Source organism: Panthera leo, chromosome C2 (genome assembly GCF_018350215.1).
Source record: "Panthera leo isolate Ple1 chromosome C2, P.leo_Ple1_pat1.1, whole genome shotgun sequence".
Classification (NCBI taxonomy): domain Eukaryota; kingdom Metazoa; phylum Chordata; class Mammalia; order Carnivora; family Felidae; genus Panthera; species Panthera leo.
Window position 1 is genome coordinate 113,016,104 of NC_056687.1, and position 267,022 is coordinate 113,283,125.

Consider the following 267,022-nt stretch of genomic DNA (forward strand, 5'->3'; position numbering starts at 1 on the left):
TGAATTTTTTCACTGCTTTATTGAAAAAGCAGTGCAAATTAATTGTTAATAAGGCAAATGGAATGCTTATATGACAACATGTTAATCATGGTTTCTTCTGGATAATGCAGTTTATAGGGGGCACCGAGATTAGTAGGGATTTAAAAGCCAAACCCTGTGTTAAGCTTTTTACTAGACCTGCATCTTATCCTCATGACCACCTGATGAAACAGGTACTGTTATCCTTATGTGACACAGGAGGAAAATGCTTACTATTAATAATAGTAAGTAATAGCTATAAAAGTAAGTAATAGCTATTGAGCAATAACTGTGTACCAAAAATTAATGCTGAAAGCTTTATGTGTATCATCTCATTTAATTCTCACAACCACCCTATGAAGGAATTCCATTTATATTCCCATTTTACAGATGAGGAAAAGGAAGGCTTTAGAGAGGTTACTTCTGAAGAGAGCATGAATGAAAAAGCACGTATGGTTGCCAGCTCCTGGCTGTTTCTAAGGGAATCATGATTGACCCTTGGCTAGCCCCTGGGAATGGTGGCCCTGGAGAGTTCTTTGTGTTGATTAATGATTTTGTATATACACCTGGAGCAACGAACCGTGTTCTACTAGCTTGTCATGTTGTTTTGAATTAGTGTCAAGACTGATGATGTGCACCTGGTTTCACTGTTGGGTCCTGAGTTTCGGTTGCCATGGCAGATTGGTAGCGAGATCTGCCTATGCAATCAGCCCCCACTTAAAGGTCTTGGACCCTGAGACTCAAAGAGGTTTCCTGGGGCAGGGACATTCCATACATGTCCCTGTGCTTCTCTGCTAGAGGGAAAAGACATCCTGTGTGTCCTTAGATGAGGAACAGCTTTGGAAGCTTGTGCCTCGAAGATATACGTCTGTTTCCTGACACTTTTGCTTTGTGTCTTTTGCTACCAAGAACCGTACCGCAAACACTATTGGATCTTGTAAATTCTCACCAAGTGAAACACTACCCAAGACCATGCAAGTAAAAGGTGGTAGAAATAGAATTCCAACCCAGCCAGCCACACTTCCAGGCTTGCTCTCATAACCATTGCGTTCCACCATAATACAGCTAGCGTATGGTAGGTCCTGCACTGAAAATTGGTGCTGTTATTATTGTGATTTACGGTGCTTCCTTTGTTTTCTAAATTTTCTTTGATTGAATATACATTATTGGGTAATCAAAGAAAGAGAAAGCCTAGAAATGTACTTGGTTAGGAAATAGAAAAAGAGGAGTTGGAAAGGAAACAGACCACAAGGAAGTAAGTTAGCAGGCTCCAATATAACCAAGTAAAGGAGCCGTAAGGTTAAGTGGAAGACACTTTTATAGAAGAAAATCTTCTCAGTCTTGGAGTCGGCAACATCAGACAGGACACACAAAATGCAAATCACAAAAGGAAAACCTGATAAATTGGGCCTCGTCATTAAAACTTTCTGCTCTGTTAAGATGTTGAGTAAATGAGAAGGCAACTCACACGTTGGCAGAAAATATTTGTAATGAATATATCTGGCAAAGAACCACTGTCCAGTACATACAAGGAATTCCCACAACTTAATACTGAGAAAATGTTAGAAGTGTGTAAAATAGGGGCACCTGGGTGGCTCAATCTGTTGAGCGCTGACTTCGGCTCAGGTCATGACCTCTCGGGTTTGTGGGTTTGAGCCCCTTGTGGGGCTCTGTGCTGACAGCTTAGAGCCTGGAGCCTGCTTCAGATCCTGGGTCTCCCTCTCTCTCTCTGCCTGTCCCCCACTTGCACTGTTTCTCTCTCTCTCAAAAGTAAAATAAACATAAATATATATATTTTTAAAGTAGTGGGTAAACTATTTCAATAGCTACTTCACAAGAGAAGATGTAAGATGTAGGAATGGAAAATAAGCACAAACGAGATTCTTAATTTGATCGATCCTTAGAGAATAGCAAATTAAAATCACAATGAGACTGCCTACACACACACCACAATGGCTAAAATGAATGATGGAAAATGGAGAACTAGAACTCTTATATATTGCTACTGAGAATACAACTGCTTTGGAAAAACAGCTTGGCAGATCCTTAAACATGTACTTACTACGTAATGCAACACTTCCACTCCTACACATTTACTCCCCCCAAAATGATAACAAATATCCACTCAAGTATTTGTATATTAATGTGCATAGAAACTTTATTCATAACTATTAAACCTGAAAACAACCCAAATGCCTAGACAAATAAATGGAAAAGGAAATTGCAGCTCCTCAATCCAATTGGATACTATCCAGCGATACAAGGAAATAGACCTGATACGTACAACAACGTGGATAAATCTCAAGGACATCACATTGAGCAAAAGAAGTTGACATAAAAGAATGCCTATTGTAGGATTGATTATATTGATATGAAATTCGTGTGGTTGCCTTGGGATCTTTTGGAATGATGGAAACGTTCTATGGCTTGATTGCGGCGGTGGTTATAGGAGTATGTATATGTATTGGTCAAAACTCAACCAACCACATGCTTAAAACAGGTACATTTTATTAAATATAAATTATCTCTCAATATTGTTGATTTAAAAAAATATATGTAAGGCAGCTCCTCCATCTAGCAGCTTGTGGCACTTGCTTTGACCCTGCCCCCCCTGCCCCCAGACTCAACCGGAAGCGCGGCCCCCAGCCACTCACTGGTATCAGATGCAAGAGCCTGTGCTGGAGTAAGAAATCAGGCTTCGCTGGAGGCATCCAAGCCAAGGTTGGAAAACTGCTTTTCCAGAAGAAAAAGGAAACCTCTACATCGGAAAAGGTGACTAATAAGCATACCTGAAGGACGTGGTTGCACAAATACCAGAATCTGATCAGATAAAACAATTGTGGGGATTTCCTGGGACCTCCAATAAACTTACAGAAACTTGTTTTTTGGACTTCACAAGAGAAATAAAACCTGAAGGTACCACCTATTCAGAACACTGCTTACAGAAATATTTCTAAATGACACAAAGAATATCCGTGAGACCCCAGGAAAATCATATTCGGGGGGATGAAGCCTCAGTGGCCAAAGCAGGACTCCTTGGCCAGCCACGACAGAGAAGTCCTCATGAATGGACTCTTGCCATCAGCAGTTACTCTAGAAATGAGGATTCATCTGACAGAATCCCCTGAAAGCAGCAGCCACCATGTTAAACTCTCATGACTGCTTGGAAAATTGAAACCACTGGAGACACAAAATTGCTATTTACCAGAAGTAATCAGATAGAATGCCTTATTTTTCAATGAAAATAATAAGATGCAACATTTATGGAGGCCCTAAGATTCAGCAGCTTGGTCACTTTAGTAGAAAAATCATTTCTAATAGTTTCTTCAACAAATATGTATATATAGCAGTTTCATTGAAAGAGGGGCCGTTAATTTTTTTTTCAAATATTGCAGAAAGGCAGGGAGAAGACAGCTGGAAAATCACCATTGGATCTATCAACTGGTGGTGACTAGGAGTTTCAAGACTACAAATTCAATAGCCCCGGGGGTCAGAAATCAGATTGTTGTACGTGAGGGGGGAATACTTGACATGTAGAACAAACTGAGACGCTTTGGGTCCCTGGAGCCCAAGAGGCTAAGCTCACACATAGCATATATGCTAACTACATAGCAATAAAGCCCAACCTACTGGAATACCAAACCCAGAAATCTACTCCGGCAACAGTCATCCTGTTGATTCAAGATATTTTGTAACCTTAAGTAGAGGAATGTCAAGAGTCTCTTCATCCCTGTAAGAGGTTTTTTAAAAATCAAAACATTACTTATCTTTTCAGCTTCCTTTACATTCTTCTCTCCATTCTCAGCAGAAGGCTTTCCCCTCCTAGTGGGCTTAGAAGGCTTCCTCTCATGTGGCCATAAGGCTTCTCATCCATCTTCTCATCTTCCGCCGTCCCTCTCCTCTGTACCAGGAAGACGGAGCCTCCTCCAGTTAAAAGCTCTCCCCTGCCTGTCGTGGGAATATTCTAACACCACTCAGCTCTTCCACGACAGTGCCTTCCCTTTGCCTCTCTTGGGGGCTCCCAACCCCCAAAGCGATTTCTCCCATCTCTTCTCGGCACCAAAGCTGCAAACTTCTCGCGTTAGTCAAACCCCTCAGTCGCTATTTCCAGATCATACTTTCCCACAATCTGGCTTCTTCATCTGCCCCAAGAACTTTCCCTCATGCCAAATCCTGTAGGATTTTACAGACATAGGCTCCCTAAGGTTTCTACAATATTTGACGTGAAGGTCTAACCCTGTCCTTTTTAAGGGTCCCTTTTTGGCTTCTGAGAAGCCCTTCCTCCCAGTTTCCATGCTAGTGTTCCACCCTTCCTTTTCATCCTCCACTAATCTTCTGACCAATCAGTTTGGATGTTCCCTTGAACATCTAATGTTCTGCAACATTCCCTCCAGCCCTCCTCCCCTCTTGGGCAGCACTTCTCAAACTCTAATGGGCATATGACTTACCTGGGATTCCCGTTCAAAAGCAGATTCTGATTCAGTAGGTTTGCGGTGGAGCCTGAGATCCTGCATGGCTAACGAGCTCCCATGGGAAGCTGGTCCAGGGACATGCTAAGTATCAAGATCTTAGAGAACAGAGCCTGCATCCAGATTCAAACACTTTCAAACTCAACAACTTGAGATGTGATCAGTCCTACATGAAACATTCTGAGTCACAATTTAAGTGCCACAAAAATGAATATTCCATGAGGATTATCCATAACCTTATTATTTAAATTTTTTAGGAACAAGCAGTTTTCCTCAATATAGTAAAGATGGGTAGGAAGTATCAGCCCCAATGTTTCAGGTAATTAGAGTCAGGTTTCCATTAGCAAATAAGGATGGTGCAATGAGAAGATCAAATTAAGTGAGGAGGAGAGGGTTCTGCCTAATCCTTAGGCTGGAAGTCACCTGAAGTGCAACAGTTTTTTCTAGAATATGTATTGATCACCAAGTGACAAGAAGATTCAGTCACTCTCATTTCTGAATAAGCCGAACTTATATCCCCTCACATATGATTCTTCAATTGCATCCACTGCCTTTCTTCATAGATTGTGCTCTTCAACTGGCATTTGATTTTAGATTCATCCTCCCAGACCCATTCAGCTAAGCCAGTAATTCAACCTTGATGCGATGTCAATGATCACCCGGGAAGATAACAGTCACGGTCCTTCCTCGGGACAAAGCTTTGAAAGGCTGGTTTCTTTCATCTCCTTTCCTCCTGTGTATTAGAAAGATTTCTGCCACAGTTGGAGAATTCATTCAATAGCATGATTTGGGCTTGGTGATTATGAGATGCCTAAGCTGCACTTTGTTATTTAATCATCTACAAAAAAAGGGGCCATTTATTGCTCCTGGTACTTCAGCAGTAGACAGACATTGGATTTCAATTCAAATCTTCCATGAGTCCACTGAAATTATGCTCTGAAGAAAATAAGGTGGCATTAGAACATGGGGTACTTGGGAGCAATTTCTTGATGAAAGGCCTTACCTACTGAGGATATTATTTCAGGCAACTAAAAAATAAAGACTGAATTATAAAGCAATTTGTGTCAAGATGCAAGTAATAGCTACTGGAATAGCAAATGAATGTAGTATTATCACTGCTATTGAAATGAGTCAAAATTAATTCACAGTGAACTATTTTTCTAAAGATGGAAAGAATTTATGGGTTTACTATCACGAACCCCCAACATTAGATGTTAGCATGTCAAATACTAAATGCAAATATTCAGATAATTAAATAAGGTCAGAAGAGGATAGGGAACAGAAATTTTCCTTTTAAGTTCATCAGGCAAAACCTGACACCTCTTTGAGTTATCTGATTGAGAATAATTAATTGTAGACAGAGATGAAGTCAGACTTGATCTCACGGTAACCGAGCATTTCTCTTTCTGTTTCTGTGTTCCGAGCAGTTAGTCCGAGGAGCGATTCCAGGCTTGGAAGAGGTACTGTTTAAGGCGTACCATGAGAGGAAGTACATCTCTTTTCATCAGTAAATCTCTGCTCGATTCACCCGATGACAAATCTGCATTTTCACATTTCAGAGACCTAAGCGTAAGACCGCAAACGGTCCAGGCATTGTCCTGTCCACGCTTCCTGTCATCACCAGAGTCCCTGAGGGAGCCCTGTGGCTAGTGGGAGGCATGGGAATTGCAGTAAAACACACCAGGGTTCAAGTCTTGGCTAGGCCGTCTGCTGACTGTGCGATTCTAAGTAATTTCCGTAGCCTCTCAGAGATACAGTCAACACAAATGGAGTTAATATCACCTAATCCGCAGAATGATGAGAATTAAACAAGCGAACACACGCAAAGCACTTCGTCCAGTCAATAAAGGGTTGCAGCTTCTGTCGCCAGGGTCACTTCAACACTTCATAATTACCATGCTGAAAATCTACCTCGTTCCTCCATTATCTGTGGAGCCAAGCCCAGTGTGGCCTGAGGAGCAGCAACCTCCAGATTAGTTCCACTTCCACCCCAAACTAGTTAACTCACTAATCCCTGAGAATCCTGATTAGTTAACTCACCAATCTGTGCATATCCTCTGACTAGCTAACTCACTAATCCCTGAGTATCCTGACTAGTTAACTCACCAATCCCCGAGCACCCTCTGGGCTTTCCTATTTCTTTCTTCACTCATTCAATTTTTCATTAACATATTTATTAAATATTACAGAGTAACCCTGAGGAAATAGGTATTAGGATATGTGCAGAGGTACCAAAGGTTAGTAAGACACGGTTCTTCCCCTCAAAGTGGGTCCAGTAGGAGAGACAGCTATCTGTATAAGTATTTATAATGTAAGGGGAAAGCTGTTGTAAAAGACAAAGTGCTGTGAGAGCACGGAGAAGGAAACGTTTAATTCGGATCTTGTTTTTTGCCTTATCCTCAATGTCCTCCTCTATCTCTATTATATAAATCTTATTCAACTTTCAAAACCAAACAGTTCCAAGCATTGATCTCTTCAGCACATATCATGTGCTTTTCTGAATGCCTAGTCCTATGCTTTAGGCTGAGCAGTATTTAGAAAGGGTGTTTTACATCTCTGAATGGCTGCTTATTTATTATGTATCACATATTCTCTTGTATTCTCAATCATGCCATCATGTGTCTCTACTCTCCAATTTTTTGTGTTCCTTAAAATCAAGGACTGGGTCTTTTTGGATGAATGCCCACAGCAGCTAACAAAGCTGAAGTGGATAGTAGATGATCAATAAATGGTTGTTTATTGCCTCTCAGTCTAAATACCAAATTTAGTCTGAGGTTCAAACTAAATTCTGGAGAATGTTTAAAGGAATGAAACTGATTTAGGCGTGCCTGGGTGGCTCAGTCGGTTAAGCGTCCGACTTGGGCTCAGGTCATGATTTCACGGTTCGTGGGTTCGAGTCCTGCATTGGGCTCTGTGCTGACAGGGACGACATGCTTGGGATTCTGTCTCTCTCTGTCTCTCTCTGCTCCTCTCCCCTGCTCATACTCTCTCTCAATAAATAAACTTAAATATTAAAAAAAAAAAAAAGAACTAAACTGATTTAAAATGATGTGTAAACATGGGCTCTTGGTAGTGGACACCTGTACAAAAAAGATGGAACAGATTCTGGTCAGATACCAACAAATTCAGCCCTATCTCTGCCATGGCATTTTTAATACAAGATGATTGGTTCCACTATTTGACACTGAGAACGTTTTGTCCTAGTATGTATGAATAAGATCTTGTCACCAGAATGTCATTCACATTAATGAATTTTCATCTTCAAAGAACTGATCCACAATTTCCCGGCAAATGCCATTATGATCGTTTAAATCCTTGATAAACTGTCTATACACTGTAGTGAGACCATTTCCGTTTTTGTTTTATACTCCCATTTCTATTTTACTGCAATTATTTTCACCGGGATCAGTTCTCCCTGATGTAAAGTTTCCGACCGAAGTTTGATTCACCATTCAAGGTTTTGTCCCTATCAAACTTCACTGATTATGTTTTTAGCACTTTGGGTTTTCTTTTGTTGCCCTCATTTTTACTAATTCCAATTTTATCTGGGTCAAACCGGACAGATCCAAACGTTATTAAGAAGGTCTAAAGTCTGGAGTTTTATGTCATGCGGATAATTTCTACGAGTCTAATTTTCCACATCAGCTTTTAGTTTTCGGCATCACCAAGAAGCTATCATTCCTCAGCAAGCTCTGTGCTTTGTAATAAATTTTACCTGTGAGCAGAATTAGCCATTGTCAGCTGATTATTTCACACAAGTCCAACGTTTTGCTAGTGATCTGGTCATATTGTCCTTGGGGTGAAAACAGCACAGTCCAAACGGTACTGTTAGTGGAGAAGGATCATGATTTCCTGCTTCAGAGGTTACACATTAGGGATGCAATAGCTTCCCCTTTCTACTCTTATAATACAAACACCCTTTGGAGGAGTAAGATGTTAAAATATCAGCTGGTGAGAGGCAAGCCACCGAGAGTGTCTATCCTGCGAGACTGCCAGGGTTCCAACCCCATTTCTGTCCTTTACTAGCTGTGTGGCTTTTGACAGTATACTTACGAATGTGTGCCTCAGTTTCCACATTTTTCAATTGAAACTGTAAGGATTAAATGAATGAATAAGCTCAGAACAACACCTGGCACCTAATGACACAGGTAAAAATTAAGTTCCATTATTACTATTAGAGGGGTTGCTTCAATGTCCTCCAAATAGACTGTTTCATATCTTTGTTCGACTGTGCCTCAGTTTCCTCTTCTGAAAAATGGGGTATTACCTACGCCGTAGGATTGTCATGCAATCTGAATGTGTAACACATGGCTTAGAACAAGTGCTTCACCCTGGCACAGGGTGAAGTGTTATACAGTGCTATGTTTCTGCTAATGCTTTTTTTTTTCCACCTTCAGATGAGTGGGTTTATGACATCCCAAGAACCCATGAGCTAGTTTCCATAGAGAATATTATGGAGACCGCATAAGGAGCCTAGGGCCGCAAGGCGAAAGGGTGCTATCAAATAAGTACAAAAATACATTAAAAGCAAAAGAGAACTATCCAGCTATTTAAAATGATAATCTCTACAATAATGTAAGCTTCCTAAGGGTAGGGGTTGTTGTCCTTTTTGTTCTTTGCTATGTATCCAGCATCTAAAACAGGGGCTGACACATCTTAGGCAGTCTATAAATATTTGCTGAATGAATAAATAAATGAATATGAAGACGGTGTGGCAACATTGGAAGTGTTTCTTGTACGATATTAAGTAAATAAAGCAAGACATAAAATTATATTACACTATGATGACAACTTTGCAGACATACACATGCATATGGTGACCATTAGACAGTAACGTGTAGAACTGAAAATGATTGTGTTGTTACTCTGTGATATTGTTACATTGTCTTTTTATATGGTAAAACAAAGAAAGTGAAGGCAAAAAGGTCCTAAAGAAAAATTATAGCTATGTCATAACTGTATATAATGTAGAGTACCATACCCCTATCCTTTTAAAGTTGGTCTTGAGAAGTCTAATTATGACCATACCCAAAAACAAAAACAAAAAAAGGACTTAAACCAATGAATTGGGACCCTCGATTATTATTATTATTTTTTTACTTTCTGATTTCAAGAGAAAAGCACAAAGGTACACAGACATAAATGAAATACATGTGATGTATATCAGACACAGACACACACACACTTTTTCAGATTATATTTCGAGCTGATTATCCATTCAACACAATCTCCTAGGCCGTCTACATCCACCATACAGTACAATGAGTATTTATGTTCATAATGATCTTTCTGGGGCACTGCAAGGACTTCGATCATCAAACAAAGATTCAATTACATTTACCACCCTACACTTCCTAAGGCATTAAAGAAGCTAATGCGTTTTAGAAAGATTTTTCTATGGAAAGATTTGAACAAAGGGTGTCGGGTTAATTTTTAGTTAACCAGAAAATTTAATTAACCGGAATGACTCGTCCCCTGAACATTCCCATTAAATGAGGTTTTATTGTACTTTGATTTCTGAAATCTTTGCCTAGCTTCTTCCTATTAATAGTGGCTGCTGGAAAAGATAGAATTCTTGAGTCAAACTGCTTAGGGAAGATTAGATTGTTCTCAGTATTAAAAACAAAAAGACAGCAGGTGGAAAAAAACCCACATACTCTTCTTGAATGGCTCTTTGACTATGCTGGACTTTGACCCTTAGAAAGGCTGTGTGAAGAAATCAGCCCAGTAAGAGAAAAAACAGGAGTTTGGGGTCTTATAGTTTCTATTTAAAGCTATATTAGTGTTATAAGTCTCATTTTGAAAAAATATACATTAGCCATTAAAAATTAATTTATTTTTATTTGTTTTCCGGATTAATGGTCCTTCTAAAATAGAAAATTGAATGAGGACTTAGTTATTTCATTTGCAAAAGCTAATTGAAGCACATATTTATGAAATTAGACGTGGAGAAGTGAGCCACTGCCACCCACTCAACCACAACGAGAATGATTTTTTTACTTATGAGACAGGATAAAAGAAGAGAAATTAATATGCATGCAGTAATTCCTTCACCCTCCTTCTCAATCCTGCCAGTGCCTCTTAAGGAGTCTCGGTCTTTTGTGATGATAATGGAGATAATGGGCAGCGCTGGAAATCTCTGATGAGAGAAGAGGCCCTACTCACTGGATTTTGTGCTTTTTCAAATATTAACTTTTAAATTTAGCAGTGTTTGTAGGCATGCAAATAGATTAGGACAGTTATTTTAAAAGAGTTCATAAAATATATTCAACCTCCCAAGCTCCCCCCCGCCCCCGCAAGCTCCCCCCTTCCCCCCCCCCCATCCCCAGCAGCAGGCTTCCTTACAGGGTGTCGGTCAACAGTGTTCCAAAGAGGCAAACCCTAGAGCACATGAGCTTATCAAGTCTACGGTTATGTCATGTTTACTGGTGTATCACTGGCCAGATCAGGTCACATGGCCAAGCCCACAGCTAACATGAAAAGGGATACACAGGGCAGGAATAATGAGAAGGGTCCTTCAGTTATCACAATAATCTCCACCACATGTTGAAACAACGTGATTCTCTCTTTTCGGTAATAATTTCCACCCTCCTAATTCAGAGCTGAAATTCACAGAGCTCAGTATTTTTATGGCTCCATTTCATGTTGAGTGAAATCTTCTCAGGCATGCCTAAGGGCTTCTCCATTCACAATGCGTAACACAAGTTCCTAGTGTCCCATGCCCCCATCCCCCCATCTTTCCTTCTGCTTCTCTCTCTCACACACTGAAGAAGCCTCCCTGTATTTGTTTTCTATTGTGACCGTAACAAGTTACCACAAATAGCACGACTTTTTAAAGCCACCACTCATTATCTTGAGGTCAGAAATACAGCGGGGCTGGCTTGGTGCTCTGATGTGTGCCAAACTAAAATGGAAGTGTCAGCTGCCTGGCGCTTAGTGGGAAGCCCTGGGGAGAATCTGGTTCTGGCGCAATTGGTGGAGCATTTGGTGCCAGAGCTATAGGAGGGACCAGGGTTTGTTCCTGTCTTCCAGGGGCTGATCACATTCCATGCCTCATGGTCCCCTATGTCTTCAAAGCCAACAATTGCATATCAAGCCCTTCTCAAGCTTCAGATCTCTCTGATTTCTCCTTCCACCTCAACTTTCCTGCTTCTCTTCTGCCTTCTTCCAAGTTTAATCACTTGGACCCATCTGGAAAATCCAAGATAATCTCCCTATTAGTAGCCTTAATTCCATTTGCAAAGTTCTTCAGAGCAATCCTCAAATCCGTGTTTGACTGAATAGACAAGACCAGAATTTGGGGAGTAAACCTTGAGGATTCTGCCTACCCTACCCACCAAATCTCTTTCCTATCTTATAACCCTCATAAAAATTTCTCTAAAATCTAGTCCAAATAAATAAATAAATAAATAAAGTCCAGTCCTAGGTGATGACATAAAGATGTTATTCCCACCCACTCTCCTTCCTCAAAATATTCCAAAACCACAAAAAGAATAATAACTCTGTTTTTTTATTAAAAGAGAAAACACCTTTCCTAATACAATATATGGACATGGAAGCAGTTGGAAGAATCATAAATTACTTAACAGAGAAGAGGAAATCCAGACTTAGTGCTGATGAGAAACAGGCCTATTTGCCTCACATAAGTCTCAGAAAGACTCACGAATTCAAGGTAGCTGAGGGTGAAAAGAGTTAGCAGAGTTATTGATATTTGGGATTTCCCAGTGAAAGTTCCAGCGCACCTCCTGACCTGTCTATAGGTCACCAGTAGTCATATGTCACTCATGCACCTGGAAGTTCCAGCCCACTTTCTACTGTTTGACATTTCAATATAAACAGAGAGCCAAGAATCATCAGACAGTTGTAAGGACAAAGACCAAATCAAACCAAACAAACAGAAAGGAAGGAAGGAAGGAAGGAAGGAAGGAAGGAAGGAAGGAAGGAAGGAGAAAGAAAGAAAGAAAGAAAGAAAGAAAGAAAGAAAGAAAGAAAGAAAAAAGAAAGAAAGAAAGAAAGAAAGAAAGAAAGAAAGAAAGAAAAAGAGAAAGAACGACACAGAGGAAATTCAAGGAAACAGAAGGAAACTCAAAAGTAAATATAATTAAAATTCTTAGAGAGATACAAGAAATAACTTCCATAAAATAAGAAGAGCAGACCATGGGGCGCCTGGGTGGCGCAGTCGGTTAAGCGTCCGACTTCAGCCAGGTCACGATCTCGCGGTCCGTGAGTTCGAGCCCCGCGTCAGGCTCTGGGCTGATGGCTCGGAGCCTGGAGCCTGTTTCCGATTCTGTGTCTCCCTCTCTCTCTGCCCCTCCCCCGTTCATGCTCTGTCTCTCTCTGTCCCAAAAATAAAAAAAAAATAAAAAAAAAAAAAAAAAGAAGAGCAGACCATGAAAGGAAGAATCAGAAAATAAAAATCTCTGATAAATTAAAAATATATTTAATCAAAAAGAAAAAGTTAATATATGACTTGAAAGATGAAGTCTAGGAAATCCCCCAGAAAATGGCCACATTGAGTAGAGCAACAGAAAAGAGATGATGAGAACATTCAAAGATCATCAGATAGCACCAAATATTTAACCAATAGGAATTCCAGAAAGAGAGAAAAGAGAAAAGGAATGGTGGGAGGGATGTTATCAAGAGAAGAGAACAAGTTTCCTAGATTTGAGTACTAGAAAAGACCCACCCATGTGTTCAGCACAATGAATGAGAAAAGACCTTTACTGATATGCATTACTGTGAAATTTCAATAAATCAGAATAAAGAAAAGATTCTGAAAAAGAAAGATAGGCTGCATTCAAAGATCAGGAATCAGGGTGTTGCTGGTCTTCTCAACAGCAAGAAGAGAAACTCACAGAGTAGAGTGATGCATTCAAATGACAAAGGGGAAAATAATTTTCTGCCTTGATTCTGCACCCAGACTATCCATCAAATACAAGGATAAAATAGAGGCATTTTTAGACTTACAGGGTTTTAAAAAACAAAAATCTCTTTGTTCACCCTTTCTCAGAGTATTATTGGAGTAATATGTCATCCCCTCCTCATAGAGAGCCTCCCCCCACCCCCCAGCCACCAGTACAATAAGGAAATAAACTAAGGAGAGATCCAGGAGACAGGAAATACAACAGAGAAGCAAAGACAATTCCCAAAATGCTGGCATGGGAGGCCACAAGCCTGCAGCTGGGAAAAGACCTAAAGAGTGTGACTTAGAGCCCAGCAGAGGGCTTCTGGAAGAATTTCTTCAATGAAACCCCAAACCAAACAAAGTAGAAGAGGAGGAATGACAGATTTTCTGACAGATTTGTGTAGAAAACAGTTACTGAGGGGTATTTTATAAAGCAGTTACAGTGTGTAGGAAGACATCAACTATTTTTTTTAAAAACTCAAGTAAGTGTAAAATAACTCATTTTTAAATTCCAGGGGAAAAAAAAAAAAGAAAGTAAGTGCAATCTCAGTACAACACAAATGAAAACCCTGCATGTGGCTCCAATAATATAGAGATCCGATGATATTACGAGGCTGATGGGCAAGCAAGAGAAGGTGGATGTGATAAAATTGATAAAAAGTAGAAGTGGTCAAAGCTGACAAGACAAGGCTAACAAGGTGGGAAGTACTGTAGTTCTCTCCAGGGAACCGGAGGGAAAAGGGACGCCTGAGGGGCCACAGGCTTATTGTAAACATTTTAGAAATGATTACTTTTTTAATCTATCTGCATATGAAAACTAAAAATAGAACTACCCTACGACCCAGCAACTGCACTACTAGGCATTTATCCAAGGGATACAGGTGTGCTGTTTCGAAGGGGCACAGGCATCCCCATGTTTATAGCAGCACTATCCACAATAGCCAAAGTATGGAAAGAGGCCAAATGTCCATCGACAGATGAAGGGATAAAGAAGATGTGGTATATATATACAAGGGAGTATTACTAGGCAATCAAAAAGAATAAAGTCTTGCCATTTGCAGCTATATGAATGGAGCTAGAGTGTATGATGCTAAATGAAATTAGCCAGTCAGAGAAAGACAAATGTCATATGACTTCACTCATATGAGGAATTTAAGGCACAAAGAAGATGAACATAAGGGAATGGAAGCAAAAATAATATTAAAACAAGGAAGGGGACAAAACATAAGAGACTCATATACAGAGAATAAACTGAAGGTTGCTGGAGGGGTTGTGGGTGGGGGGATGGGATAAATGGGTAAGGGGCATTAGGGGGGACACTTGTTGGAATGAGCCCCGGGTGTTACACTTAGGGGATGAATCACTGGAATCTATTCCTGAAATCATTATAGCACTATATGCTAACTAACTTGGATGTAAATTAAAAAATAAATAAGTAAATAAAAAAAGAACTGCTTTTGCCGTGTCCCCCCCAAATAAAAATAAATAAATCTATTTGCATGTAAACATTGGTAAACTTAAAATTACTCTTTTTAAAAGCACAAAATCCAGTCCACAAGGTCTCTCCTCTTATCGACGTCCTAACTCCCCGGGGTTTTCAATTTCTCTCATGAAGAAGAGAACCAGCTGACACCTCCCACTGAACACAGTCTCATGAACAGCCATGAACAGGGTGGAACACAGAAATGCCCAGCCAACCCACAGAACTGTGAGATATAAGAGTCAGTGCTCTAGGCCATGAGGCTTGGGGGGCGATTTGTTACACAGCAATAGGTGAGGAGTACAACATGTAACTAAACCCAGTAGATTTTCCCTCCACATGTCCACATCACTGAGAAGAACACTGCATGCTGGTCAAGTGTGTCGATTCTAGAACCAGACATTTACTAACCATTTTGTACCTGGAGGCCTTCAGTGAATTACTTGTGTCTCATTTTTCTCATCTGTGACATGGGGATAATAATAAAAACCTACCTCATAGGGTTGTTGTGAGGATTAAGTGATACTTGCAAGACAGGACTTGCTGAAGACCGTATGCATTCTCGATGTTGGCTATTATTTCGTTGTTATTCTTTAAGCAGATAAAAATGCTTAAAATTCAACTAGTTTAGTTATAAATATAAATCTGTGGGGGTGGGGCGTGCCTAGGGGGCTCAGGTGGTTAAGTGTCCGACTCTTGATTTTGGCTCAGGACATGATCTCATAGTTTGTGGGCTCGAGCCCCGCATTGGTCTCTGCACTGACAGTGTGGAGCCTTTTGAGGTTCTCTCTCTCTCCCTCTCTTTCTGCCCCTCTGTCACTCTCATTCTCTCCCTCTCTCAAAATAAATAAATAGACTTTAAAAAATTTAAACTGGGTAACAGTAAGATCTAGAGGCAGGAGCCCTAGGAAAAAGATGAGAATCCAGTCCAGACTTTCAGACCAACTGACTGGTCAGGCAGGCTGTTGTTTGCTTAACTTTTTATAGTGGAAAAATTTAAACGAATACAAAAGTAGAGAAGATAGTTTGATAAAACTCCTATGTACTCAGCTTCAGCAGTTACAAATTCATGGCCAAACTAGTTTCATCTAAATTTCCCCTTCTTGTCCCACACTGGATTATTCAAAGCAAATATCAGATGTCATATCATTTCATCTTTAAATATTTTAGTATGTGTCTTGAAGAGATGAGACTCTTTCTTGTAAACATAACCATATATCAGCATCACTGCAAAAATTGTTAATAATTCTTTAATACTAGCAAATATCAGGGTCAGAGTCAAATTGCCCTGATTTTTTTAATATTTTGTTTGAATGAGCATCTAAATAAACAAGATTTAGATATTGCAATTGGTTGATAGATATGCCTGAAGTATGGTTTGTATAGTAAAAGCAGGATAAAGGCTCGATTCTCTCCTCTTATTTACCACTTCTTAGCATCATATGTGGAATCCCAGTTTTTCAAAAGTTGAGTAATCTTTTCATCCTTTCTAGTCCTCCTGTAAAATCAGAGGGGTGGGATTAGGTAATATCTAAACTCCTTTTCATCTCTATGATTGTGATATTTTGTCTCCAACATCTCTCAAAATTGTGTAAACTTTTACATCAAGGTAGCTTTTACTTGAACCCTTCTTCCCCTCTGAGTGCTTTCTTTTCGGCCCAGCCAACTCTTATTCACCCTTTAAGTCCCAGCTAGGATGTTACCTCATGAGACATACATTACATGGGACAAATATTAATTGGACTCCTGCCTTTCTACTCACATTGCTTAATCCTCTGTCTACCCTCCTCCCATAGCACCTTGCTCTCACCTCTCTTGGTGTCCTTATTATAATGTACCTTAATTATTTGTCCATATATCTGTTTCTGATGATCACATGTTGGTTCCCCGGGTCAGTGAGACCACAAATAAAGTGTGGGTCTTGCTGGAGTGATTCACTACTGGCTTCAGGCCTTAGAGATAATGAGAAAATTTCAGAACTGTGTTGGTGAACTACAAAAGGTCTCTTGACTTTTTGTTATTTCCATTCAACTTCCTATATATAGGATACTAAGTATGCTCAGGCTCATTTTTAAATTGTCTGTAGGGATGGTCTTTATCTGACTCTATGCATTTTGGAGTAAATGGTAGCCATAATCTCCCAGCAATTTTCATCAGCCTCTGAAACAGGTTCCGCTTAAAATATGGCAATTTGAGATGACTGGTAACACAACATTTTGGGGGATTTAGCAACAGTGAACCCAAGAGAATGGGATTAGTTTTCCTCATGCGTGTGTGTTTGTGTGTGTGTGCGTGCACGCTGCTGTCATTTGGTCTCAGCTCATTTGATTTCAGAGCACAGGCTGCCAGTTAAATAACAAAAATAAGAATGAATTGATAGTTTATTTTGCAAACACGCTTTGCATAGAGTCGCAGGGTGGAAACTACCAAGGATGGGTTCCAATGCTGCCCTAATAGAATGAAGCTTGCCCTCTCTCACTTCTAGCTTGCTCTGTGAAAAACAACCAGAGGGGCTCAAAGGGACTTGGCCAGAATGTGTCTGATGTTTTAAGCAGATTTATGCTTCTATGTGAAAAAAAAAAAAAAAAAAAAAAAAAAAAAAAAAAAAAGGCAGCACAAGATGGGCCCGGCCTGCTGTTAAAGTGTTCCTTAAAATCTTGGAAAGTATCTTAGAAACTACTTGGGCAATAGTATGAAACAATAGCATTCCTATGACCCATGGAGAGCTAGATACTTTACTGGGCTATAAATATTGTAATGTCAGGATGCTCAGGAAAAAAAAATAAGGTATTAACCATGCAAAGAGGTCTTGGTTTATGCACATGGAGCAATTTTTTGCTACCATCTTTTTGTACCTTCCAAAAGTTCCAAGAGATGGGTGACACAGAAATGATGTCACTGGTGACGTGAGGTTGACGTTTCTCGTTGTTATGTAGGAGCCACATAAACATCATGATTCAAGGAGTATTTTTTTCCCAGTATCCTTAAGTATGTTCTAGATCCTTTGGGAAATTACTTCCAACTATGAAGAGTGCTCCCCAGGACCCATGGAAAGTAGGCAGAGGTGGCAGTCACTGAAGCCTCATGTTAGGAATCGGGCTGCTAAAGTATTTCTCTGCTCTCTCTGCCCTCCCCCCAAAAACAAACAGTACAACCGCACCAAATATGCCTTTTTTTAAAAAACAAAAAAAGACCCAATGCTTTAAAAATGCACTAGAGATGGGCACCTGGGTGGCTTAGTCAGTTGAGCATATGACTCTTGAGTTCTGCTCAGGTCATGATCTCACGGTTCACGGGTCCAAGCCCTGAGTCAGGCTCTGTGCTGTGAGTGGAGAGCCTGCTTGGGATTCTCTCTCTCTGCCCCTCCTTTGCTTGTGCTCTCTCTCTCTCTCAAAATAAATAAACAAAAAATGCTTTCGATATTACTTAAAATTTATGTAACACATTGGCATAAATCTAGTCCTGTTCCCCCAACCCCATCTCTTTCCCAAAGGACATTTTCGCATAAGGTGGGGGCTCTGATGGCTCCACATCATACCCACTGAGATTACTTCAGGCATAAAAGACACTTTGCAAGCATTATTTTGTTCAATCCTTCCAATAGCAGGCAGTATAGCTATTGCCATCCAGAGGTGGTGAAGCCTTCAGAGTTACATTCACATTGGCTTAATTTTCAAGGGAGTCACACACACACACACACACACACACACACACACACACACACAGGGTAGACTGCCAATTTGTTAATCTGACTCAAAACTGAAACTACCAGGAGGCTGAGCTGGTCAGCTCATCCTCTCCCTCTTGAGCAAAGCCCCTGGGGAAAGCCAAGTCACTCACAGCTGGCTACATGGTATGATCACAGCCAAGAGAACCAAAGGCTCTTCGGGGGGAGAGTCAGGAAACTAGTGAGCCAGGCATGTGTATACCACCAGGCCTGTGGGCCAGTATCCAGCTCAGATGTTCCCACCCTCCAACATTCTCACAACTTTGGTTCTTTATTTTTTTTTTCCCCCAAGTAGGTTCAAGCTGGAGCGAGCTCGGAGCTTGAACTCAAGACCCTGAGATCAAGAGTTAGATGCTTAACCAACTGAGCCACCCAGGTGCCCCTGACAACTTTGGATAGTCCTACCCTAGAATCACCTCATTCAGCTAAAACAACGACTGATGACACATACTGTTCTGGGTCTTGAGAATAGAAGATAACCCAAATTGTCTAGCAGCTTCCGGGTCAGCGATCAACCGTGAGAGCAAGTCATCACTGTCTGAGTTAGCAACTTTGCTTATAGAAGTGCCACTCAAAGTGGAATCCATGGGTGCATCCTCTGTGAAAAGTATTCCTCCATGGAAACTTTTTCGTGTATTCTCATTTCTATGGTAATGTAAAAGGGGACATGAGCATATGCTGTTTCGTCTGGAGGCCACCTTATAAATGAGAATTGAATCATATACAAGATAGCAAAGGCAGGCCAAACACTGAGGCTGCCCTATAGTAGGCAGTAGAGGGTCACATGGGAAGAAGCAATTTAGTTTCACCCACCACTTCAAATTAATGCTGTTAACTGGAATTTTATTGGTTTTGCAGTTTTGTTTATTGCCTTATAATAATACAAGACCTATAAATATAAGGCCTTTGTATGTAGTTTTACATACATTTAAGAAACATTATAATAAAAATAATGGAGATCAACCCCGGGGGCCATCAAGGAGTTTTCATTTTTTAAAGGGCTCTACACATTACTCAAATGTGAGAGTAATAGCTGACCTCAATTAATTACCTTGATTAGATTCTCTACTAGCAACACATTTCAGTTACTTATGTGGATGGATAAATTATCTCTCTTGTATTGAATTTTACTAATTGAACTCCAAGAAGCTATACCACAAACTCAGTAAATTGACAACACTATGAAAGTCATGTTCGTTTCATGCATCATTCCCTTTCTTCCTTCCTCTCTTCTTTCTGTCAGCACACACAGGCATCGTGCTAAGGCCTACATTCGGTGGATACAAATATGAAAGGGATAGGAATGATCCCTGCCTTCATGGAGCTTATGGGTCTGAGCAGTGTTTTCTAGAGGCTCTGGATGATAAGCAATACATAGAGGACTGTTAAAACACACATTTCCAGAAGGGACTTCTGGGAAGATGGTAGAGTTGGGGGATCCCAACCTCACCTCATCCCATGGATACAACTAGATAGCACTCACATCAATGTATATAACCCAGAAAACAACCAGAAGACTGGCAGAACAGATTCTCCATAGCTAAATTTAGAGAAGGGGGTAGGAAGGGTGGAGACACAATGGGGAATTAAACAGACCCACACAACTGTCCATGGGAGGGAGGAGATGCTGGGGGCATGGAGAGGAGAGAGAAACAGACTATCACACCAGGAAGCCCACACAGGGAAGACAAATCCCCAAAACATGTGGCTTTGAAAACCAAAAGGGCATAATTTTGTGAATTCTTATAACAGCAGTTCTTAACACTTGGAACTTTAAAAATCAGTAGACTCAGATATGGGAGAGCTGGGAGGCCAAAAGGAAACTGAGTCTCTACCCTTAAAGAAACAGCACAATAAAGAGCTATTTTATTGAAGCAGCAATTTGAAAATTGCCTGGGGTACATAAGAGAGAGATTTGTTTATTAATCTCAGAGTGTGTGCTGAAGGGGCAGGGATCATGGGAGTCTTCTTCAGGGGAAAAAAAAAATCTGGCAGGCACCATATGCCTCCCTCACTCCCCAGCATAAACACAAGGACACCTGTAGATTCCACTGTGGTGTCAGCACTTGCTATTTAGCTTGCTAACAGTGCATCCTGCCCCTAGGTTCTCCTGAAGACCTGACCCCTCTAATATGCCCTTAGTGGGACCCCATACAAAGCAGTGTCACAAGACTGGCAGGGTACAAGCAGGGTCCTGACAGGAGCCAGCACCACGGCAAAGTGACTCCTGTCCCAGGGAGAGGGGAAGATAACCACACACACCAGTCTGACTGTGGTCCAGCAGTGGGTTGGAGGGAGACATCTGGTCTGACTGTAGGCCCCGCACACCAATGAAAGCTTGTCAGGGAACAGACAACACACGGAAAATGCCCTCTAGTTTGGTGCTACTGCATTTCTGGCAAACACCTGATCTGACTCAACTCAAGCCCAAGGTGGCCCCAGACTGGCCCATTAACAACATAGGGACCAATCCTTGCCCACAACAGGCAAAGAGAGCCATTTCAGATGACAGGACTGAAGGTAGAAGTGGCACAGACACTACTACAATAGTAGGGCACATGCAACACACATAGGAGACATCCCTGAAGCACTAGGTTCTGGTGAACAGAGGACGCTGCACTGCAGGACACTATAGGACTTCTTCATAAGGCCACTACTTTCAAGAGCAGGAGACATAGCTGACATTCCAACCTCAAAAAATAGACACAAAGAGTTAGACAAAATGAGGAGACAGAGGAATATGTCACAGGACAAAAGCACAGCAAGAAACCTAAATGGAACTGAGATAAATAATATGCCTGATCAAGAATTTAAAGCAATGGTCATAAAGATATTCACTGGACTTGAGTGGAGGAACTCAGTGAGACCCTTAACAAAGGAAAGAAAACATAAAAAAAAACAGAGATGAAGAACACAATAAATGAAATTAAAAATACACTAGATGGAATAAATAGTAGACTAGAGGAAGCAGATGATTGGATCAGTGACCTGGAAGACAGAGTAATGGAAAGCAATCATGCTGAACAGGAAAGAGAAAAACAAATTTTAAAAATGGAAACAGATGTAGGAAATTCAGTGACACTTTCAAGTGTAATAACATCTGCATTATAGGAATTCCAGAAGGAGAAGAGAAAGAAAAGGGGGAAGAATGTTTATTTGAAGAAATAATAGCTGAAAACTTCCCAAACATGGGAAAGGAAACAGAAATCCAGATCCAGAAGGCACAGAGAACCCCCAACCAAATCAACCCAAGGAGGTCCACACCAAGACACATAGTAGTTAAAATGGCAAAAAGTACTGATAAAGAGAGAATTTTAAAAGCAGCAAGAGAAAACAAAAGTTACATACAAGTGAAACCCCATAAGGCTATCAGGTGATTTCAGCAGAAATTTTGCAGGCCAGAAGGGAGTTCATGACTTATTCAAAGGGCTGAAAGAAAAAAAACCTGTAGCCAAAATACTACATGCAGCAAGACTATCATTCAGAATAGAAGGAGAGATAAAGAGTTTCCCAGACATACAAAAGTTAAAGGAATTCTTCAGCAATAAACCAGCTGAACAAGAAATGCTCAAGGGTACTCTTTGAGTGGGAAGGAAAGCCTATAAGTAGGAGCAAGAAAAATAGGAAGCACAAAGGCAGCAAAATTAAGTATATCTATAAAAATCAATAAAGAGATTCACAGAATAAGAAGATGTGAAGTATGACATCATATGCCTGAAACAGGGTAGGGATAAGAGTGAAGAATGGGTTAAATCTTAAGCAACCATCAACTTAATACAGACTGCTACATACAGAAGGTGTTATATACAACCAAATGGTCACCACAAATCAAAAACTAGTAATAGACATGCAAAAACTAAAAAGAAAAGGGGTGCCTGGGTAGCTCAGTTGGTTAAGCATTCAACTCTTGATTTAGGCTTAGGTCATAATCTCATGATTCATGAGTTTGAGCCCCTCATCGGGCTCTGTGCTGAGCATGGAGTCTGCTTGGGATTCTCTCTCTCCTTCTCTCTCTGCCCCTCCCCTACTCATGCTCACTCATGCTCTGTCTCTCTCTCTCAAAATAAATCAACATTTTTAAAAAATAAACAGAAAGGAATCTAAGCATATCACTAAAGAAAGCCAACAAACCATGAAACAGAGCTAGAGAAGAAAGAATCAGAGAAAACCTGTAGAAACAACCGTGAAACAAGTAACAAAATGGCAAAAGATACATAATCTATGAATATTGCTTTGCGTGTAAATGGACTAAATGCTCCAATAAAAGGACATATGGTAATGGAATGGTTAAAAAAGCAAGACTCACCTAGATGCTGTATATAAGAGACTAATTTCAGACTAAAAGATACATGCAGATTGAAAGTAAAGGGATGGAAAAGCATTTATCATGCAAATGGAAGTGAAAAGAAAGCCAGGACAGCAAAACTTATATTGGACATTAAAATAGACATTAGAGGTACCTGGGTGGCTCAGCCAGTTGGGCGACTGACTTCAGCTCAGGTCATGATCTCTCAGTTCATGAGTTTGAGCTGTCAGCACAGAGCTTGGAGCCTGCTTCAGATTCTGTGTCTTCCTCCCTCTCTGCCCCTTCCCCGCGTGTGTTCTGTCTCTCTCTCAAAAATAAATAAAATAGACATTAAAAGAAAAACTGGGGTTGCAGGGGGCACCTGGCTGGCTCAGTTGGTTAAGCATCTAACTTTGGCTCAGGTCATGATCTCATGGCTGGTGAGTTTGAGCACCATATTGGGCCCTGTGCTGAAAGCTCAGAGCCTGGAGCCTGCTTCAGATTCTGTGTCTCCTTCTCTCTCTGCCCCTCCCCTGCTCATGCTCTGCCTCTCTCTCTCTCTCTCTCTCTCAAAAATAAACATTAAAAATTTTCAGAAAAAAAATTCTAAAAAAACAAGAGAAAAAAAAGACAAAAAAGAACACTATATAATTATAAAGGGAACAACCCAACAAGAAGATATAACAATTGTAAATATTTATGCACCCAACATGAAAGCATCAAACACATAAAGCAGGGGCGCCTGGGTGGCTCAGTCGGTTGAGAGTCCGACTTCAGCTCAGGTCATGATCTCACCGTCCGTGAGTTCGAGCCCCACATCTGGCTCTGTGCTGACAGCTCAGAGCTTGGAGCCTGTTTCAGATTCTGTCTCCCTCTCTCTCTGCTCCTCCCCCACTCATGCTCTGTCTCTGTCTCTGTCTCTCTCTGTCTCTCTCTTAAAAAAACATTTTTAAAAAAGAATTAAATACATAAAGCAGCTAACAACAAACATGAAGGAAGTAATCAATAGTAATATAATAATAGTAGGGGACTTTAACACCTCACTTACATCAATGGATAAGTTATCCAAATAGGAAATTAACAAGGAAACAATGGCTTTGAATGACACACTGGGCCAGATGGATCTAACAGATATATGAAGAACAGCCCATCCTAAAACAGAATACATATTTTTTCCCTTAATCTTTCTTCTTTCAGTAAATTCTACTCCCAGTGTGGGGCTCAAACTCAAACTCTTTATTGTAAGATAAAGAGTCACGTGCCCTACCAACCGAGCCAAACAGGCACTCCACATTCTTTTTTAAGTGCACATGGAACATTCTCCAGAATAAGTCACATCAGGCCACAAAAAAGTCTCAAAAAAACTGAAGTCATACCATGCATCTTTCCCAACTAGAATGCTATGAAACTGGAAATCAATCACAAGAAAAAATCTGGAAGGAACACAGATACACGAAGGTTAAGTAACTTGCTATCAAACAATGAGTGGGAGAACCAAGAAATCAAAGAAAAAATAAAAATATACATGGTGACAAATGAGAATGAAAACACAATGGTCCAAAATTTTGAGGATGCACCAAAAGCTGTTCTAAGAGGAGAGTTTATAGCAAGAGAGGTCTACTTTAAGAAGCAAGAAAAATCTTGAATAAACAACCTAAACTTACACCCAAAAAATCTAGAAAAAGAAGTAAAAAAAACCCTAAAATGAATAGAAGGAATGAAATAATAAAGATTAGAGCAGAAATAAAATAGAAACAAAAAAGTAATAAAACAGATCAATAAAGCCAGGAGCTGCTTCTTTGAAAGGATTAACAAATGGATAAACTTTCAGCCAGACTCATTTAAAAAAAGAAAGAAAAGAAAAGAAAAGAAAAAAGAGAGAGAAGACTCAAAATCAGAAACAAAAGAGAAGAAATAACCCCTTGACACCGTAGAAATGCAAAGAATTATAAGACAACATTATGGAAAATTATATGACACCAAATTGGACAACCTAGTCAAATGGATTAATTCCTAGAAACATATAACCTACCAAAACTGAATCAGGAAGAAATAGAAAGTTTGAACAGACCAACTACCAGCAATTGAATTGAAATTGAATCAGTAATCAAAAATTTTCCAGCAAGCAAAAATCTAGGACCAGATGGCTTCACAGGTGAATACTACCAAACATTTAAAAAAGAGTTAATACCTGTTCTTAAACTATTCCAAAAATTAGAAGATGAAGGAAAGCTTCCAAATTCATTCTACAAGGCCAATATTGCTCTGATACCAAAACCAGATAAAGATGCTACCAGAAAAAGAGAATTAGAGGCCAATATTTCTGATGACGTAGGTGCAAAAATCCTTAACGAAATACTAGCAAACTGAATCCAACAATACATTAAAAAAATCATTCACCACAATCAAAGTGGGATGCAAGAGTGGTTCAATATTTACAAACCGATCAACGTGATACATATGATCATTTCAATAGGTGCAGAAAAAGTATTTGACAAAAGTGTAGCATTCATTCATGATAAAACCCTCAACAAAGTAAGTTTGGAGGGAATGTACGTCAACATAATAAAGACCATATACGAACAACCAACAGCAAACACCATACTCAATAGGGAAAAACTGACAGCTTTTCCCCTAAGAATAAGACAAGGATATCCCCTTAACACCTTATTCAACATAGTACTGAAAGTGCTAGCCACAGTAATCAGACAAGACAAAGAAATAAAAGGCATCCAAATTGCTAAAGAAGAAGTAAAACTATCACTATTTGCAGGTGATGTGACCCTATATATAGAAAATCCTAAAGACTCCACTGGAAAACTACTAGAACCGATAAACGAATGCAGTAAAGTCACAGGACACACAATCAATATACGGAAATCTGTTGCGTTTCTTGCGGCGCCTGGGTGGCTCCGTCAGTTAAGCATCTGACTTCGGCTCAGGTCATGATCTCATGATTCATAAGTTCGAGCCCAGCGTCGGGCTCTGTGCTGACAGCTCAGAGCCTGGAGCCTGCTTTGAATTCTGGGTCTCCCTCTCTCTCCTGCCCCTCCCCCACTTGTGCTCTGTCTCTCTCTGTCTCTCAAAAATTAATAAATAAATGTAAAAGAAAAAAAGAAATTTGTTGTATTTCTGTACATTAATAATAAAGTAGCACAAAGAGAAATTAAGAAAACAATCCCACTGACAATTGCACCAAAAGTAATAAAACACCCAGGAATAAACCTAACAAAAGAGGTGAAAGATCTGTACTCTGAAAACTATAAAACACCAATGAAAGAAATTCAAGATGACAAACAAATGGAAAGGTATTCCATGCTCATGGATTGAAAGAACAAATATTGTTAAAATGTTCATACTACCCAAAGCAATTTACAGATTTAATGCAATCCCTATCAAAATGCCAACAGCATTTTTCACAGAACTAGAACAAATAGTCCTAAAATTTGTATGGAACCACAAAAGACCCTAAATAGTGAAAGCAATCTTGAAAAAGAAAAACAAAGCTGGAGGTATCACATAATTCCAGATTTCATGTGATATTACAGAGCAGTTATAATTAAAACAGTACGGTACTGGCACAAAAATAGACACATAGAAAAATGAAACACAATAGAAAACCCAGAAATAAACCCACAATTACATGGTCAATTCATCTTCAAGAAAGGACGCAAGAATATGCAATGGGAAAAAGACGTCTCTTCAAAAAACAGTGTTGGGAAAACTGGACAGCTACATGCAAAATGAGATTGGGCCAATTTCTTACACCATACACAAAAATAAACTCAAAATGGATTAAAGACCTAAATGTCATACCTGAAACCATAAAAATCCTAGAAAAGAACACAGGCAGTACTTTCTCTGACATAGGCCATTGCAACATGTCTAGATATGTCTAGAGGTAAGGCAACAATAAACTATTGGGACTACATCAAAATAAAAAGCTTCTGCAATACTTACCTGGCAGGGGAGATACCATGATCACGAAGGTGGTTTTCCCAGGGCGAGGCTTATCCATTGCACTCCGGATGTGCTGACCCCTGCGATTTCCCCAAATGTGGGAAACTCGACTGCATAATTTGTAGTAGTGGGGGACTGCGTTCGTGCTTTCCCCTGGCAAAAAAAAAAAAAAAAAAAAAAAGGAAAAAAAAAAGCTTCTGCACAGGGAAGGACACCATCAACAAACTATAAGGCAACTTACTGAATGGGAGAAGATATTTGCCAATGACATATCCAATAAAGGGTTAGTAACCAAAATATTTGAAGAACTTACAAAACTCAATACCCCAAAACCAAATAATCCAATTTAAAAATGGGCAGAAGACATGAAAAGACATTTCTCTGAAGAAGACATCTATATGGCCAACAGACACATGAAAAGATGCTCAACATCACTCATTCTCAGGGATATACAAATTAAAGGTACAATGAGATATCACCTCACACCTGTCAGAATGGCTAAAATCAAAAACAGGAAACAACAAGTGTTTGTTGACAAGGATGTGGAGAAGAAGGAACCCTTTTGCACTGTTGGTGGGAATGCAAACTGGTGCAGCCACTCTGGGAAACAGTATGGAGTTTCCTCAGAAAGTTAAAAATAGAACTACCCTATGATCCAGGAATCACACTACTGGGTATTTACCCCCAAAATACAAAAACTCTAATTCAAAGGGATACATGCTCCCGTATGTTTATAGTGGCAGCATTATTTACAATAGTCAAGTGTCCATCAGTAGATGAATAGATAAAGAAGAAGTGGCATATAGATACAATGGAATATTATTCAGCCATAAAAAAGAATGAAATCTTGCCATTTGCAACACAGATAAAGCTAGAAAGTATATTGCTAATTGAAGTCAGTCAGCCAAATACTATATAATCTCACTCATGTGTGGAATTTAAGAAACAAAACAAATGAGCAGAGAGAGAGAGAGAGAGAGAGAGAGAGAAACGAAAAAACAGACTCTTAACTATAGAGAACAAACTAATGGCTCCCAGAGGGGAGGTGGGTAAGGGGGTGGGTGAAATAAATGATGGGGATTAAGACTACACTTACTGGGATGTGTGGGTGGCTCAGTCTATTAAGTGTCTGACTGTCAATCTTGGCCCAGATCATGATCTCACTGTTCGTGAATTTGAGCCCCACGTCAGACTCTATGCTGACAGTGCAGAGCCTGCTTGGTTTCTCTCTCTCTGCCCCTCCCTCTGTCTCTGTCTCTGTCTCTCTCTCAAAATAAAGAAATAAACTTAAAAAAAAAAAAAAGAATATACTTATCATGATGAAATAAAACCAGAGCACCCTTCAGTGAGAAGGATAGTGGTAAGGTAGCTGGTGAAGCCAGTAAAGTGGGGCCAGAGGACAAATGGCAAGAGTCTCAAAGGGATAGGGTGGACCCATCTTCCCTGAGGGTGGAAGTGAATGGTGTAGAGACTCTGGGGGACTTGTAGGACAGGCAGCCTCCATTAGCCAGGCTACAGCCTGAGGGACAAGTAACATCCTTTAAAATGAGGCTGGTCTCAAGGATATCGGATGGAGTCTTTAGGGAAGCAATGAGGATATGGGGGATTTTGTTCACCGGAACAAGGTTGTTGAGGGAGGTAGGAAAGAAGTGTGAAGGAGAAATCCAGAGCAGGATGGACAGAACAGACATGACCAGAAGAAATTACAGCTGCATACTGAGCAAGGATTACAGGGGGGTGTGGAATGGGGGGATTAGGGGGCCCCAAAATTTGTTGGAAGCTCTTGAGTGTCCTGGTTACAGCCTGGGTACGTTACTCTTCCCAAAGAATTTAAAGTCTCCGGTGGGTGAGAAGACACTAGTCCCTCTGGGAGGAGTCAGAGGAGATGTGACCTTGAGTGTAAAGACACCGAAGAGAGGCTTAGTCAGGGCTCAAGACTGAGGCAATAGGAATGGGGCTTTCAAAGAGGGATGGATGCCCAGGCTTGGGGTGGTAAAGTTCTTGCACTCTGCTCAGAGGGCTCCATGGGAACATCTGGCACAGAGCAAGTATGTCGGTCGACTTGAATTCCAATCTGATCATTTGAGTTGATTTTTTTTTAGTAATCTCCACACTCAACGCGGGGCTTGAACTCATGACCCCGAGATCAAGAGTCGCATGCTCTTCCAACTGAGCCAGCCAGACACCTCACAATATGTGATCATTTGAAAGAAATGGAAAGTCACTGAGCAACTGCTCTCTTGTTAATTGTTTCAGAGGTAGAAGGGCTCTGAGAGTGGAATTAAAATAATGCCCCCGCATGCTCACATCATAAAAGCATAGTAGCGAGCATATCACACTGGCTTGCTATGATGCACGAGGAGATGGTTCTGTATGAGAAAAAACATCTTGTTGGTTTTGGAGCCAAAAAATCAAAGCTGTAAAGACCATATGATCTGTGGCAGCAGTTGCTCCTCAAAGATAGGTTTATAAGTAATCAGAGTAGGAGGCCTTGCTGGGTACGGCATGAATCTTTCCAAATGCTGTTAACTGGCACAAAAGGATGCCAACTTTATTCTACTTCAACTCCTGTTCTGTTACCCTAATATGAATGAAAGAATTACAATAACATTTAGGATCAGTGGAGTACTTCAAGATACCTACATCTCAATGAAGTATTCCCTTGTTCTGTATTTCATGGAGATATTTTCTTATCTACTCGATGTTCAGTGGAATGCATGTGAGCCAGAAACTGCAATAATATGAAGAGAGTTCAAGATGCAAGAAAAAAAAAAAGAGATTGGGGCGCCTGGGTGGCTCAGTTGGTTGAGCATCCGACTTCGGCTCAGGTCATGATCTCACGGCCCGTGAGTTTGAGCCCCGGGTCGGGCTCTGTGCTGACAGCTCGGAGCCTGGAGCCTGCTTTGGATTCTGTGTCTCCCTCTCTCTCTCTCTGCCCCTAACCTACTCACATTCTGTCTCTGTCTCTGTCAGAAATAAATACTTTTGAAAATTTTAAGAAGAAAAAAGAGACAATAATATGAATGTCACATTTTTTTCTCTTTTTTTTTAACGGTCGGAAGTACTAGAGTATTATAGTGCACTGAGATGAACAGAGTATGTTAAGAGACACTAGTATGTTAAGTAAGATGTAACTCATGCTTCCATTTCAATAGTGCTAGTATCTCTGACGGAGTTTGATATGAAAGCAGTTTTATTATTTTGCATTTATACATAAGCCTCAAGAGCGATGGATTTCAGGGGTACCTGGATGGCTCAGTCGATGGAGCACGTGGCTCTCGATCTCGGGGTTGTCAGTTTGAGCCCCACATTGTGTGTACAGGTTACTTAAAAATAGAATTAAAAAAGAAAGAGGAACAGATTTCACATGTGGCTTTGTCATTATAAGTAAAGGGGGGAGGGAGGAGCTATGGCATACCTCACTACTTTTGAGCTACTCTGTATAAATAACTCCCTGCACTTTATCATGAAAGTGGATTTGACCTTTAGGGAAAGACCTTTTTTACAAGGCAATCGATTTTTGCCATTCCCTGGAGCGTTTACTTAAGAAAGATTTTCCTGTGATCAACCTTCCCTGGAAAAGACATTATGTCTAACAAACACCATTTCCTGTATCAAAATTGGATGGCCTAAAATCCAAGCTTAGAGTGTGCTGTGATATTCTCTTAAGGTAGAGAGGCATCATGACTTGAATGGATAATTTCAGATTAGGCTATAGAAATACTGTATGGAGACATTGTGCTCTAAAAAGGAGTTTTTTTCTACCATAAATTGTTTTGACAGTTTTACCATCCATCACCGATCTCTTGATATTGCAAAAGGGAATTTATGAGAAAGAACACGGCTTCTTCTTTCTGACTGAGTGCTAGACTGGAGATGTTCTAGGGAAGAGAGACCTTAACAAGGCTTGGAAGAAAGGCATCCATAGAGTATTTATGATTCTCTCCACTTCCTTTCTTTGAAGTATCGTAATTGAGGTCATTATAAATCTTTGAAAGCAGCACTTCTGTCCTGTAGGCTATACCCGCTACCAGCAGATATTTATAGAAATAAAATAGTAGCTCGCATCCCTTCAGTAAAGTTCCACAAAGCTGGTTCCAAATAAAAATGAATAAATAATGTTGACCTAAGCCTTGTAGATAATGTTAAAAAGCAAAAAAATTGATTAGGCCATCAGTTCTGTTATGTGCTGACACTAACACCCTCGCATTTGAGAAGTTGGCTTACTTTAAGAGAAAATGGTTTAGAAGATGCAAGGAAAAACAAACCAAAAAAAACCACTAATAGATATTGATTTTGTTACATCAATTTGATAACTTTGTGATTGCATTTTAACAGTGGTGAACTAACTGAGTTAGTACGAGTTGGTAAAAAAATTATTTATATATTTGTGTACATATGTGATAACAACCTATATTATACACAAATACATATACACACAGATACATATACCTATAGATACGAATACATATGTATGTGTGCACGTCAACTTTGTCATTTCTATTTCAGGGTCAGAGAAAAGATTTGAGATTCGAAAATTAACTGCAATGATGCTGGCGTGCATTAGAAATCAATTCTCAACCATGGCAATTCAGACTGCTTATTCATGATAGCGAGAGAATAAATATGAAGCTTGACCAACTTTTAAGAATCACCGTTCCCTCCTACATTTCAGAGGAGGAGAGTCCTCTATACTGAAGATACATGTTTGAAATAATACAGTTTTCATTGTAGTACTTTCTTTAAGTACCTGCATTAACACATCACATTTAAGCTTACATTACTCCTAGGATTTCTTTAAAACACATACATGTCAAAGAGCCAGAAAGCTGTCAACTTACATTTCTTTAATTTCTGAGTTTTGAGGCAGTGATCTTACTGTGTTCATCTCTACATCCTTGGTTCCATGGACAACGTCATACACACAGTGGGTCTTCTATAAATGCCTGTTGGATGAAAGAGTAGAGGAATGAATGAAGCTTTAGGGTAAGGGGAAACTCTGTAAAAAGTCACTTCCCTTCCATTACGATTCAACCTGAAGCATTCTACGGCCTCTTTCAATTGACTTTCACATTCATATTCTGGTACAGAAGCAGCCCTGGGCTCTTATATTTCCTCCACAGGAGGGATATTAGCACACATCACATCATATTATGGTTTGCTGAATGTGTTAATCTCTCTTAGAAGATTCTGAAGTCTATGCCTTTTCCAGTTTTATACTTCTGGTGCCCAGCATGGTATGTGCTACATGATAGATTTTCAGTAAATATTCCATGAATGAACGGGAAGGCTTCTGGAATAGCATCCTAGTCTTTTGTAGCTTGACCTTGGTCAAGTCATCGCACTCTGGGGATCAAAGTTTCCTCAGCCCTAAAACAGATGTTTTTTGTCTTTCTGTGCCTCCTACTACAGACTAGAAATACTTGGCTGTAGGGTGGTACCAAAGGTTGAGTAACTTGCGAGAAATTTTCTCCCACATAGAATTTCTTAGAAAGGAGAAGGGGGAAGGAACTAGCATTTATTATGTGACTTAAATAATCAACTTTGTAGTCACATGTGAGATCGGATGCTATTATTCCAATTTTATAGATAAGAAAAATGAGCTTCAGAGAGGTACATAATTTGCCCAAGATCACACAGTCAGTCAACGGTTGGGTCAGGATTCAAATCTAGTTCTACTGACTTTAAAAGCCCATTTATTTGCCTTTTCGCACATGATCCCACCTGTTTACATTCTGATAAGAAAGAAAACTAGTTTTCACTGAGGGTAGGATATATTCTTTCCATTTTGTGCTTCTTTTCTTTATAATTTGAATCAAGGAAAAATGTGGGAGATTCTTGCGGGGAATGTATTCCCTAATTGCATTTCATCTGCTTAAGCTCCATGAAGGAAGTTGAAATTGAGGGCATGCCAAAAAAAGGAAAAGACACCGTGTGGCAAATCATAAGCAAGATGACACTACCACCTGGACAATACCGGTGGAAAAACAAGAAAGTGACAGGACAGCCCTGGTCAGCTGGAAAGAGAGCCAAGGCTGTTTGCCTGATAGGAGCAAAAGGAGGAGGTCAGGTCATGGTCACTGACATAAGAAATGACAAGTCTGGGATGGTTTCACAGGAAAAGTACCATAAGGTTCTCCTCATCCTGTGGTATATTATATGGTGAGACGCCATGGCATATGCTATGATGGGCACAGACCACTGCATTAGAACGTCTGTCTGTCTATCTATCTATCTATCTATCTATCTATCTATCTATCTATCTATAGTTTATTTATTTTTGAGAGACAGAGTGCAAGCAGGGGAGGAGCAGAGAGAAGGAAACACAGAATCCGAAGCAGGCTCCAGGCTCCCAGCTGTCAGCACAGAGCCCGATGCGGGGCTCCAATCCAGGGACCGCAAGGTCATGACCTGAGCTGAAGTCCGACACCCAAAAGATTGAGCCACCCAAGGCGGCCCTCTTTGTATTTATTTAAAAAAATTTTTAAATGTGTATTCAGTTTTGAGACAGAGGGAGACAGAGTGTAAGTGGGGGAGGTGCAGAGAGAGATTGGGAGACACAGAATCCAGAACAGGCTCTAGGCTCTGAGCTATCATCGCAGAGCCCATTGTGGGGCTCGAACTGGGGAATGTTGAGGATCAGGACCTAAGCCAAAGATGGATGTCTAACCAACTGAGCCACCCAGCCACCCCTCTTTTTTTTTTTTTTAAAGTTTATTTAGTTATTTACAGAGAGACAAAGACAGCGTGACTAGGGGACGGACAGAGAGAGAGGGAGAGAAAGGATCCCAAGCAGGCTCCATGTTGTCACCGCAGAGCGTTACTCGGGGCGTGAACCCATGAACCATGAGATCATGACCTGACCAGAAACCAAGAGTCAGAGGCTTGACCTACTGAGCCACCCAGGTGCTCCCTAGAACTTATATTTCTAATCTAATGTTAGATCTATTTAAGAACTATTCTTTAGACTTTTTACTGCTTGATTTTATCAGGTTAACTTTCTATGTAACATTTTTAAATGTTATAAACGGAATAATTCTAGGGATCTGTGTGTTAATGAGGTCAAACTGCCCCACACAATCATAGGAGCAGTGTAGGACGGATTTGTGTCTGCTCTCTACAGGAAACCTGAAGCAGGTTGATGAGGTATTTGACAGAAAATGTAAATGGTTTCTGTAATGCCCAATTTTCTTCCTGCTACCTTACCTTAGGTCTCCTCAAAAGTTACATATTAATTCACTATACTCAGGTAACCTTCCAAGCTTTTAAAATAACATGTCTTCAAATAGAAGTTTTAAAAATATAAATTGGACGGGAAGAAAGGGAGAGGAGAAGCTCCCATAAGTTTTATATGTGTAAGAAACCAGGTGGCCAAGGGTCAGCCAACCAACATTGGTTAAATGGCACTGGCTCGGCCTGGGATAAACCATATTAAGCTAGGGAATTTTTCTTTGCACTTTAGAAAAGAATATTCACCATCAGAATCTTTGTTTCTGACATAATTCTTCAATGAAAGGGACCAGGGCTCCTCAGAAAAATAGGGAATTCTAAGACTGGCATTCTAAGATGAGCCCAGAGCAGCCTGAGGTGCCAGAAAGCAAGGAAGCACTCAAAGAAACAAAACACAACCATTGTTGGGGGCATGTTAAAGAAACACAGGAGCCAAGTACAGAGCTCCCACTGGGCAAAACCAGAACAATTTGAGCAAATAAATAAAGTAGTATTGGATTAGAGCCCAAAGTACAAAATAAATATCCATGAGTCCATACTGATATAAATGACTTAATAAATAAATAAAGGGAGAGAAGAGACAAATCTCTTATGCAGATGAGTTCCAAATTATTTATGTAACACTTTTCTGTCTAGGAGGAGGAGCTTAACTTCCCTCTCCTGAGTGCAGGCAATGCAGAGTAACTTCCTTACAAAGGGCACACTGTGGGGGCGCCTGGTGGCTCAGTCAGTTAAGCGTCCGACTTCAGCTCAGGTCATGATCTCACTGTCCGTGAGTTCGAGCCCCGCGTCGGGCTCTGTGCTGACTGCTCAGAGCCTGGAGCCTGTTTCAGATTCTGTGTCTCCCTCTCTCTGACCCTCCCCCATTCATGCTCTGTCTCTCTCTGTCTCAAAAATAAATAAACGTTAAAAAAAATTAAAAAAAAAAGGGCACACTGTGGAAAGGGAGTCAGAGGAGAGGAGTAACTTTACAATGGAGAAATCTGACAAGGACTACCTCAGCCAAGTGATGAAGGTCAGCACCAACACTGATAGGTCTTGTTTATAGGATGTACAATTTTGTGACTTAAGGAAAATGGAATTTCTTCTGTGGTTTTCCTCCTTAAATCCCATGCCCTGTATAATCATGAGAAAAATACCAGACAAATGTCAGTACAGAGCATCGTACAAGGTACCTGACCAGTACTTCTCAAAGCTGTCAAGATCAGCAAAATCAAAGAAAGTCTGAGAAATTGTCATAGCCCAGAGGAGCCAAAAGACATGCCACTTAAATATAATGTAGTATCCTGGATGGGATCCTAGAACAGAAAAAACTGAGATAAAAAGTAAGGAAAGCAGGGAGCACCTGGGTGGCTCAGTCGGGTAAGCATCCGACTCCAGCTCAGGTCATGATCTCAGGGTTCATGAATTCAAGCCCTGCATCAGGCTCTCTTGCTGTCAGAGTGGAGCCTGCTTAGGATCCTCTGCTCCTCATTCTCTGCCCCTCTCCTACTTGTGTGCACTCTCTCCCTCTCTCAAAAATAAATAAACATTAAAAAAAAAACTAAGGAAAACAAACTACAGACTTTAATTAATGGCCACACTAATATTGTTTCGCTAATTATAACAAATGTACCATACTAATATAAGATGTTAACAATAGGGGAATCTGGGTATAATGTAAATGGGGAAAAAGAAACCCAGAATATTTGTGAAGTTTTTTTCTAAGAGGTAGTGGGCAGATTGTGGGATAAATAATGGGATAAGGAGCTGGACGCTAAAAGGATCTCTCACTTTTTATTCATTCGATTCAAAAGCTCTTACATTGCAAATGTATAATTAAGAAAGTAAATCAAAATTAATTTTTCGAGATTTGTTCAGAAGTATTTGCTAGCTGGTAATCTGAAGGGGTGGGATGTTTCCTAGGACATAAGGAGGCAAGATGCTTTTATCATGAATTGGAACCAGAACTGTGACATCACCAATGTCGAATATTTATAGAATGTCTACAGAGTCTCACTGCACTATATGGGTGTGGTGGCTAGTCCACAAACATGGCCACCATTAACTCTTCCCCTCCTGTATGTACGTTGTTCCTCTCATCAAGGGGTGGAACTTACTTGCCTTCCACTTGAATCTGGGCTGTCTTTATCACTGACTTTACCCCATGAATACAGTAGAAGTGACTTTCTGAAACTTTTAATTCTAGGCTTTAGAAAAAAACAGCAGAGTCCGTTTCCCATCTCTTGAAACCAGCCTTCAAACTATGAGAAACCTAAGCCAAGTGGAGAGCCTACCTGCCTGCTTGCCTTCCTTCATTTTTCCTTCCATTTTATGTAATAGTGTTCACTGTAAAATTCTAAGATTATTAAAGTATTTTAAGAACAAGAGAAAAAGTTTGCCATTCTCATCCCTTCCACACATCTATCCCAATCCTTTAGAAGTAACAGTATGATAGTTATTTAGATGTGCGTGTGTGCGTGTGTGTGTATGTGGGTGTGTGCCCGCGTGGGCACGTGTGCATGCATGTGTTTATAAAACATTTTGGAATCCTTGTGTGGTGATTGCTAGGCCTCTGGTAGCATTCTTCTCTTTGAGAATGACTCAAGATATGGAAAGGTGGGTCTGTGGAATATTCCACACATTTTCTGCCCTTCCTGGACATGGCTAAATGATCCCAGAATGGACATGTGATCTAAGCCAAGATGGTGATATTATCTCTGTCCCATGGAGTATCAGGGAGTCCGGGAGTTGGGAGCTGGGCCACTTCAGTGGTAGAAGAGATGTGTATACTGAGGAGAAGATATGGTTCTGGTTCATTTCTTTCCCATTCCTGAACCTAAGCGGTCCAACATTAGCCACCAATCCATTAGCTATCTCAACACTCATCCAAAACACAATTTTATCTTATCTTTTGCTCAAGCTAGACAAAGCTAGCTTTTGTTACCTGCAATCAAAAAATCTTAGTGTATATATGTACACAGAGAGTATTTCTAAAATGGGATCATAGAATTCATTACGTTCTAAAGCTTCTGGTTCTCCCTTTGTACTATGCGTCATGAACGTTATTTTACATATTCCTTTTAGAGATGGCATTTTATGTATGGAGGTCCTGTAGTCTGTTTAGTCATTTTCCTTTTGGTTGGTTATTTCGAGTAGTTTTGCCATGAACAACATGGCAAAGATGAGCGCAGATGGGATTACGAGAAGCTGAAGGAAGAGGACGTGGCTCCTTTCTTCTCTACTCTTAACTGCAATCTGTCTGCCTCTCCTGAGACAAACAGCTTTAGGAGGCTCTAGGTTTTGTAAAAATTCCAGCAAAGAGAATTTTGTATTTTGGTGACGGGCGAGGCCAGCTGGAGAATCCTTTTTGCCCACAATCTCCATCCCTGGGAGCTTTGTGCGAAGCAAGGAAGACTGTGAAGTCTTTGGCCTCAGAGGTCGGTGGCCCTACGGGGTCAATGACTTTGGTCCTATGTAAGTGGGTCATATTTCTTTGGTTCCCAAGAGACCTAAAGGAAACTGACCCAGTAGGCAAAGTCCTCCTTCCTCCGGAGGCTAGGAGAGTGCAGGACTCTGGGGGAGCAAACATGCTTCCTCCAGGTGATCTACGAGGGGCCTTCTATACTGTAGCCTCATAGGAGAAAAGACTGCTCCATCTTGCAGAGATGCTGCCCCGAAGACCACCACGCAACCAGACAAGATCTTCAGGGAGTGAACAAAAGCGACAGACACACCTCCCAGGTGGCCTAGCAGTCGGAGAGAAGAAAGCTGCTCAGGTCAACCAGAACACATCCACTAAAGTCAAGCTTCTGGAAGAGACAGCTGGAAATTTGACCACAGGAAGAGCACTTCAGGAGGTGCAAGTAATTGTGTGTGTGCGTGCGCGCGTGCGCACGCACACACACACACACACACACTTTCTGGGGCTAAAAACATGGTTTCCCATCTACACACTTTGCTAGACAAACTGAAGGAGAGTTACTGATGGTCTGGCAAAACAAACTGAAGAGTCATCTCAAAACACAGAGCAAAAATTACAGAGAGGAAAATCATTAGGGAAGAGTAAGAGACTTGGAGGGGGCATCAAGGGTACCTAACCAGCAAATAATAATAATAGGTGCTCCAGAGGAGCTAAAGGAACAGATGGAGGAGAGGCAGTAATTAAACACATTCGAAGAACATTTCCCTGCAATGAATGAAAATCTGAGTCTGCAAATTGAAAGGGCTCACCAAGTTCCAGCCATGATTAATGAGAAAACATACACATTTAGGCATATCCTGCTAAAATTCCTGAATTCTAAGGATTCAAAAAAATATCACATGCTTCTAGAACAGCAAAAAAAGTTATCTACAAAAGAAAATGAGTAAGACTCCCATAGCACCTCTCATTGGCCGTATAGACAACTAGGAGGCAAAACAGCAGCCCAAGAATCCTATCTCCCCAAGTTCTCATTCACTTAACTCGGTGGGTGAGGGTGTTTATGGACATGCCAGAATTCAGAGCATAGAGATCCCATGTAATTCACTGACCCCCACTATGGCGAAGAACAGAATCTCTTAACTCTAATGTACATCACCTGAGGATCTTGTTAAAATGCAGATTCCAGTTCAGCAGGTATGGGGTGGAGATCGGAGATTCTGCATTTCTAACAAATTCCCAGGTGGTGTCTATGCTGCTGGTTCCTATACCACAGGCATAAACTCTCAGGGTGACCCCTTGGGCCTGAATCTTTGGCTCTACCCCTTCCTGGTTGTGTGAAATTGTTCTTTAATTTTTCTATGCCTCAGTTTCTTCATCTGTAAAGCAGGGATAATGATAGTCCCTGCCTTATAAAGGTGTAAAAGTTAAGTGATCTAATACATGTAAACTTCTCAAACTGTGCCTGACATATAGTAAGCATTCAATAAATATTGGCTATTGACATAATGAAACATTCTCTGGGAACATGTGAGTGTGAAACAAGACGTTTTACAACAGAAGCAGCAGGACACAAAGGCCATTTTATTACTGTAACCGAAAACACTGAATGAGCTCAGCAAGTCCTGGACACTGGGGTGGTGAGGGGAAGTGGTAACCCTGCCAAGGTCTCATCTGGGGAAGACAGAGGGGAGAGGAGGAAACATGTGCATTCAGAACTATTTTAGAGTTTATCCCGTGGGGATAATTGCTGGCTTGTTTTCAGATTAGCAGAGAAGATGTCTTATCATGAGCACAGGAGTAGAGAAGGTGCCTGTTAACAGGATATAAATGAATATTAGAATTTCCATATTAACACAGGAAAATAAAATGGACTGGACAGAAAATTCATCAAACCAGCAAGAAAAAGAGAATAAAATCAAAGATTAATTTTAAGAATCTTGCAATAGGGGCGTCTGGGTGGCTGAGTCGGTTAAGTGTCCGACTTTTGGCTCAGGTCATGACCTTACGGTTCTTGAGTTCGAGCCCCTCGTCGGGCTCTGTGCAGACAGCTCAGAGCCTGGACCCTGCTTTGGATTCTGTGTCTCCCTCTTTCTCTGCCCTCCCCTGCTTGCTCTCCCTCTATCTCAAAAAAAAAATAAACACTAAAAAAAATAATCTTGCAAGAAAATCTAGGAAATTGAAAGCATAATCTAAGGGCAAGGGAGACCTTCTTGATCAAGTCATGTTCTTGACACTTCCTGACACTTGTCAAGACCTTCTTGACACTTGCCCCACCCCAAAAGATCTGTTTGGGTAAAAATGGCAAATCTGGAAAATATTCATAAATACATGTAACTATAAGAGAGACTGGCGAGCTGTTCACAAAGCTGATTCCTTTTCTTCAAGGGACATACTTTTTTCCTCTATTATATTTTTACAGCTTTATTTATTGAGGTACAATTGAGGTATAATAAGCCACACTTGTTTAAAATGTAGTTTGATGAGCCTTGCCCTATGTATAATACCTGTGAGACCATCGCCACAATCAAGGTAAAGAAATATTCATCATCCCTGAAGGTTTCTTGGTGTCCCTTTGGAACCCACTCCTCACTCCCCACTCTGCCCCCACGGGCTTCCATGTACACTACATTTCTCAACCTTCCTGTAGGGTATGGCCAGGCCCCTAGGTACCAGCCAGAAAGACATGAGCAGAGGTGAGGACACTCCTTCGGGCCCAGTCTCCCATGTGTGAGCTGTTTTCTCCTCCCCTATATCCTGGCAGGACAGCCAAGGTGACCTGGGAAACCACTGCGGGAGATGGCAGGGCGCTTAACAGCCTGCATCTCTGAATGACTGCGGAGCGGAGTACCCCATCCCATTGCCAACAAACCTCCCTTGTGTGAAACCACGATGTGAGTGTTCGTTGCAACGACTGGTATTACCTTAGCCAATACTATAATATTCACAGAGTTCCTACAGATTGACAAGAAATCATCAAACAACTAGGTGGAAAAGTGTTAAGAAGAATCAATTCACAAAAGAGCAAATCCAAATTGTGACCATACAAAACAAACGGAAAGCTGTGTACATACCCTTAAGTACGGAAATCTAAAGTAACGTATCAGACGAGCAACCATTAAAGAGACTAATCATACATACTCTCAGGGATGAAGTGGACAGGATACTCAAACACTGGTGGTAAAAATGTGAGTGGTTACAGACTTTTTAGAAAATCAATCTGGGCCGCATGTACTAAAATAATAAATATAAATAGTCTTTGCTTTATTTAGTAGTTCCACTCCTGGGCACCTATCTTAGGCAATAACAGAATGAAGACATGAGGATATCTATGTACGACGATGTTTATTGCAGATTGTGTATATGACAAAATCAAAAACAATGAAAACGCAACTGGAAACAGAAGGAACAACTATCCATAAAAGAATGATTGAATCATGGACCCTGTGGGAAGGTATGCTGCAAATTTGAAAAAAAATAAATTAGAGCTAAATCAGATAACATGTAGGGATTTTCATGAGATTTGTAGAGAAAAGAAAAATTTCCATTAAAAATCACCCAAACCTTCCAGTACATGTATGTGTGTATGAAAATATGTTTGTGTGTATGCAAAATAAGCACGGAAAACTAAAGATAACATAAGGCATGAAAACATGGATTATAAGTATGGTTGGGAGGGGAGGTATGATAGGCTAACGGCCCCTCAAGATGTCTATGACCTAATCCTCAGAACCTGTGAGTATTACCTTACAAGGCAAATGGAACTTCACAGGAGTGATCAAATTATGGACCTCATGGTGGGAAAATTATCCTAGATTATCACCACAATGTCATCCAATGTCACCACAGGGGTCATTATAAGAGGGAGGCAGGAGATCAGGAGGATAGACGAGGAAAAGGCATTGGCATTGACAATGACATTGCTGTGATGCAGCCACAAGCCAAGGAAGGCTGGTAGCTACCCGAAGCTGGACAATGCAAGAAATAGATTCTCCTCTGGAACCTCCAAAAGGAATCAGCCCTGCTTGCACCTTGATTTTAGCCACATAAGACTCATTTCAACTTCTGGCCTGTAGAACTGTAAGCGAAAAAACTTCTGTTTTAAACTACTGCATTTGTGGCAATGTGTCACAGCAGCAATAGGAAATGATGTTGGGGAAGGGTGTGTTAGGCAGTAATGACTGCCACCTAAATAATCCCCTCCCCTTGAGTGTAAGTGGAACCTGTGGGTCTGGTAGGATAGCACTCCTGTGATTATGTTACGGGGCAAAAGTGAAGGGATTTTTGAAGGTGTGATTAGGTTTGGCTTTGAGTTCATCAAAAAGGATGCTATCCTGTAAGAGCATGATTTAATCAAGTCAACTTTTTTTTTTTTAATGTTTATTTAGTATTGAGAGACAGAGAGAGACAGAGCATGAGCAGGGGAGGGGCAGAGAGAGAGGGAGACACAGAATCTGAAGTAGGCTCCAGGCTCCGAGCTGTCAACCCAGAGCCTGACACAGCTCAGAGCCTGACTCAGAGCTCAAACCCATAAACCGTGAGATCATGACCTGAGCTGAAGTCAGATGCTTAACCGACTCAGCCACCCAGGCACCCCTTAAGTCAACTCTTTAAAAAGAGGGCTTAGGGCTTCCCTGAGATCAGAGATGTGGGAAGCAGCTGAGACTATTTCTCCTGCGAGCCTTGTAGAAGTGCTCCATGAGTTCTACAGCCACAGGAAAGGGGCTCTATCAACAATCACATGAAATTAGGAGGGGAACCTGAATCTTGAATGAGACCGTGACCCCCCAAAGACACCTTGACCGCAGCCCTGTGAGACCGTAAGTAGAGGATCCTGCTAAGCCATGCCCAGACTCCTGGCCAAGGAAACTTGGAGACAATAACTGTTATTTTAAGCCCCTGAGTTTGTGATCATTTCTTACACAATAGAAAACATACAGAGGGTGAAAATAGACAACAAAGAAAAGACCAAGGGGAAGAAAGAAGTCACTGCACTAAAAAATAATATTGATTATATTTATAATCATGATAAACTGAATGGACGCATATAAAGTAAAAATGAATATTTTAAAAGTAAAAAAAAAAAATCCCTGATACACATTTGGAATTTTTAATTGTAGAATGAATTTAGAAGAATATGGGGGAGTTGCGTGAGAATGAGAGGAAAAGTGTGGAGGTATTGGTGCTGCTGTAAGTTGAGAGATGAGAAAGATATAGAGGGAAAGGATCTGAAGAAGTTTAGCTGTGTCTGACAAGTGGAATCCCTTGGATGCCTATTTGGGAGGTTTCAATCGAGATTTTCAATGTAGTCAATAATTTGGCGACGTCAATATTTCATTTGGCTGTAAGATAGTGCTAAAGCTGTCCGGAAGGTGGTTCCTCTTTCTACAGATTATGCTCCCTAAAACTCTTTATGGCTCCCCATAGCCCTCTGGAAAAAGCCCACACTTCTTAGTAGGACTTCTCAGGCTCTTATCTTTGGCCCAACTTGTGTGTACAGAGCTCTTTACACATATTTTATTTATTTATTTTTAAAGTTTTATTTATTTATTTATTTATTTATTCATTCATTTATTTATTTATTTATTTTTAACTTTATTTGAGAGAGAGAGAGAGAGAGAGCATAAGTTGGGTAGAGGGACAGAGGGGGAGAGAGAGAGAGAGAGAGAGAGAGAGAGAGAGAGAGAGAGAGAGAATCTCAAGCAGGCTCCATGCTCGGCATGGAGCCCAATGGAGGGCTCGCTCTCACAACCCTGGGATCATGACCTGAGCCTCAATCCAGAGTCAGAGGCACTCAACCCACTGAGCCACTCAAGTGCCCCAGAGTTCTTTACATTGCAAGGTCACATGGTTACCCTTTAAAAAAGTTGCAACACTACTGTTATACCTATACGAAGCCATCGTATAGGGGTATATCAGTAGGATGGATTCTTACAGTGGAATTGCTGGATGAAAGAAGAGGCACATTAAATTTTGATAAAATCTTTATATTTTCAAGCTTGGTCTCCAAAAAAAAAAAAAAAATCCTGTACCAATCTATAGTCTGCTCCACATAGGGTATGAGAGAATCCATTTCCCCATATCTTGTTGTAACATCATGAATATTTATAACACCATTTATCAGAATTCCTTTTACTTTTTGCCCATCAGGCAACAAATGGTGGGAGCACACTTTTCTGATATGCATCACCCACTTGTATTATTTCTCTGAATTGTCTGTCCCTAACCTTCCAATCTGAAACGGTTGTTCCCAAATGAAAGGCAAACCATCTTCTATGGGACCTAATGGTAAAAAAACCTTTCCCCTTCCAGCAGTATCATTATGGAGCAGTGAAGGACTGAGTATCGCACCATCAAAGCTATTCTGTTACTCTCAAAAAGCTGCCTTGGGAAAGCACTCTGATGAGTAAAACAGTAAAAATATTCCTGCCTACTAAGGTATGTGATGCAACACAAATGAATCATTAAAATCATTGTAAGAGGCTTTCATTTAAGTATATAAAAGTCAGGAGGGAAAATTTTTTCAGGGTTTGCTACAGTAATCTACACCAACTTAACGTCTTCTCTCTTACTTGGTTCTTAGGCATTGCCAAATTTATCTTGTTCTCCTGCTTAGTCACTTAGTCACTCTACTAACTTTTAAAGGAGCTGGATCTATATTATTGAAGCTCTATTGGGTAAATTTTAGTTACCCTTATCTTCAAGATCCCTAGCTAAGTCATCAAGGATAGCTCACTTCATTCACTCATTCCATCATTCATTCACTCATTCAAAATCTACTTAGCATGGATTTTGCATTAGGCATCCTGTAAGACTGAGGACAGTGATAAATATACTGACATATACTCTCTTTTCATGGATTTGCAGTTTAAAGGAGAAGTTAGTTCAATAAATAGACCATCATTATATAGTACCATATGAGAGGAAGTTCAGATATTTGGAAGTGACTGACTTGGGATGGGCATAAGAGAGTTGTTCCAAGCAGAGGAAAACAGTATCTATTGTCAAAGAACTATCATCATCATCACATGCCATTATCTATGCGTGCACATCCAGGCATGGAATAAGTCACAGATTCTTGTGCAAATTTTAAAAACCTTGACACAAAATTTCAGGAATGTATTCAAAGTTTCTATTTCACTAGAATCTCTGCCCCTGCCAGTCAGGGAAGAGTTTTACCAGGATTGCTGGAAGCAATTGCCCGTGCTACAATCATTCATTTGACGTTGGAGAGCATCTTCTCCATACCTGGTATGTGCCAGGCATTGCGAATACCTAGCTGCATAAGACACCATTGCAAGTCTCAAGGATCAACAGTCTCATGAGGGTGGGAGAGGAGATAGACAAATAACTATACTTGTAATTCATCATGATAAGTACTATGGAAAAGGAAGTATGTGCATTATAAGGTGAGCATAAAAGGACGGAATGAATTTACTCCACCAGGGAGCTGGGGAAGGATTCATAGATCTTGATGAGTAGATGTCTACCAGGAAGTCAAATTGGGGAAGGTTTTAGGCTTTTTTGTTTTTCACAGAAAGAATACAAAGGCTGAAAATGAATAATATATGCAGGAAGAATTAAGAATGTGGTTGTGGCCAGAGAACAGGATACATGGTAGGCAGTAGAGAGAAAGGGAAAGATGAACAATATCCAGTTGATGAGGGCCTGGCCTGGGTGACTAAGTCTGGCAATAACGTCTGGACTACTATCACCAAGAGGGGTAATGGTGTTACACCGGGAATGTCATGGTAACCTAGCATTTATGCAATGGGGGACTTATTTTCAGAGCCTACTCCAAAGAAGAAGTAATCCTTAAAGACAAAAGAAGTTTAATCCACTCTTTCCTACCCCCTCCCCCATTATAATGCAATCCAAATAATGCAATCTCCCAGGGGTACTGCATATCCAAGAAAGTCCAGAGACAGATTTACCTAAGATCAACCATTCCTGAGGCTAATGTTCAGAAGCTAGGGATGATCCGCCAAAGCTATAACAACCTGAGGTAAAAGGTGAACATCCCAGCACAGACACTCTAGGAATCAAACAGTGAAGCACACAGAGGAATATTGTTAAAGGTTATTACCAGTGTCTTAGTGAGGATTAACTAGAGATAAATAGAACAACCCATTATAGATTGCCTTTGCAGTTAGCTGAATGTGATAGAGTTCTCATTTCAGAGTATGGCTTTGGTCAACATCTTTTGCCACCTTCATACGTTCCAAAGTTAAAGAACCCCTCTGGGTATGGTTTTGTATGTAGATATCTCTACTGGGCAGACAGAGAAGAGTTCAGTGTCCAGAGTGAACAAAACCAGACAACAACGCCACCATCCAGAGTGCTGTCTGGATGTGTTACCTGACACACCAGCCTTAGCAGTTGGGACTTCTTTCTTCAGACCAGAGATTCCAGTGACTAGCAGTGAATGGGGTACTCAAATCCCCTTGGACCTTAGGGTAACTAGGCAAGACCTGGAACAATCATAGTCCTGGGCTCTTTGCTTCAGACACAAGTAATCTCTTCCATTTAGATCGATGTGAGCCTAAAAATATTACCATTTCCTGGGTGTTGGTAGGTGAAAGAGCGTTCCTGCAATGGGCAGCAATAATGAACTCTGGTCATTATCCCTCTACACCCTGAAATGTGGTCACCTCCAACTCGAAGCTTTGGATGCTTCTCTGGCATCTTCTGGATGCCAAAAAAAAATATGCTTGTAATATAGAAGACCTGGGCCCTTCACACTGGAATAATGAAGATGGATTAGCAGGCAGGATTGAGAGCAAGGAGGTGAAGTCATCGTTAAATTACCCTTTGAGATGCAATTACGTGAAAGATAGTGAATAGCTGCTATCCATCTCTTCTTAGAAATGAAATGGACTTGGGCTTGAACTGCAGCCTGAGGAATTAATGTTAGATAAAAGGATGCAACAGGACCACTTCATACTCCCTAGTCGCTCATGTTTACATGTTTGTGTAGTTGTCATAGTCCGCTTTGATTTGGAGTCACCAGTGTCATCATATGCCATTCTCATTCATTTCTGTATCCACAATACCTAGTACAGTGCCTCATACAGAGTGGGCTCTCAGTAAATATTGCATTGCATTAACTTGTTAAGTGATGGTGCTCAGGGGAGACAGGCCAATGTTCTTAAAAGCTGTTTAATACAGAACAGGTGCTTTCACTTGGAGTATCTTAGGAATCATGGACCATGGAGCCGTGATGTATCCTCTGTTACTTCTTACTTCTCACATCCATGTCTTCCAAGTTCTCAACTGAGAAACTCACGCTCCTGTCCATGGAGGTAGTTGACTTACCAAATTTGCAAGAGTGAAATGTTATTGGTTAAGTTCCTTTGGAGCTTAAATCTATGAGATGTCCTTTAGTATAGATACTCTATAGTTGAAGATTTACTGCTCTGTTTGCTCCATGTTATGAATTCTTCAGTTGCAAGTTTTTTACACCCCTGTGCTGTCATCTTGCTTCTATCCTGGCTATACACCTTGCCTGGGCTGGACAAAGAACCAATTAATAAAGTGTTTTTTTTCCTGCTCTGTGAACTTTCCCATGTTGAGTGATAAAAGGGCAAAAAGGGAAAACACTGTCTTTGCTGCTTGTCTGAATTTAAATAATCTCGTAGCTTTACTAAGACTTCTTTAAAAATGAATCACTGGCAGCGAATAAAACTCTAATCTGCATATAATGCCACAAGTATTAAAATTCACTATCCAGTCAGTGGATTTTAAAATGCAGTCAGGGTCCTGGCAAGGAAGAGGTGACACACTCTAACTGAGGAGAGTTTAATGAAAGGATTATTTCACAACAATAGGCTGGAGTTATGGGAACCAACAAGACATGGTGAAGCATTCAGGGACGAGTCACAATGGGGAGCTGCTACTATCCATAGAGTTGGAAGGGCAAAGTGACAGACCTGGTGAAAGCTGAGCCCTGGTACAGAGGCTGCCTGGCAGCAGCTGTGCTCTTAAGTAGAGGAACACAATTGCCAAACCGAAACCCGGCAGGGGATAAATCACCCACTCTCTTTCCTCCTGCTCTCCAATCTCCTGATGGTGGTTCCCATTGGCCAAATCCAACTGGAGGTTCCCAGGGATCTGTTTCCGGGGATGTAGGACGTGGCAGGGGGCTTGGGAGAGAAGGAAGAATAGTTTTGGAAGGTCAAACAAAGAATACACAGCCACTCACTGCATCAGTTGGGGTTCAACAGGAACAAATGGCAACCCTTAGTTAGAATAATTCATTAAGAGTTCATTTACAAGAGGTCTATTTACAAAAATGTGGGCAGGCCAAGGGAACCAAAAAAGATTATGCAGTAACCTGGAGTTACTTGCAGTGGAGCTGTTACCATCTAAGGATTTTGGTACTGATTCCAATGTGTGGGTGTTTTCCCCATGCCACCAAGCAATTCTTCACCACCAGCAGAGTGTCCTACAATTCAACTCAATTCTGACACCGTCTACCAAGGGATAACATCAGATTGCAGAGGTTAAAGCTCAGTCCTACAAAACTGCCCCACTTCAGATGCTAATCACAAGTCTAGTTTGTTACCTGTGCTTCTACTGATTGGCTATAAATCTGAGGTTCCCACAATCCCCTCCTTGGGTTTGATTAATTTGCTAGAGCAGCTCGCAGAACTCAGTCAACCAGTTTACTCACTAGATTACTGGGTTATTACAAAGCATATTAAAGGATGCAAATGAATAGCCAGGTAAAGAGATACATAGGGGGGAATATCAAACAAGGGAGCCTCTGTCCGCATGGAGTTTGGGGCCCAGCTCAGCGGCACATGGAAGCGAAGTGCTGATTCACCAACCTGGAAATACTCCAAATCCTTTTATTTTGGGTTTTTATGAAGTCTCTGTTACACAGGCATGCTTGATTAAATCACTGGCTATTGGGGACTGAATTCAATCTCCAGCCCCTCTTCCCTCCCAGAGACCAAAAATGATATATTATATACATAGGCATATGTATATACAAATACATATATGTTATATATGTACATATCCATATACATGTACATATACATATATATAATAAATCACAATATCATACCACCCAGCCTCACGGAGACAAGGGGAGAACACTGATATCAGAACCCAAAGGAGAGTGTGTATAGAGGTTGCCTCAGAGGAGCAGTGAGCTTTGGTGAAGGAATACAACCAGCCTAATGGAGGGCCAGGGGAGTAAAATGCTGACCTCTCCCTACCCCAATTCTGCCTTCTGGGCTTCCAGTAGGACTCCCTACTGGCCCAAACAAACTGGAGACCAAGGCAAGGGAGCTCTGGGGATATGTCCATATGGTCAACCTCTAGGCAGAAAGTAGGATGGAGAAGGGTGAAAAGTGAATCTGGAGAGGTAAACCAAAGATATCTGGCATAGCAGTTTTTAACTAAGTCACTCATTAACTTCCTTCTTTCCTCCCTCCCTCCCACTAGACTTTACTAATCTTTGTACCAAATACTGTGCTAAATGCTCTTATGTAAAATTAACCCTTAAAATTTCTCAGGCAGGGAATATTGCCTTTCACTAAGCAAGCATCCTCTATCACGTTGACCTCTCAGCATTTTCCAACTTTTTTAATACAAGGGTCTCCTTTTAAAAAATAAAACTTCACAGGAACTCTAAGCAGTATTTACTAGTGGAAATTAAAAAAATGTAAATTTACATTTCTTTACTTTTAGATTAACCAAAGAGAACAGTAACAAGATTTTTGATTAATGCAAAGATTTGAAATCAGTTTCTCTGGCCTACATTGGCATCAGCAACTGCCAATATTGATGTACTTACCTGAAACAGAGTTTGACAACCACTGCTATAAATGACTGGGAAAACAGGAAGCTTCCATTTTCCCATCCTACAACTCAGTGTGGCTTTCTTTTTGTAATCAAAATCTGACGACTAGAACACATGAGATAGGACTGACAGCTACACTTTTCCAGCCACCTGGCCAGGAAATATCTCATCTCTCTGAAAACTCATTCTTTACGCCTCAGTTATCAAACACTTTGGAGCAGCTTAGTCCAGGAAATGAAGGCTCTTGTTAAAAACATGGAGATTTAGGAAGCCAGGACCGTGATTAACCATGTTGGCATGTTGCCAAATGAGCAGTTAACCACCAGGGCTGGGAAAACAAGTGCCGATTAGTAATCTCTGGGTTTACAAAAGGGGTTTTAGACCCAATCCTAACAAACCACTGTGACCGACTAGAAAATCCCTAACCTATTGTAGCTGTGACTGTGCTGCCTTTAAAAAAAAAAAAAAAAAAGTATTAGTCTAATCAAAATTTATTCATCACTACCTCTACTTGTAAAAAAAAAAAAAAAAAAACCATACAATGATTTATATTTAAATTTAGCAGCCTGGAAATCTCCTAGATGCTCTCTATAAAATGAAATTAGACTTTGAACCTACTCATGAGGTTTCTAATGATCAATGTTTATTTTAATCTCAGTGAGCTATCCCAGAAAGAATGCTGGTTCTGAAGTTGATCAGAATTGGTGTACCAGTTTTTGAATGCACTTGAGTTCAGGAAGCAGAGTACCAGACTTACACTGGCCCAAACTAGCCTTTTTACTTTCATCCAATTACTAGAAGTCTGAAGGGAAGCAGTTGCTGCCTGTGGTTGAGGGGCTTGACCATGAGGGGCCACATATCTGCAGTGTTCCTGGCCTTCCTCTCTTACTCATCACTTTGTGGTAACCCAATATCTGTGAAGGAAAAAGGGACATGAGGGAATGCATTGGTGTTGGTGATGTTGGAGGGGGGTTGGGGGAATGACACCTTCTGTCTGGGGAATTGTTGAGTCTGGGGACTTGGTGATGTGATGACACTCAGCATATGTGTCCCATAGGCAATTAGAGATACAGAAATGGATTTGAGGACAGAAATCAGAGTTAAGGAGGATGAATTAGGAGTGAGAAGGCAGGAGGAGTCTAAACTGAGAATTTAGGGGAAGACTTTCTTTTCAGAACTAAGAGAAATGCTCTCTCTGTAAATGGGTGGTCTGAAGGGGAGGTGGTGCAGGTGTAACAATTCAAGTATAGCAGCCTCATTAAAGGGGGAAGAGAGGTCCTCTGGAGGGAGGGGGTTGGGGCCACACTGAGTGACTGGATTGGAAACAACTGTAGGGCCATACAAAGGCTTCAGAAATCTGGCTCTGCTGGTAGAATGATAGAACTTGTCATGATTCAGGTCTGCAGATTTCCAAAGTTTCTATAGCAGCAGTTCAAGGCCTAGGAGTGGAAACAGAGCTAGAGGACATGGATGACCCAAGGCTGGTAATGGCCATGGGGTGAGAATGTCATGAGTGTTCATGATGACCAGGTAGAGGAGGCTGACTAGAACCCAGACCAGGAAGAGAGAACATTCAGAGAGTCAACCCTCTATGATTAAGCCTTGGGCTCTTTTTTTCCTGTACTCATTATCCCTCGAGGTTCCTCTTCCTATAAAACCAAAGGCATGATCCCAGAGGTAGATTAGTTTCCAAGAGAAAACAGTCAGTCAATGGATAGTAGGAATCACAATTATAAAGAAGTTAGCCTGGGGGCACCTGGGTGGCTCAGTTGGTTAAGTGACTTCCGCTCAGGTCATGATCTCGCAGTTTGTGAGTTCGAGCCCCACGTCAGGCTCTGTGCTGACAGCTCAGAGCCTGGAGCCTACTTCAGATTCTATGTCTCCCCCTCTCTCTACCCCTCCCCTGCTCACACTCTGTGTCTCTCTCTCTCAATAATAAACGTTAACAAAATTAAAAAAAAAAAAAATAAGAAGTTAGCCTGGCTCCAGGTTCTAGCAAAAGGCTTGTGTAATAGAACTTTAGGTCCAGATCCCAGATCACTTTTGAGGGGTTAACTCTAAGTCTTGCTCGACTGAGATATTTCCTCTTATTTTGATACTTTGTCTCTTATTCTTGCATATTTAAGAATGGAGCTCTTCAAACCTCCCCTCTCCTATGAGAGGGTTTTGACTTAGAAGGAGTACATGTTGGTACCTCCTTTAAGAGGTCCCTTCCTACCTAATTTCAACCAACAGAGGCACTGATGTAGAATTAGCCACCCTCTTGTCATAGGATGGTCATCTACATTTCTGTGGCCTTCCAGAGTCATCCTGGGTTCCTGGGGAAGTTCCTTTTATTCCTGTAGCACCACAGGAAGAAGTGGGGACCAGTGAATTAAGAGTGATTGAAGGATCTATTGTGGGCAGACATTTAAGTCCAAGAAAAGTAGTGGGGCATGGTGGGAGAACACCAAGAATGCCAAGTGTGATTTCTAAACTGGTGAGATCAAATGATAGATCTTTTGTCTCCCCACATCTTCACTTGAAGAAAGAACTTCTCCTTTAACCTTCCCTGTAGGAAAGAAAGATGGTTTCTCTAGTCTCACAGAATTTTAGGCTCTTAGTATTGGAAAGTTGTCTACTGGTCTGATCCAGGATGTCACCCAGTGCAGCAGGCACTGCTGAGACTGCCTTGGCAGCTGGCTGTTGGATGTTTCCTCAAATACTCCCAGGAATAGGAACTGATTACTTGGTGAAATAGTTTGTTACTTTCTGGACACGCCTGATCCTTAGACAATCGTTTCTGACATGGGATTGTCATTTGCTTCCCTGGAGCTTCCATTTACTTGTCCCAATTTTACTTTCTGGTATCTCATGAAGTAGATATTTTCCCTCTCTCAGATAAGGGTCTTTCCAATGTTTGAATGCTCCTCAGGTTCACACTAATACTTTCGTTTTTTATTTTCTTGAGAGAAAACATCTCACACCATCCGTATCTTAGCTTCCCCTTCAGTGGCATGGCTTTGGGACTCCTCACTATGCTGGTCCTCATCTCTTAGTTGGTCATGTAAGCAGGAGGCCCCAGACCTGCACACATCAGTAGAATGTATGCTGACCAGGATGGAGAACAGTGGGACAACTCCCTCCTCTAAACTGGACACCCATGATACAACTACTATAGTCCAAGATTGTATTCTTCTCTTTGGTCCGATGAGGCTATAACCCCATCTTCTGGGATTTCAGTGTACTACCACTTAGCTCTGTTTTCTTCTTGTGGTTTTATAACTATAGGTATACATAAAACTTGTCATAAATTCTTTGTCTCTGTACTCTTGGGCTAAATTCTACATCTCTTTCTGATCCCTGGGAAATGTCTCATTACCAAGTGTCATGAGGTATCATCTCGGTTTAGTTTAGCAATATTTATTGAGTTATTATGAGGTACCAGGAATTATATTAAATGGTAAGGTTAGGAGAGAGGGTAAAAATGATTTAGGTTATGATTTATACCTTAGGGCAGCTTGCTGGCTAGAAGAAGACATCCACATAAACACACCATTACAATGTGATATAAGAAAAACTGAAACATAAACACAGTGGTTGTGAGGAACCAGATGAGGGACTTTTGGCCCAAATTGGAAATGCAGGGAAGGGTCCCAGAAAGAGAAACACCTTTAACATTAGAATTAGAAGATACTGGGAAGAACGTGGGAAGACAGAAAGGACAAAAAAGAGTAAATTCAATGAAGCAGGAAGCACGTTGGCATATGTGAGGAGCTACAGGCTATTTATTTGGCAGTACTAGAGCACCACATACCAGATAAGTAGGGCAAGGTCACTAAAAACCTTACTTTCCACCTTAGGCTTGATTCAGTTGGCAATGGGGAGATTTTGAAATGTTGCAAGAAGATAGGATAGTAATCAGATTTACCTTAATGGAAAGAATCGATTTTAAGATGGCTGATCTGAAGGCAGGCAAATGGGTTCGGAATACTTAGGTGTCTAAAGGGTTAGTTCAAGCAAGAGATGTTGAGAACATTAATGAAGATAGCAGTAGAAGGATGGGACAGAACAAGCAATGTAATGGGTACCCAAAGTAATAGGTACAATTGGCAGGCCTATGGAAAGCCGTGAATAACAGAGAACAGAAATAACAGTAAAAATCCAGATTAACTCCCAGAAATATGGATAGGATGCCCAGGAGGATGGTGATACAACCAGCTGAGAGGGTGGAGGAGATGTCTGGGGAACCATGGGTTCAAGTTTAAATGTGTAGAACTTGAATCGTTTATTGAACATGCAGTTATAGTCTCCAGCAAATAACTGGATCTATGGATCTGAATGTCATGGAGATACCAGGCTGGGAGATGAAGATCTTCAGTTCATCAGATGGAGATAAAATCATGAGAATAGATAAGCCAGGATAAGGAGAGTATATAAAGAAATAGCCATGAGACCAGTATGTGACTGTGAAGTACATCAATATTTAAGGCAGATTTTACAAAAATGTTCAGCATGTTTTCTTTGGTTGACACAGTCAAATTTGGCTTTGTTGCCAACATATAAAACTCAGAAAATTTTACCCAAAAATGAGGATATCCAGATTTTCTTAAAATCAGGAGCTCTGGACCCATTTCTGGGCTTGCATTTTCACATAACAACTTTCTACCAAAACTGAGTACTAGCTTCCCCTTTCAAACAGGATATATGTTCCCAGATCCTTTACAGTCTCCACTACTCCCCATTGTCTTTTTAAAACCAAGACTCCCATTAATCACCACCATGGTGCTTCTATTTCATATACTTGCTTCATTTATTTATATCACTTGCCTGGCCCTAGTAGGTACTTGAGTTTTTAATTTCTAGCTTAAAAGTTCAGTAAAGCAAAATGATCCTATTACAGACTACGAAGCACAGTCATAGAAATGGAAAGAAACCAGGAAAGAAATACTCCAGTTGTCAAGAAATTTCAAGAATAGAAGTTCAATAGTGTCAAGTACGATAAACAGGTCTAATAAAATAAGAAAAGTGCCTATTTGGTTTGTCAATGTGAAGAACATTAGAGATCTTTGCCAGAATCATTTCAACAGAGGGATGGATGATGGAAGTAAGATCTCACGGATGTGAGGAGTGAATGAGAAGTGAGCAAATGGAGAAACAAGTTAATTTTTCTCTTTCCACAAACTTGACTGGAAAGGAAATCAGAGACCTATGCAGTATCCAGAGGCACTGAGAGGTATAAAGGGCCGAATAAGATTTTTCTTTTCCAGAAATGTCTTTGAACATATTTATGGATTATATGCAAAGAGCTAGTGGAAAGAGGGGTGCCTGGCTATCTCAGTTGGTAGAGTATACGACTCTTGATCTTGGGGTCATGAGTTCAAGCCCACACTGGGCATCAAGATTACTTAAAAAAAAAAAGAGTTGGTAGAAAGAAAAACTGGTGATATATAAGAGAGATGATAATGCATAGAAAAGATGCCAAAGATTGGAGGGAATGAGATCAAGAGTATGGTCAAAGGGGTTGACTTTCAATTGAAAAAGGAACTGTTTATACCTATGAGTGGTGAACAAGAAAATGATGGGAGAAGGCAAATCTGTAATGCCAAATCATTTATCCAATCACATTCTTAATAAAGTAGTGGGAGGGTCATCTGCTAAATGTGAAAACTGTGGATGACAGGTAAAGATCTTAAGGAGAATGGTGAAGTGTCATCAGGTTTCTTGTGTGGGAAAGGGAATAGGGGCTCACTGACGACCATGAAAAGGGCTGTTCAGTGGCCCTGAGGGCCCAGTCAAGGCTGGAGGTTGGGAATTCTGTGGCACTAGTCTGGATGGTTAAGTGATTTTCTTTAGCCTTTGAGGAATATGTTCAGGTATGCAATGTATTTACTATAGCACATGACAATACTATCTTTAGGAGTGGCAAATACTATAGCTAAAAATACAGACCTAGTGAAAAAGCATGTATCACTGTTGTTTCTAAGGAATTAGTGCTTTAAACACCTCAGATGAACTTTTGGTGTCATTTTTCTTTAATACATTTCCTAAGTTTTAGCAACAAGAGGAAGATATTACTATGCTCAAGAAGGCTCTCACTATAATTGGTTTTTCCAGTTTTCAGCTAACTGAAAGTGTTCAATCTGATCCAGAGTAGTTGACTATCTTTCAGAGAGATGCAAAGCAAAAGGCAGAAATAGAGTCCAAAGCCTAGCCAAGGAGAGGGTTAGAACTTGAATCAAGAGTATGTTTACCAAGAAGGAGCTAGAGGCAAGGTGGTAAGAATTAAAGGTGGGTTAAGAGTCAGGGACGGAGGAAAAAAAGGTAGGAAAATAAGAGAGAAGAGAGGAAAAAGTCTGAAAGGAGAGCAAGTGAGAGAGAAACATTAAGAAAGAAAGAAATGTGAAGAATAAAGCAAAAAAGGAAGAGGCTAATTGCAACTATGGAACCAACAAGCCTGCTTGGAATTAGACCTTCCCTTCCATTTGCCTTGGGAGTTATGTCTGTGGCCCTACCTGTAAATCTTTCCTTGTTGGTACTATAAATGCTAGGGGACAGACCCATTCCCAACCATACTCTCTACCCTGCTACTGAAAGTCCATGCCTTAAAAAAAAAATTAAATGGACAGAGAAGCTACAAGAAGATACCTCTGCCAAAATTTTGTTGTTTAACTTCCATGTAAACATAATAAGGCACCACTAGCCTCAAAACCAGGTCTATTTTGCTGACAAATGTTAAGACAAATAGAGAGGTTTGAAACTTATTGACTGGTTATGTGATCACAGGTCCTCCACATAAGCTGAGTCCCTATAAATAAAAAAAAAAAAAGTCTGTAAATTGGGAAACCCCTTCAGGAACAAAGGAACTGGCAGGCACCATTTTCCTCCCCCATCATCCAGCATAAACAACAGCCACGTGTAGTCACAAGTGCCACACCAACACTCCTTACCCAACTTGCTTGCGCCAAGTACCACCTCCCCCCAGGAGACCAGAGCAAACCCTGCTACACCACACATCCTGATCCATGTGTTTTTCAGGACCTCAGTTCAGACAGCCGTAGAGATAGGTTTCTTTCTGCACACCTTGCTACCCACAACAGGCAAAGGGAGCCGCTGCAGACAACTGGACTGAAGGAAAAAGAGGCTAAGACTCAACCACAGAGTGCACACAACACACATAGGAGACACTCCTTGAAGCATAAAGCCCTAGGGAATAAGGGACACTGCACTGCAAGGCACTATAGGACCTCTTCCTCACAAGGCTATTCCTCACAAGTGCCCTCCTCACTGCCCATCACCCACTTTCTCCTCCCCCACCCCCCATCAACCCTCAGTTTGTTCTCTGTATTTAAGTCTCTTATGTTTTGCCTTCCTCCCTCTCTGTTTGTAATTTTTTCCCCTTCCCCTCCCCCATGGTTTTCTGTTAAGTTTCTCAAGATCCACATATGAGGGAAAACATAAGGTATCTGTCCTTCTCTGACTGACTTATTTCACTTAGCATGATAACCTCCAGTTCCATCCATGTTGCTGCAAATGACCAGATTTCAGTCTTTCTCATTGACAGGGCCATTATTGTTAAGAGATGTAGCTGACTTTCCTAACACACAACAACAGATACAGAAAATCAGACAAAACGAGGAGACAAACATCTCCTGAATGAAAGAAAAGGACCAAACCACAGCAAGAGACCAAAGCAAAACAGATATAAGTAATATGCCTGATAGAGAATTTAAAGTAATGATCATAAAGACACTCAGTGGACTGGAGAAAAAAGTGGAGGATTTCAGCGAAACCTTTAACACAGAGATAAAAAAGAATCAACCAGAACAAGAGCAAAATAAATGAAATTAAAAATACACTTGATGGAATAAATAGCAGACTAGATGAAACAGAGGAATGAATTAATGACTTGGAAGACAGAGTAATGGAAAGTAATCAAGGTGAGCAAAGGAGAGGAAATAAAATCAAACAAATTGAGAATAGTCTTAGGGAACTCGGTGACTCCATCAAATGTAAAACCATCCATGTTATAGGGATCTCAAAAGAAGAAGAGAGAGAAAAGGGGGCAGAAAATTTATTTTCAGAAAAATAGCTGAAAATCTCCCTAATCTGAGGTAGGAAACAGATATCCAGATCCAGGAGGCACAGAGGTCCTCCCCAAATTCAACCCACACCAAGACACATGGTAAATAAAATGGCAAAAAGTACTGATAAAGAGAGAATTTTAAAAGCAGCAAGAGAAAAGAAGACAGTTACATACAAGGGACACTCCTTAAGGCTATCAGCAGATTTTTTAGCACAAACTCTGCAAGCCAGAAGGGAGTGTCATGATATATTTGAAGTGCTGAAAGGGAAAAATCTGCAGCTAAGAATACTCTATCCAGCAAGGCTGTCCTTCAGAATAGAAGTAGAGAAATAAAAAGGTAATGCATACAAACAAAAGCTAAAGGAGTTCATGGCCACTAAACCAGCCCTACAAGAAATATTAAAGGGACACTTTGAGTAGAAAAGCAAACCATAAGTGAGAATATGAAAAGTAAAAAACACAAAAGCAGTAGAAATAAATATTTCTGTAAAAATAAGTCAAGGGATTCATAAAATAAAAAGATGTAAAATATGACACCGTAGACCTAAAGTGTGGGAGGAAAAGGAATAAAGAATGGGTTTAAATGTAAACAACCATCAACTTAATATGGACTGCTATGTGCAGAAGATGTATTATACAAACCTAATGGCAACCATAAATCAAAAACCAGTAATAGATATGTAAAAAGTAAAGAAAAATGATGCAAGTATATCTCCAAAGAAAGCCAGCAAACTGTGAGAAAAGAGAGCAAGAGAAGAAGGGAACAGAGAAGAACTACAAAAATAGGCACAAAACAAGAAACAGAATGGCAGCAAATACATATCTATGAATAATTACTTTGAATGGAAATGGACAAAACACTCCAATCAAAAGAGATAGGGTGACAGAATAGATTAAAAACAAAAATAGAAACAAAACAAGACCCATCTATATGCTGTCAACAAGAGACTCACTTCAGATCCAAAGACACCTGCAGATTGAAAGTGAGCGGATGGAGAAAAATTTATCATGATATGGATACCCAAACAAAGCTGGGGTACCAATAGTTCTATCAGACAAAATAGACTTTAAAACAAAGAGTGTAACTAGAGACATAGAAAGACACTCTATCATAACACAGGGAACAATCCAACAAGAGGATATAACAATTGTAATTATTTATGCATCCAACATGGCAGGACCCAAATACTTAAAACAGTTAATAACAAAAAATAATTGATAGGGGTGCCTGGGTGGCTCAGTTGGTTAAGTCTCTGACTCTTGATCTCAGCTAAGGCCTTGATCTCAGGGTCATGAGTTCAAGATCCATGCTGTGCATGGAGCCCACTTAAAAAATTTGAAAATAATATTATAACAGTAAGGGATGTCCACTTACATCAATGGAAAGGTCATCCAAACAGAACATTAACAAGAAAAAAGTGGCTTTGAATGACACACTGGATCAGATGGATTTAATAGACATATTCGGAACATTCATAAAACAGCAGAATATACATTCTTTTCAAGTGCACATGGAGTATTTTCCAGAATAAATCACATATTAGGCCACAAAACAAGTCTCAACAAATTTAAAAAAAATTGAAATCATACCCTGCATTTTTTCTGACCACCGTGCTATGAAAGTAGGAACCAACCACACACACACACACACACACACACACACACACACACAATCTGGAAAAAGCATAAATACATGGAGGTTAAATAACATGCTTTTAAACAATGAATGGGTCAACCAAGAAATCAAAGAAGAAATAAAAAATTACATCAAAACAAATGAAAATGAAAACATAATGGTCCAAAATCTTTGTGATGCAGCAAAAGCAGTTCTAAGAGGGAAGTTTATAACAACACAGACTATATTGAGAAGTAAGAAAAATCTCAAATATCAGCCTAATCTTACACCTAAAGAACTAGAAAAAGAAGAACAACAAAGCCCAAACCCAGCAAAAGGAAGGAAATAATAAAAATTAGAGCAAAAATAAGTGATACAGAAACTAAAAAACCCAACAGAACAGATCAATGAAACAAAGAGCTGGTTCTTTGAAAAGATAAATAAAACTGATAAGCCTCTAGCATGACTTATTAAAAAAAAAAGAGAGGACCCAGATAAACAAAATTACCAATGAAGGAGGGAAATAACAATCAAGACTACTGAAATACAAACAATTGTAACAGAGTATTATGAAAACTTATATGCCAACAAATTGGACAACCTAAAAGAAATGGATAAATTCCTAGGAACATATAACCTACCAAAACTAAAGCAGGAAGAAATAGAAAATTTGAACAGACCAACCACCAGGAATGAAATTGAATCAGTAATCAAAAAACTCCCAACAAACACAAGGGCAGGACCAGCCAGCTTCACAGGTGAATACTACCAAACATTTAAAGGAGAGTTAATACCCATTTTTCTCAAATTATTCCAAAAAATACAAGAGGAAGGAAAGCTTCCAAACTCATTCTATGAGGCCAGTATCACCCTGATACCCAAACTAGATAAAAAACACTACAGAAAAAGAGAACTACAGGCCAATATTTCTCATGAATATAGATGCAAAAAGCCTCAACAAAATATTAATGAACTGAATCCAACAACACATTAAAAAAAATCATTCAGCACAATCATGTGGGATTTATTCCTGGGATGTAAGTGTGGTTTAATATTCACAAAACCATCAACATGATACATCACGTCAGTAAGAAAAGGATAAAAACCATATGATCATTTCAATAGATGCAGAATAAGCATTTGACAGAGTACAACATCCATTCATGATAAAAACCCTCAGCAAAGTAGGTCTAGAGGGAACATATCTCAACATAATAAAGGCTCTATATGAAAAACCTACAGCAAAATTCATACTCAGTAGGAAAAACTGAGACCTTTTCCCCTACGGTCAGGAACAAGAGAAGAATGTCCACTCTCACCATCTTTATTCAATATAGTACTGGAAGTCCTGGCCACAGCAATGAGACAAACATAAAGAAATATAAGTCACCCAAACTGGTAAGGCAGAAGTAAAACTCACTCTTTGCAATATATATATATATATATGTATATGTATATATATATATATATATACATATACATATATATATATATATGACAGTATATATAGAAAGCCCTAAAGACTCCACCAAAAGCTACTAGAACTGATAAATGCATTCACTAAAGTCACAGAAACATAATCGTTGTATATATCTGTTGTATTTCTATACATTAATAACAAAGCAGCAGAAAGTGAAATTAAGGAAACTATTCTATTGACAATTGTACTAAAAACAATAAAATATGTAGGAATAAACTGAGCCAAAGAGGTGAAAGATCTGTACTCTGAAAACTATAAAACACCAATGAAAGAAATTCAAGATGACAAACAAATGGAAAGCTATTCCATGCTTATGGATTGTGAAAACAAGTAGTGTTAAAATGTCCATACTACCCAAAGCAATCTACAGGTTTCATGCAATCCCTGCCAAAATACCAACAGCATTTTTCACAGAGCTAGAACAAACAATCCTAAAATTTGCATGGAACCACAAAAGACCCTGAATAGCCAAAGAAATCTTGAAAAAGAAAAACAAAGCTGAAGTTATCACAATTCCAGATAATCAAGTTATATTACAAAGCCACAGTAATTGAAACAGTTTGGTAATGGCATAGAAATAGACACATCAATCAATGGAATAGAACAGAAAACCCAGAAATAACCTCACAATTATATGGTCTGTTCATCTTCAACAAAGGAGGGATGATTATCCAATGGGGGGGGGGGAAGACAGTCTCTTCAACTGTGTTGGGAAAACTGCACAGCTATACGCAAAAGAACGAAATTGGACCATTTTCTTTCACCATACACAAAAATAAACTCAAAGTGGGTTAAAGACCTAAATGTCAGACCTGAAACCACCAAAATCCTAGAAGAGAGCACAGCCAGTAATCTCTCTGACATCAGCTGTTATAACATTTTTCTAGACATGTCTCCCGAGGCAAGGAAAATAAAAGCCAAAATAAACTATTGGGAATACATCAAAATAAAAAGTTTCTGCATAGCGAAGGAAACCATCAACAAAACTACAAGGCAACCTACTGAATGGGAGAATACATCTGCAAATATAAAGGGTTAATATCCAAAAAATAAAAAGAACTAATAGAACTCAATACCCAAAAGTCAAATAATCCAATTTAAAAATGGGCAGAAGACATGAAAAGACATTTCTCCAAAGAAGACATCCAGATGGTCAACAGACACATGAAAAGATGTTCAATATCTCTCATTCTCAGGGATATGCAAATCAAAAGTACAATGAGATATCACCTCACACCTGTCAGAATGGCTAAAATAAAAAAAACACAAGAAAAAACAGGTGTTGGTAAGGATTCAGAGAAAGGGAAACCCTCTTGAATTTTTTGTTTGTGGGACTGCAAACTGAGGCAACCATTTGAGGAATGGAGAGTCCTCAAAAAGTTAAAAATAGAACTACCTTATGATTCAGGAATCACACTACTGGGTGTTTACCCACAAAATACAAAAACACTAATTCAAAGGGATACATACTCCTGTATGTTTATGCCGGCATTATCTACAATAGCCAAAATATGGAAGCAGCCCAAGTTTTCATTGATTGATGAATGGATTATTCAGCCTTCAAAAACAATGAAATCTTGCCATTTGCAACAACATGGATGGAGCTAGAGAGTATAATAGCAAAGTAAGTGACTCAGAGAAAGACAAATACTATATGATCTCACTCATGTGGAATTTAAGAAACAAAACAAATGAGCAAAGGAAAAGAGAGAGAGACAAACCAAGAAACAACTCTGTTTCTATACAGAGAACTAACCGATGGTTATTAGAGGGGAGGTGGGTGGAGTCATGGGGGAAATAGGGGTGGAGATTAAAGAGTACACTTAGCATGATGAAAAAACCCAAAGTGAAATATGATTTTTAAAAGTCTGTAAATAAGAATCCATTCATCCCATCATTCTACATAATGACCCTCTCTGAGTATGAGGTACAAAGACTTTGCAACACCCTGTCTTCAAGAAGCTTACTGATTTGAGGGAGAACATGTGTAGCTATATTTTTTTAGGTTTTTCCAGTGCCAGGGTATCCATTGGCTGGAAGGATGATAGTTACCCCTAAATATTCCTTAGGCCTTACCCAGAGTTTTTTGTTGTAGTTATTTTTGTTTGCTTGTTTGCAGTAACAGCTTTATTAAAACCCATCCTAGTTTTTTATGTGGTGCTCTAAGCTACCCTACCACCATCTTCCACCTGTATTATTTCCTTAATCCCCTTGTTTCGAAAAACTCTGCAGTTCCCCACTGTGTCATAGGTCCCCAAGACGATTCCTCCATTCAGTAATTCACTAGAAGGACTCACAGAACTCACCAAATAATCATACTTTTGGCTATGATTCATTACAGTGAAAGGATACCAAGCAAAGTCAGCAAAGGGAAAAAGCACTTGAGGTGAAGTCCGGGGGAAACCAGGCACAATCTTCCAGGCACAAAAGAACTTCTCCCATTGGAGTCACACAGGATGCACTTAATTCCTCCCACAATCACTTGTAACATCAAGTGTGAAACGTCTTCCAAGGAAGCTCATTAGAGTCTCAGTGCCCAGGTTTTTTTTGTTTTTTTTTTTTAAGTTTATGTATTTATTTTGAAAGAAAGAGAAAGAGTGGGGCAGGGTCAGAGAGAGAGAGAGAGAGAGAGAGAGGGAGAGGGAGAGGGAGAGGGAGAGGGAGAGGGGGAGGGGGAGGGGGAGGGAGGGAGGAAGGGAGGGAGGGAGGGAGGGAGGGAGGGAGAGAGAGAGAGAGAGAGAAAGAGAGAGAGAGAGAGAGAGAGAGAGAGAGAGAGAGAGAATCCCAAGCAGGCTCTGCACTGTCTTAGGGCTCAAACTCATGAACTGAGATCATGACCTGAGCCCAAATCAAGAGTCAGAGGCTTAACCCACTGAGCCTCAGCCACCCAGGTGCCCCATGAGTGCCTAGGGTTTTTATTAGTATTTTTATTTATAGACACCCCATGTATAGCACATATCAAAATTCTAAACTACCAGAGGGAAAGCAGGTGTGCAGACAGTTTAAGCACAGTGAGCAGCTCTTAGCATTTTCTTTTCTTTTTTTAAAATTTATTTATTTATTTTGAGACAGCACACAAGTGGAGGAGGGGCAGGGAGAAAGGGAGAGAGAATGAATACCAAGCATGCTCCACACTGCCAGCCTGGAGCCCAACACAGGGCTCAGACCCACAAACTGAGTCATCAGATCATGAGCTGAGCTGAAGTCGGGCACTCAACCTGCTGAGCCACCCAGGAACACCACCACTTTTTCTATCAGCATAGAGAACAGTTTACCATTCAATTTCCAGACGCCAGCCTATGGCCAACCTTCCAAGCAGCTTTTCTAAGCCTAGCAGCCTCAGACCCACTATGTTAATTCTTTTTTTCTTTTTTTTCTTTTCTTTTCTTTTTTCTTTTCTTCTCTTCTCTTTTCTTTCTTCCTTCCTTCATTCCTTCCCTTTCTTTCTTTCTTTCCTTCCTTCTTCCTTTCCTTTTCTTTCTTCTTTCTTTCTTTCTTCCTTTTCTTTTCTTTTCTTTTCTTTCTTTTTCTCTCTTTCTTTCTTTCTTTCAGGTAATCTCTATAGACACCCAATGTGAAGCTCAAACTCACAACCTCAGGATGAAGAGTAGGGTGCCTGGGTGGCTTAGTCAGTTGAGCGCCTGACTTCGGCTCACGTCATGATCTCATGGCTCGTGAGTTTGAGCCCTGCATCAGGCTCTGTGCTGACAACTCAGAGCCTGGAGCCTGTTCAGATTCTGTGTCTCCCTCTCTCTCTGCCCCCCTGCTCACACTCTGTCTCTCTCTCAAAAATAAGTAAACATTAAAAAGATTTTTTTAATTAAAAAAAAAAAAAGATCAAGAGTTGCATGCTCTTCAAACTGAGCCAGTCAGTCGCCCCTATATTAATTATTTTTTGCATGGCAACATTATTAAAATATTTATTGGTTATAATAAACTAACGTTGTAATACTGCCTCAGGGTACTTGTCACTAACTAAAATTGTAATATACTGTATATGTCTGTATGTTCTTAGCGGCCTAGTTGTTTATTTTTCTGCCTCTCCTGCTAGAATGTAAGTTCCTCTGCAAGAAGGGTAAAGACTTTGTCATATTCAGTATTTTTAGCAGCTTAAACAGGGCCTCCTCCATCACGGGCACCAACAAATACTGGTTGAAGAGACAAAAGATCAACAGTTAGGCCTGGACAGACTCAGGTGCGAGCTTCCTTGGAAGATTCATGGAGTGCATCCTCTCCATGGTGGCCATGACTGCCAGATGGGGCAAGAGCCTGAGGAGTGCTTTTCGTTTTTTTAAATGTTTTTTTTTTTTAATTTATTTTTGAGACACACACACACACACACACACACACACACACACACACAGCATGAGTGGGGGAGGGGCAGAGAGAGAGGGAGACACAGAATCTGAAGCAGGCTCCAGGCTCTGAGCTCTCAACACAGAGCCTGACTCGGGGCTTGAACCCATGAACCATGAGATCATGACCTGAGCTGAAGTCTGATGCTTAACCAACTGAGCCACCCAGGGACCCCCTGAGGAGTGCTTTTCAAAAGCAGTACTGTCACAGTGAATCCTGGTCTGGTGCACCTGTGAGGACAATCTCTGAAGATCTCACCTGTAGCTGTACTGAAGAAGAAGACATAAGAATGTTCTATATCTGCTCATTCTTTTCCCTTTCTCTTAATAAAGACAAACACGGTACTGTTGAGTTTTCCCTGTGTTCCTCCCCACTCTCAGAAACATTTCTGATGTCCAGATTAAGTATTTCCTAAGGGTAGAAAAAACTATATTCCTTTTGAAAAACAGCCATCTGTGCAGCCTTGGAGAAACCCTACAGGACTCATGAACGAAAAGGGATCCCCAGATTGAAAATCAGTTCTCCCTTAATGTCTTCTCTGGCTATTGCTCTGGCTGTTGAATGGGGTCAGGTTTTCGTCTTATGTAATATGATGGGACAATTCAACTTCCAATGAATGTAGCAAATTTCCCTAGAGCTACATAGGACAGAGCTAAGTGGTTACATAAACACATATGGAAACTTAGAAACTTTAAAGAGAGGCTAAATACTCTGAGGGACAGGTCACCCACAGGGGAAATTAACAGCTGGGTCAACAAGCAGAGCTCTTTTCCAAGTGACACGCGGATCGCATACAGCTTTATGACCGCACTACAGGAGGAGCAAATGACTTTAGGTACACCTTTTTCTGTGACTCGCTCTGAGAAGAAAATCAGCAACACTTTTTATCTCAGGAAACCAGGAGAAAGAGAAAGCGCTACAGCCATAAATAACCACAGGCCATAGTATTTAGGGTCAGAGCAAGGTGTCTGTTGGGAATCCAGCAGGAAGCAGACACTCGGGAGAACTGACTGACAGGATTCAAGGAAGGGACTAGTTATAGAGGTGTGAACGGGTTAAGGAAAGCAACAAGGGATAGTGAGGCACCCAGGGACTAACAGCAGCAGGAAGTTTATACTACTTTTAGGCCTGTTGAGAGCAAAGGGTAGATGTGGCGTCATTGGGCCCAGTAAGCTCTACAGTCCTGGGAGAGGAGCCACCCAACAGGAGCTGTAGCTGTTCGCAGACAGGGTCAGAACCGTAAGAAAACTGGGGGAAGGGAAGGTGATAAGTATCTTAGGCAGTCTTTCTTCCCGCTCACCAATCCCTTGCTGATGGCTCCTGCTGGCCAAAGCCAACGGGAAGCCAGGCGCAAGGAAGTCTGTAAGGGCAAAAACAGAGAGGTCAGCGTCCTGGGTGTGGAGCAAGTCAGAGAAGGGCAGAGTAGCGGTGGGCGAGCTGGCGAGGGCATGAGGATGAGAGTCGGCGCAAACGTCTCGACCACCCTCGCTACCGCTCAACTGCCAATGATGGTTCTCATGTGCTGGATGTGTAGGCACAGTCTTACATCCTTTCCACGAAGAACCTCACGTAATACTTGCTCTTTACCACGAAAATAACCAGGTTGAAGCTTCAGGGCCTCTTACCCACCCAGACATCTTTCATGGTCCTTAGAGGGACGCTAAAAAATGAGTTTCCCCAGTCGTACTTTTGGGACATGTGTAAACGTAAGATATATTTACCTCAATTAAGATCAGTATCTCTTTCCATTCAAATTTCCTTACCACCACGTTTCCCTTCTTGTCAGGTGGCACTGAGTACCTGTGGGACTTTTTGGATCTGGCTAACAAGCTGAGTTGGGGTCATGCTTAATTTGGATTCAGTGGGATATTGCTGGGTGGCCTATCATCATCCCAGTGTAGGTAGGAATGGTTTCCAGGAATGTTCCTTCCATTCACTGTGCTGACCCATCATGAGCCAAAGCGTCAGGACCGGGGGTCACACCATGGTATGACACTGAGCTACAGCACATCCCACTGGATATTGCAGATTGGAAAGAAACAGAGCCAGAGGCTAGTCTCTGGAAAATTCTTCCAATCATCAGCTGTGTAAAATGGTAAGGGTAGGTTTGAATTCTCAGTGATGCCTAGACACAATAGAAGTCCTCTCATGGCAAGAATATACTGTGTAATTCATTGCCTTCAATTGTAACACCATTATACTTCCCCCTCTTTTTTGATGGGAATTGTGTGAAACCGAATAGTAAAATTCTGTGCCTGTGGGGCATAAAACAATATCAGCACTGCTTATATACAAGTTATTACAAATCCTACATATTTAAATGTACTTTGTGAGCCAGGTAGGTAAAACCTAGAGAAAAATATACGTGTAAATATATTCGAAAATAATGTAATAATAGCTAATATTTATAGAGCACGTAGTATGCGTTTGGCACTGTGCTAAGCATTTATAAATAATTCATTTAGTCTTCATAACAACTTTCTGAGGTAGGTATCACTGTCCTCTTTTCTGACTTGTATTTCCAAAAGGCTGAACCCATTGTTGAGATCAAAATTTGAGGCGAGAGAGAAGTACTTTCCTGGGAAACATGATTAAAGAAGGACTTTTCTTAGAATAAAGCCTCAAGGACTGAAGCAGACCTCAGTGGCTGGGTCCCAGGCTGTAGCCATGACATGGCAAGGGTCAGCAAAGGCAAAGAAATAGCCGTTCGGGCTTGGCCTGGGATATGCGCGCGTCAGCAGAGATTAGTAGAACACCTATCAGGATGGAGGCTTAACATATAAGTAAGCTGATGTAGAGAAATTAAAGAAAAAAATTTTGGACCTCTGAGTTTGAGGACTAAGATTTGTATCTGCCATCTAAGTCTGACTCTGAAAATTCAATCAAAGGAATTACACACCTTAGCTTCGCTGCCTTCAAAATCTGGGTTAACCAACAGAAGGGATATTGGCTTTGGAGCCAGAAATAACTGGCTTCAAATCCCAGTCCTGCTATTTATTAACTCAGTGCCCTTGAAAATTTTCTAAAAATCTTCCTGGGTCTTGGCTTCCTCGACTGTAAAATGGGTATCGTTGTGGGAATCAATGTAAGATGATGTATCTGAAACTCCTAGCCTGTTACCACCTAACAGGCACTTAAACATCAGTTCCCTTTTTATATATTTTTAAGGTTTTTTTTTTTAATGCTTATTTATTTTGGGGGGAGGAGATGGGCAGAGAGAGAGAGAGAGAGGGAGAGAGAATCTGAAGCAGGCTCCAGGCTCCAAGCCATCAGCACTGAGCCTCACGTGGGGCTTGTACCCACGAACTGTGAAATCATGACCTGAGCTGAAGTCAGATGCTTAACCCACTGAGCCACCCAGGTGCCCTCAGTGCCTTTTTTAAATGAAAATCAAATCTGAACACATTTTCTGAAAGAAGGTGTTGCAGAAGCACAAATTACATAGTCCTGTTTCAACACCACCTAGCTAATATGTTCTATGAACAAACCCAGCCATAATTTAAAAAATTTTGAACTCACCCAACATTTTGCCCCCTGCTTTCTAAAACTGGAAACCAAGCGGGTAACGTGCACCCATCTGTTCACCCACACCCTGCTGAATATGAAATTGATATAAAAGCTTTCTCAGGCTGTTTATACAGGCCTCGGTGGCTTTGAGGCAGATAGATCTGCTTCAATTAGAACCTAATCCTGCTCACCTCATACTTGTAACGCTCTCTCTAAAACCAGTGAGAAAGAAAAACAATAGTCCATTTAATTAAATTATGCTAAAGCCTGAATTCAATCCACCGGTGTAGCAAGAAGTAAGATTTTGAATACTGATTACTGTTCTCTGCACAAAAACTCCACTCCCTGCTTCCTACTCTCTTCCTGGTAAAGAATGATTCTTCTTCCCTACCCTCACCCCAGCAGTTTTTATTTTACTTAAGAACAAATTAAATAGGCCCAGTTCTAGACAGAAAGGAATTATATTGCTTCCCCTCTTCCTTTCCTTAAGCTTACTGTTCCTGGCTTCTGGGACTTTCTCTCTGTCCCACCCTAACCATCCCATTTTAGTTGTCCACTTGCCTCCCAGTGCCCACTGTGACTTCCACTCTGAGCAGCATTCTGGGCTCCTAGTGTCTCTTTCCTCTCTGTCTGCTCTCTCACTTCTGCTTCCTACCCCGAAGGGAAAGCCTGACTGCCTGGGTTGTCTGAGCGACACTAGGCATCTCCTCTTTTTGCCCACCCAGAAGTTACACAAAGGGTTGTATATGGAAACCTGAGTTAACTAATGCCCTGCTTCTAATCTATGGGGATGATTTGGTGGCCCCTATAGAACCTGCACCCCAGCCCAGCTCTGAATAAACATGCTCAATAAACTCCTGACTCCATACTGCTCTGTGTGAAAGGGTAAGAAAGGCCTGCTCCTAGCAGTAATTGGCTAAGGACCAATTGGGCAGACAGATGAAAGATTAGAGATTAGGCAGCTACTTGCAAACCTGATTATACCATAAAATAATCCAGGGAGACTTTAAATAATATTGAAGTCCTAGCCCCACTCTACCTGAACTAATTACTCTGATAGGGGACTTAGGATATATATACATATATAGGAGATATATATATATATATATATATATATATATATATATATATGAGATATATATATATAGGAGATATATATATAGGAGATATATATATATATAGATAGATAGATAGATATTTCATTGTGGTAAAAACACAAAACAAACTTTACCATAACCATTTTTAAATGTATAAGTTCAGTAGTGTTAAGTGTATTCACACTGCTATGAAACAGATCTCTAGAACTTTTTCATCCTCCAAAACTGAAACTCTATACCCATTAAACAACTCCCCTTTTCCCCCTCCTCCTAGACCCTGGTAACCACGATAGTACTTTGCCTCTATAAATTTGATTACTTTAGATATATCCTGCAAGTGGAATCATGCAGTATTTATTTTTTGTGATGGGCTTATTCACTTAGCATAATGTCCTCAAGGTCCATCCATATTGTAGCTTGTGACGGATTTCCCTCCTTTTTGACACGGAATAACATTCCATTGTATGTACATATCACATGTTGCTCATTCATTCATCTTTTAATGGACATGTGGTTTGCTTTCACCTCGTAGCTATCAGGAATAATGCTGCTATGAACTTGGATGTGCAAATACCTCTTCAGGACTCTGCTTTGGATTCTTTTGGATATATACCCGGAAGTGGGATTATTTGTAATTTTTTTGAGAAAACTTCATACCATTTTCCATAGTGGCCATACCATTCCCATCAACAGTACACAAGATTTCCAATTTCTTCATATTCTTGCCAACACTTGCTATTTTCTAGATATTTTTGTTTTTTGTCCATTTGTTTGATAATAGAAATTCTAATGGATGTAAGGAATTACGGTGGTATCTCATTGTGGTTTTGATTTAAATTTCTCTGATGACTAGTGATATTGAGCATCTTTTCATACGCCTATTGGCCATTTATATATCATCTTTGGAGAAATATCTATTTCAGTCCTTCAGCCATCTTAAAATCAGGTTACTTGATTTTGTTGTTAGGTTGTAGGACATCTTTATATATTCTGGATATTAAATTCTTATCAGATATACGATTTGCAAATATTTTCTCCCATTCCTAGGTTGCTGATTGTGTCCTTTGATGTACAAAGTTTTAAGTTTGATGTATTCCCATTTGTCTATTTTTGCTTTTGTTATCCTTTGCTTTTGATGTCATATCTAAGAAATCATTGCCAAATCCAATGTCATGAAGGTCTTTCCTTATGTTTTCTTCTGGAGTTGTATAGTTCTGGTTTCTTACATTTAGGTCTTTAATCAATTTTGAGTTAATTTTATATATGGTGTAAAATAAGGGTCCAACTTCATTTTTTTTAAACACAATACCCAACTTTCCTAACACCATTTGTTATGAGGAAAAGACTCCTTTCTCCATTGTGTGGTCTTAGTACCTTTGTTGAAGATCAGTTGACCATGGAAGTAAGAGTTTATTTCTAGGCTCTCTGTTCTGTTCCACTGGTCTATGCGTCTTCCTTTATGCCAGTTTTACACTATTTGGATTATTATAGCTTTGTAATATGTTTTGAGATCAGGAAGTGTGAGTCCTCCAACTATGTTGTTCTTTTTCAAAATTGTTTTGGCTATTAAAGGTCCCTTTAGATTCCATAGACATTTTAGGATGGATTTTTCTATTTCTGAAAAAAATGCCTTTGGGATTTTCAAAGGAGTTACATTAAACCTATAAATCACTTTGAACAGTATTGACATCTTAATAATATTAAGTCTTCCACTCCATGAACACAGAACATCTTTCCATTTATTTGTGGCCCTTCAGAGTTTGTATTTCCCCTGGCCAGAGCAATTTCTTCAAAGATAGGCACAATGCCTTTTTAGAGCCAAAAAGACACAAGGAATATATATCTATATATATCTATATATATATAAATATAATATATATCAAATATATATGTATTGATATATAATATATATGTAATATATATATATATATACATATATATATATGTATATATAAATTTGATGTATATATATTTGAAATTTCCAAAGCAAAAGTGAGCTCTATTCCTATGCCCCTTGAACCTGAGGGGATGTAGAAACTAAAGCTATTGTCACCATCCATCTATGATGCCTGGGTTGGAGGTCAACCCAGTAAAAGGCTGAGACAAGGGATGGAGTGAAACTGAGCCTGGATGATCCCCTTTGAACCCTGAAGCCATGACTACTCCTGATCTTTCCAGTTATATGGGCCCAAATGATTCCCTTGATGCCTAAACTAGTGTTTGATCGGAATTTCTGTCACTGGCAGCTAAGACCCTCCCTTATCTAGAAAATAAAACAGTTTGTCAAAGAGTAGAGGTGGCTAGGCATCCAGAACCCAGGCCAGCAGTCCTGGGCATGAGCTCTCAGCAACCATAACAATGCTGTCCCTGAGCAGAACCCTACCTGAGACCAGTCTGCACTTTAAGAAGTTGGCCCACCTTGCCAGCCTTGCAAGAATGGCTGCAGACTCTGAGCCAGCCACATCTGACAACTCCTTGCAGGCTATTCTTCTCCTCTTCATCCTCTATCCTGTAGGCCCCCGGCACCAATGTTCTGCCCGTCAACACTGCTCTCATTCACTCTAAGGTTTCCATGACTCATATGTTCCTACTTGTTAGAACATCTAACATTTCAAAGGGACAAAGTATTCCAATAATGATAACATTTCCAGTGATGGAATTTTTTAGACACATAAGAGTAGTTGCTTAGCATTTTAAATTGCCTTGGTTCACTGTACTGGTTTTGAAACCCAACTCATTGCAGACAATTGAATTTGCCTATGCTCGTAAAGCTCTATATTGGTCATGTAACACAATGATACAGTGCTTTATGAATCATTATAGAATGCAGCAATTCACAGCAGGCCTTATAGTTTACTTCTCCTCCATGGAAAAGTACAAGGTGCCCTCAATAATATCAAAGAAACGTCATCACCGTCATCAATGTTATTGAACATTTATTACATGTTCCATACGCTAGGCATTGTTCTAAAAACTTCGCATACATTATCTGATCTCAGCCTCACCAATACTTGATGAGCTAACAGCATCATGAATCTCTTATTGCAGCCAAGGAAGTTAAGGTGCAGAGAAGTTAAGGAACTTTTTCAAAGCAGCGGTCACTAAGCTGAAGACAACTATGGAGCGAAAAAACCATTACAGGTGGCACTGGCCTCCAGGGTTCCTCCTGGGCTCCTCATAACCACAACATGGTGTTTAATGAAATCAGGAGCTGAAAAATTATTATTTTAGAATCACATTAGGGGTGCCCAATGTGCCATTAAAAAGAGGAATAAATAAGATCTAGCCAGAATATCAGAAATGAAATTTATCACACGTCAGGGACTTTCTAATTTCTGCTCTCTGCATTCATTCATTCACTCACTCATTTATTCAGCATACACATTCCATAAAAAATACTCATCCCATAAAAAATGTTGGGGATGCCAAAATTAAAAATAGAAGCATATAAGCAAAATAAATAAGTTCTTTGCTCTCAAAGAAACAAGAATTTTGGGAACAGGTGTTAAATTATTACCGTAAAGTGTGATAATGCACTGATCAGTCACTTAGAGAAGGAGGAGCCGAGTCCACCTGAGGGTGTCAAGAAAACTTCATGGGAAAAAGGAGAAGTAGCTTTCAAAGGAAGCCAGATCAGGGAGCAGTCATTAGGGAGACAAATGAGACAGCAGGTGGAGGGTCTGGGGAACTGCAGGAATCTGGTTGTAGGAGGTGAGGCTAGGAAGGTGGGCAGACAGGATCTCAGGTTTCTCCTGCCAGGCTGAGGAATAATTTTTTGGGGGGGTCACAGGTGTTCTTGGTCAGATTTGTAATTAGAAGCAAATCACAATTTTAAAGGCGGAGAAGGGGTTAGGGCAGGGTAGGCTTGCTGGGCAGGGGATTTTAAGCATTTAAGTGACCTGGTCAGATGTGCTCTTGGGTTAGGATGTGGTAGGGGTGCCTCTGAGGAGCTGAGGGGACAATGGATGGGGTTGCAGGGAGTCGAGCTCAGGGCCTGTTGCATCAGAGGAGAGCTCATGAGCACCTACCTTAGGAAGGCCTGCGGAGATGGGGAGCAGGGGTGTATTTGAGAGAGATTTAGGAAGTAAACCTACAAAGCTTGATCACACTGGTCAGGTATGGGGAGTGAGAGAGAAAGAAAGGGCAAGTCTGCCTCCCTGGTTTCTGAGCTGGCAGACAGAGCGGATGGTAAAGCCTCCCACTTCTCTTCTGCAATAGATGCAGGTTGTAAACAATTCAATAATACAGAAGTGGAAGAAGTAACAAGTGAAAGTCCTCAGGATGCCTGGGTGGCTCAGGAGGTTGAGGGTCGATTTCAGCTCAGGCCATGATCTCGTGGTTCATGAGTTTAAGCCCCGCATCGGGCTCTGTGCTGGTGGTGTAGAGCCTGCTTGGGATTCTCTCTCTCCCTGTCTCTCTCTGTCCCTCTCCCACTTGTGCTCTCTTTCTCAAAAAAAGTCCTTTATCCTTTTCCTCCTTCACCCCAATGCCATTCCCTGAGGCAAAGCCACTGTTAATATTTTGGTGTGTTCATTTAGACGGTCTTCTGTGCCCATGCCCAACTCAGTTGATTTTTTAAACACAAAGAGCACTTCTGCTACAAAGACATCTTGCCAAATCATTGAAGTTTCTAGACAGAATGTTTGCAATCAACCGTGCATATCACAGCACTGGGCAAAGTTCCAGGAAAGGTTTCAGGACAGTTTCAGTACAGTTTCAGCGATGACAGGTCTTCCCAAAACCACATCTCTGGGAGTTCGTTCTGGGCTCTGTCACAGACTCATCCAGCACAATCACTCACAGAACCCCAAAACTACTGCACAGCATCCAAGTGTTAACATACCAGCAATGAAACTGATAAAACTTTCTTATTAAATAAAACGTTCTTATTAATGATATAATGATATGATAATGATATAATGATTCCCCTATAATACAGGTATGTCCATCTCTAAAGGTAAATATAAAATATATTCTCTTATGTATTCAATGCTCTGGAAATGCCAATAGCACTTTTTGTATGGACATCAGCTTGCAATTGGAGAATTAGCTATGGAGATTTTTCTTTCTCCTGTCATCTGGATAAAATTACTGATACAAATTAAAAATAAGGCAAATGTCGCAGGATGTGAAGACATGATTTCAATGGCATATGCAACTGCAGTTGAACTCGATCACTCATACACACACACACACTATATATATACATACATATATATGTATGTATATATATGTATGTATATATATCAATATTTATATATAAATATATTAATTCCTATAAATATATATATTCAAATTTTCAGATGGAAAACAAAGTCTACCTTCTTATGAAGGCAAAATAAATCCTATTGCACACAGTAAGGTGTATTGGGTAGTAGAGATTCAAGCACTGCTTAACCGGGGTGTTGCTTTAGAGTGACAGAATGAAGGATTTCAAAAATATTTGAGCAAGGAAGCCCTAAGTCATGTATGTGGAGCTACTCCATGGCTGAGAGTAAACTGTCCAGGTTGGTTGCAGCATAAAGTGGAACTTAATTAAGCTCTTGGTTCTACCCCTGGCATACAGGGAGTCCAGACTTAGAAACATAGCCTTTTTGCAACTTGGACTCGTGGTTGCCAGGATAGGGTGTCCAATGTGGAGGCAAGGGAGAACTGCTTCTAAAACTGGGATTATGGAGAGAATCTGTACACACTGGGAAGGTGCAGTAGTGACTGTGACTGCGTGCATGGACAGGCACTTGCATCGTCAATGAGATCCCATTCCAGAGTCATTAAAAGTTGAATTTGTTGCTGCCAAACAATCAGATTAAATCATACATATGGTCCCATTAGAATGCTCACGGAGACGTTTTATTAAGTGAAAAAAGCCAGATGTAGAAGAGTTTTCATGGTATATATCATTTGTTTATAAGGCAGGTGGTGGAAGGAAGATGTATTTACACCTATGCTAAGATGATCTGAGGATATAACAGCAAAGTTTTACAAGAAATTGCCTTGTAGAAGAGAGCCTGGGAGACTAAAGGTCAGGGATAGAAGAACACTGGTTTTCACTCTTTATGTATTTCAGATAGGATAGATGGTAGGTGGATGGATAGATAATCGATAATCAGTAGGATTTCTTACATTTGCCCCTTTACATCCATTTTACACTCTTCTCTGCCCTGCCCTATGGCCTGAGAGTCTAACCTTTGGTTTCCAGTTGGATTTGGCCAATGGGAGCACCAGGAGCTGATCAGAGGAGAGGAAAGGAGGAAAGTCAGGTCAAGGTAGTTATTGTCCCATCTTTTTTCCTGTGGGCCCACGGCAGATTCCAGAAGTCAGCAGACGGACACTGTTGCTGTCAGGTGGCCCTCTCCACATGGACTTCTCTACCTGTAGATTCCAAAAACTATGCCCTTCCCATCTCTTTCAGTTCTCATAGAGGACTGCATCATCCCTTGTAATTGCCCTAAACCCTGCCCATAGTTTTGTAAATCGTCCCTTTATTAAACTCTCCTGCTCAGATTACTACATCTGAGTGAGCCAAAGATTCATTCTGGGATTCTAAGAAACAGAGATGATGATGATGATGATGATGATGATGATGATATAGATAGATAGATAGATAGATAGATAGATAGAAGATAGGAAGGAAGTTGGGGGGCGGAGAGAGGGAGAGAAGGAGAAAGAGTCATAGCTAGAAGAAAATAAATGTGAAAGGGGCTGGTCCAGAGCTGGGCCCGACATTCCAGAGTTGGACCCCAGTATTGCTTGATTTTGCTAGGACTCTGAGAATGGAAGTAGACTCCCAAAAAGGTCACAAAAGACTAAAGAATAAAATCAGCACACCAGTTTCATTATTTAAAACAAAAAGACTAGAACTTCCAAAGGAACCAGTCAATCACCTGTGCTGGACAGCACCTTCCACTCAACAGAAGAATCCACACATAAACTAGATTACAAATGGGAGCAGACAACGTGGTCAGAGCAATGGGGTTGAGTGAGTCTCTCACCTTTAGAGGATCTAGCTGCCCATCAAGTCAGGTGTACCTGTGTCAGGGACCCAGTACATCAGATTTAAAGACCAAAATCTCCCAGGAGCTGAAGGTACACTGCAACCTTTTTTCTCTGACAGTTTCTTAAATTTTCTTTGCTGATTCGTCTGACACATTCTCTTTAGACATCTTAATGCCATTTATTCTGCAAAGGCTTTAGACAGACTATTAGAGACAGACTTTGCTTGTTCTTCCCACTTTTGATCTGAAAAACATTTTGCCTTTAGGACTTAATTTGCATACATACATTCACTAATTCTGACAGCTAATGGTATTGATTGATATTGAGGGTCCACCCTGTGTCAGGAGATATGTGTTTCCTGCCCGGCAGCTACAATGGGGAACAAGAAAAGTTCCCTGTAGCCACAGAACTCACATTTTAGTGGGAACAACAGACAATAGTCAATTTGATCAATAAGTAAATAATATAACACAATTTTAAGTGGCAATATGAAGAAAATAAAACGGAGCAATGAGTTAGACAGTAGCTGGTCAAGGTGTGCTGTTTAGGTAGGCTGGTCCAGGAAGTACCCTCTGAGAAAGTCATATTTGAGTTGAGTTCTGCATGGAGAGAAGGGACCAATGATTGCAAGGTCTGGCGGATAATCATTTCCAGCAAAAGGAAGGGCAAGGGCAAAGTTCCTGAGGCTGACCCAAGCATCGAGTGTCTGAGAAACAGAAAGCTGACTTGTGTACTGAGCCTAGGGAGTGATAAGAGGAGATGTCTTAAGTAGATGGGCTGGACCACAGAGGGTTTGTAGGCCACAGTAGAGTCCAAATTGTATCACCAGTGCATTGGGAAGTCACCAGCATCCATCCACTAGCAGTTCAATGGGATCTGATTTACATTTACATTAAAAAAACTTTTTTTACATTTATTTATTCTTGAGAGACAAAGTGAGACAGAGCACAAGCAGGGGAAGGCAGAGAGAGAAGGAGACACAGAATGGGAAGCAGGCTCCAGGCTCCGAGCTGTCAGCACAGAGCCTGATGCAGGGCTCGAACACATGGAACCATGAGATCATGACCTGAGCCGAAGTCACACACTTAACCGACTGAGCCACCCAAGCGTCCCTACATTGACATTTATAAAGGATCATTGTGTCTCCTGAGTTGAGAATGAATTGCACAAGGGAGAGAAGTTAAGAGGCAATTGCAGGAGTCCAGGCCAGAGACAATAGTGATCAACAGGATGGTAATAATAAGGGAGACAGTAAAACACGGTCAGGATCAGATACATTTTGTAGGCAGCAGTGAAAGAAGGTGTTAATGGATTGAATATGGCAGGGTAGGAGGGGGTGGCAAAAATCAAGAACAACTCTGAGTTTTGGCCTGAGCTGAGAGGTGACAAGGGTGATTAACGAGATGGGAAAGGCTCAGATTGGGCAGACGAAAGCTCTTCCTGCAGACAGTGTTCCTTATTTGCACCCATACAGGAAAAGAAAAGGTTAAGAAGTAGGAATCATGTCAAACCTACTGTGGGAAGCAGGAAAAAATAAACACCAAAGAGGAAAATTACTTGCCATGGTCATTGGGTAAGTTGGTCACAGGACCTACAGAGTCCAATCCAGGTCTCCTGACTATGCCACGTCTGCCAAAACACATCAAATATTTATAGCAGAACAAATTTTGAAAGAAATATATCTGGAATTAGAATCCTTTTGGAAGCAGTGATCCCTGTGTGTAGTAGTATATGTGATAACTCTGTTAAGCAAAATATTAAGTTGACTAGAATATCCTGTTTTTCTATTCTAAGAAAGAGGTTAATTCATGTTTAACTTCTTGCATAAGAAAATATCTGGAGAGCTACATGCTGAGTGTTGGCATTCCAAGATATTTTAATTGTGTTCCCTTTTTTAGGGTTTAATTTACATGTAGCAGAATTCTCCCTTTTTAGGTATGCAGTTCCAGAAATTGTAACAAAAGTTTGCAGGCATGTAACTCCACCACAATTTCACCCCACAGAGTTCCCTCCGCCCCCTTAAGAGTCAATATTTACCCACCCTGGCCAGCCCCTGATAATTATTGATATAACTTATGTCCCAATAGTTTTGCCCTTTCCAGAGGTCATATAAATGAAGTCATACGCTTGAGTCTCTCTTCTTTCAGTTAGCAAACAACATTTGAGATTCGTCCATTTTGGTGCGTGTGTCAGTGGTTTGTTCCTTTTTATTCCTGACTAGTATTCTGTTGTACAGATGTACCACAGTTTGTTTATCCGTTCACAGTTGGTGGACATTTGGGTTATTTCCATTTGGGGGCGATTATGAATGAAGCCACTATAAACATTTGTGTATAAGTGTTTATGTAGCCATATGCTTTCAGTTCTCTTGGGCAAATATCTGGAGTAAGATTACTGGGTCATGTTACGAGTGTATGTTTACATTTTTAAGAAACTGCTAAAACTCTTTCCTTGGCTGTGCCATTTTGCAATCCCATCAACATACATAAGAGTTACAGTTGCATTCTTGCCAGGACTTGATATTGTCAGGTGATTTTGTTTTGTTTCGTTTTAATTTTAAACATTTTAATAAGTAAGTTGTGATAGTCTATTGTGGTTTTATTTTGACTGATATTGACCATCTCTTCTTCTTTCGTTTCTTTTTTTAAGTTTGTTTATTTTGAGAGTGAGCAAGCAAGAGCACAAGCAGGGGAGGGGCAGAAAGAGAGGGAGAGAGAATCCCAAACAGGCTCCACGCTGTCAGCACAGAACCCAACGCGGGGCTTGATCTCACTAACTATAAGATCATGAAGGAGCCAAAACCAAGCGTTAGACACTTAACCAACTGAGCCACGCAGGCGCCCCTTTGAGCATCTTTTCTTGGGATTGTTACCCATATGTCTTCTTTGATGAAGTGTCTATTGAAATATCTTGTCTGCTTTTTAAAGCTGGGGTGTTTGTTTTCTGAGTTTTTAGGTTTCTTGTATATATTCTGTACACAAGTCGTTTATCAGATATGTATTGTTTATGTATTTTATCCTAGTCTATGGCTTACTTTTCATTTTTTATGATGCTTTTCAAAGAGGAGAAAATTGTATCAATTTGTTTTTAATTTTATCATTCATACTCTTTTTGTCCAAGAACTCTTTACCTAACCCAAGGTCACAAAGATTTTCTCCTGTTTTCATCTAGAAGTTTTATCATTAGGCTTTACATTTAGATCTATAATAAATTTCTAATTAATTTTTGAATATGGTTTGGTTTTTCTAAATGTCTTTGTTAAAATCATCTTTTTCATAATGATAAAACATTTCTGTGTCATTAACATCAAGAAGTCATTGGCTAGTCTAGATTTTGTTTCAATAGCAGTGCAGGCATGGGGTGCAGCTTGGTTTTTCTTCATAAAAATCCCAGATCCACTCAATGTTCATGCGTCCTCAGTAGTGCCCATGGCTCAGCGCCTGGGCATTTTACATCATTTAAAGACACAGTGTCATGTCTGATCTGGCTTACTGGTGATTTTCAGCACATGACAAGTCAAAGAGTTTTGGCTCCCAAGTATGGTGATTTCTCAGGCTACTCCCAATCCAGCTTGGGTTTCCCAGCGCTTACCACCCCCTTCCCCATCTGTGGCTGCTCATCTTGGAAAGAGACTTTACAGATAAGGCATTTATAACCCTCTACATTGCCTAGTCTACAATTTGCCTTTATTATTTTTCAAATAAGGACCATGCACAGAGAATATATGCACAGGAGTCGGAAAATTAATAGAGATCTTATATTCATTTCAATCTGAATTTCCTGGAAAGGGATTTTTAACCTTGAAATTTTGCCTTGCTTTGTAAGTACTTAGTGAAATGTCTTGGCCACTGGGTTTAAAACGTTTCGTTTTAACACTTCATGCCCTAGTGACTAGCCTATGTTTTGCCATCCAAGGAGATAGTGCTGGTTTTCTAAGGTGCATAAATACGCACTTCATTCAGGATCTTCTCATGGATGGACAAAATATTTATTTTTGCTAATTAGACTGAGGAAGAAAGAGAGACAGAGAGAGAGAATATGAGTAGCTATGGTAGAATGAAAGACATTTGAAGGATTAATTCATGTGTGATCTACCCTGAGTGGGGGAAGAAAAAGATCTGAGTAGGGCATGTATACATATCACTTGCAGATTTGCTAAGAGACACTGCTGTCTGGGAAAGCGAAGAAGAGGGAGGGACACAGTACTCAGGAGAGGGTGTACTGGGAACATGGGCTGCAGCTAGGGCCCAGAATGGGAATCAAGTCCCATTATCACACTGTTACGCCGTCCTTCTCATGGCGACTAATGAAGCTCCCACGGGACAGCAATCAGCACGCTGCCAGCATGCATGCATGCACAGGAGTCTCGCCTGTCTTTGCTCCAGGACTCTGTTCAGGCCTCCCCACCCCCTTCTGTTGAAGTCAATCCTAGGAAGTTCAGCAGTCTAGATTTTTGGGGGTCCTCCCTTGGAGGGTGAGACCTTGGGCGCCTGTGAGGTAGTGACCACATGTAAGGGGAGTGTCCATCCCTGATGAAAGAGGGATCAGACAAGACCAGCCTGAGGGGAAGCTCCCACAGAGCTAGGGCACTGGTGGACACAGAGGCTCTGGGACAGGGGACGGGTGGCACTAATATGCATGTGCTCACAGACCACACGTGGGATCTGCGGCAGCCACCGCTCGTCCTTCACTCACGTGACTGTCCAGCCAGTCTCACCTGGGGCACTGCACCCACAACCAGATGGTGGGAAGAACTGAAATTGGCACTTCCTGGGAAAGTTCTCAGCAAACAAACAGGTAAACGAGCAAGAATGCTTTGAAAGCAGAGCCTGCCTTTTGACTTCTAGGAAGGAGAAGGGTGACAGGTGGTAGAAACACTGAGCAGTCAGAACTGGGGAGAGAGGGCAATTCAAGGCCTTCTTTATGGGAAGAGACTCTCCCTCCTTCTCTCTGCGGACTGGCCTCCAATACTTTGACCTTGTGTCTTTGGGTACCACTTCTCAACCCTCAGCAGATGGATTCTGATTAGTCCGGACATCTATTCCTAATCACAGTAGATTGGAAAGCATGAGTCATAGTGCAAAGGTGGCTGCCATAGAGTTTTCTATCAGGGTATTAAAAGGAATTTCTCAAAGAAAGGACCCAGGGCTGGGCAATCAACCCAAAGGCTGATGATGCCTCACTGTAGTAACACTTGGAATTGTCATTTCACACCGTTGGCTCCTGTGGAGCTCATTGTCTAGCTAATTGTCTTCTCACATGAAGGCCTGCCAACCCAGATTTCCCCAGGCAATTATATTTTTAAACCTGAGGATATCTTGTTGCTTTGATCCCATCCTTGGAACATGAAGATAATCTTGAATCTCTTTTTGGTCATCTCTTATTTTTAACTGCCTCTGTCCATGGTCAGTGCTCAAATAAAGGTTTGATAGGAAGCTAAGTGTTTGGATGAGATACAACCTCTGTTTTTATGTGAGTCTCTGATAGTAATGTCTGGGTGAATCAGTCTAAAGGTCTCTCTTGCTAGCATAGCTCCATAAGTCAATACTCGTTATTTCTGGAGACTTGATAAGATATAAATCCACCCAATTGTACTATTATTCAGCTCTTCATTATGAGAATATTTCAGGAGACTTTTTATCTGTCTGGCTAAAAATTGAACTATTGTATTACTTGGAATATCTTAACAAAGGAGGGGCAGGAAATCTAATAATTGCCCCAGTGTGTCTGAAAAGAAAGGAGTTGACACATGGAAAGCACATAGGATAAACCCCAGTAGGAATTATATTTTTGTTAACATTGCTACTATTATTTTTATGTAAATCATCAAAGAAATTGTCAGTATTTTAAATGTCACACACCCACACAAAAGAAAACATTTATACAATAATAGAAATGGCAGAATCAAACTGCTCCAAAGTTTACCATTGCAACACATCTACCCCAGGTTATATCAGTGAGAATTATTGTTGATTTCTCTGTACTAGGAATTCAGTCCATCTATGATTATTTTTTTAAAGTTTTTTTTTAAGGTTTATTTTTTTTTTGAGAGAGAGAGAGAGCAAGCAGGGGAGGGGCAGAGAGAGAGGGAGACACAGAATCCGAAGCAGGCTCCAGGCTCTGAGCTGTCAGCACAGAGCCCGATGCAGGGCTCGAACTCATGAACTGTGAGATCATGCCCTGAGCGGAAGTCGGATGCCTAACTGACTGAGCCATCCGGGTGCCCCTCCATCTATGATTATTAAAGGAGGGGGTCTCAACTGGTGCCTTCCTTCTTCACTTATTTAGGTAACTTTTCCCTCCTTCCCAGAATAGGTCAGGATTCTGCTAAATTGAGGCTTAAGTATCACCATAGTCTCTGTATGAGATATCAACAAGAAACAGAAAAATCAGAGGGTGTGGTCACACGTCTTCTTTGACAGATCACAACCTTCCTCTACTTAGGCTTTCTCTGGGGCCACTCTCTGTCACGGAAGCCCAGCTGTTGCACTTACTTTAAATGTCCTCATAACCATCATCAACCCTGAAAATCCCTGCACTGAATTCACCCTCTCAGTCCAAATCCACTGTGACTTCATCTGTATTCTGAAAGAACTTTGTTTTCTTTTTCTTCCCTTTCCTCAACCCTTTTAATCCTCTAGTTCAAGCAATTAGCTCTACAAATATTAGCTGCAATCAAGGTCTAGCACATGTGGTAATTTCCCCCCTAATAAATCAATCAGTTCTTTCTGTGGAGTGTGTGTTTTTTTTTTTTTACCCCTTTCAGTCATTAGAGAATTACAATGCTACTTGAGGATCACCAGCAACTTGAATCAGTCAAGAAACGTCAATCAAATTTGCCAGATTTTGCTTTAAAGACGAGAAAAATGGGATAGATTCACAAAGGCCTCTTGTCTTAGAATAGGAAGCTTGATAAACCCTTGTTGAATCCCTCTCAGAGAGGCCTTGGAGTATAATGATCCATTTGGAAGAAAATCAAAATCAGCTTTACCAGCGACAAATTGGACAAAACCCAGAAACTCTCATTAAAAAAAAAAAAATCTAAAAATTAATAATTGGAATAATCAACCACCTAGTGTCTCTAGGCAATACAATATTCTATAATAGCTGACAGGTGAGTACAGCAAAGAAAAAAATAATCTAGCAAATGGACATATTCGAATTCTATAACTGGCAAAAAAATTTTAGTTAGAAGGCAACTCAAGGATCGCCTGGCCCATGCCCATCATTGTCTCTGAGCTGACTCTAGGGTTGCAAGTGGAGGCTCTTAGGGAAAAAGGAGTGAGAAGAGTCCGCAGCAGACCTCCTCCATCCCCACTCCTTCCAGTATAGAAGCCCAATTTTTAAAAAACTTTTTTAATGTTTCTTTATTTTTGAGAGAGAAAGAGACAGAGTAGGAGCAGGGGAAGGGCAGAGAGAGAAGCAGACACAGAATCCGAGGCAGGCTCCAGGCTCCAAGCTGTCAGCCCAGAGCCCGACGCGGGGCTCGAACTCACAAACCTTGAGATCGTGACCTGAGCCGAAGTCGGGCGCTCAACCGACTGAGCCACCCAGGCACCCCTAGAAGCTCAATTTTTATCTCTTACTCCACTCAAAAGTTCAGTTGAGGAAATGGTTTCTCTGGCTAAAAATAATTTAAGAATTGCCTATGTAGCCAAGACCATTCTTTTCATAAAGGAGTAAAATGAATACCAGAGTAATTAGGGAATTCTTAATTTTAGTGTTGGACACTGGGTCATATCTTCCTCCCCACCCAGTGCTCTTTCCTCATGGTGCCATGCTGTCTCTTACTCTTAGGGAGAAAATCAATGAGAATTCCCATGTCTTTGGAATTGGGCCTTTTTTTTTTTTTTTTTTTTTTTTTTTTTTGCTTTTGTTTTTGAGTAACCATAAGGGAAACCCAATGAAGCCAAATTAGTATGAGAAGACTCATAAACGATATACTGAAAGTAAAAGCATAGTCTGCAATTGTATTCTTTTGTCTATATCGTTTCCAGTCTCACTGGAGAATTCTATCATCGACCAGCACCTGGAAGGGGTCAGGAGGGAGGGGTAGAAAAGGCCTAGTTCCATTTTCATATGTTACCAAATGTACTGCTGTTAAGATTGAGAGAAGTAAAGATTTCAGTAGGATACTTGGTGAAAACTTGCTGACATTAATGACTCAAATTCTCAGAGACACTGCAAGGAAAATGGTGTCATCACTGTCATTCAAGACATTGAAGATGAAATTTCAAAAGGAGGCTGTCAGGCATAATGACTGCCAGGTTCTATTCTATCATTCTCAGAGGGTGGATCACATACACTACTATGCAGCCTGTGGGTGGTTGATATTGAAGTTTGAAAGGAAGCTGCAGAGAGGAGGTGGGGTGGGCGTAAGACCCGAGAGGGACTGCTTCACAACCAGGAGACATCACCCTTGACATTCTCATGGTGATTTGGGGTAAATCTGTGATCTGGGGCCGAGGCTTTAGTCTGAGATAGGCTGAAACCTGACCCATCGGGACATTTTGACAAGATCATGATCTTAGTGCGGAACAAAATTCAGGAAATTTGAGCTGTAAATGGTTGTACCAATTTATTAATTTACAGTAAGGAAATTTCTCTCTGGTGTCTGAATGTTCACGTGTGCATGCACTCCAGCACTGAGATACCTGCGAACCCTAGTCAGCAATCAGAAGGCAGCTGTGTGAGAAGAGCCCTCGTTCTCAACCTTGGCTGCCCCCTGCAACTCCCCAAGGTGCTTCAACACCGAGGCCATCCCCCAAAATAAATAAATCTGAATCTCAAGGATTAGGACCCAGACATTAGTATTTTAAAAGCCTCCTCTAATGATTCCAAAGGGCAGTCAAGGCGGAGAATCACTGGGTCAGAGCAGAAGACGTTGTCTATGCAGGTTGCCATGAGCCTGAGGCCTCATCCTTTCCACACAGGGGTCCATGCTTTTGCATACTATAGACCGTGGGTTGGTTGGTTGTTTAAACTCAGAACAGATAGAAGTTTGCCATTAAAAAAAATTGTTTTAATGTTTATTTATTTTTGAGAGAGAGAGAGAGTGTGTGTGCAATCAGGGGAGGGGCAGAGAGAGCAGGAGAAAGAGGATCTGAAGCAGGCTCTGCACTGATAGCAGAGAGCCCAACGAGGGGCTGGAACTCACCAGCCGTGAGGTCATGACCTGAGCCAAAGTCAGGTGCTTCACCGACTGAGCCGCCTGGGCACCCTGCCAATTTTTTTTAATTTGCCAAGTGAGGATGTATTTAATGATCACTATTCATTAAAGAAAGGAAATTTTAACAAAGATTAAGAAGGACATAATTTTACAATAAAAGAACTATGTTGTATTTCTTTTTCTTCTGTTTCTATGGATCAGGGAAAACCCCACTGTAGGCTGAGGCACACTTAAGAACTGGTGTGATCTAACTGCTCTCTATATCCAGTCAAGGCTTATCTTCCTGGATCGCTTACCATACCATGGGTTGGGGTTTGGTTCACATTAAACCACTGTCCCATGCTAACTACTCCTCTCTTACCACAGGCTTTCCATAGATGTACTCATAGTATTGATTACATTGTAAATAATTTCTGCTCCCAGGCTTGGAAATATTCTGTCTCTTCCAATTACAGAATATGCTGATTTAATTAGCATAGCTCTTCTTCGACATCTCAAACTAAGGTTTCTAGAATGGGTGTAGCACATGTAACCCCAGATAACCGCTTCTTGGGGGCACTGCTGCTCCCTTGTTTCATTACTGGACAATGATGACAATTATTCTAAATCCAAGGAAGAATTCATTGGGAGGGCAAATAACCTGTGGTGAGTTGTTTATTGTGGGTGTCAAGTTACATGAAATGAAAAAGCTTACTTAGATTGGAAACTTAATTTTGAGTGCCTCTTTGGAATCTAGTGTGTGCTCTGTTCTTCTGTGGTCGTGGTTTATGTTGCCCCCTTCCTCTGAAGGGCCACGGGCATTTTGGGATCAGTTCTATACTTACTTGTCTATCTTTCACAAGACAGCCTCTGGGGGCGCCTGGGTGGCTCAGTCGCTGAAGCATCTGACTTCGGCTCAGGTCATGATCTCATAGCTCATGAGTTTGAACCCTGAGTTAGGCTCTGTGTTGACAGCTCAGAGCCTGGAGCCTGCTTCAGATTCTGTCTCCATCTTTCCATCTCTCTCTGCCCTCCCCTGCTCTTTCTCTAATATAAACAAACATTAAAAAAAATCAAAACAAGAAGAAGATAGCCTCTGGAAGCTACTAAGAGAGGGTAGCTGTGCCAGGAAGTCCAAGACTGTACGTAAAGTCCCCCTCAAAGTGCGCATAACCTTGAGATTCACTTATGCTGACAGTGGCATAAAATACATCTTCCGTTATTAATTTCTCTTAAGCTGACATGCTTAAAAGTGGATCAAGAGAATAGAAACTAGCATCAATATGTGCTTTTGACCAAGTGGGAAAATTCTGTTCAAAGATACCTGTGTTCTCCAAGCATCCAAGATGTACAATTAGTGAGGATTGCTCTGCCCTTATTACTCCCAGCCCAATACAACCCAAGATGAAGAGCTTATCTTCTCTTCAAGGCCAAGGGCTTTGCTCAGGATAGCAGATAAACCTCAAAATGAGAACACCTGGATTTGAATCCCAGCTCCATTACTCTCTTGGGCAAGTTGCTGGGTCTCTCTGAGCCTCAGTTTCCTTATCTATAAAATGGAGATATCATTTTCATCATCACTTCATACAGTGATTGTGAGGACTAAATAATATAATTTAGGTAAAATACTGAGCAATATGCCATGCATACTAAGTTCTCACTAGAAGTTAGGTTCTGGGTCAGAGCCTAGCACAATAATGTGCCATACAATAGATACTCAGTAAACACACACACACACACACACACACACACACACACACACATTCTGTGTCTGAAGGGAAAATCTCAGTAGAAATGCTGAGGTAAAAATTTGTTAACTAAGTTCTCAACGTTAGTTTTCAGACATTAACGATGTAACCTGACTTACTTGCTATTTAATCTTGCTCATGAATTTGTCTCTTGTCTCTCTAACTGATGACTTCTCCTAGGACCCTTGCTTTTCTGTGGTAAATTCCTTTTTTTTTTTTTTAAGTTTACTTGAGAGAGAGAGAGAGAGAAAGAGAGAGAGAGACAAGCAGAGAGAGAGAGAGGGAGAGAGAGAATCCCAAGCAGGCTCCATGCTGTCAGTACAGAACCCAATGCAGGGCTCAAACTCACAAACCATGAGATCATGACCTGAGCCAAAATCAAGAGTTGGACACTTAATCGACTGAGCCACCCAGGTACCCTGTGGTGAATTCTTAGAGCAGACTATATGAACGCAATCTCTTCTTTCCATGACAGTGCCCTTCTCTTCTTTATAGATTCAGATATTTCTCAGACCCAGAACCTCATTTCCTTGCTAGAGTCCTAAAGCAGCAAAGCATTTTGAAGGAAAGCTTTTAGAAAACTGGATATTTGCACCTGTGTCCCAGGAAAAATTGGAATGAACTTTTCTATGATTCCAAATCGTGGATTGGGAAGAAAAGGAGTTAGGGGGACAGGCCCTTAATGGTTGGTCTAGGGCACTTCATATTGACACAGAACCCAACTCAGTTCAATATTTTATCCTGTTACATTAACATTTTTCAAAATCAATTAATTACCAAGAAACACATATATGTTCTTCTTCTGTCCACACTCCTCTTCAGCCCCCACCAAAAACGAAAACAGAAACACATCAAAAAATGCACTTCTCAGGTTGCTGAAAATCTGCCATAGGAGCCAAGCCTGTTTCTGAAAGTTTCAACTCATCCAATCAGACAAAAGGCTGAGGAAAGGGGAGGCATTTATCAAGTTACAGGGAGGACTCCATCTGTTATCTTAGACCTTTGTTACCAAGTGACACAAGAGGAGATTGTCGAAGGCAGCATGAAAGAGTTTTATTTTACAGACTCTTAGTCCAAAGCTTCCAAATTAGAGAGAAGCAGCAGCAGAAAAGAAGTCAAGTAAGTATGATGAAGAAGTCTCCACATCCTGCCATTCTACTGACGAGAACCACCGTTGAGGGTGAAGGTGCCTCTGTGGCCGGGATCTGTCCGTTCAGCTTCTACAATAAATGCAGCCAAAGGGGCAGTCACTTCTCATCAGTCACAAAAGTCTCCTCTTTAGACCTCACTCTCGCAAAAGCCATTTCTCATCATGCCAAACCAACAAAAGAAAGTCATTTTTTGTATGGCTGGGGTGTTAAGCTTCGTGTGCGCCCTTGGAGTTGTGACAGCCCTGGGGACACCGTTGTGGATCAAAGCCACCTTCCTCTGCAAAACAGGGGCTTTGCTCGTCAATGCCTCTGGGCAGGAGCTGGACAAGTTCATGGGAGAAATGCAGTACGGGCTTTTCCACGGAGAGGGTGTGAGGCAGTGCGGGCTGGGAGCGAGGCCCTTTCGGTTCTCACGTAAGTAACAATTGCATTTGAATTATTTAATACTTTAGGCGCGCTCTCCCAATTGTTACAAGGAATTACTTTTAAGAAGGAATTATTTTTAAGAGCCTTGCCCTGTCTATTACAAGCCTCTTAAAACAGACGTGGACCATTTGAAATATCTAGGACTCTTGTGAGCAATTTCTTCTTCCTGGTTTTTACTATTTTGTTCTTATTATTTCATTCTGTTTTTATTATGACAATATATAGTTAATGAGTTGGTATGGAATTAAGCTTTTTGAGAAGGTAAGCAATTAAATTCTCTTAAACATTAATATTTATGCTAGAAATTTTGGTATCTTTTTAAAGGGGGAGCAACTTGGAGAAATAGAAAGCTGTAAGAGACGATCTTCTTTTTGTTCTTAAAACAAAACAAAAAGATCAGTGTCATGGGCTCCTTAAGCAACTCTAACTTCTTTTCCACCTTGCCCATGACTTTGTACCCCATCTATCCCTCTTTTATCCCTGCTAGCACATTTCCTGCTGCTAATATTCTTTTTTTTTTTTCTTTTTTCACCAATGTGAATCACTTGGCTTTTGGAATTTAAAGCAGATCTGCTATGCTAACTGGGAAAGAAACAGATGCCTATTTAGGATAGAAAATTTGCAACTGATTGACCTTCAAATCATGTAGAGAATATGAGATGGGTTTTCTGTTCGATTTTTGTGAGATGGAAGTGTTACCCACAGTATTTATAACCTGTTTATCTTAAGAAGAGAATTTTTAAAAAATTACCATGTGAATAGGCAACTCATTAAATGAAAATTAATAAGAAGGCATTTGTTATATCTCTCACAACACACATTCAGAAATTATTATTATTTCAAAAGGGCTGGTTTGGAACAATCTTATGAAGAAACAGCCAGTAAATTACTGCATAAATCACTCTTCAGGAAAGGAGGTTACCAAGTGAGGCATTTAAAATGAATTATTATTTTGCCTGGGTATTTTTTTTTTTCTCTAGCATAGGTAGAAAGCTAAATTAATTGAATTTATTATTAACATATGCAGTGTCTAATTAAATTTCAGTGCTGGCCTATTTATATTTCTGCAACATTCCTTCTATCTTCTTTGCAGTCATTGGACACCAACTTTCACTCACATAGGTTATTAGGTGATACGAATTGTCACAGGGCTCCAAAAAATCCTCAAGAATTAGTCTTTAGCTTTTCGGAAAATTATCATCCACTAGATTTGATGAAGTGAATACCAACTCTTTTCGCTGAATGGCTTCAGTTCATTAAGGTAATGGGGCTGTTAAAGTTGCTTAGCTGTCCTTGGGGGGAAGAAAGAACAAAGTAGATCACATGATTTGCAACTGTATTAAAAAATAAAAGAGGAAAAAAGATGAGTGGAATTAGGTAACTCTCATTCATTGACAGCTAAAAAGCACGAGGAAAGCTTCTCACACATGAATTTAGACAAAAGCAGGGACCATACAGAGGGTTTTCTGGAGCCTTTGCATTTTGTACAGTGAAACAGAGATCAGCTTTACTCATCCCATAGGACAGGTTTCAAACGGTAGGTTTTGTGAACACTTACAAGACATGAAGCACGAAGCGTGTTTTGTCTTATTTAATCCTCACAAAGCCACATGCCTCAGCGGTTTGATGAATAGTTTTCATGGCCGTGTCCTCTGTTAGCTCTGTCTGTGGCGCCATTGTGCTAGTCAGGTGGCCTACCCTTTGCTTTTGTGCGGACTCATAGAGTCGTGGGGTTTAGACAATACCTTCACCTATGACAGAATTTCATTTGTCCTTGTGATACTTTGAACGTTTCCCCCCACCCTCGTTAAGATCTTACATTTGTTAGTCTGTTCTGTGGTGACAGCCTCTCTGTGTAACCTGTCTCTACCCCAGACGTGTTAAAACCTCATTAATTTCTTTTTTTTTTTAATGTATTTACTTTGAGAGAGAGAGAGAGCGCGCGCTGGGGAAGAAGGAAGGGAGGGTGGGAGGGGGAGAGAGAGAGAGAGAGAGAGAGAGAGAATGAATCCCAAGCAGGCTCCACACTGCCAGCATGGAGCCCGAGGTGGGGCCTGAACTCACAAACCATGAGACCATGACCTGAGCCAAAATCTAGAGTTGGATGCTTAACCGACTGAGCACCCAGGCACCCCAAAACCTCATTAACTTCAATGAGACCCTGCAAAGCATACCTACAGTATCACTTTTTCTGCCTAAGCTTAGAAGTATCTCTTTCAATGGAACACGAGAGAAAATTAGGAAAAGTGAATACTGGATTCCCTAAAAACCATAGTGCTCATTAATTTTCTTAAATGTTTATTTATTTTGAGAGAGAGAGAGAGAGAGAGAGAGGGCAACAGCGGGGGTGGGCAGGGAGAGGGAGAGGGAGAGGGAGGGAGAGGGAGGGAGAGAGAGGGAGAGAGGGGGGGAGAGGGAGAGAGGGGGGGGAGAGAGAGAGAGAGAGAGAGAGAGAGAGAGAGAGAGAGAGAGAGAGAATCCCAAACAGGCTCTGCACTGTCAGCACCGAGCCCGATAGGGCTCCATCTCATGAACCAGGAGATTATGACCTGAGCCTAAATCAAGAGTCCGTCGCTTAACCAACTGAGCCACCCATGTGCCCTGCATACTGCTTATTGAAACAAGCAGCCCTCTCAGTGATAAAAACTTCCTCACCAATATGCCTTTCGAACATCCTGCACTGAATTGACACTCCTGCTACAGGAAGGCTTCACGGTCCATATCTTCACGTTCAAAATGCCATCACCCTGTCAGTGACGTTCTAACAACGCATTCTTGAAGGAAGAGAGCCCTCAGATCATTCGCCTGAGAGAAAAGTGTAGTCCTGTTACTGTAAGAGAATGAGAGGCCTAACCCTGTTTTCTCAATAATGGCATCCTTCGAGCAAAATGTAGAGCCCCCAGAGAGCTCAGGGTAGACGATTCTTTCCTGTTCCTTCCAGAGCCCAAGTTATGATTAGGGCACAACTCACTTCCCAGAACTTTTTCCCTTTCTCATATTCCCCTTAGAAAAGTTACTAAGCAAACATTTGGATTGAAGAAACTTTCCAATGTAGGAGGAATGGAAAAGGCAGCTCGTCCAACTATCAATCGCTTCGTGACCCGGTTCTTCGCACTGTGGAGGCAGCATCAGTTAATACAGATTTACATTTCGGTTTTGTGGGATTGCTAAATGCTACCTCGCTGACCAAACTTTTCATTTAGATCAGCACTGGTCAACAGAAATACAATGTAAGCCATAAACTCAGGCCACATATGTAATTTTAAATGTTCTAGTAGCCATACTAGAAAAAGGGAGTAAAGGAAACAAGTGAAATGAATTGTTTTTTGTTTTTCTTTTTTTTAATTTTTTTTTTTTAACGTTTATTTACTTTTGAGACAGAGAGAGACAGAGCATGAACAGGGGAGGGGCAGAGAGAGAGGGAGACACAGAATCTGAAACGGGCTCCAGGCTCTGAGCTGTCAGCACAGAGCCCGATGTGGGGCTCGAACCCACGGACCGTGAGATCATGACCTGAGCCGAAGTCGGACGCTTAACCGACCAAGCCACCCAGGCGCCCCAACAAGTGAAATAAATTGTGATGACATTTTTCTTTAACCCAAGAAACCCAGAATACTGTCATTTTAACATGTAGTCAACGTAAGAGATATTTTACTTTTTTTGTGATAAGTCCTTAAAATCCAGTGTATATTTTAACTTACAGCACGCCTCCATCCAAACTAGCCACATTTCAAGTGCTCACCAGCCATTTCAATGTGGCTAATAGCTGTCACAACGGGACAGTGCAAACTTAGCTAGAGATTTACTCTGAGTAAATTGGGCGTTGACAGTGTCCATATTCTAAATGAATTTTTGCTTGGTTCTGCTGCACAAGTGTATGTGTTATTTTCACGGGCAGTGCCATGTGTCACTTTTAAAACCCAGATATATAGTGTAACATGAGGATAAGGAATGGAGCAGAAAAACCGTCAGGCAATGTTGTCATGTTTGTTCCTATTAAACGTTCCCTACTGACCACTCTATCTCTTTTAATTATAACAAGAATCTTCCCTGCCAGCATGCACAGTTATGCCGGGAAAACTTCTGCCTCGTTTACTCTGGCTGATTCTCATCCACTTATGGGTCAGCGCTTCATTTTCTAGAGGTCACTAGCATTCATACCTAGCACACAATTTCATTCATTATGATGAAGGGCTGTTTTCCTTTCAAGGAAACACAACCGGTGGGCTTAATTTTTCCTGATATGTCACCTGTAAAATTTTAATGATGATGTTTCAACTCTTACTGTAGCCATCAAGACAAAAACTGCCAGTTTTGAGCTTAGTATGTGCGGGTGGGTTTCTGTTTTGGTGCTTGGAAACACTGTAGAGCATCATCAAAATAGGATACCCAAGAATCATATGGTATCAATCATTCCTAGATATGCTGATCTATTTATTGCCAAGATAGTTCAATGAGCTGGTAAAAACATATGGAATTTTTTTTTTTTTTTGAATGTGAAAAATAAGATCTCACCAATCATGGATCACAGATTGCAACTTTAGTCATACTTTTAAAAGCATTTTAATTGAGACCTTATGATTGAAAATGTGTTAAAAAGCTTAACAGAGATTTAACTTACTTCATATTTTTTTAAGTTTATTTATTTTGAGAGAGAGAGAGAGAGAGAGAGAGAGAGAGACAGAGAGAAAGGCCACACAAGTGGGGGAGGGGCAGAGAGAAGGAGAGACAGAATCCCAAGCAGGCTCCGCACCATCAGCCCAGAGTTCGATGTGGGGCTTGACCTCACAAACTGTGAGATCATGACCTGAGCCGAGATCAAGAGTCAGATGCTTAACCAACTGTGCCACCCAGGTGCCCCAAAAATCTCATGCTTTTTTTTTTTTTTTTAAGTGGGCTTCATGCCCAGTACGGAGCCTAATGCGGGTCTTGAACTCAGGACCCTGAGACCATAACCTGAGCTGAGATCAAGAGCCAGACGCTTAACTGAGCCACCCAGGCACCACCCCCACCCCTTCATATTTTTAGAGCGCAGAGTTTCTTTACCAAATGAGGCACATCACCCAGGTTACAGAGGGGATGTTGAAACTGCTTGTGTCGGCAAGCAGGTGGCTTCTCAAGCCTACTATCTTGGGGTAGAATAGTCGGGACTCAGTTTCTGCCACTGTTACTGAGAGTTGGCACTGTACCTTCATGGTTTCCTGCAAGTGTGGCTCCCCCACCTGGAAGGACCCAGGGGTTCCCCTCGTCACCATCCTGCACATCCCACATCTCTCCTATCACCCTGCCTGCTCACGGCAGAGCCGCAAAGGTCTTTGATGGTACCTCCTTCTAGTAACACTGCCTACCCCCCCCCCCTTCCTTAACGGATGGTCTGGTGGGAGGGAAAGCTATGGAGTTCAGCGGGGAAGCCTACCTGGTAGGAGGGCAGAGGGAAGACAGCCACTTGTACCATTTCGCCTAGCTTGCATGGGCCCTCCTGTTGTCTAGTCTCATTCACTCATTAAAACAGTCCAGCAAATAGACTTGTTTTCCTCCCATTCAACAAAAGTGATTGTTAAGCAGCACTGGTACGAAGGGGGAAATCTTCAACTTCTCTCAGCTTAATAATGGTTTCCCGATTTGTCCTTCCCAGACCTTGATAGTCGCTCTATTCAAATCACCTTGGATTATAAGTATTTGAGAAAGTGTATTTCTCTGCAAGGAGACCCTCAGCCCCCAGAAGGCAGGAGTTCGGTATCATTCATCCCGGAACTCCCTCCAGCAGGACCCACACGGTGCACGTCACAGAGAGGTGCTTAATAAATGCGCGGTAAACAGACACTACCGGGATTAACCTGGGTGTGTGGCAGGTCTGTGTCACTCACCGAGGATTGGATTTGGAGCACATCACATTTCATTGGTTTTCAGTTCTTGCATCTGTAAAATGGGAGGTGAAGCCAGGTGCTTTCTAACATCTCTTCTAGTGCAAACGCTTCATGATCTATATAATGAGGGGCTGGCTGTTCTCGACAAGGTCCTTCCGGCTTTAAAATTGCTTGACCCTTCTATTCTGTCGCTTGAAGCCTCCACTGACACATTGCAGCCACCATTGTCGGAAGCTGTGAGTTTTGTGTGCCTTTACTCTTTGGTCCTCAAATCTCATGATTTTTAAAGTATTCTGAAATACCTACCATTTATCAGGACCCAAATGAATTTTATTATCAAAGTGAATGCCCCTCTTCTTCCCGGTCAAAAGCTTTTACTTTTTGTGTAGAAAACTACGGGTTAATGAAGGAGAAAAAAAAAGAATGGAATGTTTTGGAATTCTAAAGAGGTGCGTTGCTGGGGTTGCAGCGAGCAGGGGCAGCCACAAACACCCAAACAGACTAGATGGGGTTATTGAGAAAGCAAAAGGGAAGTCAAAATACAGTGAGAGGCTGAACTCCTATTTCCTCCACTTTTCCCTTTCTCTATTTTTCCTAGAAACTTCTCTGCCATCCTCCCTGAAAAACTCCTCTTTCTTGCATTTGGTTTCATCAACTGATAATGGCAAGAAATTAGGAACGACCAGCGTGTTTCGTACTCTCGGGGGATTCTTTACCCAAAGGAGGAACTGAAGCAGAAATCATCCTCCAACTGGTGAGAAATATGGGAAGATGCTGTTGAGGAAAGGAACTTCTCTCCTTGCCTAGGCCAGGAGATGACCTTTTTCCAGGCAAAGGCATAGAAAAGACTATTTACCAGGAAAAATCCCTCACAGAATTAGCCTCGTTTGAGGACTATAGTTTTGCACACATGCATGCATACAAGCGCATACACACACACACCCCTTCCTTTACTTTAAATTACTCTATTCTAATAGCCAGTAAAGTCATCACCTGGGCTCTCCTGAGCCATGAAGCAAAGGCTGACGGGGCTGCATCTGAATCTCCGTGCAATAGGTCCCAGGTGGGGCTTGTGGAACTTAACCCTGGTGTGTGTGAACTTCACCTGTCAGAGCAGGACTCCAAATCATTTTCACAATTTGCTCCTGTGCTTTCTCTTTGACTAGCTGTGGGTATCTTCCCCAAGGACGTTTGGACAACACAGAATTAAAACCACTTATTTCCGCTGCCCATTTACTGGGTGCCTGATAGGTGCCAGGCATTTTGCATATATCACCTCCACCCCTCTGGGACGTGTTCTGATGCCATTCCCCCTTGAACAAAAATGGAAACTGTAAACTCGGACAGGTCACAGGACTTCTCCAAGTCACAGATCTAGTAGGTAGCCAACCTGAGACTGAAGTTCAGACGCATGATAGATCGCGATCATTCTTCTGCCACATCTGTCTCCTTACAACGTGCAAAAAGAACACAAAGCAAGGAAGAAAATATAAGAGCAAACTTCAGTTTCACCATCCATTTCAACAATGACGTTGGGACATCACAAGAGCTAAATCTTGTATATCAATATGATGATGGTCCTTGGCCTAGCGACTTGGGCTCATTCACTGCCTCTTTATTTCACATTCCAGTGGCCCTAATGTCTCAGCCTCGATCTCTGACCTTTGGAAGGTAAAACAGTCAAGCCAAGTCTGTTTAATAGTCTAGGTTGAGCGGGTCACATGCTTATGGCTAATCTTTGGGTTATGAAATTATATTACATTAATGTTGATAATTTATGTTGAAAGCAGAGTGAGCTGATTGCTCCTGTGGCTGGCTGACTTAAGATCACCGCCAACAAAACCCTTCATGGTATGATCTTCAGAATTACTTACTTGACCACAACAATTATCTCACCAAAATGGCAGGCTCTTTTCTGAGGTGTCTTGAGTGTTCAAAACAGAGGCAGAGATAAAAAGAAAAGCAGGTACATAGCATTTGGTTAACTTCAAAAACTGGTGTTTTATTAGGAGCCAGTGGATTAGAATTAGAGCATAAATTAAAATCTCATTTTTAAAAAGTGAAAAATAAAAGCTCGTTTTTATCTCTGAAGTAGATCAGGGATTTCATAAAATTAAAGACTTCCTTTTTTTTTTTTTTTAACAAAACTTATTTAAATTAAACAATGACAAATAAGTCTTTCACCCGGTCACGCCTGTAAACACCCAGACTGGTTGGGAGATGATACACTTTTATTACAGGTAGGATAGAGCTGACTAATAGCAAACTGTACCTGGCAGACTAATTTATGCAGGATTCGTATTTCGCTCCCTCTCAGCGTGTTATAATTGTAGCAAAGCCATTCTCAGGAGTTATTACCCCAACATAATCATACCCTGTGGATTAGGAACAGTCAAATGGGTTCTGTTATCAGAGACACGTATGCGCCAAAGCAGCTGTCGTCCCTCAGCCACCGTGGGTGATTAAGACTCACTGACGGGGCTGCCTCTGAATTGGGTTGAGTCAGGTAGATACACTTCAGCTGAGAGGAATTCAGGCGCAGTACTGAAAAGCTGGCATATTAGACGGTTCTATCTTACCGTGAGGTCTCCTCCTCTTAAGTGCTGGGGTCACGGATTTCATTCTCCCTGACCACGGCAGCTGTCAGAAAGCAGCCTGGCTCAATACCTAGGCGTGAGCTTATGGGGGATATTAAAGGAGGCGAATGCACTGAGCGTATGTCAAGGAATGCCTTTTACTGGATTTTCATAATGACCGGCCGCAGATGGGCTGAGGCGAAAGTCAGATCAAGAGCATTTCCGGAAGAAGAAAGAAACCTTCTCTCTTACTCCCTTTCAAGAAAATGAATAGCTGAGCACCAAGGGGCCAAATACAACGGTTTTTACACACCTTTTATGTGGAGGAGGACAAGTTGAGAAGGAAGACAGGACCTCTGAAGCTACCACATGGCTTTAATCTAGGAAGAGGTTGCTGCACCATGGCTGACATCATTATCAGAGCCTGCCTTCGTTCCCAGAGCTCAACAGATGGTGTTACCTTCATTCTGCACCCAGCCAGATAAAGGCAAAAAGGGTTGATGAAACCTAAGCCATCGGGTCAGTGATCCATAACCCTGGTTGCACCTTAGAATCACCTGCACCATAGAATCACCTAGGCTCCATCCTAGGCCAGTCGAACCAGGATCTCGGGAGGGGGTGCCTGAGAAGTGGGATGGCTGAGAAGCTCCCTGGGAGATTCTGATGTGTAGCCAAGGCTGAGAACTACAGAGGTGGCCAGTGGCCAAGACAGGTGGAAGCAGGTGAGGCATCAGAAGTCCCCCAAATTAGGGAAGGACAAGACCTCCAGAAGGAGGGCAGGGAAGAGGAACAGCAGTGTTTAGCATTGCTTCCACACAGGTGGGAGGCTTTAGGATCCTTAGTTTCCACTCCTTCAGCTGTTTATTTCCATGAAGGGTCTCACAGTTGCCCTACACCTGCCTGGCCTCAGCGAGAACGAGAGATCTGATTGATGAGTTTGAGTAAGGAACAGCATACTTGGCTCTCAGCCCCAGAGGGTTCTCGTCTTTCTGAGTCTGCCCACCACTTACAGGAGCCTGTTTTCCACCTGATCAGGATAAGGGAGCCTGCTCTGTCCTGGACTGGGAGGCTCTCAGGTGTCCAGCCCCACCTGTGACGAGGTGGGTGACGCCACCGAATTCAGCAGAACTTGGTAGAAGATCTAAGCCACATTCTCCAGCACTGTATCCAGAAAGAACGCTAACATTCTGACCTTCACCTGCCTGTCTCTTGTGGAAGGGTTCTGCTCCTTCCAAAGAGACTATCAGGAGACTATCACCTCCTTAGAGATGTGCCATCGGCCCAAAAATCATTTTAGAGAAGTCATTACAGAGAATGTGCAAGAAATTGCACAAGGGAAATAGAAATGAGAATGAGAACAATATATCAGATGCTGAGGAAAGTGTGTGACAGGTACCAAATAAGTAATTAGCTATAAATCTAAAGTTCCTGGATCATTTACAGGAATAGTCACCCACCTGGTCAGGGAGGGGGAGAAAAGTAAAAGTGTGGGCTACAAGATAGAAACTTTGCCTGAATTCCATGTGTTCAGGGGTTCCATGTCCATAGGGACCCCTATGAGGGGGGGGGGGAATCGTCTGTCTCAATGTACAGTTAAGTGCTCTGACCACCTGTGAGCCCAAAATTCCCACCCACCCACAATGCCTGATCATGAGACTTGAAAATGCAGACGCTCTCAAGACATTGGGTTCTTATATCCTCCACTCCTCTTTGTGGAAATATGACTGCCCTACCGTTCTCATCGTGTTAAAAAAATATTTAAGCGATTACTTAAAATCGACATAGAGCATCCACGTAAGTGATCTCACTTGTGTGTCTCAAAAGTTCTTTGACTTATTTCTGTCACTACTCACATTTACACAGAAGGGAGCCAAGGTATCCAGACGCCCATATGAGCAGTGAATGGCCAAATGAGACTAATCCTAAACTTTCCTAACTACAAAAGCTATGCTTTTTTCAACCTGCTATGTTACCTTTCAGTTAAGGCCTGGCTATTTGTCACTCTTCCCAGTAGCATCTCTGTCCTTCTTGCTTTGGTGTTGGATGATATTCTAACTAATCTTCTTGGTAATGCCTAAATATAGATTTAGATTGGACTTACTAAATTCCTGTTCAAGACCTGTAGGATAAAAGATAGGACTGTCAGACTGGAATCAGTAATAGATATAAAGGAGAACAAAGTTTCAAGATAAAATATAACGGAGGAAACCAGCAGATAGAAATAAATTTTAAGGCAACTGAAATGAAAGCCACGCATTTAGAGACAGCAAATAAAACACGAATTAATGGCAAGTAATAAAGGAACATACTTAGCAGTTGGTAAAAAACAAATAGTTTTTTTATCTTATTCTTATTACTCTCCAATGATCTATTGAAAACAGCATGACTTTACATGTAAGACACAAATTCTCTGTAAGTTAGAGTCTATGCGCCCTCACCCCCGTGCCGAGGAAAAAAAAAAATCACTGGGGCCTATAATGTGCCTAAGCGTTCTTCTAGACTCTGCAGATATGAAGGAATGAGAGAGGGTACTTGTTCACAAACAATGAAGAATCTAGCAAGAGTGTTTTAAATAACTGGCAACATATAAAAGTTGCACCAGTACGTCAGTCAAGATGGACTGTTACGTTTCAACAAGTGAGTTCAAACATCACAGGTAAATCAGCAAAGATTGAGCTCTTGCTCAGAGAACATATTTGTCAGAGATCAGCTGTAGGTCCATTCTAGGGTGCAGCCACCATCTGGAATGCCACCAGTTGTTAGAAAGAATTGTGGAGACTCTCACACTGGCAAGTAAACCCTCTGACCCATAACTGACACATGCCACTTCCACTTAGATTTGTTGACAAAGGTTGTTACACAGCCACATCTAACTTCAAAGGGGCCGGGACGTGCAATCCTATCACGAGCCCAGAATCGGGAAGAACCGGAATTGTAGATAGTTGAATAGCACTAATTACTATCACAATTATTGTTTTTATTCACACAGCTCCAAGAAGTAGAATTATTCTTTGTCAGGGCAAGGCACAAGGAAACTGGAAGAAAGTTCTTAAGAGTTAGAGTTAGATTTCACTAAATGGCACGGAGGAAGCCATTCTGAGCAAAGGAATAGTGCGAGCCAAGGTATGAAGAGCCTATTGTGGTCAGAGTACAAAGGATGGGAGAGAAAGGAGAAGGAGGATAAGGCTGGAGAGGAAGGCAGTGACCAGAATATGGAAGACTTTGCTGTACCAACGCAGTTCATTTGATCTCGAAGGCAGTGGGAAGCCACTTAACAGTGTTAAGCAGGTATGTGACAAGGTAGAAGATGGATTGGAAGAAAACCAAAAGAGAGGTGAAGAGGCCAGTCCACAGGCTCCTTCATCCAATATTTGGTGGCCCAAACCAAAGCATTATCAGAGGGCTGCAAGCGAGGGGAAATATTTCCAAAATAATCCGAAGCAAAAATCAACAGACCTTAGCGACATGACACGAACCCCAAACTTCTGCAGGACAGAGAGCTGTAGCAAGTCACTGAGAAAAGAAACACAGAGGAGAAGGTTTAGAGGGAATAGGACACTATTTTTGGTCATGTTTAATGAGGTTCACTTATAGGCCAGCAACAAGGGATGTCCATCAGTTGCACAGATGTGAAGGTCATGGGAGCAGGTCTGGAGTAGGGGTAGAGAAGAAGGAATCAGCAGATTAGAGGTGGTAGTGGGATCTACAATGGAAGGAAAGATTTCCAGGGAGGGGAATCCAATGAGAAGGTGAATAAGAGTGGGTTTTAGAAAATACCAATACTTATGGGTAGAGAGGAGGGATTGGCAAGGCAGGCTGAGGAGGAGGGGCAGGGAACTGGAAAGGAAATGAGCAGAGGGGAAACCGAGAGAGGGGAAACTTTCAAAAGGAAGTAATGGTTAAAAGTCCCAAACACCACACAGGTGCCAAACGAGAGGCAATTAAAATAGTCCTTTGAAATTTAATCTTTTTCTTTCTTTCCTTTCTTTCTTTCTTTCTTTCTTTCTTTCTCTTTCAGAGAGAATGAGCGGGGGAGGGGCAGAGAGAGAGGGGGACGGGAGATCTGAAGCGGGCTCCATGCTGACAGCACGGAGCCCAATGAAAGGCTGGAACTCATGAACCATGAGTCATGACCTGAGCCAAAGTTGGAAACTTAGCCACCCGGGTGCCTCAGTCCTTTGAATTTTAACACCACAAGGTCATGGGAGACCTTTCTAAAGCATTCCTGATAGAGTGGTGGGCAAGAGAGCTCCTTGTAAGAGCTGAGGAGGGAATGGGAGGCAAGGACTCAGAGAAGGGCTGCAGGCATACCTGCGTGCATGCCTGTGTGTGCACGAGCGTGTATGGGTGAGTCCACGAGTACGTTCACAAGGGGAGAGGCTTGAAGAAAGTGCTGAAGACAGACGGGAGAGGTAGGTAACAGATTGAGAAAGGACCCTGTGAGGTAGAAAAGGAGGAGTCTGACAGCACAGGGAGAAGGCCAGGCCTTGGACAAGAGGAAGAAAATGTCACTCAGAATGGAGGGAAGGTTGGGCCCAAACCAAAAAAATAACATGGCAATGGGGAACTGACAGGTGAGAGAATTGCCCTGATAGCCCCTGTTTTCTCTTTGGAAGAGTTCAATTCACTGGATGTTTTCAAGCCTTCTGTAAGCCAGGCACACAAACTGACAGAAATGGAGGCAGGAGGTGGGGGTGATAGGTGCTTAAGAGTGGGGGAAAGGATGGAATATCTGACAAGGGCCAGAAGCGGAAAAGACTGGAAAAGACTCTGCAGGATGGCCAGGCGAGGGGGGGAGCCCACAGATCAGAGGCCCAAGTTGCAATGGGGGTACAGAGTCAAGGGACATGGCTCAAAGAATAGACCCCCCCCCCACCAAATCATTGAGGGAGGGACAATTCCCCACAGAAAGCTCCCCTATGGCTGTATTTTCACTGCAGATCCTCTGCTTAGGACTCGCTCAGCTCCGTTTTGTGATAGCCGACTGCACTAATGAGGGTATGACAGCCTTTCTCTGTTCGCTGAGCTAGTTATGCAGCGCGGATTTCCTTCCCATCCCCCCACCCCATGACAGGTGCTTTCTATTCTGCTATTAGGACAGTGGCCTCAATGACTAGTATCTTCTAGCTCTCGGTTTCTGACTAGATAATCTTGTCAGAAATCTCTGCTTACAGACTGCAGGGAAGAGAAACTGAGCTCTGAACCAGCAGTTTGACATGTATGTTACAAAACATAACTCACCTTCCTTAGGTTACCTTGGATCTATACATATATAGCATTCTTTTATTTTTTTTTATTATTTTTTTTAATATGAAATTTATTGTCAAATTGGTTTCCACACAACACCCGGTGCTCATCCCAATGGGTGCCCTCCTCAATGCCCATCACTCACCTTCCCCTCCCTCCCACCCCCCATCAACCCTCAGTTTGTTCTCGGTTTTTGAGAGTCTCTCATGGTTTGCCTCCTTCCCTCTCTGTAACTTTTCTTCCCCCCTCCCCTCCCCCATGGTCTTCTGTGAAGTTTGGGATACAGCATTCTTTTAGAAAGCACTCTGATCCAAGTCACTCCTTTCCTGGAAGTTCATCCAAAAAAGTTAGGGTTGCTCATCTTCCACGCCCATAAAAGAAAGAAGAAGGAATGTGCTTGAAGGTGGCCATTACCGACTCAGCTGGAATGCCGAAACCATGGACGATAACCTAACAGACGGCAGTGCATCAGCTTGATGGAAAATCCACGTTGTTATCTGTATGATAGTTGTGAAGACAACACGTATGACATGGAAAACGTTTCTATTCTGAATAAGACGTACAGAATAGAACCTCAAAACTCCATTACGAGTATAACATAGGAAATAAGTATTAAGACGGACAAAGATTTGAAACGACTAAAATAAAAGGGAAAACCTTGCTTTTGTATTGGTAGGACTGTGCGTGAGATTTTTATCTTAATCTCCACTTCATTGTTATAATGTTGTTCATTTATTTTCAAAAATTCCTCTATAAACACTTGGACATTTGAATAGAAACACAGTGAGGAGCAAGTCCATCTTTTCCTAATCTCCCCGCCCTGCTAATGAAAAAAGAGCTTTGTCATGTTTAGGATTGAGATGAATTCTTTTTTTTTTAACATCTATTTATTTTTGAAACAGAGAGAGATAGAGCATGAGTGGGGGAGGGGCAGAGAGGGAGACACAGAATCTGAGGCAGGCTCCAGGTTCTGAGCTATCAGCACAGAGCCTGATGCGGGGCTTGAACTCACAGACTGTGAGATCATGACCTGAGCTGAAGTCAGACGCCCAGCCAAGTGAACCACCCAGGAGCCCCTTGAATTGAGATGAATTCTTTTACAAATCTCAGACTTTAAACCTTGCTATTAAGCAGCCATCAGTTTCCACGTAACAGGTCGACAACCCCCAAATATGTTGGATTTAAATTTTTCTTTTAATAAAGAGATTTGAGATTCCATTCCAGTTACCAACCAGGTCTTTCAACTTCTTTTTTAAAAAAAAAAAATGTTCCTATCATCCCTCTGGTGATTATTCTATTTTATCTCCATTGCCCCAGATTCTCTCCCAAAACTCTCTCAATCCAGCTTCTATTACCACCAGTAGGTTACATCAAGGTCAACAGCGACTGCTAAACTCCACAGCCAAATTCAAGTTCTTCTTTTTAAAAATTTTTTTTATCTTTTATTTATTATTGAGAGACAGAGCATGAGTGGGGGAGGGGCAGAGAGAGAGGGAGACACAAGATCCGAAGCAGGCTCCAGGCTTTGAGCTGTCAGCACAGAGCCTGACGCGGGGCTCGAACTCACAAACCGCAAGATCATGACCCGAGCCGAAGCTGGACGCTTTACCAACTGAACCATACAGGCGCCCTGACAAATTCAAGTTCTTAACCAGAAACTCCCATCACACTAGAAGCTGCTAACCCCCCTCTTCTTCTCCTCTAGCCCTGGGGTCACCAAATGGACTGTCTACTCCTCTTTTTTCCTTCCCTTTTTTTACCTTTGTGGAAGTAACTCCCTTCAGTATAAACCACTGACTTCTGCCAAGAAACCCCAGACCCGCTAACCACATCAGGCTCAATCCCTGCATCCTACTCCAAGCAAAAGTTATCCATCCAACATAAACATGTCTAACAGCTACATCATGCATTCTTAATGGCTGCTATATTCCCTGTAAGGGGATGAAAATTGGTTCTTGGGAGCAGGAAAAAAACTCTTACTCTTTAAGAAGTGTCTATGAAAATAATAAATATAAATAAAAAGTGTGTATGTGTATAAAGCAAATATATAAATATAATACTGAAATCAATACACAATATATCTGTGGTATTAAGATGTCATTGGGAAAGGGTGATTAGGAGAAATGTCTGAAAAGACTCCTGGGGTGAGGAGCAGTAATGAAAAAAAAAAAAAAGTTGAGAAATACTAATCTACGCTGTGCCAGGCATTCTTAGGTGCTAGGGATATAGCAGTGAATAAAATAGACCAATGCACCTGCCCTTGTGTCAGGAGAGAAACAAACAAGTAAAAGTATAGACTTGGTCAGGTGGTGATAATTGCTAAGGAGAAAAGTAAAAGTAAGGAAAGGAGGAGAGTTGGAAGGGAAGGTGAGTGGGCAGGAGATGACAACTTTAAATATGGTGGTCAAAGAAGGCCCTCTGACAGAGCATCTAAGTAAAGACATGGAGGTGAGGGAGCAAGCCATGGGAATATCTAGGGGACTGTCCAGGCAGAGGGAGCAGTATGTGCAAAGGCCCTGCGGTAGAAGTGCTCTTGGCATGTTTGAAGTACAGTAATGAGTCCAGTGGCTAGGGCACACTCCTCAAGGGAATGGGTAACAGATGAAGTCAGAGGTCTGGCAATGAGTCCAGCCACATAGGTTCTAGTAGGCTATTATAATGACTTGGCTTATCCTCTGAGAGCAGAATCCACTTGAAGTGTTTAAGCAGGGGATTGATATGAACCAATTCATTAAAAAATTTTTTTCTTTTAATGTCTATTTATTTTTGAGGGAGAGAGGGAGAGAGGGAGAGGGAGAGAGAGAGAGAGAGAGAGAGAGAGAGAGAGAGACAGCATGAGCAGGGGAGGGGCAGAGAGAGAGGGAAACACAGTCTAAAGCATGCTCCAGGCTCTAAGCTGTCAGCACAGCTCAAACCCTCAGACCACAAGATCATAACCTGAGTGGAAGTCAGGTGCTTAACTGACTGAGCCACCAGGTGTCCCAGAACCAATTCACTTTTTTAAAGTAGGTTCCACGCCCAGCATGGAGTTCAACGCAGGGCTTGAACTCATGGCCCTGAGATCAAGATGTGAGCTGAGATTAAGAGTCAGACACTTAACCTACTGAACCACCCAGGTACTCCTGAACCAATTCATTTTTTTAAAGATCCCTCTGGCTCCTGGGTTGAGAGTGGATTGTAAGAAGGAGGGATGGAAGCAGAGAGACCGGGTAGGAAGCCCTTGCAGCCATCCAAGTGAGAGATGACGCTGGCTTAGACCCGGTGGGGCAGTGGGAATAGAGAGAAGTGGTCAGATTCTAAAGGTAGTGCCCACAGGTTTTCCTGGTGGATGAAACATGAGAGTCAGAGAAGAATCAAGGATGATGCCAAGGAAGAGTGGAGCTTCCAGCCACTGAGATGAAGAAGGCTGAAGGAAGCAAGTGTGAGGACAGGAAAAGCACGGGTGCGGTTTGGGACACAATGAGACTCCTATTTAAGATCCCAGTCAAGATAGTCAATAGGAAGTTGGCTGGAAACTTCAAGTGTGGGATTCAGGGGGAAAGTCTGGGCTGGAAATAGCTGTTTGAGAGTGTTTCTAGTAAAAGCCATGCCACCGGATGGAGCACCAAGGAAGTGAGGGAAGAGGGAGAAGAGAAGAGGTACAAGAATGGAGTCATCCCCTGGATGACCCCAGGGATAAGGATGAACCAACATAGCAGATCCAGATAGCAGCCTGTGAGGTGGCAAAACCAGGAGAGTGTAGTGTCTGGGAGCCAGGGGAAGACAGCACTTCGAGGAGGAGGGAGGGAGCCACTGTGCCAAATGTAGACCAAGGAAGATGGGGACAAAGATTGACTATTGGGTTTGGCAGCTCGAACCTCTCTTGGGAAATGCTGTTATCAGTGCAGTGGGTTCAAGAGAAATAGTGGAGAGAGGGAGTTGCTGCTGAGAATATAGCCAACTCCTGGAGAGGTTTTGCTTAAGGGAAATTTTAAAAAAAAAGAAAAAAAAAAAGGAGTAATAGCTGGAGGGCTTAAGTGACTTTTTTTTTTTTTTTTTTTTTTTTTTTTTTTTTTTTTTGAGAAAGGGAGCATGAGCTTGGGAGGGGCAGAGAGAGAGGGGGACAGAGGATCCAAAGCAGCTCCACACCGACAGCAGCCAGCCCGATGTGAGGCTCAAACTCACAAACTGGGATATCAAGACCTGAGCTGAAGTCGGACACTCAACCGACTGAGCCACCCAGGCGCCCCACGTGAGAGTTTTTTACGATGAGAAAATGACAGCATGTTTTTTGTGGCCCAAGGGGCTGATCCAAAGAGAGGAGGAAATTGCGTGGCAGAGAGAGAAGAGAAATCCTCAGCAGTGTGCTTGAGGAGGTGAGAAGGGATGGCTATGAACAGTGGTCGAGCTGGCCTAGGGGCACAGCACGGAGAGCTTCTCCTGACCACCTACCTTGTGCTAGCTACTCCATACCCTGAGGTCATGGAGTCCTCACAGTTTTGAGAGAAAGGCAGAATTAGACTTATTTTTCAGATAAGGAGATCAAGATTTAGAGACTTCACAGACTTAAAAAAGAAGCTGACATGTGAACCTCCTCTAATTTCAAATGCCTGGTCCCTTCCCAGGCTGCCCCACGGAACACCTTCATTTTGCAGAGAGAAACAGGGACTCTTTGACCTGCTCAAGGTCACATGGTGGACTAGAACCTGGCACTTGGCTCTTGGCCTGTGCTCCTTTTCTTCCCTTCTACTGAGCTCGTCCTCCTCCGTGCCAAACTGTCACCTTTGCTGAGGCCCTTGCTCACGTCTGGAAGAGCCTACTCATTCCAGACCTTGCCCTCATGCTCTTTTTTAGTTTTAGGCAGGTTTATTGAGGTATAATTACGTACAGTAAAATTCATGCTTTTTAGGAGTACCGGCCTATGAATTTTGACTAATACATAAAGGCGCGTAAATACCACCACATTCAGGATATACAGCCTTCCATTACTCTCCAAATTACCCTTGTGCCCCCCTTCGTGGTCAATCTCCTCTCTCACTGCCAACCTCTCTCACTGCCAACCTTGGGCAAAACCTGATCTGTGTGTTGTCCTTATCATCTTGCTATTTCCAGAATGTCACGTGTATGGAATCATACAACATGCAGCCTTTTGAGTGTAGTTAATTTCAGTTAGCATAATGCATTTCAGATCCATCCGTGTTATTGAATGCAGCAATAGTCCATTCCTTTGTATTACTAAGAAGTATGCTATTCTGTGGACAGGCCAAAGCTTGTTTATCCATTCACCAGTTGATCGATATTTAAGATGTTTCCAATTTTTGGCAAATATTAATGACGCCACTATAAACATCTCCGTACAGATTTTTGTGCAGACATATGCTTTTAATTCTCTTAGACAAATATCTAGAAATAGGATTGCTGGGTCATATGTTAAGTCTATGTTCAGCCTTTTAAGGACTGAAACTATTGGATATCCATATGCCAAAACAAACAAACAAACAAATTTAACCATGACCATATACAAAAAATAACTCAAAATGGATCACAGACTTAAATGTGAACCTAAAACTAAAAAATGTCTAGAAGAAAAACATAGGAGAAAATACTTGTGACCTTGCATGAGGCAAAGACTTCTTAGATTTGACATCCAAAACATGATACATAAAAGAAAAACAATTGATAAACTAGAACTCATAAAAATCAGAACTGCTTTTCAAAAGGCACTGATAAGAGAATGAACAGACAAGCCACGTACTTAGAGAAAATATTTGTGAATTACTTATCTGATAAAGGGCTTGTATCCAGCATGCATAAAGAATTCTCAGAACTCAGTAATAAGAAACAATCCAATAAAAAATGCACAAAAGATATAAAGAGACACTTCACCAAAAAGAGATATACAGAAGGCAAATAAACTCACAGAATGATGCTCAGTATCATTAGTCATTTGGAAAATGCTAAGTAAAACTACAATGAGGTAAACGACACACCTATTTAATGGCTACAGTTTTAAAAAGCTGCCAAGTGCCAGCAAGAATGCAGAAGGCTGGGACTCATACTTTGCTGGTGGGAAGGTTGTGAAAGGACACAGCCACTCTGGACAACAATTGGCAGCTTTTACAAAGTTACACATACAGCACAAGGGGGTGGGGAGTGGGGGCAGGTGGACTATAAAGGAGAAATGGGGAAGTTCTTGGAATGGTGAAATTGTTCTATATATTGATTGTGGTGGTGGTTACATGACAGAATGAGTTTATCAAAATTCACAGAAGTATACAGTGAAAGGGGAGAATTCTTTACTGTGTTAATTTTACTTTAATCTAAAAAATAGCAAGGAGGGTTAAAAGCAAAGGCACAGATGCCCCTGACTGGGCTAGTTTACTTCTTTGTGCCTCAGGGTTTTTTTTGTTTTTTAAGTCTATACATTGAGAATAAAATGGCACCTTCCTTATGCTGTTGTAAGACTTAAGTCTCCCTCATTTATGTTTTATGTTGTGACAATTAAAAGATTTAGATCTCTCATCTATGCTTCAATTTATTAAATTTTTTTCTTTTCAAATTAGTGGTTTTGCTTTTTTTCCCCATTAGGTCATTATTTATTTATTATTATTTTTAATTTATATCCAAGTTAGCATATAGTGCAACAATGATTTCGGGAGTAGATTCCTTAATGCCCCTTACCCATTTAGCCCATCCCTCCTCCCACAACCCCTCCAGTAACCCTCAGTTTGTTCTCCATATTTATGAGTCTCTTCTGTTTTGTCCCCCTCCCTGTTTTTATATTATTTTTGCTTCCCTTCCCTTGTGTTCATCTGTTCTGTGTCTTAAAGTCCTCATATGAGTGAAGTCATATGATATTTGTCTTTCTCTAATTTCGCTTAGCATAATGCCCTCTAGTACCATCCACATAGTTGCAGATGGAAAGATTTCATTCTTTTTGACAGCTGAGTAATACTCCATTATACATATATATAATATATATATATTATATATATATATATATATATATAGTATAAATATAATATATGCATGCATATATATATATACCACATTTTCTTTATCCATTCATCCATCTGTGGACATTTGGGCTCTTTCCTTACCTCGGCTACTGTCGATAGTGCTGCTATAAACACTGGGGTGCGCGTGTCCCTTTGAAACAGCACACCTGTATCCCTTGGATAAACGCCTAGTAGTGCAATTGCTGGGTCATAGGGTAGTTCTATTTTTAGTTTTTTGAGGCACCCCATACTGTTTTCCAGAGTGGCTGCCCCAGTTTGCATGCCCACCAGCAGGGCAAAAGAGATCCTCTTTCTCCGCATCCTCGCCAATGTCTGTTGGCAACATCTGTTGCCTGAGTTATGCTTCAATTTATGTTGTAAGGATTAAAACATTTAAGTTTCTAATTTATGCAATATAGGTAAAGTACCTGGAACATAGCAAATGCTATGTAACTTTTGGTTGTTAATTTTAGTCCTGTTGGTACTACTCATGTATTGCTTTTTGAGGAAGTTCGGTGATGAAATAACGGAGAAGAAGGGCACTTGGGGGCTGGGGTGGTCTGAAGATGGGGAGAGGCAGGCACATGGACTCGCGCACAGAGTGGAGGAAGTCCGTGAGAAGAGAACGAAGGACAAGGAGAGTGATTCTGAGTACAAGCCTGCAGTACTAATGTGGCATCAGCTGCGGGCTTTAATAAGTAACTCCCTTTCACTTGCAAAAGCTAATTAAGTAATTTCTGGAGGCCAGAAGTGACTTGGGCTGGATTTAATGACAGCCCCTCCACAGATCAAAACGTTCAAATCCTTTGTCTGTGTTACAATCCCAAACCTAAAAGGAAGGAAAGACCAAACATACCTACCTCCTAGATACACAGTATCCAATCTCGCTGAAGTGACACCTCCCGGTATTTATTTGAACGTCTGCTCTCAGCTTCAGCCACGCAAAAGTCCTGTGAACGTTAGTGTGAAATGGAACGATGTTACCAGAGTTCTGGCCAATTGTTACAGACTCAGGGAATTTTCATCAAAAACAGAAACCTGAGAAAATGTAAATAACTGTGTAACTTGCAGGGATTAGTGCCCTGCTGGGTGACTTTTCTCACAAGGGTAGAAATTGTAAGAGACTTCATAAGAATTAGAATGCTCCATGCGACAATTTATTTTAGCTCCCAGCTTTTCTTTCCAGGGGGCAAATCAGCGCAACTTCTTTCAGCCTTTGTTTCATTTGGGTAACAAGCCGCAATTTTCGGACAGGCTTCACCTAGCTACCCTATCTGAGACAAGGAGGTTGCCACCTCGTTTAAAGGGTAGGTAGATGGAGGCAGATTTTTTGATAACTGCTAGTAAAAAGCAAATCAACAGCTGATTGAGCTAAGCACAGCAGGTTGGATCGATTGTGCGGTCTCAGCAGTTGCAGGCTCAGGAGGGCAGGGCATCCGCAGAATAAGGCTAGCTGGTTCACTGTGTGCCCCTAGAACACAGGGCAGGGTGGACCAGCGAACACCCGTGAACTTTAACATCCATATTGCCACTATGCCACGCACATGAGGAATTGTTGTACTCTATCAACCTATCTCACCCATATCGTTTCTAAATGATGAGGACTTTCAAAGGTACAACCGCAACACCATTAACACAAACAACAAAATCAATGATAGTTACGTAATATTACCTAATACCCAGTCCGTGTTCAATTTTCTCCGGTTATCTCAAAAGTGACTTTTATAAAGTGTTTGTTCAAATCACAAACAATATCCATACATTGTATTTAGCAACAAGTCTCTGAAGTCTCCCTTAATCTAGAACAGTCACAGGAGTTTTCTGTCTTTATCTATCTACTATTTAGGTTTTCACTGAATAGAAAAGGCTTCCCAAGAAGTAAAAAAGAAACAAATCCAAGAGTTTCATAATGAAATATCCCTCAGTCTCTTTCTCCAGAAGCAATGTTACCAGTTTCATGTGTAGCCTTCTAGAAATAGTGTGGATAAGCATGCCTGGCCCTGAAGCTACTGTAGCGTGGTGACTTACAGTGAGGACAAGAGTTTGAATCTCCACCACTTACTATGTATAAATCTTGGGTATGTTACCACACCCCTGAGCTCTAGTTTTCTCCTGTGGCAGGTGGTATATTGAAAGAATTAAATCAGATAAGCACTTAAATTATTTGTTATTGTATACATTCCCCTTTGGCTTTTTCCCAAATGATAGAATGGTGCACACTTCTATTTGTTTGTTTTTTCCATCTAACATACTTTGATAAGAACTCCGTATCTGTTCTTTTTTAAATTGAGAGAGAGAGAGAGAGAGTGCGCGCGCGCATGTGCAAGCAGGGCAGGGGAAGAGGGAGAGAATCTCAAGCAGGTTCCACATTCAGCACAGAGCCCAATGCAGGGCTTGATCCCACGACCCTGGTATCATGCCCTGAGCCAAAATCAAGATTCGGACCCTCAACCAGCTGAGCCACCCAGGCACCCTCATACCTGTCCTTATAGATTCACATCATTGTTTGGACCATTTTCTTCCCTTGGCTTCTCTGCCATCCCATCCATGGATTTGTTCCTAAGTCACAAGCTCTCTTTCTCAGTCTCCTTGGCTGATTTCTCCTCTCTCTTGTGCAGGGAAATGTAGGGGAGTCCCAGGGCCCTGCCCTTCTCTAACTACAGTTTCTCTGCAGGTGATAGCCATTCCTCTGGTTTTAAATACCAGGGTGAGGCCGTGGAGGCCCCTAGTCATAAAATTTAAGGAGACATTCACTCTCAGGCTCATGAAAGTGCAGGGTTAGCCCCGGAGAGTGATTATCCCTTTAAATTGCATGCCCTAAGCACTTTGCTTCCTCCCCCTTGGTTTCACCTCCCTAAATACCTCCACCTTCTCCCCAGACCTCCAGACACATGAATCCTATTTGGCACCTCTAATTGCATATTTTAAACAGGACTTCTGCCTTATTTCCCACTCCCATGCCCAAACCCACACCTTCTCCTTGTCTATGTCAGTTAATAGCATCACCATTTATTCGGCTGCTTATCCTTGAGTCCTTTCTTTCGACAAGTCCTATCTTCTATCTCCAAGATATACTCCAAATCTGATAACCTGTCACCACCCCCAGCTGCTATACCTTAGGCCAGCCTCCTGCCTCTTGCTACTGCGAACACTCCCTGCCCTGGAGTCTCCCTGCCTCCACATTTGCCTTCTTTCCTCCCCCTACTCCCTTATACACACTAATCAGCAGCCAGAGTGATGTGAAGGAGATTGTGCCACTCTCTCATTTAACCCCTCTCCCCTCCCAGTGGCTTCCTAATGAATTTAGAATTAAAAGCCCACGCCTTACCATGGTCACATGGTCAGGAGACTAAGACCAAGCAGGTGCAACAATCTGATCCCAACCTAGCAATCTCACTTCTGCCCCCTCTTGCTTGCCAGGTTCATTGCTGCCCCAGTGGTGTTCCTTCTCCCTGGAATGTTCTTCCCCAGATCTTATTATAGCCACTTCCTTCTCAGCATTCAGATGCCAGCTCAGGTATAACTCTGCTGACCACCCACACCCTTTCACTCAACCACTCAAAATTCCATTACCTTGTTTCATTTCTTTATAGCATTAGCACTACTATCTGAAAGTGTCTTATTGTTACCATTGCATAATAGCCTCCCAAAGCTCAGGGGCTTAAAACAAAAATTTATTAGTTCAGTTTGGCAGTGCTTGATTGGGTTGCAATTAAATAGCACCTGGGGCTGGAGTCATCTAGAGGTTTTTCTGGGTTGGACATCCAAGACTCTTCCCTCCCATGTCTGGTGCTCCTCTGGGTTGCCTTTTTCTCCAGCAGAGTAACTTGGACTTCCTGCAAAACAGCTCAAGCCTCCAAGAGAAAAAAAAAAAAAAAGGAACAGCTGGTCTTCTTATATAGGCTAGGCCTGGAATTCGCACGCTGTAGTTCTGCCATATTCAGGTGGCCAAAGCAGTCATAGGCCAGCCCAGGTTCAAGGGAATTGAGGAATGAATTCTACCTCTTAAAGGAGAAGTGACATGTATGTAGAAGGAGAGAAGGAATTGATGGCAGCCATCTTTGGAGATAAGCTATCACATTTGTTTGTTTACTTGTTAATTATCTGTTTACTCCCATTAGGTTATAATCTCCATAAGACAATGGGGACCCTGCCTATCTTATTTTATGGCTCTCTTTCCAGCAGCCAGAACAATGCCTGGCACATATTAGGTGCTCAGTAAATAAATTAAGAAAGCACTGATAAATGTTGGGGAAACTTAAATGGGCTGCCCTAAACTTCCCCAGATTGGTCTCGCCAGGTTTGCTGATGCTGAGAATACTGATGCCACATCAGATAAGAGAAACCCTACATTTATAAAGTATTTCATTTCCTCTGCAAACAAGAAAAACTTGCCCTGAACACAAAATCTAGAAATAGATTTGGCATGTTTTCTAAATGGAAAATATTTCTCGTATCACCAGAAATTATTTTCCCACAGCTTGTACTACATGAAAATATTGAAGTTGACTGAAAATACCCCATTTTTTAATCTTGGTGTGGACTAGAAACAATTTTTTCTTTTTTGGTAGTAAAAGAAATAGAAATACTTCCTGATGTTTGAACTCCCCCAGATATTCCCAAACCAAAAATGTCATTTCAAGATGGATTAAAAAAAAAAAAATGTCTACTGAGAAATGTCATTAAAAGTTTGGTCATCAACATGCACAGTTTCTGGTTGTAAAGCCAGCACTTGTTTATTCAAATAATTACATATGACCAAGGGTAGAAAAAATTCCTTCAACTCTCCTCTTTGTTGGTCTCTACTGGTGAGTTCTAGAAAATAATCCTGTGTTTAAACCTTTTTCTAAATCCCTTGTAAATTAGTAAGTGAGAATGTATTCATCGGAAGGATTTTAGTGATTTTTGAGGTTAAAAAGAAGAAGGATTTAATTTCTGAAATTACATTTGCAGACTATCACTAATGAAAGTTCTTCTAATCTTTGTTTTATCTTTAGTTTTCCCAGATTTGCTCAAAGTGATCCCCTTGAGCATCCACGTCAACGTCATTCTCTTCTCCACGATCCTGGTTGTTTTAACCATGGTGGGAACGGCCTTCTTCATGTATAATGCTTTTGGCAAGCCCTTTGAAACCCTTCATGGCCCACTAGGGTTGTATCTTTTGAGCTTCATGTCAGGTGGGTACAAAATTCTCCTTCTGAAGACAAATGTGCCTTCCAGTGTGTCAAAAGACAGGTCTACCTAAATGTAGAGTTATAGTACATATAGATGGGTGTCCACTGTAGTCTTATGTATGATTATGAAAGTAGAGAAAAATATAATTATCCAACAATGGGAAATTTGAGATACGCATTTTGATACTCTGTATGAATAAATGATGGTGACATTAAATCACATTTTGAAGATGTAATCAAAAGGATGCATGCTTGTATCAAAAGTGAATAAAACAGTGTATAAGATTTTATAACTGTATATAAATATGGACAATATATAGGAGTATATATATATTGTACATATACTCTCTCTAGCCTCCATACAGATACACAGAAAGAGAGAGAGAGACCATTATATTTGCGGTAGTTACCTCTGAGCAGGGAAATTATGTGTGATTTTCACTTTCTCTCATGCCTTTTAATGTTTCCAAATGTTCAATAATGTGCATTTATTTATTCACAATCAGAAAAACAGGAGTACCCGGGTGGCTCAGTTGGTTGAGTGTCTGACTCTTGATCTCAGCTCAGGTCTTGATCTCAGGTCATAATCAGAAAAATAAATACAAATCATGCAAAAGAAGTGAAGGGCCAGTGTTCTGCCCACATGAGTTGTAATATTCAAGCCTTTAGGTACTTGGTGTAGCCTAACGACGTGTGTATCTGGGAAAAAAATAAACTCTAAACTCAGCAATCAGTTCATCAATAAACATGTCCTACTCAATAACCAAGGCGGATGGAAAAGAATACAAACTCAAGGTAGTGCCTCAGGGTGTTTAGGATGTAGTTACAAGGAGAAGAGAAAGATGAGAAAATAAAAAATGTATACATAACTCATATGTAGCGTTTCTATGGAAGGCCTCTCATTTCACCACATTTCAGACTTGCAAGAAGATGTAGTACTTTGTCATAGTCCCAGGAAGCATCCATAGTTCTGTTAATGATTCCATGTAGAGATGTGAGGTTACAACTCACACCAGCCAACAGTGGATTGAAAATCCCTGTTAGAGGGGTCCCTGGGTGGCTCAGTTGGTTAGGCATCTGACTTGATTTTGACTCAGGTCATGATCTCACGGTTTGGGAGTTCGAGCCCCACGTTGGGCTCTGTGCTGACAGGGCAGAGCCTGCTTGGGATTCTCTGTCTTCTGCTCATGCTCACTCTCTCTCTCTCTCAAAAATAAATAAATAGGGGTGGGTGCCTGGGTGGCTCAGTCGGTTGAGCGTTTGACTTCGGCTCAGGTCATGATCTCCCATTTTGCGGGTTCGAGTGCCTCATCCGGCTCTGTGCTGACAGCTCAGAGCCTGGAGCTTGCTTCAGATTCTGTCTCCCTTGCTCTCTGCCCCTCCCCCACTCGTGCTTTGTCTCTGTCTCTGTCTCTCTCTCTCGCGCGCGCGCGCGCGCGCGCGCGCGCGCGCGCGCGCGCTCGCTCTCTCTCAAAAATAAATAAACATTTAAAAAAATAATAAGTAAATAAAGATAAAAAAAAAAATCCCCATTAGACTGTTTCCTTCCCTGACGTTGCCCTTTAACTGTCGGCAGGCCCCAGGCCCTTCTTTGTCTGGACACGGCTCCCTTCCCCTAGCACAAATCAACTCTGGCCACAAACCTGCAAAGCTCCTTCTCTATGAAGCAGAGCCTTGTGGTTAACAGGGGCTCAGTCACCTTGCAACAACACCTCAGCCTCTCTCCATTGGTACTTGAGCGCCCATCTCAGAGTCTTGCCTCCTCCACATCTTGCTAATCAAATAATTCACTTAACCACAGCAGTTCTCTCTCTTGTGGGGGTCTGCTAATATTTTCCCCACGTCTTTCACCAGCAGATAGCACAGTTCTAAACTGTGCAGCAACAGTGACCCTAAGGCGGCAGAGACCAGTCTTTCTCATCCTGGCATCTCCAGCAAGGGCGTCCAGCGTGAGGCTGTGCGCACAGTAAACACTTCAGTACGTGTTTGTGGACTTGAAACATCAAACCCAGAAGGAGGTGTTAGCTGGGGCACTTAGTACCCGTTAGAGAAATCGGAATTCAAATGGATGGGATTAGCAGAGCAGGCCCACAGAGGCAGAGGAAAAGGGCCGGGGAGAGACGGGGTGAGATATGTAAAGGAAGACTGAGGGCCTCGAGATCAGGGCAGAGGAGCAAGCACACAGGGGCAGGGTGGGGACAGAAAGACCGACAGAGTGATGTAATCTCACAGGTAGGGCCAAGTGAGAAGTGGATGTCGGCTTTACCTCCGTGCTCCCCCAGCACAAACCAAACTGGTAGATCTGGGTGGTGTGCTATTTTAGTGAAGGCCATTAAATCAATCAGAGGCTAGCCAGAAAACAGAACACGCGCTATTTTCCCGGAGGGAACATAATGTTCAGCAGTGGTTCTTAGAGTGGGGTCCCCAGACCAGGAGCCTTTCCTTACCTGGGAACTTGATAGAAAAGCAAATCCCCACCCCAGACCTGCTCCTGCACTGGGAACTCTGGAGGGGGAGGAGTGTGCCCAGCAATGTGTTCAACAAGCCTCTCAGGTGATTCTGCTGCAAGCTCTTGGGGACCAGGGCCGTCAGGGACTGATTGCACAGGTGTCAGAGGACCAGCAGCACAGAAAGGAGCCCCTGGGGTAACTCTGAGACGGCGCTCTCAGAAAGCAGCCGCCATTCCCAGGGCTTAAAGATCTGAAGAACAGTCTGGAGTTACCAGAACCTGGCGGCTTGAGAGAGGCCGGGGCGCTTGGTCTCAGCCCTCTGAGGAGATGACAGTGTCGGGGGACACCCGCAGCCACTCTGGGAGGGTCGAGGGGCCTGGGAAGTCCCCCAGTGCTCCGTCCCGCTCGTGTCCCCTCCCCACAGCTGTCTGTTGACAGAGCATAACGGGAAGCAGCTGACAAGGCAGACTAGAGACGGGGGAGTCTTGACCCAGCATCACAAAGCAGAGAAAAGGCTCGTATGAAGCCCAGACACGGCAGCTTATTAACTGGCACAGCCATCTCGCACTCCAGCCTCTGAACGGAATTCAGAAGAGCAGCCCATTTGGAAGACAAATTTGACAGTTCTAACGGACGACCAAACTAACGGTATTTGAAAAGCGAGATGACTCCGAGAATGCAGCATTTAATCCAAGTCCCAGATCTTATCTCGGCCCTTGGCCAAGTCTGATGCGAAGAAAACCTGAGCACAGAAATATATGCGGCAACACACAGACCCTGCGCTTACATTATATCTTATTTATCTTTGAACTTGTTGCAAAAGCAGGCCCTCAATAAAGGTTTGTGGATGAGGGAAGGAAGAGACGGGGAGGAAGGGGAAGAAGGAGCTAGCTCCAGATCTGTCTTGCAGAAGGTAAAGGACAGGTGTTTTGCACATCGTCTGCTTTTTAAAGCCCCCAATCCGTATTTTTAAATAGCAAAACTTTCCATCACTTTTTAAAACAAAACACGTGTCAGGGTCAAATGGACTGATGGTTTGTGACCTTTGGGGGTAAACAGATCACTCTTGAATCGCAGACTACCTCATTCAGCTTCAATATACATACAGTAAGCAGAAGCCCCTGGAGTTTTGGAAATGCTTATCCGAAGTTATAATATTCATGGAGATCCCAGCTCTAAACCCTCATCGTGGAAGGACGGGGATTACGGTCTTATCACAAACACTCTAACTATGAGCCAACAGATAAACACACAAAGAGGGGACAGCCTGTGTTAGGAAGTCATTTTGTTCCCGTGTGAGTCACACTCCATTAAAAACCCCTCTGCTGGCTGGCAGTGGGGGGTGTGGGGAAGAGCAGCTCTTTTCCACTGAGTCTCCTCCCCTGTTTCTCTGTCCAGGCAGGCCTCCTCATAGTCAGCAGAGAAAATTTCTTCCTCCTCAGACCTCCTTTCTCTTCTTCTCCCACTCTGCCCTGGGTTCCCCAAGATGCCCCCTTTCCTTGTATCGATATCATTTGGATCTGTCTACTCCCTTGCTGGATGGGGACCCAAGGCTTGGCATCCTGAGGCATGAAGATACGGGAGAAGGAAGGAGAAGAGGTCTTCCTTCCACACTGCCGGGGTAACGGAGCTATGAGCCTTTCCTCATGTGTCCCAGCACGCATGCCAGACCCTGGAGACAGAGAAGGAAAGAGAACAAACCTTTGGATTAGGCCACCAAAGGTTTCTGGCACCAGCGCTTGCTCATGCTATGGTCTGATAGCCCATCGCCCTCTCGGACCAGACGCTCCTTCTACTACTTATGGCTTCCAGTTTGGTTCATCTTATTCCTCAGCCCTCTTCATGTAGCATCTCTGTCCACCATCACTGTTCATGAAACACAGGCAACGCAGTTCATGTGCTCTTTCTCATCTTGTCAGTTATAAACTAGATTTGAGAAACCATTCCCCAAGTTAGGATTTCAGTAATACCTCAATGGGTTCCCTTAGTTCATTTTGGGCAGTGATTCTCTTTCTGGACTATACATTAAAATCACTCAGAAAACTCCCTAAAAGTGCTGATGCCAGGCCCCGTGCTACATTAATTAAATTAGGGTCTCTGGGGGTGGGGCCTGGGTACAGGTGTTTTTATAAATCTCTCTCAGGTAATTCTAATGCGTGACCAGTGTTGAGAACCACTGATTTAGGTGCATACGTGTCCCTTATTTAACAAACCCTGACTGAATGCCCACTACGTGCCGGCCATCATAATAGGAACTGGTGATGCCACAACCAATCAGGTACACACAGTCCTACTTTCGTGGAACCTACAGTCTAGCAGAAGAATCAAACAAAAGCGTACATAAGCAATTAGAGATGACACTCAATCCCGTAAGGGTGATCAACATGCTGCTATAATAGAGAATGGAAAGAAAGAAGGGATGGGGCTTTGATGCACTGGGCAGCAAGTAGTTCTAAGGATTCAAAGGAGCTGAGGACCCTCAGAGACTTTCCCAAGGAGAGGAGAAAGCACGTGTGAAGACTCTAAGGAAAGAGGTCGGCTTGCTGTGGGAACTGAAAGAAGGCCCAGGTGGCTAGGGGTAAGTAATGAGTGGGAAATGAGAGAAAAAACAAAAAACAAAAAACACCAACATTATTATCAAGACCTGTTGATGGCAGTTAATGTCAGACCTCAAAAGTCAGCCAGGATAAATCTTTCAGAATTGATTCTAATTACATTGAGAAACTTGTGAAAGAGTTTAAGGAGACATGAGGTTGCTGATTTACCTTTTAAGAAATGTCTAGTGAAAGACTAGGCTATATTGCCTTGGACATGGAGAGAGATGAATGGATTCTAAAAACATTTTGAAAGTAGATCCAAAAGTAAAGCCTTTTGCCGGTGGCTGAAGCAAGTCGACAGTGGTGGCATTTACCAAGACGAATAAGACAAGGGGAGGAATAGACTTAGAGTTCAGGGCAAGAAAGATGTGGAGGGAGGAGCTTAGCACTAGAAATCAATGTTCTATTTGGGGCATGTCAAGTTTGAGACCCTAGGAGGTATGTGAGTAGAGATGGCAAGTAGCCAGTGGGATATATGAGTCTGGAGCTCAGAGAAGAGGTCTAGACAAAAGACATAAATTTAGGAGTTGTCAGGATATAGATATTATTTAAAGCAATGGAAATGGATGAGATCATCTGGGGAGAGAATGTAGATAGAGAAAAATTGGCCTAGGACCAATCCCCGAAGAACACCATCAGTTCACTTTTGGGTTGAGGAGGAGTGGCCGGCAAAGGACACTGACTAGGTGTGTCTAGAGGGGAGGAAGGAAAACCAGGAGGTCATGATGTCCGTGAGGCTATAAGACGGGGGTGTTTCAAGAGTATTGCTGAACAGTGAGCTCTGTGGAAGCATAAATGGGAGAGTAAATGGGAGGGGAAGGCAGAATGGGGAAAACAGGGTCGAAAACACTTCCCTCCAGGTTTCTAATACAGTGGGAGAGAGAGAGAGAGAGAAATGTACACAAATTAGGGAGGTAGAGAAAGAGAGGGAGCCAAAGAAGAAGTGGCTGGGCATGGAAGCGACTGGATCCACAGCTGCACACTGGGGCACTGATACATGAATGTCTGCCTTTCTATACTGCATTCTAGAAGTTTCCCAGTTGATGGCATAGTCCCAGATCTGCAAGGAGAAGAGAAGAGGCCAGGTAGAGGACTTTCCATGGATCATGCATAGAACATTCTAGATAGTTCAGTGAATACTCTCTGAAGGTGATATGAGAGGTATTGGCTCAGGCCTTTTGGAGGTGGTGAAAACCTCCAAAATGTGGGCTTATTGCAAATTGTATTTATTACGTCTTCTCTTACACACAGTATCATGTTAGGAGTTATACCAAGCAAGGCAAACAAATACAATGGCTGCCTTCCTTTAAAAGGGAGATGTTCCTGATACGGGCCCAATTAATTATGATAATTACAACTATGGCATGGAACATAAACAAGCACAGTCACACATGAAACACACAGACAGGAAAATAAAGAGCAGTACAAAAATAGATGAAGGCTTACATTACATATCAATTTCAGTACTCCAAATATCCTGGCCTCTGTAATATGTCTAGGACATATTATTCTGTAACTGTGGTCAGAAACTCTCCGGGTCTTGTTTCCACTTCAGTCCTTATGGAGGAGCTGTTATCTAAAGTCTGAGAAGGGAGATACAGGGATATCCAGGCATCAAAGCCACCGAGCCTGAGCAAGGCTGAAGGACGGGATTGTGGTAGGAAAAGTCGGCAACGACAGTATTCTACTGGCTTCTCAGCATAGACTTTAAGAAGGAGGCCACAGAAGGAAAGAAGTAGTATTAGCCAGCCCGTGATGGCAAAGGACCAGAGATTCTGATTTGAGGTGCCGGTGGCAGCAGGGCAGTGACAGAATTGCACTCCAGGTTACTCATGTCGAGGGTGCTGGAAACGGCCATGACCTTGTGCAAGGAGATGTTCAATCTTGTTCTATCACAAACGCAGACTCCCTTCCTATTCAGAACACGCAAGTGTGTCTTCCTGTTTGTTTTAGAGTCTCAGCGCAAGTCCTTGCTATGACCTCTAAAGCACCACTTGATGCGCCTACCCCAGGACCCCGCCAGCCCCTGCCCCCACACACGGCTCACCTCTTACTCCTCTCTGCATGGCTCTCTGCCTCTCTCTGCCCAAACCGCCCGGGTCCTCTGCGCACACTGTTCCCTTACCCCAAAATGCTCTTCCCTTCACTTACCTTTCTCATTCCTTGACTTTCTTCAAGAGGCACTAAAACATCATCTTCTCCCTGAGGCCTCCCTGGCCACCCCCTTCCCTGCTTTATTTTATTCCCGTTAGTGCAAATCACACTCTGATAAGTGACAGAATGTCCTCGCTTATCTTGTTATTGCCTCTTCTCCACTGTCTCCACCACTGACAGCTCCATGAAGACAGGGATTTCTGTCGGCTCATCCAGGGCTGTATCCCCAGGGCCCAGAACGCTGCAGTAGGCACCCAACAAATATTTGTTGAATAAACGAATAGAGCAGAAGTAGCTCTGTGTATTTTCTAAAACAAAGGATATTCTCCTTTTCTGAGAGTCAGTTCAAATTAGAAAAAAGATCGCGTTTTTAGATCATTTCTTCTTTGCACAAATCACTGCTCTACTGACATGACATTTGTAAAACTTAAGTTAGATGTGGGTTCTTCAATTCTCCAGTACAGGAGATGAGGAGAAAAAGCTGAACCTAACTGGTGGTGTTCTTTCATCCACACCTTCTCTTTGGAAACACGTGACCAAATTTCTCCCGATCAAGACCTCAAAATCTACTCTTAGGTATTAACTTGTTTTACTTGTCCTGCTGTCCCTTTTCTAGATAGCAGCCACTGGTCTCTACAGCAGGGTGAAGACAGAACCATTTTCATTTGCGGAGGAAATTATTGCTGGAGACCTCACCTTTGATAACTGGCTTTCTACTGAGATTGCATAATTTCACAGAAAATTAGTACCTACACCTGCAAAGCTGTGGCTTTTCCACCTCCATTTATCATCTTTCAAGACTCCTTAAAGAAGGAAATTATCAATTTATCATTCTGCAGAGGCAATGGAATGCCTCTAGTATTTGTCATCTGTAAGAGAGCTTAAAGATGACGTGCTAGCTTTCTGGAAATGTTGGCCATTACTTTAAATGGAATTGAAATTCTAATTTATTATTTCCCACAATACAATCTTAGTGATAATAGGAGAATGTATCAGAGCTTTTTTTTTTTTTTTTTTTTTTCACCTTTGAGGACACATTTCCCCTGAAGCCCACGGTACCCTGGACTCACAGAGATCCTGGCAGGCTGTTCTCACCCATCATGGCATAGTCACCCTCACGATCAGCCAGGGACGAAGAGGCAGCTCTCTTGTTGGCCGTGACCTTTGCTCCCTATATTGTAAGGACTGGAGGAGAGAGGCGTCCAGCTCTGCAGTCCCAGAGAGCTGCCAGAGGACAGTCATGAGTGTGCAATGTCTAGCACATTACAAATGTTTGTTAATTGACTGGTAATTCATTGTGTGACAGCTCTATAACTCAGCTATCCTTTTCAGTCAGGGATTAACTCAGTAATCAGTCATTAAAGGGGGAAATAAATATTACAGTACCAGCCAGATGGCAGGGCAATCAAACACATAAAGGAAAATGGCTGGTCTCTGGGTAAGACGCATGACAGCAAAACGTGGGTCCTGTGCCTGGTTATGTCCCATATTCTAGCTGGAGCACGTCTTGGCAGGCTTTCCTACATCTAATGTACTCGAACCTTCCTCATGAACAGGAGCAGTGTTGGTCAGACAAACACGTGAGGCATCTGTGCAAAGGGCCCTAGCTGAGTTTGGACTCCTGGGGAACATGGATAGCTGGGAAAAGGAAGAAGGAAGCACGCAGGCCTGATCCTAACATTTGTGAGGCCTTGAGCAAGACTATTAATGACAGTCCACATACCACATGTCTGAACATTTGAAAGTCATAAGCTAATAAACTATTCAATGAGACATGCTCTATCCTTCTGCCTTGACAACATCTCTCCATAAGGACCTGGAAGGCCACATTCACATTTAAAATTCTGGACCTGAATGCGGTGACAGAGAAGACCTGGCCCCTGTCTGTCCACTTCCCTCCTCTTGCTTGGTTCTATCCACACTGCAAAGGGCCCCACGTGTACACTCTACTGTGTATCTGAGCTCTGACTGCACCCTCACAGTAGCTGTTCCTTGGCCATCTTCAGGCCTCAGGGCTGTGCAACACCAGCCACAAAGTCTGCCCTTAGAGCGACTGCTCCAAAGAAGACAGATACCCATGCAGCCCTGGAAATGCACTCAGGGCCGTTTGGGGAGGGAAGTCCCAGGTCCCAGGAGCACGAGCTAGAATGTGGGTGAGGGACTCAAGATGGGCTCATCCCATTGACCCTCACCGGAGGGTGAGGAAGGGTCTTTCTAGAAGAGAGAGAGCAGCACCCTCTAAATGTGGGACCCAGAGCAAGGAGCCCCCTTGCTGGGGACTAAGGGTCATATTGGAAAAGTGCTAAGCCCTATTCCCACCATCACCCCCATCCCTTACACACCTCTCCCCGTGTGCCTGGCATCCAGGCCACAAAGAGAAGATACGTTTCATGTGTATCTTTTGGTCCATAGGTTGTAGTTATCCTTGGTCCCACATCTCTTTTAGAGCCATGGACAGAGAGAAGCAAAGATACCCTAACATCACAGTAAGTTGTTTCCCTTCACATCTCTTCACAGTCACAGGGTTGGCAAAAATTCAAGCGAGGTTATTGTGCTCCGACTCTGAAATGACAAAGTTGACCCCATGGTCAACTCCAGAATCCAGAACAGAATCTCAGACCATCCTCTCAACTACTGGACCTTGCGCTCTGTTTTGGGAGCTTGCACGCTTGGATGATTAGCTATGGTGAAAGGCTTCGAGTCTTAAGATACCCCAAGCAACCTTTACTTCAGGAATTTGAAATGCAGTCTCACTATGATGCTGTCTCCCTAACAAAGTAATACCTCTAAAATATTTAACAACTCAAAAAGGAAACCTAGCTTGAATTTTCCTTTCAAGCAGGAAGGAAATAACAGTGTTTCGCTTCTGTCTGAAATTCACCATCTCCTCACACAAAGCAAGTTCTTCTGGTAAAAGCAATGGCATTTTCTCCACAATTTTCAAATGAAAGATAAAGAGAAAACAGCATTGCAGCCTTTTTGTTGGATCTAACAAGAAAGGAATAATACGATTTTGCCAGGGGAGAGCTCTGGTTTTAAGCTCCGAATACAAAAATAGGCTGACGAATTTTACAAAGGAATACTCTCAACTACTGCGCTGAGGCTGGCGAGAAGTGAAGTTTCAAGAGAACTGCATCATTTGATTATTGGGGGGTATATTACGATGATGATCAAGCGGATGGGTCAGCCCTATGCAAAATTCTAAAATGAAAGAAATGGGATAGCTCCTTCCCTGCTCACCCCACCCTTCACCTCTTACTCCCACAAGATCCTGTCTCTACCTCGATCCCAATGCAAACCCGACCTTTGGAAAAGGAATGGGGGCCATCATTTGCATTATAGCTCCTCATGTCCAGACCACTCCCCACACCGGTCCAGCCTCCCTTTGCTCAGCTAACTTTTCCTACAGCTACTTCCAAGGAACCTTCCACGATGCTGCCCACCCTCTCAGTAATAGCCACCTGTACCTCCCTTGCTCTTACACTCACTGAAATCGGTTTACAATTGTCTTATGTGTGTTCCCTACCCTATTCTATTTTCAGAGCAGAAACCATATGTATTTTCTTTAACGTTTACATATCCACCATTATCCCTGAGCTTGGCACATAGCACGCCAAGTAGAATCAATGAATGAGTGAATTAATGAATGGGTACTGAAGCCAGTATATTGCTGCTCCCAGGGTATCTGAATAAACTGTAACTGAAGGGCAAAAAGCACTTACCCCATCTAAAGGAGTCATAAACATAATGGGAGAGTATTTGGAGGAACAAGAGCCTGTACTATATTCTTTTGGGTGGCTTATCTGAAACAGGGTTTTTTGGGGTGTGGTGGGGTGGGGGTGGGGGGTAAGGGATTGTGGTAAGGACTTGCAAGATGAAAAGAGTACATAAAAAGTGTAGGAATAGCTACTGATTAGTAAGCATTTATGTGTGTCAATTCTAATGACAAGTGCTAATCGTGCATCATCTCCATTATTCACATTTTAGAGATGAGAAAATTGAGACTTGGAGATTAAAATTGCCTAATTTCACAGAGTAAGTGGAGGAATTAGGGTCCGAATCCAAACTGGTTTGACCCAAGTTAGAAGACCATCTCAGCAAGTCTCCTATTAACTCGACCCCCACTGAGGTGGCCTGGGATGCAACACTAGCTGTGGAAGGCCTGGGCACCTTGCTATCCACTTGCCACCTGCTTCTGTCCTCTGTGCCACCCACCCATCTGGGGGTCTCCCATTCTCCATCTTCAGGGAGAGGGCCTCTCAGAACTTCCAGGCACCACTCAGTATGGAGTGCCCCTGTCCTGCAGGGAGATCACCCACACCACAGCTGCACCTTTAAGATTAGATTAGGCTACCAATGAGTAGTACATGAGGGAAAAATAATAATAGTGGATTAAACGAAATAGATATTTATTTTTCTTCCACATAAAAACCTAGAGTTTGAAGTCTAGGTTCACCTGGTAGCTCCAGGTGTCTGAAATCCATACTCCTCCATTCTTGTTTTTCTATACTACATGGCTTCCATTTCTGAGGCCACCTGGTCCAAAATGTCTGCTGGAGCTCCAGCCATTGCATCCATATTTCAGCTACAGGAAGGAGGAAGGGGGAGAAGACAGGGCAGCCATCTGATACATGCATACTTCAAGGAAACTTTCCTGCCCTCACCCCACCCCCCTCAACCAAACAGTGAGGCCTTTATTCAAGGCAGCCACACACACCCAGGTAAAAATCCCGAGTTTTGTTAGACACAAGGAGAACAGATACTGTCGCCTCAATGCTTTATGTATGGCTCCCTTTGCTCAGGGACTCCTCTGGGCAGCCGTGGCCAGGTGGGAGCTGGAGGAGAGAGGAGCCCTTCTGAGGGAGAGGTCATGGAACTCTTCTGAAGGAAGCCCTAGGCCCTTTCATAAGGGGGCTGCATGGCTGGAATTTTTTCTGCATGGTCTGTGAAGTACAGAGAAATTTGTTCTCTTAAAGTCACATCACAGCAGTGGCTGCTTTGTAGCCGGATCCCACCATTGTGCTTTGAAGGTGCCCAGCCAGCCATTCAGCCCACTCATCACACAGAGAGGAACATCTCCCAGTCTTCGTGACATCAGCTAGATTCTACCCTCCCCACCTCCACCAAATCTTCTTTGCTCACGGGCATAACTCAGGCCCCCCGCCCATCACTTGGAGAATCAGGCTCATGATTACAAATGTGAAATGCTATATTTTTGGAGAAGGATGCCAATGAGGGTGATGGTAAAGGCTTTCTTTGGTTTCCACACTGACCCTCTTCCCTGCCCCTTACAATCGGGAAATATCTGTGACAACACATTGTTTGCTCCTTCTGTTGCAGGCTCCTGTGGCTGTCTTGTCATGATACTGTTTGCCTCTGAAGTGAAAATCCACCACCTCTCAGAAAAAATTGCAAATGATAAAGAAGGGACTTACGCCTACAAAACGCAAAGTGAAAAATACACCGCTTCGTTCTGGGTTGTTTTCATTTGCTTTTTTGTTCATTTTTTGAATGGGCTCTTAATACGACTTGCTGGATTTCAGTTTCCTTTTGCAAAATCTAAAGACACGGAGACGACCAATGTAGCTGCAGATCTAATGTACTGAAAGGCAAATATTCCTGTGATCTGCCAAGTAAGGGAGTCGACTTGCTCTGGTCACTTGGAAATGGTTCATTTTGTCCGTCCTTGCAGATGCACAAATGAAAGCATCCAAGCCCTCCATGGCAATGTTTACAAATGAGGTACTAAGGATACAGGCTCAGTAAGGGGAGCAGAAGGAAGGTTTGAGAAGGTTGTTTTACTTCATGGGAACTGCGTGCTTAAAGCTCTTGACTAGAAGGGACAAATTGTTACCCTATGTACGCATCAAAGTGTAAAATGTCTGCTCCATCAGGAAGGAATGAAAAGGCATGGGGACTATGTTTTAATACAAACAAATACGATTTCTGATACATCCACACATTTGTTGCCAGAGATACCAGGAAATAAAGCTGGAATCGCTTTCCTAAAATGATAGTGCACTAAGTGAGCATTGATGAAAAGTATCCACATGCTTTTTTTTTTTTTTTTTAAGTTCGTTTAAAGCACAGTCTTATTATCCATGCCTGTTGGTCAAAATTTGCAAACCTCTAAATGGAAAAAAAAAAAAAAAGGCGGGTGGGGAAACACAGTACTTTAAACAGACATACTTGCTGGGACCACTGACGAATCATGCAAAATGACTCTACTTAGTAAACTTAATGCAAATGACTCACTGGGGCTGTTGTTTCTAACTTCAGTGTCTTTAAGCACTAATTCCCACTTATGAAAATCACATTACATTCTGGGATTGTGATGGTATCACTACATCTCGGTTTTTGGCCTGGCTGTCACAAAGCATGACCCAAGCCCATTTTCTTTTTCCTGAATTACCCATGAAATTGACCTGCAGCTGACCAAAGACCACAAGTGAGTCCAGAATAGACACTTCCTCTGTCCCTGACCTGCTGCCCTCAAGAAAGCGCTCAGGAAGAAGCAGAGAATGACAGAGACTACACCACCAGGCCCCTCGCCACAGCTGCTGGGTACTTAGCCGCCATACAAGAGGTTCTGAAAGTGCTCACTTAAAAAAAAAACAAAGCTTTTTCCCTTTTGGAACAATTTACAAGAAACAAATGACTGCTTATATCCCTGATAAGTAGCTTGCTCTGTTGGTGATCCGTGGCCCATAGGCTGACATCAGAATACACCTTTACTTTCCAGATGCCTGTCCCCACGCCTTCATTCAGGAAATACACCCGGAGAATTTCTAGAAGACCACAAGTCAGTCTGGCAATGAAAGGATGTTAATTCTAGCTTAGGCTAGTGGAGCCCAGTGCTGGAAGTCTTCACGCAACAGTTAAACACAGAAGCCAACGTAGCTGGGAGGGGGCAGGAAGGCCCAAGGACCTTCCCCATGCGGTAATTGGCCTGAGATCCTGGAAAGCCAGGCCCCCACATTCTCATTTGACCTCTCTCTCTTCTCAGAGGTTTGAAAAACCTCTAACACCACGCTTTCTTCAGGAAACAAGTCTCCAGTTGTTCTCTCTTCTGTAAAAAGAGAAAAGTCGGAGCAGCGGCTGAAAATCTAATGAGAACCTAATAGGCGAACTAACAATGGTCCTGGATGGGAAGTCGAGGCAGGGCTGCTGGTCCCTGCAAATCATGCCACACACAAAAATAAAACAAGATACAAACTGGGCCCTCAGAAGAGTGCGCTTACATTGTGTCCCTTTCTTCTCTCCGATGAAATGTGTGGTTCCAGTGGCCTGTGACCCTTAGAAGAGGGATCTGGCCAGGACTCCTTTTGTGGCTCCCTCTATGGGGATCAAAGGCGCCGAAGAGTGACACTCATTATGCTGTGTCCGACCTCCCTCCCCAGGTGGCAGCCAGCATCCTCACATTCTCTCAGGGATGCGGGGCCCCCTGCTGGCTCTGGGGCTGCAAACACAGTTCCACCGTCTGTTGGTCGGTTTCCTTTCCACTTGTCTGCAGCCGCCCTCATCAGCTCGGAGAATACCCACGCTCATCACGCCGGGGTGGGGGTGGGGGGAGGAATGGGGAGGAGCTATGAAAGCCGTCCCAAGTCGTTCGGGGTACCCCCTGCAGTGAACGTGCAAGACACGTTCACGGCCATAGGAGGAAGCTTCAGGACTAAACAAGTGCAGACAGGGCGGGCTACAGGAGGAGGAGGGCACCTCACCTCTGTGCGCTTTCCACAAAGGTCTTTTGCTCTCATGGCCCCATCTGCTCCCTCAGAACAGCTGCTCTCAAGTCACTTCACAAGCATTCAGGGCGGATCAATCTGGCTGGTGGCTCACACATTACACAATCTTAGGGAGATTCCTCTCCTCTCCCTCTGCCCGTGTTTTTAGGGAGAGCCTGGTGGGGGGCTGCCCCCTCCCAACTCTGGTGGAGGGAGGATGGGTTCGCCGGGGCAGTATCAGGGTGCACCAGCTTCGAGGGAAGCACGACTTGCCATTAGAACGGATATGGTCTGGACCATTTACTGATGGAAACCTGAGCAAGAGGCAAGGGAGAGACTCTGGGGGCCGGAAATCAGGGCGCTTTAACCTCTCTCTCAATTGTCCCCAACTTCTCCCCTTCCAGCAAGATCCAGTACAGGTAAAAGTGTGGTTGTTACAGAAATGCTTCGTCAAGTCCAGTCCCAAGCCATCGGCCTGGTTTTTCTAACTGCCTTGCTGTCCCCCATCCTTCTATTTAGATGTTTGGAGCCTGCACTGTGTGGGTGCTCAGTGTTTGATCTGGTGGCATACCGGTTCTCAACCCCTTTCAACATGGCAGTTGTTTCTGGATCAGGGGTGATGGCTGGTTCAGCAGATAAGCCGCCTCCTCCAAGTGGCAAGGGACAAAGCAATGCTGGTCAGTTTAGAGAAACAGGTACCTGCTCCTTGAAACTAAAGAGAGAAAGACTGGGCAGGCATGGGGCCCTGGCTTCTGGGATGAAGTTCCCCCTCAGGAAACACCTTCTTGCCCCTAAAAGTGCTACTGTAAATTTAATAAATGTATGCTCTGATTTACAGACTTCGTGACTATCCCTCCCCACCCCCCCACCCCCACCCCCACCCCGCCGCCACTCTCCCTTAGATAACATCTAAGTGTACATCTACAGATATGTCTATTGTGTCCCGCCCAGAGCTGGGACTCACCAGCCTATTCGGAAAGGCTGAATGAGTCCGAGGCTGAGCGGACGACCTAAGTTAGAAATCTCCAGAGAGCGTTGCCTACAGAGCCTATCCGACAGTATTCGGCAGTGGTTGTAGAGACCCCGTGGGAATAGCCGTGCTGTGGTGAAAACCACCCAACAATGAAAAGGCAAGTGTCTCAAAGGATTATGTCTCTTTGCTAGAATCTTGGTGTAAGGGGTCTCGATCTGCTCTGAAAGTGACCAGAACGGTAGATGTGTCCTTCCGCTGCGGGCCATGAGTCTAATTCTGGAGGAGAGTGAGACCCGGGGGGCTCCCACTAGCCTCTGTCCCCTCTGTCCTCCAGTTGGCGCAGTAAGCAGGTGCACCAAGCGGTGGCCTGGGCGTCTCAAGTAATTCGGGCACCGGCCCTATAGGAACATGCAGTCTCGGTGCCCACAGGCGGCTCACCCCACACTTGCCACGTCCCCGGGTTCCGATTTGTCACTAACTGTACCTATGCAAAAAAGGGTCTCCTGTCTAATTCGCAGGTATGGATTCCAGGATGCCACAGCTCACTAATTTGCACTTAAGTCGCTATCCTTCCATTTAGCCGAGTAGAATGAAGGATGGTGTCTGTTGCACATCCCAGGCCAGAAGCCCCTAGAGAAGCGGGCATGTACACTTAGTTCCCATCCCACAGGTGCTCTTTTCGTCCCACTCCTTTGCTGTCACTCTTTCCCCCTGATTCTCTGTGGCAGACAAATGCTACGTGTCCTCCCCCACATTCTTCGTAGGCACACAGCCGAACCACATTTCCCAGCCCCCTTTGCGGTTGCGGTCAAGTAAGTGAGTCTGGACGGATAGGGTATAGGCCGAAGTGACTCATGCCACTTTCAATCCTGGCACTGAAGAACATCCTACACCATCCTCCAGCTGTGTCCTTGCCCGGTGCTGTAGCCTCGGGGGTCATGGGATCCAGGCGGCGAGCCTACGAAACAGAGGCAGGCTTCAGGACCTGTACCGGAGTGTGACAAGACTGGTAAAGAAACTTCCTATAAAGCCACTGAGTTCGGATGGTTATTCGTTGCTGCAGCCTAGCTCACCTTGGCCAGGCCACCAAGGCTCTCTTTTCTAGCAAGGCTCTTCTGCTTCAAGCCAATGAAACATTCTCCAGGCCTCTTCACTGGTAGCCTGGTGTCGGGAGCAGCCTCCACCACCACTACTAGGTCCTGTCTGGCCACTGTCCTTTGTGAAGCTGTGACCCTGTAGCCATATTACCCACCACCAGCTGAAATGAAGACTTGAGAGTGAATTTTCTGCATAAATATCTAAAGAGGAAATGAACACTTTGCTTATGCCGATATCCTTCAGGATTCTTTCCAAACAATGATTAATAAACCCTTTTTCAATCATTCAAAACCATTTTTATCTCGCATCTACAATGGATCTAGCTGTCTATGAGGCACTGAAGATTGTGGGGAGGAAATGTAAAAAGAATGAGAAAAAAAACATTAAAAAAATCCTTTGTTGAGAGAAGAATATCCTTGAACACTCTCTATCCTTATTTTCTTTTTAAAGCTTCAATTTATTATTAAAGACAGAGTTTTAAGTTTGCCAGTAAAAAAAAAAACCCAAGTAGTCCAATGATATCCCTTAACTACATTAATTACCAAAACTCAACAATTATCCTAGAGTTTCAATCTTCACAAAATGGTAAACAACTGCATACCCAATCAAAGAATGCCAGGGACCCTTGGGTGGCTCGGTTGGTTAAGTGTCCAACTTCAGCTCGGGTCATGATCTCACAGTTTGTGAGTTTGAGCCGCACATCGGACTCTCCTCTGTCAGTGCAGAGCCTGCTTCAGATCCAATGTCTCCCTCTCTCTCTCTGCCTCCCCCCGCCCCCCACTAGTGTTCTCTTTCTCGTTCTCTCTTTCTCTCTCTCTCAAAAATAAACATTAAAAAAAACGAATGCCAAGTGAAGTTCTTTAATGTATCTGAAAGAGCTGAGAGGGCAGTTCTGTCACTGTGCGCATTTGGAGTTGTTATGTGGGTGATGGTTAGTCCGGCAGCCATTTTCCCTTCCACACCACTATTTCCCCTCGCTCTCCCCCTCCTGAGGGGTCAGGGTATTTGGAGGAAGGATAGTCCACAGTTCTGGGTCAGACAAAGCCTTAGTGAAGTCTTGGAGCCCAGAATAGTGTCCGTCCTGCAGGTCGGTTGGCAGGAGACCTCCTCCTGGCTGTCATCTTGGGCTTCACCTGAGCAGCAACGAGGATGACAAGTAGGCACCAACTCAGTTTCCCCAATGTTCTCTGGTGCTGGAAGAAGACGGTATGTGCTCCAGCACAGATTCTAGATTTAATCTAGGAGGATCTCCTCTCTCCCTCCCACCCATTCCCAACCCTAGGAACTTTCTAAAGCAGACATATTCCACAAGAATGTCTCAGACTCTATTTCCCATCTGAACTAGTGACTCTTGAACTTAGCATCACCCTTGAAGTTCACCATAGTCACCCCCTTTCCCCAAAGCTTATGTGCTTAGATTGGGCAGAGGTCTCTGGAGTACAGATGAAGAAATGAAGTGAGCACAGGAGAGCAGAAAAACACAGCAGACAGAAACAGTGAAATATCCCTCCACACATATTGGCACTAAACCAGAAGTTCTTTGCTTCAGATTTTTTTTTTTTTTTTTACTTTGTATCAAACTTCATGGCTGCCCCCCCAATATTTCCTTGGGGCATGGCTGCCCCTCTAATATTGCTATTTCCTTTTTCGAATACATAAATATATAAAATATAAAATATATTTATGCTATATCCCCTAATCCTCTATCCTGTACATCAAAGGAAAGAAAATCTTCCTAGTTTACTTAGTATCTTGATCAGGGAGCATTTAATATGAGAAACAAACATCACCTAAAACATCTTTTTTTTCCTAATGTTTTATTTATTTTTGAAAGAGAGAGAAAGAAAGAGAGACAGAGTGTGAATGGAGGAGGAGCAGAGAGAGAGGAAGACACAGAATCTGAAGCAGCTCCAGGCTCTGAGCTGTCAACAGAGCCTGATGCAGGGCTCGAACTCATGAACTGTGAGATCATGACCTGAGCTGAAGTTGGATGCTTAACTGTCTGAGTACCCCCCCCCCCCCACCCAGGTGCCCTGCCACTTAAAACATCTTAAGCAAAAAGCAAGAGAGTGAGAGCAAGAGTGCATGAGGTGGGGGGGGGGGGGGGGGGGGGGGGGGGGGGGAAGAGAGAGAGAGAGACAGAGTCAGAATGGTGCAGTCCAGCCTCTCGATCCCCTCTCTTGGTCAGATGCCCACCCATGCTCTGCACAGCTGAAATGAGGGAGGGATGAGTCACAGCCGCCATGGACACGTATGTGTGCACACATGCATGTATCAGGGGAATTCTAACAGAAGAACGTGTGAGTTTGGCTGGTACCCGAAAACTACCCGCCATGACTGGTTATGTGATTCTGTATCCTATATGTTAATCTTTACTCCTACGAGTCCTTTACTCTAGTTTCTTGCTTTATGAGTGACCATCATTTCTAACCCATTTTACTGTTTTCTAAAATCAGAGACAGACACTGAGATACATTGAAAGAAACACACGGAGGCCCAGCTTAACTTTTTCTGTGTATCTCATGCACAGACATCCAGTTGACTGAACAATACTTCCTTAAAAACAAACAAACAAAAAAAACACTTGATGATTTTTACTGACGAGGTAAAGTAGTTTCATTTCTAGATTTAGTCATCCTATTCAAACACAACAGAATGTTTCCATCCTTCCTCCCTTCACGGATGCCTAAGGCCAAGCCCATATACATATAAGGAGCCGTATAAGCAAAATGGCTTGAGCTGAGATATTCTGATTATGTTTACAAACACACATGTCTCTGCAAGGAGCTAAAGTCAAACCTTCTTATCTCCATCCCACCTTGCTTCCAGCTATTGTGGGAATCACATTAAAGTTCTTTATCTCATGAAACACGTGCAAGATCGATAGCCACACCTTTCCCGCGTGTCTAATATCTGCTGAACAAAACTGCGGGGACTGACTTACCGCGGGCATCCTTGACCCTAGCTATTGCCTGGAGATGGAATATGAACTCACAAAGACTCAGCCATTCAATCCAAGGTGGCAGCTCTCCCAGTCTCCTCTGAGTCGTGTTTTGCTTGTTACCTTAGTCCCATAGCTCAGCCACAGAGTACCCTGTTTGGGAAAGATTCTTAGAGAGAAGTTTCTTTCTGGTCTTTATTAGGATTCATGATGCTTCCTCCAAAGAACTGAGGATGTTTACTTGTTTCAATGGTATCATCACCCACTGAAGGTTAGTCACTGGAAAGCCTAAAGCTACATCTGTGGCTCATTTGGTGCTGTTTCTGGGATTTCAAGGGTGCATGCCTCATAACTAGCCTTGTTCCTGCTGGGTTTGGGGTTCCAATGCTTTTTAAATTTTCTAAAGCTATTTACTGATCTCTTCCACTTCCATTTGAATCTTGATGAGTTTCATACTACTTTATAAGTTGCTTTAACTTTTTAGAACAAGGCACATACATTTTACAAATTCAAGACTTTTTATCATCCTAGGACTACAAGGCTATGAAGGAGAGATGTAAATAAATATAATCCCATCCTCAACATGCTTTCACCTTAAATCAATTCTGTGTTGTCCACTGCTAAATCCTCGGTCCCTAGAATAACCACCGTTGACGTGCACTAAGCAATTGATAAATATTTGTTGAATGACTGTGGCCAATTTTCAATCCTTCTTTCTGCTCCAGAAAGCTGACTGCTTCTAATCTTTGCTGATGTCCCTAAACTGAGTCCCCCTTCCTACCATCATGCATATACGCTTCTTGGTTTCGGTCTAATCATAAATCTAACAGGGTCTTCACTCCTTCATGTTGAAGGGGGTGATGCTTTTGAGACATAAGGTCTATTGTACTGCCATACCTTCCCCATCTCTTGCCAGCAACTGCCCACAACACGCAAGAGAAGAAGCTGATGTCCGTTCTAACGAGTGAATCAAATGATTCATAAGCTAATGATTACGTTTTGGCCCTGTGCCCCATAGGAAAGAGAAGCACAGGGCATGGTCCCTGTGCTTAGAACTTAAACCCGTTTTCAATAATCGCAGAAGGTATGCTGCTGCTAAAATACAGATCATTTTCTGAGTAAGTGAATGCAAGTTGAACCAGTTACTGAAGGTGAAGAGAGATTTGGTTCAAGCCCAAACTTCTGTTCTCACCAGTTCTGCCACAGCAGAGCATGCCTAATTTTCCTGACCTTTGTGGGCTTATCTGAAACTAATCTAAGCGTCCTTGGACTTCCCCCAGTAGATTAACATAAATATAATCATACTAGATTTAATTTCCAAATCTTGATGGCTTTTTTTAAATGTTTATTTATTTTCGAGAGAGTGCAAGTGGGGGAGGGGCAGAGAGCGGGGGACAGAAGAGCTGAAGTGGACTCTGTGCTGACAGCAGTGAGCCCGATAAGGGGCTCGAACTCACGAACCACCACCACCCCCCCCCCCCCCCCCCCCCCCCCCCCCCCCCCCCCCGCCCCGAGCCGAAGTTGAACGCTCAACTAACTGAGCCACGCAGGTGCTCCTTTGATGGCTGTTAATAGTCAGCCCCCTGCCAAATAAAGAACCAAGGCCCTCTCTCTCACATCCCTCCCGTTTCATTCTGGGGGCGTCTAAGTCCTACTGTTTCCTCAGAAACAAGTCTGTCTACACCAAGACAGCTCACAGCCTAGCTGCCTCCAAGGCCTCCAAGCAAAGGGATTGTTCCATGAAGGGTACTCTGCAACCCTAAGGATCCAGAGTGCGCTCAGGTCTGTAACAGACTGGGGGTGGGCGGGGGAGAAGAGCCCCTCGTCAACCCTGTGACACACTTCGTCATCTGTTCCCCCGACCAGCCTTTTTCTTGTGTCTGGGAGCTCACGTATCTTCCAAAAAATCTTAAAGCCAGACCCACAGGCTGAGTATGACACAAAAATGCCACACACATGGCTGCATCCTTTCCTGTTGCAACCCCCTTTTCTCTCCTCTCCAGACACCTCGCTATAAAGTTTTCTTCTCCAACCCAAAAGGAGGAGCCTCGTGCGCATCAGCTCTCGTCAAAGTCGTACCCATGCGTCCAGAACACGCCTGCACCCCCCCCCCCATGTGCTATAGAGTCAGGATTCAATCCACAGCTGGAGTATTCGCTACATGAAAGATGATCCCCCTGAAACATCTCTAGGATCCCTCACAACTAAATCAGCTGAAGACTCAAGGGAATCTGGCTCTTCTTGAGGGCACAGTACTGCCAGGCCGGGCAGCACACATCATTGCAAGCACCACTTGGGGGGCACAAGGGTGAGCGGAGGGTACCAGGGCCTGCCATAACCCGGTGGCCCCACCTCGTGGTCATTTGAGAGTCTGTTCTGTGCAGGGTTCCTCCACACAGACCACAGAGACAAGCAGGTGGACAGTCAGTGATTTAAGCCGTTGGTATTCCTTGCTCATCCAGTCTTCGAGGTTTCTTCTTCCCTTGTGTTTCTTCTTCCTTTCTGTTAGTACTTCCTGCCATTTTTCTTTAAAAGGCTCACTTTGGAAACCGGAAGTTTCTGTGTAGGGCACCTTGGGGGCTTTCCAAATCTGTTCCCTGTTCAGAAAGTTTAAAGCTGTCTCTTCAGCACCTTGTGAACTGTAAACACCCCAGATTCCCAGTCAAATTAATCACTGCCTTGAGCCGAGGTTTCATTCACCCGCTGAAGGGAGGGAGGATCGTGTCGGTTTAGCAAGCTGAGGTAAGAGCGCGAGAAGGCAACCACAATACTGATTAGATGCACCCTGTGGCTGTGGTTTGGGGGTGCGCGGTGTCCCTCGGAGGCCAGCTGCACAGGGGCGGCATGGAGGAAGCAAGCCCTGACCCTGGTGAAGGGCCACGCGTGCTGGCAGTTTCACCCGCTGGTCACCGAAGGGAAAGGACAAGGTCGGATTTCTACGACAGAAGAACCACCTGCAGGGGCCGTTGAGGAGGGATAGACACAGAGATCGGTCAACTTGCAACAAGACCATTTTGCAGAAACTCACCCAGGAGGAGAGAGGCTGACACAGATAGTGGAGGATGCAGAACTGTTTATGAGGCAAAGTAGTTGGGATTCAGCATTTGGCCAAATGTGAGGAGTGGGGAACTGGCTGTCACTTCCGTGTTCAGAGTTGAGTTCAGTCTCTTTCCCTTTGTGCAATAGCTTGAAGAAACTCTCCTGTCATTGGGTGAAAGTCTGTTCTATTGTACCTCAGACAAGCCACCTGAATGTCAGGAGGTGGGTGAGGGGTGAGAGGCCAGAATGCAGGACTAGAGCCTCAGAGGTGGGGCCCACAGGTCAGTGGGGGCAGTGGGAGAAGCCACAAGGAGGTCTAGATGCCTGAGGGGTGCCTCAAAGGGAAGCCGAAATCACCCAGTAAATACATGAGGAGTCAGGTCACCTGTCTTCAAACGCGGGATAGCTGATCTTGCTTGTGGTCACACGGTGTGGCACGGATGTGTGCAAGTGTGGGGGTGCACACATGTGCACATGCACACACAGTCTGATCTTAAGGAGAAGTGGAGAGGGTTCAAAGATCTTCCCTTTCTCCAGAAAGTTCCACCCTCTTCTCTTTTCTGAGACATAAAATCCCTTTATTGGGGTGTGTGTATGTGTGTGTGTGTGTGTGTGTGTGTGCATGTATATGTGTGTGTGTGTGTGTGTATAATATACTTAATAAATAAATAAATGAACATATATATATATATATATATATATATATATATATATATATTATTTGGAGAGAGAGAAAGAGTATGCACAGCAGGGGAAGGACAGAGATAAGGAGACAGAGAATCCCAATCAGGGTCCTGACCATCAGCATAGAGCCAGATGTGGGGCTCGAACTCATGAATGGTGAGGTCCTGACCTGAGCCGAAATCAAGAGTCGGACGCTTCACCTACTGAGCTACCCGGGAGCCTCAGGGAAAAATATATTTTACTATGTAATTAGAATTAAGGATGATATGGTCCCTCTAGGGGAGGTGTATATCCAAAACCTCTTCATGTTTGTACAGCATCAGTGATTGCTGTTGGAGCCTTTTCTAAATGGCTGATTTTGACTGGGGGAAAAGCATGACCCCAGGAAGAACCACAACTGACCTTTGACTTTGTGAGAGGGTGAAAGGGCACAGATTTTTAAGATGAGGGTGCCAAATGTTAAATTTTGCCAGATTTCCCAATAATCAAAATGCTTAGTTAAGAAGAGACACCACTGTAACAAATTTAAGCAAAGAAGTGAAATGTATTGAAGAAATGAGGTATCTCCCAGAGTACAAAGGCTTGCTGACTTCCAGGGCTCAGAGAAGACTCCAGGACCTGAGGAAAAGTGGAAAGTCCCTACACACCTCGACCACTAACTATCACCATCACCTGACCCTTGAGTCCAAATGCATGTTTCCAAAGGAAACAATCAAGCCTCTTCAGGACAAGATTCTGCGTCAGGATCACCCAGCTGTGACTGGGATGTGTCATGTGCGACATATGGCCCCTAGAGGCTCCCTCTGTGAGAAGGTCAGTGAGATCAGATTCAGGGAAAGTACAGTGCACAAGGGTTCCCTCCATCCATTACTTTCCAGTAATGTAGCTTTTTCTTTATTAAAGCCCAGGCACTTCTTGGGGCGCCTGGGTGGCTCAGTCGGTTGAGCATCCGACTTCAGCTCAGGTCACGATCTCACGGTTTGTGAGTTCGAGCCCCGCGTCAGGCTCTGGGCTGATGGGTCAGAGCCTGGAGCCTGCTTCCGATTCTGTGTCTCCCTCTCTCTCTGCCCCTCCCCCATTCATGCTCTGTCTCTCTCTGTCTCAAAAATAAATAAACATTAAAAAAAAAATAAAAAAAAAAATTTAAAGCCCAGGCACTTCCTCATGACGCTTCACACCCTCAGTCATCACAGAAGGGAAGCTAGGCAAGGGTTCTTTCTTGTGACGCGATGATGCTTTCTTCCATGTGAGGAAGATGAGGCTCACAAAGCTGAGGAGACCTACCCAAGGTTACATACAGACTAAATAACGGAGGCAGGACTAAAAACCCATGCCTCCTGAACTACAACACCAAATATGTGCCTGTGGGCGTGGGTGTGGGTGTTGGGGGGTGGCGGCAGGGGAGATGAGTGACTGCACGGTTAGGAATGCATGAACAACGGGAGGGTGGGTGTCTGGATCAGAACCACCAGACCTGAAGGAATGTGGTCACATGGATTCCCACACCAAGCTGTTTCCAAGAAGATAGGGAGGAAAAGGGAAGAGAAGCCAGAATGCAGATGGAGGTGAGGGAAAGGCAAAACATTAAACTCAGATCCGGAGGGAGACTCCTGGAGTCTGCATACGAACATAAATGTAAACATAAACAGCCATGGCAGAAGCTAGTCACTGTGCCCCAACAACTATTCTGCCCTAACCGTGTAGTAAAAACATTCCTAGGAGAATGAATGGCTGCCCAGCTAAGGACTGTATTTCCAAACTCCCTTCCAATTAATGGCCACATGATTCTGGCCTGTGGAAGAGAAGCAGAAGTGACACAGGGCAAAATCTGTGTCATCCCCTTAAAGGGCATGTCCTTTACCTTTCTCCCTCTCCTACACCCTGGAATGCAGAGTTGACCGCAGGAGGCGAAGCAGCCATCTTGAACTATGAGGTGCAAGCCAAGCATGAGAATGGCAGAGCCACACAACAGAAGTAACTGTGGCCTGAGGCCCAGGTGCCTGATGATTGAGAAGCCACTAGACTAATCACGGAGAACCCAGATTTATTTTCAGGTCCAAGAAATAATTTTACAACAATTATATTGAAGAAATAATAAAATGCCATGTATCATGCATAGTATCATAGTAGGCACCTGGTACATGGTAAATGTTTCCATGATGGATGCATAGGCTTAAAAAAAAAAAGTTGATTTGACTAGGGAATTAGTGGTAATTTCTATGTCTTCTTTATTTATCTAGTTTAAATTTTCAAATGATCGTATATCAATAAAACGTTTATTAATAAAATGTATTCCATTAATTGAAATTTTTAAATGCTTGGAACTTTTAACACAACCATTTCTCCCCAAGGAGTTTTTTTGTCATAGGAAAGTTTGCTTCGAAGTATTTCTATTACAAATTACAGCTACAATGGCTGTAATTATATACTTTTGGCACTTGTATGAGATTTTTCATAAACGAAATTCCTTTTAGGTACAAATTTTTGATCACTGGTTACAAACATTAAATATTTTAAACTTTCATTATAGAAAATTTCAAATAGATCCATGATTAGAGAATGTAATATAATGAATCCCTATGAACCTATTATACATTTTCAGCTACTGACTCCTGACAATTTTTTTTTTAAATCTATATGTCCTCACCCACTTTTAACCCTCCCCAACTGGATTAATTTGAGGCAAATTTCAGACATCACATCATTTCATTCATAAACATTTTGGTACAGATCTCAGGATAAGGACTCTTCAAAAAAAAATGATCATAATACCATTATCACACCTAAAAAAATCAATAATTCTTTATTTTTAAACATGCAGTGTTTAATTTCCCCAATATCTCATAAGTGTTTTTTGCAGGATCCAGATAAAATCCATAGATTGCAATCAGTTGATGTCTTTAACGTATCGGTTACCTGGAGTTTTATGGAAAAGACCCTTGAGCTTCTGGTTCGTTTAAGCCACAATTATTTGGGTTCTCTGTCATATCAGGGACATCCTAGAAGCCCACCTCTTCACTAGGCCTGTAGGAGTCTTTGAATCCAGAACCACTATAGGTCTCAACTCCCAGGACAAACCTGTGACTCCTTACCCTGGTCCCCAGACCTGGACCAATGCCGAGTGAGGGCAGGGCCAGAGGCCAGCGTCCCATCCTGTCTTGGGCCAAGACGTTTCTAGTTTTTTCAGGGCACCCATTATCTAGGGCAGTAATCAGGATTCATTGAAAGTGCCAGATTTCCTGTAAGAGCAGCCCAGGCGTGGTTCACCTGAAGCCTGGAGTTCCCTTCCCAGGATAAGAGGGAGCTGTGCTAAGAATTAGTCAATTTGTAAAATGGAGTTACAGGGACCTAGGAGACAACCTAGCTCAGGGGTCAGCAAACTTCTTCTGTAAAAAAACAGATAGTAATTACTTTAGGCTTTGCAGTCTTCATGGCCTCTGCCGAAACCATTCAATTCTGCTACTGAGTGTGAAAGCAATCACAGAGGGCAGGTAAACAAGTAAGTGTGTTTGTGTTCTGATAAAACTTTATTTGTGGCTACAAATTTGAAAATCATTGTTTTCATGAAATAGTTTTGTATATCATTACATAGTACATCTTACAACTATATATTGTTATATTATACTATGATACCATATGTTTTGTGTCATGAAATATTATTCTGTTCATTTGTTTTCACCCATTTAAAAATGTAAAACCACACTCTTAGCTTACAAGCCACACATAAACAGACAGCAGACCAGATTTGTTGGCCAGTGGGCCATAATTTGCCAATCCCTGACCCAGCCGACCTTCTCATCTCTTTTACTGGGACTTCAACTGAAGACCAGAGAGATGAATGGATTCACCCAAGTCACACAGCATGCTGATGACAGAGGCCAAATTAGAACCCGAGCTTTCGTCCCTTAAAAGGCACAAAAGAGTTGAATAATACGCACGAAGAGTATCCTCAAGAACCATTTGAAAGGCCAAAGACAGGGAACCAAAGCTTACATTCAATGCCATATGGATACGTAATGACAACAGCTAGCCTGACAGCAGTGCCCGTCTCCTAGTAACCACAGCCTCTCTGATGAAAGATTGCTCTGACTTGTTATTTATAACTTATTTCCCAATAGGGAGGGTGAGTGATTTGTTTATATTTAGTTACAAGAGCCAAGGAAATCCTGATCTGCCATCTTCGGAGAGACACAAACCTTATAGCCACAGCTGCCAGGAGATGGGTGAAAGCAAAGAAAACTGCAATGCACAGTGTTGTCCCTGTTACCAACAACAAGGGTCACATATAGCAATTACTGACTGCCTGACACAAATAACAGATGGTGTGAGGGGAGACGGGGAGGGAAGGGATGCGTTCCTATTTATACTCTACGGAGGCAGTCATTATGAAAAACCTTTCTGCACCTTGCTCATTACTCGGAGCATCTGTTAATTTTGCCTGGCTTTTGATTTCGTTAGCATTGCTTTGCTTCTGGTTCCTGGAATCACATTCCTGAGAATCAATTCTGCTGTCTCTGACGGGGTTTTCTTGGTTCCATAGAAAACTGAATCATCCCAAGTCCAGGGAAAGAGTACAAAGTATCACCAAACCCCAAATAGCCTATAAATAAAGAGGGCTCAAGGACCTGAGTCAAGAGATTCTGGGTGGCATTGTGTAGAATTGACAAATCAGAGATGGTAAGCACTGAAGGGGTTATCAGGCGATTATCTAGTGTTGTCCAACATCTTATTTTGCCTCCTCAGGCCCAGGGAGGGGTAGTGACTTCCATAAGATCACACAGCAGATTCAGCAAAGCCATATATCATTATTCCCTGTTCCATGACCTTTCTGACCCTGAGCAGCCTCTAAAACAAGACAGAAAATATCTCAAAGCAGGCAAGTGTGAAACACCAACAAGATCAATTGATGTGGAACCTCTACTTCCACAAATATAAACAGACGATTATGTGTCATTGCACAATCGTAGGAAAGTAGGTGAAAAGTTATGTTTGTTAAAGAATGAGGAAAACAAGGGGCACCCGAGTGGCTTAGTCGGTTAGTCATTCAACTTGGGCTCAGGTCATGATACCATGGTTCATGAGTTTGAGCCCTGCATTGGGCTCTGTGCTGATAACTTGGAGCCTGCTTCAGATTCTGTGTCTCCCTCTCTCTCTGCCATTCGCCTGCTCGCACTCTGTTCTCTCTTTCTCTCGAAACTAAATAAACATTAAAAAATAAATTAAAAAAAAAAGAATGAGGAAAACAATAATCCATCTCATTTGTATGGTGTTTTTCAGTTTAAAGAGATCTCTCCTCCCCCTGAGTTTTGTAACAACCCTAGCCAGGTGGCCAGAGGTACTAGAAATTGGCAGCAGTCGTCCCCATGGGAAGAGAAATGGCCCAAAGTATTAAGTACTTGCTATGTGGTGCTATTCGAAATGCTTCTTAGGTATTAATTAATGAATTCTCATCATGAATCAATGAGATAGTTAATATTGTACCTATTTCACAAGAGTAGAAACTGAGCACATAGGTGAAATGATTGACCCAAGATCACTGCCAGCATGTACATGTAGTGGACATACCCTAGCATGACCCTCTCCCCCCTTACAGGTGTATTGTCCCTCCCTTGAGTGTTGGTGGGAACTATGACTTATTTATCAATGGGACATGGGATAAAAAAGGCCATAACATAATGATATAGGGATCAGTTCTCCAAGACAACAAAAATAGTTCTTATGCACCTAACAACAGAACATCAAACTATGCAAACCAAAAACTAATAGAACTGTAAGGAGAAATAGATGAATCCACTATCATAGTTGGGAATTTCAATACCTCTTTCTCAGAAATGAAAAGATCTAGTAAGCATAAAATCAGTGAGGACATAGTTGAACTCAACAGCACCATCAATGAACTGGGTATAATTAATATCTATAGACTGCTTCATCCAACAATAGCAGAATGCACATTCTTCTCAAGTTCATATGGAACATTCACCAAGATAGGCCACATTCTGGGCAATAAAACACTCCTGCCCAGTTAACTGGCTGACCTCTCAGAGTTGTTACAAAACTTACCAAATTTAAAAGAATAAAAATCAGGGGCACCTGGTTAGTTCAGTCAGTTAAGCATCCGATTTTCTCTCAGGTCATGATCTCATGGCTCATGAGCTCGAGCCCCACATCGGGCTCTCAGCTCTCAGCGCAGAGCCTGCTTTGGGTCCTCTGTCTCCCTTTCTCTCTGCCCCTCCCCGCCCCCCCCAATACATAAACATTTGAAAAAGAAAAATTATACAATGTCTGCTCACAGACCACAATGAAATTAAACTAGAAATCAGTAACAGAAAGATAGCTGGAAAATCCCCAAATATGTGGAGATTAAACAATGCACTTCTAAATAACACATGAATCAAAGAAGAGTTTTCAGGGATGCCAGTGGGTTGAGTGTCCAACATCAGCTCAGGTCCTGATCTCACGTTCATGGGTTTGAGCCCCTATCAGGCTCTCTGCTGACAGCTCAGAGCCTTGAGCCTCTTCATATTCTGTGTTTCCCTCTCTCCCTCCCCCTCCCCTGATCAGACTCTGTCTCTCTCTGTCTCTCAAAAAATAAAATAAAATGTTTTAAATTTTTTTTAAAAAAAGAAGAAATCTCCAGAGAAAGAAAAATATTTTGAGCTAAATGAAAATGAAATGTAACTTACATGTGGGATGCGGCAAAAGCAATGCTTAGAGGGAAATTTATAGCACTAAATATACATATATCAGAAAACAAGGAAGATCTAAAATCAATAATCCAAGTTTCCACCTTAGGGAATTAGAAGAAGAAGAGCAAGTTAAATTTAAAGTAAGGAGAAAAAACTAAATAATAAGAATTAGAGCAGTTGAAAACAGGAAATCAATAAGGGAAAAAAAATCAATGAAACCAAAAACTGGTCCTTTGAAAAGATCAATAAAAGCAATAAATCTCTAGCCAGGCTAACTAAGAAAAAGGGAGGACACAATGGCTGATACTAGAAATAAAAGAGGCGACATTACTACAGATCTCACGGACATTAAGAGGATAACAAAGGAAGACTATGAACAACTCTATGCTCACAAATTTGATAATCTAGATGAAATGGACCAATTCCTTGGAAGATACAACCTGCCAAAACTCACAAGAAGAAAGACAATCTGAATAAGCCAACAGAATATGGCAAAGGTGATGGGCTATCATCTCCATGATTATGTTACCCTTATACAGCAAAGGTGAAAGGATTTTGCAGATGTAATTAATGTCCCTAATCAGTTTGACTTTGAGTTAACCAAAAGGGAGATTATCCTGGGTGGGCTGAAGCTAGTCAAGTGAGTTCTTTCTAAGGAAGCTGGGGCTTTCCCCAGAATCAGAGACTTGAAGCAGCAGAGACTCCCTTTTTCTGCTTGTCTGGAAGAAACTAGTTCTATAATCACAAGGAAATGGGTTCTGCCACAACTATATGAACTTAGAAGAGGAACCTGAACCTCATGGGAACTGGAGGTCACCTTGATTGCACCTTTGTGAGACCCTGAGTAGAGCACCCGTTTATGCCATGATGGGGCTCCTGATGCATAGAAACTATGAAATAATAAATGAGTGTTGTTTTAAGCTGCTAAATCTATGCTCATCTGTTAGTAATAGAAAACTAATATAGTAAAGAAGCAAAAATTCCTACCTAAGCAGCCTGACTCCAGGATATGTGCTTTAAATGCTGGTTGCCAAGTTGTTTTTGACACCAAGTGAAAGTTTTTTTTTTCCCCGACACCAACCAGTTCTCCAATTCTCCAACTAGGTGAACTAGGTGTCCAATTATAATTAACTCAATTCTGATATTAACTAACTAGAGTTCAAATCTGTGGGTTGAAGGGCTCAGTTCCACAAAAATGTTTTCAGTTCAGGCTCCAGTCACAAGTATCAGATCATTCTGATTAACTGGCTATAACCAGGGCTTCTCATGACTCCCTCAACAGAATCAGTGATTTGCTAGAACATCTCAAAGGACTCAGAAAGCATTTTACTTACATTACTAGTTTATTATAAAGAATATAAATTAACATGTAGGTGAAGAGGTACACAAGGTGGGGTTCAGAAGGGTCTCAAGTACAGGAATCTCTGTCCCTAGTGGAATTGGGGTATGCCACCTTCATGGCAAATGGATGCTTAGGAGTTTTACAGAAGTTTCATTACACAGGCATGATTGATCATGTCCTCGGCCATTGGTGATCAACTTGATCTCTGGCCCATATCCCCTCCATGGAGGTTGGAGGCTAAGGTTGAAAGTCCTAGACTTCTCATTAAGGCTTGGTCTTTCTGGTGACAAGTCTCCATCCCAGAGCTATCTAGAAGCCCAGCCAAGCCTCATTAGAACAAAAGATGGTCCTATCACTCTTGTTACTCAGGAAATTCCAAGGACTTTAAAGAGCTTTGTGCCAGTAACTGGGGACAATGACCAAATGTGTATTTCCCATTACACTACACTGGTCTTTAAGGTCTTTCAGATGAGGAATGGGGCTCACACCAGTGACTAAATTGATCAATCAAAGGCCACACGGACTGAGGGACTGTTTGCGACCAATATCTATATTTTCTCACTTTCGGACTTTGACTTCTGGCTCTATGATGCCCATGATGCCACTGTCAAAATATATAAAGCCATGAAAAAAGAAAATGTTTAAAGGAGAATTAGTTTTCAATTTTTTATTTAAATTCTAGTTAGTTAATATATAGTATAATATTGGTTTCAGGAGTAGAATTTAGTGATTCATCACTTGCATATAATACCCAGTGCTCATCCCAACAAGTGCCTTCCTTAATACCCATCATGCATCTAGTTCATCCCCCTACCTACCTCCCTTGATCAACCCTCAGTTTGTTCTCTTATTGTTAAGAGTCTCTTATGGTTTGTTTTCCTCTCTCTCTTTTCCCTTCCCATGTGTTCATCTGTTTTGCTTCTTAAACTACACATATGAGTGAAGTCATACAGTATTTGTCTTTCTCTGACTTGTTTCGCTTAGCATAATCAATGCTGTTAGCCTCATCCATGTTGTTGCAAATGGCGAGATTTCATTCTTTTTGATGGCTGAGTAATATTACCGTGTGTGTGTGTGTGTGTGTGTGTGTGTGTGTGTGTGTGTGTGTATCACACCACATCTTCTTTATCCATTCATCAGTTGATGGACATTTGGGCTCTTTCCTTAGTTTGACTATTGTTGATAGTGCTGCTATAAACATCGGAGCTGTATGTACCCCTTCGAGTCTGTATTTTTATATCCTTTGGGTAAATACCTAGTAGTGCAATTGCTGAGTCATAGGGTAGTTCTATTTTTAAAATTTTTTTTTTAAAGAACGTAATTTTATTTATAACATATGATGGTTGTGGTGGTGGTTTTTTGTTTTGTTTTGTTTTGTTTTGTCTCCCTTTCTCTATTTTTAACTTTTTGAGGAACCTCCATACTGTTTCCCAGAGTGGCTGCACCAGTTTGCATTCCCACCAACAGCATAAGAGGGTTTCCCCCTTTCTTTGCATCCTTGCCAACATCTGTTGTTTCCTGTGTTGTTAATTTTAGCCATTCTGACAGGTGTGAGGTGGTACCTCAATGTGGTTTTGATTTGTATTTCCCTGATGATGAGTGATGTTGAGCATCTTTTCATGTGTCTATTAGCCATCTGGATGTTTTCTTTGGAAAAAATGTCTATTCATGTCTTCTGCCCATTTCTTAACTGGATTATTTGTTTTGGGGGTGTTGAGTTTGATAAGTTTTTTATAGATTTTGGAGACTAATTCTTTATCAGGTATGTCATTTGCAAATATCTTCTCCCATTCTGTAGGCTGTAAGGAGAATTTTTAACATATAGGAAGTAAGAAAACATTGGTTAAAGATTAGGAGTTTTCACATAAGTCATATTCATTATGATTCCATGAAGTGAGTCAAAGGAGCCACAGCACATGAAGCTCAGAGAGACTGACTAACTTTTCCAAAGTTATGAAGTCATGGGGGAGGCCTTAGAACTTGACCCTGAGCCTGACACCCTCTTCTCCTCACTACACTACCGAAGAACAAAAAGAAAATATATCAGCCATCTTCTAGTTTCTATGGATTGGCAGAGTTCTTTTAGGAAGGAATGCAATCAGGAAATTTCCATCTTCACAGAAAGTAGAACTAAAGAGAATGAATGATAATTAAAGCATAAAGGATTTAACTTAATCCTAAGGAAGAGCTTTTCAGGGGTAAGGTTAATTAAACACTAAAGAGATTTTGCTTTAAAAAAAAATCAAAAGGTTCTAAAAGTTTATTTCTAGATTTCTGTCTATGAATCATCATAAGAAAACAGCAAGAAGAAAGTCTGGGAATAATTTTGCCAGCTAGTCAAAACCTTTGCAAGCCCAGCATTTTCAAATTTGACTATAAGGCTGATTGATCAGTCATAGCTTTCTGGGAAACTACAGTAAATGTTAATAACACTAAATTTTTACATACTGATGTCTATGTTTGGAAGAGATACTAGCCTCTCTCATGAAATCATTGGTATTATTTTTTTAAATTATCCACAAAGAATACAAATGGATTCAGACCACAGGTTTCTGCATTTATGTAGTATACTTCCTTCACAGATGAGTGATTTTGGACCCTCCACCAACACCCACTGCCCCCACCACATGGCTGCAAAACCTTCCTTCTCCCCAACTATCCTTGCTTTGCTCTTACTCCTTCCTTTTGCTGCTGCAGACCTCTTGCTGCCTGAGACTCTGTATTCAGCCCCAATCCTTTGCTGCAGTGGGGAAAGTCTTGGAACAGGAGTTTTGGGTGATTTCACATGCCATGAGGTAGGGAAAAAGGCATAAGACTGTAGAAAAGGACAATCCCAGATTCCACATATTTCTGTACCCCTCCCCTGCCCTGTCCCTCCAGCCTGGCCCAGGATCCCCCAGTCCCATTTTTTCTTTGTACTTCATTTCTTACACCCAGGCCTCCTGCTCTAAGTCTTGATACAATGCCCAAGAGAGTGGTGGCTCCTCTGGATGTGGTTGAATCACATTCTTGACTCTTGGTATATTCCAGAGGCCAGCCCTTTCTATCCATAGAGCCCTAATCAGTATCCAACTGAAAATGGAGAGAATGGTAAGGAAGTAAAGGCAGCACTTTCTTTATTAAAAAGAGTAGAACCATGAATTCCAACTTGAGAATTAAAGGAATAAGAGAGGTTGAGCAAGGGACGCTTACAAACAACAATGAAAGTTGGAATATGTATCTAAAGTCTTTAAAATGACCATGCCATTTGGGGTGCCCGAGTGGCTCAGTGGGTTAAGTGTCTGACTCTTGATTTCAGCTCATGTCATGATCTCATGTTTCATGGGATCAAGCCTCATGTCAAGCCTCTGTAGCACAGAGCCTGCTTGGGATTCTCTCTCTCTCTCTCTCTCTCTCCCTCCCTCCCTCTCTCTCTCTCTCTCTCTCTCTCTGCCACTCCCCTGTTCATGCACGCATGCTTTCTCTCTCAAAAAAAATAAACTTATAAATCAATCAATCAATCAATCAATCAAATGATCATAGCATTGGATTCAGGCATTCCACTTTTGGGAATTAAACAATGGGAAGAGAAATAAGGTCTAAATAAGTGGAGTAGTATACTATTTTCATAGATTAGAAGTCTTAATATGGTAAAGATATGAAAGTATCCCGACTTCACAGATGAATAAACTGAGGTACAGCAAAGTTAAATAACTTGTCTAAAGTCATACAGATAGCAAGAGGTGAAACCATGACTCAAAACTAAGCAGTTGGGACCCAGAGGCCATGCTCGTAACCACTCCACTGTCTTGTCCATCTCCTGTGAATGTACTGCCCGCTGAACCTCTGTTCTCATAGCATTTTCCTCTCTCAATATGTCTGTTTCCACCACTGGAGAGAGCAGGAACCTCATGTTATTTACCTTGGCCTTTCCAAGTGCCTGGCACATAGGAAATACCCAATATATGTTTATGAAACCCAACAGAACAGTTTATTGGTAAGCTGTCTATTCACCAACAGAATTTTCTGTAAAGTAGGACATAGCCATAGACAAAAATACACAGATTTAATAATGATTCTTAAGAAAAAGGCAGCTACTCTCCTTTCTTGGTTTGGGGTTATTAAACAATTTAAATGGCAGATCCAGAATTTACTTTTTAATGTGACTTTCTAAATAAAAAATTCCAAGACATTTCTCATCATTATTTGAGAGCAAGGATCACATAATTTCTTTTTTTTTTTTCCTATACTGGGAGTGCCTAATAAATATTAAATACTGATGCTACCACTAAAACTATAAAATTATAAAGAAGGGAACAGAAAGGCTTTAAAAAAAAGCATTTATGGCTAGAGAAGGGAAATAAGAAAGGAATTATTTATGCCTCTTACGTTTACAATAAAAATACGAAATCCAATGGAAGCTTATGGGACTTGGGAATATGAAATGGTTAAGCAACCACCAAAAGTTAAAGAAACCAGAGGCAGAGACTTCCAAAGCAAAGCAAAACAGTGGACACCTAAATCCACCTCTGGTTTCGTTAGTGACTTGCTATGTTTCGAGGTCTTTGCAATATTTTATATATATATATATTATATATATATATATATATATATAATATAATATATATATATATTTTATATATATATATTTTATATTATATATATTTTATATATTATATATATATATAAATATATATAAAAAAATATATATATAATATATATATATAATATATATATTATATATATATTATATATATATATATTATATATATATATCCCCTCAGCCCTGACTACTCAAATCATAATAAATCCAAATAGCCTCTTTGCCTTGACCCCTTCACATTCTCGGGATTTTACAAAACTCGTGGTCAGAAATGTTCAGAGAGAAAAATGACCTCCTGAGATTCAATTTTGATATTCAACCAAATCAGAGGAGCCAAAAACACTTTTACTGGTAACCAGTGTTTGTTTTTGATAAACACTATTACTCAGGGTTCTCCAGAGAGAGAGAGAGAGAGAGAGAGGAGAGACCTTCTTTTTAGGGAACTGGCTCACAAAAGACTGGCAAGTCTAAAACGTGCAAGGCAGGCCAGCGGGATGGAGACCCAGAGAAGAGTTGATGCTTCAGTCTTGAGTCTGAAGGCTTTTTAGAGGCAGAATTCCTTCTTCCTCCGGAGACCTCACAGTCTTTTCTCTTCAGGCCTTGCAGCTGATTGGTTGAGGTTCAACCACATTTTGGAGGATAATCCACTTGACTCAAAATCTACCATGTAAATGTTAATCACATCGAAAAAAACAAAAAAAATAACTTCACAGCAACACCTAGATTGGTGTTGGACCAGATTGATGTTAGGCTGGGTTCCATAGCCCAACAAGATGACACAAAAGATTCACCATCACAACAATGGACATTCTCTATTATTTATTGCAGCTACATTTCATACAGCCAATAGCACGTGACATAATTTTAGACTTGTCCCTGCAACGAAGCAAACCGGCCCTTTTTCAAACTGTGTGCAAGACTTCTGCGTACTAAGCCCTATGCCAAACATCTGTTGGACAGTTTCTTCCTTGGCCTGCATATTATCCAACAGTAGTTAATATGGTTTTTAGATAATCAGCAGAACGGCTCTTACCCAGCCCTTGGCTAAGTATTTCTGTACCACAAACACTTCCACAGAAGCACGACAGCACAAAGTACTATCACATTTCACCAGGATGGTATCCTTCGTCAACTAAATTATCCCAATTGCTTTGATACAGAAAAAGTAATTGCAATCCTTTTGTTTATAAGCGTGTGTCTCAGATTAAACGTTCACAGCATCTGTACAGAGAGCAATACACAAAGTATTCCACCTCTAATGAAAGTTTAATCGTGATCTGATGGCAGGGGCTTACAGAGAGCCCAGAGCAGCATCCGTGTGGTGTGACCTCGATGGTCCGAAGAGGCAGAGCTTTTCAGCTCGCCGTCCGCAGACCAGCGTCTTTCGTCCCCTCTGCCAGACCTCTGTCTCCCAAGGAAACAACTCCCTTCTTCAGTTCCCCGCATTACCCAAGGGACTATGCAAGTCTCGGACCAGGAACAAAGCTCCCGGGAGCTGGATTTAGAGGAGATAACTAGGAAAATTTCATTTCTTGACAAATGGCGGGAGATCTTTAGTTATCGCGGGTAAGATGTTCTTGTTTTCTCGTTTCTCTAGAACCTGAGGGATTTCTGGTGTGTAAGCAAGCAATCAGCTTTTATGTTGTGCTACATGAGAAGTCTCCATTATGGGTTTACATTTAAAATGCTTCGGGTATAACCATTTGTAGAGAGACACTGCCCTAGCAAGGTTGGGTTTGAGGAGGTTTGTGGGATGAGTAAGAGTAATTTCCTTGATGTTTTCTCTTTCATTTACAGGTTGGGAACCAATAATGCAACTCCTCAGGTAATTACTTTTCTCAAAGCCAGTGTGTTTTCCTCTCGTTGCTTCTTCAAACAATCACATTAACAGCATAATCTGCATTTATTTTACTCACAGAATGTCACTCAGGCACCCAGCATTTAATGTGTGAACACATAAAACTAGAAAGCCCTTTGAAATCTTTTCTCATGCTTTCTTTTTTCATGAAAATCCCTTCCTACTTTTAAGAGTACTTTTCATCACTAAGAGCACCATATGGTTATTATTTTAGAAAAAAGTAATATTAGAATCTAGAGTTCTTAAACTTGTGAAATAACACTAGGTTCTGATAGCCAAATGCTTCAGTGTTCGCGAAGAAAAGTGATTTTGAAAGTACCATCATCTTTATTCTGCTTCTGAAAAACTGTTTTCCTTCACATTTTCAAATAAGGGAAAGGTGACCGAATTCAGGTGTTACAAGGTATTTTAAAATCTGTTATACATTATAAGATGAAAGATATCTCATGTAACCTGAAAAGGTTAGAAGGTAATGAACTTGGTATTTCAGATATTAATTCAGTCTCTGAACAAACACGGCACAAAATATTAGGGTGATTTTCGCATCACTAATATATGATATGATCAAACAACTGAATTATTAATATTTTAACGGTAACACTAAAGCATCTTCCTACAAGTGACCTGTAATCAAAAGCCTTATTTGTGCTAAAACTTTCTTAACCATAGTCTAAATTAGAATCAGGGAGATAATGCTTCCATTTTAGTCCTGGAAGCATTAAATGGAAATAGCTACCATTTGGGAGAATAGAATATTCAAAAGATAAAACAATCTTTGAAGGGAAAAAAAATTATAAATGTCAAGTTACGCTTTATACAGGGTGAGGGAAACCCATTGCCACAAATGTAAAGATTTTCTGTTTGATTTACAAAATGCATCATATCCCAATAGTAGTCTGCCATTGGGATGCTGTGTTTCTGAGATAAGAGAGCATCTTTGCCTCTAGGAATCCAGAAAACTAAGAAGGCAGTTTCCTTCATGTTTTAGCTACCAACAGGGCAGATCTGTTTCATGACATCAGTATAGAAGTTAAGTAAACTGGAAGAAGGGTTGATTCTAACATATTTAAATGCCATAAGAATCAGTCAAGAAAAGAAAAAGTAGATTTTTTTTTTTTCCTTAAAAGGAGGGGATGGATTTTTTTAAAGAAAAAAAAAAAAGATTATACTCACTTCTTAGGGAGCAGGAATCTGAGAGAATTATCAGGAGGTAGCCTGACTTCCTTTATCGGCCAGTTAAAAACACAATGAGAAACATCGCGTATAGACTGGAAAGACTCAATGTTTATAAAATGTTGTCTTCTCGAAATAAGAGACAGTGACATTTACATTTTTCTCTAAACATAATTTCAAGTCAAGGTCTTGATAGCATTAATTATGTTTCCATAGTTACATTTAACCTCTCCCAGCCACATAAAACTTGTGAGAAACCCCTTTGACACAGACACTGGGATTTTCCTTCCTCTTTTATTGCTATTTATCACCATTTTCAGATGTCTTTCAAAGGGACACAATATTTTCTGAACACTGATTTTTCAGAGAGAAAGAGAGAAGAGAGGGAAAACAGGTCGTCACCAGCTCTGTTTGCTTTGTTTTTTGGTGGTGGCATTTTACACAGAATCATGACGGCAACCATGTATCAGCTGATGAAACTGAAAATGCAACAGGGATACCTCAGCCCAGGGGACAAGGACATTTGCCATCCAGTAGCCTTTGTTCTATCCCCAAACCCTCTATCATCTCTTCAAAATCAGGCGGCTCTCCTATCTCCCTGGCAATGGCCACGGTAAGTATAGCTTGTCAATTAAACATGAAAGGAAACGTAATCTTCCCCCAACAACAAGGCTGGGGAATCTTATCTCCTGTCATGTGACAGTATTATTGAAGATAAGACTACACACGGTTGTTATTGGTAAAGGGAGAATATAATTAAAATGACTTATTTATGGTGTTTTTCAAGGACACTGGTGATGTTACAGTCTTTTCCTCCCCAACTCTGAGAGTCTCTCTATTCACTTCCTTTGTGTGACAATTAAATTTGAGGTAGTGAGGGAGTTAATTTCAAATAAGTCACTCTATAGTGTGGGGTAGGGCAGGTGACGAGTGGTATAAACAACCATGCATAAAGCCATGCAGCTGTGTAAGGCAGGACCCTGTCTGTGCATGGGCAGGAGGGAGGGAGGTGAAGCCCTGTGCTGGGCCTGGGCCTGGTCAAGGAGCTGATCTCAGGAAGAAATGTTTTCTGGGGCTGCCGAATAACATCCAGGTTTGAAAAGAACCTAAGGATCTGGAAGCTACCGATCCCAGGGACCATTTGCTTAGTTCCAAACCTGATGAGTCGGAGCAAAGACCCCCACCAGCCGAGGCACAGACCCAGCTAGGAGGCAAACTAGCAGCATCTCATTGGGTCAAACAGGACAAGGCTGGAGGCAATGCCTTGGCAAATGTCTGAAGGCCCAGCTGTCAAGGTCAAAGAGGCGTGATTGGGCACTGGGGAAGCTAAGGCATGTATCAAGCCAGGGGAAAAGTACCAGCTAGGGTGAGAGATTCCTTCAGTTAGATTGCACCCAAGATAATTCTTTCAGTCGTAGTGAAACTCACGGCTTCTCAGGGCCATTTTCCCACATTTACCCTGTCCCTTCAAACTCCACACTACATTCTGGAGCCTCACACAGAGACTTTTCCTGGGGACCCTAAGAACAAGAATTGGAAGAAGCACTTCCTTCCTGAGGGCATGCCACCCTACACCGGGGCAACCTTGCAGAAACCACCGAAGACTAGCTTGGTCACACGGGCGAGGACCAACAACACTTGTCCTACAGTTAGGCCCGTCCTGTACATCCGGTTCCACAGTCTGTGCACTGCACACAGGGTCCCTGAGAGGGATGAGTGGGGACTGGAACCACTTCTGGGGAAACCACACGGTCTCCGTCTGCTTTCTTTCTTTTTTTTTTTTTTTTTTTAATGTTTATTTATTTTTGACAGAGAGACAGAGCATGAGTGGGGGAGGGGCAGAAAGAGAGAGGGAGACACAGAATCCGAAGCAGCCTCCAGACTCAGCTGTCAGCACAGAACCCGACGCAGGGCTCGAACTCACAGACCGCGAGATCATGACCTGAGCTGAAGTCGGATGCTCAACCAACTGAGCCACCCAGGCGCCCCTCCATCTGCTTTTTAAGTTGGCTCTGGCTGTAGTATTTCCAACGCTGAATATAGCCTTCCCTTAAGGTCCTCAGATGGGACATCATCCAATACAGGGTCCCGCGTTCTTTTTTATCATGCATTTCCTCACAGGCTTCATAGAGCGACTCTCTTTCCTGTCATATTTGCAGTATAAATGTACTTACGGGCCCACTGTTCTTTCTCATCACAAATCTCTCTGCCTCAATCCACCTTCCCTCTTTTGCTCAAATGCCAGATGTCACAGGAAGATAGGTCAGCAGGGCTCTCATGAGATGCTGCACCGGGTCATTGGCCTCACAGCCCCTGGACAGTGCCTTAACTTGTGTCTCATGTATCTAGTGAATGGCTCACATTTCAGGGAATGAAGACAGGTAATGAATACGTAATCCTGTTAGAGTCTCCAGCCTCCGTGGTGATTCTGCCTAGAGTGGACTATAGCACCAGACGTTAGAGTGACTACCTGTATTTTAATGGATGAGATAATGTTTTTAACAAACAATCTTTAATAAAAATGTATTACTGGCTCTGTAATGAATTTCTACGGTCATTTTAGAATTTATACACAGTGGGACAGTAGGCCACCTTGTCTATGAATACAAGACAAAACTATGATAGCATATTGGCATTTGCCCATATAGGCTTACAGAAATTCTAGAAGGCTTCAGATAATGTAACAGAGCCAGGAAAGAGTAGGGCAGGAGACACGGTGGGAGGGAGTTTTCCCTCAGCATACCTTTTTGTACTCTCTGGATTTTGAACCATGTGAATGTGCAATCTATTTTTAAAAACTCACATAGAAATTTTAAAAACAGGGGGAAAAAAAAAAAAGCATTCGCAGATGTTTCCAAAATCTTCTGGTTTCTCTTTATACTGTGGAAGCAAGAGAGTCTCGGTCTGAGACTTCTCTACCAACACAAACGTGGTGTGATTGCAGACCTCCCCCATAACTTTTCCAAGGTAATTCTCTCCCTCTGGAAGAGCCTGGGGGACAAAAGAATCAGACCACTGTAGCCTGAACCCGAGTGGATGGAGTGTTAAGGAAGTCCCAGAAGTGGAGATAATCGATTTTCTTCTTAAAAAAAAAAAAAAAAAATTTGAATTTATTCCCATTATGTGGGCCAGATGATAGTGTGTCCTTTAAATAGCAGTAGCATTAATTAAACACACCCTGGGATTTCGAGATGCTGAGCCTTGGGATTCTGAACACGTGGATTCCAGGGGGGCGATTTGGAAGCCTGACCAATTCTAATCGAGGACGTTTCAGCCGTGCAGCTGCCTGGCAAATTATCAGAGCTACTGAATCCTAATACTCACTTGAGAATGCCTTTTGTTGTCATTCTGCCATTCTCCTTTCCCTCCCTGTTGAGGGTAGGGATGCATGGGATTTCCTGACTTGAGCACACTCACTCCTTGCTGGGATTCTGCTGAGAAAGGAGGGGGTGGGTGGAGCACCCTACGAATCTTCTCCCTCCCCAGCTCTTTTATTTCTCACCCTTTGTTGCCCCATTTCCGACACTGCAGCCTTCTGCCTTCCCCCAACCTAACATCTTACCGTGTGTGCGAATGCCGGCCAAGGCTCCTGGCCCAGGTAAGGTTGTGGAGAAGGTAAGCATCCTCCTCCCCTCTGCTCTTCCCCCAGCACCTCCCCGCCCTTACCCCAAACTGCCTGCCTTCCCTCCAGGGCAGTTTCCCACCCTCCTGCCCAACCAGGCCCTTCTCCAGAATCCAGCCTGGAACACAAACCCGTAGCCTCTTTTATCCGCAGTCAATAAACAAACCCCTGGTGTCTTTGCAATACTAGCCAGCAGGATGGTATTAAACAATGCAATGCCGGGAGATCAAATTATTCTGGCGGAGCCCCAGAGGAATGAAGCTCCAATGGAGGATGATAGGTAGTGGGGTGGCTTTTTGGAAGCCGGAAGCACAGCCTGGTGCCCCAGCCTAAGGCCTGGCCAACAGTCAGACCTCAGGAGATGTTTGCTTAATTAATTCACTGCTCTGGACAATCCCCTAGAGCCACATCTCAGTGCAGGGCAATGGGTATCATCCAGGTGCTCCTTCAGAGGCACTCCACCCTTCCCCAACCTGCTTTCTGCCAAGACTGACCTGTAGGGACTCCATCACCAGGGCTCCCTCCTCCTCCGGCTTCCTATTGAGTTTGAACAATGGGAGCCTTAGAGGGGGCCTGGAGGGAGGAAAGGGAAAGAAGACAGGCTGTGCACAGCTGGCGGAATCCCTCTCCTCTTCTGGAAGCTCTTTCCCCAGGACTCTGTCCTTTCTGCTTCAGGTCCCCCCTCCTCCCTCCTAGCCCCTCCAGGTCTACGGGAGATACTGTTGCTAGCTGTGGGACCCTGCGCTGGCCACTGTGGTTTCCCCACATGCCGTCCATATCTTTGTAAATAGTCCGTTTTAAACTTTCCTCAAGTTAATTATCCTGACTTGAGCGTGCCATCTGTTTCCTGCTGGGACTCTTACCATACAAGTCAAAAGGCTTGCATTTGGGTGCTGGAGCTGCCATTTACATACACATAACGGCTCTGTGTCCCAAAGCTTTTCATTGTAAAATGAAAGGGCTGAATTAGATTGTTTTAAAATTCAGCAACTACTGGGGCACCTGGGTGGCTTGGTCGGTTAAGCGTCCGACTTCGGCTCAGGTCACGATCTCGCGGTCAGTGGGTTCGAGCCCCGTGTCGGACTCTGTGCTGACAGCTCAGAGCCTGGAGCCTGTTTCAGATTCTGTGTCTCCCTCTCTCTGTGACCCTCCCCTGTTCATGCTCTGTCTCTCTCTGTCTCAAAAATAAATAAACGTTAAAAAAAAATTTTTTTTAATTCAGCAACTACTTCTGGCCAGCCTGTTGTGCACCCGGCACTGTACCAGATGCTGAGGAATCCATGGTGAACATGATCAAGCCAAGAATCTACCACTCTATTTGACAGGCTAGGAGAGAAACGTTTCTTAGGTTTTGCTAACTCGAAAGTCTGATTCCATGATGAGCCAGTAATTTCTAAGGAAAGAAATGATGTAGAGAAGAAGCTTCAGAAAATTATTCTATCTCAGGTTGGGGATGTGGACAGGTGCAGAGGTGGGAGAGGACAGGATGGGCAAGGTTGTCACAGGGAAAATAGAAGCCCAGGGACCAGAGAAAAGGCAGTCAAGGAAAGGAAATTAAACACATCAGGAAGAATGATCCAGGACCTCTGTCTTCGGGGGTGTATGTGTGTGTGAGTGTGCGTGTGTATGTGTGTGTGCATGTGTGTGAGCATGTGCATGTGTGTGTGTGAGTGCATGAGTGTGTGTGTGTGTGTGTGTGGGCATGCGAGATAATGATCATCATTATCATCATCATAGCAATCAGGAAAGAGTTATTCATTACAAATCCTGGAAAACTAACAAAGTGAAAAGAGAAAAACTATAAACCATGCTTGTGTTAAATAATAATGATCATTTCAGTCATTTATTAGGACCATTTACCATTTGTGTCCAGTTACCAGGCAGCACAATGACATATGCATATTACTGAATATAAGCCAGGCTAATCACATATATCATTTATACTTTACGATGAATCCTGCTGAGTGTGCCTGGGTCACGGTGGGCAGTTTAACTCACATAGTCATTTGTGACCCAGGGTCAGATATTCAGTCTCTTTTGGGAACCTCAGGCAGTCCAGGACCGGCTTTTCAAGTGAAAATAGTTGTCAGCAGTTGACTTCACTTGGGTCTTAGTGGGTCTTGACAGGGGCTCCCTACAGCATCCCTGCTCGCCACAGATTCTTCCATGCTATTGGGTGTGCGGGTCAGACTGCTTGTAAGGAAGCCTGGACTTGTTGCAGAACCTCTTCATACCCTGTGCCCACTCACAACTGGTGGCGTTGTAAGCTACCCAATAATTAGGTCAGAGCAGCACATCAAACTCTGGTTTAAGTTGCCTCTAAAATCCAAAGAAAGCCAAGAAGCATTGTATCTCCTGTGTAGTATTTGGAACACGGTGCGACAATTGTGCCTCACTTGTGGAACAACGTGGTACCCCAGTGCTCCCCTACGAACCTCACTGATTCAGCAGCCCCTGGACTTCTGGGGGTTTATCTCCCAACTCCCTGGCATGCATGTGTTTTATCAATGTGCCTAAGGTGCTTATCGCCTCCCACTTCTTGGATCCAATTAGTATAATGCCGCCTCTCTGTTCTAAGTCGGACACAGGTGCATCTGGATGGTGACACTCCCTAAGTTGGAAGTGACATCCAGCAACCAAAACAGGAGCTTGGTTTGGCTGGCAGAGTTGTTTTCATTGAATTTGCATTCTAAGCCTTCTTAGTCTCAACAGTTTTAATCTCTCACATTCATACACGGCTTCCCCTCCCCTCCTCCTGCCAGGCTCTGGTCTTTTTTCATCTGTGGTGGGGCTCTGTTCCCTACAGCATTCCAGGGCAGACAGGTTGTGTGTTCATAAAGGGAGAACACCTTGCATTTAATCAGCACTTAACGGTTCCCAAAGCCCTTTTCCATATGTCTTCCCATTCAATAATAGCCGTGATGTGGGCCGAGCAAGGGTTGACCCCATTTCAGGATAAGCAAATAAAGTCTTACAGAGGATGGGCAATCAGTCCAAGTTCATGCGGTCAGCGAGGAGCAGAACTGGGCTTCTCAACACAGGAGTGGGGAGTGCTCAGTCTTTCTTCTGTGCTGTGCAGCCTTGATGTCATTTTCAGTCCTCTGCTGGGGATGGCCTGGGTTGGTGGCTCGTTGGCCATGATACACATCGAGTCTGTGTCTTCCGGGAACCGACTCTATGCCCTTCTACTCCCTCTCCTTCTCTTGGTGTTGCCCTGAGCCACCAGACAAACCATTTGTCTTCAAGTGCACTTCTGGGCTCACACTGAAATGCACCTGCCTCTCTTTCTTTGTAGAGACAATCTTTTCTTTCAAGGAAGGAGCAGAGGTGGCCAGGAAATAAACTCCAGCCACGGAACCAGACCCTGGTCTGACAAGGGGAGAACTTTCCAGATGCTCACTCTCCTGCATCTGCCCTTATTAGAAACCATTAGGCTCTGGATAAATTGGGCTGATCGTTCCTTTTTGCCACAGAGTCTCCTCGTTCCTTTGAACCACTCCCTGTCCTTGGACACTCTGGGTGCTCTCTGTGTGTGCATGCATGAGTGAGTGTGTGTGTGTGTGTGTGTGTGTGTGTGTGTGTGTGTGTGTGTTTGCAGGTCTTCTCTGTCCAGCCTCCCCTCCATTATAGGAAATAGGTCACTATGTGGTCTGTCCCAGAGTGTGGGATGTGTGCCTCTGCTAGAGCATGGCTGCTTTTAGGGATACGTTATTAAGTGACATTAAATAGACTGAGTCACCTTCTTCACTGAGCCCTTCTTCATGCTGGCAGGCCCTGAAGAAAGACTCTGTAAGTGGTGCACATGTTCACACCTCTTTAACACTTCCTACTTCCTTTCTTAATTAAATAGAATGTGAGCTCAGGCAAAGCTTTCATAGGTGATAGTTTCTAGCATAAGTCAATAACATTGTTTTATTTCCATTATTTTTTTAAATATGGTGATTTATTTTTTTTAAATAAGTGATTTTGATTCCCACTTAAAGATGTGACAAGAAGTGTCCCTATTAAATAAGTATTTTTTAATTTATAAAAGAGTAGCTCAAGCTAATGAAAAATATTAATTAAATAATGATTGGCCCACAAAAAGGACAGCAATTACAGGATGACACATACTTGTTTTTAAATGTTTATGTATTTTTGAGAGAGAGAGAGAGAGAGAGAGAGAGAGAGAGTGGGAGCAGGGGAGGGGGAGAGGGGAGAAAGAGGATCTGAGAGCCTGACACGGGGCTTGAACTCACAAACTGTGAAATCATGATTTGAGCCTGTGAGATCATGACCTGAGCAGAATTCAGACACTCAACCAACTGAGCCACCCAGACACCCCAAGGATGCTGCATACTTAAAGCTGGGGAGGCAGAGAAATAGTGTTGGAATTTGGATGCAAATTCCAGCAGTTTCTACCACTGGGTACTTCCCTGTGGAAGGAGGATAATAAGAGTACCTACCTCAAATAAATAAATTAACATAATGAATGTAAAGCACTTAGACCAGTGTGTGGTACATAGAAAACACTCAATAAATGCTAGATGCCATTGGCCAGCCTAGTTCAAGTGTATCTCTTCCATGAAGCATTCCTGAGCTCTTTAGTCAGAAATTCTCCTCCCTCTGTTCTCTCAAGGTACTTTTTACTTTGGAACTTCACACATTCTATCTCGTACACAGTTGCAGGGTATTAGACTTTTTACATATCTATACCCCACATAGGTAGGACCAAGCACATGCTAAGCAATTACTATGCCCCTGATTGTGGATGGATTCCCCTTTCTTCACGTATTTGATTTATAAAGGCTTGTTGCTTCTGGGAAGCCTTAGAAGACCCTCTCCAATCTCAACGTGCTATAGGATATCCAGCAAAACCTTAAAAATTGGGGGGCAAGAGGACAGAGAATGATTGTTTAGTATCATTTAAAAAAAATCTTTTTAACATTTATTTTTTAAGGAGAGAGAGAGAGAGACAGAGCGTGAGCAGGGGAGGGGCAGAGAGAGAGGGAGACACACAATCCGAAGCAGACTCCAGGCTCTGAGCCATCAGCACAGAGCCCGATGCGGGGCTTGAGCCCATGAACTGTGAGATCATGACATGGGCCGAAGTCGGACAGCTAACTGACTGAGCCACCCAGTCCCCCCTGTTTAGTATCATTTAAATCAATATTGTACTCAAGCTAGAAACAGAGTCCTGTCTGTTTCTCTTTCCTAGAGCAAGAGAGAAGGACTCAAAGCTGGGGGAGGCGAGCACTGCAGAGTCATGGCTGCAGATGGGTATCCCAGATATCCGTGACATGGATCGTCAGTGACAGGAGGCAGAGGGGCAGAGCAGTGGCCCAGGCCGGACTGCAAAGCATAAAGGAGAGATGGCTGGCAATGGAAGGGGAGACAGACACAAGGAACAAAAATCAGATGGGGACAACAGGGCACAAGGTTAACACACTGAGCCTTCAGGATACAATAGTCTAAGGGAACCTGGTGTGAACCTTTCACACAAGACTTTACAATTACAAACAGAGGAGTAGGGTAAAATGTAAACCAGGATGTAGGGAGGGGACAGGCCCACCTCCACAATCCCACCACCTTACTTAAGGCCGTTAGATGAAGAATGTGTCTAAGAAGAATCATCTTTGTTTGAATCATTTCTTTCCCCTCTTCTCAGAAGTTACGGCAGAGCCTCTTTGGAAATACTATCCGTGTCTTCAGCTATGACTGGAAAAAGGCCTATTTCAGGTTCCATGATCCTTTTTCTGACCTGGCTTTCACTTTGGAAGTGGGAAAGGTAATAGTAAGTAAAAATTTTTTTAAAAAATCCTAATCCCATATTCCCTAGCCATGTTTCCTTCCATCTTTAGCCATATGAATGTATGTTTTCATTACAATCATTTGTCAAAGCATATTTAATATAATTTAACATTTAGCCTTAAATGATACGAGACTATTTAAAATTACAATTTACTGTCAGGGTTATAGGAAAGTCTCACACTCCTTCCCTGCTGTCGCACACCCTGCCCTCCCAAATTCAAGGTTTCCTGGCTCTTCTCTCCAAGTTCTAAGTATCCCTGAGGATTTAGAAGGCAGGAGGAGATCCAGGAGCTTCTTTCTGGCTTGTTTAAAATCTCAGTAATTCAGGTCATCAATTACTAGTCACACAGAGATTTCAAAGACCAGCCAACAAGTTCCGTACATCCTATAAATCCAAAAGTTTGCTATGAAGCAGGAGCATAGCGAAGGTAGGGTGGAAGAGGACAGATGTCCCCAGGTGCTGGTCTACTGAAGCTGGTCAGTGAAGATTCCGGCCCAGCCATGGCATCTGACCACAACCCACATATGGAGTACAGTGTCCCTTCACTAAGCTAAGGGGATGCTGTATATACCAGGAGGGACAGGTCAGTAAAGGATAGGTCACATCCATTTCCCAGAGTTCTTCTTTGTCATATTGGCCCCAAGAGGTTCCATTACGGTTGTACAGCCTGCCCCCAGCCTCACACACCTCACTATTTATCTTCCCCGTTTCAGGGAGGTGCCCGAAGCATTCAGATGGCAGTTCAAGGATTCATCATCAAAGACTTGTTGTTTACCAGGAAGGGAAAGGACTGTAACTTTCACAGGTAAGAGGCCTAGAAGCACTTCTCAGACACATTCCTCATGTCACAAGAACTGTTACGTGCCAAACGGTCATTATGGAAAATCCCCTGGGTGACCTCAGGAAGTAGACTTGCCTCACGAGACGAAAACGGCTCTGGTTCTCCCAGACGGACGGGATTTTGTGATTGGGGAGGACTTTCCTGGAGTCACTCTCAATGTTTGGTTGCAGGAATAAGGTTGACAGTTTTAGTGCTCCACGGCAGACCTTCCTGTCAGCTAAAATGATGCCCCTGGTCTCAGGTGGGCTTACTTGAAAATATTTGGTGGGAAGCCCCAAACTGACAATTTCAAGGAGGAACAAAAGGGGTGATTTTTTAAAGCCCCGATAATTCTCCTATTTAACTAGGCTAACAAAGTACTGTGTTTGGTAGTTGCTTATTCAAGAAAATCGGTTCAGATTACTTTACTTAGAAGTCAAGCCCCTATCATGGGCAAAGCTCTATGCTTGATATTAGAAAAAATATACATAAGTAAAGGTATATATCTGCCCTCAGCAGGGTAAGTTATCACTCAAAACAGGAACTAAATGTATAATTTATTCTAAGGTCATGAATTGCCAGTTTCCTGAAAAGCAGAGCCAGAGATGAGAATTCTTTATGCAAGTGATTTATGAAGGGAAGGCCTTGTTGGAGAGAAAAAAAAAAAATTTTTTTTTTTACCCCTCTAGCTTCTTTGGCTAGTCTAATAATTAACTTTACATAAGACGGATTAATAGGAGGAAAACAAACACAAGCTTAATAACATGTATACCTCGGGGCGCCCAGGTGGCTCAGTTGGTTAAGTGTCCGACTTCGGCTCAGGTCATGATCTCACAGTTCGTGGCTTAGAGCCCCGCGTTGGGCTCTGTGCTGACAGCTCAGAGCCTGGACCCTCCTTTGGGTTCTGTGTCTCCCTCTCACTCTGCTCCTGCCCCACTCACACTCTCTCTCTCTCTCTCTCTCTCTCTCTCTCTTTTTCTCTCTCTCAAAAATAAACATTAAAAAAATTTAAAAAAAAAATAACATGTATACCTCTTGTATACATGGGAGAGACCTAGGAAATCTCTGTAATTCCCCCAAATAGCCAAAGGTATCACGTTAAATACCATCTTTAGCTAAAGACAAAAGAAGATATTGGGGGTGGAGAGTCAGTTACAGGAGGTTACAGGGGAAAGCGCAGTGAACAAGCATAGGGTTGTTTTCACATTACGTCTGTGCCTTCTCCACTGATAGGAGTTTCTAGAGATTTAGAGCCATCCCCCTCTTCCCATGAGGACATCCCCTTACAAACAGAGATGTCTCCTATAACGTCTTTTACAAAAGGGCAACTTCTATTGAGTTTTCGGACCTTCTCTTGAGTCTGTAATTTTTTAAAAATAACCAGTTTAAAATAGTCCCCATGCCAAAGTGGCATCTTGGGCTGGCAAGATTTGCTCCCCTTCGGGCCTCAGGAGAAACCTGGAAGAGTGAAGGAAAAGGAGAGGGAAGGAGAAGCTGAGGAAGAATGTGGTCTCCAGTGACGCCCAGCCTCAGTCTGATCCCATGAGAGCTCTAAAGCCTCAGTGGCCCCATTTTCAAAGAACAAAGTGGGGGCCTTTGTACTTCCCACTTCAGCTGGACACTGGCTTTGACCTGCTCCATGAAACCTTCCAGAACCTTCTCAGTCCCAAGTTCTGTCTCCTTCTTCTTCACTCTCAGAGCATTTTGTTTTATTCCCATCCACCTCCTCAAATTAGGCTTTTAGCCTATGGAGCACTCCTTGTTTCTCATTTCTGTGTTGTCACAGAGGTAGCGGGATTATAGAAATCATCGCTGAGTCCGTTAATAAACCCCATCACGTGTTTCTCCATCGGGACAACAGTTGTCAGTGTTAAATATTTAGAAAACAAGCAGAGCAAAGGTCTACCGCATAAAGATTGGCTCCCATTCCCTGGGGAATCTTGACAGCCCAGGATCGCTCCAGAGAGTATAATGCTTGAGAGCAGGGAGTCAGGAACCAGCCTGCCTGGTGTAAAATCACCACTCTACCACTTTCAAGGTGAACGACTGGGGACCAATTCCTCAACCCCTCTTTCTTTCTTCACCTCTGAATCAGGGTAGTATCTACTTCACAGGGTTGTTGTGAGGATTAGATGAGGGGAAGGGTGTGAAGTGCTTAGAGCAATGCTGGGGACAGTGAGTGTGCCTGCTATACAAGTCAGGATGGGCAACATGAAGCGGGCCTCCAGTGCCGCGTGGGACAGATATGATGGGGGAGCACAGACACGGCGAGCACATTAAAGGCAAACAAGGGCATGAGAAAAGGCATGGAGGGGTGATACAGAAAATACGTTCAGGGGACTGGTCCATGCAGGGCAGCAGGTTTGCAGAATGGAAACCTGGGAGATAACACTGGACGGGGCTGTACTTGCAAGGGGCCTGTGTTCCTGGGTTAAAACGTTTGGATCAGTCTCTGCTGGAGTTCGGCAAGAGGACAGCGGTGGGGACTCCAGGGGGGAGGGGGTAACTCACAGGGTGGGACTGGCTAAGATCACCAAAAGAAATAGTACGCTGCTGTGAGGATGCCACTGCCAGTGACAGAGTGTAGACAAGGCCCTCTGCGACCGTCTCACGGGGTGGGTTGATGAAGGAAGCGAAGAGACCCATCTGGTATGCAGCAGGGGACTTAAAAGTGGAGGCACCTCACATTCAGCCAGGTGACTGTCCATGCCAGTGTTTTCAAACCCAACCTCCCATATCGCAGTTTGTGTGCAGTCAGCAAACAGGAGCAAGAGCAGGCCCTCGCCGTGGCACTGGCTGGCATCCTGTGGGCAGCAGGAGCAGCTGAGAAGGCCACCGTCTGTCTTGTCACCGAGCACACTTATGTCACCTCCACTCCTGACTACTCGGGCGATGATTTCACCGAGCGGGTGAGTGCACCCCTGCCCGTCCTGCCAGATAAAGGGCCAATGAAACCTGAGAGTATTCTAGACTCAACATGGAAATGAAGGCGGAGCCCCATCGATGCTCCTAGAAGGGTCAGATGTGGCCAAAGGCATCTTCCAAAGAGGTAAGAACCAAGGGTTGGAAGTGCCTGCTGTGAATTTTTCCTTCCAGAATTCACCAGGATCAAGAATATCCCAGACCCGAAATCATCACAAAATGCATTTCCATATCCACTGTCTTCAACATTGCTGAATTTTACCTATTAAGAAAAAATATGTTTATGGCTTTACTGCTCAAGATATCACACTGGTTTAAAACTAAGGACTGTAAAAGGGAGGCCGGTAGCCATCCACTTTCACCATGTATGTTTCACATGGCCTTGTGTAAGATAATCTGTCAGGTTTCAGCAAAGTGATTTTGCAATGAAACAAAAAGCTCCCTTGAGGAAATAACAGTAAGTTGACATCTTATAGATGTAGCTTTCATCTTCCTTTTCATTTTTATCTTCTATTCTTGATTTATAGCTCCAGCTGTTTGAACTTTTAGAGAAAGAAGCCACTGAGAAATTCATCTATGATCATTTACAATGTGTAAGTGTTTAAGTGTTGAGATAATCCCTTTATGTTGAACCGATCTTACAGGAAATCTTCTTTCTTTTACAAAGTGTATTTCTAATGATGCTTATTAAGAAAACCAGGTCATTTTGAGAGCTAAGAAAGGGCCGAATGAGAGAAAGAAAAGCCCGCCTCTCCCTCCCCACAGCCTAAAAAGAGGCCAGATCACACACAGGCCATTCACAATTGCCTCTTTGTCCTTGGCTAATCAAACCCAGAGAATAATACTATAGAGGGCATATGCCAAGATTTCTTTTGTGGGAAGAGAATATGTCAAAGCAGTCTTGCCTCATCTAATGGATAAAACACAAAAATGCTAGACAACTGAGGCCCTAGTCTAAATTGCCAAAATGACCACTCACATTGGCTCCAAGGAAATGACTTCTCGTCTGAAAAAGGTGGCCCTGTTTTACCTCTTCTATCAGCACCTTCCACACAATGTCGTCCTGGCAATAATTCTTCCCAACCTCCCATGTGGGGACAGTGTCGGTGGAATATCTAAGGTGCTTTTTTAAGATGCCTTTGCAGAGAAAGGAATGAAAGCTGATTTCTAAAGAATTAGAACCCTACAGGGTAAAAGAAGAAGACAGTTAGCAGGGTAACCATGAAGCCATACAACGGTGGATTATATAGAAGGGGGAAATGGGGTCCATGAACCTCACCGCTCCATTCCTTCCAAAGGCTATAGAGGTAGAAAACTTGGGCATGAGTTCTCAGCCACACATTGGCCATACATTCTTGGTTAAACTAGTCACCCCAGGACTACCTCCCCCACCATCTCATATGTCTGTGTGGTAGGCAGAGGAAAGCCTCCCCCCCCAACTGCCCCACAAGGATGTCCATACCCTACCTTGTGGAACCTGTGAATTTTATGCTTTATAGCAAAGGGGAATTAAGGTTGCTAACTCAGTTGACTTTTTTTTTTTTAATTTTTTTTTTTTAACGTTTATTTATTTTTGAGACAGAGACAGAGCATGAACAGGGGAGGGAAAGAGAGAGAGACGGAGACAGAATCAAAAGCAGGCTCCAGGCTCTGAGCTATCAGCCCAGAGCCCGACGCGGGGCTCGAACTCACGGACCGTGAGATCGTGACCCGAGCTGAAGTCGGACGCTTAACCGACTGAGCCACCCAGGCGCCCCTCAATTTTCAAAATTTGTGAGATTTAAGTATAGGTGACCTACGATGTTATATTAATCTCAGGTGCACAACAGAGTGATTCAACAACTCTGGGTGCGTTACAAAATGCTTTAAAATAGGGCGAGTATTCCAGGTTACTCAGATGGGCCCAATGTAGTCACAAGGGTCCTTAAGAGGAAGACAGAAGAGGAAGTCAGAGTGTACGATGTGAGGACAGTGTTGCCTGCCGCTGCTGGCTTTGAAGATGGAAACGGGGGACACGGCCACTAGAAGCTATAACAGGCAAGGAAACAGAGCCTCTAGCAGGCCTGCTGACTGCTCCATTTGGGCTCAGTAGGAGCCATTTTGGACTTGTGATCTCCAGAACTGTAAGATAATAAATTTGCATTCTTTTCTGTGCTTTTTTTTTTTAACTTTTATGAAGTTTTAATTCCAGTATAGTTAACATGCAGTGTTACATTCATTTCAAAATTTCTATTATAAACGGTACTAAATTTATGGTTATTTTATAATATATATTTATATGTTTAATATAAATGTATAATTAATATAAATTATATATAATATAAATTTACAATAAACTTGTATAATGGATTTTAAAGACCTAGCATGAAATATTAAGTTAGAAGCCTGCTTAGGGACTCTGTTGTGGGCAGATATTGAATGGAGTCCCACAGATAGAGAGGACCATGTAAGTAATGAGCCTTCCAGCACAAAGAGGCAAACCCTTTCCTTTCTGTCTTCCATCTCCTCAACTCAGACCTGGGGCAATCTGATTCAAAAGGAAGGTCCCCACATCTGCAAGGGATTCCTTAGTGTCGCCAGAGTTGAGAATCAGAGGATCAGAGCTGAAACTCTACACAGGCTTGTTCTATCAAAGGCTAAGAGTCAAGCTGGAATAAGTAACAAAGGCCTTATGCAGAGACTGACTGTATGGTGTGGGTGAGCCTGACGTGAGAGCTGCCCGGGTCAAACAGACCCATACTGACTCTTGCCATAGCCACTCTGAGGAAGCGCTGGCACCGTTTCCTCAGTGACGGGGGTACTTGATGGCAGGTTCCGTCAAGGGCACTTGATACTCCTCTCAAGGGCACCCCTGACCAGGGACCGCACATTATGATGTGCTTCACCGAACCTTTACCAAGGCCCACTCACTCTCAAAATGCACCCATTTTGAGGTCCCATTCCTGTGTCCCATCTTAAGACAGAAATCTCAAGACAGAGGTCTGAGGGCTACATGTGGACAGTAGACCTAAGTTTATGGGTTGAATTTCATCCCCCCAAAAGATATGTCCCCATGCCTGTGCATATGATGTTATTTGGAAAAGAGGTCTTTGCAAAGGTAATCAAGTCAAGGAAAAGTCACTCTGGATTAGGGTCGGCCCAATCCAGTGACTGGTACCTTTACAAGAAGAAGGACATTTGGACGCAGACACAGTCATGTGGGGAAAACACCATGTGATCATGGAGGCAGAGCTTCCATGATGGGATGTGTCCTACAAGCCAAAGCACTCCAAGGATTGCCAGCAGCCACTAGAAGCTAGAAGACGCAAGAAAGACTCCTTCCCTTCCGCCTTCAGGGAAAGCACAGCCATGCTCCCACACCTTGATTTCAGACATCTAGCCTCCAGAACCGTGACAGAATACATTTCTATTGTTTCAAGCAATTCAAGTTTCTGGTAACTTGTTACAGCAGCCCTGATACACCGATCATATGTGATCTGCAGCATTAGTCCACCCAGTGTTGTATTTTTAAACATTTGACCCAGCCACTCTTCAAAAACAACCAGAAGATTCCACATAAAAACCTGGATTTTTAGCTTTTTCCCAAAAGAATCAGAAAACCTGGCCGCACTGGGCCTATATGCTGGCACGTTCTCAGTGAGCTGACATGGGGGCAGAGATTTCTATTGGACAAGCTGTGATAGGCTGAATGATGCTTCCTACCTGGTAAAAGGACTTTGAAGATGTGATTAAGTCAAAGACCTTGAAATAGGGAGATTATTTTGAATTTTCCTGCGGGGGGGCGGGGCAATTAATAATAAGAGTCTTGTCAGGAAAAGTGGATGACGGGAGAGAGAAAGTGGTGTGACGAGGGAAGCAGAGAGAGAAGAGGGATCACATGTAGGGTCACAATTTGGGGTCATGAGCCAAGGATAAGGATGGCTTCTAAAAGCTGGAAGAGGAAGTGAAAAGTCTTCCCCACAAAGCCTGCAGAAGAAACATAAGCCTGCCAGCAGTTTGAATCAGACTCATGAAGTGGCATCCGTGTTGGGACCTCAAACCTCCGAAAGTGTAAAGCAAAGAATTCATGTTGTCTTATGCCACCAAGTTTGTGGTAATTTGTTATGGCAGCAACAGGAAACGAATACACCAGGGTCCCCAACGTGCCTCTGGCCCCACCTCTCCTCATTTCTCTGACACTCTGTAGCACACCCATTTGGGTTCCTGTCTGATGCCTGTAGCACTGGAATTTGTTCCTGCCTGAGGGTCCTGCCCCTGCCAGGTCACAGAGAGTGATGGGGACAGATTAATCCATAAAAAGGAAAGCACCTGCATTTTAGCAGAAGCCTTCCCAATACAAGGCCTTTAAAGGAGATGCTTTAACCCTGGGAACCTTGAAAGCCAGCCAAGGAGCTTCTTTTCAGCAGGCAGAATATTCACACAAAGCTAAGACCTGCTACCTGAATGTTAGTTGGGCAATTTGGATTTGATCCTGGAAATCACAGGGCACCTTTGGAAACTCTTGAGCAGAAAAATAGCCTTCCCAAGAAAAGAGAGAGGGGAGAAGTGCCTTAAAGAGGGACAGATAATAATTTTGTTGTGGTTCTAGCATGTTCCAAGAACTAAGGTAGGTACTGTGCATTATTTTCATTTAACTTTTGCAACAAAGCTGCAATTTGTCCACAATTGCAGATGAGGTGATTGAAACTCAAACAAGTTAGTAAACTAGGAGTAATGGTAGAACTGGTTTTGAACCTAGATCTGTGTAAGTCCAAAGGTATTTCTAGAAATCAATGAGGAGGGAGAGATGTCCCAACCAAGGAGAGGCTGGGAAGGGGGCCAGCCAAGAGCACACCAAGGGTCTGGGCTGGGATGGATGCTGGAAAAATGGAGAGGAAAGATACACTACATCTTAGCCATAATTTGAAGACAATCATGTGATAGAAGTGGAGGAAAGAAAAATAGGTCGAAAAGCAAGAGAATGACAGCACCAAGGGCAGACCTTGAACAAGGAAGACAAATGCATTCGAGAGTGAAGATGGCCTAGGGAAGCTGTCCTATCAGCTGGAAAAAAAAAAAAAAATCTTGGGCTATAAATCCTTGAATTCATGCCTGGAGATATACATAGCTGCATTGCTTTTAGGCAAACATGCTTTTGTTTTGTGCCCCCCCCCTCAACAGTTCAAAGAGGAAGGAGGCCATGGTGTCATCTTGTTTCTTTACAGCCTGATCTTCTCCAGAACATTTGAAAGGTAAATTCAACAAACATTTGCACACGTATTTCCTATAGCTCTGTGATCACATACGCAGTGTACTCTTACCTCGCAAAATATTTTCATGCCCTGTTGGAAACCTGAGTAGTTTTTCCCAGTGGCTGCTCTTCTGTTGATTCATCCTTTTCTGTAGTCGGTTTGGCCATATTAATGGGTGGGTGGATGTCGTCAGAAAGGTTTGAATCTGCTTTTCTCGTACAGTGGTGGCTTCCTTCTACTTGTGGTTCTAAATATTGACGGATAATACCAAAATTTATTTGTATCACTTTCATAATAAAAGTATTTTATTATTTATATGCACAATAAAATATACCCACAGGTATTTATTTTGTCTCTATGATATGCAAAGCCCCTTTCTTGGCACAATGGGAAATACAAATAAAAAAAGAGATGGCCTGACCTCCTTCAGGGTCCAATCTGGGAAAGATAGGAGTTATACGTAGAGATACTGGGTATGTCACAGGGGTACTTAATGTACCAAATGAGGTGTAAAGATGAGGAGTCTAGAAGATTCCAGAGGAGGAAGGGTCACCAGTTGATAGACTAATCAAGGAAGGCTTCTTAGAAGAAGTAGACTTTCTTTTGGGCTCTGAAAGGAAAATAACCTTTCAGAGAATCACAGAGAGATACAGAGTCTCTAGAAAGGAAGAGTTACAAGCCCTGAAGCAAAAATCTCCTAACACTTGTCTTTTGCATAGCATCATCACATTTTTGTGGTCTGTATTATTAGCTGCTTAACAGTTTTCTTTAAATCAACACAAATTTAAATATTAACTTCTTCCTAAACATTAATATCTTTCAAATCGTGTATTTGTTGTGCTAAAGAAGAATGTATTAAGCACATCCACCACACGGTTTTTTAAAAAAAAATTTTTTTTATAACATTTATTTATTTTTGAGAGACAGAGAGAGACAAAGATGAGCAGGGGAGGGGCAGAGAGAGAGGGAGACACAGAATCCGGAAGCAGGCTCCAGGCTCTGAGCTGTCAGCACCAATCCCCACGCGGGGCTCGAACTCACGAGTTGCGAGATCATACCTAGGCCCAAGCCAACGCTTAACCAACCGAGCCACCCAGGTGCCCCCACCATATGGTTTTTTAAATGCTCATATCTACACCACCTAAAATCATGCCACACTTAAGACAACACTGCCCTGAATTACATCTGATGCCACCAAGGCACTCACCATGCTGGAACCAAGCTTTTAGTTCTTACTCAGGAAGGGCATGACTCCAGAGGCGCCTGGGTGGCTCGTGTCTGACTCCTGGTTTCAGCTCAGGTCATAATCTGACGACGGTTCTTGAGCCTGAGCCCTGCATCAGGCCCTGCACTGACAGTGTGGATTCTGCTTGGGATTCTCTCTTTCTCCCTCTCTCTCTGCCCCTCCTGCATGCTCTCTTTCTCTTTTTCTCTCAAAATAAACAAACAAACTTAAAATTTAAAAAAAAAAAATTTTTTTTTTAAATAAAAGAAAGGCATGACTTCAGTCCTGTGAACAGGTTCCTTCAAGAACACTTTACAACTCATATACCAGAACTCAGCACCTCTCCCTGAGCGAGAGCAGGAGCCACATCCTGCCTGGACTTTCTATCACCTGGGGTGGGACCCCAAGCCCCGGTCCCTGGTGAAATAGTAGAGGCAGCCCTTCTGCAGTCAACAAATGGGCTTAACCCCCAAACTAGTATTTTCCACTTGAACAGTCTGTTCAACTCTGTCTTGAGCCAGGACTCTCTGTGCCACTACCCTAAGCCAAGGGTCCCTTGTCACTCAGAGCAAAACAGTTTCTCCACTGAGCCCAGCACCCACACAGGGATCCTAACGTGTAAGATCTGTCACTTCACCCTTCTGCCTCACCACCTGTCAGCATCCCCCAACTTCACCCATAGCTTTTCCCATCACCTCTGCAGCCTGGGTATTAGAAGCTTTTCCGGTGAGAGACGCAAAGGTGCAAGGCACATGGGAGGGACAGTGACTAGGCAAACCTAATGTCGGGAGGTGGAAGAAGGAGAGGCCATGGGTTCCTGGTGTGGTCACTGTCTCTGACTGAAAGCTGATGGCATCTTGCATCCTGCAGGCTTCAGAAGGACCTAGATGCTTCCAGCACTCATCTGTTACAACCACATGCTGGGGGCTTCCTGTGCAGGCAGGTAGGTTGAGAGGCTTTGTCTTTCTATTATAGAATCTGAATTAGGCTATTTTTTTTTTCTTCAATTAAGCATATTCACTCCCGAAGTGAAGAGTGATTGGATTATCTTTGAAAGACTAAGAAGATGCTAATGTGAGTTTGCTCTCAGAGTCTATGTTCCAATTTCTATTTTACCTCTGAGAGCCCCACATTCCTGACGTTTTACAGACCTGTTAGGAAATATCTTGACAGGACCTACCAGGAATCCCTAATCATGGAAGGAAAAGTACTATAAAAACATCTTCGCTTACTGCTTCTTAAATCACAAGTATGGAAACCAGAGTTTATAAGAAATGTAAAGGGAGGAAGGGCAGTCAGATCTAAGTGGGGCCTGTGGGGAGTTATTGTGTATGGCTCCAGAAACAAAGTCAACAAACTTCTGTTTTAATCCTACCAAATGTTTACGACATGTTTTTCCTGAATTATATATTAGGTGATTTCCATTCTTTTAAGTAAAACTGGTGACCTTGCAGTGGTTATTAAAAAAAAAAAAAAAAGAAATTAAGGACTTTTGTCGTTGCTAGTTAAAATATAAATATTTGTAAAATGTGTCAACTAGGCAGTTTTGAACATGATTTTAACTGGAAGAGCAAGTCCGAATGTCTTCAATGGCTGTCAGAAAGGAAAGTCTCAGGAAATATTGCACGGGGTCCTGACCCGCAGTGACGTTGGATATTTGTGGTGGGGTAAGGACACCTCAGAGGATGACAGGCTTTCACAGGTGAGTGTGTTTTGATTCTCAACCACACAGCCAGAGTGTCAATATTTTGACTGTTTTTTAGGGTCATTATTAAGGCAATGAAAATCTGAGCTAACTTTTTCCTTTACTATATTCCTGCACATCTCCCACCCCCACATATATGTACACCGAGAGACTTTCAGAGTCTAAATGTAAATATCTAAGTCTACTGTACTTGTGTCATATTTTATTTTATACTTTTTTACGCATATAGAGGACAGGTCATACAAGTAATATGCAAATAATTTTTTGAAAAACAATACTTGAAATATAACGAGATAAAGGGAGGGTCCCCTTTATCCCCACCCAGCTTCCGGCTTCCTTCTCAGAAATCGATACTGTCAGCCACTGATGGGTATCTTCCCAATCCTTCATTTATGCAAATGAATGAATATTTTCTACCTATTGCTTAAAGATTTAAAAAAAAAATCACTGGGGAAAAAAGGGGGCCCCTTCCTCAGGAAACTCTTCTCAAGAAGATTTCCAACTCAAAGGATTGACAACCTCTGACAACCAGAAAGTAGAATGTGCTGTTGGAAAACATAACCAGAGAATTAAGTAAGATGTGATTCTGCAAAAATAAACAGGAGAGAGGGTGAGAAAGCAAATATACCCACCCCAAACCACAAATCAAAGATACTCCTGTGATATTTTCACAGAGATCTTCATCCTAAAACCCAGGGAAGGCGAGGCAGGTTCTGTGAAAAGCGACACTTCTCTGGAGAGGCCATGAAATTAGCTAGGATGTAATCCAATATGATGGTGAAAACGTCCCCAACCTCTCCCAATCACCAGCACTGAATGAGGGCCCTGCTGCTCAGTACCTGCCTGTCCTTCACTCTCCCAGTTCAGCTCAAAATCCCTTTCGTGTGCACAGGACTCCACGCTTTATAAGATCCTTTTATATCCAGAGCTTTGCTAGTCTTTCCCACTACTGTTGGTTCCAGCCACAATGCCTTATTCATGAAATCCATATGTCGTTACACCTACAAAGTCATGAGTCTGATGTCATCAGAAAAGCAGAATTTGACCACAGCAGAATTAAGTGCATTTTGCATACAGGCATGTTTAAAAGTTTGCTTATTATTCCTTGAGTTTGAAATCTAGGCCTATCATAGAAAAACGAGAAGTGACAGATAAACTAAAAGTAAAAGAAATGAACCCAGTCCCATCACCCAGGGGTCAATCCTTTCAGAAATGCTCCCTTCTCTTTTTCTTTCTTATATAAATATGTTCTATTCTACTCTTCTGAAATCTGCTTTTCTCATTTAACACAAATATCTGTACATACAGTCAGTGAATGTATGTCCTTCATTATATTTAATGGATGCAAAGAGTTCCACCGTATGAGTGTGAAAGGCCGTACTTTGAATACACCCTGGACAGAGACGGGATTTGTTATTGTTACAAAATTCCTAATCACTTGGTCCCAGATAATCTAGAAAGTCCCCTTAGAATCTGATATGTATACTAAATAGGAAAACTAAGCCACAAATAAGGGACTTACAGATTTCATTTTACATATTTTTCTTCTTTTTCAACCACGCATGGTCACTTGATGTCCGTGGTCGAGCACTTTGTACCCATCCTAGCCCAATAATATGCCAAGACTTAGTTTGGAGAAAAATGGAGGGGTACACGGAGGGCAAGTTTCAAGGAATGGGGGCACAAACACCACAATAGTAATTTTACTGCTTTGTTTATTATTACAAAGCTTTTTTCTGCTATGTCACTATATTCTTATGATCAACTACAAGAGTTAAAACAGTGTTTCTCACATTTCAGTCATTTGAGTAGGTAATTCACAGCTTTGCCATATCTCCACACCTGCTCCACACTCTATTACTTGATTAATATTTTTCTTTAAATCAACTCACTTTAAAATTTTAAATGTAACCTTTTCTGCAGCAGTAATACAAGCCACAGACTTGACGTATGATTTTGTTTCTAATACATATTTAAATAAATATTTTGAAAAATATTTTTAATGTTTATTTATTTTTGAGAGAGAGAGTGAGCGAGCATGAGGGGGGAGAGGCAGAGAGAGAGGAGGATAGAGGATCCCAAGCAGGCTCTGCGCTGACAGCAGGGAGCTGATGCGGGGCTTGAACCCATGAACTGTGAGATCATGACCTAAGCCAGTTGGACGCTTAACCGACTGAGCCACCCAGGCCCCTATATGTTTTGTTTTAACGCTCATCCCTGTGTCACTAACTTTCCTGCCACAGGCCACCAATTGGCACTTTGCCACACTTTGCAAACCTAGCATAAGAGTGAAGGAGTTTCTGTAACACGCAGGAAACAGCTCTGACCAGAAACCCAGGAGACAGGGTTGGAGGCTTTGCCCCGCCATCACACGGGTGTCACTTGGACCAGTCACTCAACCCCTCTCTAAGCCTGTTTCCTTATCTTACAGTAGTGTCCCAACACCTGCTCTCCCACCACAGGACTGAGGTGAAGAGCGAACAAAATCATGAATGCCTGTTGGAAAGGCAAAATGACCTATACACGTATAAATCTACAACGAATGACACTATAGTGCTTTATTTGGCCACATTCACTCACCATCTCCTAACTGTGAAGCTCTGTGTCCAGATATGGTGATGAGTCCTACGTGAGCCAGTACCTGTATATACACTGATTACTTTGGGAAGGATATAGGCAATAAATGCTAGAGAACAGCGAGCTCAACACTGGTTGCACATTGAAATCACCTGGGGAGTTTGGGTTTTTTAACTGACTTCATTTTTTTGAGCAATTTTTTTTCTCAACAAAATTAAGCAGAAGGTACAGAAACTTCCCATATACTCCCTGCCCTCACACATGCATAGCCTTCCCCATTATCAACATCCCCCACCAGAATGGCATACTTGTTACAACTGATGAGTCTACACGGACACATCATAATTATCCAAAGTCCATAGCTTACATTACGTTACAATACTGATGTTGTATAATATACGGATTAGGACAAACTTATAATGACATGTGTCCACCATTATAGCATGATACAGAGTAGTTTCATTGCCCTAAAAATCCTCTGTGCTCCAGCCAGTCATCCCTCCCTCCCCCAGCCCCTAACAATAACTGATCTTTTTACTGTGTCTATAGTTCTACCTTTTTTCCAGAATGTCATATGGTTGGAATCACACAGTATGTAGTCTTTTCAGATTGGCTTCTTTCACTTAATAATATATAAATTTGAAGTTCTTCCATGTCTTTTCATAGGTCAATTGCTCATTTCTTTATGGTGCTGGATAGTATTCCATTGGAATATTATAAATAACATTTAATTGACTAAATAATATTCCATTGATGTGTCACAGTTTATTTATCCATTCACCTACAAAAGACATGTTGATTGCTTCCAAGTTTTGGCAATTATGGGTAAAGCTGCTATAAACATCCATGTGCAGGTTTTTATGTGGACTTAAGTTTTCAACATCTTTAGATAGATATTACGGAGCATAATTGCTGGATACATGATAAGAGTGTTTAGTTAGGGTAGCTCAGTCAGTTAAGTGTCCCAGCTCTTGATTTTGGCTCAGGTCCCATGGTTCATGGGTTCGGGCCCCGTATCAAGCTCTGAGCTGACAGCATGGAGCCTGCTTGGAATTCTCTTTCTCTCTCCCTCACTCTCTCTCTCTCTCTCTCTCTCTGCCCCTCCCCTGCTCACACTTGTGTGTGCATGCACACACATGCTCTCTCTCGCAAAATAAATAAACTTAAAAAACAACAACAGTGTTTAGCTTTTTTAAGAAACTGCCAAACTGTCTTCCAAAGTAACTAGGCATTCTCATGTTCCCACTAGCAATGAATGGGTTCCTGCTACCCCACATCCTCGCTTGGGGAGCTTTTAACACTACCAATGCCCAGGTCACCCCCCGGAACAGTGTCAGCTTCCTGTGTATTGGAGATGTGGAGACACACAGGGCCCCGCACTCAGAAGGCCTTGCCCTTGGTTTAATGCTTTGCTGTCACCACCCTAAAATTCTTAATAATTTTTTAAATAAGGGTCCCTGTGTTTCCATTTTGCACTGGACCACAATTGCCTAGCCAGTCCTAGCCAATGACCTTGTTCTGTTTGGTCTAGAGAGCATCTGAGCTTTGGAATTTTTAAAGCCCACAAGTGATTCTGACGTGCAGCCGGGTTTAGAGGCCTCTGTTCTAGAGGAGGGCTGTGAAGCCTCAGCGTGGACATTTTAGACGGATCATTTCTTTGTGGTGGCGGCTGGCCTGTGCATTATGGGCCGTTTAGATGTGTCCCTGGCCTCTACCCACTAGATGCGAGTAGCTCTGCCCTTCAATGTGACAACCAAAAAGGTCTCCAGACATTGCCCAATATTCTCTGGGGGAAAAAATTGCCCTGGTTGAGCTGATATTTAAAGGAAGGGGGAAAAAATAATCTCGTTAGACTTAACTGATTAAATCCATGTGTGTAGAATTGGAAAACTAGTTATTGCAACTAAAATTACAAGAAAGAGTCTTTTCTTTCAATCCGTATCAGAAAGGTTGACAGGTTTCGCCTTCTCTGCAAGGCTTTGGGGACAAGTCTCAGACCTCATCTTAAATTAAAATTAAATAGATGTTTGCTAAATAGCTGCTCAGTTGCTCTGAGAAAAGGGACTATGTCAAAGAGTATGCCACAAAAAGACAGAGGGAGACCAAGAGAAAGAGAGTGTGTGCCTCAAAGGGTCAAGAATTTACAGAGATCCCGTGCTACCATTTTCTCTAGATCCTATTTCTCTCTATACAAGTCGGCTCAGCTGCTAAATCATACTCTAAAGAAAATTACCTGCAGAGCCTAAAATATCCTCCAATAATAAAGTGGATGTTCTCAGGGACCTTAAAGTAAGTCAAAAGGCCAAGGCATAAGGTAAAAAATAAGAGTATTCCTGCTGAGAAGAGGGCAAAATGTGTCAGACAACATGGGACCACCATCCAAATGCTTGCTCACAAATTGGAAGTAGGACAAAGCATGGGAACTGCACAGGTTAGCTTTAAAATCTACATAGAAATCAAATCTGCAATGCTTCTATCTTTTCGAAAAGTGACTCATGTGACTTTTCATCCTTCCTTCTTGGACTCAGTGTTCTCTCTCCGGGGAGACTCCTATGATCCTGCCCTCAGTGAAAATTGCCTGCAATTGTACCCTAATGGCTTGAAACCCTGAGGATGTTTATTATGTTGTCTCTGTCATGCACTTGGAGTTTGGTTTCAGAACAAATGTATTAAAGAGCGAATCCTGGCTGGCGGTTAGTTTTCTTACTTGAACCACTGAGATATATGACTATGTTAGACATATACACATATACATGTAAACTTTTTTTTAATCAGAAGGTGCCTTTTTTATTGTGTATATCAGCTCATTATTTGGGGATAAAAGCAATCCATAACTCATCATATTATTAAAATAATTATATATACATACATATGTATATATATAATTCTACATATATTTTCACATCCCTGAAGATGGTAACTAAAGTATACATATGAAGCTCATTTACTCATTGGAATGCTAACAGCCTCTTGTATAGAGCACACACTATGTGCTAGGCTCTTTCTGAGCCACTGCAATGATGCCTTATTTCATTTAATCCTCACTCCTACTCAAAGGTGTGTTAGGTTTAGTCCAGTGTCTGTTGTTTGGCCATTCATTTTAAATACGAGAAAATCTGGGCTGAGAAAGGTGTGGGAACTTGCCCATGGCCACCCGCTAGGCATCAGAGCTGGTGTCCGCACTCTGCCCACTGTGCCATGCTGCCTGTCGTTATCTTTTCTCGTCTTCTGATAGAGTGATAAATACAAAGTGCCAGTTGTTAGAATCATACTCCATCCTAAGTGCTTTTATAATCTATCGTATCTATGTACTTACATATAGATGTAGACTTATTTGTATGACATCACCTGTAATATCTATTATAGGTACACAGATGTTAGACTCTAACATTTAGATGGTGGCAAAAGCACAGCTAGGGTTTAGAAGGCAGGACTCAACAAGCTAGAGCTTCTTACGTAGACTTCTGTGGTAAAGCACTTGTTTAGGTTGATCGTGGACTACCTGTACTTGGGGCACAGTCTGAAAAGTAGCTGCTCCCCTTCACCTGCCGGTTTGGCAGGCCAGGTCTGTCAAATGTGTGTCCGGAAGGACAAGCTCAGTGGGACTCAGAGTCGTGCTAACCAGAGGACCCACGTGACTGTGGTGTATCCAGAAGTCTGATAGTTCAGAGTCCTCTGCCCTAGAACTGAACAAAAGTCTGCTCAAGAAAGAACCAGATATGTGCTCGCTTCGGCAGCACGTATACTAAAAAAAGAAAGAACTAGATGTGGTTCTAGAACAGTGCTCTCCGGCTCACTGCATTGAAGACCCCCAGAGCCACTCGCCTTCCTTTCTTCTCTGAGTAGGGTAACCCCTCCACGGAGGATTCATGAATGTGCCCACTGGGTACATAAACACTTTATGGGTATTTAGGGGCTCCTGCCTAGGCTGCGTGCTTCATATCAGCGGATTATATGTATCCACTGATAATAAAAATCTGTAAGAAAGGTTTCTGAGTTCAAAAGAAAACCAGCATGCCAACAGATTCTGCTGTCCTGGTGAAACCCATCCTGTAAATGCTGTGTCTTTCTTCCTAAAGTAAATCTCTCCTTACTCTGGGATAAAATTGCAGAGGCTGCAAAAACACATGTCTTTCAGTCCCAATGTCACAACCCAGTGGGTGAGATTTAAAAAAAAAAAAAAAATGGAGTTCTCATTAGATGACACGGCAAGCCCCCCCAGAGCCCACCAGACTGACAGTTCTTACGGAACGCAGCCAGCTACCTACAAGATGAGGCACTATTTCGAAGCCTCCCGTCACTTTTCTATTTGAAGGTACAGGTTGGAGTGTGAGGTTCCAATACCTAAGTGAGAACATAAAGCAGTTTGAGTCTAACACCATCTGGAAAGCCTTAGGAGGTTCGCATTATCTTCGCACCTGCCACGGAGAAGAAAAAACCAACTCTGATTTTTAGAAGGGACTGAAGCCATTTAGGTCTTGCTGGAATTATTCCCCTGGTAGCCGTGGCACAGGGTACCACCGTCCCCGCCGTAGCCTCTGTCCTCTCGAAATTCCCTTTAAAGGGACCGGTAGGAAGAAATCCAACCACAGAAGTACCACGTGAAGCTCCACCCACCACGTGAAGCTCCACCCACGGCGCTCTATCGCTAAGGTGCTGACCATGCGAACACGACGACCTACCTGCGAACACGACGACCTACCTGCAAACTCGCTGAAGGAAGTTACATCAACTTTGTGTTCCAGGTGCAGATCACTCGTGCACGCGAATCTCCACTAAGAATCAGGGCAGAAAGCACAAATTTCCAACACCTTCCTCCCGTTCCAATTACCAGACTGGACCCTTGGGACTCTCAATATCAAGCTCATTATGCAAAAGCACATTGTAAGCACCATTGTTCTAGAAGGCATTAAAAAAAAAAAAAAAAAAAAAAAAAAAGAATTACACGGATTCAATCCTTGCCCTGTAGTGTTTAGAATTTGTCCATCCCTCGTCCTGTCTTTGTAATTTTACACTGGCTTAAATGATACATGTTAGGAAAGGCTTCATTGCTGGATGTAATGCTAAACCTCTTGGGCTTATTATACAATGAGTGAACTTAAGGAGAAAGGTATTTTATTTATAGCACTACTGTATCACAAGTTAATTTCCTTTTTACCATAGCAACATGAGGCAACATGCACAAATTCTGCATTTGGGGAATCTCACCAATAAAACATATTTAGAATGCTGCTTTTGGGGCTGGGGGTAGCTGATAAACTGTCTACCCAAAAGCAATACAAATTCTTAACTGAACGTTCCAGTCAAACACATAATGTGGTATGCTAAGAAAAGAAGGGGATGGGGCATCTGGGTGGCTCAATGGGTTGAGCCTCTGACTTTGGCTCAGGTAATGATCTCACGGTTGGTGGGTTCAAGCCTCCCGTGGGGCTCTGTGCTGAGAGCTCGGAGCCTGGAGCCTGCTGCGGATTCTGTGTCTCCCTCTCTCTCTCTTCCCCTCTTCAGCTCATGTTCTGTCTTTCTTTCTCTCAAAAATAAATAAACTTTAAAAAAAGAAAAGAAGGGGATATATACTTGGCTGGATTCAAACAGGAGGTGCTTGGCTTTGTTTTTGCAGGAATCACTTTTTTTTTTTTTTTTTTTTTTAGTTTATTTATTCATTTTGAGGGGGGTGGCAGAGAGAGAGGGAGGGAGAGAATCCCAAGAAGGCTCTGCACTGTCAGCCCAGAGCCCAGTGCGGGGCTCAAACTCACAAACTGTGAGATCGTGATCTGAGCTGAGATCAAGAGTTGGACCCTTCTGACTGAGCCACCTAACGCGCCCCTACAGAATTCACTTTAAACCAGGTGTGTTCTCAGCCGTAATCTTAAGGCTTGCCTCTTAGAGTTAATACCTACACTGCCTTGACAGTCGTGCATGACATTTTCCTTTTCACCGGCATCTCTCAAGGCAAGTAGGGAAGGCTCTGCTTGCTCAGTGTGGAGTCTCTGTATGGTTACTTTGGGAGCTGGAGACTGTTGTATTTATAACTACTTCATTTTCCTCCTCCTCTAATAAAATCTTGAGGAGCTGTGAGTTCAGAAAACTGTTGCATTGTTGCATAAAGTAACAATAGTGTGCTGTCAGCACATTGCTGAGTGTCACATGAGTGCCAGTTGATTTTTGCTTACGTTACAAAAACTCCAATGTCATACATGTCCATATTCTATTGCCTCCACCTAGACACAATTTACAGGAACTTTCATTGGGGTAAGATCACCCAAAATACCATTCTTTTGACTTTCAAAATAAGTGACATTTTATTCCAAATAGCCCTCAATTTCCCAATTAGTTTATCCAAGTTTTCCAACCTTCATACTTCCATGTCCTGTAGATCATATTTTGATTCCATATAAACTGAGTACCTAAGGTACCATGGCAAAAAGGTCTAAGAAAGAAAGTGCTTATTTTATAACTAATGAATGGTTGCAATGTTATTTGCAACTTGTGGGTGGAATCTTGGAACGTAAACGCATTCGGCTGCTTCAAGGGCATATCCTCTGTGTTTTATTTCCAATGTAGCCAGTGGGCGACTTGCCCGTTAGATATGTGAGATGCTCATATTACACTCAGCCCAGAGGGGCTAATTCTAATGAGACTAGATAAGCAAATCCTGCACCTACAATGATCATGTCCAAATTGGGATGCTAGGCTTGCAACCCTTTTTTAAATTATTAACTAAAACTGAACTCTTGTCTTTCAAACACAGTAATATAATTTTTCTATGGTAGCTAAAAGTGAAAACCTTAAAGACAAAAGCATCTCTGATTCACCCACTCACCCACAACTGAAGAATTTAAACTAAAGCAAAACGAAGAGATTTGAATAGAACTATTGAGAAATCAAAATGTCAAGTTATTAGCCTTTAATACTTGGGTTTATGAAACGTGATAATTTTTCAAAGCTGGATTTTCCATAAAACAGAATCTGTTCCTGAACACACAGTACAACTCTAAGGACTGAGAAGAAAAGAAACAGAATCAGATCCTTCCATTATGGGAAGTCACACCAAGGCTGAAGGTCCATAGCTTTCCCTGGCATCACATGAAAATGATGGTTTTTTTCTATGTAGCTCAGGCTTATTTCTCTAAGTAGAAAAAAAAATAGTTTTTAACGTTAATGAATTTTAATGGCAATCTTTAAAAAATGTGTGCTTTCCTGCCTCTTTAAACAAACTGGCAGATACCATAAATAGAAATGCACTATAATATCACTCAGGGGCTATGCCTGTCAGAGTAGTACTTTTGTCCATCTAATTCACGAGTTGCTAAATTGACAGTTGCCTGGAAAAACTAGATAAACTAGTTAAAAGAGTAAATTTAATATTATTGTGATGCTAAACTAGTATATTCAGCTCTAAGTATATCTTCACATTTGATCTCCATGTTAACATGTAGATATGCGTATATATGCACGAGTGTGTGTGTGTGTGTGTGTGTGTGTGTGTGTGTGTGTATTCCCTTCATTTCCCTGGAGCTATTTCCTATATTCAAAATAGTCTATATTTTTGTATTCTAAATATTTTCTTTTTCCTATATTCTAAATGGTTTCCAAAAGTCTGAACACCTGCTGAATGAAATACTGTCCTATCTGGGGGATAGGAGTAAATACACCAGTCAATGACAAAGACAGGTTGAAGTCCTCTTATTCCACCCGTACACTTATAATTCAGTTTATTTATTCTCTACTTAACTTCAAAACCAAACTGAGGCGGTTTTATGTTCTCCATGAGGCCACCCAATAACAGCGTGACCACCCCACCACACCATTCATACAGGCACATTCGTTCGTAAGGAAGCCTTCACTTCAAACCTTATTGCACGCAGAGTGCCCTGTGCGGACCAGCTCAACAAGACGCCTCGGAGCTGTGTTTTGATCATGATGATGCATCAGTATCTGCCTCGATGTGACTAAATCTCTGTCCTCATCTGCATTCCCCTCTTCCCTTCCAGGTGGGCAGCAGGCTGAAGACTCCCAAATTACCTATTTGGCTATGCAACATTAATGGAAATCCCAGTGTCCTTTTTAGCACAAACAGGCAGCTCTTATCAGACTGGAAAGTGGAGCGTCGCTTTGATCTGTACTTTTACGGAGGCCAGCCCCCACAGAAGAAGCCTGTGCAGCTTACAGTAGGTGAGCATTTCAGACTCCAAGTGCCGAGTGCTTTAAAGCGCTCAAAAAGATGCAGCAGCCAGTGTTTCCCAGCTGTGCAGATGTTCACACTGGCTTTGCAGGAAAAGGTTTAGGCTTGATTTCTGACATGAAACCTATGCATGAGTCCCACAGTCCTAAACCCAAGCTTTGCAACCTGGGAATTCTGAAGCTGCTTTAAATAGGAGCAGGGGGGTTTACACATAGCACAGAGGAACAAATGAGTTTTAGGTAAGAGAAAAAACAAAAGGGGAAGAACTGAATTTCCAAAAGGCCCTCTCTAGGAACTTTTATCTGTGAGCATAAGGCATTTAATGCCTGAGGAAAGAAATGGAAAACCAGAGGGATTGGGGCAGAAGGTGTGTTCCATTTGGTCGATTCTATCCTACAACTGATCGGATGATCATCCAGTGACAGAAGTAAGCAAACTGAGAGTGCATTTCTGTTGCGGTTAGTTCAGAAAGCATTTCTGAGGCTCTATTAAGTGCCAGGCAGTGTGGACAGACACTAGGAGAGCAACAGTCACTAAGGCGCAGTCCCGGCAAAACTCGAGGTTCCACGCCGAATGGAAGAAGCAGACAACCACACAGGTTATTTCATTTCATTTACAACCATATTCTTTTAAACTCAAAAAGAGGGGGCACCTGGGTGGCTCAGTTGGTTAAGCATCCGATTTCAGCTCAGGTCATGATCTCATGGTTCGTGAGTTTGAGCCCCGAGTTGGGCTCTGTGCTGACAGCTCAGAGCCTGGAGCCTGTTTCGGATTCTGTTTCTCTCTCTCTCTCTCTCTCTCTCTCTCTCTCTGCACCTCCCCCACTCGCACTCTTTCTCTCTCTCTCAAAAAAAAGCATTAAAAAAATTTTTTAACTCCTAAGGAAAAAGACTAAACCTAAGATGTCTTTAAGCATTGGCCCTTTGGACAAGGGAATAAACATGATGAGACTTGGAGTCTGTACTGGGCACCTTGGTTTTACTGGTGGAGGCTTGTTGGTTTGATGTTGGACTCGGCATTTAGCATCCCAGATTTGGCGTTAAGCAACTTTTCAGTAAAATGAAATCTGGAAAATATCTTAGTGACTGTTTTATCTGTGCAGCTCCTAATTCTTTAATTATGAGAAATATATACTAGCCCACTTAATTTGGGGAGATATTGACAATTGAGATGATCTCAGCTCAGGTCTTGATCTCAGGGATGTAAATTCAAGCCCCACATTGGGCTCCACACTGGTATGGAGCCTACTAAAAAAAAAAAAAGTTTATTAAAAAAAATATAGGGGCGCCTGGGTGGCGCAGTCGGTTAAGTGTCCGACTTCAGCCAGGTCACGATCTCGCGGTCTGTGAGTTCGAGCCCCGCGTCAGGCTCTGGGCTGATGGCTCGGAGCCTGGAGCCTGTTTCCGATTCTGTGTCTCCCTCTCTCTCTGCCCCTCCCCCGTTCATGCTCTGTCTCTCTCTGTCCCAAAAATAAATAAAAAATGTTGAAAAAAAAAATTAAAAAAAAATATATATATATATGTTTATTTATTTTTGAGAGACAGAGAGAGGGGAGGGGCAGGCAGAGAGGGAGAGAGAGAATCCCAAGCAGGCTCCACACTGTTAGTGCAAAGCCTGACATGGACTTAAACTCATGAACTATGAGATCATGACCTGAGCCAAAATCAAGAGTCAGACGTTTAAATGACTGAGCCACCCAGGTACACCCCCGCAAAAAATATTTTTTAAATACATATTTACATTTAAAAATATATTTTTAAATATATATATTTACATTTAAAAATATGTTTTTAAATATATATATTTACATTAAAAATATGTTTTTAAATATATATTTACATTCAAAAGCATGTTTTTAAATATATATTTACATTTTAAAACATATTTTTAAATAAATACTTACATTTTAAAAATATATTTTTTAAATATATATTTACATTTAAAAACATATTTTTAAATATATACTTACATTTAAAAATATATTTTTTAAATATATATTTACATTTAAAAATATATGTTTTTAAATATATATTTACATTAAAAAATATATGTTTTTAAATATATTTTTACATTTAAAAATATGTTTTTAAATAATATTTACATTTAAAAACATTTTTAATATATATTTACATTTAAAAATATATATATTTAAAAATATATACAGTAAAACCTTGGTTTGTGAGCATAATTCATTCTGGAAACATGCTTATAATCCAAAGCACTTGTATATTAAACAGAATTTCAGAAACCATTGGCTCAGTGGTGACCATATGACATTCGCCGTCACATACTACTCATCTTGCAAGACATCACTCATTTATCAAGTTAAAACTTATTAGGAATGTTTGCTCATCTTGTGCAACACAAGCAGAACAAGTTACTCCCAATCCAAGGTTTTGCTGTATATGATTGGGTCTACTTTACTCTCTTCCTTGAGGAAAGCATCATTTTTGTATCAACTCACATGCATTGCAAGCATTCTCTTCTGGGCACTGTATTAGAAGCTTTACAGGTAATCCCATTATGTTCTCCCAAATGTCATATGAGGTAGATACTAGAATATCTATTTTCACATAGAAGAAACTGAGGTAGCCAAGAAATACTCAGTGAATAAATGAAGCTGAGAGATGTTAAGTACCTTCTCAAAGGTCATATGCGACAAAGCTTGCCCTTGAGCCCAATTCTTGACTACCCCACTAGACTACCTCACCCTTCACCCAAAAATGTAAACGTATTCTTAGAAGCACTGGGAAGTGAGGAGCTCTCCTCTTCCTGGTTTTCCGGACAACACGCTGTGATCTACACCTGGCTCTATGTGTCGCATCATGGTGCTGGAATGTACATTTCATGAGTTGCCAATATTCATGCTCCAAAATACACAACCACCCATGTTACCACACATGTTTTGTATGGGGCATTTTTACTGACCATCTACTGGAATCCCCTGGGTTTAACCGGGTCTAGGAACACAGCTTGCTGAGCCCAACTCCTGTCCACCCATCCTGTTTCCCTCCCTTCCTGGCTTCCTCTGGAATGCTGTATAGAGGCTAGGGCCTAAATGCTGGCTGTTCCTCACCCAGATACTCACTCCCATCACTGGGAAAGAAACCACCCTGGAGATGGACGTGTAGCAGGAAGACGGTTTTCTCCAGTGGAGATGCTAATCAGAACCAAGTGGAGAGAAGCCACCATCAACTGGAATGGAACCATTCCCTTTTTCTAAAAAGAAAGCCAGTATGCACAATGATGTCTGAGGTGTCAGAACTGCTGTCATAAAAGCCTAATATGGGGGAAGACCGTTTCACTTCTACGGTCCTCATTCATAGGAACCCCACTGAAAAACCCCATCGGCAACTTTTTCTCTCTTTTTTTCTTTTTTTGTGCCTGTTAAGCCCTCTGCAGTTGCTTTCAGTGCTATAGAACAAGATCTGCAAGGTGTCTTCTCTATACTTGCATAGACGGGCTCCTTCATTTTATTCAATAGAGCAAATGAAGTGTCTTTCCTCTATGTTATTTTCAAATTAGCCTTTTGTTGGTGCGATTCTCCCCGAGGATTATGGAAGCAGGCAGCTAGCTTTCATTTGGGGATGAAGTCATCAGTAATGCATCATCAGGTTTTTAGTTATGGCAAGAACTCAAGCCTTCTCAAAGACTTCCTGGTATGGAGAGCATTCCTTCCCAAGGTTACATTTCACATGCCCACATTAGCAAGTTCTGGTCATTAAAATAGTAAATGGGATTTTTTGGGCTTGAAGCAGGGACTATTCCTGGTAGTCTGGCAGCTATAACAGTTGACTTACGGGTTCAAGCAGGCAAGCCGAACACACAGAAGAAGACATTATTTCTACCAGCGCTATGCTTCTTTTCTTTAAAAGCTAAACATAAATATATAGACAGACAAATAGATAAACTTAGAAAGAAGACTTAGTCCTAGATAAAATGTAATTATATATAAAAATAGAATCTTTTCTTATGTCATTGTTAAAAGGGGAGAACAATCCTTTTTAGGATATGATCTTTCCCTGTCCTGTTGAATGCCTGCACTTTTTCTGAAGAATTACACAGAGTAAGATACAACGTATTCTTTCTAAAGAAAAAAAAAAATACATGGGAACCATCTAGACCTTTTTCCTACCCACCCCACTTGCCTGCCAACTCATAGACTTAGGGCTCTGTATTCACAAGCCAAAGGTTAGATTGCTAAGAACAACTTTTCTGCACCCATTGTCCAAATTAATTTGTGAAATGCACTTTCATTTGGCTCAAAGAATAATATTTTAACTCAAGGAGCATGGAGAAAATGAAACTTCAAGGTGAATAATAAATTATGTCAAAAGAGAAAGCCAATTTGGCTTGGATTGCTGATTACAGTATCTTTATTACATCGTTGTTTTCATGTGGGATTTTAAACACACTGGGTGAATATGTGGATCCTATTAGACCCTTATTTTATTTTGTCTTAGTCTTAGCAATATTGCGCCTTTCCTTAGGTACAGGCCTGGGTTTCTTTTTGTTTGTTTTATGGATACTGAGTTATTTCTAACCAAATGTCCCTCTTAGAGTGGACTGCTAGAAAGCTTAGAGACAAATGAAACACAATAGCAAGTGCCTCAGTGAGAAAGCTCCTAGCCACAAGTAAGAGATTTCACTAAAGGCGTCTCAGACAATAAGGACATTCTTTTCTAACGGTCCAGCAAGGGATCCATGACTCTCTTGGGTCAATCATAATTCATCTTCTAGGACTGAGAACAGGACCCTTGTTACCACAACAGAGTCAGGGCTCTGTAGAAGGAAGAAGGGCAGGAGGACTGTTGTATAGACAACAGCAGCACTGCCTGGAAGTGTATCAGTCCTTACACAAGGCATTTTTTAATTGGCCTCATTTCTGAGTCTATTTTTGGTCCCTATCCTCTTTTTCCTTTGCATTTTTAATTTATTTATAAATTTGTGTTATTTTGCTGTATTTTATGTGTTGTCATCTGTCTTAAATTATTCCTGGAACAAATCTATAAATACATAAGATAAGAAAGGAAAGATTAAGAACCTGTGTTTTGTATATAAAGGTATAATAATTTTGATATGTAAAGGTATTAATCACTTTGCATGTCAATGTTGGAAAATGAGTTTTTATTTTGTCCTATAAACAGGGCACCCACTAATTTTTTTTTTTTAAGGTGGAAAAAATGTTATTTAGAAGTAGCTAGAAATGTTCTGGGATAATCGGTTCACCTTTTTTTTTTTTTTAATTTTTTTTTTTAACATTTATTTATTTTTGAGACAGAGAGAGACAGAGCATGAACGGGGGAGGGTCACAGAGAGAGGGAGACACAGAATATGAAGCAGGCTCCAGGCTCTGAGCTGTCAGCACAGAGCCCGACGCGGGGCTCGAACCCACGGACCGTGAGATCATGACCTGAGCCGAAGTCAGACGCTTAACCGACCGAGCCTTTGAACTTTCTGTGTCTTGAGATAAACGACTTTAATTGTCCTGTCAGCTTCTTAGACATACAGGAAAAGGCTATTTGCTTGAAGACAGAGAGAATAATAGTTACCTAAACTGACTGTATCTATAGTGGAACCATGACCCTGAGAAGACGACAAATACTTTTTTTCCCCTCAATATTGTCTTGGCCTGGTATGTCCCTCAAAATTAGCGTTTGTTCTTAGAGAAGATGTATGTACGATTTTTTTCAAGTACATGTTCACCAGTAGCACGGGACCAGGTGGGAAATGGCCGGAGGGCAGGCAGCCTGAGATTCCCTTCACTCACACTGGCTGGGTTTGGCATTATGCTCGCCAGATGCAGCCTTCAGTCACACCCGGACCTGATTTTATTTACAAGTAAGTAACACAAACTACAGATATATACCGTTGACTGTTGTAATTGCCTTTTCGGGGCCTCAGAGACACAACCGTTTGTTCATTCATCCAGGGAACTTCATCTCCTATGTGCCAGGCACTCTGCTGGGTGCTAGAGAAATATGGTGGGCACGATCAGCCTTGGGCCCTCTTGCTCATGGCGCTTAGGCTCTTCTGAGGAGATGGCATTAATCAGAACCCCCCTTTAATGAATGTCATCTTGAAAAGTGAGGTAACTGTTCAGTGGGAAGAGATTTCTGATGTGTAATATCTTAGAATAAAGAAGTTCCTGGAAGTTCAGGAAAAGGCTTCTCTGAGAACAGATGGTTAAGCTGAGGCAGGAAGCTAAGGAGAAATAACGAGGAGAGGTGTAGAGGGATGAGCAGGGGCAGATCCCTGTGGTGAAGGCACTTGAGGAACAGAGAAGCTAACGGGGCTGCGGCTGCGGTGTAGGGAGCAAGGTGTTGAGTGAGTGTGAAGAAGCTTGTGTGGGGGTGGGAAGGACCCACCACAGGGCATCGCAGACTAGGAGGCAGGGGCAACCTTGGCAGGTTTTAAATGGCCTGGTAATATTTGCATTTTGAAAAAAATGCCACAGTGTGGAGAATGGGCTGGAGAGAGCCCGGAGTGGATGCAAAGACCAGTTAGGAAGCTATAGCTGTGGTATCAGCAAGAGATGACCAGGAAGAGTAGTGGCAATAAAAGTAGACCAAAGAGGGGGCGCCTGGGTGGCTCAGTCAGTTAAGTGTCCGACTTCGGCTCAGGTCATGATCTCGCGCTTTGTGAGTTCGAGCCCCGCGTCGGGCTCTGAGCCTGGAGCCTGCTTCGGATTCTCTGTCTCGCTCTCTCTCTGCCCCTCCCCTGCTCACGCTCTGTCTCTCTCTGTCTCAAAAATAAATAAAACATTAAAAACAAAAAATTTTTTTTAAAAGTAGACCAAAGTGGGCCACTCAGGAGATAACTACCAGTAAAACGGACAAGGCTAAGAGATTAATTGTAAGGGTAGGCAGAGGAGGGACAGGGAGGACTCAAGAATGACTTCCAAGTGTCTGATTTGAAAACTGCTGGAAGACTGTGCCGCCACGGAACAGGGAAACACTAAAAGAATGGCAGATTTGGAGACGAAGAAATCCCAAGTTCAGTCTCGGACGGAACATTCACCTGGACAGGTAGGACAGTGGATTAGAAATAAGGACCTGGAACTTAGGAGCAGCAGCTTGAACAAGAGAAACACATCTAGGAGTCACTGATGGGAAGTAGCATGAGGGTTTGGAATAAACGTGCCTAAAGGAGAATATGAACCAAGAAGATGGCTGGGCCTAACACTGAGCAAATTCCAGGGCCAGTGGTCAAGTAAGGTAAGATGAGCCTAGGAAAGAGGCAGGGAAGGAGCAGATAAGGTAAAAGAGGTGGCCATCAGGTGATAACTAAATAAAAGGTATTTCAGTCAATGACTCTTGACGTTAAAGTCAAGCAGAGGGGATCACGTTTGAATAAATCCAGACAGTTAGTTTCCAGATAGCCAGTTTAACTTTAATTCTGTGGCATGTACTTATATCCCATCTCCTTCCAAGAAGGACTTGGTGCGGCTGATAACTGGTAAGCCTCTCAGAACGTTGTGTCTTTTCTCGGCTACTGAACCCAACGAGAAAACTTCTCACTACTGTCCACAAGGTGGTGCTATAAGAGTGACTTTTTTCAATCTCATTATCAACTCTAATTATCAAGTAAATGTGGGCGATTCAGTCACACAGCTAAAAACACAGTAAATAATTATAAAATTGATACAAAAGGATATTTAATCTTTAACGGATACTTGGAACTGGTGTCTCTAAGCATGGTGGGTAGAAGTGCTCTAACCTAGGAGTCTTCTTCTCTCTTCCCCTCCAAGAGGGGCAGCAAGAACTATAAATGCTAACTTCAGGGGCACCTGGGTGGCTCAGCTGGTTGAGCGTCCAACTCTTGATTTTGGCCCAGGTCATGATCTCATGGTTCTCATGATCTCATGGTTTGGGAGTTCGAGCCCTGCACGGCGCTCCCTGCTGAGAACGTAGAGCCTGTTTGGGATTCTCTCTCTCCCCTCTCTCTGCCTGCCCACCCCCACTTGTGCTTTATCTCTCTCAGAATAAATAAATGAACTTAAAAAAAGGAAATGTTAACTTCAAAATAGCTCCATCCGCACCACTTCCTTCCTCGTGCAGGCACCACTTGCTGTCCCCTGGACTAGTAAAATAGCCATCTGAGGGGTGCCTGGGTGGCTCAGTTGGTTAAGTGTGGGCCTCTTGATCTTGGTTCAGGTTGTGATCTGGCAGTTGTGGGACTGAGGCTCACATCTAGCTCTGCATCGAGCATGGAGCCTGCTTGGCATTCTCTCTCTCCCCGCTGCCCCTACCCTGCTCATTTGGGCTCTCTCTCTCTTTCAAAAATAAATAAAAATAAACATTAAAAAAAAAAGCTATCCAAGCTCTCTCCTGTCCCCTTCTAGTCCTTTTTCTTTCTTTCTTTCTTTTTAAGTTTATTTATTAGAGAGTGAGTGAAAGAGAGAGAGAGTATGCACAGATGCGCGTGAGTAGGGGAGGGGCAGAGGGAGAGAGAGAATCCCATGCAGGCCCTGTGCTGTCAGTGCGGAGCCTGATGCAGGGCTCGATGCCACAAACTGTGAAATCATGATCTGAGCCAAAATCAAGAATCAGAGGCTCCACCGACTGAGCCACCCAGGCTCCCCTAGTTCTTTTCCAACACAGCAATCAGTTTTCTTTTTTAAATTTGAATCTGATCATATTATAGTAATTCATATTATAGTCGTTTTTAGGTACTTAGGACAAAATGCCAAAATCTTAACATGACTGACAAGAGCCTGTAGGATTTGGCTCCTGATTCATGTCATGCCACTCTCCTTCTCATCACCACACTCCACCCAAGCCCAACTCATCCCTACTTCAGGGGCTTTGCATATACTGTTCCCTCTGCCCACAATGTTCTTCACTCTTGTTCTTCAGCTCTCTGCTGAAAACCACTTCTTTAGAGATGGTTAGATGCCTTCCCCCTTCTAAGAGGTCTCCCTGGTCCATTTCTCTTAGCGCCTTGTTCTTCTTTATATCACTAGCCGTGATTTCCAATGATGTACTTATTTCAAAGCTTATGTGTTAAATGCCTAGCTACCCACTAGACCAGGGGATCTCAAAGCTTTTTGGTCTCAGCACCCTTCTATGCTTTTAGAATTTATCAGTGACCCCAAAGAGCTTTTGTTTATCTGAGTTGTATCTATCAATATTTGTCCTATTAGAAATTAAAACTAAAAAATTATTTAACTATTTATTAATTCATTTAAAATAGCAAAGCTAAAACTTATTACATATTAACCTATGACGGTATGTTATGACAACTACATTTTCCAAAGAAAAAAATAGTGAAAAGAGTGTCATTATTTTACATTTCTGTAAATCTGTTTAATGCCCAGCTTAATGTAAGACAGCTACATTCTCATATCTGCCTCTGCATTTAATCTCTTGTGATATGTTTTTATGTTAAAATGCATGAAGAAAACCCCTCATATAGATATTTAGCTGGAAAAGGAAGGAGAAATTTAACAGCTTTGTGGCTATTCTTCTTTGATACTACACCAAAACTCTACAAGTGGTCATTTTTGAAAGGTTAGTTGCAGTGTGGAAACTGAAATCATAGCACTGAATTCTTCAAACTCTGTTACATAAAAATCCATTCGTGTATACTGCACTTTAAGTGGATCTTTCCCATGCATTTGTCATTTGGAAAATATTGCTTTGTTGAATTACGAAGATCCTTAAATGGCATATTTTTTAATACGGTATTAAAAAATCACAGTAGTTACTAATAAACTATTGCTACATGAAGCAACATGGATAGAGTTCACAAACATAATGTTGAAGAAAAAAAACAAACAGGAAATAGTACATGCTATGTGGTTCCATTTATATATAGTACAAAAACAGACAACACTAATCTATAGTGATAAAGTCAGGAGGGTAGGTACCTTTGGGGCAGTGACTAGGAGGAGTTCAAGGGGGTTAGTGGGTTAGCAGTAATGTTTTATTTCCTTTTTTAATTTACTTTTTAGTGTTTATCTATTTTTGAGGGGGGGGGGGTGGGCAGAGAGAGAAGGAGACACAGAATCAGAGGCAGGCTCCAGGCTCTGAGCTGCCAGCAAAGAGCCTGATGTGGGGCTCGAACCCACGAATTGTGAGATCATGACCTGAGCCAAAGTTGGACATTTAACCGACTGAGCCACGCAGGCACCACAGTAATGTTATATTTCTAAGTCTGAGTGCTGGCTACACAGCTGCATTCCCTTGCAAAATTTTTCAAAAATTATATGCTTAAATTTGGGCTCTTTTGTATACGTATATTGTAGTTAATAAAAAGATTTGTCTGAAGAGAATGTTTAGGATAGACATATGGATCAATGGAATGGAATTATGGGCCCAGAAATGAACCCTAAAATTTATGGTCAATTGAGTTTTGACAAAGAAGCCAAGACAATGGAGTGAAGAATGGTGTTTTCAACAGATGCTGGGACAACTGGCTATCCACATGCAATAAATGATTTGGGATCCCTACTTCACACCATATACAGAAATTTAACTCAAAGTAGGTCATAGATTCAAATGTAAAAGCTAAAACTATAACACTTTTGGAAGAAAGCATAGGAATAAACCTTTGTGATTTTGTATTAGGTAGTGATATTTTCGATGCAATACCAAAAACACAGGCAATGAAAGACAAGATTAATAAGTTGGACTTTCTCAAAATTTAAAATTTTTGTGCTTCAAAGGACACCATCGAGGAGAGAAAACCCATGAGCTGGGAGAAAATATTTGAAATCACCTATCTGATATTTTGTATCCAAAATATACAAAGAACTTGCACAATTCAATGGGAAGAAGAAAATCCAATTTTTAATATGCAAGTAATTTGAATAGGCATTTCTCCAAAGAAAACCTACAAATGGCTAAATAGGCACATAAAGTGCTTTCAACATTATTAGTTATTAGAGTAATGAGATACACTTTACACTCACTAGGATGGCTCTACTCAAAAAGACAAGTTACTGAGGATGCTAAGAAATTGGAACACTCACACATTCCTGGTAGAAATATAAAATGGCACAGTCACTTTGCAGAACAGTTTGGCCATTCCTCAAAATGTTAAACATAGAGTCACCATATTACCTAGTAATCCTACTCCTAGGTATATGCCTCAGAGAAACAAAACCATATGTCCACACAAAAAACTTGCACGCAAGTGTTTATATCAACGTGATTTATAATAGTCAAAAAAGTAGAAACAACTTAAAAGTCTATCACTTGATAAATGAATAAACAAAAAATCATAGATCTCTATAATGGAATATTCATCAGCCATAAAAAGGAAGAGCATACATAGATAACTATATCATAATTGGCTATAACATAGGGGAATTACAAAAAATTATGTTAAATGAAAGAACTTAGTTGTAAAAGACCACATATTGTATGTTTCCATTTACAAAGAATGACTAGAATAGTCAAATCTCTAGAGGCATAAAGTAGATTAGTGGTTGCAGTGGTTGCCTAGGGCAGGGAAGGGGGAGGCGGGGAAGGGGAAAGGAGAGAGGGTGGGTGGGGAGGGGGATGGAGAGTGGCTGCTAATAGGTACAAGTCTCCTTTCGGGGGATGATGAAATTTTCTAAAATTAGATTATGATGATGGTTACACACTCTGTTCATATACTGGAGAACACTTAAACAGGTAAACTTTATGGAATGTAAATTATAGGTCAATAAAGCTGTTGATAAAAACAAAAACAAAAAAAAAAAAACAGCTATTTATAAAGGGTACCAAAACCATTCCTGTGAAAGGGACCACAGTAAAATAATAAGGATCTGATAGATTTGCAGAGACAAAACATCTCTGCCTCTAAACAACACCTTTGGAAAGGCAAACCTACTTCTGGGGGAGGGAGGTGGTCAGATTTCATCTCCATCCCCCCATCCCCAATGTAACCAACACAGCTCCCTACAAAGAGACTGGCGTTTTGCCCTGTCTCATACCCTGAACTCAGACTCTCCTCAGTCTGATCAAGTCCTTTCACCTCTAATTAGCTTTTGTTTTACGTGAGATTATAACCCCACAGGAGGGATGCAACTGGCCCCTTCCTGTCCCTTGGGTGCTCCCGGTGACACCCAAGTTCACTGCACTCTTGCCTCCTCCCCTTAGTGCTTAAATGGCCAGTGCCGGCATGAGATGTGCTGCAGGGAACACACAGGTTGCCCCTGGGCAGCAGCTCCTGGAGCCACGTTGTGCAAGAACTAATCAGACTTGACCAGGCAGAAAGACGAGCCCCCGATGGGCAAAACAAAAGTGGCAGGTGAGCAACCCGCTTGGCCGCTGCTTAAAAGTAAGACAGATTCACTAACTAAGCAATTTAAAACCACCGGGGAGGGACAAGGTGTGCAAATGAGCTGGCTAAGTGAACTCAACTGTCACTGTCATTGAACCCAATTGCTATTGGGTGATTCACAGGACACTGTCAGAACACAAGCAGTGCCAGATCACGGACGAGGTGTGTGTGCCAGTGCACGCTGAGTCATTTCCTAACTGAATCCAGTTCAGAATAACATCATCGATAATATACTCCAAGGCCTGAATTTAACAAACTTAATAAAAATGCAGAAAGCTGTGTACGTGGCTGTAATCACTACTTAAAGTTAGTTATAGCTGCCTGAAGCTATCGGCATGTAAAATGAGGAGCCAATTTGGAATTTCTTCTGTGGAATGAGATTTCCCATTTCGAAACAAATGGTACATCACAGAAAATACTTTGCTCCTTGTCAGGGTCTGGGTCACTATGCCCTGCACACTCAGGTTGAGGCTGCTATGCTAGCATTAAGAGAAACGATGAAATTGTTGCGCAAGAATTTAATAGCTCCGGGGATGTGAGGTACGATGGATCTCCTTGTTCTGCCCTCAGCGTGGCACCCCTTTCCAGGAACCAGCAAGGAAATTTACGTTCCAACCAACAGGCCACATCTGAGTTGTTTTTTGTGTGTGTGTGTTTTTTCCCCCCCAGCTGCTTCTCCCCAGATCGTCAGGGAGCTTTTTGATAGTTTTGATTACATGGAGTCTGCTACTAAGTAAACAATTCTTAGAACTGTAAAATGCAGTGCCTTCCATTTTTCTCTGCTCCTTTTCCCAAACTTCCTCGTGAGTCATCTTTTGGCCCGAGAAATAGATTAAATCAGTCCTTTGGTGTTGATAGAAAGGTTATCTTTTGGTGATCTAATCAAACAGTTCCCTCTTTTGATGAAAAGAATAGAGATTGAAGCAGGGGTGACGTTGATGGGTGTGTGGAGGGGGGAGAGAAAAGAGGAGGTGGAGGATGATAAGAGGGAGAACGGACAGACCCTCCAGAGTGTCTCAAGACAGACAGATAAGGAGCAGGTTTCCCAGAGAAGACAGAAAACAGTATAGCCTAGTAACTGTGTATGTGTTCTAGAAAACCGTAACGTACCTGTTTAGTCAGAAAAGCAGACTCCTGGGGCGCCTGGGTGGCTCAGTCGGTTAAGCCTCCGACTTTGGCTCAGGTCATGACCTTGCAGTCCATGAGCTCAAGCCCTGTGTCGGGTCCTGTGCTGACAGCTCAGAGCCTGGAGCCTGGTTGGGATTCTGTGTCTCCCTCTCTCTCTGCCCCTCCCCGGCCCATGTTCTTTCTCTCACTCTCTCAAAAACAAATAAACATTAAAAAAAGAAAAGAAAAGAAAAGCAGACTCCTTGTAATAAGTCTGGCTTGTCATTTTGTTTCAGAAGAAAACAGTATTCCCTTCCTGAGCTTCAGTTTTCTCATTTTTAAATAACTACAACCCATAATCTATTTCCAAAACTATTTAAGAAGATAGGAATTTCATTAACTACTTAAAGCTCCCTCAGACAGTAGTGAAACAATCATCAAGGAGAAAAAAAAGTGACTCAAACTTTAGTGAAGTTTAACAGCTAAGAATTTAGCTTGCTTGCTTATTTATTTATTTGTTTATTTATTTATTTTTAAGTAGCTTCATGTCCAAAGTGGAGTTTGAACTCATGACCCTGGGATCATGAGTCAGATGCTCCACTGACTGAGCCAGCCAGCTACCCCGACATATATTTTTAAGCACAATGTGTCAATAACACTTTCAAGATATAGTAGGAAAGAATATAGATGTTTCCCAACAATGTTTTAGGTCCAAGCTTTGTTAATTGCTGTCTCTCTCCTCTGCACTCCGCCTCCCCAGCTGTAAAGATTTCTTAATTACCGAATTTTAAAACTGCCCATTTCATTCATGCAAATGCCTTGACATAAATTGGATGTTTTTAGAGCATCAATAAACATCCCGAGCGTGACCCAAGAAGGTTGCCTATAAAATGATGGTAACGTTGTGGCATCAGACAAACAAATTAAGTTTGTTATTTGGTTACAACCAGGGGCATCTTGAATGTACAATTCACAACTATAAGAAATGGTGTTCCCCCTGAATTCCATACAACAGAATTTGATGCGAGACGGCAGGGAGGTTCAGACTTGTACAAGGCCACGATCCACATTGACTAAGGCAGTCTTTCCTCCAACACTCCCGCACCTGAACATTCTGTCACCCACCCACTCCACCTCCACCTGAGCCCCACAGCATCCTGGGAGCCCCTTATTCCTTCCAGCCACCAGGCACAAGGAAGTACCCACTGTGACCTTTCTATTACGTCAAATCCCAAGAGCCCTCTGCTACTACAGACAAGGTTCACATTCACACAGAAGTCTCACACTACCACTGCCAGCTACTTTAGATGCTTCCTTAATATTTGATTTAAGGGGCGCCTGGGTGGCTCAGTCGGTTAAGCGGCTGAATTCGGCTCAGGTCATGATCTCGCAGTCCGTGAGTTCAAGCCCCGTGTCGGGCTCTGTGCTGACAGCTCAGAGCCTGGAGCCTGTTTCGGATTCTGTGTCTCCCTCTCTCTGACCCTCCCCCGTTCATGCTCTGTCTCTCTCTGTCTCAAAAATAAATAAACGTTAAAAAAAAAAAAAAAAAATATTTGATTTAAATCCCCACTTGAGGGGCACTGGGGTGGCTCAGTCAATTGAGTGCCTGACTTCAACTCAGGTCATAATCCTGCAGTTCGTGAGTTTGAGCCCCACATGGGGCTCGCTGCTGTCAGTATGGAGCCCACTTGGGAACCTCTGTCCCCCCCTCTCTGCACCTCCCCCACGTGTGCTCTCTCAAAAATAAACATTTTTTAATTCCCACTTGAAAATAGCTTCAGTGTCTACTATTGTACTGGAAATGTCATTTACATAGCAAGAGAGAGAAAGAAATGACAAATTTCCAGACTGACTCACGTCGGTCACTGTATGTTTTAGCTCATGATCAAAATAATATTTAAAAGATTGCATTTAAATGACGTGTTAGGTTTACAACATGCTTTCCCTTGTATCAGCTATTGGAAGCTTCTCAACGATCTTGAAGTTGGATTTAGTAGCTGTTTTCCAGGTGAGGCTACAGATTCAGGGAAGGTAAGGAAGCTACTTGAAATGTTACAAGTGGTACCTTGCAAGGCCAGGACTTGAACCTAGGGCTTCTGGTTTTATCTGGGGCTCCCTCCCCTCTCTGTTCCATGGTCACCTGTGTATGCTACCTTAGTGCAAGACATGAGGCTTGGTGGGTGAGAGGAAAGGACACCAGCCGCTGTTTCAAAGGGCCCTTAGACCAGGGTGCCTGGCAATGTTCCCAAACCTCCGAGTTTGAGTCTTGAGGGGCCATGGAAGGTGTGGCATCAAAGCTGCTCCCCCACCTCCCGGATCACTGTTGTACAAGGATCACTGTTCCCCCACCTCCCGGAACCCAAACACTGCGCTTCAGGAGTGTACGGTGGGATAACCAAGTCTTGGAGTCTTTCTGTAAGACTCCAAGATTCTTCTGCTTCCTCTAGCAAAAAGTGAACACTGCCTCAGCAGGGTATCGGTTCTTGTTTGGACGGCACTCATTCATTCATTCATTCATTCATTCATTGTTCGCCCCTCCTCTCTACGTCGTAAGCTCCATGAGGATAGGAATTTTGTCTATTTTGTTCATTGATAGATGTCAGCACTTAGTACACTGCCTGGCACATTGTAAGCTCGGGATAAAAATACGTTGAATAAAAACAGGGATCTTATAAGCTTCCCCTATTTTGACTAAATTTTATCTCACCACATGTGTTGAAGGCCACGGGCAAAATCCCCAGAAGACAAGGGAAATGTGGTGGGAAGAAGCTGCCCCAGAAGGGGGCCCTCTCTGTGCCAGGGGGTGGGGCCTGAGGGCAGACTAGCTTAGCACTGTCATCTTTCAAAACAGCCACTGAAAAGAGGGCGGGGATGATTATAGTATAACTTGGTATTTCTTTGGTTTGTTTTTTTTTTTTTTAATCCTGAGATACTTATTTTTTTTTTTTGAGTGCTGGTTTTTTTTGTTTGTTTGTTTGTTTTTGAGAGAGAGACACAGAGAGGGAGCAGGGGAGGGGCAGAGAGAGGGATACACAGAATCTGAAGCAGGCTCCAGGCTCTGAGCTGTCAGCATAGAGCCCGACGTGGAGCTCAAACGCATGAACCACGAGATCATGACCTGGCCAAAGTCAGATGCTTAACCGACTGAGCCCCCCAAGAGTCCCCCACGATACTCTTTTGAGGCAATTTTGATATTAAAGCAAATGTATATCATAATTTACAAATTGAGATCCCTAAAGGAAACTGATGTCACCAGATACTGATTACAACCTCTGGCCTAAATGCTTAACAAGAGGTTCCTCTCTGAAATATCACACAGCTTCAGGGGCATCTGGGTAGCTCAGTCGATTAAATATCTGACTCTTGATTTTGGCTCAGGTCATGATCTCATAGCCATGGGATGGAGCCCCACATCAGGCCCTACACCGACACACGGAGCCTACCTGGGGTTCTTTCCCTCTCCCTCTCTCTCTGCCCCTCCTTCACTTGCACTCTCTCTCTCTCTCTCTCTCAAAAGAAATACAGTTAAAAAAGAAAAAAAAAAGAAATATCACACAACTTTAAACAACATATAAAACCCGAGTCTTGGGATCTAGGAATGGAGTCCAGCCTGCCTGCACAGTGGACGTGGCTTCTCAATGTCTCCTTTTCCCCAGCAGTTACAAAGGAAGGCAGAAGGAGGGAGAGAAGGACAAAGGGAGGAAGAAAGGATAGAGGTAACGGAGTTGGTTACAAGGAGGTGTTTTAAGTGATGGGCATAGTTTGTTTTAACCTAATAATTAAACACACAAAAAATAAACCTGGTTCTCCAAGGTGTTTGATAAGTACAGAAAAACTGGGTAGCAGAAGCTTTATTTTGATAATGTTTAGAGAATATACTGTTTGGTATATTCCCAGTTTGTAAGTATATAACGGAGTGTACTTTACTTATTTACTTACTTAAAAGAGGCTTCCAGCAGTTCTCTGGTAGCAAAGACGAGAGGTGCCCTCAGAGCAGATGTCTGTTATGCCGGTCACTTGAGACAATGGTGTCCTGGAGCTGGCCAGACTCCCCCGAGCAGTGTAGGCCAACTGTGTGCATTGATTCCCATCTCCATGTCCACTGGCATCACCTTGGTAGGATGAAATTGGCCATAGTAAGACTATTTACACCACACCAATTGGCAAACAAAGAATCAGTGGTTTATATTTTTTCAACGATCTGGTACTTATTTACCAGTGTGTCACTGCCTGAGAGGTCCTTTTTTAAAAAAATTTTTTTAATGTTTATGTATTTTTGAGAGACAGAATGTGAGCGGGGGAGGGGCAGAGAGAGAGGGAGATACAGAATCCGAAGCAGGCTCCAGGCTCCGAGCTATCAGCTCAGAGCCCAATGTGGGGCACGAACCCACGAACCGCAAGATCATGACCTGAGCTGAAGTCGGACGCTTAACCAACTGAGCCACCCAGGCGCCCCTTGAGAGGTCCTTTTAATAATAGAAATGTAGGGTGGTGGCCATCCATGGTCCTGAAGAAAGGGTATAACTGCTCTCTATCTTTTGTGGAGCTTAGTGAAAGCTCCCTCCTCCTGGTAAGACTGGAGGATTTGGGGGATACTTAGATCTATAAGCATAAAGCATCCAAACTCCTCTGGGTGAAAAGGTACGGTGATGCCCCACCCTTGCTCACTGAAATTCAAGTCGGGGACATTTGTTAGGAGAATCACGGTGTGATTCCAAGCAACACCCAGTATTAGCAAAAGCCAAAAAGGTCATGATCTAAAATGACCCTGAAGAAAGGGGCTAGCTTAGATCTGGTCCAGACTCAACACAAAGGCCTTGAGGGTTTGGGTGGGGACTATAGATTCCCCAGCTGTTTCATGCTTTGAGAATCCATGACTATGAACTTGAAGCTAACACATGAATCACCTCTGTAATGCTTTCAAGAGCACCCGAGTCATCTGTCCAATAACACAGAATCGGCTGGTCTTTGTCTTTGAGAGCAAGACTGTGATACATTGAGTGGCAGAGGAATGATCACTGCTTTTGGTGCTACTGACACCTGGCATCTCCAGGCAGGACTAAACCACTCCGCCCAAGGAAACTCTTGAAGCTTTTCAGCAAAAAGAGGTGGTGGGGAGGCGGGCATCCTCTAGAACATAATTCAAGAGACAGATACCGGGCTCCATGCTAACGAGGCAGTGGGGGTGCTCAAGCAATCACTCAGTAAGCAGAGAACATTTTTTACATATATACAGAGCAAACAGAATTCCAGTAGTAAGAATGATTATCACAACATGGTATATTGCAGATGATTTTCTTCTTTACACTTGACTTTCTACAGTCATTTAAGAAAAGGAAAGCCTAAGCTCTTGAGTTTTGCTCTTGTCTCAAAAACATTCATGTTCCCCCTAATGGCAGGAGGGTTCCCCCAGAGGGTTGCCTTTTCCGGGCTAATGAGGGAACCACCCGGATGGCACCCTCCAATTCAGACCATTCCAGGATCCACTCCACTTAAACACAGGGGAGAATGGCTGCACTGGGACTTAGCTTGGGGCTGGCCATGGGGCTTGGGAAGGTAATGGGCTGTCACCAGCCACAGCAGGAGAGGGGAGAGAAGTACAATCACAGCCAAGATCCAGACTCTGAGACACAGGCAGCACCGTGAAGGTCACCTACCCCAGCTGCTCCCAGCAAGTCCCTGGCACTGTATTATGTGAGGGGAGACTGTGGCTAATGTTTTATCTTTTTCTTAAATTTCTTTCATGTCATGTTCTTGTAATTAAAAAAAAAAAAAAACTGAAAGGCAAAAGCAAGATTGGTTAATAGGTAACAGATAAGATTCCTCGGAGTATCATTTAAAGTAGAAACTCTACGGTCAAGAGTGTGCCTTGTGCTGTTTTTTCTGCTGAATCTCTGAGGGAGGCTTTGTTGTGGGTATGAGGTGGGGAAGGGGGACTGTTCACCTAACATGAACTCGACTTGAGACATGTCTCTACCTCCTGAAAGGCTTCAGGAATGCCTGATGCCTGCAGCTCTGCCTCCCTGTCTGGCTCCCCCGTGCCCATGACAAGCTCCTCTGTGACAGAGGCGAGGACAGGAGCCACTAAACCACAGACTTCAATAACTTTCTCTCTACATGCTAACATGGGATCAATGAGATCTAAATTGAAATGTGTGGTTGAACGGCTTTCTGAAAATGTCCCGTGCCTCCGCGTCTTTGCAGAAGTCTAAATCTCTTCTGGGGAAAGGAGGAAAGAAAGTACTGGTGTGGATGGCTATCACGTACCTCACCCTTTGCAGATATAACAGAGAGGAGAATGGATTTCTGTTGCTGATGGAATGGGAAACGGGACTTAGGGAAACAAGGTATTCTCCAGAAAGCAGAGTCTGAGAAGCAAAGGCATGCGTATTCCTCCTTTATTAAGAATGGCAACTCCATGGAACAGAGGTGGTGGGGGTGAAGCAAGGAAGGCGGGAGTGCCATATTGAGGGTGCGACACGTGGAGTGCACCTGACTGCTTGACCTCAGGCCACCCTTCTCAGAAGCCATTTAAAATGTGCGTCAGAGGGCACCTGGGGGGCTCAGTCGGTTGAGTATCTGACTTCGGTTCAGCTCATGATCTCACGTGACTCTGAGCCACACATTGGGCGCTGCTCGCAGAGCCTGCTTTGAATCCTCTGCCTCCCTCCCCCACTTGCACTCTCTCTCAAAAAGAAATAAATATCTTAAACATAAATAAAATAAAATGTGCCTCAGGACCATTCGTATGGGAGAGAAAAGGGTAAAAAACTATCCATCGCTTCTCATCTCAGGTTGAAGGCCCATTTCACGGGATATTATCTGCCCCACACATTCAGTTGTGTATATGTGGGCACCAAGTGGGGGTCCACAACTTTCCATGTCTCGACATTAACAGGGAAGCTCCAAAACAGAAGGCAAGAGGTCTCAGGTGCAAGCAAGAGGTTGGGTGCTGCCATGTGGCAATGGCATGAAGTTGACAGTGGCCCGTGCAGAGTTGGTCACCACCACAGATGCTGGACTTGGAATCACGGGCTCATCTCCACCTGGCTAACTCCTCCACATGTTTTAAGAATCAGACAAGATACTCATCTTCCAGGAAACTTTCTCTGACAAACCTCTCCTCCACCAAATTGATTCACTTAATAATACATACACTGACAAATTACTCCACCAGAAAACGCATCATTTAAAGGCTTTAGAGTCTATAAAATAAATTACTGTGCAGTAAACTAAAAATCCAACAATCCACATGTTGATTTGGCTCAACACAGCATTAACATATACCTAAGATACAGTGATTTTAAAATTCTTGTTCACTGTGGCAGAAATCGATAGTTATTCCCAAATATGCATTCCCTTTCTCCTACAGCAATATAGTAATACTAATAGTTTTTATGTGGACTCATGCCTTCCTGAATACATTTCCCAGGCTCCCTTGTAGTAAGGTATAGCCATGTAACTCAGTTCTGCCCAATGGAATGTAAGCCGAAGTGAATAGTTCAAATGCCAAGTCGGGTCCTTAAAGGGAAGGAGTAAGTGATCTCCTTACTCTTTTCTTTCTTTGCACTGGTTTGAACATGGATGGACATTGTGGTGACGGTTCACCTAGGCCCACATGGATGAGAGCAGCACCATTGGGACGCTAGAGTAAAAAGATAGAAGGAGCCTGGGTCACTTCACCCTGGTGCTGCTAGCTGAGCCCGGAATGCTTACATCCAGACTGTTAGGTAAGAAAAAGTTAAAGTAAACATCACGAATTCATTGCCTAAAAGGAAAAGCTGTATTGACTGTTTTACGCTACACTTAGGATTTCCTAAGTTCTAGAAACTCAAGTAGGGATACGGAGATAAAAGATGTAGTTCCAATCTAAAGGAAGCTGTTAGCCTAGTGAGGAGGGAGGCTATAAAAAAAAATTACACACACAAGTGTGACAAGTTCTAAGAAAGAATTAACCGTAGGTGCTATGGGAATATATGCGTAGGGTTTCCTGAAGGAGGCAATGTCTACATGGGCCTCTAAACGTAAGGGGGGGGGGGGTTTAATAAGGTATGAAGAATGAAAGGAACAGCATAAACAAAGACAGTGAGGCCAGAGAGGGCATGGTACTGTCAGGTGAGAAGGCACTAGAACCAAACAGTTAGGGGTATGGAGTCTGTGGTCAGACTACAGGGGTTCAAATCCTAGTTTAGCCCTTAGGTGAAGATTTCATTCTGAAGCCCTTGGATTTCATCCTGAAGCCTAAGGGATTTTAAGCAGGAAAATGACATGGTCAGATAGATTTTGAGGGCTCACTTTGACAGTAGAGTGACACATGGGTCAGAAGGGGTCAGTCCTTTGTTCTAAGTGAATCTCAACTCTGCACAAAGGAAAGCGTTATTGTGCACATTGCACTCCCTAGACAAGTATCTTTTTGTGAATTGTAGATGGTGAAAATGGGTGGCCTGAGTTATGTATAAACAGATTACTTACCCTGTAATGACAATTCACAACTCTGTCTGATGGGGGCTCACTGCCTTGTCTCTGCTTAAAAGGAAAACTTATGATTGCTTTCGCCATGATTATTCAACAACAGCCTAGATTCCCACTTCCTGTCTTGCTAAGGAAAATATCCATGGTCAGGTGACCAAGAATATCATTTTCCAAGGCTCCCTCAGGGTAAATTCACTGAAGCTCTTCTCAAGATGAAACCTGACTTTCTTATTAGTCTGATTTTTCCACACAAGCACATGAGAAAAATACTCAGGACTTTGCCCATTTGTTTACATCCTTCAGAAGACCCAAGTGTGTTGAACAGAGCCTTGGGAGCTGAGTGCTCCTGTTGGGGGATTCTCCAAAGTATCTCTACCTGGTGTTGGATCACCCAAGCCTCATCATGCAATGATTTTCCTTCCTTGCGAAATGGTGAATACCAATAAAATTGTGACTCTCCCTTAAATAAAGGATGCCAAATAAGGATCTGCACACTTTTCTGTAAAATATCTGCGTATCTGCACTAAGGGAGAATAAATAACACATGCAAATCCTTGCTGGAAGGTGGGGGAAGTGGTTTCTTCCCCAGGTAAAATCACCATGAGCCAAGATTTAATGGGATTTCCCCGAGGGTAGTGAGTACAAGCAAATTCACCAAAATCCTGAGAGCTTCCCACGTAAGATAGTAAAAAGCACTAGAATACCACTTTCATTTTCTGGAAGGGGAACCAGTCAGGTCTGCAGAGCCTCAGCTCTCAAAGCAACCCTTTGGTCTTTGGATTCTACATTTTATAAATAATGGTGATTAGGCACTAAAGAAGAGGAAAATGACATGAAAGGCACACACACACAAACACACATGTTTCCCGGGATATTCTCTGCCTCTGGATGCAGAGGTGCATGCAAAACATGCACCCTTTATTGGTTCTCTTCTGATTTCCCAGCCCTCTCTTATCCGAAATTCTAACTTCTTAGACAAGAATTCACAGTTGGTCTCTGAATTACCGGTGGCTGGGTCTTGTCTCCTCATTAGCAGGGGCAATCTCCTGTTGTGTCACATGCATGGCTAACGTCCCATTATGGCTGCTCCATTACTTAGCTTTAATTATTCTAAATTAGTGTTTTCCCATGGCACACCAAGAAGGGAGGAGCGAAAACTATTCGCACTCTCTGAATGTCCCCTCTATTCCTCACCTTCAAAACATTCCAGACACAGGTGCCATAGCTGCCCAGGACTCTGATTGCCTTTGACAAAACAAAGCATAGGCAGCGTGACCTTTCCGAGATGGCAAACAATGAAAATGACACAAATTCGGTTGATTCCAACATCCCTTTGTCATGAGCTTACCAAACCTTTCAATGATTTCTGCATTTGAGAACAGAAATTGTTCATTCACAGACTGGGGTAAGCTTCAAGATTATTGTTACAGTTCTTCAATGTCAGCTACTAGAACAGGAAAATGCCCAGAGTATGCATATGTAGATTCATCCCATCTCCAAGTTATCTCTGAGGAATTCGTGATTTATTATACGCTGCCACCGTATTGAAGTTAATTATGTACATGTATTATTTCTTCTACTAGACTGGAAAGTCTGGGAAGGCAGGATAACATCTATTGCTCTTTTTCTTTTGGAAACAAGCTGAAATCTATAATTATGCATACACAAATTCACACACACACAAAGGCACAAATACATGTACACTATGTTGTCTTTCCTATTACACTCTTCAACTATTAAAAACCAAAAAAAAAAAAAAAAAAAAAAGAGGGGCACCTGGGTGGCTCAGTCAGTAGGTTGTCCAACTTTGGCTCAGGTCATGATCTCGTTGTTCTCAAGTTCGAGCCCCACATTGGGCTCTGTGCTGACAGCTCAGAGCCTGGAGTTTGTTTCAGATTGTGTGCTTCCTTCTCTCTCTGTCTCTCCCCCACTCACCCTCTGTCTCTGTCTCTCTCTCTCTCTCTCAAAAACAAATAAACATAAAAAATTAAAACAAAAAAAATAAAAACAAAAAAAAATGAGCTCAAAGACCTAATGACAAAAACAAGATATAAACTTGTCAATATAGGTTATTCCTATTATCAAATATAGCTATGTAGAGGTCTATGCAGAAAAAGGAGGTAGTTAGAAAACACCAAAGCATTAACAATACTTATTCTGAGTGGTAGATGTTTTTTGTCTTTATTCACAAAATGTCCAAGGTGTTGTGGGGGGGTTGTGTTTGAAGAATACATATTATTTTGATAATCAGAAAAATCTCATTCTAAAAATATTTCTGTAACAAGCATTGTAAATCTAAAGTGTTAAATGGATCCATGTATACTTTTCAAGATGCTAAAAGCATCTAACTTTACAACAAGGGCATAAGAGTTTAAAAGAGAGGGGAGCCTGGGTGGCTCAGTGGGTTAAGCGTCTGACTTTAGCTCAGGTCATGATCCTGCAGTTCATGGGCTCGAGCCCTGCATGGGGGTCTGTGCTGCCAGCTCAGAGCCTGGAGCCTGCTTCGAATTCTGTGTCTCCCTTTCTCTCTGCCCCTCCCCTGCTCGTTCTCTCTCTCTCTCTCTCTCTCTCTCTCTCTCTCTCAAAAATAAATAAATAAACGTAAAAGAAAGAGTTTAAAGGAGAAAAGAGATTCAGATGAAGATACATTACATTCTGTGTTTCCCTGAGACGCCAAATGTTGCTGCCTTCTTACCATGGCTGGATAGACTATATGAAGAAGACCTCCACCCCCACAATCAACACAAAGCTATAGAAGCCTCAAACTGCAGATGATTCTCGGTTCTTACCAGCAGATGCTGATACTAGTCAGGTGATGAGACCGGAAAAAGAATGTAAAGTAAGGACACCCAGGGCTAAAGCCTCCACCAGCACTTATGGAGCCCCTGTAAATTACAGAAAACTCCCCAGCTGATGAGTTGCATGAAGACACATTCCTTGCCAGGCTACAGGCTTGGAGAGACTGGGGCTGGACTTAATGCCCACTGTTGCACACTGGCACCTTTGTTTAGGTCACAAACTGCCACCCTATGCTGAGACCTGGCCAGAGATTGCCCTGGCCGTGGCCAAAGAAACAAGACATTCGGCAGTGCTGAGAACCTACACCAAGCTGTAGATTAGCAGTCTTCATGTGAGAGCGTAAGCCTTTGCAGGTGGACAAAGACCTTCCTGGAAGCACTGGAACAGGCATGGATCGTTTTGAGACACCTGATTTCCAGACCTTGTGCTGGCTTTCACGCTCTGCTAAAACCTATCCATCTGGGAAAGGGGGCTGTACTCACAGCAGCGTTCTCCCACACTACCCCACACCCATCCCAGATATAATGGTTGTGTTGTCCCGAGGTACAAAAACCCCTGAAGATATAAAAGGGATGCCTTTTTTAATGAATCCATTAGGAACCTATAACCCGTCCCATCTTTCTCTGTCTTGTTCGCCATTCTGCTAAAGGTGATACTCAGCCGTATAATGGGCCAGCTGGCATTGGCACTCTAAATTCAGAACAGAGAGAGCCAATGGTTCGAGGGGTCTGTTCAACAGAACTGTAATTTTTAAATTTAACTGGGTATTTTGGCTCCCGTCGAGATGTTAGGTATTAAAATACAGGTATCCTCCACTTTTCAAAAGCTTGAGTTACGCCACTTTGCTTTTATGAAAGGCCCACATTAATACCTGTGTTGGCTAACCAAAAGAAGTTCGAAGAAGGCTTTCAGTTTTATGAAAAAAGGCAAAAGGCAAAAATAGCATTCCGGGTTTGTTCTATAGAAGCTGTCCTAGAGGCCGTGCACAGCCGAAGCAGTGAGAGTGGCCCCATCGAGCTCCTTCCATGGGACCTACACTCAGCATCTCAGCATCAAGCCGCCATAGCTTTGAACTGCCTGTGAGCATCTGTGCTGTATCACCATTGATTTTGTGCATCCATTAGCAGAATGTGTCCTAAGGTATCAGAAATGCCTGAGAGAGGTTATTTTGGGGGGTTTGGGAACACTCAAAAAAATTTCCATATAAATTAATGGTAATTGCTTCTTCAATTCATGCCATTTCAGCTTAGGAAAGGTTTCACAGGAATGATCTGCTTTCAGACGGGGGTGGGGAGAGATCTATATACGGTAGAATGGAGGGGGAAATAATACTTTTTACTTAATAAGCCTCTATCTCTTCTGTTTCAATTTAAAAACATTTAGTGTCTTGTATAAACATATACAAAAATAGCACAGTGGAATAAACCCTCAGGCACCCATCACCAAGCTTCAACAATAATCAGCATGTTTGGGAGCCTAGAGGGCTCAGTCAGTTAAGCATCCGACTCCTGATTTTACCTCAAGTCATTGATCTACAGTTTGTGGGATTGAGCCCCAAGTCAGATTCCACCCTGACAGCACAGAGTCTGCTTGGGATTCTCTTTCTCAGTCACTCTCTGCCCCTCCCCCACTCATGCTTGCCCTCTCTCTCTCTCTCTCTCAAAATAAATCAATAAACTTAAAAATAAACCAGCATGTTGCCAACCTTGTTTCGCCTGTTTCCTTGCACACAGACACATGGACATGCACACACACTGTGGTAATGTGGGAGAAATATCTTGAAGCAAATACCACACCCTATATATCATCTTACCTATGAGTATTTCTGTACCCAGCTCAAGAGATAACATCTTTCTACAACTTTCTATAAATATAGTCACAACGTGATTACCACACCTAACAAAAGTAATGATTCTTCGGTATCATCACATACCCAGGCTACATTTAAATTTTTCTAATTGTCTCAAAAATATCTTTTTTTCCAGTTGGTTTGTCGGAATTAGGATCCAAACAAAGTCCATGCACTTTATCTGACTGCATTAATAACAATTTCCCTTTCCTGTTTTTTATTCCTGCCATTTATTGAAAGAAATGCATCATTTGTCCTATGGGCAAATAAAAATTTCTGTTGTTTTTTTTTTTTTTTAATTTTTTTTAACGTTTATTTATTTTTGAGACAGAGAGAGACAGAGCATGAATGGGGGAGGGTCAAAGAGAGGGAGACACAGAATCTGAGACAGGCTCCAGGCTCTGAGCTGTCAGCACAGAGCCCGACGCGGGGCTCGAACTCACGGACCCGTGAGATCATGACCTGAGCCGAAGTCGGCCACTCAACCGACTGAGCCACCCAGGCACCCCAAAAATTTCGTTTTTATAACTACATGGTATTCCATTGTGAGTGTGTACCAGAGTTATTCCACTAGTCCTTCATTCATTGACATGTGTTTTCTTTCCATTTACACGTATAGTTTGGTGCCACAACAAAGAATCTTTGTGTGTGTGTGTGTGTGTGTGTGTATAATTTCTTAATTTGCCAGTGAATCTTTAAAAATGGACTTCTAGAAGTAGGATAGTAAAGAGAGTAGGTAAACGTATATGTAATTTTGCTAGATTTTGTCAAATCCCCTCCGTTGGGGTTGTGCCATTGCACATTCCCTCCAGCAATGAAAAAGAGTTTGTTTCCCTAGACACCTGCAACAGAGTTGTCCAGCATCGGATTTTTGGCCAGTTTTACATCTCGGAGAGTGGTTATCATTATTCTTTTCTGGCCTTGAGTTTTGTTTTTAGCTGCTCTCGCATATCACTAACGCTTGGAGTATGTGTCCTTTTCATTCATCATTGCCACCACGAAGCCAGGGTCCTTCTCTCTTCCTTGAATCCCAGCTCTGAATCTCATTACCCATTTTCACCACCTACTGACCCATCACCCCCCCCCCCCCCCCCCCCCCCCCCCCCCCCCAGCCTCTCACTTCTCTGGGACTTTCATGTCCCTCAGGGTAGGTTTATTTGCATCTCCCTTATTTTGAATGAAGTGAAATATTTTTTTTCTTAAGGTTAGAAGCAATTTTCAATTCTTTTCCTGTAGACTCTTCGTTCGTATCTCTTGTCCTTCCCCCATCCCCCTTTAAATGAACCTATTTTCGAAGGATGAATCAACTAAGGGAGAATTTCATGAAAGCAAAGCAAAGAGATCATCAATTAGAATTCCTGAATGCTAAAAATAACTTTTTTTCATGTATTTAAACACAAGCAAATATTTTCTGCTATTCTCAATACTCATCCTTAGAACTTGTCATTAGCTGGGAAGAAAAGCAACTTTGAGCAGCCAAAATGGTAAAGCTTAATAATGCTGCTTCTTTTAAATGTAACAAGAATATTTTCTAGGTTAGTCAGATTTTTAAGACACTTTGGAATTAACCTTTAGATAACATTTTCCTAGATTCAGTGTATATTTTTATTCATCCAGTTAAAACATATTTTGTTATATATCATGAAACATTTAATTAGAGTAAATTTCACTTATTTCATTTTTTTAAATAGTTAATATTTTTAATTTCCTATTAACAAATAATAAAATGGTATGCTAGCTATTGGGCCAATTAGTTTTTACTGATATTTACCTTTCTCTTATTATTTTTTTTAACATTTATTCATTTTCTGAGACACAGAACATGAGTGGGGGACGGGCAAAGAGAGAGAGGGAGACACAATCTGAACCAGGCTCCAGGCTCTGAGCTGTCAGCACAGAACTCACAAACTGTGAGATCATGACCTGAGCTGAAGTCGGACGCTTAACTGAATGAACCACCCAGGCACCCCTTTAACTTTCTCTTATAAAATGAACTAGAAAAGTTTGAGCAACTTTCTCTTATAAAATGAACTAGAAAAGTTTGACCACAGTGTACAAAAATCATCAAAATTACTTATGATTATTATGCTAAATTCGACATAAGTAGTCTCCAAGACAGAACACCAGGGTTCCTATGTATTCATTCGTACATTCAATTTCAGAAGGAATACCAGGCCTTTATCAGACAACTGGCTTCAACAATAAAATAACCTATAACGTAAGCCACAAATTCCATTGCATTATTACAAACTTTTAAAGATAGCATATTTAATTTATTGTTGCAACTTACCACACCAGTCACGGTTCTATCAAAGAAGTAGAATCACTAAGATGGGGTTTGTTATAGCAATTGTACCTCATGCAATTGTGGGAGCTGGTTAAGTAATCTTTGTTAAGTGTATTAGTTTCCAAATGAACAGAACCAATAGGAGTTATATATTGTGTTATAGACATATATATGTATATGTCTATAACACACATATATATAAACACACACACACAAGTACAGAGAGAGAGAGGCAGGAGGTGGGGGGGGGGGGTTGCATAATAAGAATTGACTTATACAGGTACAGATGCCAAGAAGTCAGTTTCCAGGAAACCAGGAAAGCTAGTGGTATCATTCGGTCTGAGTCTGAAGACCTGAGAATCTGGGACTAATGGAGGAAGTCCTGATCTAAGTCCAAAAGCCTGAGAACCAGGAGCACTAAATTCCAAGGGCAAAAGATGAATGCTTCAGCTCAAAGGGAGTGAGAATTTGCTCTTCCTGCACCATTTCGTTCTATTCCAGCCCTGAGTCCTCATCGGATTAGATCATACCCACCCACATTGGAGAAAGACGGGCTGCTTTACTCAGTCCACCAATTCAAATGCTAATCTCTTCCAGAGACACCCTCACAGACACACCCAGATATAATGTTTCCTGGCCATCCCCTAGTCCAGTGAAGTTGACACATATAATTAACCCTCAGAGTAAGGCTTTTGTTATTCTGACTGATGCTGGACAGGCAATCAGGAAGAGAAGACGGATGTAAAGTCCGGGAGAGCAGGAACAAGCCTGAACCCACAAGCACCAGCTGGATCCCACAAAAGCAGACAATGGCCTATGGCATTTCTTGTTGCATCTGACCTTAATGGCGTCCTACAGAAGCCAGGGCCTTTCCTCATGTAGCTAAACACACGTAAGAAGTCAGAAAAGCTCATTGTTTTTGATTTATTTATTTATTTTTAACGTTCATTTATTTTTGAGTGACAGAGAGACAGAGTAGGGGAGGGACAAAGAGGGACGGAGACAGAATCTGAGGCAAACTCCAGGTTCTGAGCCTGTCAGCACAGAGCCCGATGCGGGGCTGAAACCCACAAAGCGCAAGACCATGACCTGAGCTGAAGTCAGATGCTTAACCAACTGAGCCACCCAGGCGCCCCTAAGTCAGAAAAGCTGAAATAGACCCAGTTGCTGCCTCTTGCCAACAAGGTGAATCCACAGATAAATAACCACTTGTGTGAGCTACAAAATAGCGCTATTTCACTTTCGCCCTCCAAATCCCCCAGGCATCTCCCTTGGGGTGCCCCCTAATGGGAGACAGAGGAAAGGGAATCCTACGGACTGTATTTCAGCCTTGCCAACTTGACACATTCCAAAGCCACAGGGGCCCACCTGTCACCTTGGCACTGAGACACATGTCTTTAAAACATCCTTTATCTCCAAATAAAGACAAAAGCAAAGTCATGCTTCCACCTGACACAATACAACTATCACACACACAACCAGAAATACACTGATCGTTTCCCAAGGAGGGGATGCAAAGCCCCCTCGCTTTGTCCTTGGGTGATGTTTGTTCTTCTCCCAGCTGATTCACATTCCCCTTTTGCTATCCTGTAACCGACATTCTGAGATAGAACTATCTCAGTTAATAGTCAAATACTGTTGACACAGTTTATGTTAGATGATAAAGGGATAAGGGAGGAAAAACAAAAAATATTTGGCTGATGATGTATCAAAATAAGAAACACCCCATAAGTATTACATTTTTGCAACTGGGCATGAGCTTATCCTTCCTACCTTTCGTGTCGTGTTCCGGTTCCCTTCAGCCAACACCTCAGCTAATCGTGGTTCCTTGCCAAGTGGGGTGGATAAGCCAGTTCTGTCAGGTCCACGTGATTTAAACAATAACCTCTCTGCTTTCACTATCTAGCTTACAAGTTATTTCTCAGCAGTTGTCATAATACCTCTTGAAATGTGCAGAGTTCAAAGAATTGAATGCTGTTGCGATAGCCAAGACTCCTTCCTCTCCCATCTACTTATATACATGAATAAATGTGCTCATTTCTTGTATCAATAAAAATAAAATTGGGAAATAATTGATGATAAACCTTGTCTCATTCTAGAAATGAGCAATATTTATCCAGATAATGGATTAGTTTTTAAAATCATATTGCTTATTTCTGAGACAAGTTTAATTTTTCTTTAGTATGTATTTGTCAAAATTTGTAATACATTTATATTATCTTGATCAACTCTACACTAAAAAATGAATGTAAAGATAACCCAGTCTAAATAATGATTTTAACCTTCAGAGCCTTAAGGTAATAGGAAATAAAATGAATGATGAAACTTTTATTTACATGCATAAATTTGTGGCAGAAAATACGACAGAGCAATCAATAAAAGTCTTTTAAGCATAAAAATATGCTAAAATAAAATTTTGTAGGGTGAGTGGAATGGAAATACAAGTTCAAGGAGAGAAAGTAAAGAAATAAAATGTCCTGCTTTAAACGTGACAGAAGAGCTTCTACGAGAAAGAGAAGCTTGTTTGTGTGTTTTTAAAGTAAGGCTAGTGCATCAAATCATCGTGTTATTTAGATTCCATTGGACAGATTTAAAGGACCAATACATCAGTTTTAACTACAGGGAATAATTACTACATGCACAAATGATTTCCTTTGCTATTATGCAGGTCTCTAATAAAAAAAAAATTTAGATGGCAACTTCAAAGTGTTCCATGTGTACACAGTTTTTTAAAGAAGTCTGCTTGGGCGTATCTAAGCAAAAAATAACAATGATAATATCAGTTAACACTTTCTGAGCCGTTACTACTTACCAAACATTATACTAAGCTTTCGGTATAATTCAGTATAATTGTACAGTCTGGTGACAACTGTGTGAAATAAGTATTATTAATTCTTATTTTGTAGGAGAGGAAACTAAGGTGTGAGAGGTACTGTGTCTTCTGCAGTGTGCTTTAAAATAGGTCAACGTGAAGTGTGCTATAAATGTGTATATTAGTTTAGGCTATACCCTTGTAACAGTCATGCCCTAATCAGGAATATACACTCCAGGGGTGGTTTGATCAAAAGGCCCCACTCCAGGGGGGGGCTACCGTAAACTCCTCAGCTATTTTTATCTCTAACCAGCACTCGAAGTTTTTTTCATTAACATAATGGACCCTAAACATGAGTTTCCATTAGTAATTGAACAGTTTGCTCAACACATATGGACAACTAAAATAAAAAATCCAGGGGTGCCTGGGTGGCTCAGTCGGTTAAGCGACCTACTTCGGCTCGGGTCATGATCTCACAGTTTGTGAGTTCGAGCCCCGCGTGCTGACAGCTCAGAGCCTGGAGCCTGCTTCGGATTCTGTGTCTCCCCCTCTCTCTGCCCCTCCCCTGCTCATGCTCTGTGTCTCTCTGTCTCTCAATAATAAATAAATGTTAAAAAAAAAAATTAAAAAAAAAAAAAAAAAAAAGAATCCACTTGCGTGAATGGCACACGAGAAACTTAACCTGTATCAATGACCCCTACAGCTAACGAGGCCTTGTGACAGGTCTTATGCCACCTGCTGATTCCAGTGGAGTTCTGGTTGCCCGACTCCCACAAACTGCTTCACAGAATCCTGCCACTAGAACATAGCTGCATTTGTCTCTGAGGCAACTTTCACCCAAGGGGCCCCTTAGAAGGAGTCAAGAGCTGGGATTCCATCACGGTCACTGGACAGGGAGTGTGCGTGCTCCTTACCTACCTGCTAGTGAACGTCTACATGCAGCAGAAGTCAGCCTGACACCTCTATCCCTTGCCACTCAGTAGTGACGTGACAGCGGTTCACGTAATGTGGTCCCCACCCCACCCCCAAATATCAAAGCGGACCCCACCCACATCTACCGGGAAAAGTTTGTGCTTGGCCCACCTGGGTTTGGAATATTGGCATAAAAGGTTAGGAAACCCGCTCAAACTCACGCACCTGGTGGGGACACACCAGGATTGGAACCTGGGGTTGTCTGCCCCGAAAACCCCTCCTCTTAAGTGCGCTGCTCCAGGGCCTCTAGGGGAATTCACGGAGGGCAAGAATCAGAGCTGCAGCGATGGAATAGTGGAATAGGGGGCGAGGGAGTAAGCTGGGTGATAATTTTCAAATGCCTCCTTCCAGGCAAGTTGGAGGCTCAGTTGGGGTTCCCTCCAGAAAGACAGCTGCTTTAGAAATGTTAATTGATCCCCATCAGATTGGAAACCCCTTTCTCCACTTCTGCCAGAAGAGCCCCTCACTCTTCAAGGATGCGGAAAACCATGCCGAACTGTGGGGAATGTGGGTCTACAGGGAGAGCAGAAACTCTGGGGGCGCTGCAAGCAGCAGTCAAGCCAAGATGGTTGCTGCGACTTCGTATTTTCACCATTCTTTATTCCCTCAGTGGAGTCCCGGCCCCGCCACGAAGAAACCTGACCAGCCTACTGAGGAGCCTGCCCTTGCTGGTGACACAAACACGAAATCGTTGCGGGGTTTTCATCACTCAACCCCAACTGCCAAATGTTAACTCTTCTTTCCCCACTGGGTAGCGCGACATTCTGGGCGGGGCTGGCTTTCTAGTTATCTGAGGTTATTAAAGGGCCCATGTGGCCTACACCTCCCCATCTTGTGTTTGAGGCAAAGCTTTTCCCTTCCAGATAACTGACCTTTTCCCTTCCCAACTAATCAGGCTGTGACTGCAGGGTCTGGCTCGGGTAGGCAGAGGGCAGCTCGACAAGTCCACTGCCAAAGTCGATGTCTAATCAAGGACCTCAGATAGTGATTGGCTGAACAATGACTCCTCAGATGTCTATGTCCTGACCCATGGAAGCTGTGAATATGTTACTTTACACAGGGAAAGAGACTTTGCAGAGGTCGTTAAATTAAGCATCTTGAGCTAGATTATCCTGGATTATCCAGGTAAACCCAATGTAATCACATTGGTCCCAAGGCGAAGGTCAGATTAGGAAAAGGCCATGTGATGATGGAACCAGAGGGAACCAAGGTGAGAAGAAATGTAGTCCGGCCAACACCTTGATTTTAGCTTAAGGAGATAACTTCAGACTCTCAAAGCTGTAAAAATATGCTTCTGTTGTTTTAAGCTATGAAATTTGCAGTAATTTGTTATAGCAGTAATAAAAAACTAATACCATGACCATCCACCCTTCCTGCAGGATCCCCATCTTTACAAGTGACCCCCTTGGGATCCATTCACTTGACAGTGCAGTATAGTAGGAACAGCTACGACACGCTCCCACCCCCACACGCTGATGGCTCACAACTCCAACACTTAGCGGTCTCCACTGCCCCCCCCCCCCCAAACCCCTGCCAACTGTCTGTGGCCAATGGGGAGGAGCACTGGAGTGACGGTGAGGGTTAGCTGGATTTTAGAGGTTCCTGGACATCTTTCTCTGCAGAAGAGAAAAGGGGGCTCCTTTGTCTTCAGCTTTGGTCCTGGCCACCAATCCCCAGGCCAAGGGAAAGCCCCACTCAGTATCTTGTAACTCCCTGAAGCAGGAGGGGGCCACAGCACTTTTCTCTGAGTAATCTGTTGTTCTACAGAATTAGAGCCCACTCCCCTCATTCTATGTCTGGGTGCCCTTTATAGGAATTTAGAATTCTTTTTTCTTTTTTGAGACAGAGAGAGAGAGGGCACAAGTGAGCAAGAGGCAGAGAGGCAGAGAGAGAGAGAGAGAGAGAGAGAGAGAGAGAGAGAGAGGCAGAACTCACCCTACTCCAGACTTGAACTCATGAACCATGAGATCACCATGAGATCATGACCTGAGAGGAAGTCAGATGCTTAACCCACAGAGCCACCCAGCAGCTCTAGAACTCTTTATGAGAAAATGTTAAAGTATCTATTAGAATGCAACATGTTAACTCATTCCTTTGTAATCAGATTCTAAAGGATCAACAATAAGGCCTGGTTTCCTTTTGTGCTTCTGGTACCTTGCTTCAGCTCACATCCAGCCCACAGCAGTTAAATCCAGAAATTAATATCCTGGGGGCCTGGGTGGCTCAGTCGGTTGAACATCCGACTTTGGCTCAGGTCATGATCTCATGGTTCGTGGGTTTGAGCCCCGAGTCGGGCTCTGTGCTGACAGCTCAGAACCTGGAGCCTGCTTCCGATTCTGTGTTTTCCTCTCTCTCTACCCCTCCCCCACTTGTACTCTCTCTCTCTCTCTCAAAAAGAAATAAATATCAAAAAATAAAAATAAAAAAACAAATCCAGATCGCCCAAAGCCATGCAGAGCATGTGCTCAGTGAAACTGATTCTGCCACTAACCGCAGTTTGCTTGGGCTTCTCCTTCACCCGCTATCCTTCATTGACCAGTGTATCACATAGGATATATTCGACTGCAAGTAATAGCAAAATTGCCAAACAGTAGTGTCTATCAGTTGAGGTGCATCCACCACCAGGGTCTCAATGTATCCCCCCAAATTCATATTTTGAAATCCCAATGCCTGGTATGATGGTATTAGGAGCGGAGCCCTGGTCAATGGGATTGGTGCCCTTATAAAAGAAGCTGAGAGACCTCCCTTCCCCTTTCACCCTGTGGGATACAAAGAGGAGCCCGTGACCTGGAAGCAGGCTGCCACCTGACCGTGCCAGCACCCTGATCTTGGGCCCGCAGCCTCCAGAATCGTGAGAAATAAATGCCTGCTGTTTAAAAGCTATTCAGTCTGTGATATTTTGTTATAGCAGCCTGAACAAACCAAGACATCCACATAGTGGAAAATTACAGAGCTGATGAACAGAAAGAGGATGTTAATGCCGAGATGGAAACATCTCTGGGATATAATGTTAGCCAAGAGAAGCCAGCTGTATACAGTGTTGCCTTTTGTGTAAGAAAGGGGAAAGGTACATATTTGCGAATATTTGCCTAACAAACACTGAAAGACTACCCAAGCAGCGTTTATAGCTGCCTGCCAAAGAAGGGATGATGAGGACAGTATGGATAAGGACAGAATGGGAATGAGACCCCTCATTGTAGATTATTTTAATTTGGGGCCTGATGAATGCTTGTCTATCAGTTTTGTTTTGTTTTGTTTTGTTTTACCTCCTAAAACATTTGGTTATTAAGATATTACTCTTTGGGGCACCTGGGTGGCTCAGTCAGTTAAGTGTCTGACTTTGGCTCAGGTCATGACCTTGTGGTTCACGAGTTCAAGCGCCTGTCAGGCTCTGTGCTGACAGCTCAGAGCCTGGAGCCTGCTCCTGATTCTGTCTCCCTCGCTCTCTGCCCCTCCCCCACTCATGCTCACTCTCTCTCGCTCTCTCTCAAAGATAAATAAACATTAAAATTTTTTTTAAATAAATAAATAAAAAGATGCTATTGTTTGGAGGATCTATGTGAAGGGCATACGAGAATCTTTTTGTATAATTTTTTGCAACTTTTTTTATAAGTGAAGTTATTTCAGAAGGAAGAGTTTTAAAATCTTAGAGAGAATGCTAGAAGGGTAACAAATAGACCTAAAAACTAGCAGGAGTCGGAACCATGTAGTTGCTGAGAGAGGAAATAGGAAAGAGAAGGGGTGGGGGTGGGGGGTAGGACAGGGTAGTAGAAAGTCAAGTGACGGAGAGGACCAGGGAAGGACTAATTAAGAAGAAAACCTGGCACCCTAGACTCCTTTCCAAGGGTTCCGTTGCCATCTTCCCGGATGTTTACAAAGAAAGGAAGACACCACTCCTACAGGTGAATGGTTCTTGACAGCCGCCCAGGACAACTTTCTTCAAGATTTGCTTTCCTGCCAGATGCTTTTCTTCCCTTTCTCTGCTCCCCAAACTGTGTGCAGGGGCACTGGCTGAGAAGGTAAGGCTGGAGTGTTTGCAGCAGGATTTGATTTGTGCCTTCTGGTTGCGAGCACTTAACGCTGCCTGGCAGGGTTCACACACTTCCCACCGCAGGAGGGATCATGCAAATTAAATCCTCTCCCTGCAGGTCAACAAAAATAAAAGCCTTTACTGCAGGTAATGTGTTTACCAACCCGGGTTCCGGGACCCCAGAGGCCTCAGAGCTTGGCTACAACAGTGCTGGAGAAGCCCCTGGGAGGTTTATTGAGGGAAGCCTGTGGCACAGTTCGCCCCAGGTAGGGCTGACCTCAACATTCTCACAACTTCTGTGTGCACAGAGATGGCGCTACCCCAGGCCCCAGCCAAGGAGCGCCTAAGAGAGTCCCCAGAAGTGTGACTGTGAACATAGTGCCAGCATCCAGACAGTAGGAACCAAAAGTACAAAAAGAGGTCACTGCCCTGACACCCTGCATTCAGATCTATTTCTCTAGCTCCAATACTTAAGGCGATCGCCTTGAGTTTGGGGTCACTTTTTCCGAAGTAAACTTGGTAGGGTTGTATTTATTTTCTCTTTTAAGAATGGGGTGGCAAAGGTGGAATTTACAGGCAGGATCTTCAGAGACTGTGTAAGTTCTACAGCAAGTGATGTTAACTTATATTTGCACAATAATACTACTTTGCACTGCTATTTTTTAAAAAAATTTTTAGATATTTTTATTTTATTTTTTGAGAGAGAGAGAGAGACAGAACATGAGCAGGGGAGGGGCAGAGAGAGAAGGAGACACAGAATCTGAAGCAGGCTCCAGGCTCTGAGCTGTCAGCACAGAGCCCGACGTGGGGCTCGAACTCACGGACCCGTGAGATCATGACCTGAGCTGAAGTCAGACGCTTAACCCACTGAGCCACCCAGGCGCCCCATCACTGCTATTTATTAAATGCTAACTAAGTGCTTTGCATAATCTTATTTAATCATAACAACTATTGAAAATACTCTTATCCCCAAAGCAGAGGAAAAAGATAAGGTTTAAAGGGTTTTAAGTCATTGACCAAGACCACTTAGCCGCAGTATTTCATCAAATCTAAGATGCCACTGTTATTTTAAGTACCAGTAGGAAAGAAAAAAGCACTGCCAATCAAACTATGATGTGCCATCGAGTATAAGACACTTCCTGAGTCACAAATGTTACATGTGAAAGGACGTGGGTCTAGACTCTGTATGCGATAGTGAGTGGTAGGACAGCTCTGCACATCAGCTGTTTACAGGGCATTTAAATCCTATTGAATTTCTTCCTCAGAACAATCCTGAAAAAAGCGGGGATAATCATCCCCATTTTCAGAGGAGGAAACACGTTCAGAGTAGGTAGGCAATTTCTCCAAAGCCTCACAGCCTGTAGTTATAACTCAGAAAGAACTCCTGGCTCCTATTTTAGCATTCCCTTTGCTGTATCATACAGCCTCCACTCACCTCAAGAAATGGCTTAACTACTAGTTAATTATCAGTGGAATTATGTGAACGAGAACACAGGATGTGCAGGAGAAGGGCTCTTATTATTACAACCCTGGCCACATTATCTTGCTGACTTCTTTGGCTGTGAGTGAAACGCTGCCCTTTGCTCAATGTAATTCATGCAACAATTATTGAGTATATGCTGTGCTCCACTAATCACCGTGCCAGGCAGGAGAGGGGGGCTACTTTAGTTCACAGATCTCATCATGAAAACTTCCAAATATACAGAAAAATTGAAAAAATGATGCAGTGAACTCTCATATACCGTATCTCCATCTACACTGCACAATTAGGAACTTTTTGCCATATTTGCTCTTTCTTAATGTATATCTTGTAAGCTAAGTGGACATAAGTTACACACAGCACGATCCCTCACCGTAAATATTTCAACATGTATCTTCTAAGAGCAAAGATGTCTTTCTACATAACCATAATACCATCGTACTTGGGATGGGCACTTTTATGTGTCAGCTTGGCTAGGCTGTAGCCCCGGGTAATTCAATCAAATACTGACCTGGGTGCTACTATGAAGATAATTTACAGATATGACTAAAATCCATAGTCAGTTGACTTTAAGGAAGGGAGAGCCTTATATCCTAGCTAATCTGGTGGGCTCGGTTTAATCAGTTGAAAGCCGGTAGGAACAGAGTTAGGGCTTTCTTGGAAGAAGGAATCCCACCTGCAGAAAGCTTCACCCCGTGCCCAAGAGTTCCAGCCTGCCCTTCCTGACAGCCTGGTATGCAGATTCTAGCCTTGCTGTCTTTGTCTTTTTGGGCTGCCATAACAAAAATACCATGTAACGGGTGGCTTTAAATAAAAGACATTTATTTCTCACAGTTCCGGAGGCTGGGAGGTCCGAGATCAAGGCACCAGTAGATTTGGGGCTGCGAGAGCCCGCTTTCTGGTTCATAGACAGCCATCTTCTTGCCATGTCCCCACACAGCAGAGAAACAAGGACCCTCTCTGGAGGCTCTGCTCCCATTCATGAGGACATCGCTGTCATGACCTAATCACCTCTCAAGGCCCTACCTCCAAACACCATCACCTTCGAGGTTTCAATGTATGAATCTTAAGGGAGACGAACATTCAGTCTACAGCAATTGCCTTGCTAGCCCTGACAATTATATAAGCCAATTCCGTGCCATAAATGTCTTAATATATATCCCTCCTCTTCTGTCTCTCTGGTTAACCCTGAACCAACAGAATACCCAAGAAAATTAACATTATGCCATAGCCTCAATCTTTATTAATGATTCTTAACCTGAGGTCACAGACTGTGCTTCAAGGATCAGGGAAGGGCCTGAAACCATAGGCAACATTTGGAGCAGTCATACATTTCGTGAACTTCTCTGGGGAAAGGCCAGTTTTCATCAAATCCTCAAAAAGTGCATTACTCCCTAAATGACCAAGAGCCACTGCATCAAACACATCTATCTAGGTTTATAAAGCCAACAGCGGTGACAACAGAAGGAATGGAAGCTGACTGGCTTTAAATGAGGCCCAAGTGAATCCCTGAGAGAGAAATCAGATTGTGGTGGCAGGCAGCCAGCAACCCTGTGGTGCTTCCAGAGTTCCTTTCTGTTTAGTTCACCGTGGCCTGAGGTATTTACAATATGTGTCAGATTTCTTAAAGACAAAGACAAAGGGAGTCCCACCAAGTTTTCCATTAGCGGGGACAAGCACAGAGCACCTGAGACTTAGCCATCCTGAGGCAGGCAAATGTGGAGACCAAGAGGCACAGTAAGGTTTTGCATTTAATTTTGATCGCATCATATTTTTTAAATATTGGGCATAAAAAGCTGTACAGTAAGCTAGTCTTTTGGCCAACATTCCTTCTTCCACAAAAGTAAAAGATAGCAAAAATGTCTGTTGACAATGGCAAACAAGAGGGGAGAAGTTGTTGACTGACCAAGTTGGAGGGTGCCAGTTAATGTCAGTCAAGATTACAGAGAACAGATGGGGCACCTGGGTGGCTCAGTCAGTTAAGCGTCTAACTTCGGCTCAGGTTGCGATCTCGCAGTTTGTGAGTTCGAGCCCCGCGTCAGGCTGACAGCTCAGAGCCTGGAGCCTGCTTCGGATTCTGTGTCTGCCTCTCTCTCTGACCCTCCCCCACTCACACTCTGTCTCTGTCTCTCTCTCTCTCAAGAATAAATACACATTAAAAAAATTTTTTTTAAATAAATAAATAAAGATTACAGAGAGCAGAAAAATCTTTCCAGAGTCTTCAACAAAAGTAGCACGTTCCCAAGGAAGAATGCTTCTCCCTACTTTCAGTTTTGTTAAGTCCCTGTAAGAAATCAGCTTCTTACATACAGGCATTCCTGCTACTTACAAAGTCTGACTCTCAAGCAGCCACATCCCCTTCTTGTCATGTACCAGGTAGCCACTGCCCATGACAAGGCAGGAAAGAGCAGAGCAGAATCACCTCCTGGAAACACGCTGCTCTCTGAGCAGGGAGGAGGTAAATGTCTCATCCTCTGCTGGATCCTTTAACTACAAGCTGGACGGGCCCAGGCCCTGGGCTGCCCCATATCTCAGCAGAAAATGGCTAGCAACTCCAGATACACTGTCCCATGGGGCCTGGAGCTGGTCACAGGGCCATGGGGCTGATGTCCGCAGATATTGCTGGAATGTGCCCTGGGCCAAGGTGTAACCTACCAGCTCTTTTCTTGCTGGCGTGAGCTGGCTAGTTCCATAGCCGCCCCCACCCCCGCCCAGCCACTTCTTTCTTTTGTGTGCTTACTTCTGACTTGAGTTCCCACCTGTGACTGCATCTGCTTCTAAATAAGTTAATTCCACATAAAGGGATAGAGGGATGCTTGACCTGAGAAAGAAACTCCATTCCAGAATTTGACATGCATTTATAACAACCTTCACTATTGCAGTCGGGAAGGAATTCGTGTTTTCTGGATTCTCAGATCAAAGTCTAAATGAGGCTGATGGAGAACATGTTAACGCTGCCAGGAGGAATTCAAGTATTGTTCAGGGTCAGGATGCCTTAGTGCTACCCCTCCCTGCTCACCACTGAGTAAGCCAAGAGAGCTGAAACTTGACGTTAAAAAATTTTTAAGAAGTAAATTAAAGAAATGTAAAAGATGGTTAAAAATCATAAAAAGATAGTTATCAAAAAAATCATAAAAAGAAAAAATTGTGATAAAACAGAGGGGGAAGCTGGGGCACCTGAGGGGCTCAGTCAATTAAGTGTTAGACTTTGGCTCAGGTCATGATCTCCAAGTTTGTGGGTTCGAGCCCCGCATGGGGCTCTGTGCTGACAGCTCAGAGACTGGGGCCTGCTTTGGATTCTGTCTCCCTCGCTCTCTGCCCCACCCCTGCTTGAGCTCTGTCTCTCAAAAATGAATAGATATTGGGGCCTGGATGGGCAGGAACGGCTGCCCTGCTGATGCTGGACCTGCCGGCTCCTCAGATGCAGCTGCTCTCCTGCACCTGTGACACTGGGGCTAAGAGGAAGCGGCCGTTTCTACGCTCAGTGCTCAGAACAGTGAGCACTCCATGGTTTGTAGCCGAACATGCTTTACAGCTGCCAGGGAGGCAGTTTTTACGTGCACGAGGCAGGCAGACGTACCTTTGGGCTTCTAGCTGGGAATGCCGAGCACAGTACTAACCACTTTGGTTTTTGGGTTCTTTGTCTATAAAATGACACTTGTCGTGAGGGTTACATGAGGTGTGCATGGAGATGAGCATGTGGCCGGCCTTTGGCCCAGTGGGATCGACCAGGAGAGGGTCTCCCTTCTGGAAGTGATCATTCTGTAGGTCTGTCTGGAGAGGGGTTTCTGCAAGTCTTTGGGCAAGTTCATGAACCCCTGGCTGCTTCCAGGCCCTGCGCCCACACACCCTGTTCTAAGGACCCTTGAGACAGCAGAGCAGGAGCTGGGCTTGGAGGGGGTGGGGAGTGGACACCAGAGGGCCACACCTGGCTTTGTCCTGCCAAGGAGACACTGCAGTAGGCCACCTAGAACCCCATATGCAACCCTCTAAACCAGGGCACTGGTAAATGGAGGGGGGTAGTCTTGGTAACCCCGCTGGGGTAGCAGGTGTGATGAGGGCTGTAAAAGAAAAAAAAAATGAATAAACATTAAAAAGAACAATTAAGAAAAAAAAAACAGGAGGGAAACAAACGTAAAAGCAATGAGAGAAAATGAAATAAATATAAGCTAAGCAAAATGTCAAAGTGAGCTAAAGGAAGGTCGTGTAAAATAAGAAAAATGTAGGGGAGGAGAAATATAACTTTTCCCTCCATATTCCTAGGATCTCTGGATAGATTCCACAAGTAAATCTGAGAAAAGACAGATTAACAAGAGAAAAACACAGAAAAGTTTATGAATGTGCATTGTGCATACATACAGGGGTACTCAGCAGTGAGTAACAAAAAACAGTGGTTAGAACTTGAGCTTATATGACATCCTCTAAAAACAAAGAAAAATACATTTTTTTAATGTTATTTATTTTGAGAAAAAGAGAGAGAGCAGGGGAGGGGCAGAGAGAGAAGCAGACAGAGAATCCCAAGCAGGTTCCGCACTGTTAGCGCAGAACCCGATGGTGGGGGTGGGGGGGGGGGGGGGGGAGGGGGGGGGGGGCTCAAACTCACAAACTGTGAGATTGTGACCTGAGCCAAAACCAAGAGTCAGAGGCTTAACCAACTGAGCTACCCAGGTGTCACAAAGAAAAATAAATTTTTAAAGATGTAACAAGACAAAGAAAAAGCTTTGAGTTTCTAGGGTGGCACATGTGGGAAGGTAAGGGTATAGGGGAACTAATGGCAGATAGGGCTAGTTGGTAAGGTTTGTTAAGTAGGTTCCTCTGGTGTGGTCTCTGGGATGTTAAGGATCTAGAGTTGTCTCTGGTGATTAACTTTTCTCCTTCCTGGTAGGAAAAGGGACACCTTTACAAATTTTTACAAATTTATGTCCTCTTTCTATGCAAATAGGCAGAGGGCAGAGAGCTTTTCTTGCACCTTCTTCTCAATTGCCCTCAGCTCAAAATATATACTTTTTTTTCCCCAATATATGAAATTTATTGTCAGATTGGTTTCCATACAACACCCAGTGCTCATCCCAAAAGGTGCCCTCCTCAATACCCATCCCCCACCCTCCCCTCCCTCCCACCCCCCATCAACCCTCAGTTTGTTCTCAGTTTTTAAAGGTCTCTTATGCTTTGGCTCTCTCCCACTCTAACCTCTTTTTTTTTTTTTTTTTCCTTCCCCTCCCCCATGGGTTTCTGTTAAGTTTCTCAGGATCCACATAAGAGTGAAACCATATGGTATCTGTCTTTCTCTGTATGGCTTATTTCACTTAGCATCACACTCTCCAGTTCCATCCACATTGCTACAAAGGCCATATTTCATTCTTTCTCATTGCCACGTAGTATTCCATTGTGTATATAAACCACAATTTCTTTATCCATTCATCAGTTGATGGACATTTAGGCTCTTTCCATAATTTGGCTATTGTTGAAAGTGCTGCTATAAACATTGGGGTACAAGTGCCCCTATGCATCAGCACTCCTGTATCCCTTGGGTAAATTCCTAGCAGTGCTATTGCTGGGTCATAGGGTAGGTCTATTTTTAATTTTCTGAGGAACCTCCACACTGCTTTCCAGAGTGGCTGCACCAATTTGCATTCCCACCAACAGTGCAAGAGGATTCCCGTTTCTCCACATCCTCGCCAGCATCTATAGTCTCCTGATTTCTTCATTTTGGCCACTCTGACTGGCGTGAGGTGATATCTGAGTGTGGTTTTGATTTGTATTTCCCTGATAAGGAGCGACGTTGAACATCTTTTCATGTGCCTGTTGGCCATCCGGATGTCTTCTTTAGAGAAGTGTCTATTCATGTTTTCTGCCCATTTCTTCACTGGGTTATTTGTTTTTCGGGTGTGGAGTTTGGTGAGCTCTTTATGGATTTTGGATACTAGCCCTTTGTCCGATATGTCATTTGCAAATATCTTTTCCCATTCCGTTGGTTGCCTTTTAGTTTTCTTGGTTGTTTCCTTTGCTGTGCAGAAGCTTTTTATCTTCATAAGGTCCCAGTAATTCATTTTTGCTTTTAATTTCCTTACCTTTGGGGATGTGTCGAGTAAGAGATTGCTACGGCTGAGGTCAGAGAAGTCTTTTCCTGCTTTCTCCTCTAGGGTTTTGATGGTTTCCTGTCTCACATTCAGGTCCTTTATCCATTTTGAGTTTATTTTTGTGAATGGTGTGAGAAAGTGGTCTAGTTTCAACCTTCTGCATGTTGCTGTCCAGTTCTCCCAGCACCATTTGTTAAAGAGACTGTCTTTTTTCCATTGGATGTTCTTTCCTGCTTTGTCAAAGATGAGTTGGCCATACGTTTGTGGGTCTAGTTCTGGGGTTTCTATTCTATTCCATTGGTCTATGTGTCTGTTTTTGTGCCAATACCATGCTGTCTTGATGATGACAGCTTTGTAGTAGAGGCTAAAGTCTGGGATTGTGATGCCTCCTGCTTTGGTCTTCTTCTTCAAAATTACTTTGGCTATTCGGGGCCTTTTGTGGTTCCATATGAATTTTAGGATTGCTTGTTCTAGTTTCGAGAAGAATGCTGGTGCAATTTTGAGGGATTGCATTGAATGTGTAGATAGCTTTGGGTAGTATTGACATTTTGACAATATTTATTCTTCCAATCCATGAGCAGGGAATGTCTTTCCATTTCTTTATATCTTCTTCAATTACCTTCATAAGCTTTCTATAGTTTTCAGCATACAGATCTTTTACATTTTGGTTAGATTTATCCCTAGGTATTTTATGCTTCTTGGTGCAATTGTGAATGGGATCAGTTTCTTTATTTGTCTTTCTGTTGCTTCATTGTTAGTGTATAAGAATGCAACTGATTTCTGTACATTGATTTTGTATCCTGCAACTTTGCTGAATTCATGTATCAGTTCTAGACTGACCGACAGTCAGTTGGACAAAAGTCCAACAGACTTTTGGTGGAGTCTATCGGATTTTCCATGTATAATATCATGTCATCTGCAAAAAGCGAAAGCTTGACTTCATCTTTGCCAATTTTGATGCCTTTGATTTCCTTTTGTTGTCTGATTGCTGATGCTAGCACTTCCAGCCCTATGTTAAACAACAGCGGTGAGAGTGGGCATCCCTGTCATGTTCCTGATCTCAGGGAAAAAGCTCTCAGTTTTTCCCCATTGAGGATGATGTTAGCTGTGGGCTTTTCATAAATGGCTTTTATGATGTGTAAGTATGTTCCTTCTATCCCGGCTTTCTCAAGGGTTTTTATTAAGAAAGGGTGCTGGATTTTGTCAAAGGCCTTTTCTGCATCGATTGACAGGATCATATGGTTCTTCTCTTTTTTTTTTATTAATGTGATGTATCACGTTGATTGATTTGCAAATGTTGAACCAGCCCTGCATCCCAGGAATGAATCCCACTTGATCATGGTGAATAATTCTTTTTATATGCTGTTGAATTCGATTTGCTAGTATCTTATTGAGAATTTCTGCATCCATATTCATCAGGGATATTGGCCTGTAGTTCTCTTTTTTTACTGAGTCTCTGTCTGGTTTAGGAACCAAAGTAATACTGGCTTCATAGAATGAGTCTGGAAGTTTTCCTTCCCTTTCTATTTCTAGGAATAGCTTGAGAAGGATAGGTATTATCTCTGCTTTAAACGTCTGGTAGAACTCCCCTGGGAAGCCATCTGGTCCTGGACTCTTATTTGTTGGGAGATTTTTGATAACCGATTCAATTTCTTCGCTGGTTATGGGTCTGTTCAAGCTTTCTATTTCCTCCTGATTGAGTTTTGGAAGAGTGTGGGTGTTTAGGAATTTGTCCATTTCTTCCAGGTTGTCCAATTTGTTGGCATATAATTTTTCATAGTATTCCCTGATAATTGTTTGTATCTCTGAGGGATTGGTTGTAATAATTCCGTTTTCATTCATGATTTTATCTATTTGGGTCATCTCCCTTTTCTTTTTGAGAAGTCTGGCTAGAGGTTTGTCAATTTTGTTTATTTTTTCAAAAAACCAACTCTTGGTTTCGTTGATCTGCTCTACAGTTTTTTTAGATTCTATATTGTTTATTTCTGCTCTGATCTTTATTATTTCTCTTCTTCTGCTGGGTTTAGGCTGCCTTTGCTGTTCTGCTTCTATTTCCTTTAGATGTGCTGTTAGATTTTGTATTTGGGATTTTTCTTGTTTCTTGAGATAGGCCTGGATTGCAATGTATTTTCCTCTCAGGACTGCCTTCGCTGCGTCCCAAAGCATTTGGATTGTTGTATTTTCATTTTCGTTTGTTTCCATATATTTTTTAATTTCTTCTCTAATTGCCTGGTTGACCCACTCATTCTTTAGTAGGGTGTTCTTTAACCTCCACGCTTTTGGAGGTTTTCCAGACTTTTTCCTGTGGTTGATTTCAAGCTTCATAGCATTGTGGTCTGAAAGTATGCACGGTATAATTTCAATTCTTGTAAACTTATGAAGGGCTGTTTTGTGACCCAGTATATGATCTATCTTGGAGAATGTTCCATGTGCACTCGAGAAGAAAGTATATTCTGTTGCTTTGGGATGCAGAGTTCTAAATATATCTGTCAAGTCCATCTGATCCAATGTATCATTCAGGGCCCTTGTTTCTTTATTGACCATGTGTCTAGATGATCTATCCATTTCTGTAAGTGGAGTGTTAAAGTCCCCTGCAATTACCACATTCTTATCAATAAGGTTGCTTATGTTTGTGAGTAATTGTTTTATATATTTGGGGGCTCCGGTATTCGGCGCATAGACATTTATAGTTGTTAGCTCTTCCTGATGGATAGACCCTGTAATTATTATATAATGCCCTTGTTCATCTCTTGTTACAGCCTTTAATTTAAAGTCTAGTTTGTCTGATAGAAGTATGGCTACTCCAGCTTTCTTTTGGCTTCCAGTAGCATGATAAATAGTTCTCCATCCCCTCACTCTCAATCTGAAGGTGTCCTCAGGTCTAAAATGAGTCTCTTGTAGACAGCAAATAGATGGGTCTTGTTTTTTTATCCATTCTGATACCCTATGTCTTTTGGTTGGCGCATTTAATCCATTTACATTCAGTGTTATTATAGAAAGATACGGGTTTAGAGTCATTGTGATGTCTGTATGTTTTATGCTTGTAGTGATGTCTCTGGTACTTTGTCTCACAGGATCCCCTTAGGATCTCTTGTAGGGCTGGTTTAGTGGTGACAAATTCCTTCAGTTTTTGTTTGTTTGGGAAGACCTTTATCTCTCCTTCTATTCTAAATGACAGACTTGCTGGATAGAGGATTCTCGGCTGCATATTTTTTCTGTTTAGCACACTGAAGATATCGTGCCAGTCCTTTCTGGCCTGCCAAGTTTCAAAAGAGAGATCAGTCACGAGTCTTATAGGTCTCCCTTTATATGTGAGGGCACGTTTATCCCTTGCTGCTTTCAGAATTTTCTCTTTATCCTTGTATTTTGCCTGTTTCACTATGATATGTCGTGCAGAAGATCGATCCAAGTTACGTCTGAAGGGAGTTCTCTGTGCCTCTTGGATTTCAATGCCTTTTTCCTTCCCCAGCTCAGGGAAGTTCTCAGCTATTATTTCTTCAAGTACCCCTTCAGCACCTTTCCCTCTCTCTTCCTCCTCTGGGATACCAATTATGCGTATATTATTTCTTTTTAGTGTATCACTTAGTTCTCTAATTTTCCCCTCATACTCCTGAATTTTTTTATCTCTCTTTTTCTCAGCTTCCTCTTTTTCCATAACTTTATCTTCTAGTTCACCTATTCTCTCCTCTGCCTCTTCAAGCCGAGCCATCGTGGTTTCCATTTTGTTTTGCATTTCATTTAAAGCGTTTTTCAGCTCCTCGTGACTGTTCCTTAGTCCCTTGATCTCTGTGGCAAGAGATTCTCTGCTGTCCTCTATACTGTTTTCAAGCCCAGCGATTAATTTTATGACTATTATTCTAAATTCACTTTCTGTTACACTATTTAAATCCTTTTTGATCAGTTCATTAGCTGTTGTTATTTCCTGGAGATTCTTCTGAGGGGAATTCTTCCGTTTGGCCATTTTGGATAGTCCCTGGAGTGGTGAGGACCTGCAGGGCACTTCCCCTGTGCTGTGGTGTATAACTGGAGTTGGTGGGCGTGGCCGCAGTCCGACCTGATGTCTGCCCCCAGCCCATCGCTGGGGCCACAGTCAGACTGGTGTGTGCCTTCTCTTCCCCTCTCCTAGGGGCGGGATTCACTGTGGGGTGGCGTGGCCCGTCTGGGCTACTTGCACACTGCCAGGCTTGTGGTGCTGGGGATCTGGCGTATTAGGTGGGGTGGGTAGGCAAGGTGCACGGGAGCAGGAGGGGCAGGCTTAGCTCGCTCCTCTTAGGTGATCCACTTCAGGAGGGGCCCCTCTTCTGTGGGCCTCTCGTCTGCGCTTGGCTCCGGAGACTCCATTCTGCTAATCCTCTGGCGGTTTTCTGGGTTCTTTAGGCAGGTGTAGGTGGAATCTAAGTGATCAGCAGGACGCGCGGTGAGCCCAGCATCCTCCTACGCCGCCATCTTCCTATCCCTCCTCAAAATATATACTTTTTAAGTAGGCTCCACACCCACTGTAGGGTTGGAACTCAGGACCCTGAGATCATGAGTCGGATACTCTACCGACAGAGCCAACTTGGTGCCCCAAAAGAATTCTTATGCATATTTTGGGGTGGCATATTCTGGTACCCTTCAAAAGAAAGCCATGACTATTGAGGCACAAACAAATAGAATAAAAAGGCTCAAATACGCAAAAGATAACACTGTAAAATAAGCCGTAACCTGAATAAAATTGGCCCTCCATGTCCCAGCCTTAGGGCGGAACAGCATGCAGTTGCTTCCAGAGGAAACTCAAGTTTGCCTCTAGGAGGAATGAGAGAATAGCGGAAGTCGCTGCAGCAGGTCTCGTGAGGAGGCAAGAGAAGGGGAATTCTAGTAGGACGGCAGGACAAGTCTCTAAGAGCCCTCTTTTGGATGCATCTCGCTGCCTGCGAGCCCACCTCTGAGCAGCTGTTAGGGCTTTCATCACTGTCCTTCTCCATAGGGTTCCCACAACACCAAGCCTGGGCTTCTGTTTCCTCCTTCCCTGAGGTACCCTTCTTTCAAAAGCCATAAAGCTTGATAAGTGACCACCCTGCCACTTGTCTCCTGACACTTTTTCTCAAAGGGAGAAACACTCCCCAATCCGGAATGCTAGTGAATTAGATTCCCTTCATGTAATGTAAATGATACCACAAAACTATAAAGTATTTTAGAGGGTAGGAGTAGGGACATTAACCTTGAAGGATATTTTACACTGAGACGGCAGAGCGGTGGAGGCTCATGTGTGAACGCTAACCGTCTAGGTCCTGGAACGTCTGGCTGGCCATCCACAGGCTGTGCCAAGCCCCGGCTTAGGGAAATGTGGACTTCGACAAGTGAGGGAGGCCTGAGAGTTGTAACGGGTCGTTATCTCAATACGAACTGACAAGGCAAAGCAACTACTTAGAAAGGAAAAAAAGACTATCTCTAGTTACGCTAATATGCCAGATTGGGTCCATCCCCTGTGCCAGCTCCAATCAGCCAGTCACGGCTGCCTGGAGTGCAGTGCTTGGCATTGCGAGGCCACATGTGGACTCAGCAAGAAGGGGTGCCATGCTCAATCAGCAACGCCAGCTGTGAGCGGAGGAGCAGGGAGAGGCACCGGGCATGCAACGCACTGCTGGTTCTGGGCCCGGGGGGCCAGTTCTCAGGAGGAAAGCGTTTCTTACCAGATACAGTCAGGTGTAGAAAGTCACAAACTGGAAGGCCTGCAGGAGCCCGCCAGGTACCATGAAAGACAAAAGCAGGCAGGAGGGGCTTGTGCCTCTGCGTGTAGACAGTACGTGGCTACTAGAGTAATCTGGGCAGCAAGTAATAGAGAAGCCCAACTCAACTGGATTGACTAATACAGAACTCTATTATTTCACCTAATGAGACCTTGGGAGGCAGGTGAGCCAAATGTGCTGCGGTGAAGGTTCTAGCTCTATTTCCCACTCTTCTGTTGGCTCTTCCCTCTTCTATGTGTGCCCGTCACAGCCATCTCAGCTTGCTGCTGGTTTGGAAAGTCAGGCTTAATGCATCAGTAGATGACAATCCCATGCCTGGTCCAGGAGTGGGCATGTGATCCAACTGGCCTGATCAGACTGCAGGTGATACCTTATTTTATGTTTGAGGGACAGGTTTTCTTTTCTGTCCCATGGATATAAACAAGTGAGCTTATTGTCCAGTGGCTGCTGATTATCATCTTGCTACCATGGGAGAAAGTCAGCTTGAAGATACTTCTACATGAAAGAGGGAAAAGTCAAGAGAATGGTGGGAACTGGGGTCAGAACCCTCACAGTAGCACTTGTGGTCTACCGTGCCTCTTGAAGTCTCACATGGGTTTCAAGATGTTGGCAGGGCTGCATTCCTTCTGGAGGCTCTAGAGGAGAATCCGTTTTCTTCCCCTTACAAACTTCTAGAGGCCTCCTGCATTCCTTAGGTCATGGCCCCTTCCTCCACCTTGAAGGCAGCCATGTTGCATTTCTCTGGCCATTCTTCTGTAGTCACATCTCCTTCTGACTACAGCCAGGAAACGGTTTCTGCTTTTAAAGGTCCATGTGATGAGATTGGGCCCCCTCCTATAAAGGATAATCTCCCCATCTCAAAGCTCTTAACCGAATCACATCTTCAAAGTCCCCTTTGCAGGAGGGCCAATAATATAGTCACAAGTTCCAGGGATTAGATATAGACTGCTTTGGGTGGACATTATTCTGTCTACCATAATGCCTCAAAATTTCTTCAGTCTCAGATTTACATTTTGTGACTGTATATTTCTAAACTGTTGACAGAGCGCAAGAATGTCAGGGAAGAAAAGTACTTCCCAGGAATAAAAAGAAAAAAAATTAAGTAGATACAGCAATGTGTTCCATTTGATGGGTGACAATCTCTTTCTGGATTAAATGATGAACTATTTCAAAAGGGATAACAGGTTAACTTTAACCAAAAAGAAGCCTGAGCAAAGCCCAAATTAAACTGTATAGGTTCCATGGAGTCTTTGGAGGGCTTGCAGTATGAAAGGGAGGTCACAGGTGAGATTATATTTCTTATAACCCCAAGGACACAATCACTTTTATGTCAAGCTGGAAATGAAATAAAATGCTGGCTTCTGAAAAATTGTCAGATCAAGGAGAACATCTTGACTGGACAATGAGGAAATATATAACTCTTCAGACACCTTCTCAATCCTTGTAACCCTGGGGATTGCCATTCAATAGCTAACCTAGTCATGGAAATTAACTTATCCAGTCAAAAGGAAAGTGTCTGCCTGAGAATGAACATCAGAGGATCTGGCTACAATGAAAAACACTCATTCTCTTAGCTTGGCTACTCAATAGAGAAAAGAGGGAGGGACAAAAACATCAAACAGAAGCAGTAATGAGTTTTGCCAGTTACATATTTTTAACAGCAACCTGTGCAGGGTACTGAACACTGGGGGTATGGGCACAGCCGACCTGCACTGTAGCTCCTGCTTGGTCATTAACCAGTTGTTAAGACTTTGGTCAATGGCCTTAACCTTGTAGGGACCATGTTTTCTTATTGAATTTTTTTATTCTAAAAGCATCTATATCAATCTTTTTTTGAAAGAGTGAGAGAGAGAAAGAGAGAGGGTGGGAGAAGGGTAGAGGAAGAGGGAGAGAGAGAGAATCTTAGGCAGACTCCATTCGGAGTCTCAACTCCACTCCAGCTCGGAGCCTGCCATGGGGCTCCTTCTTGGGACCATGAGATCAGGACCTGAGCCGAAATCAAGAGTTGGACACTTAACTGACTCAGCCACCCAGGCATCCCTAAATGAATCTTATTTTTTAAATGCACTGAGGAGAAAATTTATAATACTCCCACCCTATATGCACAGGCATGTGCGCACACACACACACACACACACACACACACACCCCTCTCATCCCACATCACAGAGCTCAAAAACTTAATGGACACCCTCCTATACCTTTTATCCTGCCATGTACATTTATTCCTACGTGTAGAGTTGGACTTTTTTGTTCTCACAAAAGCTGCATCATACTATATTCAAGACTCTAGCTTCCTTTTTTCATTAAATTTACATGGATGGCCTCTAGAACAGTTCACATAGACCTAATTCATTCATTCATTCATTTACACTCACTTAAATTGAAATTATAAATATACCAAATTATACTTCTGCCAAAATATACCCTATTTCGGTGGTATCTCAATTAGGTTTTGTTTTGACACCAAAAAATATACAGCAAGCATCCTTGATTGTTTATTTTTACGTTCTTCCACTTTTATCCCTGAAGAATATATTCCCCAACATGAGATTCGAGGCAAAAATATGTATTTTCTATTTTAATAGACTGCTATAATATCTTCCCAAAGATAGTAACCATTTACATTCTGAGCTACAACGTATGAGGAGGGCTGATTTTCCACTCCCTACCAGCATTGTGTGTTCTCAACCTTTTTTTAATTTTTGCCACCTAATGAGGAAAAACTGGGTACCTCATGTTTCATTTGCATTTCTGAGTGCTAGTCAGGTGATTCATCTCTTCAGTAAACTTTAGTTAGTAGGTCTGACTTTTAATCTGGACAAACAATATGCTCCTGATGAGAATGGAGATGTCACTTTAAGTCTCTAGCCACATGACCTGGAACACCATCTTGTCCAAAAACCAATCTGTGCCTGAAACCGATCCATGGTTTGGCCATTGTGCAATAACACCTCGACCACATTTGAAGGGAAATTCTCAAACCTCCAGGGACACCAAAATTGCAAATCATGACCACCACCACACAGCCAGGAGAGATGAATGTCAAGTTCAACATAAACTTGTTGTTGACACCTAGGCATTGCCAAACCTGGAACAGAGGCAAAGTTTACAGTGACTGCCTGAAGCACTAGACTGAGAAATGTTCTGGGGCTGATCACGGCTCACTTGAAAACAGAGACTGGGTAGCAACGTATGCCTAGGCACGAGAATCTGGAGGGGCAATATCCCAGGAGGGAAACCCTGATATTGTCCCCAAGTAGGAAAAGAATTGGATTGGCCCTTGGGGTTCAAAGGTGCCTGGCGCTCTTTGATCTGGGGAGGAGGAAAGACATCACCCTAATCACCCACCCTCCTGCTCATTCCTCCTGCTCACTGAGGCCGCAGGGGTCAGCATAATCCTACCCCTCTTCCCCGACCCTCCCACCCAACCCTCCCTTCTTTGACACTTTCTTTCATTTTATCCAGAATGCACCTTAATAAAAATGTTGTGGGAAATAGAACCTTGAGATTTGCCGCACCCTCAGTCCATTAAAAATGGCCAGATATGGCTGGTAAGGGAGAAATATAATGGCATTTGAAAATCTGCAAAGAGAAATTGTAGGCAAAATTCTCTTCAGAGAATTTGGCTTTCAAAACAGAAAAACATTGGGGCCCCTGGGTGGCTCAGTTGGTTATGCGTCTGACTTCAACTTGGGTCATGATCTCACAGTTCGTGAGTTCGGGCCCCACATCAGGCTCTGTGCTGTGCTGACAGCTCAAGCACAAGGCTGCTTCCAATTCTGTGAGTCTCTCTCTCTCTCTCTCTCTCGCTCTCTCGCTCTCTTGCTCTCGCTCTCTCTCTACCCCTCCCCCTCTCGCACTCTGTCTCTCTCTCAAAAATAAGTAAACATTAAAAAAAGAAAAAAGAAAACAATGGGAAAACAGAACAAAACAAAAAGCCTTACTGCTAAAGCTTGGAATGCCTACATTTCAGTTCCATCCAGGAATGGCGTACCCCTCTCTCTCGGAAAATGCAAGCTGGCCAGAGGCTGCTCTCCTTCTTTCTCCCCAGACAGTGCCTCCTTTATCAGGACATCACCTGACCCCTAGTGGTCACACGGTCTTCAGCTGTACCAGATGATCTTCCTTTATTTGATGGTTTGTCAAAATTCTAATTTGCTGACGGTTAAGCGGCATTTCCTTTGAAACGCTGACATTTGTAAGTTATCAAAGCAATGGGTCTTCGACTTTAAGAGGGTCTTTAAATCAAGTAAACCTTAGAGAAATTACCAGAGAGGCCTAAACATCAAAGAACACAAGCAACCCTTTGTGTGTGACCGTGCTACATGGCATTTCTCCCAAATTGATTTTCTCCCCTGACCGTAAACTCAGGTTCCAAACCCTTAAGGTCTGTCTTTAAAAAAAGGAGTAAAGAATTGCATTCAGGATAAGGAATTGTTCACATGTCCACACATCCATCCAAACTCACCTTGTTGCAGGCTCTTTGTAAAATAGGAATACTTAGAAACCAGAATATTTTTACAGTCCTGTAAATCTCATGTGTCTTGTGGTTGATGCTGTCTAAATTAGTTCTAAATGATGGAGAAAGGAAATGGGTGTTTATGGGACTGTGAAATATTTTAGATTCTAGTCTATTTCATGAAGTTTTCAGCAGGGGATGTAAATAAGTTGACAACTGAGGCAAATGGTTTTGACTGAACCACACCTAGGTCTATTCCACAGACGACCTCCCAACCCCACCCTGCTCTGGTCAGATCTGACCCAGGATTGGGTGGGAGGAGCCTCTGAAAGAAGAGTCTCAGAGGCTGCAGCTGAAGAAATCTAAAGTTGGCAGGTTTCACACACACACACACACACACACACACACACGCACACACCTGGCCTCAAGTCCCAGATTGCTCTCAAAAGTAGGAAAGATTTGAACAGACACCTGACCAAAGGAAATATACAGATGGCAAATAAGTACCTGAAAAGATGCGTGACATCACCTGTCATTAGGGAATCGCAACACAATAGATAAGATAGTACTGCACTATAATCCCAAGCATAAAATAAATAGTCATGACTCTATACTGACATAAACAAATGATGGCATGAATAAATTGGGGAGAAGGTACAAACCTCCCATGACAAAGAATTCCAAATAATTTATGTAAGCACTTGTTAATTGAGGAGGGAGAGCACAGCTTCCTACTCCTTAAGTGTGAGCTCCCCACAGTGAATTCCTTCCAAAGAGTATGGGATGGAAAGGGAGAAGAAAGGACGCGTGACTTTACAGTCGGGGAACCTGACAGACATTACCTAAAGCAGGTGATTAAGGTTAGTGTTAGCAGTAACAAGTTGATAGTATGAGTCCTTGATAAGATATGAGAATGGCACTCTACCTCTGTGGTCTTGTTCTCCCAAAACCATTAGCCCAGGCTAATCACGAGAAAAACATCAGACAAATCCGAATTGAGAGATGCTCTACAAAATGTCTGACCAGCTCTCCTCAAATTTGTCAAAGTCATCAAAACAAGGAACAATGTCATAGCCAAGGGAAGCCTAAGGAGGCATGACAACTAGTTGTCATGTATAGGACCCTGGACCAGAAAAAGGATATTAGATAAAAACTAAGAAGATCTAAAAGAAGATGGACTTTAGTTAATAATTACGTGTTAATATTTGTCCATTAATTGTGACAAGTGTTCCATACTAATATATTTATAGCAGGGGAAACTGGGTTGGGGGTATATGGGAACTCTGTTCTATCTTTGAAGTTTTTCTTTAAATCCAAGAGCAGTCTATAAGAAAAAGTTTATTTCAAAAAAAAAAAAAAAAGTGGGGCCTCTGGGTGGCTCAGTCAGTTAAGTATCTGGCTGTTGATGTCAGCTCAGGTCATGATGTCAAGGTTCGTGGGATCGAGCCCCACCCATGTCAGGTTCTGCACTGACAGTGCCTGCTTGGGATTCTCTCTCTCCCTCCCTTGCTCTCTGCCCCTCCTCTGCTCATGTTCTCTCTCTCTCTCTCTCTCTCTCTCAAAATAAATAAATAAATAGACATTGAAATAACAAAAGGTAAGATGAGCATCTCATCTTGGTTTTCCCAGGACTTTCCCAGTTTCAGTCCTGCAAGTCTGGCATTCCTGGAAACCCTGTCACAGCAAAACAAGAGGGCCAGTTACCCTACGATAGTCTAGCCCCCTCCACGATACAGATTCCTATAAGGCACTAAGAATGCATCAATAAACTACTGTAGATTTCCCTTTCCGAGGTTTTTAGTTATTCGTTGCCTCATTTCTTTTAAGCCTGGAACGCTTACAACTTCCCATAACCGACCTAAAAAACAGGACGGGGCAGTAAGGATTTTACTTCAGTGGAAATATCCATGGTGAGAAAAGAAAACTTTCTCAGACACAGGCAAGGTAGCACCTCAACATTTCCAAAGTTAAACGTCCTGTGGCTTAACAAATCATGAGTAATTCATAGAAACGTGGTTACAGCAGCTTGGTGGGTCCTTACAGCATGAGGCCTATGTGGTTCTCATGATTTCAGCAATGAATCACCTATACACCCATAACAAGTCAGATCTATCATTTGACGCTCAATGAGAAACTAAAGCTCAGTACGGCCAGAGCTGGCCCGAGTGGCAGTTCAGACGGACCACTGTCTGGGACACATCCCTACTGCTAAATATCACAAAGGCACTAAAATGTCATTGGAAATGCAACCAGGTAGAAAAAAGACAGAATCTTCCAGAGTTCCTCCTTGGGGAGTTCCTCCTGGGGTCACTGTACAGGGCTCGAAGAAATACAAATGCTACTCGCCTCTAAATCTTATCAAGAGGACAAAAACAAAGCTACACATCAGAGAAAAATCACCCCTCTGGTGTGGTAGTGGCTTGTCTAATGAATGTCTTGTTGGACCTATACACAAATGAATGTAGGGACTACCTTTCAAACCTAAACCATTTGTAAATAAAGAAGCATCTGCAATTTGATAAGCTACTAGGTTGGGAGGGTGTGGAGGCCCCCCCACTTCCTCCCACCCTCAAAATCGACCTGCAGCCCCTCAGTCCCAGCCAGGCAGGCATCAAATTCCAGAGGTGACCTGTGAATTGCATCCTCAAGAACAGCGGGTACCATTAACCTGAGGCCTTTCGTTGTACTGAGAGGACAGTGCGGGCTGGGGACCATGGGGTTCTTCCCTGCAATTCCTGCACACAGAACTTCCAAATAGACTTGGAATAAATTTCAAATGTGTGTAGGTTTTAACAGTAGACAAATTATTACTCTATCGAGGCATCCAGGTCCAGGGCAGGGAGGATACTGTATTGAGGGCATAGGGCCAAGGCGTTAAGAATTCGGGGTTTACATCCTGCCTGGGGCGCTTACAGATCGTGTAGCTTTGGGCAGAATTTTGACCTCTGGGTCCCTAATTTCTCATCTGTAAGACAAGTATAATTTTATCCTCCAGATTTTCCATGGTGTTTGTAAAACACCTGCAATGGTCTGGCTGGTAGTGGGGTCTGCATTCCCTCCACGGTTTGTATCACTCAGGGAGACTGTCCCCATGCTCCTCAAATCTGGGATAGGATGTCCCCGCCCGCCCCCACAATGGCATCCCTGTACTGTGTGCTGATGACCCCTTCTTGCTCTTGGAGAAAGGAAGCATCCAAAAGGCAGCTCTCTTGGCCTTCTGCAACTGTACCTGGTCCTCACCTTCCCTCCTTCTGGACGAGGACCGCTTCTGACCAGGGTGATAGAGCCCTCAACTATGACCTTGAAGACTGGGCTCTACTGACTATCCCTTCTCACTTGAACAGTGAACCTGCCCCGTTTCTAATCAGCTTTTAGGCTGGCTCAAGTGTCTCAAGTGTTTAAGAAGAAAAAAAAAAGATTCTTCCTCAGGGCGCCTGGGTGGCTCAGTTAGTTAAGCGTTCGACTTTGGCTCAGATCATGATCCCATGGTTCATGAGTTCAAGTCCCGTGTTGGGCTCTGTGCTCACAGCGCCGAGTCTGGAACCTGCTTCGGATTCTCTCTCTCTCTCTCTCTCTCTCTCTCTCTCTCTCTCTCTCTCTCAAAAATAAACATTAAAAGAAATTTAGAAACAAAAAATATTCTTCCTCTCTCCAGGTTCTGCTCTTAATATGTCTCCCCACCTAGCCAAGCTTCTTATAAGCCATGTCTGTCCCACCACCTTCAGCCCTTCAAGCCATGTAGCCTGGCTTCCTTCCAATCACTTCCCTCTAGGAGCTCTCCGAGCTCATGGGCTCATTTGCCCAAGTCTCTAAGCCTCAGACACAAGTATCACTCCCCTCGGCTCTTGTGGCACAAGGGATTGGGATTCCTCTACGTCTCTGGTGCTGAAATGCTGGCCTTTCTCAGCATATAGGCCTAATCATTCTCTCTTCTCCAGCCATACACTGTGGGTGACCCCATCCTCTCATAGCTGCAGTTATGTCCGTGTGCTGTGGACTTTAAACCTCTCTGCAGACTTCTGTGTCCAACTGCCTGTGGATATCTCCATTTAAAAAGAAAGGGGACAAGCGCCTGGGTGGCTCCGTCAGTTAAGCATCATTGGTTTCTGTTCAGGTCATGACCTCATGGTTCGTGAGTTCAAGCCCCTCATCAGGCTCTGGGCTGACTGTGGAGCCTGCTTGGGATTCCCTCTCTCTCCCCCTCTCTCTGCCCCTCCCCAACTCTCTCTCTCTCTCTCAAAATAAATGAATAAAAACTTAAGAAAAAATAAAAAGGGTAGGTAAGTTATTAAACTGTCTTATGTATTAGTCTGCTGGGGCTGGCATCACAGAATACCACAGAGTGAGTGGCTTCAACAATGCAAGTTTAGGGTCTCCTAGTTCTGGAGGCTGGAAGCTCCACAACAGGATGTCATCAAGATAAACGTGTATATCTCTGTGTGTCCAAGGGTCTTCTTTTTGTAAGGACACCAGTCAGCTTGGATTAGGCCCCACCCTAATGGCCTCATTTTAGTTTAATCATCTCTCTAAAGGCCCTGTCTTCAAATACAGTCACATTCTGAGGTAGTGGGGGTTAGTGCTTCCCCACACGAATTTGGAGAGAATGCAACTCAGCCCATAACAGGCATCACTTGGTATGTTAATTTGTGATGAGTGTGTGAGTCTGAAAGGCTCTTCAGCATCAAGAGGTCACCATTGTCTCCATCCTTACTCCTGGCACCTCATCTTTTGTCTACAGGTCCTTCCCGAGATATAGCGCCCATGTGGTTCACCACCTCCCATGGCCCATCCATCCCAGGCACACCTCTGAAACCTGCTCACTTCTCTTAATCCCCTCTGCCACAAACTAGGTTCAAGCCCCCGTCCTCCCTCAACAAGATTATCACAAGGGACTCCTATCTGGTCTCTCTTCCCTCAGTTTTGCCCACCTCTAACCCGTCCTGCTCGTGGCAATGAGAGTGAGTGTTCTCAAACGCACTTCTGATCATTTTAAAATCCTGCTTAAACCTTTCAACAGATCCCCTGACCTCAGAATGAAATCTACATTCTTCAGCACGGCCAACAAGGACGAACTCCGATCGAAGCCCTGCTTCTCTTCCCTTCTCTGAATTTCTCTCAGTTCTTCAAATGCACCACGCTCTTCTGCCTGGGGTCTTCACACATTTTTTTTTCTCTTCATATTCTACTTCTCCCCAAGCGAACCCCTACTGGCTCATCAGTTTTTGGTTTAAACATCACTTCTTCCAGGGATTCCTCCCTGATCTCCCTCTTCAAGGGGATTAGGTGCCTCTCTGTGTACTGCTCTGTATGATCGATTACGTGTCTCCTCCACTAGAGATCATAAGAATAGGAAACAGGTCTGTGTTTCTCTTTTCCCGATGCCCAGCACTGTGTCTAAGATATAATAGATGCTCAGTAAATACTGAATGAAAAAAAATGAGTGAATGCAAACCGAATAGGGCAAAAGTAATGCGCTCCATGAGAGAAAACCTGAGTCCTTGTTTCTACTCAGCCACTAAGCCATTACATCAAAGTACACGTAGGCCAAAATGAAAATAAGGTTGGGTCAGACATCTCTCAAAGTCTCTACTGATTCTAAACAACTGTAATTCTTCATCTCTGATTCCAGGTAGAATACACTGTGCTGAATATCCAAGAAAGAGTCCTTTGCCTGCTACTGATTCAGACAGAATGCCAATAGCCCGATGGAATTATAAGAGGCCCAGGAAAGGCCAGCAGAAGACAAAAGTAATAAAAAAGACCACTCGCTGACACTAAAAGTCGTGTAAATTAAGATGATTAAATAAATCATTTTCCACAACAACCCAAGGAGAAAACAGACACACCGAATGTGATGACTTTTGGCCTCCTTTCCCCATCCTGTGTTTCTCTTCCTCCTTGTTCTTAAGAAGGTGTGTGTCGGGGGGGGGGGGGGGGTCTCTTAGATTAAGATGACTAAAGTCAAGTCCAAAACTTCCTCTTAGCTTGAGGAGGTCGTTGTCTATTTCCAACAAGGAAAGTACAGTCTGAGTAGTAAAGGCTCCTTCTCAGTTTGCAAGAAGCAGGACAGGGGACAGCCCAGGGGAGAAGTTTAATTAAGAAGTCACATCTAAAAGATCTTTAGTCAGTCGTGGAAAATAGAGGGTCCATGTGCTTCAGACCTAAACAAAACTTGGCAGCCACCTTTCTCTTGTTTTATTTCTCCTCTTCCATTTGATGTGGAAGCAACACTTTCTACCACCAAAGAATAAAGGTGACAAGGGCAGAAATATCTGTCCATAGCTGAGGAACGGTTCGGGGGTCTGCCACTACGTGTGCGTTGTAGGGAAAGCTGGTTTAGCCGCAGATTCGCAGAAGTTAAGCAGAAATAAAAGGACACGACACCGTGGAGTTCCATCGGACGCGAGTGCTGCGACAGTTTGTGAGGCGTGGTGCAGAGGGCTGTGGCTACAAAAGTGAAGAAAACAGAGTTTTGTCCCTGAGGAGGTCAGTCTCTCACAGGGGTTCTCGATCTGCGTTGCCTACTGAAATCACTAGGGAGCTTTATACAAAACACGGATGCACTGTTGGTGGGAACATGAAATGGTACAACCACTGTGGAAAACCATGTGGTGGTTCCTGAAAACATTAAAAATAGCATCATCATGGGATCCAGCAATTCCATCTCTGGATATATGTACCCCAAAGAATCGAAAGCAGGGCCACCCATGTTCGGAGCAGCATTAGTCACAACGGCCAAAAGGCGGACGCAACCCAACTGTTCATTGACAATGAATGATAAACGAAATGTGGTATAAACCTACAAGGGAATATTATCTGGTCTTAAAAAGGAAGGAAATTCTGACACATGATGAACCTTCAGGACATTATGCTAAGTGAATAGGCCAATCACAAAAGGATGATTACTCCTTGGCTCTAGTTCTATGAGGTACCTAGTCAAATTCTCAGAGGCACAAAGTAGAATGGGTTTGCCAAGGGCTGGGGGAAGGAGGTAATGGGGAGTTACTGCTCAATGGGTACAGCGTTCCACTGTCCAAGATGAAAAGAGTTCTGTGGGTGGGTGGCAGTGATGGTGGGACAGGAATGTCAATGTGCCTTATGCCGCTGAATTTTCCACTTAAAAATGGCACAAGATGATAAATTTCATGTTATGTGCATTTTACCACAATTTAAAACTATACAGATACATGATAGTTTCAAAAAACACAAAACACTGATGCCTAGGCCCCACCCCCACCCCCATGAGTCTGAATTAATTGTAGTACAGCCTAGACACAGGGATTTTTAAAACCTCCTGGCAGATTTGAACGTGCAGCCTAGTTTGCAAATCACTTCTGTGGACCATAAAAACCACCAGTCTACGGGGAAAGAAGTAAATCTGGAGTTAGAATACCTGTTTTCATCATGTAAGGCCACACGAGTGCTTTAAACTTGGCTGAGCCGAGTTTACACCTTCACGTGTAAATTGACACAACAACCCCCCCCCCCTCCCCGGGGTGGTGGTGTAGGGATTCATTTAAGTTAGACTACAGGAAAGGCTTTTCTATTTTAACAATCATAAGATATAATTAGGTGAAAGAAAATAGCAAGCACAAACAGAGAGCGTTTGCTTTTCTCAAGGACATCTACCGGCCTGTCTATTCCGCACCTGAAGTGGATGGACTGAATCTCTCCTTCCCTCCCTCAAAAGTCTCACAGAACCTTGTTAGCATCTTTATCGTAACACCAACCCTGATGTGATCTGCGTATATGTCTGCTATGAATTGCATTATTTGACAGCATGTAAACCTGAGGCATTCGGTGCATTTCAAACAATATGTCCCTGTCACCAGGGGATTCACTACTCCAAGGACAAGCTTTATTTCCATAAATAATAAGATGCATAGGCACAGAGCAAGAATGGTCCCCCCCCCCCCGCCCCAGACAAAGAGATGCTGTGGAATGTACACAGGATCACAATCCGGACAAAGACCCTGCTGTTTCTGACGCCCAAGCCACTCAACCATACTCTTCTGCGTTGGTACAAATATTAGTGCTATTATAATTAACTTGAAAAGTTAGCCGATGCAAGCCTAAAATATAACACATTTTTTTAATGAGATAGAAAGCTATTTTTCCTTAAGTCTTTAAGTGATATTAAAGCAATGAGCTGGGTCAACCCTCCCAACACACAAGACCACCAACTGCTGAAACGTAAGGAAAGAGAGACAAAATTCCCTGTTCCTGCCTATTATTAGGTTATCCCTATCTTAATCAAGGCATTCGTTTAAAAATATAAGTAGCTCAGAAAAGGCTAACCTTGACATATAATATACAACACAAAGGTATCTTATCATTTCATTTGGCCTTCCATAAATTCCAACCAGGAAAATTAATTTGGGTAGAGATGGGCGGAGGTTACAATTTTTTGAGGGTTTGCTAATATGCTAGGCCCTTTATTTTCTCATTATATTGTCACAGCAACTGTATCGGATAGTAATGTGTTCCATTGCAATTAAGAAAAACATTGAATTAAGCAAATAGAATGAATTTGTCTCACATATAAAAGTCTGAAAGTAGGAGCTGCTGGCACTGATTCTAGGCCTCTTTTGGCCTTTCCTTTATGCCTATTGCCTCTTAGCCACAAGATGGGAGCTCTAAATCCAGACGTCACAGTGATGCTCTAGAGGACAAGAGGCCAGGACCACTGGATATTTTCCCCTTTCTCTTTTTTTAATCAGAAAAGCAAATGCTTTGCCAGAAAGGCACTCCCACTGACTTCTGCTTATGTCTGCCTTTGACTGGGTTCTCCAGAGCCTGAAATGGGGGTTCTTATGTAAGTGACTGATTGAGGGAGTGTTTTCAGTAAAACTTTTAAGGGACTAAAGAATGGAGTATAAGGCAGAGGGAAGGAGGTAGGCAAAGATGTGGATTCTGATGAAATCTCACCTCGGCCTTGGGTATGTGGCATAACCTTCCAGTCAGTTCCAAGCAAGGAGGCTGCCCTGGTTGAGGGCAATTCACAGAAGCTGGGGGACAGGTACATTGTCCCAGTAAGGAGAACCGGACAGGCCACCAACAGCATCTTCTAGAATTTTATGTTCCAAAACTAGGTCACATGGCTATTTCTGGACACAGTGGCTATTTGCAAAGTATTCAGTTCGCCAGCCTCTAGAGTGAAATGTGAATAACTCCCAGTCATCGAATGAAGCCAGTTAATGGTGTCTTCTGAAACAACTACTGAGATGGGTTTCTTTTTGTTAAAGAGGGAAACTTTTTCCTACTCAAGATACTTCCTTCCGCGGGAAAGGAATTCTGCTGGATTGGCAGCTCTCAAACTTTGTGGTCTCAGGACCCCTTTAAATTCTTAAAAATTATTGAGGATTCCAAAAAGCCTTCACTTATCTGGGTTATACTGATACCTATTTACCAAAGTAGGAATTATATAAAAATTTAAATATTTATGCATTAGTTCATTTAAAAACAATATGGGGTGCTTAGGTGGCTCAGTCAGTTAAATATCTCACTCTTGATTTCAGTTCAGGTCATGATCTCACAGTTGTGAGAGTGAGCTCCAACTCAGGCTCTAGGCTGGGCACATAGCCTGCTTAAAGTTCTCTCTCTCTCCCTCTGCCCCTCCCTGGCTCACGCTCTCACTCTCTGTAAACAAACAAACAAACAATAACAAATCCATTAAATATTAACATAAATAACTTTTTTATCAGAAACAATTATATTTTCTAAAACCGAAAAAAGGTAAGAGTATAATTGTTATAAGAACTGATACGTGAATTCAGCAAAGTCACAGGATACAAAATCAATGTGCAGAAATCAGTTGCATTCTTGTACACTAATAATGAAGCAACAGAAAGACAAATAAAGAAACTGATCCCATGCACAATTGCACCAAGAAGCATAAAATACCTAGGATAACTAACCAAAGATATAAAAGATCTTTATGCTGAAAACTATAGAAAGCTTATGAAGGAAATTGAAGAAGATACAAAGAAATGAAAAAACATTCCGTGCTCATGGATTCAAAGAATAAATATTGTTAAGATGTCAGTACTACCCAAAGCAATCTACACATTCAATACAATCCCAATCAAAATTGCACCAGCATTCTTCTCAAAGCTAGAACAAGCAATCCTAAAATTTGTATGGAACCACAAAAGACCCCCGAATAGCCAAAGTAATATTGAAGAAGAAGACCAAAGTGGGAGGCATCACAATCCCAGACTTTAGCCTCTACTACAAAGCTGTCATCATCAAGACAGCATGGTATTGGCACAAAAACAGACACATAGACCAATGGAATAGAACAGAAACCCCAGAACTAGACCCACAAACGTATGGCCAACTCATCTTTGACAAAGCAGGAAAGAATATCCAATGGAAAAAAGTCTTTTTAACAAATGGTGCTGGAGAACTGGACAGCAACATGCAGAAGGATGAAACTAGACCACTTTCTTACACCATTCACAAAACAAACTCAAAATTGATAAAGGACCTGAACGTGAGACAGGAAACCATCAAAATCCTAGAGGAGAAAGCAGGAAAAAACCTCTCTGACCTCAGCCGCAGCAATTTCTTACTCGACACATCTCCAAAGGTAAGGGAATTAAAAGCAAAAATGCACTATTGGGACCTCATCAAGATAAAAAGCTTCTGCACTGCAAAGGAAACAATCAACATAACTAAAAGGCAGCCAACGGAATGGGAAAAGATATTTGCAAATGACATATCGGACAAAGGTCTAGTATCCAAAATCTATCAAGAACTCACCAAACTCCACACCCGAAAAACAAATAATCCCGTGAAGAAATGGGCAGAAAACATGAATAGACACTTCTCTAAAGACATCCAGATGGCCAACAGGCACATGAAAAGATGCTCAACTTCACTCCTCATCAGGGAAATACAAATCAAAACCACACTCAGATACCACCTCACACCAGTCAGAGTGGCTAAAATGAACAAATCAGGAGACTATAGATGCTGGTGAGGATGTGGAGAAACGGGAACCCTCTTGCACTGTTGGTGGGAATGCAAACTGGTGCAGCCGCTCTGGAAAACAGTGTGAAGGTTACTCAAAAAATTAAAAATAGACCTACCCTATGACCCAGCAATAGCACTGCTAGGAATTTACCCAAGGGATACAGGAGTGCTGATGCATAGGGGCACTTGTACCCCAATGTTTATAGCAGCACTTTCAACAATAGCCAAATTATGGAAAGAGCCTAAATGTCCACCAACTGATGAATGGATAAAGAAATTGTGGTTTATATACACAATGGAATACTACTTGGCAATGAGAAAGAATGAAATATGGCCTTTTGTAGCAACGTGGATGGAACTGGAGAGTGTGATGCTAAGTGAAATAAGTCATACAGAGAAAGACAGATACCATACGTTTTCACTCTTATGTGGATCCTGAGAAACTTAACAGAAGACCATGGGGGAGGGGAAGGGGGAAAAAAAGTTAGGGAGGGAGGCAAACCGTAAGAGACTCTTAAAAACTGAGAATAAACTGAGGGTTGATGGGGGGTGGGAGGGAGGGGAAAGTGGGTGATGGGCATTGAGGAGGGCACCTGTTGGGATGAGCACTGGGTGTTGTATGGAAACCAATTTGACAGTAAATTTCATCTTTAAAAAAAAAAGTGTAATTGTTATATATTTTTACAACCTTAATGTCTGGCTTAATATAAAGACAGTTGGATTCTCATAGCTGCTTCTGCATTTAGCCTGTTTTGCAATATATTTTTTTTTTTTAGTTAAAGTATATCAAGAAAATGGAACTTCACAGAGATATATAATTGGAAAAGGGAGGAATATTTTATTTTATTTATTTTTTTTGTAATTTTTTTTTAATGTTTATTTATTTTTGAGACAGGGAGAGACAGCATGAATGGGGGAGGGTCAGAGAGAGAGGGAGACACAGAATCAGAAACAGGCTCCAGGCTCTGAGCTGTCAGCACAGAGCCTGATGCGGGGCTCGAACTCACGGACCACGAGATCATGACCTGAGCCAAAGTTGGATGCCCAACCGACTGAGCCACCCAGGCGCCCCAGGGAGGAATATTTTATATGTTCAGATAATTGTTGGTATTCTGCTTTGATACTACACCAAAATTCAACAAGTGGTAGTTTCTTAAAAGTTAATTGCAATATAAAATATCAAACCACATCAATGAGCTTTTCAAACTCTGTTACATTAAAATTCTCTGACCAATCTTGCAGTTTGAATGGATGTTGGTAACATCATCTATCGAATATTTAGGAAGTTTTGGTTAACTGAGATAAGCAGATCTTCCAAATGTTGCCTCATTTCATTAGACAGTACCCCAAACCCATGTTCATTAATCACCACCAATATCATCAGAAAAGTCTTTAAGTATTGGAAAGCTGTCAAGCCTATTATGATAGAGACAAGCTTTCTAAACTTCTAATTTTTTGCTTAATGGCAAAAATTGCATTATTAGCAACAAATACTGCCAGTTAGCTTGAAATGACAGTCATTTACGTAGAGAAAATGTTTGCCAAATGCCCAAGTCTGAATAATCATAGTTTGTTTTCCAGCAGTGTCTGGAAGGTACAATGCTGTTCTGGAGGGAAAATCTATTTTAGCTCGCAACACAAACAACAGCACAAGTGCTTTTCCTATAGACAACAATTGTGTTCCAGGATCCTGCATCAGTATGCACAATGGTTGATATGATAAAAATAATTATAATTTATTAATTATAAAATTAATGATATATATACACATACATTTAAGTAGGCTCCACACTTAGCGTGGAACCCAACGTAGGGCTTCAACTCACAGCCCTGAGATCAAAAGTTGGATGCTTCCCCAACTGAGCCATACATGCACCCATGAAGACATTCTTGAATTCTTGTTTTTGGCTTTTTTCCTGAGAGTGGGGCAGGAAAGAACACAGTGACTACGAACACAATTTGGTGTCCCCACCCTGATTCATGCTAAGACACAGCAGTTTCATCCATCAATGCAAAAATCAACACGGTGGAAAAGACAAATAACGTCTTAGCGTTATTATGGAAATACTTTTGACTTTGCTGAATTGAGCAGGTCTTGGGGACCCCTGAGAGGGTCTTGGGGACCCAGTGTTCTGAAGACTACACTTTAAGAACTTCTGTACTAGAATGCATTGCCAGATTCATTTTTACTTCCTGCCTGCCACTGACTTCCAGAAAGAAAGGGAAAGCTGAACTCCGCATAGCCAGCTCCTTCTTAGTCTCAATAATCAGAATCCATATTTCTTCCCCTCCTGGAGAGTGAAACAGGTTTCTGTCAGTACTGAAAGTCCTCTCCCTTTCTTACTAGTTACCTTGCTTATTGCTTTTTTAATCACTCAGTTTACCTGTCTAGGTAACAAGCTGTTTGCAGCAGTGACCCTGCACCAAGAGGGGACATATGACCTTGTCTTAGACACTGGGATGCGCTTCTCTGGGTGTCTCACACGTGTCTGGTTGAATCCTAGTCCCCTAACCACTAGATATTTGTCTTAAAGTTGCTTAACCAGTAGGTCTGGGGAAGCAGTTCCTCCTGGAACAAAGGGAAGGTCTGCTCGGGGCAGATGTCTTCTTGGCACTGTGCCTGCATGTTCTGGAATCAGCATGAGAATTTGATTTTGACTATCCAGCCCGATGGCAGGCAGTTATGGTGGGACTGCCAATCAAAATGCACTTCCTCCCAGGCGTAAGGGACATGTTAGAAAATCAAGCATATTTCCCTAGAATCTGAACCTTGAGTTAAGTGACTTCGAGGCTGAAAATGAATGATCATTTATCCTGAAAGCAGACCCAAAGAGACTGTTGGCTAGCTCTTGCCATCTGATTTCTAGTTCTAGCAAAAACCACAGTTCATCCATTTTTATTCCTGTTCTCTGAGCTACCCCATATCCTCCTGGTAAAACCAGCCAAAGTCTGTTTCTGTTGCTTGTACCAGATGACTCTGATTGATACACCCCTGAAGACAAATTGCGAGCTCTACCCTAGGAAGCATAAACTGCTTACAACTCCCCAAATCATAATTTTCCAGGCTCGCAAATGTTAAGATCCACCAGCCACCCATTATATCTCGCTGAGGCCCAGGATCTGGGACTTGTGCATATTTTCACGGCTGCTGCACTCATTTCCATGCCACCTACTGTCAAGCCACAGTGGGAAATCTTTCCACAGCTATTTCCTGGGGAAGCGATGATATTTCCAGAACCCTTGCGACATAACCTTTTAATTATTATTTGATAAGGAAACATTGTTTGCCGGATTTTCGTATCATGCTTTCAGCACAGAATATGTTGGGGGAAATGAGCATTTATGCTTTGGTGCATGACCAGCTGAAGCCATATAAATCCACCAGGTTATTTAAATATCATGCAAAGCAGAAGCCAGAGAATTCTGAGACGTGACACGAAATTTGCTATTATCCTGATCGCACTGGCTAGCCTCTATACAGATGATAATGTGTCTATTGATTCTCCACAGTCAGCAGTATGAAGCTTTGTATCACCGAACAGAGTTTGATATGGCAGGGATCGGAAATACACCACACAGCGTTCAGGGTCGGGTGAATATCCTATATGTTGGGGTCACAGATTTGGATGGCTAAGGAATCAGGCAAAACTGAAAGTAGCAGACTGATGGGGACAAGGACCAACCAAAGAGCTCATGTCTCCTATCAGGGGGGGAAGCTGACGTTCCACTCCAGACAATGGGAGCCTTCCCTAAAAAGGAACCTGTGAGCTTTGCAACCATTGCATATCACTTTTCACATCACAAAGGGGGATAGAAATAGAGTTGCTTTGAAGTTCAAATGACATAGGAATACTGAAACATGCTTTGTGAAACTCTGAAAAGGATGGGTTACCGTAAACTGTCTAGTCCCACATTTCCCAGCAAAGTTTACATGTCCTCAATGTAATTATTTAGTAACGCAGAGATGAAAGTTGCCATGGAATTCTGCTCTTTAAACAGAGACACTCGGAGACTTTGATGGGTCACAAACAATTTAGAGGGTCGAAAGTGTTAGCATAACTACATGCAGGCAGGGAGACACAGGGTGAAGTCTTCAACACGCTGATATCAGGATTAAGATGGTCCAATGGCAGTGCCTGTATTTTAGACCTCTCATAGTAGCTGTCTGCAGTGTCCTAAGTAGTGGTTTATTACTGTTGTTGTTATTATTATTACTACTATTTCCTTCCAATGTCACATGACCGGCTATAATTACAGTGAATTGACATCCTAAAACATAGCCAGATGATGGTGAGCAAAGAAGAAAAGACTGAAGTTCTTCTGGACAAGCTACTCTGTTTATTCTCAGCCTTAGCAGTAAGCAGACTGGTAAAGGGCATGCCAAAGCCCAGGGAAAAAAAAAATCCCCCACACAAAAGTTTTTTTAAAAGGATTTGCATCTTAAAAGTGATCATCGTGAGAAAACAGAATTGTGACTATGTATGGTGATGGATGTTAACTAGACTTAGTGCATCGATCCTTTCACAATACATACAAATGTCAAATCATTATGCTATACACCTGAAACTAATATAATGCTATATATCAATTATATCTCAAATTTTTTAAAAAAATGATTTGTGGCTGTATTTGACCTGTGCTCACCCAGTTTATCACCATTGGTCCAAAGGGTATATCGGAAAAGAGCAGACATAAGTATTGCATTCGTTGGACTGAATGCCAGGTGACAAGACATGCATGTTTTGTCAAATACCTTGTCTCTTTCAACATTCGCAATAAGCCTACCAAATATGTAAACATACCCTCATTTGCACACATAAGAAAAATGAGATTCAGACATCTTAAATACCCACCCCCTGTTACGTAAGCGGCAAGTGGTTTTGCCAAACTTTGTTCCCAGGTATGTCCAAAGCCCTTGTTTTTTTCCACGACAAATCAATGGCCTAAATGTCCACCCTGCACAAAGAGATGTTTTGGTCAGTCAGCCTATGAAACTTCAAAAGGTTGAATTCATTACAAACGTCCCATAACCAATAATTATCACATAAAAATCTGGGTTTCCAGTTTGGGAGAAAGACAAAATATTACACTATCTGCCAACCTTGAATGTGCAGTTGCCATCGTTTCTGTCCACAGATGCCGGATGGTGGCTTTCCGTCTTTCATGGGGCCACATCTACCCCCTCATATCTCACTAACTCATATCAACTGTGCTTCATTTGCTAACCTTACTTGCCTGGTTCCTGTGGACACTGCAGTTTGCCCCATGTCCCTTCTGTCCAGCATGTGTTTTCATCCCAGACAAAGGGCAGCTGTCACATTCTCCTCTACCATCCCTGGGCAGAAAGTCTGGGGAGTACTGGGAAATACACACTGTCAAAGTACAGCTAATTTGCCTGTGGGTTTTCTTGAAATTGTGTGCTTTTGGAGATGTTTAAAATTGGAATGCTACTTTGGGGCGCCCGTGTGGCTCAGTTGGTTAAGCGTCAGACTCTTGGTTTCAGCTCAGGTCATGATCTCACCATTTGTGAGATCAAGCCCCCTGTCAGGCTCTGTGTTGAGTTGACAGCACGGAGCCTGCTTGGGATTCTCTCTCTCTTTTTCTGTCTCTGTCTCTCTCCTCTCTACCGCTCCCCCACTCATGTTCTCTTTCTCTTTCTCTCTCTCTCTCTCTCTCTCTCTCTCCCTCCCTCCCTCCCTCCCTCTCTCAAAATAAATAAACTTTGAGAAGTTTTTGAAGGCTACTTTAATCAAGGTACACTGAAATCAGTGCATTCTTCCGTTTCCTTACTGACCAGAAAGATATGTGCATCTTTGTTCAGACTTTAGTCATGTAAATAGCCATTTTACTCCAATGGCTTTGTCCCTAGAGAAGGCACAAAACTTAACTGGTGGAGACACGTGACTCTCTTCAGTTTGTAGCCAAATCTGCCATTGAGGTACTTGTCAACTTGAAGCAATCAACACTATACCCCCTCACCAACTACAAACTCTGAATGCTAACAAGATCACCCTACATAATGTCTCATGTAGAGACTTAGAGTGCCAAGGGTCATTGAGATCTACACAGGTCAACGGGCTGTTGGGTTAAAATACACACACACACACACACACACACACACACACACACTGTCCAGTGAAATAATTCACTGGAACTGGCTTTGCCTTACTTCCTCAGAGTCTTCCTTAACTAATCCAGTCTCCCCCTCATGTCATTTGCTCTGAGCAGTCATGTATTCAGTCTGTTATAGGATTTCATACTTGTTGAATTATTAGCTCTTGGAATGGAATTGTAGAATTTAAGTGCTGAAGGCAACTTAAAGGATCATTTAATCCAGGCCTTTCATTTTATAGATGAAGACAGTGAAACCCAGAACATTTAAATGGTTTGCTCAAGGTCACAAAGATAGCTGAAAAAGGGCATACTTGACCCAGTTCCATGGTCTTTACACCACAACATGCATCCATTTATGATGTACCCTCCCAAGCACAAGTCTGAAAATAGGGTGGCCTGGTTATAAGGTCTATGATTTACTTTTAAATGCTTTAGCTCAGACAGTGTGATATAAATGTGTGTGTTTGTTAGTCTCAGTGCACACTCTCGGGGACACTTGGTTGCCCTGATCAAGAAGTCACAGCTAGCATTTAATCAAAATGCCACACACCAAAGAAGAGTATCACAAGGCTCTAGCTACCTTCAATCAACACCAGAGGCTTTGCTAATTATAATAAATGTTATTAATAGGCTTTCATTGGTGAAATTAGTGACTCTTTTATTAGCATAATGGATACTATAAATGGACCGCCACTGGTAAAATTGCTGAGGTTCAAGAGAAAATGTTTTCGAGACATTCCTCACCTTTTCACAAACAAGGTGAACCCTTCACCTTTGCCCAGAAGGATGGCATCCGGGGCCAGAATCAGAAATGGTCCTATGTCCAGCCCTGATTTCAGATTCTGGTTGGCTGATACCACTGTAGGGGCAACTGAATCCTGCCTCTAGCTGGGACATCTGCCCCAGCGAATCCTTCATTTAAGATGTGGTTAGAGCTCCTAAAGAGAAGAGAACTGGGGCTTCCTAAGATTATGGAACAGATTGCGTGAACTCTTCCTGACCCTACTTACTAATGCATGTTCATTAAATTAATGTCCATATGTGGGTAGAATATGGCTGAACACTCACTATATATATAAACTAGTTATAGTGAGATTGTCAGGAAGTGTCCACTGTCACTTACTTCTTATTGGCAGCTACTGACACCAGGAAGAGTCTAAGAGTTGTGAGTGACTACTACGAGTTGAATCATATCCTTGAAAAATTCACATGTTGAAGTACCAGCTCCCACTACCTCACAATGTGACCTTATTTGGAGACAGGATCTTTACAGAGGTTATGAAATTAAGACGAAGTCATTAGGGTGGGCTCTAATCCAATATGACTGGTGTCTTTACAAAAAGGGGAAATTGGGAGACAGATCCAGGCACAGAAAGAACCCATGTGAACCAAAGGCAGAGAGGAGGAGGATGTGTCTATAAACTAAGGAATACAAAGATTACCAGCAAACCACCAGAAGCTAGGAGAAGGGCATGGAACGGATTCTGTCTCACAGCCCTCAGAAGGAACCAGCCCTGACGATACCTTGACCTTGGCCTTTGAGACTCCAGAATTGTGTGACACCTGTGAAACAGTTGTTTAAGCCACCTCTTGTGTGGTACTTTCTCACGGTAACCCTAGCAAATTAATACAATGACCAAATAGGCATAGATCTGTTTGTAAAAAGACTTCAATAATTGTTTGGGCTGGTAAGTCCAGTTTCACAAGGGTTGTAAATAGCAAATAACTGTGTAATTCCCCAAATATCTAATTGCGTTAAGTTGTACCCCCGCTTAAAAATCTACCCAACAAACTCGATCGGGGAAGGAGGAGGTTGACACTACCTAAACCACTGTCAGTGCTCTCTAGCCAAAGTCTGCCAGAAACACACGGACAGTCAAACAAAGTTGTGCGTATTGTCTCATTGCAACAAGGGAGAAGGCACACCAAAGGCCGTCATGAGGTCTCACCCTCAGTAAGAGGGTGTTCGAAAGGACTTGAAAGATTTGGGCTTGGAAATGATTTGGGGGATAGATAGTTCAAGGAAATGGAGCTTCGAACTTAATCGAGTGCTGTCAGAAAGCAGGATGATTCTATTATTGGATATTTTAATAATTCTCATCTGAAAGGCAGAAAGAGCAAAATGAAGCTAGAGCTGTAACTGGTAAAGAAGCAACAGCCAGTCATATTAGCCCATAAAGGGCGGAGTTTTGTGGTTTAGGTAATGTTCTCCCTTTTACGTATGCTCAGACATGATTATGAGGTTGTCATATTTTTCTTTTGTCCCATTATGGTCACAGAGTGTCTTGCATGATATTCGTGTTCTGTGAAATTGTTGATGTTTTAGCTGGGCGTGCCCAGCAAAGTTTTAGCTGGGCGTGCCAACTAGTCCCACGCCCAACAGAGCTTGCTTTTCTCTTTCTCACCTCACCTCTGATCAATCTTAACATTATTAAGAGACAGGGCAGCTGGATGACACATGTCGCCAGATATGATGCAAGAATAAGTACATCACATTACCTTGGCATACCGCATTATCTTGTCAAAGAAGAAAAAAACTGAATCTAAATCTAATTCAGCCTCTAAGCCAGCACTGTCCAGCGGAAATATAATTCAAGCTACATGTGTGATTTTAAAGTTTCTAATAGCTACATTTAAAAAGGCAAAAATAAAGAGGTGAGATTAATTTTACAATATATTCTATGTAACTAATATATCCAAAATATTATCATTTTAATATGCAATCAATATAAAAATATTAATAAAATATTCCATTTTTAATCATAAGTCTTTGAAATCTGGTATTTTATACTTATATCAAGTCAGATATACCACATTTAAAATGTCCATTCACAATGGGACATCTGGGTAGCTCAGTCGGTTAAATGTCTGACTTCAGCTCAGGTCATGATCTAGCAGTCTGCAAGTTTGAGCCCCGCATCGGGCTCTGTGCTGACAGCTCAGAGCCTAGAACCTGCTTCAGATTCTGTGTCTTCCTCTCTCTCTGACTCTCCCCCACTCACACTCTGTCTCTCTCTCTCAAAAATAAACAAACATCAAAAAAAAAATTTTTTTTAAATGTCCACTCTCAGGGTAGCTGGGTGACTCAGTCAGTTAAGCATCCAGCTCTTCAATTCACCTCAAGTCATGATCTCACAGTTCATGGGTTCGAGCCCCACGTCAGGCTCTGTGCTGTCAGCTTAGGATTCTCTCTCTCTCCCTCTCTCTCCCTCTCTCTGCCCCTCCCCCACTCTCTCTCTCTTTTCCTCTCTCTCTCAAAATAAATAAACTTTTAAAAAAAGGAAAATAATCTATCTTTAGGTTTATTATTTTAGTTGTGATAAAGTTTCACTGGTACATAAATAGGTCAAAACTTACCAAACCGTAAACTTTAAATATGTTTGGTTTGCTTCAATAAAGCTGTTTGATAAAACCATCTACTATAGGACCACAGATACTTGAGAGCCCAGTACAGATTAGAAATTTTCACATACATTAGCTCAATTGATGAGGGAGACAATTTATTAGAACTTTTTGTTGCAAGTGACAGAATCTTAATTCCTTCTGACTTAAGACACAAAAATGAGGAGAGGATTATTGTCAGACCTGGTATTTAATTGTACCCTACTTATAAGCTGATAAATTAGCCTTTTAGTATTTCATGGATGCTGGCAGAAGACACAAAGCTCTAGGATCAGAGACACAGGACTTTACTACTCATGGTACAATAAGTAGCACAGGCATTAGCACACTTACTTTGGTTCCCTTAACCCAGAGTCCTTCAGGGTTACACAAAATGGCTCAGATGGATGCTCTGCACCCAGTAGGTTTGCACCACAGCTGAGGAACACTGAGCTTAGGAAATCTATCACTTTTCTAGCAAGCAGTAAGAAAGCCTGGTGGTTTTGTTGTTGTTGTTGTTGTTGTCTTTGTTTTTTTTGTTGTTGTTTTGTTTTGTTTTTGTCCCGGAGGCAGACACCAACTCATCCTTCCAGGTTGTTCACTGCAAATAGTACTATGAGAAATGGCCCAGTAAAGAGTGGCCAGGGCCTTGTATTCTTGGCCGTAAAATGTATAGTAGTGAGAGAGACCCATGGAGGCCTCTCTCTCAACAAGTATTAGGTAATGTAGCTGATAAATTCCTCTAGAGACATTAAGTCTGTAGCTTCAGGATCAAGGAGCTCACATGATGCATTCATACCTCTCTTTATCTCTGAGCTCTTTTGTCTGCTGCGTTGGCATTATTCTCAGACAGACTCTTTCATGTGGTACAATTACCTCCCCCTGGCCAGACTTGGGTCACTCCCCTTTCCCTGATTTGTGGCCAGGGGGTAGACTGCTTTAGTCGGCCAGGATCAGAGCAACTCTGTATAGTTGGGCAGATTATACAGTAGACAAAATAACCACTTGTAAGGAGGTGCCCTTCATACTAGATATAGATCTGTATATGAATTGCAACAATTTACAACAGATATTCTGAAGAAGGTACTGTATGGGTTGTCCTGGCCAGGGCCATGTGTCCATCCTCAAGCTGGGAGGTGGGGTCAGTCCTACCCAAACTAGAGTGATTATCCAAAGTGACACTGAGGAGCATTTTCAGGAGTGGGAATGGATGCTGGGCAGACAAAAACAACAGATGCTCACTAGATGTGAGTACTATTATCCCCATTTCCTAGATGAGGATACTAAGATTCTGTAGTTGAGAAACCTGTTTAAATTATATAAAACTACAAGAAGGGACAGACTCAAACAGAGATGTGTCTGATTCCACAATATACTCAGTTTCCATTTAACCATCCCATTCACTGTCCTTAATAGGTCAAGTCTAAACTTACTTGGTATTCAAATTCCTCCAATGAATATTCTCACCTTACTCATCTAATCTCAACCCTCTCCATTCAACATTGAAGCCACCCTACAAAAGGAGTCTTTACTGCTCTCACACATTCCTGCTAGGAACCAATGATCCTTCTATTCTACTCAATAACCATTCGCTCCAAAACTCGAAACCTATGCTTCCTTAAAGTCAAGTTCAAAACTTGCAACACAAACTCCAACTTCTTTCCACAAAAGGAAATATTTTATATTAGTTTGAAGTAACCTCAACTCACCACTCAATGTCCCCAATGGGGCTTACATGCTAAGAAGCTAGAGATCATGCTTTTCCTTACAATACATAATAGACAGCTTTTAGAACATCGAGACAGCCCCAAACTGCACTTCTTAGAATTCTTTCTACCCCCCAACAGGAATGGGCAACCAGCCGCCATTTTCACATTGAGTGAGGCTGTGCCAGGCTGGCCTTGGTGATTGGACAGGATATTTCCAGCTGACCTAACCCGAGTCAATCAGATTTTCATCTGAGACATGGGCTTGAATCCAAGACCTGGCTGTGCCTCATCCTTTAGGGGAAGGAGCTGGAATAGAGAAGACCATAAATTCAAAAATGTACAGGCTGGCTACATTTGACCTTGCGTTCTGGAAAGCAGTGAGAGTCAGTTTGCAGAAAGAGGAAGAAAAATAAATAGACTCTTTATGAGGAAGAATTAAAGAACACAAGTTGCCTCTTCCTGGAGGCTTTCGGTTCCTGATTCCAATGTCAAGACCTTCTAGCACTGCCTACCTTTTTTTTTTTTTTCCATGTGAGACTCCTGGGTTAGTCTGAAGTAAGTTCCATCTTCTGCAAAGAGCCTAGGCAGACCTAACCTAAGGCAGGGCATACAATAAGCACTTAATTTTACACTCGGTGAATGCAACAGTAAGGTAAATGATTAGCATGTTATTTCTCATTACGCGGCATCCAGCCATTCACTTACCAGGGTTTGCACTTTAGAGGTGGCGAAAGAGGTGCTGGAGGAGGGGGACTGCTGGCAGGTGGCAGAGTCCCCAGGTGAATTATGCGGAGCCTCGGTAAAGGCAGGGCGGTGGGAACGGCATGGAGAGGTATGTTGTAGGAGTCTAAGGAGACAGAACTAGGGAGAAGTGAGGACGACTCTCCAAGTCCCCGCCAGGTAACTAGGGGCCATAACGAGGCCACTCACCCAGTCCAACCAAATAGAAGGGGAAGGAGCACGTGCAGGAAAGTAAGGAGAACTGGGGAGAAGCTACATGCACAGGCTTTTCTACCTTTCCTCAATTTCCGTAGCATAGACAGCTGGAGAAACCAATTTTAAAAATCACCTGCTTTCCATTATGGAGTCAGATTCTCCCTTTTATTACCATCTCTTTTCTCAGGCTCAATGACAGCCTGTTATTGGATTTTTAATCTGATGAAATTGATGTTGAAGGAGAGGAATGTATTATTTGAGGCCTCAAGGTTATGTCAATTTTGCTGGTTCTCAATGATCCACATTCTGTGTTGGGCCCTACCTGAATGAGGCTCTCTGGGGAATCCTAAATGATGCCGGGGAGTGGGGAGAATGGGGAGGGTATTCAGAACTGTCTCTCCCCTCTGCCTTTCTTCACTTCTCACTAAGGACTAAACCGTGTCTGTCTCAGTAAGGGAGGGATCTGAGAATAAATAGTCCAGGGAGCGTGGCTGACGTGCAAATCTACCTCAATAGCCAGCTCAGAAAGAGGGGGATGGGGGGGGGTGGCTGATTTTGGGCAGTATGTAAAGGGACGGGGCAGAAGCCTCCCCAGGTAAATAAAAGTTTTAAGAGCTCCATACCTTCAGGTGTGCTGCTCCCTCTCCCTGGACTGCATTCTTTACCCCCTTCTTTGCTTGTCATACTCCTACTCCTGCTTCAAGACTCAGGTGAAAAGAAACCACCCAATCCTGTACATTGTTAGTTGTTACATAAAAGTATATAAAGAAAAAAAAAAAAAAACCAACTGGAATAATGTCCCTTTTTCTTAATATCTTCCTCATACTTATCCAGGAAGCATGAGTTTCATCCCCCTTTGTTTTCCCACTTCTACCATGGTTTTTATCACACTGTTTGAAAGTTTCAAAAGGATTTCTGGCAGGATGGTTGAGTGATTAAGAAGGGTACAGATACTGGAGCTAAAACTATCTGGATCTAAATCCTGCTTCTGCCATGTACCAGCTGTGTGACCTGGGGCAAGAAATTAACTCTCCGAGGTCCTTACTTTATTCACTTATAAAATGGGATAATAGTACATGCATCATAGGGTTCTTACAAGAATTAAATGTTATGTGCCTAAAAGGGTGTCTGATGTACAGTCAGCGCTGTGCAAGAGTGAGCTCTCATTAATACTATTCCCCTTTTGGGCTACTAACTCACCCAGAAGTCAAGCCTGGGTCTAATTTTATCTGTGGCCTCCAAACTAAATAAATCTTTGCACTTGCTCAGCTGGCCGATGGCCACAACTACTTGGCTCACAACTCCACCTTTACCTTTGCCCAACCTTTGAATTTTGGCTTCTGCCAGGAAGAGTCCTTTGGAACACCAGGTCCCCCAGCTGCCTATTTTCTTCCCTCCATGGTCTCCAGGCTGCAGTCACAAACTGCCTTCGAGTTATTCTTATCACATTACCAATTTCAGTAAGTCATCTCCCAGATGCAAGGACCACCTTTCCTGGCTGGCTGGCTGATCTTTCATATATCATTCATTTTGACACCAACCCTACAGCCAAAGCAAGGAGAGATGGGCAAGAACAATACTTTTATTTTTTAATTACACACAAATAAATTTTCATTTCAAAAAAAGGGAAAGAATAAAGAAACAGAAGCAAAGACACACGAAAAGGTGAAACTACAGAAACATAGAAAAAGCAAAACAAAAGCTCCCCCACATCCCCTCACACTCCCCTCCCTAGAAACCATCACTGTCATCAGCTCACCGTCTCCTTCCAGGCCTTTCTATGCCCTGTTAGGCATGCAAGGAAATAGCAGTTTTGTTTTGCTTGCTTCTTTATACATAAATGGGATTGTTTGAGGGTTTCTTGGTTGCAGCTTGGTTTTTTTCATATAGCAGTTTGTCTTCGAGACCTTGTCCAAGTTTCCAAGTTGCAGAGGATTTTGTAGGATGGCTTTACATAGTCCATTTTCCTGTTAGTGGACATTGAGGTTGTTTCCAAATGAAATGATGATTTCATTCTAACACATTTTCCATCCTATGAAATTATCATTAAAAAGTATGAATTCAAATCAAAATAAGAAACAAAAGTATGAATTCTGAATTTTTTTGGTATTCTCTTTTTTTTTTGTTTTGTTTTGTAGCTATATACAACAATAATCATAAAAATTTTATTCCTAGATTTGGTTCTATATACTTAAGTAGCATTAGAATAAAAATAATTTAAGATAAAGTAGGGGGCCTATACTTTTTTTTTTTTTTTTTTTTTTTTTTTACAGACAAGCTTTTGGACCTTGGACAGGTGTACAAGTTATGTAATGCTTTGTAAAAAATTATCCCCAAACTGAATAGCTTCAAACAACACACGTCTATTGTCTCACCATTTCTGTGCATCAGCCTAACTGGGTCCTCTGGCTCAGGGTCTTATAAGTAAATCAAATTGTCAGCCAGGCCTGGAATCTTCCCTGGCTATTGGCCAGACACATCAGTGCCTTGTGATGTGAGGCTTTTCTTAAAGTTACTTGCAATGTGGCAGCTGGCTTCGTCCACATAGTGTACTCAACAACAGACAGAGAGCTGGATGGAAGTCTTAGTCTTTTTGTAACCTAATCTCAGAAGTGACATTCTATCACTTTGGCCACATTCTAGTCATTTAAAGTGAATTAGCTGGTCCAGCTCTCACTCAGCCGGAGGGGATTACCTAGGGGGCAGACGCCAAGGGGAGGGACCACTGGATCCCTCTTAAAGGTCACTTACTACAGAGTCCTGGCCTCTCTCTACCTGTTGTATTATCTATAAATATATACCTGATAGGTCATGGTGAAGTTTAAAAGAATTAAAATATTAAGGTGCTCAGAACAGCGGCACAGGGTGAGCACTGGAGAAACATTAGCTAAGTATGGATACAAAAATAATGCAAATGCATACACCTACACTGTGCAATACACAGTACTAAGTACATGATGGTTGTTCAAGAAATACCCATCATTACTCAGAAGAAGTTTGAGCATGTGGAAATTACCCCAGAAACAAAAGTATTTTATAAAAGTAAAAGTTCCTACCATAATTACCAGAGGCCTCACAGTCACCTCCAAAATTTCCCACAAGCTTTCCCCTTATCAGAACTTTCCACGCAGCAAGCTTCAATGCACTCCTGAGTCATCTTTAAATCTCAACCGAAGAAGCCAATCACACTTTGCTCTGAAAATGCACACGGTTTGCCTGATTGCCGAAGTTGCCCAATTTGCAAAACCACACAATTTGTAAGTTACAGAAAGAAGGGCAAGAGCTCGTCTGTCTAGCTGGAGCAGTTTTCATTGTGCTCAGCAGTTTAGGTGAGATTAGGGTCTCACCTGGGAGGTTTTTTTAAACAAGACCTATCCTGATATTTGAAGGAAAGAAAGGTTTCTCAGCACACCCCTCACCTTTTTTTTTTTTTTTTTGAGAGAGAGAGAGAGAGAGAG

At 42.4% G+C, this 267,022-nt stretch overlaps 3 protein-coding genes, 2 long non-coding RNA genes and 2 other non-coding genes across 7 annotated transcripts in view; 5 read left to right on the forward strand and 2 right to left on the reverse strand.

The window, feature by feature from the left end:
* LOC122229330 (mitochondrial import inner membrane translocase subunit Tim9-like) overlaps positions 1–3,146 on the forward strand; it is a 4,998-nt gene extending 1,852 nt beyond the window's left edge. Inside the window, exons 2-4 of the mRNA XM_042954375.1 lie at positions 2,640–2,701; positions 2,803–2,934; positions 3,004–3,146. Coding sequence (XP_042810309.1) covers positions 2,640–2,701; positions 2,803–2,934; positions 3,004–3,146 — 337 coding nt within the window. The remainder of the gene's footprint in view (positions 1–2,639; positions 2,702–2,802; positions 2,935–3,003) is intronic.
* A 13,039-nt stretch (positions 3,147–16,185) lies between these two features.
* LOC122198388 lies at positions 16,186–31,778 on the reverse strand. The gene is made up of 3 exons (XR_006192958.1): positions 31,686–31,778; positions 16,711–16,824; positions 16,186–16,370 (listed from the first exon to the last, which is right to left on the reverse strand). It is a non-coding gene; the product is annotated as an uncharacterized LOC122198388 (long non-coding RNA).
* Positions 26,837–27,000, forward strand: LOC122199068. Its single transcript, XR_006193336.1, has one exon. It is a non-coding gene; the product is annotated as a U1 spliceosomal RNA (small nuclear RNA).
* Positions 31,779–88,430: 56,652 nt separating the features above from the next.
* On the reverse strand, positions 88,431–91,671 carry LOC122198387. The gene is made up of 3 exons (XR_006192957.1): positions 91,531–91,671; positions 89,994–90,167; positions 88,431–88,518 (listed from the first exon to the last, which is right to left on the reverse strand). It is a non-coding gene; the product is annotated as an uncharacterized LOC122198387 (long non-coding RNA).
* CLRN1 (clarin 1) lies at positions 88,510–127,523 on the forward strand. The gene is made up of 3 exons (XM_042903002.1): positions 88,510–88,863; positions 114,540–114,719; positions 127,258–127,523. The coding sequence occupies exons 1-3, from the start codon at positions 88,611–88,613 to the stop codon at positions 127,521–127,523; spliced, it is 699 nt and encodes a 232-aa protein (XP_042758936.1). The 5' UTR covers positions 88,510–88,610.
* Positions 127,524–152,445: 24,922 nt separating this feature from the next.
* MINDY4B (MINDY family member 4B) lies at positions 152,446–189,918 on the forward strand. Its single transcript, XM_042903003.1, has 12 exons — positions 152,446–152,552; positions 152,784–152,811; positions 154,463–154,630; positions 163,287–163,406; positions 164,144–164,235; positions 166,994–167,159; positions 167,700–167,765; positions 172,333–172,403; positions 174,499–174,571; positions 175,169–175,330; positions 185,902–186,082; positions 189,173–189,918. Exons 1-12 carry the CDS (start codon positions 152,446–152,448, stop codon positions 189,313–189,315), a joined length of 1,377 nt encoding a protein of 458 aa, XP_042758937.1. The 3' UTR covers positions 189,316–189,918.
* A 37,652-nt stretch (positions 189,919–227,570) lies between these two features.
* On the forward strand, positions 227,571–227,704 carry LOC122199048. The gene has a single exon (XR_006193317.1). It is a non-coding gene; the product is annotated as a small nucleolar RNA SNORA43 (small nucleolar RNA).
* Positions 227,705–267,022: the final 39,318 nt, after the last annotated feature.

Bases quoted from the DNA above. Each gene is read 5' to 3' on its own strand.
- MINDY4B (XM_042903003.1), top strand. From the start codon at position 152,446: ATGCAAGTCTCGGACCAGGAACAAAGCTCCCGGGAGCTGGATTTAGAG. The intron at 154,631-163,286 runs GTAAGTATAGCT...CCCTCTTCTCAG, and splicing joins TCTCCCTGGCAATGGCCACG to AAGTTACGGCAGAGCCTCTT. The intron at 167,766-172,332 runs GTAAGTGTTTAA...CCCCCTCAACAG, and splicing joins TCTATGATCATTTACAATGT to TTCAAAGAGGAAGGAGGCCA.
- CLRN1 (XM_042903002.1), top strand. From the start codon at position 88,611: ATGCCAAACCAACAAAAGAAAGTCATTTTTTGTATGGCTGGGGTGTTA. The intron at 88,864-114,539 runs GTAAGTAACAAT...TTTTATCTTTAG, and splicing joins GAGGCCCTTTCGGTTCTCAC to TTTTCCCAGATTTGCTCAAA. The intron at 114,720-127,257 runs GTGGGTACAAAA...CTTCTGTTGCAG, and splicing joins TCTTTTGAGCTTCATGTCAG to GCTCCTGTGGCTGTCTTGTC.